Raw genomic sequence first — 288358 nt, forward strand, 5'->3', positions numbered from 1 at the left:
GTCAAAATTTCTGCTGTGGGGATTTACTAAAAGAAGTTTCAACAGCAATTCCTGACCTTCTAGCTTCATAGCAAAGCATCCTAGACAAAGTCCTTCCATAACAACGTTATTCTTTTCTATATCCTTGAGGGCGATCTGTCACAACACACCCAGTCAGCGATCTTATCAGAACCATGAAGGACTAAGGGAGCATCGAGCCAAAACTGCCTTCTTATTACTCCAACTAGTCCTCAAGTGCTCAGACATTACTGGGGCTATTTCTGTAGGTAAGTAAATAGTTGGATTCTCCAATACTGGTTTGAGGTACATTAATTTTCTATGGCATCAGGAAGGGAGTTTACACTGCCATTACTTGAGCTGTAAGTGTCCTGGTAGTAAACTGGAGGCTTCAGTCTCAAGGGGTGTTCAGCCAACTATATTCACCACCATTAAAGTAACATGAAGTCCATCATAAAAGCTGACAAATACAGAGGAAAAAATGCTTGAGACCAGAGGTGTTAATCACATTGAATCATGAGGCATGCAATGGTACACAAGTCATGGTGAAGACACAGAATAGGGCTAGTGTATATTTTCTATCAAAACAGGTTTTTGATGGAAAATAAGGTTTGTAACTAAACAAAGTTTTCACAAAAAGTGGCCATGGAAATTTTTAAATATTTTTTTCAAAGAAATGAACACCCAGAACCAGAAAATTTTTTTTTTCCTGAAATGCCACTGCAGTGCCTCACAGGAGTTGCAGTTCAGTAGCCTCATGCTCCCATTCTTCTCTATGGATCAGGTTCCCAAGCCAGACTTCATCTCCCATAATACACTGCAGCCATATGAATTTCCACGATATACCCCTCACCAAGAGGGAGACCATGATGCATCATGGGAGATGTAGTGTGACCAGGAATCCCAGCCTATAGAGCAGAAGGAGAGCATGAGCATGGGAACTATACCTCCCATGAGGCACTATTTCAGAATCAAAATACTTCTATTTTTAATTTTTCACCAAAAACTCCAAATTTTCCATTGAGAAAAAAGTCATTTTCTGGCCTACTCTACTCAATACTTACCTCGTTTTATATAATTTCTGAGGCTTTGGATCTTTTCCACCTGCGTGGGTGAGATTTCATAGGTTTAAATTTTAGAAAGGCACCCTGGAAATGTCTCTGGATGAAATTCTTAAAGCCTTCCATATTGCTTAGTTGCTGAAGTTGAGGGGCTCAGGACACGCTTGTTTTAATGGAGTGAGAGAGAGCCAAATTTTGGGAGCCTGCAGCCACTGGAATGTGGACAGAAACAATCAATGAAAAAAGGTGTTCTGATGTTTTTTAAACCAAAATTCAAAAGGGAGATTTTTATTTTCAATTTCAGATTCAACAACCTGTTGGCTGAAAAAGACCTTCCTGGGTTTTAACCTTCAGTGATGCTCCTGAATTATGATTCACCTTAATCTCCAGTCTGTGTGTGTGTGTGTGTGTCTCTCTCTCTCTTTGTGTTCCCCTGGAATTGTGAGCTTCCATGTGAAATCCACCAGCCTCTGCATCAATAGAGGGGATGATGTAGTATGGCCTTTCTTCTGCCTTGTTTTCTGCAACCTCCCTACTAATATCACCAGTTATTTCTAATTCTGAAATAAATTCCTTGAAAAATAAAGCATACAAAACCTCAAAACGGCTGTTAGTCCTTAGAGCAATGAAGTTGTATCTTTCTTCTGAATTCAGGGGGAGGGGAAACTTTGATTAACTGATTTCTCAGGTTTAAAACCTAGTTGCTAATGAGATGGTGGCAGGTAACTGTGGGGACAAACCATCTCTTCAAGAATTAAAAAAGGAGAAAAAAAATACTTACCCCTGGAAGGAAAAGAGGTTTTTGCCTTCAGCAGTCAAATGTATAATGGTCATTTTAGGACAACTGCTTGTTGCTCCCAAATTTTAAGGGCCAGCTATCTGGAAAGAATGCAGGGAGAGGTTCCTATTGCAGTTTAGCCCCACACTGGGGAGTTCAAAAGTGATTAAGGAATCCCATAGGAAGTAGCTCTTAGGAAAGATGATTCAATTCCTGTCTTGTAGAGGGCCAGGAATCCTGATCTAATGAGTTTTACAGAGCCTGCTGTATTCAAATTAGTTATGTCTATTTGTTTTCCTTTTTATTCTATAACAAGTCTAGATGCTTTTGCACATCCACTGCATCCTGTGTTTAAAGCGTACAATCAGTGTGTCACAGTAACTCCACCCTTCCATCAGCCCTTCTTTCCACAGGCCTCCTGCCAGCCAGTGCCAGGATTAAAGAATTTTGGGGCCCTATGCACAATAGAAATTGGGCACACCTTCCCTGCCCCCGGGAGGATGGGAGACATTAAGATCCTGCCCCCACAGGGTGGGAGCCCCTGAGGTGTTGGAGAATGAGCCTGCCTGGCTGCAATCACCCACAGGCTCCTGTCCCATGGGTCTGGCCTGGTTCCCTGCTCCAGCCTCTGGGCTTTGCCACAGCAGGCAGAGGGAGCCCTCCTCTGCCCCTCACCCCTATGATGCCCTGCCCCTTTCCTGGCCCACAAGGCCCTGCTGCCATAAGATGGGGGCCTTGTGCAAGTGCATTGAGTGCATATTGGGTACCTGGCCCTGCTGCCAACATTCCTGTCCTCAGAGATTCTCTTCCCAGTGGGGCTCTTCTCTTCTGCTGTCTGCTAGCCAGTATATCTGCTTGAGAGACAGTACAATCTAAAGGAATAACGATAGGAGTGAGGCGTAGGATCCTGTCAATACTGCCCAAATCTTTGCTGGTGGCTCACTGTGTAGCTACTTACAAGTCACTTCTTTACTTCAGTGTACCCATCTTTAAAATGAGGACAATATAACAAGCTGATAACACCCTGCATGGGATGCATTGTTTAGCATTCACCTTACTAGCAGCATCTGGGATCACCTGTTGAATATTTAATAAAACAGTGCAATATTTTCTCTGTCTTCTAAAATTATGTGATACACTCAGAGCCTTTTGCTCCTTAGAAATACTTGCCAGTCTTCAATCCATCATAATTCAATTTATTTGCCTACTTATATGGTGTAATGAAAACAGAAGAGATTAGAATTCTAGTAGCATACCCAATTCTCCCCTCAGGGAATGCTTAATTTCTAGGATTTAAAAATTACAGGAGAGTTACATTTGTATATTTAATTATATGGCAAGGCAAATTAATGCCCCAATATGGACATGTCATGGTATACTTAAAATGTCATGATAGATTTGCCAATAAATACAGAACAAACAGGCTTATTTTTCTTTTATTGACTGATAATCATAAGAGAAAAAAAGAGAGCAAGTCTGTCACTGGTTGTGCCAGGCACAAACAACATCTTAGAATAATAATAAATAACTCTCTTTTCCCCGGTTCCATGCTGATGGAATATGTGCTTTAGCACTGTCACTCTGTATTTACTAATCAATCTATGACAAATCTATGACTGTGTCCCATACGTAAGTAGTGCACTTGTACACATTTCTATCGGAAATTATGGAGTGGGTGGCTGTCTAATGGATTACTAAGATTCTAAAGTATGCTTTATGAATCAGACATAGGCTTTTTATAATCAGACACATGCTTATTCAAGACATCACGCACATTATGAATTGGCTCATAGTGTGAAAGACATTAAAATATTCATGTTTCAGTCTCTATTTTAAAGTTACTGATTCAACTACATTAGTTGACATCCTTTTGAAAACATACAGCAAAAATAAAAGATTACTCATTACAAAAGGGCTTACCAGAACTTGAGGTGGAAAGGAGAGCATAGTCCAACCACCTATTCAGGAGCTAGATAGGTATCTGGCATAAATCCATCCATTGTCTTCAAAAGAGCTGTATTTATTTACACTAGCTGAGGATCCGACCACAAGATTTTAAATGCTATGAGATGAAATCTAAATATTTGCCTTTCCACACCCCCACCTTCCGTTCCATTACATTATTTATTGGAACTTCCCCTTTACGAAAAGAGCACAAGAAATTCCAAAATCAGGACTATCTCCAATTTTCAAGACAAGTAGTATTCTTCATTCATTTCGGAGTAACACATTTGAAGAGCTTTTATGTGATCAGCTGTGAGAATTGCACTCTTGATCTGGTGATGGAGGGGGGCATGGTTAATGGACAGATATATTTTGGAGAAAGGAAAAGGGAAAGTTTGAAGGTGTGCTTTCTAGAGGAAGGGATTGTGAGCCAGTACTTATGGATCATATTCTTGGCTCTGCACTAACTTGCTAATCTTTCTGTGCTTCATTTTCTCAGTCTATAAAATAGGGATGTTAAAAGTAGGAAAGGATCTGTAAAAAGTAGGAAAGGGTCATTTGTGTGATATGGACAACTGCCTAGCTAGGAATTGGACTGAGATCACCAACTCATTTCACATAGACAACAAAGAGTCCGGTGGCACCTTAAAGACTAACAGATTTATTTGAGTAGAAGCTTTCGGGGTAAAAAACCCACTTCTTCAGATGCATGGAGTGAAAATTACAGATGTAGGCATTATTATTCTGACACATGAAGAGAAGGGAGTTACCTCACAAGTGGAGAACCAGTGTTGCCAGGGCCAGTTCAATCAGGGTGGATGTATACTCCCAATAATAGATGATGAGGTGTCAATTCCAGAAGAGGGAAAGTTGCTTTTGTAGTGAGCCAGCCACTCCCAGTTCCCATTCAATCCCAAATTAATAGTGTTAAATTTGCAAATGAATTTTAGTTCTGCAGTTTTTCTTTGAAGTGTGTTTCTGAAGTTTTTTTGTTCAAGTATGGCTACTTTTAAATCTGTTATTGAGTGACCAGGGAGATTGAAGCGTTCTCCCACTGGCTTCTGTATGTTACCATTCATGAGGTCTGATTTATATTTCCATTTATTCTTTTACATAGAGACCAGTTTGGCCAATGTACATGGCAGAGGGGCATTGCTGACACATGATGGCATATATCACATTGGTAGATGTGCAGGTGAACAAGCCTCTGATAGCGTAGCTGATGTGATTAGGCCCTATGATGGTGTCCCCTAAATAGATATGTGGACACAGCTGGCGACGGGCTTTGTTGCAAGGATAGGTTCCTGGGTTAGTGGTTTTGTTGTGTGGTGTGGGGTTGCTGGTGAGTATTTGCTTCAGGTTGGGGGGCTGTCTAAGTGAGGACTGGCCTGCCTCCCAAGGTCTGTGAGAGTGAGGGATCGTTTTCCAGGATAGGTTGTAGATCGTTGATGATGTGCTGGAGAGGTTTTAGCTGGGGGCTGTATGTGATTGCCAATGGTGTTCTGTTATTTTCCTCGTTGGGCCTGTCCTGTAGTAGGTGACTTCTAGGTACCCGTCTCACTCTGTCAATCTGTTTCCTCACTTCCCCAGGTGGGTATTGTAGTTTTAAGAATGTTTGATAGAGATCTTGTAGGTGTTTGTCTCTGTCTGTGGGATTGGAGCAAATTCTGTTGTATCTTAGGGCTTGGATGTAGACAATGGATCGTATGATGTATCCTGGATGGAAGCTGGAGGCATGTAGGTAAGTATAGCGGTCAGTAGGTTTCCGGTATTGGGTGGTGTTTATGTGACCACAGGCCACTAAAAATACATCATCTAGTAATGACTTCCAGTCACTAGCAACATGGGCTGGATTCTAACCAATTACCTAATGGCAAAAGGTACCTATACCATAGTACCAGTCCCCAGAGTCATTAAATCCCTCTGTGATGGACATTCTATTTCTGTATCCTCAATAATCTAGCTGTGTTCTAATCTTCATGTAATGTTCCGGTAAATGCATCAGTGAATAAAGAACACAAACTTTTAAGATTTTCCCCCTCATCAGATGTTTAGAGCCCATCAGGAGAATAAAACAAGGTATCTACAGAGATTCATACATGAGATAACCCTAAGAATGTACGTCCGATATGAATCTTTTGGAATAGCTGATTTAATTAACTTTTGCTATTGAAGCAGGGTGCTCTTTTTTGGTTACTTGTTGGCGCCAGACGTTTGATTTTCCTTTGTAAAATGTATCTTGATAGTTAGCATCAATGCAAACGGGATTATGATGTTCATAGCGGTTTGTGGAACTCTCTCCTTTATTAGCTTTGCATAATTATTTTTCAAAGCCAGAACTTGAAGATTTATCAATATTGCCATCTAAGGATCTCTTCTAGACTGCACAATCAAGAACTAGACCCAAAAAATTCTTAAATGTCAGCACTCAAACTTGGAGTGCTGTGGTTTCCCATATTAATACACAGACTGAGGGATCTGATCAGGGATCAAATGCCAGAGTCACTGACTAAAGGAAATTAAATTGGTTAAAAGGGATGGCAAAATAAAATCACAACAACTCACTTCTTCCCATATTAGAAATCTTTACACATCATCCAAATATACATGAAATGCAAATTTAAAATAACTTTAAGGTCAAACGAAGCTGAAGAAAGCCTCAAAGGGCCTAGGACTTAAACACCAGCGGAGAGGAAGGAGAGGAATGTGGCTTTTGCAGCCACAGCTACATTAGGGTGGGGATTGTGGGGGTGCATACCTTAGTGGCAGCTGCTGGAGGTATTGTACAGAATAGGTATCCTGTATAGTTCCAATACAGGTTGAGTGCCCCTCAGGAGCAAACTCAGAAGTGGCAGCTACAAAAAGGTTTCAGTATAAACTCCCGTCAGTGCTGGACTCTGAGTGTTACTGGGAGAGAATGAGCCATACCCCAACCCACCCTCCCATGCACCCTTGTAAGGGGGAAGGTGGAGTCATGTTAGCCTCTCCCCTGGCACTTAGATAGGCAGAGACTAGTATTCAGGCTGGCCATAAGTAGGTGCACAAGAGTTGCAGGGAGAAGAGGGCTGCAGCAGGCCACAATGTTGTGCTAGATTAAAGGGCAAATAAGGGGGCTCTTTCATTGTTTTGTAGGTTACGAAGGACCAGGGAAATCCACAATACTGTACAGTGGATGGCCTGCATAGCCTCTCCAATATAAATGTATTTTAAGAGGCAAGCAAGCAAGCAGATTTTTTCAAACATTTCATGCCTTGTCAAGTTTCATACCGCTAGCCATTTTTAAAAATTATTAATCTCATTATCCTGCCTGAAAATGTAGTACATGAGTTATTAGATTATGAGCGTCAAGCCCTCTTGGATTCTATCTATGGACTTCAACTCCATCATGGTGCTGCAGCCACCTCAATGCAAGTACAGGTGCCAAGTTCTAAAAATAACTTCCAGCTCCCTCGCTGATAAAAGGGTGAGGGGTTGAAGCCAGGGGCTGGGGTAGGTCATTTACTAGTCTTTACAGCATTTTGGGGCCTTAGACGAAGCAAGGGGTGGATTCTGTTTCTGTGGCAAAATTCACAGCCAGGAAACAGCAGAAAACACTGGCCCCGAATACGCGCGCGCACACACACACACACACACACACATTTATATTATAGATAGCACAAGTTATATAACTGTAACTTTGCATGCATACACACTTTTCAAAGCATATTAATGCAACAAGTGTCATACAAGGTGTGCACATGTGCAAAGTGGCAAACATATAGCTAGGGACTGAAAATTAAACCCAGCATACACTAGCAAGAAAATCTAGTTCTTGGTCTCACTCTTCATGTTTCTTTGGTCTTGTATTTGGAATACAAGCAGTACAAAACCTGCAATGTAGTCTTCATATCTCTGTTCACAATATCTGTGGATACACAAGAAAGAAACAAGCCTGCAAATGTCAAAGCATTGAAGGTAATCTTTCACTTTTCCCAAATTACAATCTAACTAAATCAAGAACCAAAACAGGAAATGTAAAGTTATCAGATTTTCTTGATTTCTTAAATGAGTTAGGAGAAGAAAAAGGGTCCTTTACCACTTTACCATATTGGAATAAGGATCAGTAACATACAATAAGAAACAATTTTTCATTGGCAGATAGCAGAGCAGATAACTGAATAAGACTTGATAATTGTATTTTTTGTGATTCTATTATAATGTGAATAGTAGCAGACATAGCCTTAACTCTTCATTTCCTGGCTTTGTGGTGTTTGCATTTTGTTCTGTGGTGTGTACTTCCTGCTTTTTGAAGGTTGCAGTTTTCAGCTGCTAACTTCCATATTCTGAAAGTGCACAAGGTACTGCTAAGCAACCTCAGCTCATGTTTGACAAGGGTTTTTGCTAGTTAGTACATCGATTTGTATGCAAACTACTACTTCTTCCAAACGATGAGAGACGTAGAGGGCTTGCTGCTCCTCTTCAAGTAATGTAAATGTATGTCTTTGTCCTGAACATAGCATAGGACCACTAGGCCAGATCTTCAGTGGGTATAAACAGTGTAGTTCCATTAAACATCAACACTCATCAGCTGAGGATCTGGCCTAGGTAGCTGTACATAAATGATGCATAGATGCTGGAGTTTATATTTCCCACATTAATCAACAGTAGACATTATTTGAGGCAAGCCTCCATATTTAGAGAAATGGATGTCCAATGCTTTTAACCCACTCAAAGAAAAGGTATACCCATAGGCTTTCACAAATTTGGCTTTCCCAGTTTAACTAGAATGGTTCACTGAACTTCAAGTTGCAAGTATAGGGCACAAAGGCTCCAGTTTTTCTCTGCATGCTCACAAATCACTCACATTGACATTAATGACAGCTATCCAGTAGTAGAGGTGGTTGGAAAAAAAACATCCAAAACAAAATGTTAACGAAAAAAATTAAACAAATTTTCATAATTCTCACACCTTCCATTTTTTTGATTGTCTCTACCCAACAATGTAGGTACAGATAGATGACCATTCCATGTGCTCATATGTACATATACCCCAATCTTGTTCATGAGTGGACTATCCAACTGGGAAAAGATGCCATTTTTAACACTTGAATAGCTTTCTGGGGAACATGGTAAAATGCCCATCACTTAACATCTTTAAATAAAGACTTGAGGTCTCTCTAAAATATATGATGTAGTTCAGCAACATGTTATTGGGCTTGATTGTGGAATGACTGGGTGAAATTGAATGGTCTATGTTATTTAGGAGCTTGGACTAGATGATCATAATGGTCACTTCTGTCTCTAAAAATCTACTAATCCATTCACATCCTGATTTTGGCAACGAGGTCCCACAGACAACACACTTACTCCTAATTGGTAATTTCAGCAACTACTGATGTATCTTACATCATTTCATTCTTGCTTTAAATGGTGTTAACTTACCAAACAGTGGGTATTGTAACAATAGAATTTTTTTTTTAGCGTAGACTAGATTGTTAAAATATGGGATACATACAGGAGATATGTAGAAAAGGAAATGTTATGAAATATGTGGTTGTCATGTTGGAGAAGATTCTCTAGCTGAGTATCTTTGCTTTTCATGAACCAGAGCAAGAATCATTCTCTTCCAGAACAATTACTATGTTATGACTCACCTTCAGCATTCACAGGAAAATCTAGAAGACCTCCATCTGTCAGCAAAGCCATTGCAAGGTTAACATTGTGAAGCTGTTGATCAGAAGAGATCAGTGAAACAAAGTAAACTCGGGCCAAATATAGATAGTGCATGCTTTATTTCTTTCGTAGTTGAAATGAGAGTTAGCATTGCTGCACCAACATTTTTTTCATACTCTCTTTAGTTCCGGTGAAAAGCTTATCACTTCTATCAATTACCAGATCAGAAAAATAGAAACCAAATTTCCTTTAAAAATTACATGAGAAGGGATGCAGAAAGATCAATTCATTTAAAAGTTTTCTGAAAATCTTGCATTAATGAGAGCCCCAAAAATTAAAAGTTTGATAAAAACACAGGGAAATGTTTAACAAATTAAATTTGCAGAAAGTATTCTATTTTTCATTTAAAATCCTAAAGGTTTGAAATTTTCTGAGCAGCTGTAAATGCAAACATTAGGATAATGTTTTAACATACAAAGGTCTACATGCATACTAAATATTATTGATGATATCATCATGGATATCACACTTGAGATATTAAGGAAACTTCTAGGAATCAAGTATTTTTCAATTCTTTTGTACTTCCTTTCTTGGCTGACTGCTTCTTCCCATCAGGAAAACAACATTGCAGATGCATGAATTTATTCATAAGTGACTTTACAAAAGGACAACAAAGCTCTTGATATTTATTTATTTACAGTTACATTCCAGATCCCATTTGCCTCTTGATTTTAACAATCTAAAAACAGGTTGTCTATTTAGATTCTGTCACAAGACTATTCCTTTAATGAAGTAAGAACAAAAACGAATTTAAATTGCTTCCTTACCCATTCTACTTGCTACTGATCAGCTTATCCTCCAGGAGGTACCGTGTACAGTGCTGGCATGCTGTGCTTTTTAGCCTCCCCATGTTACACACTTATGTCCAACCATGCATAAGCTGAGCAAGAGCTTATTGCTCTTTTATTTTGAACTAAATGATACCTTTATGTTCCACCTGGTTTGGTGATTTACAGATAACAATGACAGAGTTTGAAACTAGGTTTAGATTCTTCTTCAAACCCATGCCAGACAAGGAAAATGAAAGAATTATACAGAGCTACAAACTGTTTACCTGGGGATGAATAAATAAAATGATTGTTTAATGAAGTCACTGAGTGAGGAGGATCAGATGTTTCCCTCAGCAAGTTTGAGACTTCCATATAAAAGTAGAATGCTGATCTTTTATATAAATCTTAAGACGCAGTACTGATATTTACTACTGATAGGCAAAATGCTTTGGATAAAGGGAGCACATTCATCTTTCTGCACTTCCAGATGGAACCAGAAGCACCTGAATACTGTTCAGCATTTCCAGCCTGATAGGAAGTTGGAAATATGAGAAGTCTTGGATAAAAGTCTACTCTAATGGTTATAGACTCTTCTGCCCCATGCTACTAGCTTGTCTTCCTCTCCATTTCTGTCATGTCCTCTTTCCAGCCTGAACACAGAAGGGAGTTCATGTGCATGAAGTGCAAGCTGGTGGCTGTGCTGGAAGAAAAGATTCTTGGATTGGAGGAGAGATACTACTGAGAATCTGAGAAGGTGAAGAGGAAATACTGTTACCCCAGGTTCAAGGAAGAAGGGAACTGGCCACCAAGGAATCAAAGAGAGAGGAAATCAGAGAAGAAGCCTGGCAATTCATAACCACCAGAGGCATAAGGTCATGGTGAAGCTTGCTTGCAAAAAGTTCTCCAACTGTCCAAGGAAGACAGATAATTCTTGTTGGAGATTCATACTCAGAAGAATCAAAAGAAATTCTGCAAGGCACAGGCAGACAATAGGACAGTGTGCTGATTTCCTAAAGCCAAGAAATGAAACACCACTGTAAGACTGGATAGGCTTCTGAAGTCAACAGCCATCACCATTGGTGATGATGCCTATTGGAACCAATGACACTGTATTGCGGGATATTTTGCAGATAGTAGATGACTTCAGGGAACTTGGAAGTATTCTGAAGAAGAATGTCCAAGTGATCTCTGAGATCCTTCCCGTCCCATGAGTGAAAGAAGACAAAAGGCAGAAGATTCTGGAAATGAATTGTTAGCTAGGTAAGTGATATAGTGTTTTGGGTTTATGGAACATTGATCCACTTTCTGTGGGGAGAGGGGATTATATAGTCTGCATGGCCTCCATCTCAGTAGTAGGGGAACCAATCACTTCAGGGACAGGCTGGCTAGAGTATTCAGGAGAGAGCTAAACTAATAGGGTAAAAAGAGGGAAGATATGAGCACTCGGCACAAAATTGAGATGTTGAAAACAAAATTAATCAAGGAACCAAAGGACACGAAGAGAAGAAATTATTGAATTGCCTACACTATGTTCAGAGGCTGAGTAATAAACAAGAGGAACTGGAATTGCTCATTTATGAGCATAAATTTGGTCTAGTTAGCATTACTGAAACATGGTGAGATGATTCTCACATTTGGAATGTTAAAATCAATGGTTATAACCTATTTAGGAAGGATCAAGTAGGGAAAAGAGGAGGGAGAGCGGCATTCTTTGTCAACAGTGGAATTAGCTGTTTCCGAATCACCGATAACTTAGAAGAAAATGATCTTCAATGCTTATGGATCAATGTCCTAACAGATAAAACACACAGATGGGGTACCAGATGGTGTATGCTATAGACCACGAAATCAGTGTTAGGAACAGGATAACCACCTCCTTTGCACTTATCTATAATGTGTAGGAAATTAAGCTGCATGATCATGAGGGACTTCAATCTGCATGACATATGCTGAAGATCTCATGTTGCCAGTACCAAAACATCCCTGGAATTTCTAAACATTATAGATGACAATTTCCTAACAAAGTGTTGCAGCCTACATAGGAGAATTCTTTATTAGACCTTCTCCTAACAGATGAAGAGGAACTGATCACAGAACTAAAAATTAATGGTAGCTTAGGTACAAGTGATCATGATTTGCAAGCAGAATAAAGTCCAGACCATTAATATGTACACCTGGTTCTTTAATGGGGCCAATTTCACAAAGCTGGAAACAATTATGACCCAAATCAGCTAGAAGGAAGAATTTAATCAGAAAAATGTGAATGATAATTGGAAATCATTTAAGAAAATCTTACTAGATGCCCCAAAAGCCACAATCAAGGAACAAGCCTATGCTGGTTAAAAAAATGACCTATTTTAGAGGAGAAGTGTAGGCAGCTATAAAAAAGTACGAAAGAGTGAGTGTGAGTGTAAAAACAAATGGCATAATGGGGAAGGTGATAGTAATGAATATAAATCAGAAGTTGGGAATTGTAGAAAAATTATAAGAGAAGCAAAGGGACAGAGGAAAAATCTATGGCCAGCAGAGTTGAGGACAATAAGAAGGAATTTTAAAAATATATTAGAAACAAAAGAAGTCTAACAATAGTATTGGATGGAACTGGTAGAATTATCAATAACAATGCAGAAAAGGCAGATGTGGTCAATAAATAATTCTAGTCTGTATGGGGGGGGGGGGAGACAGACAATATAGTCTCTTCATATGGTGAAGATGACACTCTTTCCATTCCACTAGTTTCTCTGGAGGATGTTAAACAGAAGCTACTAAAGTTAGACATTTTATATTAGGAGGTCCAAATAACTTCCATCCAAGGATTTTAAAAGAGCTGGCTGAGTAGGTTGCTGGAGCATTAATGTTGATTTTCAATAAGTCTTGGAGCACTGGGAAAATTTTCAGAAAACTGTAAGAAAGCTAATGTTGTGCCAAATTTTAAAAAGGATAAAGAGAATGACCCTGGCAATTATAGGCCTGTCAGCCTGACATCGATCTCAGTCAATATAACGAAACAGCTGATATAGGACTCAATTAATATAGAATTAAAGGAGGGTAAAGTAAGTAATGCAAATCAAAATGGGTTTATGGAAAATAGATTAAATCAGACTAACTTGATATCTTTTTTTAGCTGAGTTTACATGTTGGGTTGTTAAAGGTAATAGTGTTGACGTAGTATACTTAGACTTCTTTAGGACGTTTGACTTGGTACTGCATGACATAGTGATTAAAAAACTAGAATGATATAAAATTAACATGGCACACATTAAATGGATTAAAAACTGGCTAACCAAATAGGTCTCAAAATGTAACTGTAAATGAGGAATCATCATTGATGGATGTGTTTCCAGTGGGCCCCGTATGGATTGGTTCTTGGCCCTACACTATTTAACATTTTTATCAATAACCTGGAAGAAACCAAAAAATCATCATTGATGAAGTTTGCAGATGACACAAAGATTGGGGGAGTGGTAAATATTGAAGAGCATGGGTCATTGATTCAGAGAAAACTGGATCGCTTGGTAAACTGATCACAAGGAAATAATATATGTTTAATACTGCTAAATGTAAATGTATACATCTAGGAGGAAAGAATATAGGCCATGCTTATATGATGTGGGACTCTATCCTGGGAAGCAGTGGCTCTGAAAGATTTGAGGGTCATGGCTGATAATCAGCTGAATATGAGCTTTCAGTGTGACACTGTGTCCAAAAGAGCTAATGTGATCCTTGGATGCATAAACAGAGGAATCTCAAGTAGAGCAGAGAGGTTGTTTTACCTCTGTATTTGGCACTAGTGTGACCATTGCTGGAATACTGAGTCCAATTCTGGTGCACACAATTTAAGAAGGATGTTAATAAATTGGAGAGGGTTGAGTGACTAAAGGATTAGAAAATCTGTCTCATAGTGATAGACTCAAAGAACTCAGTGTATTTAGCTCAACAAAGAGAAGGTTAAGGGAGACTTGATTACAGTCTATAGGTACCTACATGAGGAACAAATATTTAATAATGGACTCCTAAATCTAGCAGAGAAAGGTATAACCCAATTCAATGGCTAGAAGTTGAAGCTAGACAAATTCAGACTGAAAATAAGACAAATGTTTAACAGTGAGGGTAATTAACCATTAGAACAATTTACCAAGGGTCATGGTGGAGTCTCGATCATTGACAATTTTTAAATCAAGATTGGATATTTTTTCTAAAACAGTGGTTTTCAACCTTTTTTATTTCCAGAGCCCTAAAAAATTTTGAATGGAAGTGCAGACCTCTTTGGAAATCTTAGACGTAGTCTGCAGAATCCCAGGGGTTCCGTGGACCACAGATTGAAAACCATTGTTCTAAAAGATATACTCTAGGAATTATCTGGGGGAAATTCTATGGCCTGTGTTATACAGGAGGTTAGATTAGATGATCACAATGAATTCTTCTGGCCTTGAAAACTATGAACTGCCCCCCATCCCAATTCCTGCTCTCTTTTCCCCTCCTTCTCTGCTCCTGCTCATCCTTTGGTCCCTAAATTCCTCCCCTTCCTCATCCCTCTGCATTCCCACTAGAGTGACCAGACTTCCCAATATTAGGGGCTTTGGCTTATATACACAGCTATACCCCCCAACCCCTGAAAAAAAAAAGTGTTACAATTTTTCACATTTACTATCTGGTCACCCTAATTCCCATGGTGGCTTCTCCCTCCTTTTCCTCCACACTACCTAGGCCCAGCAACTGAGAACACAGAGAACAAGAGACAGTCTCCCTGCTCTCAGTTCCAGTGCCCAAGTCCACAATGGCCCGCAACTACTGAAGAAGCAACTGAAGGGAAAGTCTTGTGCAGCCTTGCAGCTCAGGGCTTGGAGCATGCTTGGTTGCTCTGAGGGGATGGTGCATGTGCAGTCCTGTCACACACAGGAGCAGTGAGAGGATGGAGCATGCTCAGTGAAGACAGAATCTTCAGGGAATTTAGCTGGCAAACTCAAACAACACTCTATACTGACCATGTGCCAACTGAGAGGCTTATAAATTGACCAAATTTGGGCAGTTTTTCACAGGGATGGCAAAAATCCTCACAAAAACCACCTCCTGCTTTGAAGAATGGAGGAGCTAGAACTTCTCAACAAGTGGTTGTGAAAATGTTTTTAGCATGGGCAAAACAACAAAGTTCCCCCTAACCTTGTTCTTAGAAATAGGTGAACTGTTTTAGCTGAAAAAAAAAATTCAGCCTGAGGCAGGTACCTTGCCTGGAAAAGTATAGCCCAAATAGTTGAAGTTTGGCAAAGTTATGATCAACTGAGAACAAGGTCTTATAATGGGATTTATGGGAAGTATCAAGGCAACCTTAACTATAGGTGAGCCTTCCAGTTCCACCTATAATAAAGGAAAGGGGGGAAGGGATAGTGCCATCCTCTGACATCAAAGGGAGGGCAGTGAAGCAAGAGATCAGAGAGTGTACCACCCACTGATGCCACAGGATGAGCAGGAGGTAAGTGATAACTCCATCCACTAATGCCTTGCTGAGGAGATCTCTAAGAGGTAAAGGATAGTTCTATCCTATGTTGAGCAGGGTTCTGCCGCCACCACATTTGGTTTCTTTTCAGTTTACATACGTTCTAGATATATCCTACTATCAATTTTCCTTTATTTTTCAGTGTTTCCCCCCCCTCACTAGAATTCACTTCAATTTCCTCTGCCCAAGATACGCAGACTGTATCTACTGGCTTTGAACTATCAGCTTTCAACTTGAGTGAAAGATGATACCCAATAATGATCCTGAAGGTATGTCTAGTTGTCACCACCTTTTATAACAGGAATGTCATGTTTTAAATCTCAGAGGAGTTCTGCAGTGAAGGTTACAGTGTCATGTTCTACTGTACCAATTAATGTCTAAAATGTGGGGGAATTAGAGTACACAAGGGATTTGGGGGAAGCGTTTTAAATTGAAATAAAGTCTCTGAACTACAGTAGTTAGATTTTTATATCACTCAGGGTATAAGACAGGTAAAAAAATTAGTAAACAATGCTTTGACCAAAAGTAGTACCTGGGATTAACTTTGCTAAAATGAAAATTCTTGACCTATACAGTATCACAGCAGAGTGCTTCACACTCTCAGTGGATTCCTCTCTGAGGGCAGCGTCCAATGGGTAGAGACTAGGACTGGGAGTCAGTAGTTCTGAATTCTAATACCAACGCTGCCACTGTCTTACTCTCCAATTTATCTCCAAAAAATGGAGATATCTACATTCCTCACAAGAAAGTTGTTTAGGCATCATTAACTATCTGGGCTGGTCAAAAGAATGGGTATTCTTTTCTACAAAACTTTTTGAACAAACCAAAAACATGTTTGTTTTCTTCAAACTTCTTCATGGGTTTTACTGATTTTTTTTTCCTTCTAGAGTGATTTGAAATTAAAATGTTTGGTTTCCAATTTAATGGAATCAGAGTAAAAGAAATAGTGGAGAAAGAAAAGGGGGAAGGTGATTGAAGATGGAAAACTTTTATTTTGATTCAATTCAAATTTATTTTTTCCCAAAATCTAATTATCAGAGTTTTAAAACAGGGTCAATATTTGACAGGCTGTATGCACTAGGGCTCTCAGCTTTGCTAACAGAGGGCCAGGTGAAATGATGTTAGCAACAGCAGGAAACTTTTAGAAAAGTTTGCCTACGTGGGGCCTTAGCGGTGGTTCCATCAAGTTATGGTTGAGGTACATTTGTGGGACAATGTGAGGGAATCTCTGTGGCCCCTAGACTTGCTGTGTCACCTGTGTGGCTAAATGGAAGAAGCTGTTGGTCTAATATTGCATTTGCATTCCAACCCATACAACACAGATGTTTATTTAAAGCACTATGAATTCAGTGCATTTGTCTGGTTAACAAATGCAAATAATGATCACTTTCATTTGTAGGATCATGGTAAATTTCAGTACAGCCTTTGGGACAGGGACTTGTTTTTTTAAAAAAATTAATTATAACATGCTTAGAGCACTCGTATGTTGTCTAAAGCTGCTATCCTGCAAACTCTTGTTCATATGATTAACTTTACACATTGTAAGTAGTCTCTGTGATTTCAGTTGGGCTAATCATGTGCATAAAGTACATGTAAGGTGTTTGCAGAATCCGGGCTTAAGTAAATAAATAATAACCTACCATTTCCATAGCACAGTTTGGGTTCAGGAAGAACTCCCTTAAATTCAGGAAATACCCCCCAAGTTGTCCAATTAACAAAAGCAAGATAACTCCATCTGCAAACTATAAGAAGAATCACCTGAGTATTATTTATTAAATTGGCTTTTACCAAAAAGCCAGGAAAAAAAGATTCAAAGAGTTTTACTCAGAGAGAGAAATGTTCTTCTATGGAAAGAAGAACTGAGAATATACAGTATAAATTATACAATCTAGTGACTTATTTCTTTGACCCAATTTATACACAGAATGTCATTTCTATCTATATAAGGCTCAAATTCCTATTACTGTAGTAGGAATGTAACACTGTGTGGAGGATAGCAATTCAAATGTCCCATGTTTGAAATGTCCCATGTTTGAACAGATTTCAAACAAAAATAAATACATATCACTACATAAAAGGAAATTTAATCTAGGATTCCTGATAGCAATCCCTTCAAAAGCTTCATTCTTGGTAATTAACACTCCAGTCTCCAGCCATACAATGCAAGCCAGTGGAATTATTATTGCGTCAAATGTTTTAACAGTTGCAGCGAAGTGTCAGTTGTAGGCTAGATTTCCCCCACCCTTTCATGTGCATGCCAAGAAGGAAAAAAGCACAAGGAACTTCCGCATCCCAATCTGCTTCCACTTGTTCACCCTACTCAGAGGCATGGGAGAATCACAATTCCTGCACTCTCGCGAGCACAAGAACTGTTTCCCTTCCACTTATGTGCCCCAAGAGGTGCCAGTTGCACCGATAGGAGGTGGGAGGAGACAGATGGTGCAGTGTGAACTCTCCCCTGTGCTCTGTGAGGGATGTGTCTGATGAGGTGCAAACCCTGTTGGAACTCCTCCAGAAGTGGTGGCTCCACGTTGTTCCCAGAGCAGGGCTGTGCTTCTGGAACAATCATGCCCTATAAATAAAGCTATGACTTTGTCACAGAGGTTGAGGAACTCACAGGATCTGTGACTTCCAAAGACCTCTGTGACTTCAGCCCTGGCGGCTGGGAGCTGCAGGGTCTTGCTGCCTTCCACAGCAGCAGGGAACTGCGAGGCCCCCAAACTGCCAGTCACCATGGGCAGGGGGGGTACCCCACTCCTCCCGGCCACCGTGGGCAGGGGGATCTCCGCAGCTCCCTGCCAACTGTGGCGGGGCAGGGGGGACCCCCACAGATCCCATAGCGGTGGTAGCAGGAGGATCCCCGCAGCTCCCTGCCGCTGGGGCTCTGAGCCCCCACAGGTGGTGAGGTCCCTGGAACTCCCAGCCACCTCACAGTTGCCCAGCTCCTTCCCATTTTATCGTGGATTTTTTTTAGTGAAAGTCACAGACTGGTCACAGCTTCTGTGAATTTTTCTTTATTGCCCATGACCTGTCCATGATTTTTACTAAAAATTCCCATGACAAAATCTTAGCCTTACCTATAAATTATGACCTAGATTTTCAAAAGTGTCCAGTGATTTTGGGTGCCCACCTTCAGGCACTTTAAAGGGGGCTGATTTTCAGAGGGCTAGAGGTCAGCACTTTGTGTAAACCAGGCCTCTCGACCATGTCTTAAGTTAGGCACTCAAAAAATCACTAGTCACTATTGACAATTTAGGCCTAATTTTCAAAGATGCTGAGCACCCACATTTCCAACTTAAGTCAATGGAAGATGCAGGGGTTCAAGAGCCTCTGAGAATCAGGACCTATATGACTGCAACCTTGGGATGGTGTTCCATACAAACCCCTTATTTTCAATTACTTATCATATTGGCATTAAAAATCCTCCCAAATTGACACTTAATATGCCTGAACTCAGGCTATGAATGAATGTGTATAGTTTTGCCAAGTTGTGTATAGTTGTGTGAATGTTGCCAAGTTTAAAAGAGAAATATAGGAATTTTGGAGGCGACAGGGAAGATTAACATAACCGACAGACATTTTAACATACATCTCAAAGAGTGCTACCTGAGAATCAGCATCATCCACATTTAATCCTAATTTTCCAACATGCTTGTTGACAAATTGCAAAAGCACCTAAAGAATGGGAGGGGGGAAAAATGGAATTTTTAGAGAATTCGTTAATTATATCTTATAATGCAAATGTCAATGTCTGTTTAACGTTTAAAAGTTACCTGTTTCACAGCATCCAGTTTGTCCGGTGCATGTGCGAATAATTCATCAAAGGCATCAGCTTCTATGGAAAAATATTCAATAAATGTTATTTAGGATTCTCTGGAGTAACTACTAGACCAGTGGTTAAAATAAACTGAACTGGGAGTGGGGGGACCCTCCCTGTAGAAGCCCAGGAGAAGTCGAGTTGTGGAAGAGCACTGTTCCCTGATATTCTCTTCCCCACTTCATATAAAAGAGGAGAGCGCTATGCTTCCCCTGACTTTAACTCCTATGTCAGACAAAATAGTTTGTTTTTAATCAGCTTCCCTAATTTTCACAGGCATGGGTTCTCATAGTTTGTGCTGCCATTAGCATGAGCCCTAGGCAAGCTGCAGTTCCATGGGCCCTATAAGTTCATTTCTTTTCATTTCTGCGCCTTAACCCTGAACATCTGCAATAAAAATCAGTAGAAAATAAGTGGCATATATTATCATTCTTCAGTAGCTGAAATCTCCATTAACATCAATGGGACTTGTATACAAAAACTAAGGGTGGAGAATGGCCCTACATTCAGTGATAGAAATATTTGCCCATAATTCTAAATCCATAGATTTGAAGGTCAGAAGGGACCAGTTGAGTCTGACCTCCTGCATAACACAGAGCATAGAACCTCACCCAGTAATTTTGGGTAACATTACATGTAAATTGGAATGAAATTTGGACATTTTCAGTAAAAAATGGAAATGAAATTTTTGTGAATTCCCACCCCAGTGACCCATGAACAAAATTGCTTTTGCCTGAGATGAACAAAGTTCTCCAACTCGATTAAAATCAAGGGCATTATGCCAGCGTAATTAAGAAGAGACTTTGGCTTCTATGGTGTGGGAAGTGAATTCAGCTTTGTTTAGGAGAGAGACTCATCAAAACTGGCAGCTATACTATATAAAAAGGCTCCAGTGTTGAGAGAGTGCCACTGGATCTCATTCTCCCTATTCAATTGTTGGTTCAGTATTGTTAGGAAACAAAGAATAATAAATCAATAGCAGGAATGTGTGTAAATCCTACAGCATTGTCATAATCTAGAGAGCCTTCTTCTGGAGCTAAGCTTTGTGTTTTTCTTCCTTTCTTTAAGCAAAATATATTTTTTAAAAAATAGATTAAAGACTGAAAAATGAATTAAAGTTTCTTCCTTTGACAGATTCATCTGCAGGTTTTCTGGATTGTCTCAGTTTATAAATGAAGACCACTTAATGAAATAACTGATAAAAATAAATACATGTTCAATTAAATACTTTGTCTCTGCACTAGCTGTTACTGGTCATATGAATAGCACAGAAGAGAATTAAAGCAGCCATGTTTATTCATTGAGGGTGAAATTTACCCCTTTGCAGATAGCGAGGCTCAAACAGGCCTTGTAAGTCCTAAAAATGGAGCATAAGTGGTATATAAGCCTTTTGCTGGCCCTCTTCACCAGGGTGAATTTCACAATGAAATGTTTTATTTCCTTCTGTGGTTCTGATGGTACATTCTGCTTTGGATTAACCTGGTTGTTAAGGTCTGTTATCAAGCGATAATAAAGTTTCAAAACATTATTTTGCAAACTAAAGAAAACAGACCTGAATGAAACTGGCAGTAAGTCAGAAATCCAATTCTGCAGCTATTACACACATGAATAGTTCAACTGAAGTAAATGGGATTCATCTCACTTCACCCCGCCATCATTTTGCCTCCCTTGATTTTATTTCTCATTGCCAGTATGGCTTTAGGTTCTCCTGTGGGGTGATCAAGTGGAATCATGATGGGCCCAGTTCTGATCTCCTCCCAATATTATACCATTGTAACTCCACTGGATCTCATGGGGATAGCCCTGATTTATCATGACATCAGTGAAATCAGAATTGGATACATACAACTTTTGAAAACAGTGTGCAGTAAAGAAATACTGAATTTGGCCTTCAGAGTACTTACTTGACTGGCCTTCTAAATTCTCTCTAAAGATTCAACAACAAAAAGAGAATTAGCAAAAACATATAGCAGAACTAATCCAATTTTTAAGCAAAGCATATCTGTGCCATAAGGATCCCTATGAAGTAGGAGATAGAATACAGAACCTCACCAGTTATTTGCCAGAGGTAGCTTTCCAACAGACAGTTTTATAGTGCACTGTATTTATGGGTTCTTGGAAGAATATAATATTTTAATTGGCACACAGACTAATGCTCATTTATTTTATAAGCAGTCTTCCAACGAGCTGCTCACAATACTAGAATTTTAAGTTGTGTTAACATATAAAATATAATAGTTGATGATGGAACTGTAGCAGGGAAAAACTGTTTCCAGTTCATGGTGCAATCTCCATAATTTCATTGTGTCCCATTTCTGAGCTCATATAATAATTAGAAGAATCTCACAAACTGAGCGAGATCAGATTGTTCTTTCTTTACTACCAAAAAAAGGAAAAATTGCTGAAATCTGGTAATGTATTAATACAATAGCTATAAATTAGTAATATGTAAACTGGTTCTGTTTTTATATAATTGCAGTTTTAACCTCAGATGTATAAACCTAACATGCTTGGTTTACTAATTATGTCATTTGTCAGGTCTTGCTAAGACCAATCAAAATCAGTAAGGGCTCTGCAAGATGAATAAATGCCTCTACTTCATCCAATGGCAGTAGTGTTTATTTAGTGTGGCAGTATGTTTACTAAGCCCTAAAAATGCTTAAATTACTGAACAGGTTGTAACTAAATGGCAACCAGACATGATGTATAATTGTACTTTTTGGTAATAGCAATTTAAGAATTTTTTTCTGATCGGATCAATGTGTTGGTGTGACATATTGGGAATATGTTTATATGAACTTATGACTTTCAGTTTGATTTTTATGAACTCCGTGTATGATTCCATGCTTATTTGATTCTGTATGCTGTCATGTTAAAATTACATCTTCCCTCTTTTGCAAAGGGTCTGGCACCTAAGAGGTTGACCCTCAATAAGGATGATCGATAGTTTAATAACCTTGCCCTAGGAGGACAGTGGAGACTACTGGCCAGAGATTACTGACTTACTAATGGCTGTTATCCATGGTAACAAATATAGAGGATGCTGAAGGCCACAGCTAGAGTTAGTTGAACACTGATTCATTGAAATCAAAATGTTTTGATGAAAATTTTGTGAGGAAGGTTTCTATAGTCCAGGATGGAGTCTTATTAGTGAGTGAGACACACCAACCCACCACAGAATAGCCAATGCCCTAGGGCCACCTAGGATGTGGGTGACCCAGGTTAAAATCCCTCCTCCAAACCAGTGTCTTAACCGGCATGAATGCCCTAACCTTTGGACTATTGCCTATTATTGGGGTGGTGTATCTTTTTTATGCCTCTCTTGTATTCATTCATAAAATATTTGAAACATTGCACTTTTTATCTGATGCAGAACAAAAACAAATTTTGAAATCTGGAATTTTTTCCATAAAATGAAATTGTTGCTTTGCAACCACCCCTAGCCACATCCCATAGAGGGCTAGAGGCTGGAATAACCCCAGGGGAAGGCCAGGAAGAGACAAGGTGTAATAAATGGCTGTTAAAAGAAGACTTACTTTAGCAAGGGGGGCCAGAACCAGAAGACAAGACTGAACAAAGAATGGTATCAGAGGATCCTGGACTCCCTGAAGGATACTGATTAATACCAAAAGAGTTCTCAGGAAGGATGAGGAAATTGAGGGAAGGTCTTGTGTTCAGGCATTTGTTGTTTTAGATCTGAATATCTCTTGTGCTTTGTCTATGAGTAAAGTGTGACTGGTTTAGAAGTTCCTTTGCAGAATGTGTGTGTTCCCTTGTTTTAATTCACAATGTCCCAGAAAAGTGAAACTGTAAATCAGGGTATCAACGTGGGTGGAATTCTGGAAAGCACATGCTTAAGTTATTGGAAAAACCAAGGCAGAGCCTAGGGCAGCTAGACATAGGATCCCACATCCCAGAAGAAGTACTAGATAAGGGGTCTGTACCCCTGAAATGTGCGAGAGAATGAACCAAGGAGACTTAAAAACATGTGGGAACCAAAGGTTGAATCCAGCACAGCAACCTGGTGTCTGACCACTAAGAAAAACTTAACCAGGGCTGTAACATTTGGTTGATTGGGATATTGTTTTACATAGCTACAGCCACACTATTATTTTAATAAATGAAATGATCATTTCAATCCTCCTTTGTTATACAATGTATAAAACAAAATGTTTCTTCTCTTACCTATTCTCCGTGATATATTCCACAGCATTTTCTGTCCTTAATCCTGTTAAGGTACGCTGTTAAACAGAAAGCCAATATAGAATAATGTTTAACTGCAAGGACTATACAAGGAAATGTGTAGGAGTAAAGGCAACTTTTATTAACAGTTTGCAGCTATAAACTTTAAGTTTAAAATATTCACAAGTGCTGAAGTGACTTAGGAACGTAAGTCCAGCTGTCAAAAATGACTTTACTGGTGTCTTGTATGGTCAAGATCTAGATCTTCCTGTCAGAGGCTATCCATACAATAAAGCATTTAAATCCAGACTCTCCTAGATTTAAATATGTAGAGAGCAATCCCAAGGCATATGCATCACTTAAGTCCCATGTGTAGCCCTGCAAATAGGGATTAAGCAGATTTTAAGGGGGATATAGGCCTCATGCTATGTTCTCAGAGTAGCAGCCGTGTTAGTCTGTATTCGCAAAAAGAAAAGGAGTACTTGTGGCACCTTAGAGACTAACAAATTTATTAGAGCATAAGCTTTTGTGAGCTACAGCTCACTTCATCGGATGCATTTGGTGGAAAAAACAGAGGAGAGATTTATATACACACACACAGAGAACATGAAACAATGGGTTTATCATACACACTGTAAGGAGAGTGATCACTTAAGATAAGCCATCACCAACAGCGGGGGGGGGGGGAAAGGAGGAAAACCTTTCATGGTGACAAGCAGGTAGGCTAATTCCAGCAGTTAACAAGAATATCAGAGGAACAGTGGGGGGTGGGGTGGGAGGGAGAAATACCATGGGGAAATAGTTTTACTTTGTGTAATGACTCATCCATTCCCAGTCTCTATTCAAGCCTAAGTTAATTGTATCCAGTTTGCAAATTAATTCCAATTCAGCAGTCTCTCGTTGGAGTCTGTTTTTGAAGCTTTTTTGTTGAAGGATAGCCACTCTTAGGTCTGTGATCGAGTGACCAGAGAGATTGAAGTGTTCTCCAACTGGTTTTTGAATGTTATAATTCTTGATGTCTGATTTGTGTCCATTCATTCTTTTACGTAGAGACTGTCCAGTTTGGCCAATGTACATGGCAGAGGGGCATTGCTGGCACATGATGGCATATATCACATTGGTAGATGCGCAGGTGAACGAGCCTCTGATAGTGTGGCTGATGTGATTAGGCCCTATGATGGTATCCCCTGAATAGATATGTGGACAGAGTTGGCAACGGGCTTTGTTGCAAGGATAGGTTCCTGGGTTAGTGGTTGTTGTGTGGTGGCTGGTGAGTATATGCTTCAGATTGGGGGGCTGTCTGTAAGCAAGGACTGGTCTGTCTCCCACGATCTGTGAGAGTGATGGCTCGTCCTTCAGGATAGGTTGTAGATCCTTGATGATGCGTTGGAGAGGTTTTAGTTGGGGGCTGAAGGTGATGGCTAGTGGCGTTGGAGAACACTTCAATCTCTCTGGTCACTCGATCACAGACCTAAGAGTGGCTATACTTCAACAAAAAAGCTTCAAAAACAGACTCCAACGAGAGACTGCTGAATTGGAATTAATTTGCAAACTGGATACAATTAACTTAGGCTTGAATAGAGACTGGGAATGGATGAGTCATTACACAAAGTAAAACTATTTCCCCATGGTATTTCTCCCTCCCACCCCACCCCCCACTGTTCCTCTGATATTCTTGTTAACTGCTGGAATTAGCCTACCTTGCTTGTCACCATGAAAGGTTTTCCTCCTTTCCCCCCCCGCTGCTGGTGATGGCTTATCTTAAGTGATCACTCTCCTTACAGTGTGTATGATAAACCCATTGTTTCATGTTCTCTGTGTGTGTGTATATAAATCTCTCCTCTGTTTTTTCCACCAAATGCATCCGATGAAGTGAGCTGTAGCTCACGAAAGCTTATGCTCTAATAAATTTGTTAGTCTCTAAGGTGCCACAAGTACTCCTTTTCTTTTTAGTTAAAAATCTGATTCAGTATTGCCAACTTTTACAATTATATCACAAGTTGTGGGATATGTGATGTTTTTCTTAAAGCCCCAGATCCTAGAGTCATGTAACTATGTGAGAATCTCAGTTTTCATTTCATTACCTAAATAAATAAAATTCTAAAAGGTAAGTTCCTAGCCCTCACAGGTATGGAGAAAAGCTTGAAAATGTGACCCAAGTGCACCCTAAAGTCACAACAATCAGAAAGTAAATAAAAAACCCAAATTTTTAAAAGAAAATTTCATGATTTTTAGGCCAATCTCAGGATTTTTGAGGGGGCAGACAAATGAATTTTCAATAGTTGGGGTTATAAGCAGTTATAATTTTCCATCTACCAAGAGCAACTCTGCTTTCAGTCTGAATGCCTTTTATTTTACATTAAGTGGAAATAGCAAAAGCATATCAGGAAAGTCTCCATATGACAAAGCATTGTGTTTGTAGCTTCTGTAGAACGCTACCTCTGAACCGAACACAAAATGGATGGTTACTCCTGCAAACAACAGATTTCTAGAAATTAAAAGGTGAATTACACAGAAAACAAAAGTATAAAAGTTTTACAGTGATATACACGACACTTTTCTTCCACTGTATTTTTTAATTTCTTGTGAGATTTCTGTGACCCCATGGCAGCAAAGGAAAGAGCCATAATTACCTCAGTGATTATTACTTCCACACTAATATTTGAAGGGATAGGCAGATCAGGTTGGAAGTGCTTTGCTATTGCAATTAGAAGATATAATGTGCTCAGTAAGTCCTTCTGGAAGATAGCTGTTTCATGTAAAGAAAGCAAATTATAAGTAATGTGCAAACTCATTACAGCCTAATAATAATACTTTGCATTTCCATTGTGCCTTCCTGAGAACATTCTAATGGTTTACAACCAAAATATGAAATATGCCTCCAAATATGCTTGTGAGGAAGGGCAGATTAGTCCCATTTTATAGCTGTAGGAATGAGGCACAGAAAGATGAGAGAGACCCGTTCAGGATCAAATAGGAAGTCTGCAGTTAGACACAGGAGAACTGGGTTCAGTTCCTAGCTATATTTCAATGCCTTAACCCCAAGATCATCCTTCCTTTAGCATCATCATCTTAGCCCAGTAAAACCCCAGAACAATGTATTTTTTATGAGGTAATTTCCTTGCATTTTACTTCTCCACATACAATCAACACTCCATTTCAGCTGGCTCTCTTCTAGTTGTAAACACTGGCCCACAGCTTCCAGAACAACAGCAAGTTTACATTTCTGTTTTTTTCCCGTCAGTGCTATCTTCTCAACATCCAGCCTGAGAGATCCTAGTTTTTCTGAGATGGAGCATAGTTAAAACAAAACAAAGTAAGATTGATGTGTTTTAACATCACTGTAAAGACAATACAAAATCAGAGCAGAAATACCAAAAAAGTCTTGATGTAAGTGATCAGTATAATTTAATAAATTATATAATGCAGACCCGAAGCCTGCAATTGGATGTGCACAAGTACTCCCTTGGGTTCATGCACAATCTCACTGACATCAATAAGGCTCCGCACATGGTTCTGATTGCAGGATTGGAACCACAGGCTGCAGATTGACTTTTAGCCACAAGTGGTCCACACCCTGAGTTTTACCAGTGGAAACTGCAGGAATCCACTGAGTGAATCTGCCCTGTAGATTGGTATATGTGCTGAGCACATAGCAGTTCATATAAAAAGAAAAATTTTAGTTCATAGTTGTGACATCACAGCCCCAAATTATAAAAGAAAACCAATCCTATTCATGAGTCTGGTGGCACCACTATGATTTACGAGATTTGATCAGAAGATTAGGAGGTGAAGGCCAATCCAGTTGCAGTCAAACTAGAGTGGAGAAAAGAGTTAAGACAGCAGTAGTTAGAGGGATGGTCATGGAGGGAATGGTAGACCTTAACTTTAGGCTGGGCATTGATTCAAGAGGCCAAACCTTCAACTAGTGTAAAATTGATGTTGCTCCACTGAAGTGTACATAGCCACATTGATTTACAGGAGGTGAAGTTCTGGCCTGAGGTCTCAGACTATGGCTTTTAAATATATATTGTGACAAAGTTCCTCCTCTACCTTAGTGGGTCCTGCGCTTATTGGCAGATTTTGCTCGCCTCAGAGATCCACAGTAGCCATCAGTTTGGTCACTTTTGTGGCTCAAATCTGCTATTCACTCAGATAACCTCATCACTGGCCAGCATGGGGAAAAGGAAGGAGAACAATCTCCACAGTCTCTGCTGGTCCAACTAGTGGATCGGGGGACAGGCCAGCGACCTTCCCCTCTGGTGGGTCCCACAGTCCAAGTCAACTTCTCCTGTATCCAATAGGGAGTTGGGGGGAAGGGAGGAACCCGGGCCTGCCCTCTACTCCAGGTTCCAGTCCAGGGCCTGTGGATCACAGCTGTCTATAGTGTTTTGTGTAATACCTGTGTGACAGCTACAACTCCCTGGGCTACTTCCCCATGGCCTCCTCCCAACACCTTCTATATCCTCATCACAGGACCTTCCTCCTGATGCCAGATAGCGTTTGTACTCCTCAGTCCTCCAGCAACACGCCCTCTCACTCTCAGCTCCTTGCACACACTTCACTAACTGGAGTGACAGTCTTTTTAAACCAGGTGTCCTGATTAGCCTTCATTAATTCTAGCAGCTTCCCAATTGGCTACAGGTGTCCTAATTAGCCTGCCTGCCTTAATTAGTTCTAGAAAGTTCCTGAATGTTCTGGAATAGTCCCTGTTATTTTACCCAGGGAAAAGGGACCTACTTAACCTGCAACTAATGTATCTATCTACAACCCTCTTTTGTAGCCATCTGGCCTGACCCTGTCAGAATATATAAATTGTAGAGGTGATTCAAGCTGGTATTTATGGTAATATCATAAATCATATTCACTGTCACGGTTTATAATGTCATCAGCACCTCTTGGAGGTGTTATAACCTCAGACTTCAAAGTTAACCTTTTTACTCTCTATATAAACAATGGAATAAAAAGACTTTCCAAAGGTTGGCAGGGAAGGGTAGATCAAGCACCTGTTCAGGATTACAATTACCACATATGGTTCACAGTGCAGTGCTCGTCTCTATTTGAGTGCAAGAGCCATTAATAATTAGTAAGATACCAGCAAGCAAAGCTGTTCTTACAGTTTAATGTGTGTGGTTTTTATTTTATATGTGAGCTTCTGCACTGAAGAGCATGCGAGATTTATTAGGGAGCAGAGCTCAAAGAAGCGACTTACCCAAGAGATGATGAAGTATCAGCCCATCAAACAGGTCTTCTTCCAGGCTTTTTATTATGATGTGTTCCTCTTTCAGGGTTGTGTTAATCCAATCTATCAAGAGCTGCAAGGAAAAATTAAACAGTCAACAATGATATATCTGTTGTTGGAACAGAAAGTGGGAAAATAAATGGTAATACTTTACCACCACAAGAGTGCACCTTTCTCCTTTGTCTTTTATTTTGTTTTCATCCTCCATCGAGTCTCTCCTTGTCTTTATTTTATTTTAGTCTCTCTCTCTCTCAACACATGCCCCTATTTTCTCTTTCCAACTCTCTTCTCTCTCCATTTTCATTTTCTCTCCTCCTCACCGACATCCGCTTTATTTTCAATTCATCTCACTAAGTGGCATACACACAGTATGTAATGGAACACATCTTTGTGTGGTAAAGAGAGGTGCTCACATTATTTGTGTCCCCTCTGCTGTGGTTGATCGAATGTGTTTCAGCACTTCAAAATATGAAATGCTAAAAAGGGTAGAATTCATTCTGTGCAGAAAGCCAGTGAAACCTTCTGGTGAATGTGGTTATGGGTCCTCTTCTGTGCCTGATCCACAGAGGATATTAGTCTGTTACAGCCCAGCTACAGAGATTTCCTCATAGAAAAAATGGTTGTAGGGGATAATCTTGGTTCAAGTGATCATGAGCTAATTCAGTTCAAACTGAACGGAAGGATTAACAAAAATAAATCTGCAACTAGAGTTTTTGATTTCAAAAGGGTTGACTTTCAAAAATTAAGGAAATTAGTTAGGGAAGTGGATTGGACTGAAGAACTTATGGATCTAAAGGTAGAGGAGGCCTGGGATTACTTTAAATCAAAGCTGCAGAAGCTATCGGAAGCCTGTATCCCAAGAAAGGGGAAAAAATTCATAGGAAGGAGTTGTAGACCAAGCTGGATGAGCAAGCATCTTAGAGAGGTGATTAAGAAGAAGCAGAAAGCATACAGGGAGTGGAAGATGGGAGGGATCAGCAAGGAAAGCTACCTAATTGAGGTCAGAACATGTAGGGATAAAGTGAGACAGGCTAAAAGTCGAGTAGAGTTGGACCTTGCAAAGGGAATTAAAACCAATAGTAAAAGGTTCTATAGCCATATAAATAAGAACAAAACTAAGAAAGAAGAAGTGGGGCCGCTAAATACTGAGGATGGAGTGGAGGTTAAAGATAATCTAGGCATGGCCCAATATCTAAACAAATACTTTGCCTCAGTCTTTAATAAGGCTAAAGAGGATCTTGGGGATAATGGTAGCATGACAAATGGGAATGAGGATATGGAGGTAGATATTACCATATCTGAGGTAGAGGTGAAACTCAATCAGCTTAATGGGACTAAATCGGGGGGCCCAGATAATCTTCATCCAAGAATATTAAAGGAATTGGCACCTGAAATTGCAAGCCCATTAGCAAGAATTTTTAATGAATCTGTAAACTCAGGAGTAGTACCGAATGATTGGAGAATTGCTAATATGGTTCCTATTTTTAAGAAAGGAAAAAAAAGTGATCCAGGTAACTACAGGCCAGTTAGTTTGACATCTGTAGTATGCAAAGTCCTGGAAAAAATTTTGAAGGAGAAATTAGTTAAGGACATTGAAGTCAATGGTAAATGGGACAAAATACAGCATGGTTTTACAAAAGGTAGATCGTGCCAAACCAACCTAATCTCCTTTTTTGAAAAAGTAACAGATTTTTTAGATAAAGGAAATGCAGTGGATCTAATTTACCTAGATTTCAGTAAGGCATTTGATACCATGCCACATGGGGAATTATTAGTTAAATTGGAGAAGATGGGGATCAATATGAATATCAAAAGGTGGATAAGGAATTGGTTAAAGGGGAGACTGCAACGAGTCCTACTGAAAGGCGAACTGTCAGGTTGGAGGGAGGTTACCAGTGGAGTTACTTAGGGATTGGTTTTGGGACCAATCTTATTTAATCTTTTTATTACTGACCTTGGCACAAAAAGTGGGTGTGCACTAATAAAGTTTGCAGATGATACAAAGCTGGGAGGTATTGCCAATTCAGAGAAGGATCGGGATATTATACAGGAGGATCTGGTTGACCTTGTAAACTGGAGTAATAGTAATAGGATGAAATTTAATAGTGAGACGTGTAAGGTTATGCATTTAGGGATTAATAACAAGAATTTTAGTTATAAATTGGGGACGCATCAATTAGAAGTAACAGAAGAGGAGAAGGACCTTGGAGTATTGGTTGATCATAGGATGACTATGAGCTGCCAATGTGATATGGCTGTAAAAAAAGCTAATGCAGTTTTGGGATACATCAGAAGAGGCATTTCCAGTAGGGATAAGGAGGTTTTAGTACCATTATACAAGGCACTGTTGAGACCTCACCTAGAGTACTGTGTGCAGTTCTGGTCTCCCATGTTTAAAAAGGATGAATTCAAACTGGAGCAGGTACAGAGAAGGGCTACTAGGATGATCCGAGGAATGGAAAACTTATCTTATGAAAGGAGACTTAAGGAGCTTGGCTTGTTTAGCCTAACTAAAAGAAGGTTGAGGGGAGATATGATTGCTCTCTCTAAATATATCAGAGGGATAAATACAGGAGAGGGAGAGGAATTATTTCAGCTCAGCACCAATGTGGACACAAGAACAAATGGGTATAAACTGGCCTCCAGGAAGTTTAGACTTGAAATTAGACGAAGGTTTCTAACCATCAGAGGAGTGAAGTTTTGGAATAGCCTTCCAAGGGAAGCAGTGGGGGCAAAAGATCTATCTGGCTTTAAGGTTAAACTTGATAAGTTTATGGAGGAGATGGTATGATGGGAAAATGTGATTTTTGGTAAGTAATTGATCTTTAAATATTCAGGGTAAATAAGACTAATCCCCTTAGATGGGATATTAGATGGATGTAATCTGAGTTACCCAGGAAAGAATTTTCTGTAGTATCTGGCCGGTAAATCTTGCCCATATGCTCAGGGTTTAGCTGATCGCCATATTTGGGGTCGGGAAGGAATTTTCCTCCAAGGCAAATTGAAGAGGCCCTGGAGGTTTTTCGCCTTCCTCTGTAGCATGGGGCACGGGTCACTTACTGGAGGCTTCTCTGCTCCTTGAAGTCTTTAAACCACGATTTGAGGACTTCAATAGCTCAGACATAGGTGAGGTTTTTCATAGGAGTGGGTGGGTGAGATTCTGTGGCCTGCGCTGTGCAGGAGGTCGGACTAGATGATCAGAATGGTCCCTTCACATCTTAGTATCTATGAATCTATTTGGCTCTAGCTCAAGCTATGACAGCTCATGCTTTAGTTCTGGAAGCCCCCAGTTCTGTGGTCCATGCTCATGTCTGTCCCAATTAAACCCTACTTGGAGGGCTTAATTGGTGCATCAGTTTTGTGCTGCTTCTCTGCCCAGGGGTGAATGGAATCCTGAATAAGCCCATTTTCCCCTCATTAGACTGTTCTTCAGGCTGAAACATTCCAGTCCATATTGTTACTCTGAAGACATGCTTCTCAAAGAAAAATGTATAAAAGAAAACTTAAAAACCCTATGAGATGTTTGAAAATTCACAAGAAACTAAAAAACCTCTCTGCTCTATATTGATGAGTTCTCAAAGTGTGTGTAATGTATATTCAAAGCCAAGAGACAGCAGGATTCCACTCAGTGAACTGTGGTTATCTCTTCACCTAATGCCTAGAGTTCAAGTTCTGACAATGCATTGGATTAGTGTAGTTTGAACTGGCAAGCTGAGGGCAGTGGCATAAGCTGATGAACTGCACTGCTGAAAATAGAATCACAAGCTTCCTGGTTCATCTGTTTTATCTTTTAACAGCCATCTCCCTAGCCTACAGCTGAGGCAACATTGCCTTACCTCTAAGCTACCAGAGTCTCCCCAGGCAGCAATACAGAGAAGTGTATCTGAAAATACAGAAGAAAAGAACAGGTAGGGAAAGGAAAAAAGAATAATTGAAGCAGAACTTTGCTACTAACTTCTTCTTGCTTTAAGCACTTCACATTTTACCTGTAGTTTAAGATTCTTGGCAACTGAGGTGGCCCATCTTGCAGCTTATATTTCTTTGCCCTCAAAGCCACCCTGATAAGAACACCCAATTAAATCAGGAAACTAATTTAATATTTTCCACACGTGAGTTTCTTTGCTTCTCTAAGGCAGCCCTTGAAGAGATTCCAATGTCTCCCATTATAATCGCCTCCCTAAAGGCTCTGTGTCAGAGCTGTGAACTCTCCAGACAAGGAAGACAATGCCTGCCACTCCCGGATATGCCAGAAGGCATTGCTGATGTTGAGCAACATAAAGCATTCTCTCTCTTCCCCTGGCCAGTGAGGAAACAGGTTAGTCCAGTGGTTCTCAAACTTTTGTACTGGTGACCCCTTTCACATAGCAAGTCTCAGAGTGCAACCCCCCTTATAAATTAAAAACACTATTTAATATACTTAACACCATTATAAATGCTGGAGGCAAAAAGGGGTTTGGGGTGGAGGCTGACCGCTCGCGACCCCCCATGTAATAACCTCCCAACCCCCTGAGGGGTCCCAACCCCCAGTTTGAGAACCTCTGGGTTAGTCAGTCAAACCCAGGTTGCATGCTCTGTAACCATGAATGGGGTCAACAGCAAAGCTCACAGGAATCTTCACAATCACAGGCTAAAGAAATCTTTTATTTTGGCAATTTGTGAAGAATGAATTCAGTGTCTTTAGTGATTCCTTCTTGCTATACCACCTCTCGAATTCTCTCGTTTATTAAAATATGGTAATGGTAAACCCTGTTGCAAAAATTAAATCCTTCATGAACCAATTGTGAGCTCATTAGGTTTTAGGAAATATATAATATAGAAACACACAAACATATGTTTATGGATTTGTGAATATGAGCTATACATACACACCAACAGTCAAAGGGCATTTTTAAAATACCTGTCATAGGTTTAATACCTCTGTAACTGTGAAAGGTACTGGTGTGCTACCCAACGAGAGCTGCCATTTTACTGATCCTTCCAAACAGCAAGTTCAGTATGATAATATCCAGGAGGCTATCACATGAGAAAAGCATCTTGAATTATGTTTGAATATATAACAAAGGAGGGGATTTTCAAAGTCTCTGTGAAATAAGTGCTGCTGTTTAAAAACTGGGTTCATTTTACTCAATTACATTAACTAGAACCTAATGGAATTTACTGTACAACAATTTTGAAGGCTTTTGTTATGAATGTGAATGGTGATTTGCATGACCAGTGTCCTCTACAGTCATCTTCATTGCTCCTTTCAAGATGGCTTGCCCAATTTTCTTTAAAGCAGCTGATATTGGCCACTGGTTGAGAAAGGATACCAGACTACACAGTCCACGGCTCTGAAGTAGTGTGACAATTCCTATATTCCTATCACACAGTCAGGGCAGCAAACCCAAGTTGGTTTAAGGATTAGCCTTTACTAATAGCAAATGTTAACATTTGATTTGGTTTTTGTTTGTTAGAATCCTCTTTAATATTACACTGTCTTTTTCTTTACAATGAAACTCTTGGATATTTTGGGCTCAGAAGTTATCCAGCTGGACACTTTGGACATGGACCAGAAGAAAAAACCCCCTCAAATGCAAGAATCACATTCCCCTTCACACAACTCAGCAAAAGTCTTGTTTTGTCTGAGTTAAGCATCTGAGACTTGATTCTGCCAAGTGCTAAGCTCTTGGGCACAGATCCAACAAAGCACCTGGAAGCAAAGCACCTTTATGCCGGTGCGTAGTCCAGTTGATGTCAGTGGGATTATTAATCTGCTTAAAAAACAAGGAGTCCTTGTGGCACATTAGAGACTAACAAATTTATTTGGGCATAAGCTTTTGTGAGCTAAAACCCATTTCATTGGATGCATGCAGTGGAAAATACAGTAGGAAGATATATATACACACAGAGAACATGAAAAAATGGGTATTTTGGCCATACCAACAGTAATAAGACTAATCAATTAAAGTGGGTTATTATCAGCAGGAGAAAAAAAAAACTTTTATTGTGATAATCAGGATGGCCCATTTCAAACAGTTGACAAGAGTCATCTTCCTTTCCAAATACAAACAGATGGACATCATACCAAAAGGACTGAACGTAGAAAATGCATTACAATCTACATACCACACAGACTATGCTGACAGATTGTGCCATACACACTTAAAGAAACTGCAGAAGCACCTGATCAACATCCTATACAGCAAACAGGGAAAGATTAAGAATGAGCTTTCAAAACTGGATACTCTCAAAAAGCCAACCTTCCACACAAACTTCCTCATTGCTGGACTTTATAAAAACTAGACAAGCCATTTACAACACAAGCTTTGCTTCTCTACAAAGGAAAAAGGACACTAAATTATCTAAACTACTACATGCCACAAGGGGCCACAACAATGGTTCCCTTAACTCACCCAACAATACAGTGGAGTAGCATCATATGCACATTTAACTTACTCGAATTCAACTATATGCGCATGGCAAAAAAAAAAAAACCAACAATAACTCTCAGTGGTGGAGTACTGTACAGGAGTCAATGGGAGAGCGCTCGGGGGTCAATTTATCGCATCTAGACTGGATGCGATAAATCGATCCCTGCTGGATCGATTGCTGCCCGCTGATCCAATGAGCATCTTGCCAAGCTGAGTGCGATTCTAGTGTTTAAAGAAATGTATTTTTCTTACAACAGGGCCCCTAAACGCAAGCCAACTACTTCATCTGGTGCTCAACCGAAGAAACAGTGATCTGTTCCAACACTGGAGGAAAAACTGGCTGTGTTGGACTTATTGAGAGATGGTATGTCTGTCTCCAGCATGGCGCGTAAATATGGCCACAACGAATCTAGCATCCGTGCCATCAAGATTCGAGAGAGAGAAATTCGTCAAGCCGTGGCATCAAGTGCTCCAATAACTGCTAAGGTGACGAGCCAGGTACATGATAAGACTTTAGTGAAGACTGAAAAGGCATTAAACTTATGGCTGGAAGACATGAACCATAAACGTGTGCCTATCGATGGCAACACGTCGCTGTTCAAACCTCCCGCCGAAGAGGGACAGCCTTCTGATGAGAAGGAATTCAAAGCCAGCCAAGGTTGGCTTAACAGTTTTAGGAACCGCTTCAAACTCAAAAACATGCAGACTACTGGAGAAGCTGCATCTGCCAGAGAAGAGGCAGCAAAAGCCTTCCATGAACAATTAAAGAAAATCATAGAAAAAAAGGGCTATCTTCCGGAACAAGTTTTTAATGCTGATGAGACGGGGCTCTTCTGGAAAAAAAATGCCCAACTGCACTTACACTTCAAAATCAGAAAGACAAGCCCCTGGCTTCAAAGCAGTTAAAGACCATGTGACTGTGTTGTTTTGTGGCTATGCGGCTGGGCATTTAATAAAGCCGGGCTTGCTCTATAGGGCTGCAAATCCCCTAAAAGGCAAAGAACAAAAATCTCCTGCCTGTGTTCTGGCAATCAAATAAAAAGGCTTGGGTGATGGCAGCATTATTTCTGGATTGGTTCCACAAGTGTTTCATTCCGGAGGTCAAGCGGTACCTCGAAGAGAAATGACTTGACTTTAAAGTGTTGCTGATTGTAGACAATGCTCCTGGCCACCCTGCGGCACTCCAGTTTGTGTATAACAACGTTGAAGTCGTCTTTCTCCCTTTTTTATTCTCTCTCTCTCTCTTTATGACTATAAGTGATTTTTGCCTTACGCACTGACTTTAGAACCTAACCCCCGTGTAAGATGAGACTCCACTGTATTGTTAATCTATCCAGCTATACTCTTAACCTGGCAGAAGAGTCTGTCCTATCTCGGGGCCTCTCCTTCTGCCCCTCCACCCCCACGAACATGTTACAGTTCTGTGGTGACCTGGAATCCTACTTTCGACGTCTCTGACTCAAGGAATATTTCCAACACACCTCTGAACAGCACACTAATCCACAGAAACCTTCCTACCAACACTACAAAAAGAAGGATTCTGCATGGACTCCTCCTGAAGGTCGAAACAACAGACTGGACTTCTACATAGATTGCTTCCGCCGATGTGCACGGGCTGAAATTGTGGAAAAGCAGCATCACATGCCCCATAACCTCAGCCATGCAGAACACAATGCCATCCACAGCCTCAGAAACAACTCTAACATCGTAATCAAAAAGGCTGACAAAGGAGGTGCTGTTGTCCTCATGAATAGGTCGGAATATGAATGAGAGTCTGCTAAGCAGCTCTCTAACACCACATTCTACAGGCCATTACCCTCTGATCCCACTGAGGGTTACCAAAAGAAACTACAGCATTTGCTCAAGAAACTCCCTGAAAAAGCACAGGAAAAAATCTGCATTTACACACCCCTAGAACTCTGACCTGGGGTATTCTATCTGCTACCCAAGATCCATAAACCTGGAAATCCTGGACACCCCATCATCTCAGGCATTGGTACCCTGACAGCAGAATTGTCAGGCTATGTAGACTCCCTCCTCAGGCCCTTCGTTACCAGCACTCCCAGCTATCTTTGAGACACCACTGACTTCCTGAGGAAACTACAATCCATTGGTGATCTTCCAGAAAACACCATCCTGGCCACTATGGATGTAGAAGCCCTCGACACCAACATTCCACACAAAGATGGACTACAAGCCGTCAGGAACACTATCCCCGATAATGTCACGGCAAACCTGGTGGCTGAACTTTGTGACTTTGTCCTCACCCATAACTGTTTCACATTTGGGGACAATATATACCTTCAAGTCAGCGGCACTGCTATGGGTATCCGCACGGTCTCACAGTATGCCAACATTTTTATGGTTGACTTAGAACAACGCTTCCTCAGCTCTCGTCCCCTAACAACACTACTCTACTTACGCTACATTGATGACATCTTCATCATCTGGACCCATGGAAAAGAAGCCCTTGAGGAATTCCACCATGATTTCAACGATTTCAACAATTTCCTTCCCACCATCAATCTCAGCCTGGAGCAGTCCACACAAGAGATCCACTTCCTGGACACTACGGTGCTAATAAGTGATGGCCACATAAACACCACCCTGTTCCAAAAACCTACTGACCACTATACTTACCTACATGCCTCCAACTTTCATCCAGACCACATCACATGATCCATTGTCTACAGCCAAGCTCTACGGTACAACCGCATTTGCTCCAATCCCTCAGATAGAGACAAACACCTACAAGATCTCTATCAAGCATTCTTACAACTACAGTACCCACCTGCTGAAGTGAAGAAACAGATTGACAGAGCCAGAAGAGTACCCAGAAGTCACCTACTACAGGACAGGCCCAACAAAGAAAATAACAGAAGACCACTAGCCATCACCTTCAGCCCCCAACTAAAACCTCTCCAGTGCATAATCAAGGATATACAACCTATCCTGAAGGATGATCCCTCACTCTCACAGATCTTGGGAGACAGGCCAGTCCTCGCTTACAGACAGCCCCCCAACCTGAAGCAAATACTCACCAGCAACCACATACCACACAACAAAAACACTAACCCAGGAACCTATCCTTGCAACAAAGCCCGTTGCCAACTCTGTCCACATATCTATTCAGGGGACACCATCATAGGGCCTAATCACATCAGCCACGCTATCAGAGGCTCGTTTGCCTGCGCATCTACCAATGTGATATATGCCATCATGTGCCAGCAATGCCCCTCTGCCATGTACATTGGCCAAACCGAACAATCTCTGTGCAAAAGAATAAATAGACACAAATCAGACGTCAAGAATTATAACATTCAAAAACCAGTTGGAGAACACTTCAAGCTCCCTGGTCACTCAATTTCAGACCTAAAAGTTGCAATTCTCCAACAAAAAAGCTTCAAAAACAGACTCCAACAAGAAACTGCAGAATTGGAATTAATTTGCAAACTGGATACCATTAAATTAGGCTTGAATAAAGACTCAGAGTGGATGGGTCATTACACAAGTAAAAACTATTTCCCCATGCTAATTTTCCCCCTCCTGTTACTCACACCTTCTTGTCAATGGCTTGAAATGGGCCATCCTGATTATCACTACAGAAGTTTTTTCCCCCTCCTGATAATAGCTTAATTGATTAGTCTCATTACAGTTCGTATGGCAATACCCATTTTTTCATGTTCTCTGTGTATATACATCTTCCTACTGTATTTTCCACTGCATGCATCCGATGAAGTGGGTTTTAGCCCACGAAAGCTTATGCCCAATGTGACAAAGTTCCTCCTCTGCCTTGGTGGGTCCTGCGCTTATTGGCGGATTTGCTCGCCTCAGAGGTTCACGGCAGCCCTCAGTTTGACCACTTTCGTGGCTCAAATCTGCCATTCACTCAGTTAGCCTCATCACTGGCCAGCATGGGGAAAAGGAATAAGAACAATCCCCGCAGTCTCTGCTGATCCACCTTGTGGATCGGGGAACAGGCCAGAGACCTTCCCCTCTGATGGAACCCACAGTCCAGGTCAAGTCCTCCGGTAACAAGTAGGGAGTTGGGGGGATGGAGGGATGGGGGAACCCGGGCCCACCCTCTACTCCAGGTTCCATCCCAGGGCCCTGTGGATTGCAGCTGTCTACAGTGGCTCCTGTAACAGCTGCGTGACAGCTACAACTCCCTGGGCTACTTCCCCATGGCCTCCTTGCAACACCTTCTTTATTCTCACCACAGGACCTTCCTCCTGATGTCTAATAATGTTTGTACTTCTCAGTTTTCCAGTAGTACACCTTCTCACTCTTAGCTTCTTGCACCTCTTACTCCCAGCTCCTCACAGAAGCTGAAGTGAGCTCCTTTTTAAACCCAGGTGCCCTGATTAGCCTGCCTATCTTAATTGATTCTGGCAGCTTCTTGATTGGCTGCAGGTGTTCTAATCAGCCTGTCTGCCTTAATTGTTTCCAGAAAGTTCCTGATTGTTCTGGAACCTTCCCTATTACCTTACCTAGGGAAAAAGGACCTACTTAACCTGGGGCTAAAATATCTGCCTTCTATCACTCTCCTGTAGCCATCTGGCCTGACCCTGTCACACCAAATAAATTTGTTAGTCTCTAAGGTGCCACAAGTACTCATCGTCTTTTTTGCTGATACAGACTAATACGGCTACCACTCTGAAACCTGTAACCTGCTTAAGTACTTTGCTGGACTGGGGCTAGAGTGCTCAGTACCTTACATGATGGATCCTGATTACAAAACATTTAAAAACAACAGTTCATGTGTAAATAATAATTTAGTAAAAGAAATTATACCATTTGTAGTTCTTTCAATTTAGCATTATTGCAGGATGTAGGATTTATGAATTTCTTCTTTTCTCCTATAAACAGAAGTGAACAATATCCATTACAATTCTCTGATGTGACTAATGCAAGTTTTCTATAACAACTGCCATCAGTTCAATATTGCCCCATTTTGCTAATTATACCATGAAAAAGTGTACTTGTGTAATTCTATAGATTTCCTATGAGAGAGAAAAGGGCATATCAGATCATTACAATTGCCTCTTAGAAATCATCTTTCCAGGGGATTCAAATTGATGAGACCAAAGGGACACTTTCTAAAAATAAACAAACAAAAACACAGTTTGGTTTGGTTTGGTTCTTTTGTGAATAGTAAACCTCATTTAGAGGATTAACCGGAACTTGCATTGACTCTTCATAACCCGCTTATGGAGAGTTGGAGGCTAAATTCCATGCAAAAGGGTTACTTACTTACACTTGACTGAACCTGGGAATAATGTTGTAAAACAAGTGAGATTCATCTGTGCTGAGAACTTTTTTTTTTTTGGTTCTTTGGGTCCCTCCTCTCTCTTTCTTCATTGCTGGTTTATAAAACACATACCTTGAACAACGTCATTCTTAGGTGGCAAATGATGAAGTGCGCTGGGCTGTGCAAAAGCAGTGAGAAAGTCTGGTTCCATTGTACTATTTTTTGCTCCTAGAAAATTGAAAAAAAAATTCAAAATGAGCTAGAGCCAAAATGAGTACGAATGAGGGAATATGCACCAAATGAAATTATTTCTTTCAGCAGTTTTTCAAGTGTTTGTGGGTGACCTACTTTTAAACATGCAGCAACGTATATTTAAGCAACATTAAAATTAAAATGAAGTTAATCAGTTTTTTCCTGGAGACGAAAAGCACTACAGTATTAAAAAAAAAAGTCTTAACTCCACTCAGTTCTGCTTAATCTGAATTAGATCAGCAAAATCCTATTTCAGTTCAGTTGATAAATGCTTCAGCAGGAGATATCAGGGTGCAAGTTATAAAAATGGTCAGCACTTAACTGTTTGGGATGAATAAACCAAGAATATAGCGGATCTAGAAGACTGTATGTATTTTAGAAGGAAGTTCAAAAAAGCTCAGGTTTTGACGTTATTTCCCTTTCCAACTACTACTGTCCTGAAATAAAATGGGAATGACAACACACAAAGAAGAACAGACCAAAAGTATCTTAACATATAGAAGACTATGGAAGGGATTTTCAAAACTGGATAGGAACAGTGGGAGAGGGTAGCAGATGCCAAAGTGGGGGCGAATTGGATAGGAACAAAGAGGGACAAAAACAGGTTGGGGCACAGAGGCAGAAGGGTCTATAACCACTAGAAAACATTCCCCTATATCACCTGGAATTGTATCTTTCAAAAATTTAAACATATCAGGGAGAGCAGGATAAGTTTGTATACACAAAAGTAATCCTAGAATTTCCTAACATTAGAATGCTTGACTTTGCAACCTTAACATTCTTTTAACATAGGATTTTTTATATGTAATATAAAGGCTGAGAAAGCTAGGCTTGCTTAGTCAGGAATGGTAAAGAGCTAAAGGAGACTAAGATTTTGAAGAGTATAGTTAAAAACCAAGCAGTCTCTCTTTACTTTGTCCTATAATATAAGAACAACAGATTAATTTATTACACTATATTTGTGCAAGTAAATTTAAATTCACTGCACCAAGAAATCATGTCACATACTGTAACTGGATTTTAAGGAGTTGGATAATAACATTTGTAATTACAGAATGCAAGCTCAAAATAGGGATATTAAAATCTTATACATCAGTGTACAAAATTATCATCTGCAGGGGTCAGAAAGGACTACAACTTGCATCACCACCAGCCATTTATAATTATTATTGCTCATTATTTGTATTACAATAGTCTGAGATTGGTCTACATCATGCTAAACTCTGTACAAACACAGATTAAGAGCCAGTTTCTGCCCCTTACAATGTAAACAGACAAAGGGCAGGAAGGGGAACAGCATTGTATAGTTAATCAGGTGCATTCTGGAAGTAAGGGCCACAGTTCACCTTCCATTGAAGCATCAAATCTTAGCTATTGTTAGAGGCAGAATATCAGATATCATGGATAAATAATCTGTCCGGTATTATTAATGCTATGTTCCTATGGCCTAATGGATAGAGTACTGTATGTGGACTCAGCACTGCCATAGACCTGCCGGGTGACCTTGGGCAAGTCACTACCCTCCCTGTGCCTCAGTTTCCCCATCTGTAAAATGGGGATAATGACACTGACCTCCTTTGTAAAGCATTTTGAGTCCTACGGATGAAAAGTGCTGTATAAGAGCTAGGTTTTATTATGAAGAGGAAACATTTCCCTCTTATTAAAAAAAGTTCCAAGTCTCAAAAACATAGGGGAAGAAGTAAATTTAAAGGAAAGTGAGGCACCCCTTGTTAAACATTCACATTGTGAGAACAGGAAAGCAGAATAATCAATAGGTGAGAGAACCACTGCAAATAGTATTGCACATCTGACATGGAAGATCTCTAAGGTATAGTTTCTTGCTCTGACAGCTTAAAACTCCAGACAGCATTGGGAGGGTCCCCTTAGAATCTCTCTCACATTTTTATCAGGGCTCCAGTGTAAGGAAAGTGCATGTGTTGTGTTTTAGTACAGACTTCGATATTTCCATTTAAAAAATATGCTTGGCGAGACAATACTAGCAGAAAACTATGAATAGATATTTTCACACATCGATCTTACACAACACAAACACAATAGACACTAAATGCACAAAACCGCTGGAAAGATTGTATTTCATCATTATGGTTGCAAAATCAAATGCCAGCTCTAGAAATGCAGTTGGCAAGAATGAAATAATTATAAGAAATGGAGCCTTTTACTGCCTACGTCAGAGTAACAACTGAACTATTTGAGGAACTCTGGAACGAGAAAAATGAAAAATGTAATTAATATAGTGGAAGATTTTCATATGCACTAGTGGCAATTAGATACCTAACTTGAAAGTCAATGGGGGTTAGGTGTCCAACTGCCACTTTTGCCTTTAAAAATCTTTCTTGGAACTCTTAGATGTGTGTACACTTATTGTAATTCATACCCTATATTGCCTCAGTGTTGCTGTTCCCCTTACCTTTGATATCAGTCACCCTTCCTTTAATACTTATGGCTGAAAATAACTTGGACTGTCAACAATTCTGCTTCTCTCTAATAAAAAGTTGGTAACTAAAAACACACATGGGATATTGGGGAGGCCCCCAAAATCAGACACCACCTTTGGGAGTTTGTACCTTGGCATCTCAGTTTCCCCATCTGTGACCTGAGCAGAGTAACGCCTGCCGCTGAGTGGTTTCCTCACAGCCCCTAGTAAGGTGCATCAGGTTGCTGTGCCAGCCCAGGCTCAGACTAGAACCTGACTTGTGACTCAGTAACAGTCACCATTCGATTTCTACTCCCCCAGCCTTGCTCCTGTGAGGGAAGTAATCTGCTCTCATCTGATAGCAGGTGTCAGTTACTTCCCTCTCTGCACTAGCTCAGCGATGCTACAACTACATTCAAGGCTCCGCCCATTCCTTGCCCTTGCTTGTCCATCTGCACAGGAAGGTGGAAGGGCCCAATGCAGGCTGCTCTCCCCACTGAGTTGGGGCCCACCATATTGACTAAACCACCCAGAAGAGTGAGGATGTGCCCGACAGCCCTTTACTCCGCTGCATGAGCATGTAGGGTGAGCCACCGTTGTGCCCTAATTATTCATGAAGCACTTTAAGGCTATAAAGGGACTAGATTCAGTAGGTATGACATTGTAATATTAAATCAATGGCTTGACGGTGGCCATCTTGGCTGATACAGTATGCATACTGAGAAATCTCCTGTTAATTCTAGAGAGAATATTGATGTGGGGTTGTTTCAAGCCCTTATATTACAATAAAATGGTGTGTAGTGTCAGGCAAGTGACCCAGCAGTGCATGTCTAGCCCAGTGGAAACCTAGACTGTAGATCAGAATTTGCTGCAGCCTTCTCCCTCACAGGCTCTTCACCTCAGCGTCACCCCATCTGCCCTTCTTACCCTCATCTTCACCCCTGTCCTGTCTCCCTCACCTCCTTCACTTCCGTGTCCCCTCCCTCTTCACTTTTCTTTCCATTTAGCATACTTCCTTCCACCCACAAAAAGGAGTGGGGAGGGGGGGAATCACAGCACTAACATGACATTTGCCACTATCGTACTGTGCACTCTGCTTGTGTGTTCTACCCTTTTCCACTCCCTGTCTCTGCCTTGTCTATTGGGTTGTAAGCTTTTAACTTCAGGGACTATCTGCTACTCTGTACAGTGCCCATTTTTGCCACTTTCTCACCTCCTAAGCCAACCTGGGTTCAGAATGTTGGGGGGCCTGCCTGCCTGCCTCCTGGGAACGTTGACTCCTCTGATTTATTAAGGAACTGTTTTGGCAAGCTGAAAAGACTTGGGGATCTCATACAAACGTATGGCTTAAGCTGGCAAGATGCTGAGCACCTACTGCTACAGGAGTTGGAGATCTCAGCATATCACAGGAAGTACTTAGAACCACGCAAAAACAGGCCTTAAATTAAAAATTGGTGGCAGCGTACATAAATATACCCTTAGGGCTCAACCCAATAACCTGCTCAGCAGCTGAGAATGGAGGGCCTCAGCATGTCATAGGATTGTTAGTTATCATCATTAAGGTGGATTCTGGATCAGGCTCCAAGTTACACTCTAGGACAGGGGTGGCCAAACTGCAACTTGCGAGCCACATGTGGCTCTTTTACAGTTAAAGTGCAGCTCGTGAAGCCCACCACTCTTCCCCCCCCCCCCATTCAGCTTCTGCCCTGCAGAGAGGGGCTGGGTTTAGGGGCTTCTGCCCAACAGCGAGGGGGGGGTCTCAGGGCTTCTGCCCCATTGGAGGCACCTGCCATGGGGCAGAATTCCCTTGCCCCACCACCTCACTGCAGGGCAGGAACTCCAGAAGGCATGCCCCGCAGGGCTGAAGCCTCAAGCCCCATCAGGCACTCCCAGCTCTCGAACTTCTGAAGATCATCATATGTGGCCCAGTGGGTCAGTAAGTTTGGCCATCCCTGCTCCAGTTAAATGCTCAAAAACTTGGTACAATAATTTTCAGTTCCAAACCACCCCCCAGGATGTCTGTACATAGCCCAGAAAACTGCCTGCTAAAGGTTTATATATTGCACTAACATCATGGGGGAACGTGAATGTGTTTGGAATCCTTTTTCTATTGCAGTTCCTTAATTGCGCTGGGAGAAGTATTAAGATTGGAGTTTATCATGCAGGCCCGCTGCAATGGGGCTCTGCAGACTCTCTTTTCTATTTTTCTTTTCACTTCTTTTTCTATCAGGCTATTTTCTCCGGCCTTGCATCCATGCATGCATTATTTACTGATACATGGAGCACACCACTTGGAATAAAACAATTGCTAGAATATTGATTGCAACAATATTGTGTATTGGAATTTTTAAATCATATTGGCCTTACACTTGACTCTGAGTAAAATGGTATCATTTGGTTCTGTGTTCTCAATTACTGAGACAATATCCTAAATTTTCTGAGATCTTGAGAAAGGCAGAAGCTATTTATTTTCTGCATTCTGCTAGGGGTAGTCAGTGAATAAGTTTTCAGGTATGTCAAGAGTTGCTAGTATATTATAAGCTGCAATGCAACAGTTCCTTACTTGCTGAAAACAGCAGATAAGACGGTTCTGGATGGCAAAATAATCATTTTGTATTAATAGTTCAAATCACCTAACTTTTCATCTATTATCCCTTCACAATCTGGTTCCCCAAATTTCATTGAGCTATTACGTATGTTTTTCTGCTCATAATGCTACCATAATTATAATCTACCATAGAATATACACGAAACACTTACTTTTGCAGATGAGGACACCAAGAAGTTTGAATTGATTTATTTCCTGTTGGAAAAAGCCAAAAGTGGTATTCCAAATAAGCTCAAAATTAGTACCAAAGAAAAGGCTTTCTAGTCTGAAAAAATAAAAACTACATGTGTCAGGATTCAACCTAATTTTATACTGCTGCCATTAGAATACCACGATGAGAAAAGTAGGCAACAAACAAAAAGAAAGACTAGTTCTTTGCACTCAGTTTAGAACAGTCCCTTACTTCCTCATTTTGCACTGCGGTTTTCAAGAGGTTTGCTTGGTAGCAACAGGAAAGAGATGACGTTATGCCACGTTTAGCCAATATAATCAATTTGCATATGAACATTTTACATAAAAGAACTGACACCATGTTGCCTTTAATAATTCTCCAAGTGTTCCTCAAGGGGTGTATTCAAGGCAAGGTCATGGGAAAGGAGTATGAAACCTGGAATAGGATAAAGTTTTGGGCAGCTTTGTGTTGAAATTGCTGCCTTCCATCAAAGCAGCTTGAAGATTATCAAGAGGCAAAGTTCTTATGTTACATTTTAAAAATGAAACCACAATTCTGTTCAGAGCCCTAATGTCAGCAAGTATGGTCTCTGCTAGCATCTATAATAACTGCCGTAAACGTGCATCTAAACCAGGGGTTCTCGCAACAACTTTTTTGATGGCCTCAGAGTGAGGCCAGCAACTCTTGCTGGTGGCCACACAGATACCTTTTTCCTAAAATTATTTCTTTTTCCTAAAGTTAATAAAGTAAGATGCACATATATACATCTAAATCATTGTAATTTATTTATGGAAGGTTTTGGATTGTTTTTTTTTTTTTGGGAAACTCAATAATAAAATTAATGCACAATTATCTCTATTCTTTACTGGACCTAACAGAATAGAAATGCAAATAAGGTGCTTTGCACGTTCTTGTCTTTTTTATTGTTTGTTTTGCTTTTTTTGGTAAAAGTGGTTGTCTGTACAACAATTCTGAAGTAAATTTAAAAATGCTTTGACATAATAGTCCAAATAATAATGAAAAACATATCTGGGTGACTTGGGTCTGGGGAGGGGTGGGCAGGGCTGCGGCTGGCCCGGGGCTGCTCCGGGCATGTGTGTGTGTTGGGAGCGTCTCAGGGCTTCGGCCAGCCCGGGGCTCCTCTGGCTGATGGGGGGAGGCACTCGGGGCTTCGGGCTTGTGGCTCCAGCCACAGGGGGGGTGTGCGGGCAGAAGAGATGGAGTCAGGGGCTACCATCCCCAAAAGGGGGAATCCACCCACTGGCCATGGGCCCGCCACTCGCCTCCTCACCCCCCCGCCCACCGCTTGCTTCCTGCTTCCCTCCTCAGTCCCTCACCTGCGTTCACCTCCTCTTACCCCACCCCCACTCACCGCTCGCCTCCTCACCCCCCTGCCAGCCGCAACAACCCCCTGGTATTTTACTGACAGGAAAATTGTGGTCATACTGCACAAGACACTGCATCTCTCTCAAGAAATATACAGTAGCACCTACCATTCAGGTGATTAAATACTTTTCTTTCTGAAGACAAAGCAGCAAAACTGCTCTTCAGGATATAATATTTAGATTTCCCCCTAGTCTAATTAACATTTTAAAATATTGTAATGGGCATACTAATGGGGAAAGCCTACTAGGTCATATCCATCCAGTTACTAATGCATGATGATTCCCTGAAGTAAATTCAAGTGGTTAGTCCAATTTAGTTTTAAGCATCATAAGCAGTAAGGTTTCCTTCCCCCACTTCCCTTGGGAGATTATTTCACAGTCTAATGGGGTTCACTCTGATATCATAAACCACCATATTTAGGCTAAATTTTTCTTTTTTTAAAAATTTCACATTCTTACTTCAAGTTATAGCCCCTAAGCACTACTCAATTCCTCTCCTTCCTCACCAGACATCCCCATCAGATAACAATAGCTGATTGCCATCCCCTCCCACATATACTCATTCATCACTCAACCACACTGACTGAGATTTGTTGTCTAAAGCCTTCCCGTCACTAACTGATGCATTCACAGTCATTTTTGTTGCTGTTCTCCATTCCCCCCCAATCGCTTTCTACTGATAAGATGCCCTGATCTAAGTACAATAGTCTAAGTGGCGTGTGATGGCATGTCCACCCCACACAAGCCCTGAACTGGTTAATATGGATCAGAAGGGGTCAATTAACCTTAGATACTGCACCTGGAGGGGACCCAGGGCTGGATAGGGCCTAATGGCAGATGAAGCAGAACTGGGAGGCGGGGATTGGGACAACACTATAAAGCCAGGAAGTAAGCACAGGAAAGGGTTGCAGGCAGTGTATCTGCAGTTGCTGCCTAGAGTAAAAAGGTGTTGGCCAGGGGGAGGAGCTCCAGGGGGCAAGTAAGCCCTGGTGTCCTGCCCTGGACTAGGGAGTCTTACAAGAGGCGTAGGAGGTGAAGTGGCCCTGGGGAATGGAGGAAGCTGGGGGTAAACCCAGAGAAAGGCAAGGAGATGGAGAGGTGGGTAGGAAGGAGTCCAAGGACTGCAACAGCAGTCAAAGGGTCCCTGGGCTGGAACCCAGAGTAACAGGCAGGCCTGGGTTCCCCTCCCAGCCACTGGCAAAGTGGCACAGAGCTGGAGTTGGAATAGAAGACTGCCTGGGAGGACATATGGACAGCTTGTCTGGGGGGACGTCATTGCCCCAGAAAGGTTGGGGAAGGCTATATAGTGACTGGCCGAAGGACTGAATCATTAAGAGGAAGCACTCCAAGTAATGGCGGTGGGAGGGAGGATGGAGAGAAAGCAACTGATTGCAGGGGCCACCATATGGGGCAAAAGCTAATTCCCAACCCAGGCAGAGAGAGGCACACCCACAGTAAGTGGACCCCTTCATATGCTGCTCTACCAGTGTCAGAGAGACAGACTGTCACGTCCCGGCTCTGTTTTCTAAGGCCTATGCAGACCAATATCTCATTGGCTTCTTGGTCTTCATTAAATGCATTCTTCATTCAAGTCCTTCCTTTTATTAGAACTTCATCCATTAAGCAGGCCAAATAAGAGCAAGAAAGCTATGTAATCATTATTTGTTTATTAGAATAAATACAGTTGTCACAAACCATGCATTAAGTTCCATAACACTCCTGCTGTGATTTTAGAAAATAGGATTGCATTGTAATTTGCTTACAGTACACTACTGTTACACTCTCACTAAGACAGACTTGTCCACAGTATGACAAGTGCAGTATCTCATCTGCAAGGTTGGTTTTTTGTGTGGGTTGGTTTGTTTTTTTTTAGGAACAGAAATCCAGAGTGAACATGGTTAAAAATTAGTAGAAAAGATTCTTAAAATACATTAATACACAAAGCATTGGGTTTCTATTAGGGGAAAAAAGAAAGCTCTACGTTTTTACATTGATGTAAACTCTTTTTTGTTGCTTTGCAGTCTTGTGAAACATTAAGACATAGCTGACCATTGCTCAGGCCTCTTCTGAGCCATAGAACAAGTTGTATGACAACTGGCTGGAACTGAATCCACAGTTCTGATGGTGAATCTACAAGGCACATTACATTGGCTGCCTATACAGCCTATCTCATTAACCATATATAAATGTGGAAGCTTGAATGTTGGGCATGCAGTGTTCAAGAACTATGCAACAAGCCTCAGAATTCCCTGGCCTTTCCTACCCAACTAACTCTACACTAGAAGGCAGAATTCAAAATTTCCAGCAATACGAACAAAATATTAGCCATCCTGTTCTTTAGCACTGACGGGGGGACACCTATTTTTTAAGTTTTAAACCCAAAACATATTAGCCCATTAGAACTAGAGTGACTAGATAGCAAGTGTGAAAAATCGGGACGGGGGGGGGGGGGGGTAATAGGAGCTTATATAAGAAAAAACCCCAAATATCCAGACTTTCCCTATAAAATCAGGACATCTGGTCACCCTAATTACAACCCACATATTAGGTATGTGATAAACTAGGAATGAAATAAACAATATTAGTTGGTGGGGAGCTATATCAAGATGATTGTGTTTTAAAACTATTTGCTTTTGGGGAAACCCTTCTTAAGTTAAAAGCATCCTGTTGGCCATTTGTCCATGGCATATAAACTGAAGGTCCCAAACCTGCAGTCCCCTGTTCACTGGAGTACTCATATAAGGACTATTAATAGTCCAGTGGTTAGAGCACTCATATGAGATGTGCAAAACCAACTTCAGTTCAAATCACCTGACTTGGAGTGGGGACTCGAACTCAGGTCTCCCAACTAGCCCTAATTGATGGGTTATGGTGTTTTCTGGGGTGGCGCTCTCACTCTCTCCTGTTGAAGCTCTTCCGCTTCATATCCAATATTTGAGGTTAAGCAGGAGTTTAGGGACCTAGAGGACTAGGCAGCAGCTGAGCAGGGGAGTTGAGGATCTACATTTTGGATTTAGGTGCCCAGTTACTCACCTAAATTCCTTTGTGAATCTAGCCCTTACAATCTAACTCACTAGTTCTTCAGTCACCATAGCATCTCCCATGGTAGATATGAGCTGTTTCGAATGGAAACAAGCAGAAACCTCCTCCCGCTTTTTTTTTATTATTATTTTTTTTGGACACTAGCCCCCTTAGGCCACTTTTATACCTCATAAAGAAACAAAAAATAAGTGTTTTCTCCTTTTGCAAGTCACTGTTAAAGTATCAAGCTGAGACAAAAATGTTAATGAACAGAAGACTCTTCTGTACAATTACACCACAGTTCACATAGCACAGTAAGGGGACATGCATTTCCTCTTGGTCTTTAATGCTGAAGGGTAGATTCAGTCCTGGTGTAAGCAGATGCATTTCATTTGTAGTCAATCAGATGGGCCTCTGCTTACAACAAGACTGAACTTGGCCCAGATAATGCAGTAACACTGTCTTCCTTGATAGGCCGCTCTGTTAAATGCTTTACATAAAACCTGGCAGACCATAAAATGTGACTAATGTGATAAATAGAACGCAATAAGATAGTGGTTTTGAATCTCTCCTCCACATTCTAAGGGAAGGAATGCTATAAAATACAGAGCCCACAAATAACTTACTTTAGCATTATAATACTATTTCTTTCAATAGCCCTGCCCATAACCTGCTCACACAAACCACATCCTAGCCTTGCCTTTTTAACTATACCTATTGCATCATTAGACACGCAGATATGTCTGCACAATCAGGTGAAGACCATCAAGTGCTGTAACAGTGTCTCGTGACAAGGTAGATACATTCAAAGGGTATAGTCTTTTCTCCCACTGACCTCAATGGGAGTTTTGCCTAAGGATTACAGCACTGGGTCCTGAGTTCATAGCAGTAGCAAAGTATCATTGGGGATGATGGGATGAAGTCAACTCATCACAGCATCACTGAAAGGAAACTTATGTTATTTTCAGCCCTGGGTTTGCACCTCTAAACTGTTCCAAATTCAGTGCAGTCCAGTGTGTTTGATACTGGTGTACATTACATGGCCTTGTCCAGAATAACCCAGGAAACAGAGGCAAAATCTTACTGAAAAATGACCTTGCTTCATTTAATTTTCAAGACAAAAAACTGTAGTTCTGTTTACAGACTTTGGGCTCTGTAATGCTGTAACTGCCATTAACTTCAATGAGAGCAGGAGCAGGTACTTGAGCTTTTCAACATGAAAGTAAAGGTCAACCTTGCACCTCTAAGCAATCAAACTGTGATTCCCCCTGTTCATTCCACAAAGGGTTAAAAAGAATGCATAAATCCAGCCCATCCATCCTTGACCAGCTCTTGACTGAGCTGATCCAGACTGCACATTTCAAGTGTGGCTACAGCTCCCTCCTCAGCACAAAAGGAGGGAGAGAAAAGCAGCTATGACCGGATTGGGCAATAATTCCATTTCTAGTCTAACTGTGTGTAAACATCAAGTGGAAATAATACTGGGTAGTATGAGGTTAACATGATAAGTAGCAAAAGCCCTCAGGGGTTCTTATGTACAGTTTCAGGTGGTGTCCTTGGAAACAAATACAGTAACACACACAAACCTTATTTAATGGAAACTGTGCAGTTTCTAAATACATTACAATGCAACGTTGTATTTCTAACACTCAAGCCTAGCATATCTTCACCACCAATGGTAACCAAATAGTTTACAAAAGAAAGTATATAAAGGCATTGCCCCATCAAGAAGGGTTCAAGTTTTTCCTGTTTATCGAAGTAGCTAGTAGTAGATTTCTTTATCAACAGAACAAGAAAGCTGGTTGACCCTAGCAAACAGACCCGCCAGGAACTCGGAGCAAAGATGTAAAAATGATATTTCAAAAGGGAGCTAACATAAAATACACAAAGTATTTTCAGTGGGCATGTCATGCAAAGAGTTACATGGCGATAATGTGAACAGAAGAAAGAATGCCATTATGCAGCATGGAATATAGTGTAAGGCACAATGGGAACATAGAAGGTGTTTTGTCCCCCCCCCCCCTTTTTTTTTTTCCTATGAAGGTTGTGAGGATTAACATCTCAGCAGCTTCCAGGATCACTCAACATTCTTGTATTTTGTGAACAGGTTGTACAAAACCCTGAGGGTAGACTTCAGATCCAAGTTAACAACATCTGTGGAAGAAAAGGAGAGATTCTTAAGGTTGGTTTAGTGCTACCTCCCAGTTTCCTATGAATGGAAGAAAGTGTGTTCTGATCTGTGAACTCAAAAGAATAAAAAATAAAATCAAATTTAAAAAATACAGATCCAGTTCCCTTGAATAGCATCATACAATAGACTTCAAGAAACCTTAGCCATTACAGTATTTTAATCACTGATATTTTTAAACTTCTCTCTGGAGGGGGAAAAAAAAAAAGAACCCCCTTCCCTCCCTGATCTATAATTTATCATAGACTGCAGAGTTCTTGTGTCTCAGACCTGATATCTCACAAATAACTTTGAAAAATACTCCACGTTAGATGCCATGTCACAGCTTTAACAATTTCTAGTGAGTTTCTACCAGGAACATTACTAACCAGGGTCCAGAGTGGGGATTTAAGTCTAAATTGTATATTTCATGTGAGGTTCTGGACCCACCATATCTAGAATCTCTGCAATGACTTGCTATGCAGTGAGCAGGACTTAAACTCCTGCTTTGTGTGCCAAACCTTCCTGCATCCCCTCTCACTGTGCTGGAATGTGGTACATTTTCATCTGAGCAAGGAAGGGAAGAGTGTATCAACAGTTACAGTCCACCATAAAGATAGGCTGTCTTCCACCCTCCCCATTCTTCCCCTTTGCAAACTTCAAGCTTATTGCTCATGGGCTTGGTATTCCCCCTTCTCAGATGCACAACAGAGAGAGCTTCTCTCTTTGCTCTTCCTGTCCTTTTGCTATGATAACATAGAGGAAGTGCAGGAGAGAAGTACATTCCGAAGGCTGCCAGGGAAAAGTACAGCACAGAGTGCGCTTGCAAGACTGGAGAGAGGATCTGCCAACGTCAGCAGCGCAGGAGAGGGGAAAAGCAGCAGGTAAAGATGTGGGAAAGGGAGAGGACAGGAGAGAAAAGTAGGGGAAACAGGAAGAGAAAAAAAATTGAGGAGAAACAGTTTGGGTGGAAGAAGAGGAAGGAAGAGAGGTAAAAAACAAAAACAAAAAACCCACAAACCCCATTCCCAAAAAAACGATGATATGTGAGAGAAGAACAATAAGGAGCAAAGAAGAGAGAAAAAACACAGTTCTTTGAGCTGGGGAAACCAATCTGAGGTACAACAAAACATCCACAGCCTGTTTGGAAAAATCATTTCCATGACACTCTCTCACACCTGCTTCACTCTTTAGATGACAATTCACAAGCCCCCCCTACGCTTCACACCAGGTCTTACGTCTCCTTTCACCCTCTCTTCCTTCGTCTATTATTTTGCACAGTTGAGTGAAAAGAGGCTCTTTGTCTTTCTCGTTTAACGTGTGGATTGAAACGTGCTGGCTGTAGAGCTCCACAGAGAGGACCCAGCACAGGCTTCCTCACCATACCCTGCAAATGTGCCTGGCCTGAAATGATCCCTTGTTGGGTAGGAGAGAAATTCATTCTCCATGAACATATGCTTCTCAGCCTCCATGACGGGATGGCCAACTGGCTCTCAATTAGCACCATTTGAGGGGACAGATTTGTGCTGCACACACTTGTTTGGGAAGAAATTAACTATTTTACACAAGCCTCCCAGACAGCCACCAGCATTACTAAGTGATGTGCAGCCTCTACCAGCTTGGCTGGATTTTAAGTGGTGACTTAGAAGTGAACAGCGACATATCCAATGACCAGTTCCCAGCGTCATGCAATTCCCCCATGCTATCCTCTCTTCCTAACCCTTGTATGTGTGCATAAGCAGCAGGAGCAAGGGAACTCCTAACAAAGATCTTGATTGTATGAAAAGGACCACTATAACACAGGAAGAAAAGGCCTAGTTTTAGCAGAATCGTTTCTGTATATCAAAGTTTTCCAGAAGGCATAGGAAGCTGTTTAACACTACAGCATCCCCAGCAGCACAACACTCCCAAATGGCCAGGGCACGTGTACGTACCTTCTGTGCAACAGATCGAGTTGCCTCAGAGACAGATTTAAGTGTGAACTTAGCCCTAAGGAGCAAAGCTTCTTACCAGCCATATCCTCCACAATCAGCAAGCCAAGGGGAATCTTTGGTGTGGGCCAGGGAAACCTACAGGAAGATTCAACCTAATGGTGCAGGCAGCCAACTTGAAGTTCCAATACCAAATGTATAGCTCTGGTAGTGCAGAGCACCCATACAGCTGGCCTATGAGGCTAGCTGAGGATACTGTAGCATGGGCAATCCCTACCTGGCATAGAGCCTGCATAGCCAACTCTACACCATCCAGCCAACACAGAGAGTACTCCAAAGGAGGGAAAGGTGGCCAGAAAGCACTGCACTCCACCAATCCCCCTCGAGTCCACTGCAGGCAGCTAGAAATTAGAGCAGCTGAGACCAAATCAGCCCTGTGCATTGGGGGAGCATGAAGGTGACATAAAGCCCCCTTCTACTGCTGCACTAAGCACAGCTCCGCGAGAGCTAAGGATCAAGGACTACATCTCTAGGTGCCCAGTACTGAGATTCATTGTCTCTGCTCTTTGTTATACCTGGTCTGCAAGATAAGTGGACGGTGCAGTTTATTTGCAATCATCACTTAAAAGGGATGATTGTTTTTTTAAGGTGACAGGTGGTCCTCTGCCTTCAGGGATTCTTAGGGTATCTGTGCCCATTGCTCCTTTGGTTTACTTCTTCCCTTCCCTCCTATTCTCAAGGTCCTACATCCTAGAGACCTCCCTTGAAGATCGTGTGGGTCTCCTTTCTGAGTCATTGCCACAACTTCTGCCTCAGTTGATGGGAGGCAATGGGGAGAGAATTATGACATGTTGCTCACTCCTCCTGCTGCAAAGGGATAAACCCGAGTCTTTTACTTGCTAATGTAATGTAATGATTCATAGAATTTAAGGTCAGAAGGGTATACAATCTTCTAGTCTGACCTCCTTCATAAAACAGACCAGAGAACTTTACCATGTAATTCCTGCACCGAGTTTAATAACTTGTGCCTGAACTAGAATACATCTTTTAGAAATACATCAACTTTTAATTTAATGAGTGCAAGTGATGGAGAATCTACCTCATCTCTTGGTAATTTGTTCTATTAGTTAATTACGCTCACTTATAAATTCTATGCCTTATTTCCAGTTTAATTTTTTCTTTCAAAGAACTTCTAGCCATTGGATCTTGTTAAACCTTTGTCTGCTAGATTAAAAAATAATGGAATATCAGATATAGCCTCACTGCATGGGTAATTATAGGCCATGAGATGAGAAGCACTGACAAGAGGGACACCAGACATGCCCAAAAAAACCCATGATCTCAATCTTCCGCTCCTTGTAAGAGGAAGTTTGTGTGGCCAAAGCCCAGCCAGTGTTAACTGACAGAATGCCAACCAAACGTGGCAATAAGTCAAAAAAATAGCCTAAAATAGAGTTTAAATGAATAATACCTCTACAACCTGTCAAAATCTCTTGGGAAGATAATAAAGCAGCCCACTAAAATTCTCTCTACTTTAATGACTTAGGGCAAAATTTTGCCTTCAGATGTGTCTATTATATTTAATGGATGTAACGGAGGCCAGAATTTGGCCTGTAATTTGTGCAATGTTGTATACACCATGCAAGATGACTTTTGATATTTTATTGGGGTGGGAGTGAGTGGAGCAGGATATACTAAAATATTAAATTGAACACTAGACCTGTCTCTTGCGAGTACCGCAGAAAACACTTACACTGCAAAGTGGTGTTACAGTGCCCTGTCCTCAGAAAATCCTACAATAATTCAAGAGGCCTTTAATACCCGAGTCAAACCAACTGTCCATCAATGTAAATAAATGGCTTCAACTGGGGCTCTTTCCAGTCCATTCAGGCACAAAGTGACACCAGTACAGTAGGGCATACACAGCGAATCCCACACATAAAACATTCTGTGGAGCGTGAGAAACTGTGCCACTGCAAATTGTTATTCAAAGGGATACTAATGTTTGCAAATGCCTGTCATTCTGGATTCCACAGCAAGATGAAATAAAACTACTGCAACAAGAACAGCCTCCGATGCTACTGTCCCTTCCACAGGAGCAGCTGTACAAAAACAGCATCTCCTCTGTTGGAAATCACAGCTCTGTGTGGTATATCAGCATCCTCACTCAACCCAGAGTAGCAGATGTGAACCGGTGCCAAAGAGGAACTGTACACACGAGACTGTACCTCCTGCAATAGCGGGGGAGACAATTAGACCAAGACGACTGCCATATTAACTAACCTTGCCCTTCTACTTTTATTAATAAATGTAATTTCTAAAGGGTACAATAATCAGCTTATTTTAAGACTATGTAGACACTGAAACCTGTCCCAGTTCTCAGGGCATGACTACATTTACCTCCAGAGCGATCGATCCAGCAGGGGTCGATTTATCGCATCTAGTGAAGACACGATAAATTGACCGCTGAGCACCTTCCTGTCCACTCTGGTACTCCACCAGACCGAGAGGCGCAGGCAGAGTCGACGGGGGAGTGTCAGCAGTCGACTTACCGCAGAGAAGACACCGGGGTAAGTAGATCTAAGTACGTCGACTTCAGTTACGTTATTCACATAGCTGAAGTTGCAAAACTTAGATCGATCACCCCCACTCCAGTGTAGACCAGGCCTCACTACGACATCCTCTGCTGTACACTGAATCAGAGGGCAAACCACATGGAATCCGGAGCAAAGAGTAAAGTAACACTGTTTTGAATGCTTTCCTGCAGTAACAAACAGTAATAGTTAGGCTAAGCTACCTGCCTTCACCTCTTCTCCCCCTCCACTCCAATCCTGATTTTGATCCCGCTGCACCCACAACCTTCCCCAGCCCCAATATATGGAATGTCTTCCTGCTTCTGGTCCTCCAGGCTAGGATGTTCACTTCATTCAAATCTCTCCTTTAGGTGCACTTTGGGAAACAAGAAAAGCAAACAGTCTGAGATATGAAGACGGGCACATGCCTAAACCAAGTAACTAGGCGATCCTGATGCTGTAACCTTTGCCCTTCCTCACCTCATCCCCTCCCTGCTATTTATTATCCTCATTTGTCTCATTTAAAGTTAGACTGTAAAACTCCTCAAGCCTCCTTGTCTTTCTGTGTGTGCTGCAAAAGCATCTAGCACACTTCTGGGATAGTCATAATGAAACTGAAGATTGCTTGATTGACAGTCAAAACGACATAATTCCTCCTGTTAGCCAAAGAGCAAACAGTGCAGAGGTAGTGCAAGCTTCTTGACACTGCTCCATTAATTAGCTTCGGTACTCGGAGGTACAACCTTTAAAAAGTCAAAAGCATAATTCAAGTCTTCATGCTCGTTCAGTACTTAGCCCTGCACCATAGGAGCCAATGGGAGTTTTTGTCACCGATTTCCATAGGAGAAAAATTATCCCTTCAGTTATTGATCTCTGTGATCAGGCTGCTAGCAAATTAGTGCTAATTTTTTATGTAAACTTTCCACTAGGAAAAGGATTAAGAACACCAACTGATCTAACATAGGCTACTGAACAGCTATCACAGAGCACTATCAATTACTAAAATCATGGGCCTGACTTGAACCTGTTAATAGTTGAGTCTACTCCAGTTATGATGCACATTAAGGGAGATAACGCAGATATGCATAAGGCGTCTTTTGGATAAGAGGGAGTCTGATAAACAAAGTTTTTCTCTGTGTGTGTGTGCGCATGCACACACACGCACACACACACACACAATACATGCACCCACAACATTATATTCTGATGTATGTATATATATTACACACACACACACACACACACACACACACACACACACACACACACAGAAAAACTTTATCAGACTCCCTCTTATCCAAAAGACTATATATACACACACACACAATGCATGCACACACAACATTATTTCCTGATGTAACCCTGTTAACTTTAATGGAGTAACACTAGAGATGTAATTGCCACTATGCCTGTATAAATAGTTTGTGCCTCTATAGAGTATACATTACCTTCAGGACGAGCCTTTGGTTTCTTGAGCCCTCCATCTTGCATCAACTCAAAAGCAAAGGAAACATTATGGACCTGCAAAGAAGCAATTTAAATAAATTCCCAAATTCTAACAAATCGATAAAAAAAATGTTCTCTTGACATCAAAAATAATGATGCTGAGATTTATTTTGTTGTTTTTAAAATCAACAACATTCGTTGATCCGAATCCCAGGTGTTTTCCTCCCAGGAGTAAAGGCAACAGAAATCAAATCGACCGAGGGGCTCATTTAAGAAGAAAGTTTCCAAATGTAAAGAGTCAAAAATTTAAGATGGAGTCCAGTCTGAATTAGAAACCCCATGAAAGCTTGGCAGAACAATCAAGTCTCTGTGTTGGAGACTGGTGTGCTACTGAGATCAATAAATCATATAAATGTAGGGCAGGGAGGGAACTGGAGAAGTCAAGACATCACAGCCTTTATATGAGGGCAGAAACATCTGCATTTCTGGTGAGCTTTTCCTGTCTGTATACTCAAGATAAATTATAGTGTTTCAGACTCTAAGGAACAGATCATCTGCCACCCAAGCAGTAAGGAACTTAATAGCAGTTACTCAACAGAAAGCAGGTGACAATTAGGGAGAGAGATTAGAAGTAAGGTCAGGCTTAACATTTTCAAATGATTTTCACTAGATTACAAACTAAGTACGAATCAGCAACAGTAAAGGGCTGTCCCTGCACTGATAATTAAGAGCAGTATTTTGACAGAGGAAAAGAGGGCTTCTGGGTTCTATAAAAAGAAGACAGTCACATTAACAGAGAACCCACAAAAACTACTCTTAGAATTAAGACGAAGTCAAAGAACAGAACAGGGAGGCACACAGGAAAGAAAAATATGAAGAGGATCAATTAGGGTTAGTCTACACTGGCAAAGCTTAAGCGCTGCTTGGCTTGTGTGGGCACAGCGCTGGGAGAGAGCTCTCCCTGCACTTTAAAAGAAACCAACACCTCCACAAGAAGCACGGCTCCCAGCGCTGGTGCACTGTCTACACTGACGCATTACAGAGCTGAAACTTCCTGCGCTCAGGGGCGTGTTTTTCCACACCCCTGAGCCAGAAAGCCGCTGTGCTGTAAATTGCCAGTGTAGACAAGCCCTTAGAAGAGAAACCTGTTGGGGAGAGAATGATAGTCTGAAAGGATTTAATGTGAGCAATCAGCTTTTCTTCTGGATGCCTACGGACGTTTAAGAAATTCTTCCTCTCTGCATGTGGAAAGGTAATTTGTATAAAGAGATCTTTGTATTTTTGTCCCTTTGAGTGATGGACTCTGGAGATATGTGCCATGAGGGGGGAGATGTAATTAAAACTACTCATCTCAGTGAGTGAGGGAGTTACGCATACAAAACCCCTTTGCATTAGGATGAGAAAAAGCTCCCTTTGTTGAGTTAATTGATCAGAATTGTAATCTTTTCTCCTACTCCTGTTCTTCCTTGATTTATTTAGGCAAAACCAATTTCAGAGGTAGAAAGAGATGCACAGTTCACAAATAAAAGCAAACTAATCCCTCCCCCATGCTCACAGACACACTTTCTTCTTCCGTGTCTGGTTCAAAACAATATCTAATAACTTTGGTTCAGCATGAGTCTCATGCAGCTAGACATAAACAAGCAACAACACAATCACAGCTGAGTAGCTATAGCATATAGATAGGCATTGTACGATTTTATACTTAAGAAAATTCAACCCATGAGAGAGAGAGAAAGAAACTGGAAAAAAAAAAAAAAAAAGCTAAGCAGTACCCATGGAGGGTTTTTTTTAAATGAAGTAATAAAATATTCATCTTTCCCAACCTGCTCTATAAACATAGTCCACACAGAATATGAAGTCCATCACCACCCACTCCCTTGGCATTTCTTTATGAGGAAAAGAAAACTTTAAGAAAACAAAAGATACTCTCAGATCTTATCCTCAGGCTCGGTTACTCCTAGGTGTTTCTCTCATAGGATTTCTCAGACCACATCCTGGATTCACTTCTCTCCTCTCCAGGAAGCCACTCCTATCTCCCCTACATCCACATCGGGCAACTAATCACCTGCCTCAGGGAGTCAGCAAAACCCAGGTTGCTGTTTCTCAGCAGGAACAACACCGGTTAACAGGGCAGGGAGTTTCAGGCAAACTCTTCAGCCAGTTACAATACTTTCCTAATTTAGTACAATATATTTTTTGCCCTACAGTATAGTACGATCCCTTCTGATGAGGATGAGCTATATCCATCAAAGGTGAATCGGGCAGTGAAGACCAAATCCTTTAAGATGTTGGGCTCCTCCTGGTAGACACTGGGCCTCAACCACCTCCACTAAAGTCAGCAGAAATTGAAGGTGCTCAGCATTTTTCAGGATCATGCCCTTAAAGACTACTAAGTTCCTGCAACATTACTAATATGTCAACCCCGGATGCAGCCAGCTTCACTCCTATTCATAACCCTGGAATGCACTATGCACTCACACCAGAGCTACCACAGAACCCCACCAGAACAAGGAGCCAACCTTGCAGGGGGCAGATACATTGTTTGTATTCCAGAAGCATCTAAGGGCTGCAACCAGGGTCAGAGCCCCACTGTGCTTGGCACTGAACTCACTGAGAGATCACGTAGCATCAGTGGTGCAAGTAGAAATCATTTCTTGCCGGTACGCTGCACTCATGGGAAGGACACAAAGGGGAGGCACGTGACTGCCCACGTGACTCCTCCCCACTCTGCCCCCAGCCTGGGGCCCCCGTGCTCTCCCCATCCTGTCCCCATGATCCACATCCATCCCACATTACACTGGGGGGGAGGGAGGAGGCATGCTGCTGTACAGACCCCAGGCAGGAGGACTCAGGAGACACAGCTGCTTGGAAGGGCTGGGGGCGGTACACCTGGCGGCCCCACGTTCTGTTCCTTTCACCACTGAGGTTTCTGGGAGATCAAGGCGCTCTGGAACTGCAGCGGCGAAAGGAACAGAAGAATGTGTGGCAGAAGCAGCTGCTGTATCCCCCGTCTTCTGGCAGGGCTGCTCAGATCTCTCCTGGGAACCGCAGCGGGGAAAGAAGCAGAATGTCGGGCCGTTAGGCCCCAACCCAACCCCATCCCACCCCTGCCCAGCCCTGTCCTCCGGCGGGGCTGCTGTACAGACCCCAGGCAGGAGGACTCGGGAGATGCAGCTGCGTGGAAGGGCTGGGGGTGGGGCAGGCTCCTCCTGTGTCTTTCCAGTACACCATACCAGCTATAAATATCTTACTAGTATGGCGTACCGGACTGTACCACCGTACTTGCACCACTGCATAGCATGGAGGAGGACTATATAGCATGGAGGCTAACAGTGAACCAGGATATCTAAACCAAGGGCCATCCCTGAAATTTTTCACATGGTACGCTCCAGGGCTCCCTGCTGCCCCTCTCCTAGCCAGAGCTCCCTGCTGCCCCTCTCCCACGCCCTGCAATTCCTCCTACTTGTAGCCGGTCTTGAGGCTGTCACTCAGAAAGTCCTGTGGGCAGAGCAGAGGGGAAACGAGCTGCTGTAAGTGGGATGAGGTCGGCAAGCCCTGGTGTAGGAGCCAGCCTCCAGCAGCAGTAAGGAGGAGCAGAGCTGGCTGCCCCTCTGCCCACTCAGATTTGGTCCTGCCACTTCTCCACCATGACGGGGGATGGCAGGGCCAAACCTCAAGCGGCACTGTGACCCTGGTGCTCCAGGTTGCAATGCCACTGACTCAATTTCAGCCCTGCGGCACCCCCATTGTGAAGGAGGGCCCATGGGGCCCAACCCGAGTGGGCAGTCGGCAGCCAGCACTGCCCCTCCTCTCTGTGGCTGTTGGGAAGGCCCAACACTGACAACCTATTGCCCCTCCCAATGGCATGCAACATTCACAACCTGCTTATCGCTCTAGGCACCACTGATCTAAGCCGCCCAATGGAACAACCTCCCTGCAACAGTGTGGCAAATCCTTATCCTCTCCTCATAGCTCACTTCGTCTGCGATGCCCATCCACAATAACCCACTTTAGCTCAGACGCCATCATTCACATTTTACCATATGAAAAGAAATGCATGAAAATGCTTAACTAGAGTGTTTTCCTCTGGGTCTCCCAGTGTGCTGTCTGTGTACCTAGACTACAAACCCCTTGGGGCAAGAACAATGGCTCCCCAATTCTGCAGTGACTTGTGCACAAGCAGATCCCTGAGCTGGTGTAGATTCCTATTTACTTCAGTGTGGTTTCGTGTTGCATGCTGCCAATGGAGTGCTCATTGCAGGATCAGAGCCTACGTCTGACTGTGTGTCTGGTACAGAGTCAATCCCACTATCAGTGCTCAGCAAATGAGTTCTAACCCCAGTACAGTGAGAGACTGGCTGTGTGGCCTTGGCCAAGTCACTATTGCTCTGCCTCAGTTCCTCATATACATTAGAGGTAATATTACTTATTTCCATATTTTACAGGGAAGTGACAAAAATTAGGAAAGATAAAGGATGGCTTTGTGGTGAAGACACTGGACTGAGACTCAGGACATCTGGGTTCAATTCCTGACACTGTGGTGCTGACTGCCTATGCTAGCCTGGGCAAGTCACTTAGTCTCTTTGTGCCTCAGTTTCCCACCTGTAAAATGGGGACAAGACTTTCTGTCTCCCACCTTTTGCCTTTCTTATGCCTTTCTTGGATTGTAAGCAGCTCAGAGCTCTAATTCTCTTATTGTGACTACATACAATGCCTAGCAAAATGGGGCCCTGGTCTCAGAGTGGCCTCTAAGCATTGCTGTAATAATAATTAAATAAGTTATTCAATTTGAACATGTAAAAGTTCTATGTAAGTGCAAACTATTTATTATTTTATATCCTTTGGGTTTATAAACATCATCTGACCACAACTGTGCTGGACATCGCAGGACCTAGCTTTTCTTCTCTTAAATATGTTTATAGGTATAGTCATTCAGGAAGTATTGGTAAAGTCACTGGGATTTACACCTTTGTTCACAGGCAACCTTTAAAATACAGATTCTAGGAACTGCCAAATGTTATAGCAAATGCACCTTCGCTACAGCCTTTGAAAGAAAGGATATGCTATACTCTGGCTTAATTGGGCATGAAGAGAATTCAGCCAATGGCTGGAAAATAGCATGTGGGATATGGTAATGAGAGGTGTCCAGACTAGAATTTCTACTCACCTTCTGATCAAAACTTTCAGGTGTTAAATAAAAGTTGTGGAGTGGAACAAAATAGTCTTCAAGCAGACCCATGAGCAATACCAAATAGACACCATCTGCAAACTGAGGAGAGATACTGGTGAAATTCCCAGATGACAGACAGGAGGCATTTGGTTTCATGCAAGGCTTTGCAACCAATGAGAAAAAAATCAAAGATAAACAGCCCAAACCATTTACCTCTATTTGCAGCACTTCATTAGCTGGTTTACAGACATTTAATAATCTACTTTCTGCCCCATTCAGGACTGGGAAGGAGTTTACTGCACTTGTGTCAGAAACAGTAGGACCCTTGGCCAGTTCCTCTTCTCCTCAGATTCAACCATCAAGGTCCTGTATTATGGTCAAAATCCTTTCAGCTGAGGAATGCCAAATGGGTTTTTCTTTGGAGTCCATTGACCTAGCCCTAAGTGGCTAGATAGGTTGCTGCAGAGGGGCACAGGGATGTCTCCCCACATCTGAGTGCACTGTTTTTACCACCCTCACTACGAGTAATTATGTGCTACATTGATAATGGAAAACTATATCTTTAAAAGACAACCCAGAAGACCACACAAAACTCTTTTGCATGCCTTTTCCTTGTTTTACACCATATGTATGTTCATGTGACTTGGGATGAGGTGCTCCAACCCAAGAGGAAGGCACACCAAGCCTATGAAGAGACCCACCAGTAGAGAATCACTGCTGTAAACCCATACAATTCCTTTTAAAATGTTGGTAGGTACTGTATCTTTCAAACAGAATTCCCTGTATTGGTTCAAATATGACCTGTATGACATCCCCTGAACTTTTTATCAGAGATAAGGTGGAACATGCAAAGAGTTCTCTGGGGCAGGAGCGGTCTTTGTTCTGTGTTGTACAACATCCAGAACCATGGGGTCCTGGTCCATGACTAGGGCTCTTATGCGCTACAGTAATAATAAAGCAGTGCAACAATCCACAGAGACCTAAATGTGGCATGGGATAAGGCACTACCACTTTAGCAGAAGCAGAAACTCCTGTTAGCTGGCAGTAGACTTAAGGGGCAGATTTTCAAAGGCACAAATGGCAGAGAGATGTCTAACTCCAATTGGAAATGAATAGGAGTTAGGTCTTTGTTGCCATTTGTTCCTTTGAAAAATCATCTACATCCACTTTGTAGGCCAGCCCCTAGAGGAAGAAATTCTCAGAACACTTCACCAGGTCTCATTCCATCTAGTTAAGGACAGTAGTTCAGAAAACCCAGCTAGCACGTTAATGCACTACTGCACTATCTGACCAAGATAAGCAATAGTTCAGTGATCAAAATTCTGTGTTATCTAGTAACTTGTCAGACATGATAGCCTCTCAACCTACTTTCCAAAGCATAAAAATCCTTGTTAATTCTGACCACTTTGCACCGCAGTCTAGCAATTGCTTCCACAGTAAGTGCAATGGGGGAGTTCCAAGATTCTGATTAATTCCTAAAATAGAAGGATGTCTCATATAACCAATATTTCTATTTATTCTAACCTTCCCTGGCCCATTTTCTTGTATTTTTTACATTCTTTGTACATTTCAGCCCTGGCTGGATTGACAGCCCTTGGAGATCAAAGATCTGTACCCATAAATCAGATATCGCACTGACAGCAATCATACAAGACTCTTGGGGCAAGAGGGTGGATCAAGTCTCCATTGCCCAATTAATCACAGGTGTCTCAGCAGAGAGCTCAAGTACATTTTTTTTTTTAATACAGATAGCCAGGCCCCAGAACTGAAGCCTCCCATTCACTAAGGCCCCAAAATATCAATCAGTGGATGATCAATTTAATCCACATCAGCCTAGGCCAGATTCAGAGCAATTACCCAGATGAAATGCTCAGTAGTCCATAACCAGTTCCCTAGGCTATCCAGTGCCCACACTTACTCTCCTGGGCAAACAGCAAAGAATAAGTTAACCACTTAGTCCCATTTTAAAGCAGTCTTCATCTTTTGTGAACTCTCTTCCATTACACAGTGTAATTATTTCTATTACAGCAGTTAGAGCTATACAAGCTTCTGATATGCTCGCAGCTGAGTGAAAGCAACATGCCCCAGTGTCTCCAGAACTCATGTTTGATTGGGTTATAGTGTTTTGAAGAATATCCAATATCTAATCTGAGTTAAACACATACAGACCTATGCCACAACAATTACTGAATCAACTGAGGCTGTCCTGGTTCAGATCAACAGCCTGAATTCACACAGTTGGGAAAGACATGCTCATAACCTGCTCTCCTCCATAATTTAAGTAATACAGCGAGTGTTTTGCACGTTTTCTTTGATGTGTTCGAAACATTGGTATGAAACCCAGCCATATATTACAGTCAATAACACAAACAAATATTAAATATTCTAAAACTTCCCTTGTTATCTGAAGCCAGGAGAGGTTACAGATTACCAGCTGCATCTGCTATAAGTCATGTGTGCAATAAGTGGGCAAGAGAAGCAGCCAGAGGCAAACATTACTGCAAATAACGATCACCTACAAAATAAGGCAAACACACGAGTATCCCTCTAATGGAACTACTTGCATGTATAAAGAGAAGCGCATGCAAAATAGTTTGCACAACTGGGGCCTAAATTTGTAATTTACGCCTTGAGATTTATTTTCTTGTATAAAGCGCCTACCTGTGTTTCTAATTCTGTCACTTCCAAGTTTAGCTTATTTAGGTGTTTGTTCACAAAGGTGATCAGAGACTGTAAAGGAAGATGACAAGGATTAATGAGATTAGAAACAAGAACCAATGTCCATATGGTAGGGTTAATACAGCATTAGACTAAAAAGATTGGTAAACAATTGTCACAATACCCTCTTTGTCAGTATATGTAAGTATTAAAGTGATACAGCAGTGTAAAATTACTATCTCCATTGCAATAGTATTATGGCAGGAGTCACCTCTTACAAGTTATTTTTCTTAGCATACAAGCACATTTTTAGTCTTGGAGGAAATGCTATGGTGGTATTGGTTCAGTTGCAGGTTCTTGGCGGAGCCATGGTAAGCAGCAGGAGCGTGCGCTGCCTGCCTTAATTCTTTAAACAGAGCCAATTCTTGCACCAGAATTGTTCTATGGGAATTGGGCCTTGGTACTGGGTTGAGATTCTTGAATGAAGGGATGGTCTGTGTGCTGTTTGTGACCCCTCTGTTCCAGAACTGGGGGGTGTGTGTGTGTGTGTAAATAAACGAGTTACAATAAGAATATACCCAGACTCTGTATGTCTGATTTCCAACTGAACAGGAAGCTGACCCTCAAGGCCCTAGACATCTGCTACCATTCAGCAGAGGGACAACAGCAGCATGAATATATACAGGTTTCAGAGTAGCAGCCATGTCAGTCTGTATTCGCAAAAAGAAAAGGAGGACTTGTGGCACCTTAGAGACTAGCACATTTATTTGAGCATAAGCTTTCGTGAGCTACAGCTCACTGCATCCGATGAAGTGAGCTGTAGCTCACGAAAGCTTATGCTCAAATAAATTTGTTAGTCTCTAAGGTGCCACAAGTACTCCCTTTCTTTTTATGAATATATACAGTAACTCCTCACAAAGTCGTCCCGGTTAACGTTGTTACATTGCTGATCAATTAGGGAACATGCTCGTTTAAAATTGCGCAATGCTCCCTTATAACGTCATTTGGCAGCCGCCTGCTTTGTCCACTGCTTGCAGGAAGAGCAGCCCGTTGCAGCTAGCTGGTGGGGGCTTGGAACCAGGGTGGACCAGCAGCCCCCCATCAGCTCCCCACTCCCCTAAATTCCCTATGTGGCAGCTGCCCCGTAGGCTACCAATTGCTGGCAGTTCAGTTGTCCCTCCCCCCGCTGCCATGGGCTGCTCCTGCCCTCTGCCTTGGAGCTGCTCCCCAGAGCCTCCTGCTTGCTGTGCGGCAAGATAGGGGCTAATGTCAGGGTGTCCCCCTCCCCCCTGCTCCTGGCACCCTGCTTACTCCATCTTCCATAGAGCAGGAGGGACACATGACAGCAGAGGAAAATTCCTAGCAGCAGCTGCCGTCTCAGCTTGCTGATCTATTTAAAAAGGCAATGTACTTAGAATGGGGTCAGCATACTTAAAGGAGCAAGGCGCACCTCTCTCTCACACACAGGGTGTGTCTCTCTGTCTCTGTCTGCCATGCTGTCTCCCCTCCCTCCATTCGTGCTGCCTTGTAGAGCGTGAGGCTACATAAACAATGAGTTAACCCTTGAGGGCTCAGCCAATTGCTAGTTCATCATTTAGCAGTAAGGCATTCCCTGGGAAATATCCCAACCTCTGACTTCACCACCTCAACCAAGCTTCACAATCATCATCGCTGTGTACAGTATTAAAGGGTGAAAAAAACTTCCCTAGAACTTAACCCCGCCTATTTACATTAATTCTTATGGGGAAATTGGATTCACTTTACATCGTTTAGCTTAAAGTAGCATTTTTCAGGAACATTACTATAACGTTAAGAGAGGAGTTACTGTACTAAGGTATTTATCCCAGCAATCTAGCCATCAGCTTAAAATATTTTTAGAGGGGACAGGGAGTCAGATTTTAAAGTGTATATTAAATGGACAGCATTCACTTAAAATTCAATCAACTTTTTAAAAATGCTTTAACAGCAGTTTCAGAATGGAAAAATAAAAACTTGTCCATGCTACAAGCCTAAACGTGTTAGTTTAAATGTATCCTGGAAAAGACCTCTTCTGTCCTGGTCCATGACTTGGGCGCCTAGGTGCTTTACTAATTAGGGCTGTCAAGCGATTAAAAAAAATTAATCGTGATTAATCGTGCTGTTTAACAACAATAGAATATCATTTATTTTAAATATTTTTGAATGTTTACTACATTTTCAAATATATTAATTTCAATTAAAACACAGAATACAAAGTGTACAGTGCTCACTTTATATTTATTTTTATTACATATATTTGCACTGTAAAAAATAAAAATATTTTTCAATTCACCTCATACAAGTACTGTAGTACAATCTCTTTATCATGAAAACTGAACTTACAAATGTAGAATTATGTACAAAAAACCTGCATTCAAAAATAAAACAATTTAAAATTTTAGCGCCTACAAGTCCACTTAGTCCTACTTCTTGATCAGCCAATCACACAGACAAACAAGGTTGATTACAATTTGCAGGAGATAATGCTGCCCGTTTCTTGTGTACAATGTCACTTGAAAGTGAGATCAGGCATTCGCATGGCACTGTTGTAGCTGACATTGCATATTTACATTCCAGCTGCGCTAAAGATTCGTATGTCCCTTCAACCACCATTCCAGAGGACATGCATCCATGCTGCTCATGGGTTCTCCTTGATAACGATCCAAAGCAGTGCAGACTGACATGTTCATTTTCATCATCTTAGTCAGATGCCACCAGCAGAAGGCCGATTTTCTTTTTTTGGTGGTTTGGGTTCTGTAGTTTCTGCATCAGAGTGTTGCTCTTTTAAGACTTCTAAAAGCATGCTCCACACCTCATCCCTCTCAGATTTTGGACGGCTCTTCAGATTGTTAAACCTGGGTCGAGTGCTGTAGCTATTTTTAGAAATCTCCCATCGGTACCTTCTTTGAATTTTGTCAAATCTGCTGTGAAAGCATTGTTATAACGAACATGTGCTGGGTCATCATCTGAGACTGCTATAACATGAAATGTATGCAGAATGCAGGTAAAACAGAGCAGGAGACATACTGTTTTCCCCCACCTCCGCCCAAGGAGTATAGTCACAAATTTAATTGACGCATTATTTTTTTAATGAGCATCATCAGCATGGAAACATGTCAATGTAAACAAACTTGTTTGTCTTAGCAATTGGCAGAATAAGAAGTAGGACTGAGTGGACTTGTAGGCACTAACGTTTTACACTGTTTTGTTTTTGAGTGCAGTTATGTAACCAAAAAAAAATCTGCATTTGTAAGTTCCACTTTCATGCTAAAGAGACTGCACTACAGTACTTGTATGAGATGCATTGAAAAATACTATTTCTTTATCATTTTTACAGTGCATACATTTGCAATCAAAAATAATATAAAGTGAGCACTGTGCACTTTGTATTCTGTGTTGTAATTGAAATCAATATTGAAAATGTACAAAAACACCCAAAAATATTTAATAAATTTCAATTGGTATTCTATTGTTATAAATGCGATTAATTGCGATTAATTTCTTTAATCACGATTCATTTTTTTTAGTTAATCGCGGGAGTTAACTGTGATTAATTGACAACCCTACTAGTAATACAAATAACAACAATCATATAATGCAAAGAAACAAATTTCAGTTCCAAGTGATGCCGCTTTTCCACAATTTCAGCCCGTGCACGTCGGCGGAAGCACTCTATGTAGAAGTCCAGTCTGTTGTTTCGACCTTCAGGGGGAGTCCACCCAGAATCCTTCTTTTTGTAGTGTTGGTAGGAAGATCCCTGTGGGTTAATTTGTTGATTAGAGGTGTGTTGGAAATATTCCTTGAGTCGGAGACGTCGAAAATAGGATTCTAGGTCACCACAGAACTGTATCATGTTCGTGGGGGTAGAGGGGCAAAAGGAGAGGCCCCAAGATAGGACAGATTCTTCTGCTGGGCTAAGAATATAGTTGGACAGATTAACAATATTGCTGGGTGGATTAAGGGAACCACTATTGTGGCCCCTGGTAGCATGTAGTAGTTTCAAGAGTTTAGTGTCCTTTTTCTTTTGTAGAGAAGCAAAGTGTGTGTTGTAGATGGCTTGTCTAGTTTTTGTAAAGTCCAGCCACGAGGAAGTTTGTGTGGAAGGTTGGTTCTTTATGAGAGTATCCAGTTTTGAGAGCTCATTCTTAATCTTTCCCTGTTTGCTGTAGAGGATGTTGATCAGGTGGTTCCGCAGTTTCTTTGAGAGTGTGTGGCACAAGCTGTCAGCATAGTCTGTGTGGTATGTAGATTGTAATGGATTTTTTTACCTCCAGTCCTTTTGGTATGATGTCCATCTGTTTGCATTTGGAGAGGAAGATGATGTCTGTCTGTATCGGTATGAATTTTTTTCATGAAGTTGATAGATTTCCACTCCATACGGCTAAATTCAGTGCCTTGCATAACAACAGGTTTCAGAGTAGCAGCCGTGTTAGTCTGTATTCGCAAAAAAGAAAAGGAGTACTTGTGGCACCCTAGAGACTAACAAATTTATTTGAGCATAAACTTTCGTGAGCTACAGCTCACTTCATCGGATGCATTCGGTGGAAAATACAGTGGGGAGATTTATATACACACATAGAGAACATGAAATAATGGGTTTTATCATACACACTATAAGGAGAGTGATCACTTAAGATGTGCTATTACCAGCAGGAAGGAGGGGGGGAAAGGAGGGAAACTATTTGTGGTGATAATCAAGATGGGCCACTTCCAGCAGTTAACAAGAACGTCTGAGGAACAGTAGGGGGTGGGGTGGGGGGAAAAATAACATGGGGAAATAGTTTTACTTTATGTAATGACTCATCCACTCCCAGTCTCTATTCAAGCCTAAGTTAATTGTATCCAGTTTGCAAATTAATTCCAATTCAGCAGTCTCTCGCTGGAGTCTATTTTTGAAAGTTTTTTTTGTTGAAGGATAGCTACTCTCAGGTCTGTAATCTTCTGGTACTGTCAGTCTGTTTCTTCACTTCAGCAGGTGGGTATTGTAGTTGTAAGAATGCATGATAGAGATCTTGTAGGTGTTTGTCTGTGTCTGAGGGGTTGGAGCAAATGCGGTTATATCATAGAGCTTGGCTGTAGACAATGGATCGTGTGGTGTAATCTGGATGAAAGCTAGAGGAATGTAGGTAGGAATAGCCGTCAGTAGGTTTCCGGTATAGGGTGGTGTTTATGTGACCATCGCTTATTAGCTTTTTGTGAAAGCTTATGCTCAAATAAATTTGTTAGTCTCTAAGGTGCCACAAGTACTCCTTTTCTTTTTTCAGATCAGACACTGGATGCTTCTTTTGGATATTAATACCTGTAGTTTCTCTCCAAGTGCTGTATGGAAGAGGGCTGACAAACACCAAGAATGATCCAAAACCCACTTGAAATTATGGGAGTCTTAACTGACTCCAATGAATACTGGGCCAAGCCACAAAGCTTCAAGATAAGCACTTCATTTGTAACTTTGGAGTGAAATTTGTAAGATACTGATGGGCATATTTTTTCCACTGATACCACAAATATTTTCTACAGGTTTTCAGACTTCTGGGACCCCTTTCTGCTTAAAAATCCACTACTGACTACAGTAGGAAATACATTTTTAAAATATTTTACCTTTTTCACGACGCTGAGTTTATCTGGTGCATGGTCAAAGAGGGTGTCAAAGGCATCTCGTTCTGATTCACAGAGAGACGAAAGCAATGTTAGAAAAATCAATAAATCAATTCTGCTGTAACAGTCAGAAGTGGAAGCAAGTTATGTATGTTAATTTTCTTTGTTCCTTGTCTTAGGAAGCACACAATGGAGATTCAAACAAAAATCAGTCAGCCAATATAGGTGTCTAAAGGCCAGAGCAAACTGAATTGGGAATCTTGGGAGTAGTTGAAAATGGTGTCTTAAATCTGGGGATTTCCCTACTGCATTTCACATTCAGTACAGAAAACAGACACATGAAAACAAAAAACATCCATCACAAACAAAGAAAAGTTGCCCTATGGCCTATTTTTCTCTATATCAAATGGTCATTGAATATTACTTGAGGTCTGTGTTCTTCAGGATTTGTGTATGCCCACTGCTGAGTGATACAGCAATCAGGCCCCGATTCAGCTAGGTATGTACTCGCAAGCTTAACTTTAAGCACGCTAGGAGCGCCATGGACTTAAATGAAGCTACTCACAGGCTTGAAGTTGGGGCACGTCTTCACTTGCAACATTAAAGCGCTGCTGCGGCAGCGTATTAACGTGCCTTGTGTAGTCGTGGCCTTGTGTAGTCCACGAGGGGCGCAGCGCCCAGCGCTGGGGCACTGTCTACACTGGCGCTTTACAGCGCTGAAACTTGCAGCTCTCAGGGGAGTGTTTTTTCACACCCCTGCGTGAGACAGTTGCTGCGCTGTAAAGTGCCAGTGTAGACAAGCCCCGAGTCATGCAAGTAAGTGCCTTGCTGAATTAAGGCCTGAACGCAGACCTGATTTCCCCCCATCCTCCACCCCAGTATTCAATGTAAAGAATAAGCATTTAGCACTTCCATAGCAACTGACACTTCAACCGGTCTGCACAAACACTAATTAATCTCATCTAAATTGATTTAAACTAATTAAATATGAGTGCATTACTTCTGCTGGTATTGTAATGGTAAATCCACTGCATCTGATGAAGGTTGTATTCACGCTGAAGTCAATGAAAGTCATTTTCCTTCTGTATGAGGAGAGACTCTGCCTTCTCCAGTGGCTCCAGATCCACAGGCCCCGAAGAAGTTACCCAACTCGAATCCAACACTCCTTTTTTCTTGGTCTCACACAGTGCTTAACTGGTAATAAAAGAGGTGCCGGGGCTCAAGCAATTTTTTTACATTCATAACTGATGGGGGAGCATTCCCAGAGGCGCCGAGGCTCTGAACCGCCAAGCCCAGAGGCCCCGAGGCTCAGCCCTGGCACACTCTGGCACAAATTAAGCACTGGTCCCACATCACTTTAGACACAATCTATGCTCTGGATTTACATCACGCTATGGTGGTTTCAGCATTTAGCTTATTATTAGAGCAGACAAAAATTTCCCAAATGTTGAGGTTTTGAATGAAATTTTCCTTTGCAAACTGGATTTTCAGTAAAAACAAAAACAAAAAAACCAAAAACAAAAAACCCTGAAAATTTTCTAACAAAAATATTTAAATTGAAAAACATTCAGTGTAGTGTCCAGCTATGGAGCTGGCTGAAATTTTTTGATTGTTGAAAATTTTCAACAAAATTTTGACGTATTTTGATGTGTCTTCACCATAGTATCTCAGCATCTCAGAATCTTTAACTTATTTAACTTCACAACACTCCTATGAGAAAGGGAAGTGCTATTATCCTCATTTCACAGAAGGGAAATGGAAGCACAGTGAAGCTACGTGATTTGCTCAAGGTCGCAGAGTTTGTGGTGGAGGAGGTATTTAAACCAAGGCCTCCTAAATCCTTCACGGACTGCATGCCTTGAAGGTTATTTCTCTTACATTATTTTAAATAACAATGAGTTGATGCACCTAGTCCCAAACAAACAGTGTGAGAGACGCTATAAAGAAAGGAAAACAAGGCTCTCAGGGGCAATACCAAAATGCTTGCTTTTCATTCTAAAGGCACGGAACTACTTCACAATATGGCACGTGCTGTAACAGAATCTGCACCAGAGGAGAATAGGGCAAGGAAGGAGACAAAAGGGAAGCTATTCCATGCTACTATATAGGAATGAGAAATGAGGTTGGTTGGCTATTGGAAGCAGCTACCTAATACACAGATTAAAGCTTTCTCAGAGCTCATCTCTACAGCTGTCCCACATTCTATAGCCTGCTGGTTAGGACACTAGCCTAGGATTTGGGAGACCCAGGTTTAAGTACCTGCTCTGCCTGATTGAGAGTAATCTAGGATGGAAAAAACTGTTCTCAACCAGGGACTTGAATCTGGGTCTCCCAGATTAGTGCTCAATTACCAGCTCCTCCCCACCATGCCTTTCTGAAGCAAAAATCAATCTGAAAATGGACATTTTGGATGTGGAACAAAACCAAATTTCAAAATCTTGAAAGCTGCTGTAAAATGGAATTGTCGTCCTCCTATCAGCTTTACTTATACCTCCTATTCCTGAGGGCATTCTGCACCAAAAAATTTAAAATTCTGTGCACGATACTTTAAAATTCTGCAAATAAATGTGGAGGCTCCAGCAAGGCATTGAGAAGTAAAGGCCACTGACTGCACAGAGGTGGGAGATCACTGTGCAGTTCCTCCCCGGGACATGGACTCAGGGGTGAGGCTGCACCCAACCCGGACACAGCGCAAGGACTGGGCCTACACCAGAAACACCCCAGGGCCCTGCCCCTCTGGGCCAGGTGCATCAGGTGTGGGCAGGCAGGCTCAGCAAGGCAGGATCCAAATGTGGAGGGGCTTAGTGTGGCGGGATCCAGGTGTGGGGAGATCTGGGTGTGGGTGGCTCAGTGGGGGAATCCGGCTGCGGGGGGATCTGGATCCACAGGGGCTAGTTGCGGGGTTCTGGGTGCAATGGTAATGAGACTCTGCAAGAAGGTCCAGGTGAAGGTGGTTGGGTCTCAGCAGGGGGGAGTCTGGGTGTGGGGGGGAAATAGAGATTGGCAGGGGGGTCTGAGTGTGGGGGCTCAGTGGGGGAGTCCAGATGCTGGGAGAGTGGAGCTCAATGGCGTGGGGATCCAGGTGTGCATGGCTCATTCGGGTGGTCCAGATGCAGGAGGAGTGGGGCTTGTCAGCGGGGGTTCTGGGTGTGGGGGAGGGGGAGACTCGGCGAGAGGGTCTGGGTATGAGGGGATATGGATACATAGGGGTTGGGCAGATGGGGCAGCAGCTCCTTGTACAGTGATCCCTCCCTCTGCAGCTAAGGAGCAATGGGTGCAGGAATCAGGGGGGAGGGGAGTTTGCAGAGCTTCCCTCACCCGGGGGAGGGTCTGACCTGGCTCCGGATGCCATGCAGGGGAATAGGAAGTCCCGTCCTCCTCAGCCCAGCCAGGACTAGCAGCTAAGCCCAGTGCAGCACAGGAGCCACCAGCTGGGTCTTCCCCAGTCCCTTCCCCTACCCCACAGTGATTTACCTTTCTGCCAGTTGCCCTGGGCACCCAAAACATACTGCTGGGAAGGGCTGCATGGCCATTCTTGTGGCTTCCCTTTGCTTCCCCATCAGAAAGTAATTTTTCTGCAGGGAAGCAAAGAAATCTGCAAGGACATAAATTCTGCACATGCGTAGTGCCGCACGATTCCCTCAGGAGTATCCTACCTGCCTTTCCTTCAGCTTTTCTAGAGAGCTTATTACCAGTGGGCCTAAATGCTAAAGCTCAGGGGGTATAACTTCTTCTTGTCAGGAAACTGGAGAGACCTTTGGTGGGGTTCACTGAGCAAAGTTTCTTTAAAATAGAAAATCTTCTTTTGCAATGAAAATAATATGCTGAGGTCTAATGTCTAGTGGGCAGACCAGGAGATTGAAAGAGAGAGGGTTACTCATCTTGTCCAGTAACTGAGGTTCTTCAAGATGTGTCCCCCACCCATGGATTCTCCACTGTAGGTGCAGCAGCGCTTTTGCGTCTGGAGTCAAAGATCTTCAAGAGCAGTGCCTGTCGGACCTTACATGTGCACCTTCCCCCACCCCACCGCCCACTGTGCACGGGTAGTATAAATAGCAGTCCGAATGCCCTCAGTTCCTTCTCTGCCCCAAAGCCTAAACGTTACACTCCGAAGCAGAGGGGAGGAGGGAGGGTAGTGGAGCACCCATGGGGGGACACATCTCAAAGAACCTTAGTTACTGCACAAGGAACCTATCCTTGCAACAAAGCCCGTTGCCAACTCTGTCCACATATCTATTCAGGGGACACCATCATAGGGCCTAATCACATCAGCCACACTATCAGAGGCTCGTTCACCTGCGCATCTACCAATGTGATATATGCCATCATGTGCCAGCAATGCCCCTCTGCCATGTACATTGGTCAAACTGGACAGTCTCTACATAAAAGAATGAATGGACACAAATCAGACGTCAAGAATTATAACATTCAAAAACCAGTTGGAGAACACTTCAATCTCTCTGGTCACTCCATTACAGACCTAAGAGTGGCTATCCTTCAACAAAAAACCTTCAAAAACAGACTCCAGCGAGAGACTGCTGAATTGGAATTAATTTGCAAACTGGATACAATTAACTTAGGCTTGAATAGAGACTGGGAATGGATGAGTCATTACACAAAGTAAAACTATTTCCCCATGGTATTTCTCCCCCCCCACCCCACTCCCCACCGTTCCTCAGATATTCTTGTTAACTGCTGGAAATAGCCTACCTTGCTTGTCACCATGAAAGGTTTTCCTCCTTTCCCCCCCTGCTGCTGGTGAGGCTTATTTTAAGTGATCACTCTCCTTACAGTGTGTATGATAAACCCATTGTTTCATGTTCTCTGTGTGTGTATATCAATCTCCCCTCTGTATTTTCCACCAAATGCATCCGATGAAGTGAGCTGTAGCTCACGAAAGCTTATGCTCTAATAAATTTGTTAGTCTCTAAGGTGCCACAACTACTCCTTTTCTTTTTGCACAAGGTGAGTAACCCTCTCTTCTTCTTTGAGTGATGTCCCCCTGGGTGGTCCACTGTAGGTGACTATAAAGCAGTACCCCTAGCTGGAAGGCTAGGGCTTCAGAGCAGCTGGTATCACTGAGGATAGGACCGTACGTCCGAGAATGGTGTCCGTTGAGGAATCTTGCAAGATGGCATAATGTTGGGCGAATGTATCAGAGGACCCCCACGTGGCAGCCCTGCATATATCTATTATGAGAACATTATTGAGGAATGCAATGGAGATTGAGAAAGCTTGTGTGGGAGTGTGTCCTGAGAGAGGCAGGCAGTTGCTTATTGTGAAGTTCGTAAGACTAGCATATGCACTGTGAAATCCATTTAAAGAGGCGTTGGTTAGATACAGCGGAGCCTTTATAGCATTTGGCAATGGATATGAACAAGCATGGCAAGTAGAATGACAATGCACGTCTCACATCTAAGGTGTGAAGAGAGCTACTTCTTGGTAATTGTTGTGTGGTTTGGGAAAGAAGGTGGGAAGGTGTATAGACTCATTTAGATGGAAGGACGTTATAACCTTCTGCAGGAATTTTGGGTGGGGACGGAAGGTCACTTTGTCCCTATAAAACATTGTATATGGTGGGTATGCCATAAGGGCTGATATTTCTCCCACTTGTCATGCCAATGTAATGGTGATGAGGAAGGCCTTATTCATTGCTAGATGAAGGAGCGAGCAGGTTGCCATTAGGCTGGGGTCCCAGAGCGGGGGGATGCATGTTAGAGTATAGGTTTTGAACACCCTTAAGAAAATGTTTGACAAGGGGATGTGCAAATCCTGAATATCCCTTGACAGAGCAGTGGAATGTGGTAATTGCAGCCAGGTGCGCTCTAAGAGAGCAAACAGCAATCCGTGCTGTTTGAGCTGAAGGAGATAGTCCAATCTGAGAGGTAATGGAGCTCAGGCAGCATTGACTGTCTGTCAGCACACGGAAGTTGGGACCGGTTCCACCGTGTGGGAATAGGTACGTCTAGTAGAATCGCACCTGCTATTTATCAAGATATGTTTTACTGAATCTGAACAGGTTATTTCTGAATCCCGGAGCCACAAAGAACCAAGCTTTCAGGAGGAGCACCCGCGGATTAGGATGGTGCATGCATCCCCTGTCCTGAGAGTGGAGCCACAATGCTGGGGGAAGGTTTATAGGCCGAGAGAGTGTCATGTGAAGCAGGTACGCGTACCAAACTTGTCATGGCCATGTTGGTGCTAATAGTATAACCAGAGCTTGATCTTCCTGTATCTTGCATAAGACTCGGAACACGAGGGGAAAGGGGGGAAGGCATAGAGAAGTGGCACATTCCAGTTCATAAGGTATGCATCCCTCAGCGAATCACATCCCAGGCCTGCTCTGGAACAAAACCAAGGACAGTGGGTGTTCTTGTGAATGGTGAAAAGGTCTATGGTGAGATGACCCCATCGGCAGAAGATGGATCGGAGTGCTCTCATGACGAGCTGCCATTCGTGCTCATGCGAGAAGGTTCTGATCAGCATATCCACTGTCATCTTCTGATGTCCAGGGAGATACACAGAAGAGATGGAGATGTTGTGGATACACCAATTCCATAGCTTAATTGTTTCTGAGCATAGGGAATGGAACCTGGCAACTGCTTGCCTGTTGATGTAATACATGCAAGCAAGGTTATCCGTCATTACTCGAACAGTCTGGCTTCTGAGGAGGGGTAGGAAATGTTGGCAGGCATTGTGGACCATCCTCAGTTCCAGGGTGTTGATTGGTAAGGTGAACTCGGTAGGCATCCATCATCCCTGTATAGCGTGCTTGCATAGATTTACTCCCCAGCCGAGGAGGGAGGCATCAGTGGTAAGTATCACAGTATGATACAGAAATAACCTGTTCAGATTCAGTAAAACATATCATGATAAATAGCAGGTGCGATTCTACTAGACGTACCTATTCCCACACGTGGAACCAGTTCCAACTTCCGTGTGCCGACAGACAGGTCGATGCTGCCTGAGCTCCATTACCTCTCATATTGGACTACCTCATTCAGCTCAAACAGCATGGATTGCCTGTTAGTTCTCTTAGAGTGCACCTAGCTGCAATTACAGTAAGTATCATGGAGATTGAAGAAAAGGGACCCCGGCACAGACGTTGTCTGGCACATCTACCACAGCAGTGAGTCCTTGACCTGGGTTGGCATGGACAGGAGTTTTTGCATGCTGTGCTTGTGAGGAAGATATACTGTATGAAGCCAGCCCTGAAGACACCCTGCACATGCAGCCTTGCATGTTTGACCACAAAGGTAGCTGCAGCCACATGTCCCAGAAGTTGGAGGCATGTACGTGCTGGGATTTGGGGGCATGCTCGGGTGGCTGAAACTAGTTGCGTTATCACTGTGAACCTGTGAGGTGGTAAAAACGCTCTTGCCCACTTGACATCGAATAGAGCACCACTGAACTCCAGCGTTTGCACTGGGGTTAGTGTGGACTTTTCAAAATTGATAAGGAGACCCAGTTTTGTAAAGAGGGTCATTGTAGTGTGGACTGCTCGGAGTGCTTTGGTCTCAGATGGCGCTTTGAGAAGGCTGTAATCTAGATACTGGGAAATGGTAATGCCTTGTTTGCAGAGGAAGGCCATGACTATTGCGAGTACTTTGGAAAAAAGTCACAAGCTGTGGATAGCCTGAAGGGTAGTACCCTGTACTGGTAGTGACAGTGGCCGATGATGAATTGTAAGAAATGTCTGTGAGCAGGGTGTATTGCAATATGAAAGTACGTGTCCTGTAGGTTGAAGGCCATGAACCAATCCCCCTGTTCCAGTGCTAGGATGATCATCTTGAAATGCTGTAGTTTGACAAACTTGTTGAGATTGAGAAGATCTAGGATGAGGTGCCAAACACCAGACTTCTTTTGTACCAGGAAGTTGTGAGAGTAGAAACCGCATCCTCTGTGTTGTGGAGGGACCAGTTCTGTGGCTCCCAGTTGAAGATGTCATCTCACCTCCCACTCCAGAATGGGCTTGTGAGAGGGGTCCCTGAAGGGAGAGAGGAGTTGGTGGGATGGTATAGCTAGGAAGGGGATGGAGTAACTCTCCTTTACTATTTCCAGGATCCATCTGTCCCAGGTAATGTGCATCCAAGATGGTAAAAATGGAACTAGGAGGTTGCCAAACTGTTGGTGTGTAGATGGCGGTACAGATGGTAGGGGCAACTGGAGCAGGCAGGAGCTTCTCTAGACCTCGACCACACCTTCACATTTCCTGCTTATTAGAGGGAGTTTGGGACAATGTCCCTCGTGCAGGCAATTGTCTGTGCCTGTTGGGAGGTCGGTGACGATAGCGTTGGTTGTCAAATTGCCGTTGTGGGTAGTATGGCTGAGGGCAAGATTGTGGAGGGAGCTGATATTTTCCTGAACTTTGTTGTCGCTATGGTGTGTATATGCATTGAGGTATTTTAGAGTGGCTCAGGATCTTTCAATGGAGTGTAAGGAGTTGTCCATGTGCTCAGAAAAGAGTTTTTGTCCCTCAAACGGGAGATCCTCAACCGTATTTTGTACCTCCTAAGGGAATCCTGAAAGGTGCAACCATGATGCATGTCACATTACTACTACAGTAGCAATGGATGGGCAGTTGTATCAGCTGAGTCCAGAGAGGCCTGCGGGGTCATGACCTTCCAAAATGAGGGGCAGGAATTGTTCCCTTTTTTCCCCTGGCAGATCCTGGCAAAGTTCCTCCAGCTTAGAATAAACTTTATAATGATATTTGGCCATAAGGGCCTCGTAGTTGGAAATTTGAAACTGGAGGGTAGCAGATGAATAGGATTTTCTGCCCAAGAGATCTAAATGTTTCCAGTCTCAGTCAGGATGACCAGATCGGGATTGGCATTGATGGCCATTCTCTTGCACTGCATTCACCACAAGGGAATTCAGGGCAATAACTCCACATTTTTTGCAGGTACAAAATATTTCCTATCTGCCCATTTGCATGTAGGGGGGATAGAGACTGGAGTCTGCCAAAGAAGGTTTGTAGGTTCAAATAGTGCACCTTTAATAGGTAGGGTAATTTTTGTTGTTGAGTATGGAGAACGTCAATCGGTTCACGTTGTTGTTCCTTGACTCCTCAAGTGGGATGTTTAGGGAGTCAGCCACTACAAAACAACTCCTGAAAGTGACAAAAATCATCAGTCGCAGTGGGAGGTGGTGGCATGATGGCTTCATCAGGTGAAGATGAAGAAAACGGCAGGACCAGAGGTACCTCCTCATCCTGCTCTCCTTCCAGTTCCTCCTCCAGTGGCGGTATTGTGGAGGCTGTGTTTCTGGAGGTTGAGAGATTGTTGAAGAGGGGATGGATGGAGGTCGGCGTGTTTGCAGCGGTGCAGGATTACCAAATTGTGCCATGGGGTCCCAATATGGCCAATTAGAGGGAAAGGGAATATATGGTTGCATCCATGGGGGCCCCTGAAAAGGCTGGGTGCCCTAATTGCGGCAGGGTAAGGCTGGTAAGCTGATGTTAACTGCCCTGATGTTGATGTGGCAAGAGAGTCTTGATAATCACCCACATCCTCTTCGATATCACTAAGGAAAGGAGATGCTGTCCTTGTGGGAGAGCACGAAGAGTGTGTCGACTGAGAAGTGGGTGAGACTTGAGATACCGCCTGTCTGAGGAGTGGAGTATCTGCAATGTCAGCTATAGTGAGGCCTGACAGCTGTGTGAATTCCCGAGGGTGATCTCTGGTCAGTGCCTGGGTTGAGCACAGGGCTGAGGTGTGATATGGGAAAGAGTCAGCCGATGACGCCAGAGAGCTTTTTAGAGCCACGGCTTTAGTATGGAGGTTCTCAAACTGGGGGTTGGGACCCCTCAGGGGGCTGGGAGGTTATTACATGGGGGGCCACAAGCTGTCAGCCTCCACCCCAAACCCTGCTTTGCCGCCAGCATTTGTAATGGTGTTACTCGGACGAGGCGAGTGAGGGTCCACAGACAACCTTGCTGAGCATGAGGGTCTCTCCAGTGAGCAGTAAGTACCGGGGTCCGACACTGGTTGCAGGGACTTTTCCACGAGGAGTGGGAACACTTCTGGGAAACATCCCTCTCCCAGGCAACAGATATACTGTGCATGGCCATCCATTATAGAGAAAGCAGCCCCGCTTAAACCCAGAGGAGCCAGGCATAAGGGCGAGGGAATAGCATCCCTGACAGGAATTAGGGAAAACAAAAAAAAAATTACTTTTATTTTTTTATTTATTTATTTTAAAGGATGAAGGAGAAGAAAAGAAAATAAAGAAGCTAACTAACTATGAGGGGGGAAAAACAGGTAAGAGACTATCTAAATAACAAAGTGGGCTCTGCTAACTGTTCCATATCAGACCACAGGCAGTAGAGAAGGAACCGAGGGTGGTCAGACCGCACAGCGCAGGGGAGGAAAGGTGCGCATGTGCAGTCTGACAGGCACTGCTATTGAAGATCTCTGATGCAAAGGTTCTGCCGCACCTACAGTGGAGCACTGATGGGGACATCACTCGAAGTAGTAGTTCTGGCTCTTTTGGTAGTTGTTCCTTGTTCTCCAGTCCCCACTCCTCCCTGGTGCTTCAGGCAGTATTCCCCACAGCAAGTAACAGAGCTGTCCCAGCCATGTGCTCCTGCCCTGTGCAATTGCCTGCTCCACTGCCCTGGACTACCCAAGACACACTTATAAGAAACACAGACAAATACTTTGTCAATGTGTTTGAAGGGGCAACTGTCAAAGGTTCATGTGTTACTTACCAAATCTTCCCATCATCATCCTGCAAGTGAGAACATGAGAAAATATTCATTTAGTTCATGAATCATTACCATCAATGAAAAGATACTGGTCTTAATGGGCCTGATCCTGTGCAGTGCTAAGGACCCTCAACCCCCACTGAGGTACAAGTCTCAGCACCCAACAGAATCAGAGCCAACATGCTGGAGCAAGAGAATGGTCCAAATGTATCCAGGGTGTAACTCCACTGATGAAGCATAATTATTACTTTTCCAAGTCTAAGAGTAAATGAATAAATATATCAATTTATATTATTAGATACCAAATCCCTGTATACATGTAGATAATAGATTACATTACACAGTTCAGAATAAGCATTGCTATGGTTAGGTATATCAGAGTTTTATTTAGAGAAAAAAAAAATATATATATATAGCTTATATATGGTATGCATATTTGTATGTTATGGAAATAACATGGCACACACTACACATGAACCAAGTCCTCAGCTGGTGAAGTCAATGGAGCTATGCAGATTTACATAAACTGAGAATCTGCCCTATCTATATGTACAGAAGAGTTTTGTGAGAGTTCTGTCCAGGGTTTAGTTTTGTTGACTGTTATGGGGTTAGGTTGGGGGGGGGGTTGTATTTCTAACTTGTATCAGAGCTCTTGGGAGTCTCATTTATTTAGATCTACACCATATAAAAATACACACTTAATTACACACCACACACACAGCAGCACCTTTCCCCCTAAAACAAAACACTTTACAAAACTACATCCAGCACCACTGAACTGCAGCCATCCCCGAGAAAGAGGTCCGCCAAGCACACTGCACAAGCTGGAGGAAGGAAAGTAATTTTGGCCAAAGACACCATGGCAAACCTCCATTCCCCTTAAAAGGGGCATGAGAGCTTTTATGTCTACACAGAAAAGCTGTGCCCTCATTTCTGAAGGTTTCATCCAAAAGGACCCCCATGGAGCCAATCACCTGGTACTCCACTTAGCTACAAAATGATAAAAGGTTGAGACATCCCTACAGGGAGCCTAGACACTGATGAGCTGGAGAGGACTCATGTAAGCCCCTTGTTAACACTGCCTTTAAGCCCCTTGATGGAGAGTCTGAGCTTTCATTTTTTAGCTAAAGTGCATTTCTATCCCTTTCCCTTTGGGAGAACTATAAAAACAGCAAGTGACGTAGACCAGCTGCAAAGATTAAAAGGAGTATGCTGCTGGGCTCCCAATATGCAACACAAGGATGGGGAAGCCTTACAGATCCTTCCCACACTCAATTTTTGTAAGAAAACAGTTAGTTCATTTTGAGGAGGAGGTGTCCTAAGAAAGCATCTTGCTGATCCTCCCCAAATTCCCTACACTGCTCCTTTAACAGCATGGTGCAATAAGGATGGACAGAAATGGATTATACACAGAGGGGGTAAGGAAAACAGCCAAAAAATGGTTACGCAAAGATCATCAGTGACATATTAGGATAAAGCTAAAATCTTTTGGCACACAGGCTTGTTAAGGAGAAATATTTTTCCTTTGCAATGTATTTCCAGTGATAAAGTGGCTTCTGCATGAAAAAAGTTGTGCATTAAGGGTTTCACAGAGTCGGTTAATCTGATAAACAGAATTTTTTATGCTCTTTCATTTTGAGTAATGATACACCATACATACCCCCTACACTCTCTCACTCACTCACACTCCCCTCTGTCAGATGGATAAGGATTTCCTGCTTACTCAGTTGTGGTCGTGAGCTCCTCTGTAACATGAGCCGTCTGGAGAAGGCCTTCCCGTTTCTAGAAACCAAGATATAGAAGTCAGAAAGTGGAACTGTAATGGAGGAGGAGTTCATAAGAGTTCTGCAGCATTCCTCTCCCATTAGCGTCCCAGAGGAGTGCACACATTTTATCTAGCTTTTAAAATTAAGTTTCTGTAGAGATGGGGCAAGGCAATTGACACAGGGGGTTATGATTGTGCACAGTGGCATTTATCAGACTGACAGCCTGATATAGGCTATATCTGCATCCTATAAATTCACTAGCAAGTCTCCTCAGGAGACAGGAGTATAAATTCTGCCTGGATCACAAATTAGAGAGTCTGACAATTCCATCTGAAGTCCCCTGTGGATATTTATTCATGACATAAACATCAAAGAATGGTTTAAATGAATTGGCAAACCCCAGAGCGGTCTGGAACTGGGATAACAAGGGTTGTTACCAGAGATCAGGGTTGAGGAGCACTGGCAGAGCTATCAGTGTGTGAGGGAAGCTTGCCCAGCACAGGAATCCAAATGTGGTTGAGTCAGTCGCTCTCTTTCAGGAATAACAAATTCACCAAGGAATTGTAGCAGGGGAAGACTGACTATTTTATAATGGAAGTTATTTCGCTTTTACTGGACTTTTCAGGATGATTTTCTGCAGGACTAAGATCTGCTCTGCCCTACAGAGAGCTAGTGCGTGGTGAGACCCAGTTACAAAACAGGTTTCCCCAGACTCTGATAAAACATGGCTTTTATATTATAGACAAGACCAAGCTGAGCTTTAAGCATGTCCCTGCACCATGCTGGAGCCTTGGGGACACACTTCATTGCTGTAATTGGGTCCTCCTGTATGGTAGTTTTCTAACTCAATGCAGAGCCAGTGTTTTTACTTGCTTACTTACATTCATAACTTGCACTTCCCACTAACTACATAGGTACCCTACAAAATTAAGGGATATATCATTTCCCCTCTGAAGGAAAAGCATTTTTTTCCTCTTCTTTCTCTCACTGCTTTAGATGCTGTCTTAAAGAGCTCAGATCCCAGCAGCTGACTCCCAAGCGAGTCTTGTCAAATAGACTTATGACTCGGTTAACTCGGACTGCTGCTTCAGGACTAGCTCTAGTTCTAGTATCCAAACTACCCCCAGGCATGAAACCCTCCTATTCCTCCCATGCCCTCTCATTCATTCGTGACAGTTGAACCACAAACATCAACAAGAAATGGTTGTTATCGAGGAAAGCATCAAAAAGAAGCACCCCTCTCTGAAGCATTTTGTTTAACCCAAGAACCATTGCAGGAATTCCTTCCCGCCACCCCTTCTTCACAAAACAAGAACAGTTTTGTTGTTTCTAGTGAACCAGCAAGCCTGACCTGGAGCAATGTTGGAAGCAGCCGTTATCTCTTGCCATTTTGCTGTTGTGTCTCCGCTCTAGGGCCTGGCCCTGTGCTGTAGTGAGGGCATCTCTCCCACTGTGTCTTAAGAACACATCAAATCCACTTCATGAAAACATCTGATTCTGCACCCATCAGGCAGCTAAAGTATTACTGCCTGGATAGTCTGATAATGTTAGATTGGATGACCACAGGGATGGACAAATAAGGAATTCTGAGTGAGTGCCAACACTGAGTGCTAAGCAAATGCTGACTTGTTTCCAGCCCACTGTTCCTCTGCTCTGCTTCCAAGATGGGCTTCTGCAGCCACCAACCACTTTACAGCCCAGAAGCAGGAAGCAATAGCTGTGAGTGAATGAATTCAGAAAGTAAAACTGGTGAATAATGGGCCTTAAATGTGAAAAAGGCAGAACAACAGAAGTGAATCCTGCTCCTGGGTTGGCTGGAAACAGTTACTGGAGGGAAAAGTGCTGATTTTTAGGAGCTGAGCATGCTGGTCCTACAGGAGTCTTAGAACCTAGCCCCATGGACCCGGCCAGCCCAGGCACAAGTGATCAAGGTTTGGTCTTGACCCTTTACACTGCAGTCACTGAATAGACTTATTTTGCATGAACACCACATACCTTCCTCATCTCCAGACTTTGACTTGGGACTCCAGTTGTTGAATGATTATCTCAGTGATACCACAAAAATCTTTTAGTAGCACTGAGGTCAGATGTGCTGCACATTTGTGACATTAAGTGGACTAGGAGAGAGATGGACTGTCTAGGTAAGCCTTGAATATAATCCCACAGAAACTATGCACAGTGGATTTAAGCACTGTCGTTATGCTGATTTATGAATAAGTCTTTCTATATTCTCCTGATTTAAAATAGTTTATTATAAAAAATTAACCAATGTGAATTTATCATCTTTCAAATGAAAGTTAAAACTCAGGATGGGGAAGTCAGCTGGGAGCAAAGCCTCAGGATTTTCAGTTCTTTGCTTTAGGCAAGTACATCCAGGGTTTCCTCTTTTGGGGGTGGGAGGGGTTGAGTGCTGAACAACTCAATACTAAAGCTGTTCAGCAGGTGCAACCTTAGCCCTGCTAACTCAGTATCCAAGGCAGCCACTTATAGGGTCATACAAAACAACAAGTTAACTTGAGCTCAAGACTTCATGAGTAACTGCAAAAGTCAGATTGTCATGCTAAAAACAGTTTATATTTCATAGGCAAAGCATTTAAAAAAAGAAATAAAATAAAATACCACTGGTCAATTTCAAGAGGCAATACATACTGATTTTGCAACAACCCAACCTGAAGTTAGACACACTGCCATCTTGTGGAGTCTGTCACAATACAGTTATTAACTAGCAAGTGTACGTTTATGCTGTACTAATCTCTCTAGTATGTGAAATATATTTCTTGCTGTGTGTGGTACAGAGAGTATAGTTCTTCCTGCAAAGAGAGAGAAAGCAGAAAGACCTGTTTTAAACATAAAGTTGCATTCTGCATATACTGTGCAGCATGCACTCAAAAGTCTACGAGGTATAAACCCAGATCAAATTGCACAGGTTTTCCAGATCCTACATGTCCTCACCTTTAACTGAATAACTGAATCCAGAGAGCATGGGAAAACATTAGCCTTTCTCCTAAAATCCAAATCAATGTTTTAAAGAAAAGGTAGAAAGGGCATTACGTCTTTCAGGACCTGCATAGACTACTTGCTCTCACCTGCAGCATGGTGCTATGGTAAATTTGTTTTATTTTATTGAGCAGGCTCATAGAAACCAGAGAAGAAAAAGACCTATTAGATCACTGAGTGGCTACGAGGTTATTTGTTGTTAATAATTCACACTATTGTAGAGTTTTCACCCATAGATCAAAGTGCTTCATCAACATGGATATATTATCCCCATCTAAAAGCTGGTGACATTGAGAAATAAGGAAGGCAAGGCAGGATTTTCAAAGGCACTGACCTCAGTTGTAGCTGTGAGTGCTCAGCATCTCAGGAAACAAATAATCAGGCCCTAGGTGACCTGCCCAAAGTCACATAGCAAAACCCAGGAACAGAACCCAGTTTCCTGACTCCTAGTCCCATGCTTTATACAGTTGACCATGTTCTCTCCCTAGGGAAGCTACTGCAGATTAACCTTGCAGACCTCTGAACCAGCCATGTAAATGCCAGGAATTCTACTCTAATCCAATCCACTCACACTTTTAGCCTTAAACAAGGCAAAACACCTCTATAAGGGATCCCACATCCCTAAGACACCAGGCACCAATGACTACATTTACCCAGAGAAGTCCAAACACTACGGCTGGAATTATTTAGATATTTTTTAAAAATATTAAATAAAAAAACTGAAAAAAGAACACGCCATTGATGAAAACAGCAAATGTAGTAATAAAGAAAAGAAAAAAGAAAAGAAGCTAACTTACAGCAGAATTTAAAAACAAAACAAAAACCAAAACACTGGAAATACATATAGGATGTTTTTAAAAGTAGAAACTGGTAGGTTATTACATTAACAACACTATGGAAACAGGCAGATGTTAAAAAAGTAATAATTAAATGAAACCAAATCATCAAGTTGTGAATTAACCCTGTCTATGTAACCTCATCATCTTATCACATCTACCCTCACCCTTCCTGCCATTTCTCCCTCCTATTGTTTATTAGGACTTTTCTATATTGGAAATGGCGAGCCAGTTTAAGTGAGGCCTTGTCTACACCACAAATGCTTTCCCAGTATATCTATATTGTCTAAGGAAGACACAGCTTATGCTGACAGAAGGCATTCTTTGGCCAGCATAGTAACATCACCTCCCCAAAGGACATTAGCTATGTTGACAGAAGCCATCTTCTGTCAACATCAGGGGTTATGCTAGCATAGCTATGTTGGCTAGGAGGTGTGTTTTTTTTCACATCTCTGACCAACATTGTTATTCTGACACAAAAAAAAAAAAATCTGTCAAGGAGACCCTGCCTAAATCAATTTAAAGCTGATTTAGTTAACCCATGCAAAATTCCAAAGTGGACATACTTAGGGCAGGTCTAAACTACAAAGTTCTGTTAGCATACCTAAATTGGTTGGGATGTGGGGGGGGAAAAAAAAAAACCCCAAAACATCCTCTAGCCTCTTATAGCTATGCTAACTAATCCCCTAGTGTAGATACAGCTATATCAACAGAAGAGGGCTTCTGTTGACATAGCTAATATGATCTGGGGAGGTGGTGTTACTATGCCAACAGAAAAATTCCTTCTGTTGCTGTAAGATGTGTCTACACTAGGGGGCTCTGCTGGTACTGCTTTACTGGCAAAAGCATGTCATGTAGAAAAGGCCTCAAACAAATAAGGCTTATGTTGGTAAATTACCAAACTAAGCTAAGCAAATTTTAAGCAAGGGTTAAACCAGTTTAATTGAGTCTACATTAGGGGTTTGCATCAGCTGAACTAATTCAAGGTAAGACTTTTCTAAGGGGTAAAAATGTCAAAAGTGCCTAAGTGATTTAGGAGTTTAAGTCCCACTGACTGTCACTTCTCGCATCTTTTCTTAAATGAGGGTCAAATTCTGCAGATGGTTACATACTCCAATCACTTTCCATGATGTTGAGTGATCCCCTTGAATGCACATAAAAGTGTTTGCCGGATCAGGGGAGGGGCCATCTATTACCCTATTTCTACAGCACCTCATCTAATGGGGCCCTGATTGTGACTGGGGCCTCTAAGCGATACAATGCAGACAATACATTATTATTATTAATATGTATTTAAAATTTTATCAATACTGCCACATGCTTTAAAAACCGACATATGTTATTGAACTGGTATATATTTCCTTAAGACTGAATCATGTACAAGTTCAACTACAAATATTTTACACCTTACTCAAACTCTTAAAATACAGGATAGTATACTGTATTTTAAAATACTACAGGATAGTAAATATAAAGAAGTTTCTCAGCGAAGTGACATACATAGATAGTGCACACATATACATACACACATCCCTCTTGTCCCTCCGAGGTAGGTCTACACTGCAATTGGGAGTATGCAGACTCATGCTAGCTCCGCTCAATCTAAGATTGTACTCCTGCAATGAATCCCGCTACAGCAGGGGTGACCTCTCACTGCTACTGCCAAATCCACAGTCAATGCTGTCAGCCGTGCATATGTTACAACCACATGGGCCATCACACTGAACATTTAAAGCAGGACATGAGAAAGCAGCCAGCCAGAAGAAGTCTTGGATTGGTAGGACAGAGATTGTTCAGGAAACCTGGGTTCAGGTCCCATTTTTGGGGCTTTTGCAGCTTCATCGGCCACAGAGAACCACATGCCCCAGGTGAAGAGCGAATGAGTTATGATGGAAACTGAGACAAAAATCAAGAATGAGAATGCCCTGCAGTAGCAAAATGCTCTTTGTGGACCACGAGAAATGGGCAAAAAAGCCAGGACTAGGCAGCAAAGACAGAAAGGACTGTTGCAATGTCTAGAGCAGGAGATTAGAAGTCAGGGTCTAACCCTATCTCTCTAATTGAACAGAGCAAACAGAGGAATGGAGCTGTGAAGGACCATGATCAAGGTCAAAATGCAGAACCAAAGGAAGCAGAGTGTCACAACTGACATGACAAATTGGCCCCTGGGAAACACAACGGGCTTCCAAAAAAGAGATTCTAAACCTCTCCCCAGATCCTGGTGTAGTTTCTCTTTGAATGGTTCCCCCTTCAATGAGCAGAAGATAACAATGATTTACCTTTAGTAAAAAGCCAACAAATGGAGCTCTCTGACATGCAAATTCCATTATACACTACTAATTTTTTTGTATGACAGTAGCAACTGGAGGCCCCGATCATTAATAGGGATGTATTATTCTAGGTACCTTGTGAACACATCATAAAAGATTGCAAGATTCATAGATTCCGAGGCCAGAAGGGAACACATCCACTCTGGCCTCCTGAATATCACAGGGGAGGGCTTAGCTAAATAACTAAGACAAAGATGGGGCGGGGGGAGAAGGTTGCAGTATATAAGCAGAGTGATCAGGGTGATGGATGGCAGTCACTATGACACAACTATACTTGGGAGTTCATACTTACCCTTACAACTACCACTTGCACAGAAACGTGCTCAGGAAGTCGGATGGGAGCCCGGAAATGCATGGCCAAAGCTACCAGAAGGTGGAGAATGGAAATTAGATTCTTGCCATGGATTGCTGAAGTAAAAAACACAAGTCGAAAACAGATTTTAAACAACCAGCCTTTAGAGGGGTGGAAAAAAAGGTAGAAAAACTTTATTGGTTAGCAAGGCAACACTTTAGGCCTTTCACATAATGATCTCAAAACAATTTTACAAACAATAAGAATTCAATTAACCTGTGTCCACTGGATAAATATTATCCCACTTTACAGATATGGTAACAGAGGGGAACCAATTGACCAAAGTCACAAAACAAGTCAAAAGTAGAGCCAGGTATTGAAACCAGACCAGTGCCCAGATCATCCCTCTCCTCAGGGAAGAGTAAAGGACCTGAGGGAGCACATTACATGTACTAACCGTGTACAGTAGTAGTTTAGGTGTATGCACAGCCTCAGAACTACAGCTGAGTCTATCAACAAAGTAGTGCATATTCATAAAAGTCACCACAGAAGTACAGAATTGCATTGGCTATTAAAGTGAATTAGCACATCTCCTCGAGCAAGTTCAGATATGCTCAACTGTATTAAATCAGACCTACATTTGAGAATGCCCACCCTGAATACATCTGTAGCAAAATTACACAGACTATGATGCTCCTGTTTATAAGCCACATTAAGATGGTTCACTCCCTCGGTGGAAACACATCACAAATTCTTTTGTAGATAAAGGGCTACACTTTAAAGGGATGTTCTTTCTGCTTACTCCATCAGAAATAGTATCTCTAAACAGGTTTCAGAGTGGTAGCTGTGTTAGTCTGTATCAGCAAAAACAACAAGGAGTCCTTGTGGCACCTTAGAGACTAACCAATTTATTTGGGCATAAGCTTTCATGGGCTAAAACCCACTTTATCAGATGCATGGAGTGGAAAATACAGTAGAGAGGTATAAATACACAGCATATGAAAAGATGGGAGCTGCCTTACGAAGTGGAGGGGTCAGTGCTAAGGAGCCAATTCAATTAAGGTAGAAGTGGGCTATTCTCAACAGTTGACAAGAAGGGAGGAAAAAAAATCACTTTTGTAGTGCTAATGAGTTCAATGTAATCAAGGTGGCCCATTTCAAAACAGTTGACAAGAAGGTGTGAGTATCAGCAGGGGGAAAAATTAGTTTTTGTAGTTTTTGCATCTTTTCATATGCTGTGTATTTATACCTCTCTACTGTATTTTCCACTCCATGCATCTGATGAAGTGTGTTTTAGCTCACAAAAGCTTATGCCCAAATAAATTTGTTAGTCTGTAAGGTTCTACAAGGACTCCTCATTGTTTTTGTCTCTAAACAGGACATCCTAGAATGAATGAATGGGTCCAAGCTCTTAAGTCTCTATCTTGAGAAGCTAACAAGTTTCTCAGATCTATAGAGATTCAGCAAAACAATGTTTTAATGATAATATATGCTTAAAGAAATGACACACTTCAAGAAGCCCAATTATGACATATCCCTCCTCATCTGAAGGAGTTCAAACCAGAACTATAGAGGTAGGAGGGTATATGGTATAACCGCAACCTTCTCATGCTATGTATATGGCCTACACATATACATTACTATTAGTAGTCTGTAAACACACTGCAGCACAGAATATGTGATCAAGTTATTGGTTACCAGGATGGATGCTGCATTTCTGAAATGGGCAGCAGAAAATCATTTCCTCTGCATTCATGAACATGACACAGTCTCACTTCAAAGCAGACTTTTTTTGCACATGGCACTTACAGTCGACATTCCACTTGATTGTCCAGCCATGGGGTCGGAGTAAATCATGGACAGCTTCCAGAACTGTCTGCAGCTTTTGTTTCTGACCAATTTCAGACTGCGTCACTTCTGCCACATTCAATTTACGGTCAGCCAGCTTTTCTGCATTTAAACAAAAACAAACAAAGCAGGACTTGTTAGACAAGCATAGGGGAGAGCACAGGACTCCTGGGTTCTAATCCCCAAATCTGTCATCTTGGACAAGTAACCACCTGTGAAATAGGAATATTTACCTTCTAAACTTCACAGTGATATTTTCCAGTAACTTCAGTGTTTGGTAAGACACAGAGATCCCTGGTTAGTAGTATTTTAGAAGTGTTATATTAATATAATTTTCACAAGGGTACAACAAAAATTTTGCTGTTGTACCTTCCTTTTTCCTCTCCTATAGGTAAATGAGTTCAACACAGTAAGGCCTTGTCTGCACAAGACAGTTACACCACTTTGACTAAAGGTCTGATTTTGTTAAACTGGTGCAAAAGGCTGTGTAGACACAGTTATTTTGGTTGAAACCTGAGTTATTTCAGTTTAGCTGAAGTCAGTTAAGAGTCGGTTTAAGCTAAACCTACGGCTATGGCTACACTAGAGAGCTTACAGCGGTTCAGCTGTACCGATGCAGCTGCACCGTTGTGAGCTCTCTAGTGTAGCCGCACTAAGCCAATGGGAGAGAGCTCTCCATCGACTTAATTAATCCATCCCCAACAAGCAGCAGTAGCTAGGTCAGTGAGAGAAGCTCCACTGACATAGCGCTGTCTTCACCGGTGCTTAGGTCTGTATAACTTGTGTCACTCAGAGGGGTGGCTTATTCACACTTCTGAGTGACATAAATTACACCAACATAATTGATAGTGTAGACACAATCTGAGTAGGCCAACTCTTAAACCAAAATAAGCATTTACACAGTGGTTTATACTGGTTTTAACTGAATTGGTTTAAAAATAGATTTAAGTTAAACAAGTATAACTTTCTCATATACACAAGACCTAAGTCAATTGGTTGGTTTTTTTGTTTGGTTGGTTTTGTTTTGTTTTAACCAGTGGACAAGGCACAGCAAATTTTGGTAAAAAAAAAAAAAAAAAAAAAATCACAGATATTCCTAAAATTTGGGATTCCTCAATTGTTCATCTGAATTCCCCCAGAACCACACACTCATGTGTTACCCCTTTCCTTACCCCTTTCCCCCTCAAGCCAATGGACTTGCAGTTGAGCTACCTCTATCTACTCTTCCTCAAACTGGTGGGTGGTGAGGCAAGGAGACCATGCTGTCCTCCAATAAGCTGTACAGCAAAGAGAGGAGCTGGTACCTTCTCTTCTCTTCCTCAGGCCAGGGGAAGAATGGCCAGCTCACTTGATACCCAGCTAGAACATATTTTTAGGGGGGAAAGCCTCACATCCAATAGAAGTGAATTTTTTGTCATACACCTCATTGTTATTGATCACCTTTTAGTGCACAAGTTAGGGATCGGATGTATTGACAGCCCAGCAAATAGGGACTTCGCTAATCTTTCATGCTGACACTATGTATATCATGGCATCTCAGTGGCAATACTTATCATCTTGATCAAATTCTGCAAACGAGGCTCAGCTTCTAAATAAGTCTGTCACCCATTTGCTAATCTGCCACTCTGGGTGGCTTCAGAATTCTCCAGATGACAAGTTCCTGGTTTTCACCTGTAATATGTTCTCTAAGGAATCTGAATTCTGTTCTTAAATCTCGGAGCATCTTTCACATGAACGAAACAAGAACAATCAAGCAGTGCACGAAGTTGAAGGAACCTACTTTATGAGCCTCTTGTGCATGCAAAAGGGTGAAATGAAGGGTCAACTTTGCTCACATATTGTGAGACCCCAACCAAAAGAAGCCTCTCCAGAGCCACATATTTCATTGCCTTTTGCTGTGTCACTAGTACAAGACATTTATCCTCAACAATGCAATGGCTATGGCTAAAGCAGTCAAGAAGCCTTGACTAGAGCATGAGATGGAGCCCAGTTATGACGACTGTGGTTTTCCTGTGAAGAAGAGGCAAGCCTGCATGCTAGAAGATGGGAGAAAAGGCAACCCGGCAAGGATTTTGCAAACTCGTACATGCATAATTTTACTCACAAGACATCCCACTGAGTTCAACAAAGTTATGCACATGCATAAAGTTAAGCACATGGGTTTGTCTACACATACAGCGCTGCAGCTGCGCTGCTGTCACACTTTACTGAAAAGCTTCTCCCGTCGGCATAGTTAATCCACCTCTCTGAGAGGCGGTAGCTTCTCCCGTCAACACAGCGCCGTCTCCGCCAGGGGTTAGCTCGGTATCACTATATCGCCCAAGTGTGGGGATTTTTCACACCCCTGAGCAACAGTTATACTGATGTAAGTTCAGAGTGTAGACCCGGCCTAAGTGTTTGCAGAGTTGGAGTTTAAGTGTGCCACTGTGCCTTCAATAGAAGGTCACTGATATGTATAAACTCTCCGTATGATGAACACGCACCTCGGATTATTTAGTACACCACCACTTGCTACAGCAGCAACATGTGTAAGGGAGAGCAGAGACCATACTTCTGCCCTTTTATTATCCCTTGCAGCTAGTTGGGAGCCAAACACTAGGAATTCCCATAAGCAGAGAATTCCCAGTTTCTCACCATTGACCCATGCCAGCTCCCCAGCATGCTGAAACTGACTCCTAGAGAATGGACAGCACACCATAATTATTCTGAAGTGCTGCCCAAGCAACACACTTTGTAGGAAGGAGCACCTCAGGATAAAAATGATTGGCTGCGGCACCCTACGTGGAGGGATCCCTGCCAAAACTTTTGATTTATACTAACAACATAGTCTATTGAATGCAACCGCCAATCCATAGCCATTTGCGTTTGTGCAAACACCTTCAGCTAAGAGGTACCCCCACCATAGCCTGACCAGCCAGTGTTTAAAGCTCCCCCATTTTAAGTCATGCATTCTGCTTCTCAGTGCTCTAGAAAAGTTGATTACAGAAAGCTACCTTTAATAGAAGTAATGGAGTCTGGTCAATTAGGAAAGAAAAAAAATTATAACTATTTTATATCAATCTTTGCAGACAATGTTCCTCACAAAAAAGTGTTGATATATGACACGCTGGGACGAGGATGTGGATAGACAAATTACTTCAAAGGAATAGGGTTTGATGTGGGAAAGAGGACCAGGCACTTCAGTCCGTAGCACTAAAAAAGAAAAATTATTTAAAATACTGTTTCAATGGCCCCAACCATACAAACACTTAGGCCAAAGTAAAAAAATAGAGAAAGACTGAATGGGGGGAAATGTTGGAGAAACTGGCAAAAAAGGAGATTTCATGTATATATGGTGGACATGTCCAGTCATTAGAGAATATTGGGATGCAATTTGTAACCAAATATCACAAATGGTTGAATATTTATTACCAAATGATCCTTTGGTAATCCTCCTGGGGCTTCTTAGGGGAAATGGTCACACAAAGGAAACATCAGTGCTGGAACTAGGGGTGCTGGGGGTGCTGCCACAACCCCTGGCTTGAAGTGGTTTCCGTTATGTACAGGGTTTGCAGTTTGGTTCTATGGATCTCAGCACCCTCACTATACAAATTGTTCCAGCACCCCTGAAAGGAAATGAAGAATTAATTTCTCATCTGCTAGTAGCTGCTTGGCCATTGCTAGCTTCTCATTGGAAAAAGAAAAAAAGACCAACCATTGAGGAATGGTTCCAAAATTAATTATATACGCATATAGGAGGTTGTGGTTCTGGAAAAATTGACACACTGATTATGTGCCCAGCAAAATAAACAGAGGACAGACAGACACTTAAATATTGGGTTCCTTTTTATTCAGTATTCAAAGTTCACCTGCAAAAAGAAAAGAAGCTCCTAGCACAACTATCCAATTGGTTGGTTGTTTGTTTTTTATTAACATTTGAGAGAGATACCTGGTCTGTTAACAACATGTGCATAGAGATTTCAGTCCATTTCATAAAGTCTCTAGAAGCAACATAGGTATTACAATGATGGTCACTCTGTAATATGGTAACACTCCATTAACTAGAAAGAGCTAGTGACTATATTCCTGGATAAAGACTCTTTACACAAATGCTAATTGTTGTAATGTTTGTTTTGTTTCTGACATTTACAGGGCAAGGATCTGTAAACTTGTTAAAACTTCCTAAATAAATAGTTTAAAAAAAATTTAGAAAGCTCTCCTCCCATTTTATTGAGCTCCCTCAAGCTGTATTTTGAGGAGTTTTCATTGCACAATAAAGCCATTATTGTGAATCGATGTTTAAAAGATTTTGTGAATGTTTACTGGAACATTGTGGGGCTCTTTCTAAGTGGCACATGGGCGAAACTCAGAAAGTAGCATCCATAAACCCTAGCGAAAATAGCATAATTGAAACCCCTCACTCCAGCCCCTACAGATCACTGAAAACGTTCCATGGGCAGTCACTCTCAATCTATGGCTCACAAGAATTAAGGAAACTATAAGCCTGTTTCTCTAGCATGTCTCCAATCTTCTGCTACTTGAAGCTAAGGCTTGGTCTACAATATCACTTTTTTCGGTAAATCTTTTGTCAGTAAGGGATGTGAAAAACATACACCCAGGACCAACACAAATTTCACCAACAAAAGTGCTGGTGTGGACAGTGCTATGTTGACAGGAGAGGTCTCTCCTGCTGGCAAAGAGCGGCTGCACGGGAGACCTTACAGAGGCACAGCTGTAGCGGTACAGCAGTGCCGCTAGAAAGTCTGTAGCGCAGATATAGCCTACGTCTCTCTATGGAGTGCTTCTAGCTTATGAACCACTGCACTGATTCCTGCAGCACCTCCACCAACATCTTTGTGTCTCAAAGGATTCTGGGTAGAAGCTATTAGGGGAGAATGGTTGCAAATGGAGAAGAGAAGGTGTAAGGGGGATGCCGAGTGATACATAGAATAACTATTTACTTAACCTACTGATTGACTGAAGAGCCTCTCTCCCCCAAACCCAAGACACGTGTAAGGGCACAGTGTGTGTACCGCACTCATGCCACATCATACAAAGTTAATTTTTGAAAGAGCATCCACTCTGACCCGAAAGATGAACCATTATAATTTATTAAATGGATTGCTCTCAGCCCAAAGACTTTCAAAAGTGGACACACTAGATCTAAAGTTAGGCCAGTTTCATTTGATTGACCAAGGTTAGCACATGTCTCCTCCTGCCCATTTCATCTATCTGGGATGTTTTCCTGAGTGGGCGGAGTTTAGACATCAGCATGAATCACCCATTCCGGGGAGCAGGATTCTCGTCTATTCCAATCCCCTACCTGGTCACATGAACAGAACAGATGGGCAGAAAGATAGGACAGGCTGATGCTGTGCTGATTGCCAAGGTGGATGGGCTGAATATATGAACCATAATAATTTATTAAATGGATTGCTCTCAGCCCAAAGACTTTCAAAAGTGGACACACTAGATCTAAAGTTGGTGGATGGGCTGAAAGATGAACCATTATAATTTATTAAATGGATTGCCAAGGTGGATGGACTGAATATTTAACTTTATCAAAGCTGCAGACAGCTAGTCTGTTGGGAGGCAATTAGCCATCAAACCAAAGGGGCTGACTTATTTGCAAAGCCCCCCTTCTGTAGCTTCAACTCACCCAAAAGCTTCTGCAGCACTTGCCCATCATAAAGGTCCTCTTCAAGCTGCTTAACGATGATTCTCTCTTCCACCAGGACATCATTAATCCAGTCAATTAGAACCTGGGAGAATGGAGATGGGAGGCAAGTGTCTAATCACTGAAGTGTGTTACTTGTATCACAAGCAGTGATCAAAGTAAGAACCAGAAACAGGTAACCCTGCATGAATAATCATCTTGTATATTTACTTCCAAACAATAGAGAGATCAGGTGGTGAAGAGATGTTTCAACTTTTTTGGGAGCCCAAATCTCACAAGAGTCCTCTCCCTCTCTAGAGCCAGTCAGTAATAGATGGTGTAAATATACAGCTCACTGTCATCTATAATCCCATTCAGATCCTTTTGCTCCCAAAACACAGGCTACCACCACTTGAGATAAATCTCTGTTATATGTAATTAATACAGTATTGAGCTTTAAAAAGATCTCTAAGCCAGTCACTAGAGGGCAACAGTCAGAAAGACCTGAGCACAGCAGAGCAGCGGTATATATACACACTAAACAGTATTTTACAGCTGTTTGGTCATTGGCCAGACAGGGATGGGTGTTTTACAAAGGCAATATGCTCTAGCTCCTACAATAGGCTAAATAGGCTCCCTGAAGAATAATCCTAGTCCTTTATCAACCCAAGCAATAAATGGATGAGAAGTAGGTTGACCAGATAGCAAGTGTGAAAAATCAGGACACTTTTGGAGGAGAGGACGGGAGGCAATAGTTGCATATATAAGACAAAGCCCCTAATATTGGGACGTCTGGTGACCTGCATGAGACTTTACATAGTGCATCCACAGCACAATATAGACAGACAGAGTAGCGTCTGGAACCAAAATTCTAGTCAGCTGGGCCAGTCTGGCAGTCACTGTGTACTGTGCGTGATAGGTCCCATATGCTAAATTAGCTTAACTATAAAACCTTGCATGTGCTAACTGAAGCAGGAAGGAGCATAAAGAATCTTTTAAAAAAGGAACAATATTAAGTTAATCAGGCCTCAGAAACAACCCCCTTAAAAGTAACAGGCAAAACAGTGTCATGTCTTTGTTTAGCTGGCATTCGCCTGGGAAAAATGTAGTTCATCACTTGTTTTACTCCAGTTGACTATGTTAAGCTCTGTATATTAAAGTATATTTTGCTGAAGTAATGTAATTTTTGTAATAAGAGACCTTGCTTTCTGCTATTAAATCTTTGCTTATAAGTGGAGAGGCAGTATTGCCAACCGCAAGTCTTCAAAAACCATGAGTCAGGGCCCCCAAAAATCATGAGAATGGCTTAAAAATCATAAGTTTTAAATGTTATATATACAAAATTGTGGATTCCATTGATTTGCTTTCTGGTTAGAATCCACATTTCCACCTTTTCTCCACAACCATGAGCGTTTGGATCTTACCTTGTTTTTCTACATGAAAGCTGAGATTTTTATGTAATCCCGTGATGACAGGAGCTGGGCTTAAAAAACAAATATTGCAAGACTTGTGACAAAAATCACAAGAGTCAGCAACACAGAGAAACAGGCATTTCGGGTATGCTGATTACAAGGTGTATTTGGCTAATTTATACAAGTTAGTGAGGTTCAGCTGTATTAAGCTACTGCACAGCAGCAGAGAGAGACACTGAGGGCTTGTCTACATAGGGCCAGCAAAGTGCACCAGAGGGACGTAATTGGTAAAGCACACTATTTTGCTGCACTCTAATTGCCCCATGTAGACACTGCTGGCATGGTCTAAAAGGTACCTAGCTCGTGTTAACACAAAATAGTACCATTTAGGGCAGGGGTCTAAAATTTAGGGTGTGGCAGCAGGGTCTACATGGGCCAGTTAAAGTGCAGCACATTAGAACGCTTAAAAAAAAAATCACACCCTCCTAGGCGCTTTGCCAGTGCCATGTAGACAAGTCCTTAATATTCATAAATCGCTTTGAGATCCTTATACACGTGCACCTCTAACATGATTCCTAAATGTCTCCATGATACTGTAGAAATTAACAGAGCTACTAAAATCAGGGCTAAAAAAGAGCACAATTTTTCACAAGTTTCAGCTGGACAACATAGCAAGCCCTTGACTCAGTGAATTGGAATAGATTTGTGGGTATGAACATCACATCTGCCCTTTGCTTTAAGCTGCCTGGAAGAAAAGAAACTTGGTACTAAAAAGAATGCTCTACAAGTCGTCTTTTTTTTTTTTTTTAATTAAAAATGTTTTGAACAGATTTCCATGAGGCAATAGCAGCAGCTCTTTAATGCTGTGCAGGATATAAGCACATGACTAAAGAGACTCATGTGTAATGTATTTTTCAATGGGGGGGCAGGAGGGAGATAGAGTTTAAAGGCGTCCGATGACTGAGTGCTCTGCAATAGTTTAGACATTGCTCCTCTGTGAGTTCATAAAGAAGCTACGTGTATCTGCTTCGTCATTCACTCCAGCCAAGCAAACATCACTTCCTCAATGTATACAATAAAGTATCCATCCTCTCCTTTGTGCACCACATGTCATAGCCCTTCAGTGATCTCTTCTCAGGTCGTGTCTTGGATAGGGGCACCAACCCCTCCGTTCTTCTCCTCGACATTTAGACTGAGATTTTTCAAAAGAGCCTACGGGAGTTATGCACTCACATTCTCTCAGTTTTCAACATGAACTAGGTGCCCTACTGCCTTAGGCTCTTTTGACAATCCCAGCCATTGTCAGCTGGCCAAAGATTACACCTAGCCAAGGCAGAGTAAATGGGGGTGCAACCTGTGTAGAAGAGTTTGGAAGGCATTGCACAATAGGGCAGTGCACATGACCAGAGCAGCCCTTGCAGACTAGGTCAAGGAACTCCATCCAGCCTACTAACTTATAGCTCCTTTCTGGGGGCAGCAGGGCAGTACAGACTCGTTGGTAAGGGGGAGAACGAGGTTACAGTCGTTTTTTTAAGGTAGGAAGGGGCCATTACAGTGAAAAGAAGAGAAGAAGGAAATGGGGGTTGGGGTGGAAGAGGAAGACAGGCCTCCTTTAGCATTACAGACCATTCACTAATTCCAGTAAAAAGCAACTCCCGATTAACTAGATACATTCTTGTCTCAGATGGTAAAACAGAAATATTGTAGTCTCTTCCTGAACTACATCACCTTGATAACTGTTGGACAGCAACAGAAAATGTTTAGTGAGAAAGAAGCCATAAAGAAATACACGGTTAGCATCATTCCTTAAAAGAAGGCGGCCAGATTTCTTTTTTAATTTTTTTTTTTTAAAGTGCATATAGTGCCTGAATGAAGTGGTTAGAGTTTCAAACATGCAAAAGTTCTCAGCCCACAGCAGCTTCCATTGAGAACAATGGCAATTTTTGGGTGCTAAGCTCCTGAAAATCTGGCACAAAAGATTGTGACTGAAGTTACTTCATCATCTTTCTCGTATCACAATAGTGACAGAGAAGAGAGAGAGAGAGAGAGAGCGCGACCATGGGTAAACAGATTTCAAACAGATCTATGTGAATTAGGAGCATCAAGCACCATTTTCAAAATAGGAACCTAAATCCCATTGACTTCCCAAGTCACTTAAGTACTTTGAAAAATGTTGCCCTATGTAAGGAGTTAAAGTTGCAGCACTCATAGTTTAAATTTAGAATAAAAAAGACTTCTTGGCAAAAGCACATAAAGGAGAGAGAGAAATAAAAGAAGGAATAGTTGGCAGGTTTCTAAAAAAATTAATACAATGGCTACATTTGAAAAGGGGGGAAAAAGGCAAAAAATGTGAACTCATTTAATATGCAGCCCACAATACCATCCCTCCTAGAGAAAATGAATTAGTAATTAAAAAATAATCCATCTGAACCTTTTTGAAAAAGCCCTCAGAGCCTGGAAAGAGCTGCAGTTTTCAAAAACAAAAGTTAGCCACATCGCCCATTGATTTCCTGATTGCAAAAGCTTGCGTCTTGCTGAGGAAACCTGAAAAAATGCTCTTTGCATTGGATCTTTTTAACTCTTTCAAGAGGAGAAACAGAGTAATTTGGTTTTATTTAAAATGTACAACAGAGACAGAATTTTTTTTCTGATACATTGCCCACAGAGGCGTAACTCTTCATGTCTTCCAAGTCTCCCATTTACACAAAGACAGACACAATCTAGCAAATTTTCTGCAATAGCTGACTGTTTAAGCAGCTCAATATAGGTTCAGACACAACAAAGCACTTAAGCATGTACTTAACTGAGCATGTGAGTAGTCCCACTGGAGTCAGTGGGAGAATTTGTGTGCTCAAAGTTATGTGCTTGCTTAAGTGTTTTGTTGGATCAGAGCCTTAAATTCCTAAAAAATGGAATTTCTCTTAAGTGTTCTATAGTATTTGGCTAGTAGCAGTTTTAAAACTGCACTAAAATCAACTCCTCTCCCCACCATCACCTCACCTGCTGCCTCATACAGACATAGACATATAAAAACAATCCGCAACTGTATCAGATCCCCAGGCACATGTATGCATAATAAATTGCATAAACATGCCAGTTGTGCTTTAAATTTTGATACACATATTTATTAAATCACTTTTAAGACAAACTCTTATGTCTGATTTAATGAGCCATGTTTTATTATCAAGTGCTGGGTTGAAAATTGAAATTACTACCAGGCAGAACCCAGAAATAAAATGGTGTGAATATCCTACAAGGAAAAAAAAAACCTGGTCTGCCTGGCTGACTCGTATTATACGCAGGTACGCTCATTTTTTGCATCAAACCTCACCAGTGCCATACAGTGCTTTATTAGAAAGGCTGCCTGCCCCAGAACACATTGAAACTTGTTCAGAACAAACTTGCAGAGATCAAGGACAAAGAGCCCTAGGTCACCGCTGTTGCAAATAAAGAACACAAAATAAAAACAAAACGAGTACGTAAGAGCACTTGGCACAATGGGAAAGCAGGAAGCCGAGCAAAGAAAGCCAACTCCAAGCAAAAGGTCATTAAAACAAGAGTTGGAACAGCCTTCTGCAAGAGAATATGAAAGCATGCAAAAAAACAAGCGAGCTTAGCTCACTTTGTGGTTGAGTGTGGAAACTGCTGGTGTAAGTCATTCAGGTCTACAAGCCTTTTGGCTAAACCTTCAGTGCGGGCTGTTTCTGGACAAGCAGATTTTTAAGACTAAACGTCTAGCTTTTTTGAACAAATCTTGCACTGCTTAATGGTTGAAGTTTAATTTTTGTCTTCATCAGATCTGATTGACCCAAACTATGCATTTAACCTTAAAGGAGTGAAAACTAAATGAAAATGTTTGTTGAAATCAGGGTTTGACCAAGTAGCATTGCTTGGAGCAGGATTCAGTTTAGGAGAGAGTGTTCGAGGGCCAAAACATCTTGCAACATCAGTTGATTTCACAAGGTTTCTGTGTCAAAAATAACATGCAAGGTTTGGTTGCTGTTGAGTCTGAACCTGAAAGGGATAGGTTTCAGGTTTAAATTTGACAACAACAAAATACTGCAAGCTATCTTTGCAAGATTTTGACCCTAAATGGCAGAAACCTTGTAAGATCAGCTGATTGTAACTAGGGTGACCAGATGTCTCGATTTTATAGGGACAGTCCTGATATTTGGGGCTTTGTCTTATATAGGCACCCCCCAACCTTTGTCCTGATTTTTCACACTTGCTGTCTGGTCACCCTAATTATGACAGATGTGAGACCTGGGAAGTGCAAGGAGTTCAAACTCCTTCAATTATGCCAGACAGGCAAGGACTTTTGAGACAGTAAGTGGGGAATCCCTGAGGAGTGATTAATCCAAATGACGCAACCCTGGTTGCGCAAAAAAACAGCCTTTTGAAGCTACATCCTGAGGAGAGGGCTATTGACCTGTTCCTGGAGACTGGAGATCAAAGGCACAAGAGCTGCATCAAGAAAGAGCTGAACTGATCAGTCAGTATCAGTCAGTGTCTGGTTCCCGATTTAAAAACTGACATAAACTTGTAACCAAGGGGGCAAAGCCACTTGTGGGATTTGAAAGACTGCCTTATGTTGGGGTTGGGAGTAACCTCTGGTAAGCATTTAGCATGCATGTAGATTCTTTTATTGTTTTTAATAGGTTTTCTCTATAACGCTGTTGCCCTAAGAATAAATGTAGCTTTGTGAAGGCTTGTTGGTAAATCGGTGTACAGTGTTACAGCTTCTGGAGAAAAAGTTAATGACAGGTTCTGTACCCTGCTCAGATCTGTTGGAAAAACTACAGGAAGGTGCAGAGGGACTGCAAGCCTAAACCCCCCTGACTAACAGGAGAGAGGCTAGTTCTCCGCCCCAAGAGAAGTGAATGCTGGGAAATCTAAAGCTTAAATGGATGCCATCAAGGAGGGAGATCAAAGGTGCAGTTAATCCTGAAACTGTAACACAGATGTGGCAAGATTTCCCTCATCTTGAATGGGAGAAATCTAAGAGAATAGGTGTTTACATGAGATTTTGGATAAAGTTTTCAAATGTGCCAATTGATTTAGGAGCCTAAATCCCATTGACTTTCAATAAGATGTAGGCACCTAAGTCAGTTAAGAATTGTAATACTGAGTAGAGAAATAGCTAAATCCTTTAAAAATCTTGGTCTTAGACACTTTTGGAAATTACACTCTTTGACTGTATCTGGACCAGAACCAAAAATTAGGCCCCTTCCAGTTTTGGATCCAACAAATAACAGAACACATAGATGTGAGAGTTAAAGGGGATTCAAATCTGCATTACTCTCAAGATCACAATATTTGAAGTTGTTCAGTAGAACTGGAATAGCTTACAAATATCCCTGAGTACGCATTAGAATTATTTAAATGGATTGGTTTCAACTATGTTCACATCACTTCGGTGTTTAGTCTAGTAAACAATTTAATGGTAGGAATGTTCACCAAAACAGAGAATCTTAAAGCAGCGATTCAGAATATTAACGGGAAACAAATGTTAAATATGTAAACAAGAACATTCATATTGGAAACCTGATAATAAGGGCTTGTCTACTTGGCCCCGGACTTCAGTTTACAGGGGAGTACACTGACGTGCACACCAAAGTGATGGGTTGTAACTGCCCCATGTGGACGCTGCTGGTGCAAACGAAAAGGTACCTAGTTTGCATTAACTTATGTCCACCTGGGGCATTTACAATGCAGCACTTTGGTGTGCGCTGCAGTTCACACCCTGATAATCCAAACTGCAGGGTCATGTAGACAAGTCCTAAGAATGATGACATGCTTATCTAAACAGAGAAGAGCCACATACCAAGCAACCATCAAAGATGAATTCCAAATACTCACATAAAATTGTTTGCAAATAAGCCACAGACCAAGAACAAATGAGTTTGAGAAAAGTTTAAGAAGGTCACCCACAGCAAGAAAGTCCAAAAATTCCTGGATAAGCTATTTACTATGAATTATTGTCTCAGTTCTTATGTTTTGATCTGAGCTTCCAGCTTTGGGACATCTAGAAAATTTCATACAACTCTAATCAGAACCTACTGTTCTACCAAGACCAGAACTGTAATTTGCTACACACTGCTGCAAATGAAGTGGAAAACAAGGACTGATGGCCACTGATGGGATTTATTTGATTATCTAGTTGTTTTTTGCAGCTGGATTTCCTCCTGACCCATTGTGCCAGACTATTTTTAAACTATATAATTATATTACACATCACTTTTTTCTTTTGTAAACCCACCTCTAGCTGGTGCTCATTTTCAGTTCTGTAAGAGCAGTCAAAGCATCTATTATAGAGTTCTCCGCACAGCAGCCATTCAGTACAAGAGATTTACTATGCTTGCTTTAGCGGAGATGAAAAGTTATTTTCCCTTTTGTTCTTTCTGCATTACAGTGGGATTCTACAGTCTGTCTCCCCCAGAGCTAGGACAGTTATGTTTTAATCACTTCCAAATGCAAACAAAAGCCTGAGGTGCTTAATCCACTACGGATACAATTCTTATTGCAGCAGGGAAGGAGATTAAACATCCTTTTCTGTGGAGCCAAAAGGTATTAAACAATATGTCACCATTAGATTACCTGGTTCATTTTCCCAGGGGCTTCCCTGTCCCGACTCTCTTTTCACAACATTGATTTGTGAGCACGTATGTGAGTGGTGTGGGAAAAATTAAGAAAAGGGATTAAAAATACTGTAGATGTATCCGCTTTTTAGACAGAGGGGAAAGAAATCCTGAAAAGATTTGGGATCAAAATTAAAGCTATAAAAGTCACTATTCAGTTTTCCCCTCTTTATTTAATGGTGATCTTGGATTGTAAGCCCTGTGGAGCAGACTGTCTTGTTCTGGGTTTGTACAGAACCAAGCAAAATGGGGTCCTGGTCCCAATTAGGGTTCTTAGGTGCTACCGCTACTCAAATAATAAACAACAATAGTAAGAGACAGTTTAATGACCCATTAAAAGAATACAGAGCAAAGAGAAGATCAACCCATCACCCTTTCATTAAGTCATTCAGGTACAATCACAGCATAATTCAGTCCCCTCTCTGCCTCACATTCTCACACCAAGTTCAGATTCCTTTCCAACTATGCCATTGTACAAACTCCTGCTTTAAATTATGCTTGTGAATGGTTAACGAATATTTATATTTATATATGGCTCTCCTCTCTGGAGTAGCCCCACAAGTAGAAACACAAGGCTCTTTTGGGATGGTCCAGAGGAAACAGCCCCTAGTGGCTTCCAGGACACAGGGATCAGTTCTCCATTGCCCAAAGTGGGAGTAAAATCTTACCAATCTGATTTGTAAGCAACTGTGCTGAGTAATGGTGAACCAGGCCCCAATCCTGCAATGAAACCCATGCATAAAGACCCTTGTGCCTATGAGGAGCACATTACAGTATCAGGGCTCAAGTCTTCATCCTTGCTCTAATCAGATTTTGAGGGGAGGAGAACCTTGCTAATTTGTATTAATGATTCAAAAGATTCATACCTGACCACAGCATAAGGGCTCCAAGTCTCACTAAATTCAATAGCAAAGCTCCCATTGATTTCAACAGGATCAGGAACAGACCTTGTAGCGAACTAACAAAATTTTAAATCCAGTCTACTGCATTCCAGAGTGTGCTTGGTTCACTTATTCTGACCACACTGGTTCAGTTTTGATTATTCATAGGACAGCCATGAACACCCTTTAGTACAGTTTGGAAGAGCGGCACAAGACCACTAGGGTTTTTGCAAGCACTGTTCTGTTTGAGGATTAACACAGTGAGAATGGGTGAGATTCTACTGGGTTTTAGCCCACAACATATTCAATGGGAATAATATCATGTGTACTTGCACACAGCTCCTCTCTAAAGATGGATTTGCAACTGGACAGGAAGCTGCATTTATGTTTCTAAAGCAATGTCCTGCCACTGCAGTGCTGATAATACAACAATGGGTGTGTTGTAAGTACATACATAGGCTGCTGTGGTATTTCTTTGAAGCAGGGATTCACTCCAGGGATGTAAAGATACCCTGACAAGAATGCATCAAAAGCACATGTCCTTGCCTCCTTCATGGGATTATATAATCTAGATTTTTCTGACACATCTAAGCATTATTGCACTGTGGTTTCTATCCAAAGCAATACAAATCGAAAGCCTCGCACACAGAGAGGCAAGTACAGGAAATGTAATAAGAAAGTAGTATGAGCATGAAAGCTTCTGGGAAGAAAGGATGCATTAGGGCAGGGGTTCTCAACCTTTTTCTTTCTGAGACTCCCACCAATATGCTATAAAAACTTCACAGTCCACCAGTGCCACAATAACTGGTTTTCTGCATATAAAAGCCAGGGCCGGCATTAGGGGGTAGCAAGCCGGGCAATTGCCTGGGGCCGCATGTCACTGGGGCCCCGGCAAAGTTCCATTGCTCAGGCTTCGGCTTCAGCCCCAGGTGGTGGGACTCAGAGCCCCAGGCTTCAGTACCATGCAATGGGGCTTCAGCTTTCTGCCCTGGGCCCCAGCAAGTCTAACACTGGTCCTGCTTAGTGGCCCCCCTGAAACCTCCTCACGGCCCCCCCAGACCCCTGGTTGAGAACCACTGCATTAGGGTACAAACCTGCCAACACTTCTCTCTCTGCTCCAACCTTCACTCTGTTAACCTCAACACTCTAACCCTTAAACTGGCCCTTCTAAATGCTACACACAAATGCTACACAAATTCTAAATGCTGGGTTAGACTCCTCCACCTCACACAGAGCATGAGTAAATGAGCATTGTGTGGGGAACTTGGTCTGGAGTGGGATGGAGTCTACAACCGTTATAGGACAGGCTGTGGGGCAACACTACAGATCCTGAGCTAGAACAGCAGCAGCTGCCCCTCCACACACCTAGCACAGATGCTCCCAGCTACTGGATATATGACAATCACAGATCCAGTCCCTCCTCTAGCACACAGGTAGATCAGAAGCTTCTGTTCTCCCTGTCTCATAACACAAAAGCAAAGAGACATCCAATGAAATTGAAAGGAGGAAAATTCAAGACCAGCAAAAGAAAATAATGTTAACACAACACGTAATTATTCTGTGGAACTCATTGCCACAGGGGGTCATTGAGGCCAAGAATTTAGCAAGAAATCAAAGAGAGACTGGATATTTATATGGATACCAAGACTATCCAGAGTGAGCATAACAAACAACAAAATATAGTGGAAGAGATGTTAAACCTCAATCTTTAGGGCTTAACCGTAAGCCAATCTCTAGTTTTAAGAGACCAGAATGAGACACCTAAGGTGGGGGGCAGATTATGCCACCTCTGCCCACTGTGGGGTTCTTACATCTTCCTCTAAAGCATCTGGCTCTAGTCATCATAGAGGACAGCATGCTGGACAAGATGGACCTCAGGTCTGCTCATTATGGCAATGCCGATATTCCTATACTCTCAACGCTCCGCTCCACTTGGACCTAGTCTAGAGCCCATTCCCCCAGTGTGCAAATATGAAGATCACCCAGCACAACCATTTCACCTGCCCCCTTCCTGGAACAGGGGCACTGCTGGGGCTCCACAACATAGAGCATGGGCCCTCCTCCACCATGGCAGAATTTCACACCCAGTGAAAAATCCTATTCCTCCCCTACATTTCATCCATCTGCACTCCTTTCCTGTAACCCAAACTCACACCTTCCAAAACTGTTTTCCCTGCTATCACAGTGACAGGGAGCCCAGTCTCTCATGTCATGAGGAATGGCATTGTGATCATTGTTAGATTCAAGCTGAACTCTCATCTCTTTAAATACTGAAGTGAGGCAAACTGTAGCCTTCATCTCCCCTCCCTTAGCATCCTCAGGTGTCATCTCAGATGTCTGCCAACCTCTTCTCATATCTTCTTTGCTGTTGGCCTTACTTCCTAGCACTTGTACGTGACCTCAATATCCAGGACAGTTCATGAATTATTATCCCTTTACATAGATGTATTCTCAGTAACAAATCTTTGTTTTGCAAAGGATTACATATAGTGATCTAAAGATTTTTTCATAAAAGAAAAACAAGACAAGTATTTACTTCCTACCTTGATCAGTTCTTTGAACTTGGAGTCTTCTTTGGAGTTGGGATCAATCATTGTACGTTCCTCATTTTCCTCTGGCCATTGAGAAGGGAAATGTCTAGTTAGAGCCATCACATGAACACACTGTCGAGGATATTGCAGGAGCTATTAGTTATAAAGTTGTCTGGAAGTTGATTAAGAAATGGCAAAGCCTAGTCATCATACTAGTGAGGGAACATCAAGTGATCAAAGCATGGGGAATTCTTTAGAGATACACTGAAGGATTACACAGTATTAACTTCCCTAAAATAAGATTCAACTGGCCTTCATCAGATCACGCAGCATAGTGTGTGTCAGGCTGTATCATCTAGTCTCCTATATAATGTAGGCTCCTTGGGGCAGGGCTATGTCTTTCTCCAGATGGACCAGAGCGCATTAGTGGCACCCAGCTAACAACGATGATCATTTTATCCTTTTTTCAGTTATTTATTTTTCATTTTAACCTACATCACTAGACTGCAGCATCCTAAAGAACCCAGTAAGCTCACTGCATTATGCTCCCTGTAACAGGGGTGACGTGGGATTATGGGTCATCTTCCTTTCTCCTGCCTTTTCAAATTCCACTGTAGAATTTGCTAGCTAGCGAGGACTGCGCTTAGTCTGCTGCAACTGCACATAATGCTGAGTCAATGTCGGGAGCAGTACCAAGAGTGAAACTGAAAGATTTAGGTCAAATTCAGTTGTGCCTGGAGGAAAGTGCCCAGAGCAAGTTTAGCAGAGGAGTTTTGCTGTGGAGCTGAATAGTGGAAAGGAGAGAAATATTTTTTCCTTCTACCTCCAGGGAGCTGCCAGACCAACACAATTTGGGAAGAAGGAGAAGGGAAAAGACACAAAAAGGAAATAGAAACGGAACAGGGACACAGAACAGGAAAGTGGAGTGGGATGAGTGGAAAAGAACAAGGAAGACACACAAATGGGAAGTGGAGTGGGGTGGGACAGTTAGACGGCATTGAGGAGGTGGCTCGCTGCATCAGAATTGGGGACCCACCTTAGTTCCTCAGTGTTAGCAACAGCTAAGAGTACTGTAGCTAAAGCCCTTGGCAAGGAAGTGTAGGGAGTGTCTTTCTACACAGTTTCTTGGGCCAACTGAAAGAACCATGTCAACAGGCTCTGGGGGAAGACCTATCTAGCTCTTCTCAGCTTGAGGAGGGTCTCCATAACACATGGGTGAAGGGAGGGGAGGAGAAGAGGGGAGACAGATAAAACAAGGAAGAGGAAAGAGAAGGGAGGGTAAAAGACAAAAAATCCAAAGGAAGGGAGGAGACAAAGGAACAGAAGAGGGAGAGGGAGGAGTAAAGATTAATTTTAGAAAGATTATTGCATTTGAGGTTTTGTCCACTGAGCCAACACTTTGTTGGACTGGTAACAAATACACTCAAACAAAGGCTCCCCCTATGTCTTTCCCCACCACAACTGAATGCATCTGTAGGTGCACACAGCATTATACCCTAGACATGAATATTAAGGAGCAATGTTGTTACAGCCTGTTAAATTCCGGTGCTCCATTTCAACTAGCAAATTCAGCCTGCCCCACCACTGAAATGACAGTTGTGATTTAGTTTAGAACAGCTCCTGTAAGTGGAAATGAAAGCACAGCTGCTACACTGCAAAAGGAATGCAGCATCACAGCCTTGTTACATGATCCACTGCTCTGCAGCTCAAACAGAACTGGAGGGTTTAACTTGAGCTGTGCACATAGACATACAGGATGAAATCCAGGCCCATTGGAAGTCAATGGCAAAATTTTCATCGACTTCCATGGGCCAGACGCCAATAGCATACACTTGCCCAAGATTTGAGGCAGAAGCCTTTGATACATGAAACACATGCCTCACATCTCACAGTACCGTTTAAGAAGCCAGGACTGCCTGAGTAGGTCTACTCTGCGGCTGCAAGTGAGTTTGCCTGCCCTGGCAGACTGACTGATGCTAGCTCCGCTCAAGCTAACATGCTAAAAACAGCAGCATGGACACTGGCCCAGGCAGCAGCTCTACCCGACCCCCCAGGCTGCCACCTGACCTGGTCTACTCAGCCATTTTTAGCACTCTAGCTTGAGCAGAGCTAGCATGAGTCCCTCTGCGCAGGCTGGGAGGCTCTTTGCAGTGTGGACTTACCCTTCGTGTTGCCTTGATGTACACGTGAATGGAAGATGGACAGAGATGCTAACACTTTGTGGTACTATGTGGTCAACCACACAAACAATATTATGGTCACAAAAAGGAGTTTTGATGGCCACAGTGCCATGAACAGAGAGCCTTCTGACCTGCACCACTATTCAGACACCAGAACACGACCCACTATCCCAGTACTACAGTTACATTGCTGTTAGTGATGAAGCTCTGCACTCACACTGGGTGGATATGAGACACTGTACAATTGAGTGGGGTTTCCCTAGACCTGCCCAGACATTTGAGCTCAGTTCTTTGCAGGGTCCACAATCTATTAAAAAACACCCAAACTGACCGTTGAAAACGTTTGCCAAATTTTCCACAAACCTAGAAAGAGCTTATGATTCTATAAGGTTTCCAGTTTCTTTTGGTTCTTTACTTCCTCCTGGCTACTGGAATGAGTCAAGCAGGCTAACGCTGAGGAAGTCATACCCAGCACACGCCCAGTCCACGAGGTTGCGAGCTGGAACTTTCAAAAGAGGTTTCACCCATGTTTGTGCAACACCCACATTTCCTGTGTGGGGACCTAATCTCTCTTAGTATCTCCCTCCCACCTTTAATAGTTAACAGCAGAGGGGATTAGAGAAGCTTTTTTTGTTTCTTTTTATATAAAGGCCTCGTGATGTATTGTTATTTGCTTGAGGGGCTTACTATATCAAAACAGGACAGAATTAGACCAAGGCTCCAGCTAATTCAGTATCCCATCTCTGAAATGAGTCAATACCAGATGCAGCAGAAGGCGACATTAGGTTCCCCGCCTTTATTCCATTATGGAATAACCTCTACAGAAGTTTGTTTTTTTCCCCATTCTGGTCAGTCAGTGCCTGGCTTCTGCCCAGAAGAATGCAGGTTTGTCTCTCTGGTTTCCTTTGCTTTTTTAATGTAACTGTGGGTTTTCTCATTATCCATATAAACAGTTTCTCCTTTTTTCAACTGCTCAGAATTATTTGCCTCAGTGACATCCTGTGCCAATGAGTTCCACAGGTTAAAATATATATTGTAGGGGGAAAAACATTTCCTTTTATCATTTTAAACTTGTTGCTTTTTAATTTCAATGTACGCCTTCTTGTTCTCATACTATCAGAAAGGATAGTATGAAGCTCCTCCTCTATTTTACCTCCTCTATTGCATTAATTATTTTATATACCTCTAGCATAGCCCCTCTTATTTGTCTCTTCTACAAACTAAACATTTATCATCTTTTCAATCTCTCCCACCCTCTGTGTTCATTCTCCAGACCCATACTTAGTCCCCTTCTATTTCTTCTATATCATCATTTGTGAGATGGGATGACCAGAACCCAATATAGCATTCAAGGCTGGAATGTATTATCCATTTATTTAATACATACTTTGAGAGAAAGGATGGTCTAGTGGCTAGGCCCAGAGACTGGGAGCTGCGACACCCATGTTCAATTCCCAGTTCTCACACTCCGTGTGAGTTTGAGCAAGTAACTTAGGCTATGTGTACACTATGGACCGCACAGCTGTACTGCTGCAATTGCACCACTGTAAGATCTTCCATGTAGCTGCTCTCTGCCAACAAGAAAGAATTCTCCCACTGGCATAAAAAAAAAATCACCCCCAACAAGCAGTGGAAGCTACATGGCATTGTCCACACCAGCGCGTCTGTCAGTGAAACTTATGTTGATCAGGGGTGTGTTTTTTTTCACTCCCCAACTGGCAGAAGTTTTGCCGACAAAAGTGCTAGTAGAGACATACCCTTGTGTGCCTCAGTTCCCCATTAGTACAATGGGAATAATAGGAATTCCCTACCTCACAGGGGTGAGGTGAGGATAAATACATTAAAGATTGTGAGGTGCTCAGATATTATGGTGATGGGGCCAGGTAAGTATAACACATATATATATTCGGTCTAATTATTTACACTTCCTAGCATTCATTTGCTTTTTTGACCACTGCTACATTATAAGCCATGGATCGGCAACCTTTGGCACACGGCCCGTCAGGGAAATCCGCTGGCAGGCCGAGATGGTTTGTTTACCTGCGGCGTCCGCAGGTTTGGCCAATCGCAGCTCTGACCGACTGCGGTTCACCGTTCCAGGCCAACGGGGCTGCAGGAAGCGGTGGCCAGCACATCCCTCAGCCCGCGCCGCTTCCTGCGGCCCCCATTGGCCTGGAACAGTGGGAGCTGCGTTTGGCTGAACTTGCGGATGCTACAGGTAACAAACCGTCTAGGCCCACCAGCGGATTTCCCTGACGGGCCACGTGCCAAAGGTTGCCAATCCCTGCTATAAGCCAATGTTCCCATTGAGATGCCTACAATGACACCAGGTTTTTTTCTTGTTGATAGTTAATTTAGAAGCCAGCACGATGTGTGAGTATTTCAAATTATTCTTTCTGGTGTGCAGTACTTTGCACTGGTCAACAATGAATTTCATCTGCCATCATGCTGCCCAGTCATCTAGCTTAATTGGGTCCCTCAGAGTCTACTCTAATCGTAACTACCTTAAATATGCTATCTGCTCATTTTTCCATCTCACTGCTCACCTCCTTTTTCAGATCATTAATGGAATATACTAAAAACATCAGACCTTGTAGAGAACCTTGGCACACCCCACCATGAAAACTTTCGGTATGTTGAAAATTGACCATTTGTTCCTACTCTGTTTTCTGTCTCTTGAACAAAAACCACTATCTTCTGAACCACAACAGTACTTTCCATCTCATCCCAAGACTACTTAGGTCAAGTCTACACTACCCCGTAAATCCACCTCTTACCTTGCTCAGGGACGTGAAAAAGACACCCCCCTGAGCAACACAAGACCTAAGCGCTGTCCACACCGGCTCCACATCAGTGGGAGACGCTCTCCTGCAGACATAACATCCGCCTCGCACAGAGGTGGAAAAATTATGCCGACAGGAGAGCTCTGCCATCGGCATAGAGCATCTTCACCAGATGTGCTGGTGCACAGCAGCATTGGTGCAGCTGCGCTGATGTAGTGCTTCTAGTGTAGACCTGCCCTTGGTTTCCTTAATATGTGGCATTTTGCCAAAAACTCCTTGAAAGTTCAAATAAAATTATATTTATGGGCTCCTCTTTTATCCATTGTTTCACTGACATTCTCAAGTTCTAGTAGATTGGCATCCTTTATAGATGCTATGCTTGTCTGTCTTATCATATGTTCATCTAAGTGTTTTATAATTCTGTTTTTAATTACTATTGCTTACAGTTTCTCTGGTACTGGAGTAAGGCTCAATGGTCTGTAATTCCTAGGATTACCACTAGCACCTTTGTTAAAGTTCGGTACTGTATGTGTTACTACATCAGGACCCTGGAGGGTGTGTAAGTGATATTAATGAGAGTTTCAATATTTATATGAGCTCTTCAGCCAATACATTCTTTCAGAAGTCTTGGAACACCACTCCTGGTGGTTTGTTGCTCTTTAATTTAGCTGTTTGTTCCAAGACATCCTCTTTTGATATGTCAATCTCTGACAGTGTCTCATATCATTACCTGAAAAGACTAATTCCAGGTTAGGCATTTCCTCAATATCCTCTGTGATATGGAATGATGCAAAGAAATCAGTTAGTTTCTCCATAATGCCCTTGTCTTCCTGATAGTCCAATTCTCTTCTTGGCTCTAACATACTTGAGTAGTGGACTCGCTGCTGTTCAAATTTCCTCTCAGCCCTTCTAATTTTTATCTTACATTTTACATACCATAGCTCATGCTCATTTCTATTGGCTTCAATTAACTTCAATGTTCAATACCTACGCACATACTGACCTCCATTAACACACACATTCACTTATTCCTGTAGCATTAATACTGTACCTAATAGGGTATCTTCAGGGTGGATATCAATGGTGGTGGGAGACATTGGAGCGTTGATAGCATTTTTGCCCTCTTCCTGCAGGTCGCTCACTGAAGAGAAGAAAGGAAAAAGAAAAAAAGAAAAAAAAAAACTTTTGTAAAATGCAGAATTTTGTACATTTTACACAATTTTTAGCTACAGTGGGAGAATACATCCGGCAGGTCCATTTCAAAGCGAGTTTACAGCTTATGGAAATAAGAACTACAGCTGCTGTGGAATAGAATCAGAGAGTCAAAACATTTTGCCATTTCATAAACAGCTGGTTAGCCTGGTGATTTAGCGGAAGTTATTTTGCAGGATCTCGAGCTTGCAGTAAAGACGAACTCAGAATTTCCATTTCCCACACTGGGAAGCGTTTAGAGCTCTGTGGACTCTCTCTCAGTCTGGAGTAAAGATTGTTCCTTTTGTGCGCCTCATGGGGCCGCACATGAGACAGAAAGGGGAACTAAACACTAGTTGACTGGACTTCCAGGATGATAAGAATAATCTTTTCCACCTAGGGTGACCAGATGTCCCTAATTTATAGGGACAGTCCTGATTTTGGGGTCTTTTTCTTATATAGGCTCCTATTATGCCCCACCCTGTCCCGATTTTTCACACTATCTGCAAGGATTATTATATGCAACTATAATTAACAGAAAGCCTGAAAAAGCCCAAGGAAGACTTGAGAAACAACAAAAGAGGTTTTAGTCCAACACTGGTACTGACATTATAAAGAGGCATAGTATGGGCTAGGGGATCAAGCATAAGACTGGAATCTTTGAACTCAAGCTGTAAACCCAAAGCTGCCACTGACCTCTCCGTAGGATCTTGAGGAAGTCGCCCAACTAGTCTGAGTCTCCATTCAGCCATCTCTAAAGTGGATCTTTAGAGCAAGATTCCAGGATTGTCACTCTGTATGCCCCTCTGAAGCCTAGAATGTCTGTTGAATCAGGGGGAAGCGATGGAAACAGCAGCAAGCATGGCTGAAAGTTATTTTTGCCCAGAATACTACTGGGTTCACTTATGCCGGCATTCACGGTCTGTTACCATCCAGTTTTTAAGTTCTCAGCCATTTTGACTTTATGAATTACACCCATGTGACAGTAAGGCATGTATCTATGATACTCCAAGAGTCCTACTCCACTGCAATATCCACAATAACTCAACTAATCATCACTCTTTCTTTACAGATAATTTTCGTTCAACAATAATTTCATTGGTTGTATGAGGGAGACTGAAGAGATGGTGGATTACTTGGCGCAGCTGTCAGAGTTCCTCAAAACCACCCACACAACATCACAATCAGCACATACAATAACCCAAACATACATAACCCCTCATGGCAGCACCACCACCACCCCCATCCCATTCAGAACTCACACAAATCAACACGTCTCCCCACACAATCCTCCTACAAACAAATCAACACAACTGACACACGTAATAACCCCAAACATCTCTCTGAAGCCTAGAATGTCTGCTGAGTCAGTATGAACGGACAGAAACGGCTACAGGCATGGCTGAGAGCCCTTTTTGTTTAGCATATCACCAGGTTCAATCAGCGCTGGAATGTTCAGTCATTTACAGCTTTTTTAGTTTTTTAAAAATGCACAACTTTACAAATTATGCTGCTGCAGCAGCATGGCCTTTCAGCTACTAATATTAACACACCTAACTCTCACCAATGTTGGATGGAATAACAGTGCTTGTGCACAGCTAGAAAAAAAGCAAAAAAGATTGTATATGCTATTAGTACCATCACACGTTATTAACAGATATGCACTTCAAAGCTCCTATGGATAACAAAATCAACCATGTATTTTAAGTTAAAGGAACAGATAGGTTTGAAATAAGACAGAAGCACTGTACAAAGAAACTATGTAGGCTACTGTAATCCACAGCAGCTCAGTGTGGTGCTCTGCTGATCTCTATATGTGGCTGGGCCACATATAGAGATTGATGAGCCTGCTACAGCCTGGGCTAACAGCTGGATTATTTTAGCTCAAGAAGAGGAGGTTCATGCTACTAGATCCAGAAGCACCATGTTCAATCTCTGCTGACAACAACCCATTTCAGGGCCTGCTGCTACACGGTAGTTAGGGATGGATAAAGTCCAGGAAAAAATAAAAACCCAAGATCAATCTTCACCCCCCCAGGTTGAAGCTTGGATAACTTTTGCTGCTGCTGCCATTTTCAGTTTCACATCCTTCTGCACTGCATGGTCACAGTGAGGAGTGAAAGTGGAAATGCCAAAATATCATGAGAAAGCAGCTCTTGCAGTATTTCAGACCCATCTGAAGGGAGCAGTAGAATTAAGGTAGAATCCTTAGGATCTGGTCTCCCTAGGCTATCACGCTTTGAAGGAAGATCAAGAACTCAGGAGTGGAAAAAAGAATATCATCAAGAGCAGTGGGAGTCAGCAAGGGACTATGGGATAGGGGAGAGACAGGACTACGTAAGGGGGAAAATCTCAAAATTATGGTGGATCCTGGTCCTATTTATCCTTAATCTGCTTTTACCATGAAATGCTAGAAATCTCCTTTTCTCATGAGAATAACAGACCAAGAAAAAGTTAGGATACATTAGGGTGGTAGATAAGCTGCCACATTTATGGATGCTTCTCCCAACCTTTTTAGGTTTGCCTATTGTAACCCACACACCTCCTGGGGGTAGTGTTCTGTCCATCTAGTGGCACTGAGACCACTTAGAGAGAGATTAATGAGTTGACTCTACAGCCTTAACTAACAGCCATATGGCTTTTGGCTCATGCATATAGCTCCAGAGGTCCCAGGTTCAATCCCACCTGCCAATGACCGGTGGTCTGTCGATGTTACAAGTGGAGGCTCGTCCGGAATTTCAGCTGGGAAGTCTCTGAAGCTCGGGGTGCACTTCCTCAGCTCGGGTAAGTATGTAACCCATACATCTTCTGGGTGTGGTGTTCTGTCCCACTGAGTGGCAACGAGACCACTGAGAGAGAGATTAATGAGTCTGCTCTACAGCCTTAGTTAAGGGCCATATGACTTTTAGCTCATGCAGTAGAGGCTCGTGCATTAAGCTCCAGAAATCCCACGTTTGATTCCACCTGGTGACGACCGAGGTCTGTCAGCGTTACACTATCACCAGCTTCACATAGCATTGGCCACTGAGGAAGGGTGTGGTGGACAGGGATACAAAGACCTAGGTTTCAAGGCACAGTAAAAGCAGAACTTTAAGTTTGCAGATAACCAGTCCTTCTCCGACCTATCAAAAAAGAGCAACGTTACTCCAGGAGTGACAAGAACGTTTTCATTGTCTGTGCAGAAGACTACACAGGAAGCCAAAGTCCTTGAGGCTCTTTTGGGGCAAAGCAAGGATTTCCATATAAACTGGGAAATAACCACAAGCTCAACAGAGCAGTCCTTTTCTGGGGAAAAAGGCAATCTAAACCCCACCGATCTCCCATCAGGAGATCCCTACTCCCCTTTCTTGCAGTGAAATCAACCCATATACTCTAGCCATTTATACATACACACATATATATACATACATACACACACACACACACACACACACACACACACATATATATATATATATATATATATATATATATATATATATATATATATATATACACACACACACACACACACACACACACACACATATTACACACGTCATAAAGTCCCATGTCACCAGTCTCCACCTCCCCACCATACAGAAAGAGGATAACAGAGAATTAGAATGCTTGGGACACACACATGATAATCTCCATGCAACATTTCACTGGCAGCCAAAGAGAAGGCACTTAAAACCATTTATCACTTTTCCTAATGAGGATTTCAAGAGGTGAACTAGTTTCTGCTTTCTGGCAGACTATCAAGTAAGTATAAATTTCCTGAATGCCACATGTTGTCCTTATGTCCCCAGAAGCAACAAATGCCAGATTCATACATCTTGAGAGCCTATGGATTAAGATCCATGTTAAAGTGACCTGCTAGAGTTAATATGCAACAAGAGTGTGTCCTGCCAGTAATAAGGTACAGCTCACTTTTGGTATTGTATACTTCTTGCAAAAGGATAGGACAAAACTGCATCCTCTACTATTTATGGAATGTGTTGTATATACTGTAGCTTTTTACCTAAACATAGTTAATTCAAAAAAAGACACTAAGGACATCTGGATTTTATTATTTTTTTTCAAAATTCCTCTAAAAACAAAAAATCAGAGAACTAAAAAGTCACATGCTAAATTGAGTGTCTTTTCATAGCATGGCATCCTCTCTATGTGCCCACTAAGGGCTCAATCCTGCAAACCCTTACTCCCTCAAATAGTCCTTACACTGAGAAGTCAATGGAAATAAGTTGGAATACTCACAAATAAGGTTTTGCAGATCTGGAACATGGAGATTTTCAAAGCTTCCCAAGAGATTTGGATACCCAAATCCCATTCAACCAAGTTGCCTTTGAAAATCCCAGTCTAAATTATTAACTCTTCATGGCAGAAGTTTTATCTTCATTATTAGTAGTGTTTACATCATTACTGTAGCACCAAAAATATTCCATCAGGACCAGTGCCTCCCTGCCCTGAGTGTTAAGGAAAGATAGATGATGAGACAGCCATTGCCCTGGAGAGCACATTTATTTTGAAGTACCTCACACCCTCTGTGCGCTAAATAAATACACAAGATGCTTTCAGAAAACTACATTTAAACAAGGTATTCTTTTGAATAGGCTTGGAAGGATTACATTTTTAATCAGTAAATGTCAGCAAATGTCGTCTTCACCACACACACACACACACACACACACACACTCTGAGAAAAAGTTATTTCCATCACTAATCATCAACATTTACAAAACAGCGAAGTCAGAAAAATGCTATTTGAGAACTTATTAGGGTTTGATTTAAGGATATTTACTTTGCATGTTTTTGACATCTGATGTTGTATCAGGTTATAAAGCTTAACATTTTGAATCATATCTGCTGCCATTAAATCATTATTGTCATAATTTCCCACAACTATGACAATTTAAATTGAAAAAAATGCTTTAAAATAATCAATCACTATTATCCATCAAAACTGTCCAGAAAAATAAAATTTTGCCAAGCCTACTTTTAAAATGCACCTAAATTGCTTTTATTCCCCAGGAGTTTGATTCAAAAAGGAAGCTCTCTGATCAAAGTAGATAAGGAAGGAGATATTTTTAAAATGCAAAAAATACATTTTGAAATCAGAAGTAAAGTAATTTTAGCAAATAAAATCTCCTTTCTACAACACCACTTCTATGCTAAAGGCTCAAAAACAGATAAAGAAAAAGTTAAAGGTGGAAATAAATACAGTCATGCATTATGCACCCAGCGCCCACCACACATATAGTTGAAGAAACATGTTTGGTCTTGAAATCCAATTTGCTGGGCTGAATTCCACAAGAGCAAAAGGTTCTGTCCTATTTCTGAAGCAAGTAACTAGTCAGAGCAAAGTGCTGCCATTTCAATAAAGCAAATTCTAAAAGACAGTCCCGCAGACAGAGCCTCACTTACAGAAAGCCAGAAGCTCACAGCAAGAACTCTGCTCCACACAGGTAGCTTACAAACCTTAGAGTTTTGTGCATGACAAATCCTTTCGCGTACCTCCTTTTTTGCGTTTTTTACAAAGCAGCCCTGCCATTTTGGCTCCCTACAGTATGAGATGGTCCGGAGCTTACCTCTGCAGTGCAGTATGGGCAGTGCAAACATTAAAGGCAGAGTGGCAGCTGGACAGGGACTGACATGCCTGGCCAGTCAAACTTGGGTTAATTTGGTCATGGTGACTTGGGAGGAGAGAGCAAGGCAGCAGCAGTTATGTGGAAGGGAGAGTGGGGGGGGGGGGGGAATACTTTGCTTCGTAGCATGAAATTCAAGAAGGATGAACTCCCAGTATGAAATTTGCAACATAGGTCACATTCTGTAAAGAGAGACAAAGAAGCCATAAGTTCACTGTGGTCAGCTCGAGGCTACAGCTGACACACAATTTTTAAAGGTAGCACTTGCCCACAAGAAGTCCCCGGTTACAGTCATCTTTGCTCATTAGTCAGGGCACAATCACATTCCCCTACCATTAAGCAATCACAATAGCTTATCAAAGAGAATACTGAAGTGCAGAGAGGAATAAGAGGTTCAAAAGGCACTGACTGATCAATTATGCAGATAGTCAGAGACACCTAATAGCAGGTCTTATTTCATCATCTTCCATTCCCCCGTGTGGCTACGTTTGCTTTGAGGTTTAAGCTTCAGGTTTATCATAATACTCCACATGCCAGAGTTTCTGAAAATAAGAAACTGTCCCATGAAAGCAAATAAAAATGAAGCTGCAAAGTTCAGATCAGGATTATTCACAATTCTAGTGCACATGCCTGTGTGAACATTCATTTGCTGGGGTACTCTCAACATGGTGAACTCTGAAGTGCATTCACGGGGCTTTCTGGTAATAATTCTGCGTCACCGCTTTCCCCGTCACACCAATAGTCTGTTAACGAGATACAGAAATGAAGCAGGAAGGGAAAAATAACTTACAACACACACACAAAAGAGACCAAGACAACTCACAAATACATAATGGAGACAGCAACAAAAACAAATTATTCAAGATTGAAAAATGTACTCATGTCTGAGAAGAACCCAACAGATGTTTTAATAAAGGCTCACAAAAGTTATGCAAAAAAATTCAGTCTGAGACAAGTTCCACACATCTCCAGATAACAGAGGCTATCTCCACACTGAAAAGGGCTTGCCAGAGTAGCTACTATATACCAATAGAGCTATACCAGCAAACCCCCCTAGAGGAAAAGCACCTAATACAGGCAAAAAAGGGGTTGCCTTTTAACAAGTATAGCTTACACCACCTCCTCAAATGGAATAAGCTCTATTGGCAAAGGCATTTTTTTTGGCAGTAAAACTGCATCTACACTACACTAGGATTTTTGTTGGCCTAGCTAAGTGATTTTTCCCCCCCACACTCCTACCAGACTCAGCTATGCCGGTAAAACATTATAGTGTAGACCAGCCCTCAGTCAGAAGGGGGGAAAGCTAATTTGCTTCTTCTAAGGGCATGGCGACACTTGCACATGTAGAGCGCTGAGAGTTAAACCAGCCCTCAGAGAGCGCAGTAGGGAAAGTGCTGCCGTGTGTGCACACTGATAGCTGCAAGTGCACTGGCATGGCCACCTTTGCGGCATTTGCAGAGGCATTGGGAGCAGTACATTATGGGCAGCTATCCCACAGAGCACCTCTTCCCATTCTGGCGCTGTGGCTTGTGGGAAGGGGGTGCGGGGCATTCTGGGTCCTGTCCCAAAGCCCCATGATGCATCACTTCGCATCCCAGCAATCCCTGTGGTTCCATCCACATTTGGCACCATCTTTCAATGGTTTTTGTACTGCGCTATCTGTCTTCCCTTTCGGTCTGCCGGAATGGAGCCCGAAGTGCTGAGGAATATGCAGACTCGCCAGCACGTCACGTTTAGCAATCGAGTTACTCCTTAAGCTACAAACTTACATCGAGGAGTCTGACGACAATGTAGACTCGCATAACGCATACGACACGAGATTGCTTCTGGCATTCACAGACGTGCTCACCACCGTGGAATGCCGCTTTTGGGCTCGGGAAACAAGCACTGAGTGGTGGGATCACATACTCATGCATGGCTGGGATGACGAGCAGTGGCTGCAGAACTTTTGGATGAGAAAAGCCATATTCAGGGGACTGTGTGAAGAGCTTGCCACAGCCCTGCAGCTCAGGGACGAGACTGAACTACCCTGACGGTGGAGAAGCAAGTGGCTATTGCAGTCTGGAAGCTGGCAACTCTAGACAGCTACCAATCAGTCGCTAACCAGTTTGGAGTGGGAAAGTCAACTGTTGGAATCGTGTTGATAAAAGTTTGCAGGGCCATTAATCGCATCCTGCTCAGAAAAACAGTGACTCTGGGTAATGTGCATGACATTGTGACTGGCTTTGCACAAATGGGTTTCCCTAACTGCGGAGGGGCGATAGATGGGACGTATACTCCAATTCTGGCACCAGCCCACCTAGCCTCCAAGTATGTTAATCAGAAGGGGTATTTCTCTATGGTTCTCCAGGCGCTTGTGGATCACGGTGGATGTTTCATTGACATTAACGCAGGCTGGCCTGGAAAGGTGCATGATGGTTTGAGCATTGGCCTGCTAAACCCAGGCTTGTGAGTTCAATCCTTGAGAGGACCATCTAGGGATCTGGGGCAAAAATTGGGGATTGGTCCTGCTTTGAGCAGGGGTTTGGATTAGATGATCTCCTGAGGTCCCTTCCAATCCTGATATTCTATGATTCTATGATGCATGCATCTTTTGGAACACAAGCCTGTTTAGGAAGCTGCAAGCCGGGACTTTCTTCTCAGACCAGAAGATCACTGTAGGGGAAGTTGAAATGCCCATTGTGATCCTTGGAGACCCTGCTTACTCTTTAATGCCATGGCTCATGAAAACCTACACAGGGAACCTTGACAGCAGCAAGGAGCGGTTCAATAACTGGCTGAGATGGTGCAGAATGATTGTGGAGTGTGCTTTTGGATGTTTAAAGGGCCATAGCGCAGTCTATATGGGAAGCTGGACCTGGCCAACAACAACATCCCCACGGTTATATCTTGTGCTGTACCAATATTTGTGACGGGAAGGGTGAAAGATTCACTCAGGCATGGACCTTGGAGGTTCAACACCTGGAGGCTGAATTTGAACAGCCAGAGAGCAGGGCTATTAGAGAGGCCCAGCACAGAGCTGCAAGGATTAGGGATGCCTTGAGGGAGCAATTTGAGACTGAAAGCCACCAGTAATGTTCGGTGCCCTGCACGGGAGCGAAGTGCAGCGATTCCAATGTTAGTAGGAATCTGTCTTTGCTATGTATGATACACTGACTTGCAGTGCTTGTTTCTTTCCTGGGCTAAGGCATCTTCTACTTTATGCAATAATAAAGAATGTTTTCAAAGCCAAAAAATCCATTTATTGAAAAGAAACACAACTGTTTGGGAAACAGAAAGGGCAAGGGGGTGGGGTGGAGAACAGTACAATCACAGATTTGCGTATGTCCTGTTGTTATACTCAGCCTTCCCATCTGGAGTGCTGTGCAATGAGCGCTGCACTTCTGGCTGGCTAACATGCATGGTGATGGGGGTTGAGTGCAGCAGGTAAAGGCTGTAGTTTGAAGGGCTGGGTGGTGAAGATACAGATGTTGGAGGCAGCTCCTGGCAGTAAGAACCCGAATGTTGGGGGAGGTGGGTTGGAGGTAACATGGGGGCACAAGATAAAGAGTTTTGGGACAAGGGCTGCAGGGGGGCGGGGCGCGGAAGTGCTCTGCCTGCATTTCTACGAGCGCCTGTATCGAGTCCACTTGACGCTACATAATGCTTAGCAGACGCTCAGTGCTTTGGTGCCGGCGATCCGCATTCTGCTGGAGGACCCTCCTTTCACTCTCCTGCCACTCCTGCAATTTTTGATTTTCATTAAGGGACTGCTGCATGACTTCATGCAGCATGTCCTCTTTGCTTCTACATGGCCCCTTCTGAATTCTTAGGAGTCTTTTGGCCTGTGATAACATGGACGGCTGAGATCTTAATGTTGCATCTGTAAAGGCAAAATGCAACACTTAACAGAGGCAGCATTGTTCACACCAGACAGATCAATGATTTGACTGTACTTAAAGTAGACAAGCACAGTCTACACAATAGCAGAAATTGCCCGTCCCAAAGTAAGTGCACATAACCCACAGGAGCCCCAAAATGGTGAGTAAGCACAGGGGCAAGGGGTACTGATTGTTTCACGGCTGTACTGTCCTCTGGGTTTCTGTGCCTTGGGGAGCACTAACAGCTGCAGGGGGCCCCTATACTGAACACTGTCCCCACATTTTCCACAGGAGTTCGTCCTGCAAGATCTCTCGCTGCTGAGGGTGACCTAGGAAGCAAGGGAGGGTCTTCTACTACAATGCAGCTTCCGCCCCAGCCCATATGCAACTTGCCTATGTGCAGCAATGGTCCCCCCACCCCTCATGGCACAGTGGCATGGACATGTTAGCCTTACGGGACTAGCAGTACCGTAGCTCTCCCAAGGAACCTGCGCAAGCACATTGCCCAGCTTCTGCATGAGACCTTTGAAGAGATCACTGAGGCCAACGACCCACCCTATTCCGCATTTAGACATGCATGCAGCCCTAACCCTCCTCGCCCCAAGAGCCTACACTGTACAACTTCCTTCCCAAAATAAAAGCGGCTTACCAGGAACCTCCTCTAGTGTTTGTCCTTCCCCAAGCACCGGCCACCACAACTGGCTACCTTCCTCCTGGCTTGAAAACAGCTCTGGCTCCATGCATCTCGGAATGCCGGCCTGTCTCCTCTCCTCCGCAGCAACTTCGCTCCCGCTTTCCTCCTCCTCCTTCTGCCTTGTTGAACTGGGCTCTGGAGTGTCCATGGTGGTACTCGGAGTGGAGGTGGGGTTGCCCACAAGTATCGGGTCCAGCTCTTTGTAGAAGTGGCAGGTCAGAGGGGCAGCACTGGAGCAGCTGTTTGCCGCATGGGCTTTGCAGTAGGCATTCCGCAGCTCCTTCACTTTAACCCTGCACTGCAGTGCGTCCCGGTCATGGCCCCTTTCCAGCATGTCCCTTGATATTTGCCCGAAGGTATCGTAATTCCTATGGCTGGAGCGCAGCTGGGACTGGACCGCTTCCTCCCCCCCCCCAAACACTGATGGGACACTTTTGGAGGCTGATCAGAGCGCACTAACAGACCAGGCCATCCACACTGATGCCACAGCACTCCAGCTGGGGTGCATCAAGCGTTATGCTTCTCATCGAGGTGGAGTACCAGGAGCGCTCCAGATGCGGAGTCCAGGCACTCTACGTGCCTTGCCAGTGTGGACATGTCATGAGTTAGGGCACCAGGGGCTGCTTTAATGCGCTGTAACTCACAACTGTAGTCATGGCCTGAGTCACAAGGATTGGTCTCACTCCTGATTCACATCTGGTCTGTAGTAATGTGAGGGACTCTGCTAAACAGTTATAGCCCCAGAGTCTAATTTTCAAAAGCCTGTGACTTAGAAGCCTAGGGCCTGGTCTAGAAAAGTTATACAAGTATAACTTTGCGGATTAGGTGCGAGAATTTTTATTGATATAATTATACTGACATAAGCCCTGGTTCAGACTGGTATAATTGTGCCTTATACTGGGGGGGGGGGCACCACGGGGAGGTTGGTGCTCTAACTCTATTAGTTATGTGATTTAGGAGCCTACATTCCACTGACAGTCAATGGGACCTAGGTGCCTAAGAATTCTACCTTAAGTCTCATTGAAAGTCAGTGGGGGTGCAGACTCCTAAATGCCTACCTCATTTTGAAAACAGGACGTAGGCACTTTTGAAAAACGTAATTCCATTTTTGCAATCAGATCCTTGTGGGCAGACCTACTGGGGTTCCCCATGGGCATGGGGTCTAGGGTTGCCAACCCTACAGGATTGGCCTGAAGTCTCCTGGAATTGACATCGATCTCCCAGTGACTACTGAAAGCAATCCGGGAGATTTTAATAGGCTATTTTAAGAAAATGGCATACGTCATGTGGGGGGGTGGAGAAAATAGGAGGAATCTCCCGGAATAGCTTCAGTCAGAGTTGGCAACCCTAATGGGGTCCGATCTGTGTGGATCCAGTTGCAGGATCGGGGCTTATGCTTGTTCCAGTGTCTGGCCATTAGTTAGCCAAAACACACACACACACACACACACACACACACACACTTCCACTTCTTTGGGAAAAAACATTTTGCAGTATTGCCAACCCCCAAACATACAAAAATCATGATCTAGGCCTCACCCCAAAATAATGAGATTTTAATAAATCCAGAGTTCATTGCCTTCTCACTTCTGTATCTTTTTGCTACACTCCAATCATGTTTTCAGGCTCTTCTCTGCAACCGGAGAACAAAAAAGGTTTTTTGTAAAATAATGAAATAAATAATTAGCAAAAGAAATGAAAGCTAAGATTTTCCTGTAATCCCCTGAAGAACAATGTGAGTGGGGGAAAGGTCATGAGGCTTGCGATAAATCACCTGAGTTGACAACAATGAGATACCTCAAATTGTTTAGCTCTAGGATCCCTATTTTAGCCCAATACCCAGTAATATAGCAAGTTAGGTGCTCAATACAACACAGCAAAAAAAAAAAAAAAAAAAAAAAAAAGGAAATCAAAGATAGCAGAAAAGCAACAGTGAGAAGTCTTCAACGCCAGTTATGTGTTTTAGGACTCACCGAGACGTACACCTGTTCCATTCTGAAATTATGAACTGAGCTTTAAAGATCAGTGCCCTGAAGTGGACTACACTCTCATGCTGTTGTCATGGGCATTCAGTCAGCAGCAACACCCTCCCCTCCTTTCTTTGGCATGTACTGTGCCTCTTCTCAGACACCACAAGTCATGAGACAAGGAAAATTAAACAGCACAGCCTGGGATTTGAAAAGGGAAATAGGAGACACGTATATCAGCCTCCCATGATACACGTCCTGTGAGATTTCCATGGAAAGCGCAGAGGCGGTCGTTCAAAACCCAGGACATCATCCTTGTAAATCAAATAGTGGTTTACAGAATCCCCTTTACTTGTGCATTGCCTAACCAGAGCCCAATCCTCCCTCCCACAACTGACACGGACTTGTGCCTTACCTCCCCAGTAGTTCCACTGAAATCAGAGTGAGGCACAACTATCTCAATGCAAGTAAGAGTGGCAGAATTTAGCCCTTACATTTTAATCTCTTCACAGCAGGAACCTCACTTCTATCATTGCCTCAGGCATGCACTTCAGTGGCACTAGTGAAATAGTAAAAAACAAAGAATCATCAAGTGGCCAGTGGGTTTGTCAGACACCATAGAAGCTGCCCTAAATCATCCAGGCAACAGAGCATTCTCTGGCCTATGGGATTCCCACAACGGCACAAGACCATAAACCATCCCTCTTTCAATACCAATGAAGGAGCCATGGCTAGGGTATCCATAGGCTCTAACAAGCCTCAGATGCCATAACAGGCCCTGGTGATCATTGGCAGCCAACACTATTTAGTTGTGCTGACTGACCTGGCCTTATCAACTTAAACTAATATACTGCCTGGACCGTATATCCACGTCATGCTGTACAGTTTATACCCACAATCGTAAGTTGTGCTGTTAAAGGCACTTTGGTTCCAAATAACTGGCTGCTTTGGTGCATGGGAATGCAGACAACTGCACACAATGAAAGGGACCAGTAGCAACAAAGTGAAAGCTCAAATGAGATTTTCAAGCATTTCTCAAGAGGCATGAAAGTGAATTTTAAACTCAGCTTGAACCCAGACAAAACAAACAAAAAGGAATTCCAATTAGGCAAATTCCACTACCCATAAAGGTAAGAACAATTTGATTTCAACACGAGGTACTTGGTTATCCGCAGCCTCTATAACATCAGCATAATTAACACTGTGTTAGTGTTTTAGGATACAATGCAGGCCATCTTTAACTCACCACCATTAACGTTCTTGTTATAAAGGGCAATCACTAACTCTCAACTCTTAAAAAACAAAATAGAGTGATAACCAATTAATTTTAACTACAGTTATTTCTGACCCAAGGATTGATCCTCACCCAATAGAAAAGCAACAGCTGTCACAATGCTAATCATGGCACTTTGGACACAGCACTTTCCACTTAGTTCATATGTTTGGTTAATTTCATCCTCTATTTCACTTGTTCAAAATTTCCAAATTGTGCTTGTAAAAAAGTAGCAACTGACAGCTTTTAGGGAAAAAATTGGTCTTGTAGTTAAACCACAGGTCTGGAAACCAGGAGATCCCGTGGGGTCCTATGCCTGGCTACATCACATACAAATTAACTGAGCACATCACTTCACCTCTCTGCCTCAAAGAGGTTGCAAATGTGATACCTATGTACACATGCTAACACCGTGTGGCTCATTGACAAGCCTACTACTGCATTACTGATGTGTTAATGTTTGCAAAATCTGATGAGATCTTTGGATAAAAAGCGAGAGAGCAGTGCAAAATATTCATTAGTTAGGGATGCAAAAGTAGCAACAATGCTGGGCAGTTACTTCAATCAAAGTGATAGGAACTGACCTGATCACATTCATAGGAAGGCAAAGTGTTAGAAATTACATTCAAAACAGAAGTACTGTAATAAAAGGAAATGACTAGTAAGCCTGAATAGGCAGACAATACACACGCTCACAATAGCCAGATAAGCCGACAGACTCACAGTGCCATTTAGACACAGGGAGGTCAGAAAGAAGGCAAGTGCAAAACAACTGCTTTTGAGAAAGAGAGCTTTGATCACACTTCTTTTTTTAGCTCAGAGAAGTGGGTCACATAGGCTTCTACAGGCTTGTGTTAAATTGACAGTGAAAGTCGCATCAGAGACTGGCAGGCAGTGAACAAAAGGTCTCCCTTATTTCCCCCTAAAAGGTTTAAAAAAAAACAAAAAAAACCAACCCACTCACATCAGATAGAAGCCGTACATTCTGGATTAGGATTGGCTGAAAATTTTCCATCAAAACAGTCTTTCAGTGGAAAATTATGTTTGACAAAACAAAATTTTCCACAAAAAGTGTCTGCTTTCCACAGAAGATTTCAATTTTTCACCAAAATATTTTGACCCCGTCAAAATCTTCTGGTTTTTGAGTTTTCAGCAAAAAAAAACAGAACATTTCCATGGAAAAATTTAAGAAAAAATCTTTTTTTTCTCCTATTGTTGTTGAAAACTGCCATAGAAAAAAAAATAATTCAGACTAGCTGTATTCAGGGTGTAATGCTATAACATTCAGTATGATTGTGATGTGACAGAGCCCCAAAGGATACATCTACACAACAATAAATCACCTGTGGCTTACCCATGTCAGCTGACTCAGACTGCGGAGCTATACAGCTGCATCGTACCCATTTGGGCTTGGACTGGAGCACGAGCTCTGGGACCACCCCAGAGCCCACTTATGATGGGAGATGGAAGAACCATGCACTGTTTGGGGTCTGCATATGCTTTTCCTTTGCAATGTAGTTATGCAGCTGTTTCTTTTCTATAGTTAAAATGCTCACTGACCCACTGTGTCAAAGAAACAGGACCTTAAGACAGATGAATGAAGTCTCAAAATTGATTTCTATGTTTAGCCCATAAACAAATATCTCCATACCCTTAAATAAAAGCATGTGTCCAGCTCTTTTCTCTGACAGAATCCGCTTTTAAGGATTCAGCAGTTATGAATCTTTTTAAATATAACAAAAAGATATTAAACTTGTTACCTGAACTACGCAGAATGGGACGAGGACAACTGGGAAAATATTGCTGAAATGAACACTGTTCTGGTCCTTATGTAGCTATGGGGCTTAATGAGGATCAGCATGTGGATAACAATTAGAGAAAGAAAATGTGTGCCTATTTAAATACAAAAAGAAAAGGAGTACTTGTGGCACCTTAGAGACTAACAAATTTATTAGAGCATAAGCTTTCGTGAGCTGCAACTCACTTCATCGGAAGCTTATGCTCTAATAAATTTGTTAGTCTCTAAGGTGCCACAAGTACTCCTTTTCTTTTTGCGAATACAGACTAACACGGCTGCTACTCTGAAACCTATTTAAATACAGGGGCTCAAATTCCATGTTACAGGCTCTACTGGGCCATTGATCACTATTTTTTTGTTTTGTTTTGTTTTGTGTGTGTCAGCGATCATTTTGACTATAGAAAAGAAACAGCCGCTGACCTACATTGCAAAAGAAAAGCATACATAGGTCCCTAACAGTGAATGGTTCTTCCCTAACTCAAGAAGAGAGAGAAACAAGAGTTCCCCTCATTTAGATAAAGTCATTACAGATCAACAATCCCAGCTCCTTCATTTATAATATATTTAACTCTCCCCGTACATCATGGCAGTTTGCCTGGGATGCTTTGTTACTGTCACAATTAAGTCACCTGCATGGCATTGATCTTTTTTGTTCTTCTGCACTTTGGAACAGAAAGTTATTCAACTCAAGCTTGACAAAGGAACAAGAGAACATGGGTCAGGAATGTCCTACTAACATCCTATATTAATTGTTCTGTGACGTAGAACCTCCTTTGTTTCCTGCTTCTTATCTCTACCTCTTCCCCAGTTTTGAATGTATGCCACCTAGAGAAGAGGTAATTACTTAAGGACAACTGATAACTAGCCATCTTCTCCACTAGCTTATTCACTGCTACCTTGTAAGTGGGAAACTCTCCCAAGCAAATTAATTTACTACAGAAGTAAATGTCATCCTTTAGTATCCCTGCACTGGCCTTGGGCAACATCAATACTCCCTTTGGAGATACTTGTTCTTCACCCCTCCTCCCCCACCCTCCAACCCCCAGCACCGCCTTGCTATATAGTTAATAAAGAAGTTATTTTAAATTTCGTATAGCAAATTCTATATAAAGCATTGCATATTACTATGTAGTCCACACTACTACTACTTTGGACTTCTACACCAAAGAAAAGTTCAAAGAGATTTAGCAGAAATGAATTAATCTTCACAGACATTTTTATTATTGTATTATCATCTCCATTTTTAAAAAGATAATAGACACACAGAGTCTGAGGGCAAAGTTTGGGAACCCAAATTAGGCAACTAACTAAGGGGCTAGTTTTCAGATGTGCTGACACCCCCCAATTCCCATTGAGCAATGAGTGCTGAGCATCTCTAAAAATTAGGCCACTAACATGAACACCCAAGTTTCTAAGTTTTGGACAAAGTGACTAGTGAAGGACAAATCAGCCAGTTAACCAGCAGAGCCAGGAACGTACCTGAAAAGTCCCAACACAGTCCATTCATTTTAATCTCTGATCACACAGCATTGTCCCCTCTCCCCAAAAAACAACAAAAATTACTTGCTAACTTCTGTACGCTTTAAATCTGGCCCCAAATAAGGGCTCAATGTTGCAAACACTACCATTTGTCACCACTAGCGATTCCCACTGAAATTAATGTGATTCCACAAGGTAGTAAACATTACAATGAATGATATTTGCAGAAACAGACTTGAGGATAGGGTGAACAGATGCCCCAATTTTATAGGGACAATCCCAATTTTGGGGTCTTTTTCTTATATAGGCTCCTATTACCCCTCACCCCATGTCCCAATTTTTCAAATTTGCTGTCTAGTCACTCTACTCGAAGATAAACATTTCCGCAGCCTTCTCAGTTGGATACGGATCATCAGGAGTAGTTTTACATGCTTCAGCTTATTGCTTTTCTTCTCTTATTTGTTCTAATTGATATAAAGTGTTATGCAGAATTTTACATCAAGCATACATATATGTACACATTTGCACACGTCAAATATTTTTTTCTGAATATGTCAAGAGAAATAAAAGGCAACAGGACTCACTGATGAAAGCAATGACAGCAGATAAACACCGTAGTAGCAAGAAAATGGCACTCTCCAATCCAGCCTGCGATATGGAAGTCAAGAAAGAAGCCGTTGGCTATACATGAATTCGCATCTACAGCTATGACTCACAATTTAAGGAAAGGAACTCTCTTTGGTGCAGAAAAGTGACTGCAGGAAAAGTACACGAAGATAACAGATGCTGCAAACCACAAATATAAGTTCTCTCTGAACTGTTACTAACAGCTCTAGATGCACAAACATCAACAAAAAAGAAAAGGGAGTCCTGCTTTGGGGTTTTGCTAAAAAACAAAACAAACCAACCTTGCAATTCAGATATTTAACTCAACAAATTTTATTTATAGTAAATGTATAGTAAATACTGGGTCTGAATCCAGTACAATGTAAATAGGGTCCAGCCTAGGGATGGGCAGACTATTTCACAAGGTTGGAAACCACACCTACACCTAGAAACTCAACCAAAGCTTTCAAAGTGTTTAGCACCTCTTCCTATCCCGAAGCAGCAAAACAGCAGCAGCCAGAGTCTACCACTCACAGCCATGCCAGCTAGTGCCTTCACTCTGAACACATTCAGTGATTTCAGCAGAGCTACTTGCATGGTAGGATATTACTCCACGTATAGTAGAATCTGACCTTTTAAGGAGTTTTTCTAATGGTTTCCAGATCTGCCATATTCAGGAAATTATTATTATTTGTATGGCAAGAGCCTCTGGGGTCCCACCAAGATCAGGGCCCCATTATGCTGGCTGCTAGACAAACACAGAGTAAGAAATAGTTCATGCCCCCAAAGAGTTTACAATCCAAGTAGTCAAATCAGACAGAAGCTGGGAGTTAGAAAGGATTTGTATTCCCATTTTACAGATGGGAACTGAAGCACAGAGAGACTCAGTGACCTGCCTGAGATCGCATGGAAATTTTGTCGCAGAGCCCAAACTGGACTCAGGTCTTTGAGTCCTAATTCAGTCCAGCATTCCAACCAGATGACTATTCTTGGAATTTCAGGAGAAATCTCAACCATGAGAAATATCAGCCCAAGTACCAACCAAAAGAGGCTCCGAGTTTTGTGAAGGGATCCAAATGTTTGGATTATAGATTTGGGTGAGCATCCAAGAGTTCAAATATTTCACTGAACAGGAGATGCAGAGTGTTGGAGATGAGGCTAGAAATTCCTCATGGTCTGTCAGTCTAGCCTGTTGCATTCCCTTTTTATTCTAAGGAAACACATCAGTGGCATCAGGCACCAGCCTACCTCATAGGTTGCATAAGGCAAGACATTATTTTGTGCCATGAGGAGCAGCAGCAGCATAGTCTTGGCAGGCAGATGTTCAGTGGGTTTGGGCATTTTGAAGAGGAAGTGAGCCCTTCAAATCCAACCGTTGGCCAATCTAAATTTCTTTTTAAAGCTACAAAGCCTGACCCTGACTCAGGCTCGCGGGGAAAAGAGGGCAGAAGAGCTACCCAATGAGATACACACCTTCCTTCACTAAGCCGGTGGCCTCAAAGCCAGGAAAGAGAAGCGGCTTTGCTATTATTTCCTGTTTGTAATGTAGTAGTGTGCAAGCACTCCAAACAGGAATCGCGGCCCCATTGCTCTAGGCACCGCACAAAGATCCCTCGCAAAGGCAACCCTGCCCCAGAAAGCTCACACAGTATAAGAATAGCTTCCTTGAAGCACACTTGCATAGATCCAGCAGCCAAGAATCATCACAGAGGGGTTGCTGTAGGTTAGCATGGGAATCTTTCCTTCTCCACATCCTGCTCTGGCCATTCAGAGGGCAGAAGCCTGATTACTTGGGCTCTGTTCTCCAGTGAGAACTCCTCCTTCACTCCCAATGTCAATTTACAGTCATGTTACTACCCACGGTGTGACATGCCAAAATACCCAGCATCCTTGGAACAACAGTCTGTGTCGCTTATGCAGTCCTGACCATTACAAAAGTGAAATTTCCCAATCAGGACAGATTCTTGTTTTCTGTATTTTCACTTTCTTGAGAAAACTCTCCACTGTACCACGCTGCTCCCCACAGCTGGATTTGCTCTCAAGCAAAATCCCCTAGTGCAATGAAACTCCTTTCACTGTGACCTAGGAAGTCCCATATTGTTTTCAGGCACTTCAGTGGGTATGTAAATTGCAATTCTGATTGGCTTCAATATGACAGGGCTCCATGATGGGGTGTGAATAGGGTGACCAGACAGCAAATGTGAAAAATCGGGACAGAGGGTGGGAAGTAATAGGAGTCTATATAAGAAAAAGACCCAAAAATTGGGACTATCCCTATAAAATTGGGACATGTGGTCACCCGAGGTATGAATAGCCTTACCAGGGAATCAACAGTGACATAGATCCCTAAGGGGTTGGACTCGGCATAGCTTAAAGATATAGTGCAAGCCACTCCTTCCGTACCCAACATCCTGGTGAGGTAGTGTCACTGTAGCAGATCTCTGGAGCATGAGCAGGAAGGGAGGCAAACGGTGATCCCAACAAGATGGCATGTGAATGAAGACCAGTGGAGAGCGAATTAGGAGAGGCACATTAAGGGAAAGTCCACAATCAGATGCCTGGAAACCCTTCCAAAACTCCATCGCCCCTGAAGAAAAGAAGATTCATTCCTCTGTGTGTGCCAGAGCTGTGTATTATACCCATACCACTATGCCAGACAAAAACTACAGTATACAAATGCCATTCTATTTTAAACTGAAAGAGACAGCAATCTATGCATCTATTTAATAATATGTCTTCAAACACTTGCCAAGCAGGCTAAGTGGGAAGATGTGTTTTGAGGATCACACATTGTTTTTATTTAAAGATGATGAGAAACAGACAATATGCTCTATAAAGAGACTGTAATTGTTCTCCATCTCATCCAACTCCCACGTTTCACGACATCAGGAGTTTATTTCCCCACCCCAAAGAACTGGTGTACATCTCTCTCGCTCAGCTAATTAAAAGTTTTCACTGCCAAAATATGGCAGCTACACTGAAAAATACATCCTCTCTTTTCAGTGTATATTTGTATTACAGTTCAATAATTTTAAATAAGAAATACTAAATGAGGAATTGGAAGTCATTAAAGCCAGAAGGGCTGGCCTGTTTTATGATCACCAGTGGAGTTCCTTAGGGATCGGTTTTGGGACCAATCTTATTTAATCTTTTTATTACTGACCTTGGCACAAAAAGTGGGTGTGCACTAATAAAGTTTGCAGATGATACAAAGCTGGGAGGTATTGCCAATTCGGAGAAGGATCGGGACATTATACAGGAGGATCTGGATGACCTTGTAAACTGGAGTAATAATAATAGGATGAAATTTAATAGTGAGACGTGTAAGGTTATGCATTTAGGGATTAACAACAAGAATTTTAGTTATAAGTTGGGGACGCATCAATTAGAAGTAACGGAAGAGGAGAAGGACCTTGGAGTATTGGTTGATCATAGGATGACTATGAGCTGCCAATGTGATATGGCTTTGAAAAAAACTAATGCGGTTTTGGGATGCATCAGGAGAGGCATTTCCAGTAGGGATAAAGAGGTTTTAGTACCATTATACAAGGCACTGGTGAGACCTCATCTAGAATAGTGTGTGCAGTTCTGGTCTCCCATGCTTAAAAAGGATGAATTCAAACTGGAGCAGGTACAGAGAAGGGCTACTAGGATGATCCGAGGAATGGAAAACTTGTCTTATGAAAGGAGACTCAAGGAGCTTGGCTTGTTTAGCCTAACTAAAAGAAGGTTGAGGGGAGATATGATTGCTCTCTCTAAATATATCAGAGGAATAAATACAGGAGAGGGAGAGGAATTATTTCAGCTCAGCACCAATGTGGACACAAGAACAAATGGGTATAAACTGGCCACCAGGAAGTTTAGACTTGAAATCAGATGAAGGTTTTTAACCATCAGAGGAGTGAAGTTTTGGAATAGCCTTCCAAGGGAAGCATTGGGGGCAAAAGATCTATCTGGTTTTAAGATTCTACTTGATAAGTTTTTGGAGGAGATGGTATAATGGGATAATGGGATTTTGGTACGTAATTGATCTTTAAATATTCTGGGTAAATAGGACTAATCCCCTGAGATGGGATATTAGATGGATGGGATCTGAGTTACCCAGGAAAGAATTTTCTGTAGTATCTGGCTGGTGAATCTTGCCCATATGCTCAGGGTTTAGCCGACTGCCATATTTGGGGTCGGGAAGGAATTTTCCTCCAGGGCAGATTGGAGAGGCCCTGGAGGTTTTTCGCCTTCCTCTGTAGCATGGGGCATGGTTGACTTGAGGGAGGCTTCTCTGCTCCTTGAAGTCTTTGAACCATGATTTGAGGACTTCAATAGCTCAGACATAGGTGAGGTTTTTCGTAGGAGTGGGTGGGTGAGATTCTGTGGCCTGCGCTGTGCAGGAGGTTGGACTAGATGATCAGAATGGTCCCTTCTGACCTTAGTATCTATGAATCACTTGAAAATACATTTTATTGGGTGTTGAAAAGTGTTATTATTTATTATTATAAAAACAACAACAACAACCACCTCTTATAGAGATCTCCAAATGTTTTACAGAAGAGGCAAGTATCATTATCCTCTTTTTAAAGTCTAAGAAACAGTCATTGAGAGATAATAGACTTGCTGAAGGTCACCCTGCCAGACAACAGCAGGGCCGGAAATAAAACCATATCCACGGCCATATCACCTAGGCTACACTGCCATCTCCTTTCTCCCTCCACCAATACATAAATAAATAAAAAATAAATATTCTGCCAACCGACTCCTTAAGGCAAGACTAAACTGGAAACATGTTGCACACCATGTTTTTCAATTAATCTACATGCAGCACAGAATCCATGACTTCTGGCTGCAGAAACACAGGTTTCTTCGTAGTGAAGATGGAGTCCCAGTGTTGTCTACATGGTGACTTATTGCATGGTAAGCCACTGTGTAGTGCACCAATTTTCAGTGCAAACATTGTTACAGCACAGTGAAAGCCCTAGCATACGGCTTAGCATACTACTTCAAAGTGCAGTATGTTAAGCCACACTCTCACAATTTTGCTGAAGCAGTGGCCACACCGTGAGTTACTACACAGCAAGCTGGGGTAATGTAGATTCACAGTAAATCCTCCTGTAGACAAGCCCCAAGACAAGAAATACATACATGGGCAGGCTGGACACATTCCATCCAGTAGAGGTTAGTAGAGTGTACACACATGTGCCTCCACACACACAAGCATTATCCATCTCAGAGGTGATGACTAAAGAGGGTAACAAAAACAACACAAAGGAAGAGGTATTCCGTATCTACCACACATGTGGCCAGGAAAACCCAACACAAATGCCATATTTTGCATATATCAACTGACCTAATACCCAGTGGGAATCAGTAACCTCCAGCAGTAACAACTAATGTATTTAACATATTTCAAAGACAAAACCCACTCAAAGTAACAATGCATCCCTCCCAACAGTCACCATCGTCTGCTGGAAAACCATGTGATGGGATGGAGTATTACTTCCACAAGTTGTCACCAATCACCACATTACTCAGAGTCATGGAGGCCTCATGCAACAATAAAAACTTGATAGAGAATATACTGGGGAAGGAGGGAAATGTCAGCTGATAATGAAAACACAAGAGCTCCATTAGAGAACCATTCAGACTAAGGCAGCAATAGAATCGACACAATGATCACTGACTAGACACAGCCTGTTGCGTCAATCAGGTCCCAAGAGGCACAGATTCAGGCTGTCAGGTTTTTCTGTTTTAGATTCAGCAAGCTGACTTTTAAGTCAATGGCTTCTGCAGTAAATTATAAATAACTGCATCCAGTTAGCCCGAGATGTCAGAGAACAAAATCTGCTGAAGTCATGACTGCTTTGATGACTTGAGGTCAGTGCAAGGAAAAGCCTGCGGGTAACCAGCTTTTGTCTTCCCTACTTCCTGCTGTCACTAAGTCTTCTAAAAAAAAACATATCGGGTTTGAGGGATGCCTCTTAGTTTGCTGATGTGCCGAGGGAGATGAACCACTGAAACAGGAAGACGGTAAGGCTGAAAATATGAAACGGCGGTGCACAACTCTGAGGTTAACAGGGGAAGCATAAAACAGCTCGAGTTACAGGCTCTACTAGCTGTAATGATGGTCAAAAGTCCCAAAGAGACACTGCTATATGAAAGCAGTGGGTCCTTCTTATGGTATATGCCAGTGTCGGTTTACTGTGTTCTTAGCTTTTCTGATGTCCCTAACAAGTAGTCATCAAGGGTTCTCTATGTCCCATGTATCCTCACATAATACCCCACACCTCCAAATTCATAAACCCAGGCTGAGATTTTCATCCACGTGCAAGGGATTTGGAAACCTAATCACCTTTACAATAAATGGGAATTGGATATCCAAATCCCTCTAGGCAACATTGAAAATCTCAGTCATATATTTTTACTCATTCCCCATGCCCTCAAGTTTGAAACTCTGGACTTCTGTGTCCACAGTACTGACCATATGTATACCTGGTACTTCCTGTATCAGGAAACCTCTCTGCACTGTGGATAAAGTTATCGCATAGGCTGAGCAGCAAGCCTGAAGCTGCTAAAACACTGAACCCTACAGCAAGCAGAGTATGCCTCACCTAGCTCTTGTCCCAGATCACCTGGCTCTTGAACCCTTACCTAGAAACTGTTCTAATAGATTTTGGCAATGGAAGGAGTTCACTAGCTGAGTCCCCGTTCTTGTGAAATAAAGGCATGATCCAAAGCCCAATGAAGTAAGTGGAAAGACTCCCATTGACTTTGAATCAAGTCTTAAAAACAGAACATTTTGGACCAGACAGAACATTCTCTTGGGTGAAGAATGATGGAGGCAATTTCGGTTTGCTGCAGAGAGTGAAAAGATGACAGGATAAACATCAATCATATGCGAATGTTTGGCCTTGGCAGCTGCTTTTAAAATATGCCAAAGAGATTTAATTTTACAATACTCCTTGTGTATATAAAACTCAGAACTGTATTGAATAAGCCCTCTGTACTCCCACAGTACTGAGCTGTGAATCACTTGAATAAAATTTACATTAATAAAGAGCCCTGATATGTTACAATCCATAAAAAGCACTGAAGTAGTTATGATTTCATCCATTGCAGATATAGTCCAGCCTAAATCACCACAAGTCAACTACCACAAAGGAACTGAGCAGTCTATAAAATGCCTTGTCCCCTCCAACAATATTTTTAAAAACAGTTGTGAAACCTGATTCTGTAAATTAAGTATTTTGATAACTATTTTGCTACCATTTCTGAAAAAAGTTTTTAAAAAAATCCAAAAATTTTAGTGAAAACAAAAAAAAAAACCTATTTCAAAACATTTTGAAATAAAAACAACTTCAGTATTTCAATTTTTTTTTTAAAAAGGGTGTTTCTTTTGCAACCTGCTCTAATAAAGATGCAGAGCTATTCTGCTGACTCTTGCTCCTGCCAGACCAAGTGAAGGTTTTTAGCTACAATCCAAGATATATAAAAAGATCCACCATTTCTCTCAGAGGTATTGTCCACACTTAAAAGCTTTTGCTAGCATAACTTAGACAAGTTCCCTAAATGAAATGAACTATACTGGCAAAAAAATTCTTTTGCTGGTATAACTGCATCTACAGCATTGCTAGGATTGCCAGGTGTCCAGTTTTTAACCGGAACACACAGTCAAAAAGGGATCCTAGCAGCTCCAGTCAGCACCACTGACCAGGCCATTAAAAGTTCAGTTGGTGCAGGGCTGGAAAGCATCCTGCCTGGCTCTGCGAGGCTCCCCAGAAGCAGCAACGTGTCCCTCAGCTCCTAGACGGAGTCCCATTGGCCGGGAACTGCAGTGGCGCCTCCGAGCGAGGGCAGTGTGCAGAGCCGCCTGGCCTCACCTCCACCTAGGAGCTGCTGCTTCTGTGAACTCAGGAGCCACCCAACCCCCGCCCCAGCCCTGAGCCGCCTCCCACACCCAAACTCCCTCCTGGAGCCCGCACCCCAAAGCCCCTCACGCACCCCACCCGAACCCCCTCCCATGCCCCAACCCCCTCCAGCATTCCCAACCCTTCAGCCCCAGCCCAGAGCCCCCTGTTGTACCCCAAACCCCTCATCCCTAGCCCCACCCCAGAGCCACAGGATCCCCAGCTGGAGCCCTCACCCCCCTGCACCCCAATCCCCTGTCCCAGCCAGGAGCCCCCTCCCATACCCTGAACCCCTCATTTCTGGCCCACCCCAGAGCCCGCATCCCCAGCCAGAGCTCTAACCCCCTCCTGCACCCAACCCCCTTGCCCCAACCCAGTGAAAATGAGCAAGTGAGTGAGGATGGGGAAATGGAGTGAGCAAGGGACAGGGCTGCTGGGCAAGGGCAGGACCTTGGGGAAGGGGCGGAGCAAGGGTGTTCAGGTTTGTGCGATTAGAAAGTTAGCAACCCTAAGCATTGCCAGCATAGCTACATCATTTTAAAAAAGCAACAACAAAAATACACTCCTAACTAACTGACACTGCTATGCCAGCAAAACTTTAAAGTGTAGACCTGGCCCGATGCAGAGGGAACTAGTGGCAGGGGCAGAGGGACCCTGAATGGTACAATCCTATGAACAGCCAAGCTCAGAAGCAAATTCATGTTTGTTGTTATTTAAGGAAACACTAGGAAGGTGAATAAGTTGGACTCAGTCCAGTGTGTGTCTATCAAGGCAGGAATGTCACCTGCCTCCGTATACGTACATGTATCATTTTAAAAGTATAATTCTAACAACATAAAACATGTAAATTCCCCTTCTAAAAACAATCAGTTCTGCTTAACCAGCTTTCATTCCACCATTGATTTATTTATTTAACTTTACATAGATATGAGCAACAGTGATGCTGCGTAAATGGATCATAAAAGCTAACCAAGTGCAGGCCAAAGATTCTGCGCTCTCTCTCGCTCTCTCTTTTTGTTAATATATCACCCTTTCATATGCAGATCAACTAGAAATCAGTGTTTCCAACTCTGACACTGAAAGCTGTGTGCCACTCTTCCATTACCTCAGAATACCTTGCTGGGCATATATGCATAATAAATTACACTTGGCTCTTACAGTTCTTTTCATCCACGGATCTCATGAGATGATTTCTCATAAGAAGCGAACTAAGCATCATTCTCCCTACTTTACACTCGAGGAAACCAAAGCAGAGAGAGGTGAAGTGCTGTCAAAAGGCAGGTCAATGCCAGAGCCGGGGAAAGAACTCAGGTTTCAAGGTTCCCATTCTAGGTGCTCTATCCATTAAGACACATTGTCACCACCAATGCTCTTCTTAAATAGCTACTGGAACTGGAAGCATCTTGCACAAATGATGGGTTGTCTAATACACAACATTGGTGAAATATGGCATTTAATACCTGGAATGTTTTCCATTTTATTATTAATTTGCTCTTTATTTAAGAATACTAGTGCTGCAGACCCAATCGTTGAAATGATGTACGAATTGTCTGGTCTGTTCTTCCACTTAAAGTTGCATTTCATGGCTATGGCATTTCAATTGTATTGCAGCTGTGAAATATGATCCTCCAAACTGGCCCTGAGGTTTGCAATCATTTGTCAGAAATGTCACTGCAGAGCCCTGCGGCAAGAATTTTTACTCATTATTTCCACATGGCACACAATGGTGGCCAAGAGGGGAAGAACTTTGAAACAGGAGGAGGAGCAAACATCCGGCCAGGCAGGAAACAAAAGGGACACAGAGTGCCTTGTTAACAAGATAAGGAGGATACAAAAAGAGCTACAGTATTAGTTGTTTCCTGCTATGGAACGTGAGTCTATGGAACACGGATGGGAGGGACTCCCACAGTCATCAACAAGACACAAGAGCCAGTTCACAGACACAGAAAGGCAGACCATCATTGAGGTAGAGGCTCAGAATCACTATTGTATCTAGGGAAGGGCTCAATCCTTCAGCCTTTACTTGTGAAAGTAGCACCTCCTTATCCAAGCAGTCCCCTTAACTTCAATGGAGCTACTTGCATGTACAAGGATTGAGGGATTAGGGCCCTACTTATTTTTGGCCCCCTACACTGATGAATCCATTGCCACCTACATTTAAACACAAACTTCCAAATTACACACAATATGATCCCTTCACATAGTGAGTGACATTAAACAGCAAGATCTAACAACACTGGTCTCTGGTAACAGTCTAAATACACAGAACACCACGCCAAGACACCATATGCAATGCTTAGTGGAACCCTGTCTCAAGCTCCACCTCCAGGATTTGCAAGAAACAGGTTAGCTTAAGAGGTTTCCTGTTTGGCAAGAAATACCACAACAGTGCCCAGCTGCTTGCCGTTATTTGACACTCTGTACCCCTGGTCATAAAATGAAGACGACACACATCAGACTAAAAGCTACCGCAAAGGCAGCAGCAGTGCAGGATTCCATGCACCATCCCAGTACATGCCTCAGCCCTGATGCCTAACGTCTCCAGGGCTGAGCTATCAGCTTGGCTTTGGCCCTACTTTGGGCCTGTCTACAGCATAGCTGCACCAGTGCGAACCTCTGGTATAGACAGTTAACACCACTATAAGTTACACTTGCTTGAAATCTGCAGACCAGCAATGGCTGTAGCCAGAGCAAATCCCCAGAGCAGACAAGACTGCCACCAAGAATGACAATTGTGATGCAATGTGAAACACTGACCTGCTAGGTTTTGGCAATGGAAGAAGTTCACCAGCTAAACGACTCCTTTAAATGATCAGCTGAGGTCCAGGCCCAGGCTTTGGGGAAGCAAACACCAGCCAGAGCACAAAATGTAAGCATCTGAACTATCTGAAGCATATGAACTCTTGCTGAAAGGGATTTTCCTGCTGGCTACTCAGGCCAGGTCAACACTACAGACCTATATTGGTATAACTAAGTCACCCGGGATGTGAAAAATCCAGACCCTTGAGCGACACAGTCATACTGACTTGACTCCCCGGGCAGACAGCACTATGTTGACAGAAGATCTTCTCCCACTGGCGTAGGAGCATCTTCACTTAAACAATACAGTCAATGCAGCTGTGCCAATGCAGCACTTTAAGCATAGATCTGTCCTCAGAAGTCATTCTCTCAATCAGCATTACGCTCTGCAAGAGTCAGGTGAAGAACGTTAGGGTTTTTGTTTTGTTTTAAATACTGGATCATTTCATGCCATGGGAAGCAAAATGGTGCTCACTCTGTAACATAACATGTTGTTAAATAGAGAGATCTGGTTGTTATATTACTGCGTAAAGTTTCTCTAACAAAAGATCACTGTTAGAATGATGATTGTATTGTCTCCAATATTTACATAGCTAAGATCTGTTAATTCCTAAACAGATAAAGCGTTAAAAATATAGTGCATCATTTAGTGTAGGTTTGTAAACTCAGTCACCAGCCAGGGAAAGATAACCAGCCACACACAGATCAGTTCATAGCCCTTACCTAAGGACTCTATTGATTGTCCAACACAAGAAATGCTGAGTGACAAACGAAACAACAGTCCTATTCTCAAACCAGATTGTGGGGGCCCTGGAAGTTTGGGCTATGTCTACACTACAATTACAAACCTGCAGCTGGCCTGTGTCAGCTGACTTCTGACTGGCTCATGGGGCTTGGGCTAAGGGGCTGTTCAATTGCTGTGTAGACATTCGGGTTTGGTCTAGAGCCTGGCCTCTGGGACCTTACGAGGGGGGAGGATCCCAGAGCTCAGTCTCCAGGCCAAACCCAAAAGTCTACATCACAACTGAACAGCCCCTTAGCCCAAGTCAGCTGAAATGGGCCAGCCACGGGTGTTTAATTGCAGCATAGACATACCGTTAGCGGTCAGCACCTCCACCGAGCCAAGACTCATCACCTCCCAGGCTTCAGCTGCATCCTCTAGCTGGTAATCATTAGACCCAATCATGGTCAGATGATTCCCAGCACTTGCTTGCCAGCTCCTCCAGGGCTGGCTGATCTCTGGCCTCATTGGCCCTTTAAGGGGCAGACCACTCTATTACATTTGTATTGAGGGATTTAGATGGGGGATCAGTAACATGTTATGTCTGAGGCAGTTGCTCCTGTTGCGGTGAGAAGCCAGCAAAGTAAGATGAGATGAGAATCTCTCGGTGGGGAACTTCTGGCCAGCCAGGCTGTGTGGCACAGGTGATGGTAGGCTTCGAAATGTGGAGTTAGCCGGTGGAGTCAGAGGCCAGGAAGTGTCAAAGCGGTCTTGTTTGTCAAAAGTGTCAAACAAGAAACCTTGTTCCTCCAAAAAGCAATCCCTTTATGGTTTGCTCTTTTGTCCTTCAACACTGGTGAGGCGGCCCCCTAAGTGCCCTCTTCACCAGCTCTATTCTCACATCACCCTTGTTTACAGGACAAGTGGTGCGAGATGTCAGTTTTTTGCCACCTGCGTCTGGTCATTTCATTCAGATGTGGACTTTGAACAGCGATCCATGCTTTTGTCACCTTTTAGGATTAGATGACTGCAACGTGCCCCCTATGTGGCTACACATTAACCAGTGCTCTGGGATCTAAACTGGCTGCCCATTGGTCTTCAGATGGAGTGTTGGTTAATGACCTATAAAGCGCTAAATGCTTAGGACTGGCCTACCTGAGGAGCCACCTCTCTCCCTGTGCCATACTATCACAGCTGCTGACAGCAGGAGTGCCAGAGCTGGATCCCCCTTGTTAGAAAAGAGAAAGGACAGCTGGCAGGGTGTTCTCTCCGAAGACTGTGGGTCTGTGGAATGCCCCATGCACACACTTTTGGTCCAGAATAGCCTGAATTTGGTACCCTTCAAGATAGGCTGCAAAAGCCATCTGTTTGAGAGGGTTTGCAGAGAGGGCTGAGGGTATGCTCCCACAATGACAAAAGGAGAGAAAGGAGTTTTTGTAGGGGGCTGGCTGAATTCCTGTTGAAATTATTACTTTAATGCTCCTGGGATTTCAATGTATTATTAATGAGGTGTTAAAGTGCCTAAAGCCTTGGATAGGCATCTTTTCAAATAATTTAAGCTAAATTAAATAAACGAACTCTAGCTAACCGCAGAGCAGCTGGAGGAATTAAGCTCAGCACAGAACATCAGTGGATTGGGAGTTAAAGGAGTGTAATTTTTTGGTACACCCTGTCTCCCATTCAGGCATTGTAGGATCAAATTATTATAGATTTGATGGCTCTAGAGCTCCCACAATAACAGCTGTGAGGCAAGCTTGGTCAAACTTGGCTAGGAGGTTCTGCTTCCATCCATTCTTCCATGTAGAGGCAGTCCAATGGAGCAATCCTAGCCTGAAAATCGTTGGCAAAACTTTGGAGGTGGAGGGATTGGATGGACAGAGGAATGATGAGTATGTCACAGCTAATTGCCAATGATAACTTTAAACCATTTGTAGATCTTTGGCAACAATTTGGCTTGCCCTGCTCCAGAGCATGGCCATATCTCCAGTTAAAGCATTTACTTATGAATGTATTTTGGACCAGATACATTGGGAACTCCAGAACCTCCATGGTTTTGGAGGAAACTTCCCGGATTTACTCTGCCAACAGCATCCTTTTATGATTTTCTGGTCCAAAAAATTCTGCCAAAGATTGTATGCCAAGCTTGTCTCTCTCACCAACAGAATTTGGACCAATAAAAAAAAAATATATATATTACCTCACCCCTCTTGTCTCTGCTAAAAACTGATAGTTTCAGAGATGCTTGGAATAGAGATTTGGATACACAACTATCTCTGACCCAATGGAATACAATTGTATCTAATGTTAAAAAACCAACTACAGACTGCATCCAATGAAGTGAGCTGTAGCTCACGAAAGCTTATGCTCAAATAAATTTGTTAGTCTCTAAGGTGCCGCAAATACTCCTTTTCTTTTGGCATTACACTAACTCATATGTTTTGGGAGAGCCCCCGTATCAATAATTTCTGGTACAAGGTAGATCAAAGGACCAATTTGATATTGGATGCTAAGTTGAGCCCTCCCCCCTTAAGTTTCATTCCTGGATATGTTCCTGATGCCTGGAGATTCCCTGGGTAGGGATGGGTCCAATGTGCAGTTTTGATTAAAAAAAATTAATCCAGCAAAAATAGAAAAGTCAATCCCGATCAAATATTGATGCCTAGCTCAGATATGTCACTTTCCCTCCCCTCCCTTTATCCTAACCCTCTTTATTTACTTTGTATATGACGACAAATTAGTATTTTGGTATATTTGTTGTATTTAGAAAAACAAACAATTAATTAAAAAGAGTAAATTTTTGCAGCATACCTACTCAGATACACTTTCCGAAGTCTACATGACAGATACTGTAAAAAAAAAACAAAACAAAAAAACACAAAAAACAAAAAAAAACACAAAAAAAAACAAAACCAAAGACACACTTTTACAAACCATATTCCACATAATCTATTCAAATCAAAAAAGATGAAGTTAGTTTTCTAGTAGATCCAATCTGGCCATCCTCTTGATTGCAATAGCATTATTTCACAGGGTAAGGTAGCACCTCGCATGTTGAAAGATGGCAACATGAGGCCTGGTGGACCTTATTCGGTACACTTTATTCCATACTCACACAACTAGTCCCACTGATTTCAAAGAGATTGAGGAACTCTCATCATTAACTTTGCTGTTGAGCTCATTTATTTCCCAGGATTTCCCCCCTCCCCAGCAATGAGAATGGAGAGGATAGTGGGAAAGTCTCTGCCCGGATGAGCCATAGGGGGCTTTAGACTTGGAGATGGATTTCAATTTGTGTGGAGACCTATGCATCAAAATGAGCTACCCAGACCAGTGAAGTGGCTATAGGGTGCATTAGTCAGTGGATACACAGCTGTTTATCATGCTGATCTGCTTGTAAGCGAACATAATGGCAAAGCAATATCCATTTCTATTTCTACCTAATTGACAAAGCACTATTGATCAGGCTATACTTCTCTTTCTTTGGTCCTGCACTGTCAGCAGCGGGCCAGCCAGCAGCTGTCAACTGTGCAGCAAGCCACTGGCTGCTCAGTCTCACTGCTACATTGGAATCCAGATCCCAAGGACCTTACCATCTTAACCTCCACTGTGTAGGTCATCGTTGGTATCCATCAAAACCGTAACATTATCTGGATGCAGTTATATTAATTGTGTTTTCTGCAGCACTGGCAACCCTCTCCCCACCTTTCCCCATTAATATTGATTAAATGATAAATCATAAATTGCTCTTTTTCTGTAACAAGTTCCTTCACCCTATACATTCTCATTTAGAAATAGCACTTAGCAATTAAGGCTGGTGTATTTCCTGTCACCCACTCCCCCACACAGGCATTATATATAGTTACAAAAATAGTCAGACGCCTTCTGCTCAAATCTTTCCCACAATCTCTGGCTAGGGAAAAAAAGCTTTGCAAGAACAAAAGAAGTGAAAATTGCAATGAAACATTCTCCTTTATTTCCGCATAGGAAAGTCAACTAATTTGATTGACAGGTGTTGGGGGAAGTTAAAAGCTCTCTTACAGACAAAGATGACCAGCTTTATCTTGCACATCATCTTTTATATGACCTGAGTGAAGCTAATGGCCCGTTTAGCCTGCAAATTCAACTGCATTGGGGAACTTGGTTACACCACATTCCTGATGTCATTAAACCATGTTTTGGTTTTACATACAGATGGGTCCAAAACAAGTTCTCTAAGATGCCAAAAGTCTTCCTTTTCTTTATGCGGATACAGAATAACATGGCTACTACTCTGATTCCTGAATCATGTTGCTAGTTTCTGTTTCAGCCTGGGACTGAACCATGTAAAATATAATTCCTGTATAATATACACCAACACCAAACTGTGTCATGGCACTACCATGTTACATGGAGATTTGTCATACAGTACTTCCTACAGTGTAGATTTGATACAGATAAAGGAAAAGGAGAAAATAGTTTCTGACTGAGGTAGGGAGCTACACAAAGGGAGCAAGGGTATGCGAAATTTTTAAAGTCAGAGACAACTAATGAACCAGTTCAGCCATAAAAGTCATATCAACCTACAACTAAGGGCATGGCTACACTTGCAGATGTAGAGCGCTTTGAGTTAAACCCACCTTCGGAGAGCGCAGTAGGGAAAGCGCTGCAGTCTGTCCTCACTGACAGGGAGCGATTGGATGGGGCGGAGGTTCGGGGAGGCGGATGATGGGTTGGTGGTCCATGGCGGGGCTATCATGGGACAGGGAATGGGTTGGATAGGTGTGGGAGTCCCGGAGAGCCTGTCAGGGGGCAAGGGTGTGGATAGGGGTCAGGGCAGTCAGGAGGGCGTTGGATAGCGGATGGGCGGTTAGGGACGGGGGTCCCGGGAGGGGGTGGTCAAGGGACAAAGAGCGGGGGGGGGGGTTGGATGGGTCGGGAGTTCTGAGGGGGATGGGAAGTGGGAGGGGGCCAGGCTGTCTGGCGAGTCACAGCCTTCCCTACCCGGCCCTCCATACAATTTTACAAACCCAATGTAGCTCTTGGGCCAAAAAGTTTGCCCACCCGTCTTACAGAGAGATCATTGGGCCATCTGCTGGCCTGCTCTGGGAAAACATTCACCAACTATTGCCCCCACAGCCTTTTCCTTCAATTGACAACTACGAGATTGGGGAGCAATTTCCCACATTCCCTTCCACAGAGGAATGGGATCGACCACATACTTTTCAAACATCTCATTTCAAGGGACAGCACTCATTTTAGTCTTAAAGTTTCCTCTATTCCATGCCCTCTCACATTATTAATGAAAATTTAGACCAGAACTATCCAGAAACAAAGTATTGCCAATGTAGATGACTTCTCAAGGTCCCTCCCAGTCTTACGTTTTCACAGGTCTGAATTCTGAAAACATTATCTTGAGTCTCACAATTTTTGGTGTGTGTAAATCTGTAGTTCCTGGAGGTGTATCACTAGGGGAGAATCCCAGCTTTTATTTTTAAAAAGGCAGTTTCTAGCCCTGATGTTTGCAGAGCAAAGCTTGAAAATGTGCACCCAAAAGCCTCAAAAACCAGGAGGCAAAGAAAAAGAACCCAACACTTTAAAAAAAAAAATCCCATTATTTTTAAGCCAATCTCATGAATTGTTTAGATGCAACTCATGATTTTTAAATGCTTGGAGTCTGCAACACTGGAATCATTAAACTAAGGTTAGAGAGAAGGCTATTTATATTAAAGAAATGAAACCCACCATTTGCTTTCTAAGTTTCCTATATGTGCATTTTTGGGGGCTTTCATTTTGGATCTTTGTCACATACTGCATTTGTGCCTTGGCAGGTTGAAAGAAATAGCTGGCTGGTATAGGGAAGAAGGCAGAAGAAGCTAAAGGAATGGAAGCCACTTCCCCTTACAGTGAATAACCTCCATGCCCTCAAAGTCATAATGCTGGCCCCGCCAGAACGTAAGCATGAAATAAACAAATGGTTGGTAACTACACAGGTCTGCGGAAATTTTTTTTTTCTTCATTTCCATTCATCCCATTTAAAGGAAAGAGTCACAAATTTAGATTTCCTTCCCATCAAGAAAAGCAATACAACTCAAGCAGTTTCCATCTCAACACAAAAGACAATAATTAAAATAAGTATTCTATAGCCAGCGGGAGCTGTGGCCACTAAAGGAGTTGGCAAAATAATAGGCAAGCTCAGCAAAACATGTGTTTGGCCTCATCTAAAAGTGACTGCAGCAGCAGATGTCCTGAAAAATGCAATCTTATAGTGTGGAAATTGTTTAAAAGTGATGCTGTCAACCTATTTCGGCTCAAAAAGTCACCTTCAAAAGCCAAAAACGTAGTTGTATATTTGAAAGTTTGGGGTCCCTGTCCAGAGATCAATTCCTTCATCCCCTTCTTTTGAAATTGTCTTATATCAGAGGACGTTGTGACTATATTTCTTCAGTATCTCAGAAATGGAATAGTGGAACAAAGTCTGAGAAACTCTGGATTAAAAAAAAGTAATCAAAGGAAATGGCTTTTCTTCTCCCAGGTTGTGGTTTGGTGTGGCCTAGCAACATCTCCTTTGATCCAAGTTTGGATGCCAAACATTTATATTTAAAAAAAAATGTACAGTTAATTGCTGTTCATAGAATAATTAAGTGTAATTAAAACATACGCAATTTCAATAGGTTTCAGAGTAGCAGCCGTGTTAGTCTGTATTCGCAAAAAGAAAAGGAGTACTTGTGGCACCTCAGAGACTAACAAATTTATTTGAGCATAAGCTTTCGTGAGCTACAGCTCACTTCATCGGATGCATCCTTTTCTTTTTACAATTTCAATAGTTAACTGAAAGGAGTTTCAAATGAAGTGACTCATCCCCTTCCCCCTCACCTCCAATCTTAATCTAGACCAGAGCCAAGAATGTCTCTGATTAGTAAGAACATCAGAATTGGATTCAAACATAAGGAAATGACACTCAGATTTCCTGCTACCAGATATCAATTGTTTGAGAGTAAGGATGATGATGCTGAAGGATACCTCTTATATAGGACTAGACATGCATTCAGAATCAAAGAATCAAAGGGCAAGAAAGTGAGTTATCCTTAAAAGGGACGTTGTCAATTAGTTTAGGGGAAAATTTAAGCTTAGTTTATAAAGAATTAAAACTAGTTCTACAAAATCTAATTACAGTATCTTCTTGTTTACACAAAAGTTGCATCATTTTAACTATTCTGATACAGTTAAAGCAGTATCACCACCATGAGGGTTTGTCCATAGTTAAAATGGACACTACCTATGCTGATGGGAGGGGTTCTCCTCTTAGCATAGGTAACTCACCTCCCCAAGAGGCAGTAGCTAGGTCAAGGAAAGAATTCTTCTGTCAACCTAGCACTGTCTACAAGGGGACTTAAAATGACCTAGCTATATTGTTCAGAGGTGTGGATTTTTCACACCTTTGACTGATGTAGTTAAGCCAATTTAATTTTCTATCTTAGATCAGGCCTTAGTGTGGATGCAATTTATATGAGCAAAACTGTGCGTTAGCTGGCATAGCTTATTCCAGGTCTCCCTCGCTCCAAGAGAAATAAACTATACTAGTAAAAGTAGTGACCAATATAGCTATGCCAGCAAAACTTTATAGTGCAGACCGGGCCCTCACACCAGTACAACTGTGTCCACACTAGGGCTACGTTTACACTTAAATCACAACGGCAGCATAGCTGCAACACAGCCGCTGCGCCATGGTAGCACTTCACTGTAAACACTCGCTACAGCGAGGAATGGGATTCCATCACACCCCTAGCCAAAACAGTTACACCTCTAGCAAAACAGCATGTAGACCAGCCCTGAAAAAACAACTGGTTGGATTTAAAGGGTCTCTTGCACTGTTTGCAACCCAAACACCACAGCATTGTGCTGGAGCAGCGGCTCTTGGCCTTCTCCCAACGATGAGCTCATTTTCCAACAGAAAGGAAGTTTCAGGCTCAGCACTCCTAGCTGAGAGCCCACGTGCAAGAGCAGGGGAGCTGGGAAGTAAAACTAGACAGGAAAAGAAGTGGAAGCGGCTGGTCCTGCCTCAGTGAACAAGGAGTAAATAAAGGAAGAGCTTGTAAGGGGGGAGGGATAGCTCAGTGGTTTGAGCATTGGCCTGCTAAACCCAGGCTTGTGAGTTCAATCCTTGAGGGGGCCATTTAGGGATCTGGGGCAAAAATTGGGGACTGGTCCTGCTTTGAGCAGAGGGTTGGACTAGATGATCTCCCTAGGTCCCTTCCAACCCTGATATTCTAGGAAATATATGGAAATAAGCTTTCTATGAAAGAAGCGGTGAAGGGGCTGTTCCCACTATTCAGCTAGCTGGAGCTTCAGCGCCGTGTGTTAGATCCGTGCAGGACCCCGCAGCCTTTGACCTTAGTACTGGCTCCGCCAGGACCGAGCGGTGCCCCCGCAGCCCAGCTGAGCTGGGACCGCTCCCCCAAAGCTCTCCGTGCTGCCCGGACGCCTGGCCCCCCAACTGCGAGCGCTCCCCGGCCCCGCTTCCCCTGCGGGCCAGGCCCTGGCACACCCGCCCCAGCGGGGCGCCAAAGCCGCCGAGGCTCAGCTGCCTGCGGGCTCTCGCCCCCCTTTCTCTGCCCCCAAGCCCATGGAAATAGCAAAGGGGGAGGGGGGGGTTGTTCCAAAGCCTCCCTGCCCCCGTTTCCCCGGCCGGGGGGGGAGCCCGCAGCAGCGGCCGCGAGTCACGTTGCTCTGATTCACTTTCTACCGCCCCCCCCCCGGGAGACTCACCCTCCTTCGCTTTCTTCTTCCTCGCCAGGGTCCCGCCGAGCTTGCCCAGGAAAGACTCGTCCTTCTTCATCCTGTGGGGCCGCAGGGTGGGCGAGCGGAGGGGCGCCGAGGACATCTGGCTTGTCCCGGGGCAGGAGGCGGTAGCGGGCTGGGAAGCTTGTTCGGGCCGGGCGGCGTGTGTGTGTGTGAGCCCCACACACCGGGAAAGGGGCGGGCTGGGAGCTGCAGGGATCGGCCGCTTTCCCGCCTGCCACAGCGCCCTGCCCTGGCGTGGAAGTCCCGGGAAGCCCCCTCGCGCGGGCGGGCGGGCGGCGGGCTCCCTCCCCGGCTGCGGCGCGAGCCGTGAAATCCTGCCGGGCTGAAACCCACGCGGCTGGGGAGTGTGGTTAAACCGAGCCTGTGTCAGCCCCACATAGGCCTGGGGTTGTGGTATGGGGCTGACACACACAAAAACCCCACACGGGCGCTGAACGCACCCCCCCCCCCCGCAAAAAAAAATCCTGTCAAATACGATCCATAATCCAGGCGTCCTTCCACTGCTCAGTCTGCCTGGCTTTCCTTTACTAGCCAGATGAGAAGATGGGGCTGGCGCCTATTGCAAACGTGTAGATGTTGTTATTGCGTGTGGAAGAAAGACATGAGCTCTTAGAGGACCCCTCTGAGATCTAGGCACCACACACACACTGAGGAGCCAGCCCCCCTGCCCTGAAGAGCTGACAGTGGAAACGGGGGGGGGGGGGGTTCAGGCACAGAGGTGTGAAGCCATTTGCCCAAAATCGGTGGCAGAACTGGGAATACAGCCCAGGGGCAGCAACTCAGCGGGTGGCAGTTATCACAGCTCTATTACAATCAAAGGAGCTATGACAGCTTCCACAAGCTGAGCATCTGCCCCCAAATCTCCTATTCCCCAGTCCAGTGCCCCATCTATTAGACCACCCTGCCTTGCAAACAGTATATAGGTTACAAAGTAGCAGCCGTGTTAGTCTGTATTCGCAAAAAGAAAAGGAGGACTTGTGGCACCTTAGAGACTAACAAATTTATTAGAGCATAAGCTTTCGTGAGCTACAGCTCACTTCATCGGATGCATTTGGTGGAACAGGGGGAGTGGGGTGGGGGGGAGAAATACCATGGGGAAATAGTTTTACTTTGTGTAATGACTCATCCATTCCCAGTCTCTATTCAAGCCTAAGTTAATTGTATCCAGTTTGCAAATTAATTCCAATTCAGCAGTCTCTCGCTGGAGTCTGTTTTTGAAGCTTTTTTGTTGAAGTATAGCCACTCTTAGGTCTGTGATCGAGTGACCAGAGAGATTGAAGTGTTCTCCAACTGGTTTTTGAATGTTATAATTCTTGACGTCTGATTTGTGTCCATTCATTCTTTTACGTAGAGACTGTCCAGTTTGGCCAATGTACATGGCAGAGGGGCATTGCTGGCACATGATGGCATATATCACATTGGTAGATGCGCAGGTGAACGAGCCTCTGATAGTGTGGCTGATGTGATTAGGCCCTATGATGGTATCCCCTGAATAGATATGTGGACAGAGTTGGCAACGGGCTTTGTTGCAAGGATAGGTTCCTGGGTTAGTGGTTCTGTTGTGTGATGTGTGGTTGCTGGTGAGTATTTGCTTCAGGTTGGGGGGCTGTCTGTAAGCAAGGACTAGCCTGTCTCCCAAGATCTGTGAGAGTGATGGGTCGTCCTTCAGGATAGGTTGTAGATCCTTGATGATGCGTTGGAGAGGTTTTAGTTGGGGGCTGAAGGTGATGGCTAGTGGCGTTCTGTTATTTTCTTTGTTGGGCCTGTCCTGTAGTAGGTGACTTCTGGGTACTCTTCTGGCTCTGTCAATCTGTTTCTTCACTTGAGCAGGTGGGTATTGTAGTTGTAGGAATGCATGATAGAGATCTTGTAGGTGTTTGTCTTTGTCTGAGGGGTTATATATGTTACTGTCTCCTCTCCCACTCTGCCTGTGTCTCTTGTCACTTTAGGCAGCAATCCTGCAATGAGCTCCATGAGGGCAGATGCTTGTGCCTACTGGGAACCCATTGATTTCAGAGGGACTCTCCATGGCCACAGATGTGCAGAGTTCATTATAGGGTGGAGGTCATTGACTCTGGAACAGGAACCATGCCTTGTGTATTAGTGCAGCACCTAGCACAAGGGATGCAGAGCCCGTCTGCAGGTCTCTGCCCACTACTTCTTTATTAGGATTGATTATTTATATAGAAAGGCTACAAGGCAAAGTAACTCATGATCCTGCTGCTTCTGGGAATCTCTTGAAGTAAGCACCGCTGGAAGCCTGCACTCCCCCAGCTGGAGCCCTCACACCACCATCCCCCTGCACCCCCCCCCCCGCACCCCAGCCCGGAGCCTTCTCACACACCCTGAACTCATTCCTGGCCCCACCCCGGAGCCTGCACCCCCAGCCAAGCCCTCACCCCCTCCCACACCTCAACCCCAATTTTGTGACTATTCATGGCCCACCAAACAATTTCTATTCCCAGATGTGGCCCTCAGGACAAAAAGTTTGCCCACCCCTGCTCTATGCTATTATACTTTTACAAGACTATGATAAATTTTGTACAAAATTTGTGAGGGATCATTTGAAAAGTCATAATCTACAGAATATTATTACCTTGTTATATGTGTAGCGACACTCTATGAGAAGTTATAAGATTCTACTGTATGACTATTAGTGAAATATGTTGTCATTTTGGTAGCACCCCGTAAACCAGTTTTTCAGAGACAAGGACATACTAGCACCCTAGATAGGTGTTAAAGGGCCATCACCTACTTAAGCGGCCATCCTCCAGCAGGGGACAAGGTGTAAACAAGAAATTTACATTTAATCACAAGGAGACTCAAACCTCATGTCCAGATGCTCAGCAAGGATGAATCTAGCACAAGAAATTGAATTATAAAGAGGGAGGAAAACACTTGACTTCACCTCTCTTCCTCTCTCTGCTCATGACATCAACGACTCTCAAAGAACTGAACTAAGGGGGGAGTGGTCCAAGACTGAACCCTGGTCTACACTAGGCGTTGAGGTCGAATTTAGCAGCGTTAAATCGATGTAACCCTGCCCCCGTCCACATGATGAAGCCCTTTTTTTTTTGACTTAAAGGGCTCTTAAAATCGATTTCCTTACTCCACCCCCAACAAGGGGATTAGCGCTTAAATCGGTTTTGCTGAGTTGAATTTGGGGTAGTGTGGACGCAATTAGATGGTATTGGCCTCCGGGAGCTATCCCAGAGTGCTCCATTGTGACCGCTATGGACAGCACTCTCAACTCAGATGCACTGACCAGGTAGACAGGAAAAGGCCCCCGAACTTTTGAATTTCAATTTCCTGTTTGGCCAGTGTGGCAAGCTGCAGGTGACCATGCAGAGCTCATCAGCAGAGGTGACCATGCAGAGCTCATCAGCAGAGGTGACCATGATGGGGTCCCAGAATCGCAAAAGAGCTCCAGCATGGACCGAATGGGAGGTACGGGATCTAATCGCTGTATGGGGAGAGGAATCTGTGCTATCAGAACTACATTCCAGTTTTCGAAATGCCAAAACATTTGTGAAAATCTCCCAGGGCATGAAGGACAGAGGCCATAACAGGGACCCGAAGCAGTGCCACGTGAAACTTAAGGAGCTGAGGCAAGCCTACCAGAAAACCAGAGAGGCCAACGGCCGCTCCGGGTCAGAGCCCCAAACATGCTGCTTCTATGATGAGCTGCCTGCCATTTTAGGGGGTTCAGCCACCACTACCCCAGCTGTGTTGTTTGACTCCTTCAGTGGAGATGGAGGCAACAAGGAAGCAGGTTTTGGGGACGACGAAGACGATGATGATGAGGTTGTAGATAGCTCACAGCAAACAAGCAGAGAAACCGGTTTTCCCGACAGCCAGGAACTGTTTCTCACCCTGGACCTGGAGCCAGTACCCCCTGAACCCACCCAAGGCTGCCTCCCGGACGCACCAGGCGGAGAAGGGACCTCTGGTGTGTGTACCTTTTAAAATACTATACAAGGTTTAAAAGCCAGCATGTTTAATGATTAATTTGCCCTGGCATTTGTGGCTCTCCTGGATATACTCCCAAAGCCTTTGCAAAAGGTTTCTGGGGGGGGCAGCCTTATTCCATCCACCATGGTAGGACACGTTACCACTCCATACCAGTAGCACGTACTTGGGAATAATTGTAGAACAAAGCATTGCAGTGTATGTTTGCTGGCGTTCAAACAACATCTGTTCTTTATCTCTCTGTATTATCCTCAGGAGAGTGATATCATTCATGGTCACCTGGTTGAAATAGGGTGCTTTTCTTAAGGGGACATTCAGAGGTGCCCGTTCCTGCTGGGCTGTTTGCCTATGGCTGAACAGAAATGTTCCCTGCTGTTAGCCACGCAATGTGGGGAGGCAAAATGCGACCTTGGAACGAAAGCACATGTGCTATGTATGTAATGTTAACAGCAAAGTTTACCATGAAAGAGTGTACCCATTGTTTTATAAAATGTGTCTTTTCAAATATCACTGTCCCCTTTTTTTTCTCCCCCAGCTGCATGTGTTTCAAGGATCACAGGATCTTCTCCTTCCCAGAGGCTAGCTAAGATTAGAAGGCGAAAAAAAAAACACACTAGCAATGAAATGTTCTCTGAGCTCATGCTGTCCTCCCACACTGACAGAGCACAGATGAATGCATGGAGGCAGACAATGTCAGAGTGCAGGAAAGCACAAAATGACCGGGAGGAGAGGTGGCGGGCTGAAGAGAGGGCTGAAGCTGAAAGGTGGCGGCAGCACGATGAGAGGAGTCAGGATTCAATGCTAAGGCTGCTGGAGGATCAAACGAATATGCTCCAGTGTATGGTTGAGCTGCAGGAAAGGCAGCAGGAGCACAGACCGCCGCTACAGCCCCTGTGTAACCAACTGCCCTCCTCCCCAAGTTCCATAGCCCCCTCACCCAGACGCCCAAGAATGCGGTGGGGGGCCTCCGGCCACCCAGCCACTCCACCCCAGAGGATCGCCCAAATAACAGAAGGCTGGCATTCAATAAGTTTTAAACTTTTAAAGTGCTGTGTGGACTTGTCCTTCCCTCCTCCACCACCCCTCCTGGGCTACCTTGGTAATTATCCCCCTGTTTGTGTGATGAATTAATAAAGAATGTGTGACTGTGAAGCAACAATGACTTTGTTGCCTCTGCAAGCGGTGATCGAAGGGAGGTGGGGAGGGTGGTTAGCTTACAGGGAAGTAGAGTGAACCAAGGGGCGGGGGGTTTCATCAAGGAGAAACAAATAGAACTTTTACACCATAGCCTGGCCAGTCATGAAACTGTTTTCAAAGCTTCTCTGATGCGCACTGCGCCCTCCTGTGCTCTTCTAACCACCCTGGTGTCTGGCTGTGCGTAACCCGCAGCCAGGCGATTTGCCTCAACCTCCCACCCCACCACAGACGTCTCCCCCTTACTCTCACAGATATTATGGAGCACACAGCAAGCAGTAATAACAGTGGGAATATTGGTTTCGCTGACGTCTAACCGAGTCAGTACACTGCGCCAGCGCGCTTTTAAAGGTCCAAATGCACGTTCTACCACCATTCTGCACTCGCTCAGCCTGTAGTTGAACAGTTCCTGACTGTTCTCCAGGCTGCCTATGTATGGCTTCATAAGCCATGGCATTAAGGGGTAGGCTGGGTCCCCAAGGATAACTATAGACATTTCAACATCCCCACCAGTTATTTTCTGGTCTGGAAAGAAAGTCCCTTCCTGCAGCTTTTGAAACAGACCAGAGTTCCTGAAGATGCGAGCGTCATGTACCTTTCTCGGCCATCCCACGTTGATGTTGGTGAAACGTCCCTTGTGATCCACCAGTGCTTGCAGCACTATTGAAAAGTACCCCTTGCGGTTTATGTACTCGCTGGCTTGGTGCTCCGGTGCCAAGATAGGAATATGGGTTCTGTCTTTGGCCCCACCACAGTTAGGGAATCTCATTGCAGCAAAGCCATCCACTATGACCTGCACATTTCCCAGGGTCACTACCCTTGATATCAGCAGATCTTTGATTCCAGTGGCTACTTGCATCACAGCAGCCCCCACAGTAGACTTGCCCACTCCAAATTGATTCCCGACTGACCGGTAGCTGTCTGGCGTTGCAAGCTTCCACAGGGCTATTGCCACTCGCTTCTCAACTGTGAGGGCTGCTCTCATCTTGGTATTCTTACGCCTCAGGGCAGGGGAAAGCAAGTCACAAAGTTCCATGAAAGTGCCCTTACGCATGCGAAAGTTTCGCAGCCATTGGGAATCATCCCAGACCTGCAACACTATGCGGTCCCACCAGTCTGTGCTTGTTTCCTGGGCCCAGAATCGGCGTTTCACCGCATGAGCCTGCCCCGTTAGCACCATGATGCCCACATTGCCAGGGCCCATGATTTGAGAGAAGTCTGTGTCTATGTCCTCATCACTCTCGTAACCATGCTGACGTCGCCTACTCGCCCGGTTTTGCTTTGCCAGGTTCTGGTACTGCATATACTGCTGAATAATGCGCGTGGTGTTTAATGTGCTCCTAATTGCCAAAGTGATCTGAGCGGGCTCTGTGCTTGCCATGGTATGGTGTCTGCACAGAAAAAGGCGCGGAATGATTGTCTGCTGTTGCCCTGACGGAGGGAGTGGCGACTGACGACATGGCTTACAGGGTTGGCTCAAAGGGAATTAAAATCAACAAAGGGGGTGGCTTTGTGAGAAACTGAATGACCGCCTCAAGGATAGAACTCAAAACTGGGTTTAGCAGGCCGTTGATTTCACAGAGGGAGGGAGGGAGGGAGGAGAAAATGAATACAAAACAAATCTGGTCTATTTCTTGTTTTGAGCCACTTCATCTATCTTTATACATCTTGCTGGCAGCAGACTGTGCAGTACGACCGCTAGCCATTGTCACCTCCTGGGTGCTCGGCAGAAGACGGTGCATTATGACTGCTGGCCATCATCTTCTGCTGGCTGCAGTTTAAAAGACAGTGCACTGCCGGTAGGACTCAATTGCCATGAAACGAAACAAGGGAAATGACTTGGCTGAGTCACTCCCATGTTCGCCCAGGCACCCGGTTAAAAGAGCACCCAGGACTACGTTGACGACGACTACCAGTCATACTGCACTGTCTGCTGCCAAAAGGCAATAAACTGCTGCTCTGTAGCAATGCAGTACTATGTCCGCCAGCACCCAGGAGACATACAGTGACGGTTAGCTGAGCGGGTTCCATGCTTGCCGTAGTATGGCATCTGCACAGGTAACTCAAGAAAAAGGGTGCAAAACGATTGTCTGCCCTTGCTTTTACGGAGGGAGGGAGGGAGGGAACGGGGGCCTGACGATATGTACCCAGAACCACCCGCGACAATTTTAGCCCCATCAGGCACGGGGATTTCTACTCAGAATTCAAATGGGCGGTGGAGACTGCGGGAACTGTGGGATAGCTACCCACAGTGCAAAGCTCCGGAAGTAGACTGTTGCCTCGGTAGTGTGGACACAGTCTGCCGCCTACATGCACTTAGAGCATTTGTGTGGGGACACACACATTCAACTGTATAAAAACGCTTTCTAGAAAACCGACTTCTATAAATTTGACCTAATTTCATAATGTAGACATACCCTGAAAGGAAACGCGGTCTGTGAAATTTACTGCAGCATATGGTGAGGAAGGCTTCTGTTTTTAAGTTCAGTTACTTTTATTTTCTTTTGTAACCAATCCTGACGTTTATGCATAGTCACTTGCACTCACTTAAAATCTATCTTTCCTATAGTTAATAAACTTATCTTATTCTTTTGTCTTAACAAGTGTGTTTGGATTAAAATGTGTGGGAAACTCCATTTGGGAAAACAAAGCTGGTGCATATATCATTTTTCTTAGATGAAATGATAGACTTTCTATGAGCTTGCATTGTTCAGTGTGCTGGACTGTGCATTTCTGGAGGAACAAAGTTGGGACTAAGAATTCACAGTTGTTGCCTTGTATGTAATTCACGAGTGATGTGTGGTCAGAGTGCTCATATATTTGGCTGGGAGTGAATTTGCATGCTGAAGGCTGTTTGAGCAAGCCAGGAGTGGATGTTCGGACAGCACAGCAGTGTAAAAGGCACCCCAGGCTAGAGAATTAAGAGAACACAGCTGTTCAGCTGTCCAGATTGTGCCCTGGGTAATGTCACAGAAAAGACACTTCCCCCACAGGGAGCCTCACAGAAGTCAATGGGGCTCTGCACAAGGATCCACCCATGCAGAACAGTTGCAAGATTCGCAAAAAGAAAAGGAGTACTTGTGGCACCTTAGAGACTAACAAATTTATTAGAGCATAAGCTTTTGTGAGCTACAGCTCACTTCATCGGATGCATTTTCTTTTTGCGAATACAGACTAACACGGCTGCTACTCTGAAAGTTGCAAGATTGGGACCTTAATGATGAAATAGACAGTGAAATGAGAAACAGAGGATGGGGAGGGAAGAGGAGGAGACCTGTTGCTGAGATATGACTGGGTGGTGACTCATTAGGCAGACATAACGCTTTGTGGTTTACATACAGTGTTTTCAAATGTGAACACTTGTATTTCTTTAGGAGATGCAGCAGAGTTTTTGAGGAGCAATCTGAACACTCAGAGGGTGGAGGGGCCTCACCGATTTTGGAAGGGCCTTCCAACAGGACAGGGCAGCATGGAAGAACACCCGAAGGCATATGTCAAAGCAAGAGACAAAAGGGGTGTCAAGGTTGTCACAGACCAAGTGGAAGTGGAGAGGAAATACAAAATAGAGATCAGCTCAGATGTATGCAGGGAATGTGTGAAAGTAAGGACAAGCAGTATGAACTCTATAAAGAGTTCATAGAAATAGAGAACAAGGTGCAGTTTGTTTCTGTTTTAAACTTTGTACAAGAAATGGAAGTTATAGGAGGGGATTATGCTAATTGGAGGTAATCTGGCTCAGTAGTTTGTGCTTCTATAGCAACTTTCACTGAAGTAACTCAGAGCACTTTATAAATATAAAGGACAGTGTAGTTAATTTAACAATCCCACTTCTCTCTGAAAATTAGGGCTTTTTTAACAAGCATCAACAGCATGGAAGCATGTCCTCTGGAATGGTGGCCAAAGTATGAAGGGGCATATGAATATTTAGTATATCTGGCATGTAAATACTTTGCAATGCCGGCTATAGAAGTGCCATGTGAATGCCTGTTGTCACTTTCAGGTGACATTGTAAATAAGAAACGGGCAGCATTATCTCCCATAAATGTAAACAAACTTGTTCTTTTAGCGTGGCTGAACAAGAAGTAGGACTTAGTGGACTTGTAGGCTTTAAAGTTTTACATTGTTTTGTTTCTGAGTTCAGTTTCTGAGTTCAGTTATGTAACAAAAAAAATCTACATTTGTAAATTGCACTTTCACGATAAAAAACGAGGAATACTTGTGCCACACGTACTCCTCGTTCTTTTTGCTGATACAGACTAACACAGCTACCACTCTGAAACCTTTCATGATAAAGAGATTGCAGTACAGTACTTGTATGAGGTGAATTGAAAAGTACTGTTTCTTTTGTTTATCATTTTTCAGTGCAAATATTTGTAAATAAAAATAGAGAGAGAACTGTACACTTTGTATTTTGTGTTGTAATTGAAATCAACATATTTGAAAATATAGAAAAACATCCATAAATATTTACTAAATTTCAATTGGTATTCTTCTGTTTAACAGTGCAATTAAAACTGGGATTAATTGCGATTAATTTTTTGAGTTAAATCGTGTGAGTTAACTGCAATTAATAGACAGGCCTACTGAAAATCTTTCCCCTGCTATTGTTAAATGTAACATCTAATGTGGCTCTAACTGAAAGATGAGAGATTTTTTTAAATTCCTCTATTGCTTTGGTTTGTTTTCTTCGTGCATTTGACTGCACTTTGTGTAGTCAATTTCATGGTGTACCTTGCATAACTTTAGTCACCTGCTCCTGTTTGGGTGACTTTTTCACAAATCAACAGAGGAGAGAAATATTTTAAATGAAAATAGGGTCTTTAAAAAGCACTAAAACTGACAGCAGATCTCAATTACAAGTGGAGACCTATGAGCTACTTTTAACTTTTTTTAAATTGACTGGATTTCAAGTTTATAGTGTCCCTTTATTTAAGCCTTCTATTGTCCTTGTGAATCAAGTAGTGTTTTCAACCTGGCTTTCAATTATCTCAGTTAGTGAGAGTGATCAAGAGTAAATATTTTACTGTTATACATTCTGAATATAGACAACAACTCATCATGTCAATACTGCTATATAATAAAACATTTCTTTTAAACTTTGCAATTGTAATGAATTTCTTAGGTTTGCCATTTAGTAAATACATTTGTTTGGAAACAACAACCTCTAATAAATTTAATTACTTTTGCCTGTGACTTTCATATCAAAAGCATGGCTACTAAATCACACATCTTGCAAAGACGTAAGTGTGTGCATCATTTTACCACCATGAGCAGTCACATTGACTAGTCACATTGCAAGCACATTAGTCTTTGCAGGATCAGGGCCTAAATGCAGGCAGTAACTACTAAAAACATCCAGGTTACAGTACAGGTAGTTAATGTGGTTACTGGATGAGAATATCGTGAAAGCAGACATGAAATATTTGGCCTACAGAACCAAATTGTCAAGATATTTGAAAAACATGGTGTAAAACATGCTTACTTAGTGATATGGTGTCATGGCATGATGGAGCCCAAGATATACTTGGGAGTCTGTGAAAACTGGCATTTGTCAGTGGCAAGGGGATAAGTGGCAAAGTCACTTCCACCACCTCAGTTCCAGATGCAGCATTTGGTTCACATTGAGCTTCCTGCTCTTTAGCTAGTTATCTCTCTGGGATTAACAGAGTCACAGAAGACAATTGACTTGTCAAAAATCTCAGTATTCAGCAAAAATAGAACTCAGGAGCTCCATACCTGCCATCTTATCATGTATCCTGTCCAGCAAAGACTAGAACTCAGGCCCTCTTGGCCTGCCACTTGGTCATATGCCCCTGTGCTTAACAGATGTGAGTTGAGGTGGTCGGTGAACAAAATATTTAATTGAATTTGGCCCTTAATGATAAAAGTACCCTCTTGTGTTACATTAGGTATATGTCTTGGTTGTTAAGCAGATACATGTAACAATTATACAGTTTTTCAGTCAATTTCTCTTCCTCCTAGGGAAAGGATGGTTCATGTGGTTAAGGAATATGACTTGGAACAGGAGACCTGGTTTTTGTTCCCAGCTCCATCAGACTTCCTTTCTTTATGTAGGACACGTCACTTCTCTAGACCTCCATCTCATTTGTTTAAATGTGAATTATGTCTACCTCATAAGGGAACTCTTCAGCTTAATCCATTAATACTGCTAAAACACTTGGAAAGCTTGGGCTGGAAAGCACAGTGCAGTGGCTACCGTTAACACTTATTAGTATTTACTGGCAGTATTTTCCTTTTAGTGCAGTAATACACAGTATTTACCTTTTACTGCAGTATTTTCTCCGTCCTGCCTCTTTGGTGAGCCAGGGAACTATTATTCTCATTTTACAGATGAGGAAACTGAGGCACAGAGGGAATAAGGCCCAGATTCCCAAAGGTACTTAGATGCCTAACACCCATTTAAATCACTGGGGGTTAAGCACCTAAATACCTTTGTGGAGCTGGACCTAAATGCCCATGGTGCCACAGTGAGAATGTAACCAGTACTCAGAACTCCCATTTCCATGTTCTAACCACTAGACTATCCTCCCTCAGGTACCCCATAACCTAGAACTCTGTTTCTTCAAGGGTCACTCCTGTACTATGATACACAAGGTTTTAAACTAATAAGTCTTTAGCACATGGACTTTTTTTTAAATCTGCAGGATTTTTTGGAGCTCCTCATGCTTGCTATGCTACTGTTCAGTATTCACTGTAATCCTAAACACAAAACAAAGAAGTAGTTTGTGCTCTCTTAGATGCCCCATTGTCCCTATTTTAATCAGACATCCCTTCTTCAAGCCCTGGAGGTATTTGATCTTTGGCCCTTGTGACAGATTTTTGTTACCAACCTGCCTGAAGGCGTCAGTTGATCAGACTGAGGCCAAGGAACTTTTAGGGAGGAGGTGACGAGGCACACCAAGGGTCTAAGTTTAAAGCTTTATTGATAAAATAATAAAACAACAGCAAAGAGTGCTGGGAATGCTCCCACGTCACTCAGGGGATGAAATAAAGCATTAATGCCCCAATCCCTAATCCACTTTCATACTCACATTCACTACCCAAGGCCGGCCAGGCCTGGGTGTAACATCAGAAAAAGAGGGTGGGAAGGGTGGATGGGAGTTCTTGTCCTGGGCCCAGGCTGTCCAGGTCTGCTGCTGATCTCTGAATTGCTCCTGCTCTCAGGAGGGTTTTAAGCCCTGGGCTCCTTTGGGGGTTTTCCATTCCACGACCTCTCTTCCTGGCGCTGTTTGTTTCAGTCCAAACTGGCTTGCTGTGGCCTTCTCAGTTTCCCAAAACATCCTGGCTCCGGAGACTTTGTTTTCCTTTTTATTGGCCTTCGCTGTCATGTCTCATTTGCTCTCACTGTTCCTGCTGTTAACTTTGCAGCTTTGCTCCACTTAGTTTCTCTCTTCTTATGGCTGGTGGGGGGGCAGAGGAGGGGAATGGGGTTTGCATATTGCATTAATAAAAACACAACTTGGTGAAACATTCCTGTGTTTCATAGATAGCAGTACATGCACTGCTGTCTATTACACTGGGTTAGATTCTTAATAAGCTTTACTACTCAAGCATATTTTAGCAGAAGTATTTCCATAATATGGGGGTGACATTACATAATTCTGTGGTTTAGCTATTGTACTAGGAAGATGTAAATAGTTTGTAGATGTACTTTGGTAGTCAAGCTGCACTTCTGTAAATGGAATATTTATCCTATGAGGCTTTTTTTTAAATGTACAATGCAAATGCTTACAAGCAATCACAAGGCCTATACACACCCCTTAAGTTGGGACACAAGTGATATATGGGCTCTCTACAAAGAGATGAATTTCACCCTTAGAGAGTATTCTGGTCACTCTTCAGTATTTTTCTATCCTAAATAAAGTTAAGTCTCATACTACTGTAATATTTTTTGAGGAGGGAAGCAGACTTGCAAGAAGAGGCAAATATGGTGGTAGTTTTTAATATAATTTAGAGAGGACTAGAGAAAGCATTTTACTGCCTACCTTGTTCACCCCATTTTAGGTCTGCATATAGCTTTGAGAAAACCACGCAATTAGTAAAGGAACTAATTTCCTCTTATTTGCATGAAGCAAATGAGGCAGCTCTCCAAACTGATGTTTTCAATCTTTGAATACATTGAAATAAGGTAACTGAATCCAGAAAATATATACTAGAAACTGCTGAACAAACAAATGTTGATCAGCGGCATGACTGGCAGCGTGCATATTTCATTTGCTAAAGTTTCCACCGAAGAGTTAAAATACGCATCATTTTTAGCAATATGGAAAACTAAGGACAGGGCCAGGTCACACTCCTGTCTTCTCCTTTGTATCCAAAGAGTATTCAGACACTGTTCATTGTTAAACCCCCCATACAATGTCATTCCTCTTCCCACCACCTCATTGAGCCATACACAGGGTTGACAACATCAGTTTTACCTCCATCTTCTACCAAGGGAAGGGCAGTGATCTTTCCACCCAGAGAGCCTTCTTGGTTCTGGCTCTATCTTGCCTTTCCCCAGCACTTTCTTCCTGTGCTGCCTTCTACCCTCTGAATTAATGAGCTAATTAGCACTTTGGTCTTCCCCAGCCAATTCTAGGTAGGCAACTCAGGTCCACCCCAGGGGGGTTAATTGGTGCTGAAGTGATCAAAGTGCTGGCTCAGGTGTTGATGCCAACAACTCCATTACACCTTCCCTGTCCTGCAACCTAATAATCCGACCTCTCCTTCTTTTGTATATTCAGCAGCTATTTAGTTCATTTTTGCTCAGTCTCTAAATTTTACCAGTTCTATTTTTCAATATTATTCCCATTCAGCCATTGAAATAAATGGGTGTGTAGCTGGTAAAGTACATTATATGGTTGAATCAGTAAAGTATGACTCAGTAAAACTCATGAGCTAAACATGCAGTCCAGAGAGCATATAAACCTTCACTGACTTAAATATGCCAGCAAATCAGAAAAATACAACACCCGAGATGTAAAATACTGTATGCAAACATCTTGAAATCTAGCTGTGTTTTCTTTTTTTGGGTGGAGGAGAATAATATTGAATACTGCACACAGTATTCTAGGTGAGGTCTCACCAGTGCCTTGTATAATGGTACTAAAACCTCCTTATCCCTACTGGAAATGCCTCTCCTGATGCATCCCAAAACCGCATTAGCTTTTTTCACAGCCATATCACATTGGCAGCTCATAGTCATCCTATGATCAACCAATACTCCAAGGTCCTTCTCCTCTTCCGTTACTTCTAATTGATGCGTCCCCAACTTATAACTAAAATTCTTGTCATTAATCCCTAAATGCATAACCTTACACTTCTCACTATTAAATTTCATCCTATTCATACTATTACTCCAGTTTACAAGGTCATCCAGATCCTCCTGTATAATATCCCGATCCTTCTCTGAATTGGCAATACCTCCCAGCTTTGTATCATCTGCAAACTTTATTAGCACACTCCCACTTTTTGTGCCAAGGTCAGTAATAAAAAGATTAAATAAGACTGGTCCCAAAACCGATCCCTGAGGAACGCCACTGGTAACCTCCCTCCAACCTGACAGTTCGCCTTTCAGTAGGACCCGTTGCATTCTCCCCTTTAACCAATTCCTTATCCACCTTTTGATGTTCATATTGATCCCCATCTTATCCAATTTAACTAATAATTCCCCATGTGGCATGGTATCAAATGCCTTACTGAAATCTAGGTAAATTAGATCCACTGCGTTTCCTTTATCTAAAAAAATCTGTTACTTTTTCAAAAAAGGAGATTAGGTTGGTTTGGCACGATCTACCTTTTGTAAAACCATGTTGTATTTTGTCCAATTTACCATTGACTTCAATGTCCTTAACTAAGTTCTCCTTCAAAATTTTTTCCAGGACCTTGCATTCTACAGATGTCAAACTAACTGGCCTGTAGTTACCCGGATCACTTTTTTTTCCCTTTCTTAAAAATAGGAACTATATTAGCAATTCTCCAATCATTCGGTACTACTCCTGAGTTTACAGATTCATTAAAAATTCTTGCTAATGGGCTTGCAATTTCAGGTGCCAATTCCTTTAATATTCTTGGATGGAGATTATCTGGGCCCCCCGATTTAGTCCCATTAAGCTGATTGAGTTTCGCTTCTACCTCAGATATGGTAATATCTACCTCCATATCCTCATTCCCATTTGTCATGCTACCATTATCCCCAAGATCCTCTTTAGCCTTATTAAAGACTGAGGCAAAGTATTTGTTTAGATATTGGGCCATGCCTAGATTATCTTTAACCTCCACTCCATCCTCAGTGTTTAGCGGCCCTCCTTCTTCTTTCTTAGTTTTCTTCTTATTTATATGGCTGTAGAACCTTTTACTATTGGTTTTAATTCCCTTTGCAAGATCCAACTCTACTCGACTTTTAGCCTGTCTCACTTTATCCCTACATGTTCTGACCTCAATAAAGTAGCTTTCCTTGCTGATCCCTGCCATCTTCCACTCCCTGTATGCTTTCTGCTTCTTCTTAATCACCTCTCTAAGATGCTTGCTCATCCAGCTTGGTCTACAACTCCTTCCTATGAATTTTTTCCCCTTTCTTGGGATACAGGCTTCCGATAGCTTCTGCAGCTTTGATTTAAAGTAATCCCAGGCCTCCTCTACCTTTAGATCCATAAGTTCTTCAGTGCAATCCACTTCCCTAACTAATTTCCTTAATTTTTGAAAGTCAGCCCTTTTGAAATCAAAAACCCTAGTTGCAGATTTATTTTTGTTAATCCTTCCATTTAGTTTGAACTGAATTAGCTCATGATCACTTGAGCCAAGATTGTCCCCTACAACCATTTCTTCTATGAGGTCCTCGCTACTCACCAAAATTAAATCTAAAATGGCATCCCCTCTAGTCGGTTCAGCAACTACTTGATGAAGGAATCCATCAGCTATCGCATCTAGGAAAATCTGAGCCCTATTATTATTACTAGCACTGGTCCTCCAGTCTATATCTGGGAAGTTAAAGTCTCCCATGATCACGCAGTTTCCATTAGTATTTACTTTATTAAAAACATTAAAAAGGGCTCTATCCATATCCAAATTAGATCCTGGAGGTCTATAGCACACCCCAAGCACTATCGTAGGAGAGGCTTTACTAGTTATCTTCCCCAATGTAATTTTTGCCCAGACGGACTCTGTCTTATCCATTGCATCGCTTCTTATTTCTTTTCATTCTACCTCATCATTGATACAGTGCTACTCCACCACCTTTACCTTTATTTCTGTCTTTCCTAAACAGCACATACCCTTCAATACCTGTAGTCCAGTCATGACTACTATTCCACCATGTTTCTGTTATCTCTATAATATCTGGTTTAACTTCCTGCACCAGTAGCTCTAGTTCCTCCATTTTGTTACTTAGGCTCCTCGCATTGGTGTACAAACATCTTAATTTTTGCTGTTTGGCCTCGCTCACATTTTGTACCCTATTAGGCACAGTCATTCTTCAGCCAGTATAACCTATTAGACTAGTATCCACACCACCCTCGCTCCTTATATACATTCTCCTACCCATGGCTGTATCCTTTCTTACTTCGTCTTCTTCCCTCTCAATGCTAAAATCTGGCGTGGAGATTACCTGGACATCTCCCAACCATCTCCCCCAAATTCCTAGTTTAAAGCTCTCTATCAGTTGTGCCAGCTTCCATCCTAGAAGTCTATTTCCTTCCCTACTCAGATGAAGTCCATCCCGAGAGAACTATCCTCTGTCCGTGAATGCCTCCCAGTGGCCATACATCCCAAAGCCCTCCTTATAGCACCCCTGCCTAAGCCATCTGTTGACAATCATAATCTTGTCACACCTTTGTTGCCCTTCTCTAGGAACAGGAACGATCCCACTATAGATCACCTGAGCCTCAATTTCCTTAAGCGTCTTCCCCAGCCTAGCATAGTCTCCCTTAATACTTTCCAGCGAGAATCTAGCCGTATCATTTGTTCCCACATGAAGGATAATTAGGGGATTCTTTCCCGCTCCCTTTAGGATCCTTTTCAACCTCAGGTCTACATCCCGTATCTTAGCACCCGGAAGACAGCACACCCTTCTATTCTCAGGATCAGCTCTAGTTACAGGCCTGTCTATTCTTCTCAATAAAGAGTCCCCGATCACATAGACCTGCCTTTTCCTGGTGACAGTGCTATTCTCCAGTCTCTCCCCTGTTCCCTCTGGCTGCAAGTTCTTTCCATTCCTATTTTCCCTTATAATCCTCTTCAACCCATCCTGTATCCTCCTGGGGCTCATATTTGGTGTAGTCTCCCTTAACTCTTCCGCTTTTCCTGTAGGACTAGCCTCTCTTCTCTTCTTCCTTACCCTTCCACCTTCAACAAGTACCAGCTGAGCCCCTTCTTCATTTTCCAACTCTGCAAACCTGTTCCTGAGCTCTATTTCTCCTTCACTAGCCCATCTTTTCCTTTGCCTGGTTCTTTTAGTCACATGCTTCCACTGACCACTTCCCTCACCCAGTCTCCCCTCAAAATTCCCCAGCCCTGCTTCCACCTGCAAGTCTGAGCTTTTCCCTTCAGATACCTCATATCTTTGCTCCATCATCTGCGCAAACCCATTCCTAAACTCAACCAGACTTTCCACCTGCATCTCCAGACCTTGGATCTTTTCCTCCATCAGCTCTATCGGACGGCATTTCATGCAGAAAAAACTCTTACCAGGTCCCCCCTCCAGGATCATGTACATACCACAGCTTCCACATCCAGTCATCCTCAATGCGTCTTCCACTACAGGAGTCACTCCCACAGCTGCTTCCGTATCTGTCATCGCCTTCCCACCTAAATCCTGTTAATCTGGAAAACACAAGCCACACCAAAAAGACCACCCCCCCCAGCAAAAGCAAACCCCAAACAAGCACCACAATACAAAACCTCCCACTCAAACTCCCCTGTTTACAGCTCTGTTTGCTAGCTCCTGTGCCGCTGCAGCTGTCTGTGCTGCTGCCTGACTACCTTTATAGGACCTCTAGTCAGAAAAGCCCCGCCCCCTAGAGGATTCAGGCCATATTCCAAGACGAGATTCTCTGGGCAGACACTGAGCAACCCTTCATCCTGTCTGCCCCAGCAACAAACAACTGTGTTCACTTACAGAACGGCTTGGTTCTATCTATGTAGAAGGCCAGCGCCTGCCTGACATCAAGGGTATGACACCTGCATTCCTCATCCATCGCATAAGGCTTTGGACCAAAGACTGGCAAGTATATGTCTTGACCAGGATGAAACTGGAAGAGGACGTTGGGCAGAAAAGCCAGGTGCAGACACAGCTGGACCTTGTCCTTTTCGAAGGCCACATAAGGTAGCTCCGATGTGAGCACCCTGATCTGATACCTTACAGGCCGAAGTTATAGCGACCAAGAAAAAGATCTTCCAACTACTTACCACTACTATAGGTAAACTATGTACAAAGGCCCTATGGTATGAAGTTCAAAGAGGAGAAACCGCTAGTTCTTGCTCAGCAAGAAAGGTGCTCTGACTGACCACTACAGGCAGTAAGGAGGAACTGAGAGGGTGTAGGGCCAGTGGCACCTGATATACCGCAGCATGAGCGTGGCACCCGAGAGGCGCCACAGCTGGTCTGATGGGTCACGCTAAGACAATAATCTCCGACGACCAGGCACCTAGAATAGAATCTACATGAGCAAACACTCAAAAGAAGAATGGCAGTTACTGAAACCAGTCCCAGAGGCGGCATTGCTGCAGAAGCAGCAGTGGCACATCTTGGGTCTATACTCAAAGCAGCTTTTTGATGCCCCCAACCAAAGAACAGCTCACTATGGAGCCTGCAGAAGACAGGGGTCAGACATAAGCCGCTCCAAGGCCTGTAAAGTTTGTCTTTATTTTAATGTTTATTAATAGGGGAATAGGAGATTTATGAGGAGAGATTAATAAAACCAGGACTTTTCAGCTTGGAAAGGAGATGACTAAGGCAGGGATATGATAGGTGTCTATAAAATCATGACTGGTGTGGAGAAAGTAAATAAGGGAGTGTTATTTACTCCTTCTCATAGTACAAGAACTGGGGGTCACCAAATGAAATAGGCAGCAGGTTTAAAGCAAAAGGAAGTATTGCTTCACACAATGCACAATCAAACTGTAGAACTCTTTGCCAGAAGATGTTGTGAAGGCCAAGATTATAACAGCGTTCAAAAAAAAACAAAAAAAAAGCATGGAGGATAGGTTATCAATGGTAAGGATGGTGTCCCTAGCCTCTGTTTGCCAGAAACTGGGAATGAGTGACAGGGGATGGATCACTTGATGATTACCTGTTCTCTTCATTCCCTCTGAAGCACCAAGCGTTGACCATTGTTGGAAGACAGGATACTGGGCTGATGGATCTTTGATCTAACCCCGTATGGTCGCTCTTATGTTCTTCGAACCAAATGCAAAATGTATCAACTAATGGCAAATTGTATGCCAGTGCCTTTATTCACTCCCACCTCCTATCTCCACCAAATGGAGTTCAAAGTGGAAACCAGAAAACTTTAACAGTAAAAATTGAAACCAAATTTTTACCTGAAAGGTGTAGATTTTTGCTAGGGCATTCATGTTTGTTAAAAATAACCTTACCTTGCCACTGTCATAAGTACACTGCTCTGTGACTGCTCAATGGTCTAACAAACTATCTGAAAGCAATGAACTTCGGGGAGGGGAGAAGAGAGGTGGAACTGTGTTCCATTTATAAATCTAGTATGTTTTAGTTAAATACAGTTCAGATGACAAAGTCATTTGCCCCAAAATAAGACTGGTTTGAATTTTGTCCAGAAACATGCTGGGAAGGGAGATGGTGTGAGGAGGATGGCCATGGAGTTCTGCTTGTTTGCAAGCAGTCATAACCCATCTCCAACAGGATTTCAATCTGCCAAATGCACATTCAACAACCATTCTACATCTGCTGAAAGTGTAATTAAACTGTCTTTTGTCAGGACCTCTGATATCAGGGTACAGTTTCATAAGCAAAGACAAGAGGTACACAGGGTCCCCCAGAGTAACAGGAACTCTGTTTGTGACAACGCCATTTGGTGGGAACAGTGTCCCAGCCTGTCCATGAATGTAGACTCCTGATCAATGAAAGACATCATGAACTTTTCCAGTGCAACCCACATTGACATTCATAGAATGACCTCTGCAATCCACAAGTACCTGTATAATTTTGCAATTTATGTACTCGTGCTCCTTGAGAAGGGCAAACTATGGGCATGAGTCCCATCAATGGCTCCATCAAAATTTGGAAATTCCATTGCCTCAAAGCCACCAATTACCTCAGGCATGCCTTTTATGAACACCACTTTGGGGTAAACCACATGCCTGATTGCCTCAGAAACCTTCGCCGCCACTTTACCCGCAATTGACTTTCCAATACCAAACTGGCTGGCAACCATTGGCACCGACTTCCCCTCTGCCCGGTGGGTGCTCTATCCTACCCCCCCCACCCCTGGACCCATCCCCTGCCTTTTCTCACCCTTTTCCCCCCAAGTCTCTGCCCCTGCCCTGCTTCTTCTCCACCTCCCCCCCCTTGAGCATGCTGCGACCCTGCTCCTCCCCTTCCCTCCCTGAAAGTCCTAAGTGCCGCCAAACAGCTGTTAGGCAATGGGGGGGGGGAGGAAGTGCTGGGAGGGAGGGGGCGGAGCAGGGACGTGGCACACTCAGGGGCAGGGGGAAGAAGAGAAGTGAGGACGGAGGAGCTTGGCTGCTGGGGGGTGCGGAGCACCCATTAATTTTTCCCTTTGGGTGCTCCAATCCTGCATCATCCATCAAGTCAGTGCTGTTGCTGGCAACAGACCTGTAGCAATCTGGGGTGGCCAGCTTCCAGATGTTTATAGCAACCCACTTCTGGACCAGCATGGCCACCCTCATGTGTCTTTGTGCTGAAGGGTTGGGGCAAGCTGCTCACAAAGTTCCAGAAACGTAGTTTTCTTTCGCAAGAGTTCTGGACCCACTGAGGATCACCTCAGGTCTGCATGACGATGTGGTCTGACCACTCAGCTCCAGAAATGCCAGTCTAAGTCAAGGGGCATCAGCAGCTGTCATGAGCAGAATCAGCCAGTTTGACTCTGCCATGTTTGTGTCCTCCCCTCCTCCATCATAACTCTGTCAGGTGCCCTTCAGTGGATCAGAAAATGCAGCCAAAACATCCACCAGTGTCTCATGGAAGCTCTGCCCATTTCCGACACAAGAATGAAAGCGCAAGCAAGCGTAGTTCTTCAAAAGGCACCTCCTCCATGTTGCTCACCTCCACTGCTGTGGTGCGCACAGACCAAAATGACTGCTCAGCAGGATGTGTTGGGGGTTGTTCAAACGTCCAATAGCGTGCAGGGTGGACAATCAAGTTTCCTCACATTGCACCACAGTCAAAAAACCTAGAGTGGCCACATTTTGGGAGGGTGATAGAGGCTGCGATATGGTTAGTTTGACTCTGGTCTGTGTGCTGTAGTGTGGACACTGGAGTTCCGGGTTCAAGCCCAGGTTAGAAAATTATTAACCTATGGTTGATAATCAGTATAGACACTTAAGCCCTGGGTTCTCTAACACAGGGTCAGATGACTCAAATCCCATTAATTCTCAATTTATATTGCAGCGTAGACATATCCACTGAGACGGCAGCAGTAAGTTTCAATTGGAGGTATGTCAACTACAACCATGTTAACCCGGAGTGATCCCCGGAAGTAAGTGTTTGATTTATATGATTGCTTCAGGGAAATACTTCTACACATACCACATCAACTCTTCTAAAGGCATATATGCCAAAAACCAACTCAGTCATTCATTATCCTTCAACAGTTCAATATCAGATCAGTTTTCTGGAAATTAAGGTTGGGATTAACTGTAATTTCTTAGTGTGAAAACTGGAGCAATTTTTACAGATGTTTAGGATTAAATTCAGGCATGTCACCTTGCCTTTTAAAATGACTGATGGTTGTGGCCTTGGTATTCTCTAGCCCTGGAAAGTACAAGATTGTAATTGACCTGTTTTTTCATCTGGCAACAAGCCTCATGTGTACATAAGGAGCTTTTCATATCTCTGGAGAGAGTGATAAAGCTAGTAGAAATTAATCTAATTTAGAAGCTTGAACAACTTGGACAAATTCTACTTTTAACTGCCATGAAAGAATGCTTATGTTACCCTTTATTATGTAAATATTCCTACTCCTACTAAAAAGGTCTTATGTCAAAATGCATAAACACTACAGGGAAACACTCATTTGTTGAGCCCCTTAATGTAATAAGACTTAACAGTAAAAAAGTCATCCCTCCTAACTGCTTTGTTAAATATTAATTTATCATGTGGTCAATTTTAATTCCAAGAACTAAACTGCATTTGCTTTTCAATACACTGCTAATGATTCAATCAGAATAAAAGTTCTTTAAAACTATACTGTTACTCAAATTCTATGCACGCCATTGCAAGTTCGCTATCCTGTTGATGCAGTATTTTAAAACAGACAGATGTTTGGGAAAATAGAGCTTCACACAACCATGCAAATCAACACCATTTTTAAGTGGGTTAAACCTATGAGTGGAGCAGCAACTTTCACCAACACCAAAACATCTGGGGTGAAATCTTGGCCTCATTAAAGATAATGGGAGTTTTGCCATTAAGTTCAGTGGGACCCAGATTTCACTCCTGGGCTTTATAGTTTTATGCCTGCGCTGGTACATTTCAATGACAATTTAACAAATCGTGTTAAATTTATATGGAATAAATCTACTGAAGTGTCTTGAAAGAAGTCATTAGAACAGGGCAAGTGATTTACACTTGCATCTTATAAGAATGCTTTTAAAACTCAAAAATATGCTTAGCCATTATAGCAGAGTTCAATTTAAAGGTGAAATGGATATTAAAGTCAAAACTGGCCTTTTATATACAACCAAGTAATATGATAGTGGTATCAGATCTCAAATATAGAAGTCGACAATTTTTTTTTTTTTTTTTGCAACTGCTGCAGAAAGTATTAAAGTACAAAATGCAGCTTTTAAACCTGGCACTGCAAGACTTGTCTACAATACAATATGTGACAATATCCAGATGGCTACAGGAGAGTAATAGAAGGCAGATATATTAGCTCCAGGCTAAGTAGGTCCCTTTTCCCTGAGTAAGGTAACAGGGAAGGTTCCAGAACAATCAGGAACCTTTTGGACACAATTAAGACAGGCTGATTAGAACACCTGGAGCCAATCAAGAAGCTGCTAGAATCAATTAAGGCAGGTTAATCAGGGCACCTAGGTTTTAAAAAGGAGCTCACTTCAGTTTGTGGTACACACGTGAGGAGCTGAGAGCAAGAGGCACTAGGAGCTGAGAGTGAGAACACGGACTGTTGGAGGACTGAGGTGTACAAGCATCATCAGACACCAGGAGGAAGATCCTCTGGTGAGGATAAAGAAGGTGTTGGGAGGAGGCCATGTGGAAGTAGCCAGGGAGTTGTAGCTGTCGCACAGCTGTTCCAGGAGGCACTCTAAACAGCTGCATTCCACAGGGCCCTGGGCTGGAACCCAGAGTAGAGGGCGGGCCCAGGTTCCCCCTAAATCCTCCCAACTCCTGGTCAGACACAGGAGTCGTCGACATGGACCGTGGGTTCAGAAAAACGGCCAAGCTGAGGGCTGCTGTGAAGCTCCAAAGCGAGCAAATCCACCAATAAGCGCAAGACCCACCAAGGTAGAGCAGGAACTTTGACACAAATATGACAAAGTATTTTAACTGTCTGCTTCACTGAGTGTGACAAATCAGCTGTTTCTGAATCATGAATGTCTACTAATTTATTCTTTGAATTTTGCTATTCACTCATTCAGGATAGCTGGGTTCAAAGTTTTGAAAAGGGCAATCAAAGTTTTTAGGGTCCAATTTTCAATACAGCTCATTCTACAACATTCAAAATAGTATTTTTATCAGAGTACTTTCCTGCAGGTATAACTATTATACTTGTTACACACTGAAAAGTGCTTGATACTGGAATTTTTCATGGCATTCTCTCTATTCATCTAACTTGGCATAATGTAAGTACAGAAAAAGAATATCCCACTGTATTAACCTTTACATGGTATATGTATATAGTAGGACCATCCTAAACATCTGTTAGGGTTTTATAAGATAAGTAGTCCACTGACAGTTATAATGCTGTGGAGTTATCCCAGCACTAGTTTCCAATATACCTATTTTTTTTTCATTTTAAGTATCAACAGCCTCAGTAAAAGTTAAAATAGTTTTAAAATCCCATGAAAGAGTCCGCCTGCCTTTGATAAAAATCAGAGGTACAGTGCACCTTTCCAGAATAATTCTTTAATGTAGTTTCCTGTAAAGTCTGAGAGGTTAATCAATTTAGAGGGACATTTATACTTCAAGGAAAAAAACAACAACTGGAATCACTGTGAGCCATATTTTATTCAAGTGCTCTCTTTTTTGACAGAAGCATGAAGTGTTTCTGTAATATTACAGGAATCTTATTCCAGCTCCAAACTGGACACCATCACATATCCTGAAAGAAAAAGGCAATATAGTGCATAGTATTAGCATGATACATAAGGTATCTTTGGACAGTGCCCTCCCCTCAGATTTTCACTATTTTTAATCCTTGGAAAATTACAAATAACATATTTTGAGGGAAAAAAGCTACGCTAAAATTTTACCATGCTTTTCAGCCCATCAGTAACGGAAGATTACAGGCCAAATTCTGCACTCTCTCACACCACCTTTAGCCCCAATGAAATAACAGAATTTGGCATGATAAAACTTTAAGGATCCATCTTAACTATGTCAACAACTCAGAAAAAACTTGGTCAGCAAAAGTCGATTTGCAAAATCTGAAACTGTATTCCCACTGAAGCTTTCCGATTATGTATTGTACCATTCAGCCAGTAGACAAAATCATAGCTGGCTGCAAAATGCAATTATAACCCTGCCCTCCCATTATCAATGCCTAACTTTCTAAAAAGCTCACTTTTTCCAAGTGGGAAATTCCACTTTTGGTAACCTTTAAATTTTTTTTGTATGGATGAGGCAAGCATCATCAGCTGTTTGAGTCTGTATTTCCTTATTGTAAAGAAATAGAACCTGCCACACTTTTATTTATACAATTTCAACAGCTGAACTCAAAGTTCAGTGAACTTTGAAACATGAGATATAAATGGTTCTAAACTGAGGAGTACTTTTGAAATCAATGTGGAAAAAGTTGGCTGAAAGAAAAATTCTTCAGTGCTGAGAAATCTCCAAGGAATAAAGAGATAAAGAACAAACACAAGACAAATTCTCACAGAAGCGGATGAATTAAGATTCTAGATACTCTTAAAAATTAGTCAATATTCTTAAAAAAAAAAAAAAAAAAAACTATAAAAACACAAACCTGTCACTACCCTGTACTCCCATAGGGATACAGTAGTTAAGTTCTAATCTAGCAATGTTTCCAAGTCTGAGCACTATTCCAGCACCGTAAGACCATCGGATGAACTCAGCCAGCTTCCGGAGATGAGCTTTGGGACCTTCACCTGTGAAGTGAAAGAAACATTTGGAGACTGGTAATCAAACCACACCGTCAAGAAGTTCAAGGGCCAACTACATTTTCAGGGCCAGTATACCTAGCACTTTGGAACATCCACTACAAACAAAGAATCTAACCCCACTCCATACATACAAAGTGTCTACAACTCCCATGGATCCTCAGCATCTCAGATCCATCTCAGATTCAGGAATCACTACTCTGCACTTCCTTTCTGGTGTTTAAGAGCCACTTTCTAATTTCCACAGTTATGGTACCCAGTATTAAAGAGAGCATTTAGCATCTTCAATAAGTTTCTACTGATTTTAAATCCGATTCCTATGCTGCTCAATTGTATATAAAATGCACCTTCACTGCATGAGTTAATTCACCTCTTCCTTCAAGCTACAAAGGTAACAAATGTCACTATAATATTAGCTGCTCACACACTATCTCCAGCAAAATAGTTGGAGACTTTGGAAGAAAACGAAGCTGAAGGAGTAAAGTGTGCGTGGGGGTGGGGGGAGGAAATCAAACTAGTTATTGCACCCTTGGACATGTTATGGTACTACTAAATGTAATTAATCTGAGCACAGAATTCTAGTTTGATTCTTCTGTTTGCCTGCAAACCCTTTTCAGAGTAGTCTGTCTGGGATAGTGGGCAGTAAGGGTATATCTACACTAGAAAAATAAGTTGACCTATATTACGTCAACTTACAGCCATTGAAATATTACTGCGTTGGCGAGTGCCCACATTACCCTTCCTGAATTTGTGGTGCACATCCTCATCAGGAGTGCTTCCACCAACTTAAGAGGCAGAATATGGGGAGTGGAGAGTCAGTCTCACAGCTCGGGTGGCAGCTCCCTGCTCGGACTCGCTGCTCCACAGGCTCCCAGTGGGATGCCAACCCTCCTCTGCTCCTGGTTCCTCTCCGGAAGTGGGGAGAAGCCACCTGGGGCTTCTCGTGCCAGGGAGCGGGACCTACCTGCCCCTGTTTCTCAGGCCCCTCCGCTCCCTGCTGGGAGCCAGGCAGCCTCATCAATTTAACGGCTCCTGCCCTGAAAACTGACATGACAGCCAACAGCGATCTAAATAAAGCAGTGTCTACACAGACACTGTGTTGCCCTAATTACACCGACATGAGCTCCACACCTCTCGTGGACATGCAGTTACTATATCCGTGTAGTAGGGTACTTGCATCGGCAGGATGAACTTTGTAGCATAGACGCTGACATAATTAGGTTGACATAAGCTGCCTTACATCGATCTAACTGCACAGTGTAGACCAGCCCTAAGCAAGCACACCAGAAGGTGAACAAATATATGGAAATACCACAATTAGACTTCCACCCACCGCTTCTGCAACTTGAAAAGTTCCTGACCCAACAGGCTTTAAAACCAAGTGCTGCAGATAGAGGTTTATTAAAGTTACCATTCAAATATGCAGGCTACCAAAAGTTGCCTTTTATATACGCTGTAAACTAATAGCTTTGAGTGAACAAATATCTAACAACTTTATCACGCTCTTTGGACTTGGTGGATCAGATTGCAACGATTTATAAGTATCTTGCTTCTTACCGTAGTTAAGATTGCAGAGGTTTCCAGCATTGAGGAAGAAGTGCGTTCTAAAGAGGTCTCCAAATCCCCCACGACCTGGCCGAAAAGGGAGAGGTGTGTACAAGTGCAGGCCCCCAGCCCAATAGGCTTCTCCTCCAAGGTAATCACCTACATGAGGAAAACATTGTAAAAAACAGCATTTACCATGAAATACACCAAAAGGAAAAAAACTTTTCTACATACGATACAGGAGGAACTTCATAAATTGCTTTATATTGTTACAACCCACTTACCAGAGGTTTCCACCTCACTACCTCCAACAAGGATAAATTAACACTTAGCTAACATCCTTTAATTCTCCTCAGTACTCTTCCTTTTTTATCTCGGCCTTTAGACTAGCTATTTAGAGCAGGGACCTGTTAGGTGTTCAGCATAGTCCACCTACTGTACGCCTCTGAAACAGGTATCCCCATTTTAAAGAAAGGGAAATGATATGATTGAGTGACTATTTTACAGTCACATGAAGTCAGTAGTAGAACAAGGATTAGAATTGAGGAAGCTCCTGGCTCCCAAATCCCTATCTCATCCTACACTACCTGTCTCCTAAAAAACCCCCCATTGTTTTATATATAAACTACATGAGCATATGCTGTTCCAAATATAGATTCAGTACAATCATCACTCTAACTACATTTTGTTTTTTAAATCTTAGAAGGCTGTTTGCAAAAAATCAAGGTGACTCACTGGAGACTGAAATCTAGGTCACTCCTGTAAACAAACGTCAGTAAATTCAGACGAGGCTCTTGAAGGTCAAAGACATTTTGTTAGCCCTGTCTCTTGCAAAGATATCTTAAGAAAACAGCAGGGCTACTGAAGCAGTATTAACTCTGCCTCACCCTCAACTTGTTTTAGTACTAGCCACACATACACAATATCTTAATACCCTTTGAAGGATATCGGGAAGTTTTAAATATTCCTTTAGCAATGAGAAAGCTTAGAGAAGACTGTGTAAGGAGTAAAGGTACAATAGCCTAAACAAGCCTACATGCAGAGTCAGTTAAGAAGAAGAAGTACAAGTAGTCTAGAAATATACTTGACGGCTACTGGCTTTGTTCCATGGTGAACTAAGGTAATAGGAGATCAAAGACACCTAAAACTTCCCAGACCCTTGGGATTATACCCACCCTTTCTGAGAAAAAATGCCAGAGGCAGAGCAGTTTCCAGTTATTTGAAATTTGTAATAAGTAACAAAGATACAAACCCTAGCCTTAAAAATGATTAATATTATTATGTTGATATTAGATTGGAATTTAAGAGTCTCACACCTTCGCTTTGGGGTCCAATGCTGTACATACTGAATCCACGCACACTCGTTGGTCCACCAAGGTAAAACCTAATGAGCAAAGTCATTTTTAATCAAATAAATAATCCTTAATAAAAAAGTGTTCTAGTTAAATTGTAAAATATACATTTATCAATTCTTTAAAATTTATATTCAGAATTACAGGAAACCTTTTTACAAGTGAAATGCTTTTAAGAAAATACAAGAGCTATAAACAACTCAAATCAAGAGGAGGACATAGGCTTACTTAAATTAAAAATAGAAGCATTTTAAAATTTGAAAAAAAAAATCAATCTTTATTTACCAAGACCAAAATACAGGGGTCTGCATTTCCTTTGCTATGCCTGATCTCACAATCAGCATAAGAAATGCAGTTCCTTTACAGGGTTAGGTGCTGATGGTACCCACCATTGGAACAGAAATGCAGAATCCTGAACTTAGTTCTCAGTAAGTTCCAACTGTCTTAATATTTTCTACCTGTACCCATAACACAATATCTAAACACTGCTTAAAGTTAAAGCAGTTCACAGGATTATCATCTACAAATATCGAAGTCTAAATATTTATTTGTCAAAGTTCCTTCCCCACTCTGAACTCTAGGGTACAGATGTGGGAATCTGACTGAAAGACCCCCTAGGCTTATTCTTACCAACTTAGGTTAAAAACTTCCCCAAGGTACAAACTTTGCCTTGTCCTTGAACAGTATGCTGTTACCACCAAGCGTTTTAAACAAAGAACAGAAAAAGAGACCGCTTGGGGGGATATTTTGGGGGAAAGACGTCTCCAAGCCCTACCCCCCCTTTCCTGGGGAAGGCTTGATAATAATCCTCACCAATTGGTACAGGTGAACACAGACCCAAACCCTTGGATCTTAAGAACAATGAAAAATCAGGTTCTTAAAAGAAGAATTTTAATTAATTAAAGAAAAGGTAAAAGAATCACCTCTGTAAAATCAGGATGGTAAATACCTTACAGATTCAAAACAGAGAATCTGTCTAGGCAAAACTTAAAGTTACAAAAAGACACAAAAACAGGAATATACATTTCCTCCAGCACAGCTTATTTTACCAGCCATTAAACAAAAGAAAATCTAACATTTTCTTGCTAGATTACTTACTAATTTAACAGGAGTTGGAAGACTTGCATTTCTGATCTGTTCCCGGCAAAAGCATCACACGGACAGACAGACCCTTTGTTCCCCCCGCCCAGATTTGAAAGCGTCTTGTCCCCTCGTTGGTCATTTTGGGTCAGGTGCCAGGAAGGTTACCTTAGCTTCTTAACCCTTTACAGGTGAAAGGGTTTTACCTCTGGCCAGGAGGGATTTAATAGCACTGTATACAGAAAGATGGTTACCCTTCCCTTTATATTTATGACATTACTGTTACAAATATTTGTTAAAGTTCTGTATTTTAAAGCCCGAGCTAGAATACACCACCATTATAAAATGGGGTTACCATTCAATGTATTTACCTTCTCTGCAATATTTCCTAAACTTACAATGGGTAATTATGCAAATAATATGGTAAATTTAACTATTGAAGGGGACACATATTTGCTATTTAATGGCAACCACTGCAAGTTTATATAACAACCTTTATTATGGAAATGGTGAATATGAGGTATGCTTGAAATGTTAATGTGGTACTCAAATTAAATGGGATCTTGCCTGGTTTAGTACCCATAAACTATAAGTAAGAGACAAAGAGAGCTCCCCTTCTTAATGCAAAAGAAACAACAACTACGGAGTTTTCACAGTATATTGTCCGAGTTTACAGAAAACAATGGAGAGTGTCAAACAGGACAATAAGAATTAAATGCATTACTTGCCTATCAGCAATACTGGAGGGCTTATCTCCAATAGGAACCAACATTCCACCCCAGAGAGTTGCTGAAAAAACCTTAGGAAAAAAGCAAAATTTGTTTTTTAAAACTGTGTATTATTCAGATACTGTACAACAGTGTTGGTCAAATTCTGCCATTCAAGACACATGTAGAGCTCCCACTGGCTTTACTAGGAGCTACGCGAGATAAGAATATGCTTGTGTGTAGTATCTAATCTCTAAAAAATGTATTTTCAGAAAAACTGTTGGCCACTGCTGCCCTCTTTCTGAAGTATGTAGTGTTACATTATCAGAAGAATTGCTGAAGTATCGTGCTATTTTTCAATTTGAAAGTCAAAAGTCTGGCTCCCACGCTCTCAGACGTTTTCATATCCTGCCTCTCTCGTGCTTTTCCCCAAAATAAAATAAACCGTCATTTTGACATCAGTTGCTCCCTGTGATTTCAACATTAGAACACACTTTATCCCTAGAGAACATCTATTAAGAAGGGAAGCTATACGGCCCCTGTAATTTTAAAAAAAACCCTATCTACTAGCCTACACAGCATAACATATTGGGTAAATTTACTGGTAAGGAAATCACAATAAAACTGTACTGGTAGCCTACACTGAGTGTACAAAATAGAAGGAAAATACTGTTGCACAGCTAGGTCTCCCAAAAGCCTATAAAAAGCTATAGTTTTACTGCAGATACACAGACTCTCTTACACACAACCTAAACACAGAAGGCCAAAAATTCTTACACGTTCCCTTACAATGAATAATACTTTAACCATTTCTTCAGTGGCACTACTTGCGAATTACTATTCTGAATGAGTATGGATGACAGAATCTGGCCCAGAATTATTAATGAAAGTAGTAAGAAGACAGCAGTTCAGAGCCATATTTGCACTGCAGTAATGCATTTTATGTTAAACCGACTCAAAAGTTTAATTTCCTGTAAGTAAATGGAATAGTAGAATGTAGCAAGCAACAGCAACAAAGAAGCAATGTTAAATCTCTACAACTTCTGTATGATTAAAGCATATCTTCCAGAAAGGCATTCAGTTTTGATTTGAAGACATCAAGAAATAAAGAATCCACCATTTCCCTTGGTAGTTTATCCAGTGGTTTTTCACACCGAACTTTAAAAATCTATGCCTTATTTCTAAATTGAATTTGTCCGGTTTCCACTTCCAGCCATTGGTTCTTGTTATGTCTTTCTCTGCTAGATTAAAGAGCCCTTCAGTACCTGGTATTTTATTCCCATAAAATACTTATACTCTGTAATCAAGTTACCGCTCAATCTTCTTTTTGATAAGCTAAACAAATTAAGCTCTTTAGGTCTCTCTCTCTCTCCCCAAGTTATTTTCTCCAGCCCTCTAATCATTTTGTGGTTCTTTTCTGCACCCTCTCCAATTTTTCAACATGTTTTTTAAAATATGGACGCCAGCATTGTATGCAGTATTCTAGTATTGATTTCACCAATACCATTTACAGAGGTAAAACCACCTCCCTATTCCTATTCACTACTCTCCCGTTTACATATCCAAAGATCACATTTGCCCTTTTTGCTACAACATTGCACTGGGAGCATGTCCACTATGACACACAAATCCTTTTCAGAGTTACTCCTTTTCAGGACATAGTCCCCCATTCTGTAAGTATGGACTGCATTCCTAGTTTCTAGATTTATAACTTTGCACTTAGCCATACTGAAATGCATTTTATTTGAATTGGCCCAGTTTACCAAGCAATCCAGATTGCTCTGTATGATTGTACTGCTCCCATCAATATTTACCAGTGTGTCAATCTGTGTGTCATCCATAAATTATATCAGTGATTTCAAATTTACACTTCCAGCTCATTGATGAAAGGGTTGAATACTGTCAGGCTTAGTATTGATCTCCGAGGAACACCGCCAGTAGAAACACCCCTATTCAATTATGATTCCCCCTTGACAATGACTGTTTGAAATCTGTCAGCCAGCCTGTTTTGAATCCATTTAACAAGGGGTCTATTGATACTGTGTAATTTTTTAAAATCAAACTACATAATGCTAATTTATTAAACCAGAATGTCACGTGGTACTAAGTCAAACATATTACAACAGTCTAAGTATATTACATCTATGCAGTTTACTTTTATCAGCTAAACATGTCATCTCAACAAAGAATGAAATCAGGTTTGTCTGACAATACCTTTTTTCCATAAAGCCATGCTGACTGGCATTAATTATATTCTATCCTTTAATTCTTTATAATTGATTCCACGATCAATTATTCCATTATTTTGCCTAGGACTGATTTAAGGTTAATTGGCCTATAGTTACCTGGGTTATCCTGCTTGCCTTTTTAAAATAGTGGCACAACATTAGCGTTGTTCTCGTCATCTAAAATGCCTCTGGTATTCAAGATTTATTAAAAATTAACATCAGTGGTTCAGAGATCTGCTCAGCCAATTCTTTTAGGACTTCTGGGTGCAAGTTATCCAGGCCAGCTAATTTAAAAATATTTATCCCTAGTAGATTATATTAAACATCCTCTTTAGTTACTAATGAACTGGAAAGTACTTCAGTAAATATTTCTTCTATACTTGGAGAGAATGAGGATGATGTACTTGTATCATATGAGAATGAGCACTTCTGCGTTATCTGCACTATTAACAACAATTCTACCATCTCCATCTAGTAGTGAGCCTTCACCATTCCTAGGTTTCTTCTGTTCCTAATATACTTAAAATCTCTTCCTTCATTGTCCTGAGCCCTGCCACCTATTGTTTTTTTCCTGATGTGTTAAGCTTCCCTTATCAGTTTTCCGCAGTTCTTAACTTCTAATGTATATTGATTGCTCTCTATTTTCCCTTTTTTCCATTTGTTATACATTGCCTTTTAATTTCTTATTTAATGGGAGATACAGGGTTAAAAATTGAACATACTGCCTTGAAAGCCCCCAAACAGTACCATTTGCCTTCCTCTACCCATCCATTTTCAGTCACACCTTGATAGAGAAGCAAGCTGATTATACAGCAGCACTACTAAAGTCACTCCAATAGTATACTATCACAATCAAAACAGCACATGATTTAATTGAACCTCCTAAAAATCATCATCTGATAGCACATTAATGGTTTCCTGAAAGCTTTTTTGGTTGAAACTTGTGTTACCTCAAAAAGTAGCTCAGTGGTTTGAGCATTGGCCTGCTAAACCCAGGGTTGCGAGTTCAATCCTTGAGGGGGCCATTTAGGGATCTGGGGCAAAAAAAAAATTGGGGATTGGTCCTGCTTTGAGCAGGGGGTTGGACTAGATGATCTCCTGAGGTCCCTTCCAACTCTGATTCTATGATTCTAAGTGAGGGCCCCCTCTTGTACTGACTCACGTTTGAAGCATAGAAGATGCCTTCATTTGTTTTTCATGGTATATTATCTCCTTCCCACCCTAACACACCTGACCTCAGAGATTTCTTTTAACCAAAGAGGGACCTCTTCCAAAACCAGTAACATTGCTCCACTTAAGACAACCAGTTGGTCAGTGGACAATAATGCGATGAGCTATCCTCTACTCATAGGCTGAGAGAGTACTGTCTTTCTGCTACCATTCCCCTCAGATATGAAAGTGTTTGGTTAGTGTTTCACCTTAAAATTCTTCATTTCTATCATACAAGTGAAAGTTTGAAAAAAGCTTTAGCACAAAATATTGTGCTAAAGTTATTAAAAATAAGGGGCTGTGGACAACTACATTCAAATTTATCTGCTAAAAAGATATCACACAATGATAAATTTCAAGGTGTTAGATGTAAGAAGAATCAGTGTATGCATGAAACTTCTGGTATCTATCCATCATTCTGCGACATCTACAATAGACCCAAGAGAACAAAATTAGAGATACTACAGAGAGGTTTTTAAACAGATAAATTCAAATGTATGTGTGTGCTTAATGCTCTCCAGAGCTTGGTATGTTGGGGCTTCAACGTATAATGTTGTCAGCACAATTTTGAGGTTAGGTTTCCAGTTCACCATCAATAGTTTTACATAAAAGATAACAAAAACATGAAGATAATAATGGTGATAACAGGTACATAATCATGAACTCATAGTACTATTATAATCAAACATAACTATATGTTTATGTTTAACTTAACTGTATAACTAAAATCTAGGCAGACAAGACTGACCAGAAGATTTATAATCAAGGGAAGAAGAAGAAGAAATATGAGCTAAAGGGTCCAACCGTCAATGAGAAAGCTGGTAACAGCAACCAGCCAGTATCTATGGACAGAAGATCCACATAATATAGCTACATCAAATTGAATTCTTTTTTAAAGGGAAAACATTTCTCACACCTAATTGTTTGAGTTATCCATTCTCTTCAAAAAGTCCAGCTTCCAAATTTCTATGACAGATGCAGAAGTGTAACATAAAAAGAGGAGATTAATACAATGAGAAAAAATAATACATATTAATTCTAAGGCAAATCAAAGTATTTACACATCTAGCTTTAGTCAGTAAAATCTTTTTGAAGGCACGATGAAAAAGGGTCATGAGAAACATTCAAATCACCCCACTTGTTACATTAGGAAGTGAACTGAAAATGTTTAAATACTTACTGAATCCCATAAAAGTTGCTTATTCAGCTGAAGCTCAAAGTCCTCTTTTAGAAAGGTCACATCTCCACCTGAGTAGCCAGCTAGCTCCTAGAAAAAACAGAAACTTAAGACACCACAAACACGCATATTTTGGAGACCCGCCCCCCTTCCTAACATAATTCATCTAAGGCTGTGTCACCATCAGTAGTGTTCTCTATGTAGACAACAGCTGTTTCCACATTGGCCTGGTTGGGCAACCAAATTCAACACCTGTGAAAAAGCACAACTGAATCCTAGAGAAATGAAAGGTCAACCACACTTTCTTACCACGGATGTTAAATATGGCTACCCCTTTCTACACCACTTGTTGTCAACAAGAGCTTGGTGGAATGGGGCAACAGCGTTTGACACCTAATATCAAACAGTTGAAGCTTTTTCCATGAGATAGTAACATTTCAGTTAATAAAATATAACTGAAGACTATAAAAGTAGAGTTGCATTATACGAAAATCTGGGTAAAATGTATAGAATACAAGCAGCAAAACAGGATATTTTGTTTTGAACATCTAACAAACAACTGGCAATAATCAATAGTTTATTAATCTTGTTCACAGTGTGCACTTTATCACATATGTATCCTTGAAAGAATCCCCATTTCCCCCACTTTACATCCTCCACTCCTTTCCCTATTAAGGCCCCAAATCACAGCCATCATCTTTGCTTAGGAGGAACAAACAGGAAGTTTTCCAGTCTTGCTCTTATTTGATCCAAGTTGCTGCTCTAGCACTTCCAGACTTTGCTGGAAGGAAGGATGACATTTCAATTCACCATACACCATAATTGTTAACGCATACTTCTGAGAAGCTAATTGTTAAGATACCTGAAAGGCAAGTGGATAGAGGAAACCATTTTCTAAAAACTCATGCATATATCCTGAAAAGTTATTTTTATAAAAATAACTTAAGTGCAATGAACTTTAAAACTCATGAATAGCTACATAGTCTAGCAACATTAGGACACCATGGTACAAAATGTTGTCTCAATGTCTATTTTGCCAGATCTAGTTTTGGCATGTGACAGTATTTTTTAACCAAAGAATTTAGTGCCAATAGTTGAAGACTGTTTTGCAATGATATTTTTTATTTTCATATTTATATCTGCCTTTATAAAGAGAATTAGTGATTTAAAAATATACACTGGTGCTGAAAAGTGAACGCAAAACTATTTTGAATGGATTTTCTTATATTCAATTTATTCTCTTAAAAATATATAAACTCAGAAATGAGCAGTATCAACTAGAAAAAAAAAAACAAACATACATGCTGCACACACTTATTATTGGAGTCCACACTACCTGATTAATTTTCAGCAAAGCACCTCGTCTTGGCAAGATCGAAGAGTTCCGAGAATCGATTACCATGGTGTGCTAAAAAGACACAGAGTTACTTAACTGGTACAAGCTAGATATATTTTAAGCAAAGGATGAGTTATTTGCCATCAGAAACTGGGCACATGCTGGGAGACAAGTAGCACTCTCAGGCGAAGGCTAAATCATCTACATGGATTGGAGAGCCAAGAGAGGACCATGTGCCTATAGGATAACCCAATTCTGTCTTAACAGACTGCATCAAAGACGCATCTGCTCTGTTGGCTGTGGTAGGCCCCAGAAATGTTGTGTCTACAGTACCCAGCAGAAATTACTTAGTCATATGACAACCCTTTTCAAATCCACTCATGGTCCTGCATTTTGTGAGTGAAAATCAAAGACTGCAAAGTGCTGTGGTGATACAATGCTTACAAGCAACGCAGGAGCTCTGTAGGACAGAGGAAGGAATGCTCTCTTCTACTGTGTTCAGCAGCTTTTCAGAAAAAGATGTGGGAAGAAGGGAAAGGAATCCTCTCCCATGGAGCTCTGCAGAATGAGGAGAGAGCTAACCTTCCCTCCAGCCATGCAAAAAACCAGTGGTCACTGAGGATAAGTACTTTGTCTAGTGACCTGCTGGGTGATTTGTTGAGAGGAGTCACACTACGCAGTAGGTATCTGAGCACCAAACACACAGCGTGCAGCGATTATTAATGTTTCGAGCACCAGCAGCAGAGTGTGCTCTTTTGGCAACATTCACAATTCCTATAGCATTCAAAAACACGCGTATACCATTTACAATATGAAAAGCCTTACAGAGAGAGAAGATTTAAGAGAGTGTCCACTTTCTTCTCGAACAGAAAAGGAGGCTGTTCTTGCAAGAGAGCCAAGCTCTCTCCAAACACCTTCCCACTTCAGTGCGTGATTGGTCTTCCATATGGGAAACTACAAATAAAAGACATTTGAACAATACAGAAACACAGGAAGTGTTACAAAATAACATTTTCCTCACAAATTTTCATTTCTAATGCCTCATTTCTATGTGGAGGAGATGGGTACGTTTACCCTTTCTAAGTTGCTGTACTGGATGTGGGAAAGTAAGTCACTCTTCCCCATCAGAGTAATATAATTCTATAAGCCAAGATAATTCATCTCTTTATGAATTGACAAACATTACTGAATCTTCTCCCAAATGAAACATTTTGAATTATGCGGATCCAGTGCCCTAGGAAAGCAGGTAGACATCTCTCTGAGATGAGGACATTTTTAGCGCTAACAGTTTTGTAAGATGAAAGACTTAATTTGTTTTTGCTACAGGTGAAGTGAGATTCAATTCCAAGTAATACAATCTATCAAAAGGATGGATAAGTATTACTTGGAATTGTTGTCATCATTCACGTTAAGGCAAAATGATCACGGTCATATGTATTTCAGAAATCTACAGAAAAAAATAAAAGCTATACAAGTATGCCTTGAACTGAGTACATCTAAACAATGTTTCAATTCCACAAGTTCTTGCAGCAAAACAGGCAAAGGGAGGTGCTATTGTGCTTACATTAAATTCTGTCGATAGTCCCCTGTCAGTCTCACGAAGGGAGCTCCAAGGGAACTGTCCAGTTACTTTATACAGGTTAACTGAAAAACTAAACAAAAAGAGTACATGGTGATTTGAAGTCAAAATTGTTAGAACATGTAAAAGTTTAAAAACTAAAGATGTGTTTCAGGAACTATCTATGTGATATTAACGTAACAGAGCAGTAGACGGCCCTTGATATTGGCACAAATCTTAAAAGCACAGATTTAAATAGTCAATCTGTACTAGAAGAGATATTAACAGTTTTATTTACTTATCAAAAGTGAAAGAAACCGAGTTAGTTACTCTAGCTCTCAAGCCAACTCTTATTAGTAATTTCACATCCCCATCTTCCCTTAAGGCTTTAGCAGGCAGCTGTCTATATCAAAGAAATCTGAGTTGAGTATAGAATTGTGGCTCATTTTATAATCTTATTTGTTAGAAACAAAAAAAGCTATAGTAAATAGTGACTAACATACAGGAACTCCTCACTTAAGGTCATCCCGGTTAACGGTGTTTCGTTGCTGATCAATTAGGGGACATGCTGTTTTAAAGTTGTGCAATGCTCCCTTCTAATGTCATTTGGCAGCTGCCTACTTTGTCCACTGCTTGCAGGAAGAGCAGCCTGGTGGAGCTAGCTGGTGGGGGCTTGGAACTAGGGTGGACCAGCAGCCCCACTAGCAGCTCCCCGCTCCCCTAAGTTCCCTGTGCAGCAGCTGCCCAGCAGGCTATCAATTGTTGGCTATCAACTGTCCCTTCCCCACTGCCATGTGTTGCTCCTGCCCTCTGCCTTGGGGTGGGAGAAGAGGGGGGCTAATGTCAGGGTGTCTGCCTCCCCCCTGCTCCTGCACCCCACTTACCCCATTTTCCATAGAGCAGGGGGGACACACCTGTCCCGGAGGCAGCAGGTGAGGTAGGTCTCAGCTTGCTGTTCTAATTAACAAGGCAGTGTACTTAAGACAGGGATCAGCATATTTAAAGGGGAAATGCACATCTCTCTCACACACACACACACACACAGGTGTGTGTTTCTGTCTCCTATGCTGTCTCCCCTCTCTTCATTCCTTCTGCCTTGTAGAGTGTGAGGCTACATTAACAATGAGTTAACCCTTGAGGGCTAGTTCATCATTTAGCAGTACGGTACTCCTTGGGAAATATCCCACCCTCTGACTTCCCCACCTCAACCAAGCTTCACAATCATCATTGCTGTGTACCAGTATTAAATGGGTTGTTTAAAACTTATAGTGTGTGTGTGTGTGTGTGTGTATATAAAGTTTCCCTGGAACCTAGCCCCCACCCTTTTACATTAATTGTTATGGGGAAATTGGATTCGCTTAATGTCATTTCAGTTAAAGTCGCATTTTTCAGGAACATAACTACAACGTTAAGTGAAGAGTCCTGCATTCATCAAAGAGCAAGTTGTCCTTTCAAGTGAGAGGTCCTTCCTGTTTGCAGGAGACTGATGGAAGCTGTTGCATTGTTACAGACACATGAAATAGTCCAGTGGCTTGTAAACTTTCCAGACTACTGTACCCCTTTCACGAGTCTGATTTATCTTGCATACCCCAAGTTTCATCTCACTTAAAAACTACTTGCTTACAAAATCAGACATAAAATACAAAAAAAATGTCATAGCACTTAACCCTATTTCAGAAAAATTGCTTATGTTCTCATTTTTACCATATAATTATAAAATAAAGCAATTGGAATATAAATATTGTACTTACATTTCAGCACATAATATATAGAGCAGTACAAATGAGTCATTGTTTACATGAAATTTTAGTTTGTATGGACTTTGCTAGTATTTTTTTTTTTTTTTAATGTAGCCTACTGTAAAACTAGACAAATAGCAAGATGAGTTGATACCACCCTGGAAGACCTCTGTGTAATCCCAGGGTATGTGTACCCCTGGTTGAGAGCCACTGAAATAGAAGGTCAATTTTCACAGCTCAATGTATCAGAATAAGTAAGATTGTGAATTGCATTCTATTAGTTCTCCATGCATGACAGTGAAAAATTTACCTCAGAGATCTTACTAATGAAAATCATATTTTGGATATATGTGTTGGCGAACATTTCAAAACAAAAACAAAACTATTACTACTTGTATTTCTTATAAGTTAATTTCCCATGTCTCTCACAGCTAATCACATCACAAGCATGGGAAGCAAAAGATTAAGATGTGAAGCTGGTAATTAAGCATTAGCCATAAAGAACCCAGTTTCAGATCCTAAATGGACTTCACAGAGCTGGTATTAAGGAAGAATATCTTTACACATGGAAATTAAGATAATGGGCCCAATTCACCTTGGCATAAGCAAACACTACTTCATTAACTTCAAACAACTCATCACTTTCACGAAGTAAACTTGGTCCATTGAAAAATAAAATGTGGGAGGCCAATGCACCATTTTTGTTAGTTTTCAGAGAATAACCTCACTTAGAAATATTTCTGTTATTATGAAGAAATATTAGCGTATTCAGAAATTGTGTCTGTTTCCTACTTTCTTTCAAAGTTTCCAGGCTGTGGTTTGAAGAATGATAGGCCATATGAAGTTTCCTTTGTTCCATAGGAAAACTGGAAGGTCACCTTCTCTGCACGTCCAAGGAGATTAGGGAGTTTGAGCCCAAGAACCTAGGAGAAATGGGAAAAAAAATTTTGCTACTATTGATTTTGCAAGAATAAGATACTGGCAAACAATTATATGTTCTAGAAAAATGTATTTATGGTACTAATAATGTCCGAGATTAGACATGGAAGCATTTTAAAAAGCCAATTTACTCATCACTATTTATGCTCTTCATATTTTTTTTGCATTTCTGACAGCACTGACAAAGAAAATTAATTACCTCAAATTTACTTTTGTTATAGCCTGTATCACTTTCTGGTTCTTAGTACTGTAATATACGCTTTTCATTTTTGACGGTTTAAAAATATTTTTTTTATTGGAATTTTGAACCATCACTATATTTGCTTTTAGACATGCAATTTACACGTTATAATTTGAGTTGATAATGTCCGTTGTTCTGTTTAAAAAGTCCATAAAGTGTACAGCCTTAACAAATTGGCAATGTAGCAACAAGAAAGATTTAAGGTATTTTTCATAATATAATTTTGTAAGTTAAATTTTCATCACTAAAGCATTACAATAATGCCCTCCTCTGTCACAAAGTTAGAGTAAAATATTTTGCTACATTTCAAGTATTTCAGCTAACTTCACCTGCCTCCTTGTATGCTAGCTGCACCCTTTTCGTGATAGTGCCACTCCTTTGGCTGGGAAAATGAAGTAGGTCTTTCTCAGCCCGAGCTATCATCACTTATGTTTCACTGAGCAGTGCTTAGGAGGGTCCCTCTTTTTTTTAAGGAGTACAAAAGTGCTGAAAGGCATGATCTAGAGATCCACAGATCCAGTGTACCAAATCCAGCTTGTCTTGGTCTCACAGCTGTTGGGAAAGTGTAAAGACGAGAGCCACAACACTTTAGGGTTGCCAGGTGTCCGGTTTTTGACCGGAACGCTTAGTCAAAAAGGGACCCTGGTGGCTCTGGTCAGCACTGCTGTCCGGGCCATTAAAAGTCCAGTCGGCAGTGCAGCAGGGCTAAGGCAGGCTCCCTGCCTGCCTAGCTCCTCGCAGCTCCAGGAAGCAGCTGGCATGTCCGGCTCCTAGGCACAAGAGCAGCCATGGAGGCTCCACATGCTGCCCCTGCCCCTAGCGCCGACTCCGTAGCTCCCATTGGCCGGGAACTACGGTCAATGGGAGCTGCGGGGATGGTGCCTGCTGGCACACACAGCGCACAGAACCCCCTGATCCCTCTGCCTAAGAGCCAGATATGCCGGCTGCTTCTGGGAGCTGCGCAGAGCCAGGGCAGGCAGGGAGCTTGCCTTAGCCCTGCTGTGCCAACAACCGTGAGTCACCTGATGTAAGCATCGCCCAGGCGGAACCTGCACCCCAAGCCCCCTCCCGCACCCTAACCCCAGGTAGAAAACCCCCTCCTGCAACCAAACTCCCTCCCACAGCCCACACCCCAACCTCCTGCCCCAGTCCTAAGCCCCCTCCTGAACCCTCACCCCCAGCCCCACCTCAGGGCCCACACCTCCAGCCAGAGCCCTCACCCCCACCCCCTACCCAAGCCCAGTGAAAGTGAGTGAGGGTGGGGGAGAGCAAGCGATGGAGGGAGGGGGGATGGAGTGAGCGGGGGGGGCAGGGCAAGAGTGTGTTTGATTTTGTGCGAATAGAAAGTTGGCAACCCAACCAGACTTAAAGTTTATTTTTGTGATTAAGATTACTACCTAGAGGATTTTCCAAGTAACTATAAAATACTAATATAAAAGAATATCGGGAGAAATTTCTAGTTCTATATATTTCAAACAAATTTAAAAGGAAAGAATCAACTTGAAATCTAGTTAATTCTTAAGAAGACTTGAGTGATTTTAGTCCCACAGCCAATGTGTGTGTTTACAAGTAGAGCCCAGCGCGGATATAAATTGGTATCCATGGAACCGCAGGGCTCTCCTGGGAACTGAAGCGGTGAAAGGAGCAGGATGTGGGGCCGCCAATCCCAAGAGCAAGTGCCTCATGCCAACAGCTCCTCTGGGGCAGTTGTACCACTCCCAGCCCCGCCCACTGTGAAGGGCACCAGGCTCACTGGCAGCTGTCCCTGGTTGTGCTCTTGTGTTCAAGCAGCACACCCGCCCCCAGAGAGGAGACGCAGACAGCTACATGGAAGGAATGCGGCACAGCTGGGGGTGGTACAGCCATGTCGGCATTGCTGCCGGCGAAGGGCACTGGCTCCTGGGAGCAGCAGCCCCATGTTCTGTTCCTTTCAGTGCTGCGGTTCTGCAGATACAGATTTATATCCGCGAATATAAATTTGTATCTGCACAGGATTCTATTTACATGTCACATTTTCCTACTATTTAGTATGTTCCTCTCCTCCACTGCTTTGTGTGAAATGCAAACAAACAGAAGGGAAGCTGACTATAAGAGGGAAAATGGAGTTTTGTCAAATGCACTAGAACTGAAACAGATTTTTTCCCGTAATTTAATTTAGTTATAACTGTGTGATTTATAACACCAGTAGGTAAATAGTTTTCAGACAAGACTATAATTTAAGTTGATACGTATCTTTAATCATACTTAACTATAAAAGGTGAATGTAATGCAAATATGTTCTATAATATTGGAGGCCCTGAAAAGTCCTATAGATTTCAGCCCAGAACAGTTGGGATTGGTCTTCAAAACTATAAGAATGAAATAAATGTGATTTGGTGGTCAAACACCTCATACTCCTTCAAGAAAAGCCTAGTATGAACTGATCTGCCAGAGAACAAGTTACTCATATGCTTTTCAACATTAAGCACATAACACATCTCAAACAACATTCAACACATTTGTGAATTTTATATTTACATTACGGATTTGAATAATTTGTAAATTATAAAAAACAAATTATTGGGCTAGGGACACTGTGTATTAGGCCTAAATTCAAAACACAACACCTTAAGCATATGTTTAAGTGTTTTCCTGAATCAGGGCCTTAGCATCCTAGATGAACTTTTGAAAAATCTAGCTACAGGCATAAATTACAAGTGAAATTGAGTTATGATCTCAGCCTAGTACCCATTTGGGCACAAGAAAAATACGCTTATTTGAGGAAAGCCTGTCAGATGTACCAAATACAACCACAGAATGAAAACAATGGGGACATCTGTAGGCCAAGATGAAGGTCTTTTGGCAAAGCTATATTGTGGAAGTAAGTTTGTGAGGCTCAGGTCTTCACATGAGCATGAAACTCATTCTCAGATTAAAAAAATTAAATAAATCACGCCACAACAAACGAAACTTGCAACACTTAAAAATCAGCCATACCATGCTGCCTTCATTATTGCCAACCATAGTGTTATAGCTTCCAGTTAGTCTTCTCAGTTCTGTTACTTCAAATGTAACATCTAAACCATTTGGAAGGGCATCATCTCCTAAATAAACATACATTTATTAGTGAGCACAGTACATTTAATACATTTCTTACAAGTAATCAGTTCAGTATTGCTTTATATCTGTATAAAAGGCAACTTAACTTTTGTAAAACATTCTTTTAGAAATCAAAAATTGGTTGGCTCAAATCTTCATCAATGGCTAAATTATACAGAAAAATAATCTCACAAAATTAGAAGTCCTAATTAGAATCTGAGTATTTGTATATAGGAGTTTGATTCTGTCATACATTTGGCTTTTTCAGCATCGGTCCTTTAGTTATGAACTAGTTTAACATACATTTGGTAACCTACCCTATGAAAACAGATTTACACCGATTTTATTTTAAAAGAAGGAAGCTATATCAAATAGTTACTGGAAATATAGTGTTCCCAATCTTCATGGGAAAGTAACATGCAATGGAAGCATTTTTTCCCCCTTCTTAAAAAATAAAAATAATTTCTGGCTCGCTTGTCTTAACTCAACTGCTCTAAACTGTGATGGTAAAGGGCATCTGCCTTTGCTCTATGCAATTAGGCAATACGCCTTTAAGGAACAATGTGTTATGTCACACAGATCTTTCATTTTCAGTAACAGAATATTTCCCAAATTAAACAGTCTCTTGATAACAGTAGGCCATTTCAACAGAAGCACTGTTCTGATAAGAGGAGGAAATTCAGAGGCTTCCTACCAACACATATTGCAGCAAAAGCATGAAATGTACAACTACATTACAATTCTCTGATAATTCATTATTTTTACGTCTACCATATCACTAAAATGATATGTACACTTAAAAAGACAAATAACTGAGATTTTTCATACCTCTGAGAGATTCTAATCCTGACTGACAGCACCAGAAAATGAATTCCTTTATTTAGTCACAGAACAGGTATAACACACAAGTTTCTCCACTCTGCCTTGACTATATGTCTCAGTCCTGACCTGTGGAGGATGCCACTAGGAGTGAAAGGGTAGGTCATTCTGTATGCCTTTTCAATCTTTGGCCCCTCTGTTGAAACTACAAGATTTGTTTTGATTTAAAGTAGTGTGAACTAGTAGTTAGAGACGAGGATGGGAGTCAGGAGGCCAGACTGTCACAAAGACTTGCTGTGGAAACTTAGGCAAACTACTTGATTTCTGTGTGTCTCAGTTTCCTTCTCAGTTAAGTAAAATACCAACCTTTGTAAAGCATTTTGAGATCCTGGGATGAGAAGCGGTAAGCAAGTATATGACGGGGCACATGCCCCACACTGGCAAATAATGGATTAACAGGGAATCTGAGAGTCCAATTAGCCCATTGTGGGGTACCTGGGGGGCCACAACTAATTAAGGATTAGCCCCAATTACAGAGAACCAAGCTGAGCAGCACCTATAAAGGAAGGACTGCAGAGTCAATAGAAGAGGACTGAGACAGCAGAGCAGCAGTAGGGGACTGATACCCCAGGACTGACCCTGAAGGGAGAGGTCAGCAGGAGTGATGGGGTTCCAGGCACCTGCCAAACAAGCTAAGTGACACCCTGAGAAAACGCCTTAGCTACAGACTTATAAAAGCTACACAGTCAGATGAAACTCCAAGGAGAGAGAGGACTGGAGGGTGCAGCTCCATAGCAGACACCTGCATGCAGGCAAAGGTAGGAAACAGCTCAGGAAATCAGAGAAAGATCATAAGAAACAAACCCTTGGTTCTTATTACAAGGGCCCTGTGCTGGAACGAGAGAAGAAGATAAGCCTGGCATCTCCTATTACACCATCCCTCTTGCGAAGGTGTAAGTCTCTGGAAAGGGACAAGGACTACAGGCCCGCTATGTGGCCATTAGGATTTTGGGTTTTCATTTGGACTTATTTTCTTTTGGTTACCCTGGAAGGGGAATGTACTGAAAGGGGACCTGGCTGGAGACCTTGGACATGATGCTGACCACAACAGAACTAAAATGATGATCAACTGTGGTTGCTAGAAGCAAGGGACCCTTTCAACATCCCAAACTAATTTCAGGGGTTGCTACAGATTAAGGGCAACGGCTGAAAACGTGAAAAAAAAAAGTATTATATGGACATTTGTCTATTGACGCCATCACAACCATACCATTTCATTTATGCCACCAGCTATCTAACTGTATGAGTCTATTTATTAGAGCAATAACTAATAGCCCATTAGTGGGTTATAATCCTAACCTTTCACCTCCAGGCCTACACCTTTCATCCTACAATCTATCTAGTTTGAGTCAGAAGTTAGTTTAGTGACAATACTACTTATATTGCATTTTCAAAATATATATAGAAATACTGAGAGTTCTTAAACAACTTTATTTTACCTTTAGTTCTTTCATATGGGATGAGAACACCCTGTAGTAAAAAACAAACCCTTCAACTAAAGGTAGAAAACTGCAGTCTGGCTTTAAAGGATTACACAAAGACAACTGTGTCATTGGATTTCTCCTATTTGCTGTTAGTGTTGGGTGGGCAAAAATTGTAAATTTCATGATTTCAGATATTTAAATCTCAAATTTCACAAAGTTGTAACTGTAGGGGTCCTGATCCAAAAAGGAGTTGGGGGGGCGGTGTCTCAAGGTTATTGTAGGAGGGGTTGAGATACTGCTACCCTTACTTCTGCGCTGCTGCTGGTGGCAGCGCTGCCATCGCAGCTGGCCAGCCAGAGAGCGGCAGCTGCTGGCCGGGAGACCAGATTTCACGGTCCGTGACACTTTTTTCACGGCCATGAATTTGGTAGGACCCTATCTATAATCATGTACTTGTAAAATTCTTATTGCAGAACCAGTGTGTATCCCACGCAGATAGGCTACGTACACCCCATCTGCGCACCAAGGCTCTCAGCTCCATGTGAGCTCCCAGCACGCTGCTATGTAACAGATTTGGAAATGTGGATCCAGATAGAAATTGATTCATTTAGCACATTACACATGTGTGGCAGTGCAAGCTACTGCTTAAGTGCAACTTGGGGACAAATGTAGAAGAGAAAGATTCCTTCCTACCATAGAGGCGAGGATTTTGGCCTTTGGCAGTTCACATCTCTCTCATGTCAAGCTGTCTGCAATCTAAGGCAGGCACCTCTGCATCTGTCATACTTGGTAAGTTGTCTTAGGGTAAACTAAGGCTTGGAAACTTTAAAAAATAAGCCTAACAACAACAACAACATCAGATGATAAGTGGAAGGCTCACCCAGGGAAAGCTCTCCTCCCCCCCACTGGCAAGTGTTTTTGTCAAACTGGATAAAACAATAGTGTCCTTCAAATTAGAAATGTCATTAGCATACAGACTTTCAAGGAGCTAGATGGTGTATACAGATACAAAAAAGGCTAAATTATCGATTTAAGATACCTTATCAGAATTATGAATGAAAGTTAGCTTTGAAAGATGAAAGTAAAACACTGATTTCCAAGAGATGAACTTGTATGTACAGTTCTGTAGATCAGACACAAGCTATAAAACAGAAGATGTTGACACATGGTAATTTAAAGATCTTTTTTCCATGGTCACTTTAATACCTCTGATCAATACAAAATAAAAGTTGATATTAAAATGACAATACAATTCTTTATTGGACATTTTGAAATGATGTTAAGTAGAATAACTGAAAACAATGCAAAACTGATACTGTATCAGATGAGTAAGTAGACAGCATACATGTTTACAAAAAAAAAAAAAACCACCCTATGGTAAAAGAATGTTAAGCACTCTACAGTTACCTTCCAAAACCTGCACTAAATACAAAATTATTAATTTTCTCATAGGCATTTCTATGGTGGTCTCACTATAATATCAGAATACTTCAAGCATGAATGTATTCATCTTCACAATCTGTCCATGACATTAGGTGGTATTAATATCTTCATTTTACACCTGGAGAACTGAGGTACAGAGATAAAGGACAAAACTGTTAAGTGTTCACTAATTTTGGATGCCCTACTTGAGAAATTAAGGGCCTGATTTTTCAGAGTACAGCCCTTTATATGTTCAAATCACTATTCCACCCATTTCAGTTGCAGTTGTGAATGCTGAACACTTTGGCAAATTTGGCCCCAGGTGTTTCACAATAGGCAGCCAGAAAATGAGGAACACATAATTAATGACCATCTGTAAGGATTCTGGTTTAAGTGACTTGCCTATCATCATACAGGAACTCTGTGGCAGAAGAAGGAATAGAATCCAATTCTTACCTTGACATGTATCAATCAGAACTTCCACCTGCCTAAAAATTCCTAGACGGAGCAACTTTTCACGAGCTTCATGTGATTTTCTCATTACCTATACAATGAGAGAAGGAATTTGGATTGCACCTTACCAAGAAATCACTGGTACAATGGCCAAATAGCACAAAGAGATTCATACGTCATTCATAGATTTTGAACAGCTTCTATACACATTAGAACATAAATCGATTCAGGATCTACTTCAATACCCAGATGCAAGAAGTTAAACACAGAGCATCCATCTCAATTTCCTGGTTTTGTTAACTTGCATCACTAACTTTTTATAATCCTTGCATATCCATTTTCTTTAAAACATTTTTAAAAAAAGGAAAAAACCCTTCTCAACCATATCAGAGTTAACAAGGTAAGATCTTAACATCTCATTTGGATTCCTTATGTTTATCGACTATACATTAAACTCAAAAGTGTAGATAAAAACCTCATGTGTTAATTACTGAATTGAGTACTTAAAGAAGGAGCTAGATATAAAGAACTTCTACCTGCAGAGTAAACAAATAACAGCTTTTCTACAGAATGAAACTGATCAGCAGAACTACTGTATACAACATAGCAGTGTCAGTCCCAGGATATTAGAAACACCACTTGGTGTCTCTATTGGACTAATTCTCTTAGTGACTGAGACAAGCTTTCGAGCTTACAGGACCTGAAGAAGAGCTCTGTGTAAACTTGAAAGCTTGCCTCTTACACCTACAGAAGCTGGTCCAAAAAAAGACACCACCTCAGAAGAACTCTAGCAGTATAAAGGTGGGCAGCAGCAACGAAAACTTCCCCACATTGTCCGGTCAACCTTATTCTAGATAGACATCTACTCAAGAGTGAGAGAATATCCATACTGATTCAGACTTCAATCCCAACTGACAATGCCACCAAAATGCTAACTCTGATAGCTGATGTCTTTTCTTTTTAAAGAACTGAATACAACTACATAACATAAATACATAATAAAGTGCAATTCCACTACGAAAAGTAACTGAAAAACCATCATGGTGTTGTGTGTATGTTGTTATCTCAGTTTATAAGAAAACAAAATAATTTTTCAATCAGTTCTGCACACTAAACCTGATCTGAAAGTCAAACTGGGTTTTTCTTTCTTGGGAATCAGTGGTAATAAAGACATTGCAGACTAGTAGCACAAGTGACAAGAGGTTGGGCTGATGGGACACTCCTAACTATCACCTAATTTTTTTTTTTTAAAACTACGTTTGGCCTATAGGTTTACTCATCTAACTAGTATCTGTAAGTGGCTTGGTAAATTTTTCAAGTCTGGAATGTTTTGCAGAGCATATGCCACTCACTACAATACTTACATCAATGAGGTTTTTAGCCTTGAAAAGGTCACCAATTTCATACATGATAATGTCATCTTTAGTCCTTCCAAGTCCATCAAAGTGTACATGTTGAACCACCACCTAAATATAAAATGACTATTAACAAAAAAAATTAAACCACCTAGACATCAATATACTGTAGTCTGACTGAAGGTACAAGATTATAGGATTCATTTGTGAATTACTATTAATTTATAATATCAGGGACCAATACGAGCTTCAATCCTGGATTGTAATTAATTATTTCCATTAACAAGAATTATGTTGAAAAACAGATTTCCTAACTCCAAATCAAGAACTGATTACAGGAAAAGACTACACTAAGAGTCCATAGCTACTAGGATTTTAGTCATATTTTCATGAACAAGTCAGTCATTGGCTGAAACCATATGCTCTTGAACACATAAGACCTAAACATATAGTTCTCTGTGTACTTCCTTTACCACTTACATATAAGCAAGGAGTTTAAACATACAGTCAAAAATAACTCTCAAATACCTGAATAAATATTAAACATTCCATCACCATCTGAATATTATAAACTAAAACACATAGCAAGGTCTACAATACAACAAGATACTGAATGATTTTTTTTTAAAACTCAAATTCTTTTTTGTCTATATAGCAGAGTACTATAGCTAGTTTATCTGGTTTTAATGCACTATATTGATTAAATCTGCCTTGTTTTCTCCAAGCTTTTCAGTACACATAGCTTTCGGACTTATTACTCACTGCAAAAAAACAAAAACACAACCCACCAAATGATTAGATGCTCCTTTTTCTAATAAAATAGAAGATAGTTGCAACCTACCATCACTGGCAACCCTACAGTAATAAATTGGTGCACACATGTAATGGAATTAAAACATTTTTTATTAAGGACAGAAACTTCATTACCAAGCTTCCAGGAGGAGTGACTATGAACAAAGTCCAGGAAAGGAAACATCTTTAAAAATGAGAACATCATGGCAAATAAGAGAGATCTCATATTCTTAAACATATTAAATGTATTTAACAACATATTTTGTAGGAAAAACAGGGTTGCTAAAAAATGATTATCTTTGTATTTTAATTGGATTTTATTTAAATTGAACAGTTTTTTTTTTTAAAAATAAACCTATTTAAAATTAAGTATGAAATTGACAAGCTACGTTAAGGCTAGGCTTGGCAGAATTCGATTTTTAATAATTTCAGTGGATAATGTGTTTATTTTTAAGTTTTTTAAATATTTTTTTCAATTTAAATATTTACAGTTGCAGGAAATTATGGAGGGAAAGACAATTATGTAATGACAGTAAATGTTCAGATTCGAAAAAGTTTTATAACTGTTCAAACACAAACTGTCAACATCATATCAATATATACGAAGTAAATATCCTTAAATCAAACTCTATTAAGTTCCCAAGCAGCATTTTTCTTACTATGCCTATCTGCACATTTATCATCATTGATGGAAATATTTCTTGCTGGTTTCTGGGTGTTTGCGTGTATGGTGAAATCGATGTTCACCAACATTTACCAATAAAAATCTAACACCTCCAAACCTTATTAAAGCCTTAAATTAATATAATGTTTTGAAATCATTTACATTAAATACCAAAAATAATATTAAACAGTAGATCAGCTTGCCAAGTTTTAAAGATAGTCAGACACTGAACTGGTGGATGTCACCGGCTAAGCACCTGGAACCAGAGTTTATTGATGGGCTGAATCAACTTTTGACTACAGTAGCCTCTACTGCATGTGCAGAGAAAACATTTTTTTCGTTTCAGTTTATTCAACTAGTTCAGTTGAACAACTAGTTCATTCAAAGATAAGAAACCAACTGAGAGCTGAAAAAGAAGGAAAGCTTGTTTTCCTTTTCCAATCTATGAATAAAGCTACTTGTGAGAGGATGAAATCTACTAGTTCCAAAATCTTGAAGAACATGGTTGCCAGAAACAATTAGTTCAATTCACTAACTACAGATAATTAAGGCTATGATTTAGTCACCGAGATTGCGGAAGTCACAGATTCCATGACTTCCAGTGACCTCTGTGACTTCAGCCTGCAGGGGTCGGGAACTGCAGGATCCCCCACAGCTTGTGGCGGGATAGAACTGCAGGGTACCCCGGCCATCTCTGGTGGCCCCCGGAGTTCCAAGCCACCGCAGGTGGCAGAGGAACCCCCATAGCTCCTGGCTGTGGCTGGGGAACCCATGACAAAATCTTAGCCTTACAAATAATATTTTGTTTAATATATCAGTTTTAAATGTAAAACATGATTTGCTAAATTGTGATAAATTTCTTATGTATTCAGCACTTTTATTTAAAAAAAATGTTTGTGCATTTAATTGAATTTCCATCTAAATAGAGCTTGACACAAATCACAAGTAAAAAATAAACCATCTAGTAAATAAGAAATGCATTCAACATTTTTAACATAATAAAATGTAAAAAAGTTAAAAATCTGAATAAATGTAAGCTATATAATTGCTTAAATAAATGTGTACAGAAATACTGCAGCCTCCTGGTTAGCAAAAAGCAGCACCAAGTTCAGTATGAAAACTATATTTAGTTGCAATTCAACAATCAACCAATAAGAATCAACTTTTCATCAGGAAAAGAACTAAAAAGTACAAATGCAAAACATGATTAAAATCAATTATTTAAATCACTTTAATTAATAACTGTTTGCCGATTTTAATCACCGAATAACAAAGGAAACCAGACATTACTGGATTCATTCTCTTCTTTTGTATCTCAAATACTGGTTTGGGATAGTCCCTACAAATAAAAGATTTAAATTTAAAAAAAAAAAAAAAAACATTCACACCCATTGATTAGGAACTCACATCTTTGTTTTCAAGGACTTCCTGCTTGGCTTCAGGTTCAACTTCAACTAGTTCAGGTTCATCTCCTAAAGCACCGAAGTCAGATCCCCTCACTGGAAGAGGCTCCAGACTCTGAATGAAATATATACACAAAATTAATTTATTAAATAGCAAATACCAATTATTTTGTACCACATCAGAGTTTTTTTTCTTGTGAGGAAAATTCTCACCATTCCGCCCATCGTATTATAATGAATGACAATACCATAAATAGAAGAGAGAAAATACTGGATATTACATGTATGTATTTGTACAGTATATATTTGCTGAAAGTTTATTATATATTGAATAATTTCCACATTGAGAGCGTTTTCTTTAGTAAGATATGATATACAGTAAGCTATGTCTACCTAGAAAGTACAGTATGTTTCTTTAAATCTCTACACAGTTTTGCAGGAGAACAAGTTCCTTTCCTTTGTAAAATTTCAAACATTTAACTTTTCTGATATTATTCACCAGCCCTTCAAAAATACTTGTATAATTCAATTTTTAATAGGCATCTATGCTTGTCAGTCATCTAATTTTTAAGGCATACTTTCACTACGGGAAGTGATACACAAAATTAAAGATATCATAACATTTGGTTTAGGTGCCAAATGTCCAGAGAAACACAGGTTTTTCAGCATGTTACTTTGTTGTGTGGCTTACATCTTTAGATTTGCAAACACAAGGTTTTCTTCCTATCACCAGTCCTCCGAACATCATTCTAAAGAACATGACTCATCAATGCTGGAGTCTGCTTTTGAGGTTAGAGGGTAAGTCAGTTCAGTTTTCCAACTAAAAATGGGTTTGTTTGCTATAGTTTACAGCATTATGAAATAAAAACAATAAAAACTTCACAAAGTTATGGAATACCCTTTTACACTACTGCTGATATCAAACTTCAGCAACAATCTCTATGGGGGCAGAGTATACGCTGAATCGCTTCAGGGAGAAGCTATTCTTTTGCAACACAGGACATGCCATACTGCAGCAGACCCAAGGTCCAACTAGTTCAGTATCCTGTCTCCAACAACAACCAGTACCAGCTAAATCAGAGGAAGGTTTCAGAACATTGCAGTAGGGAGATGTAGGATAATCTGCCCCCATATTAGGTCTTATTCTGATCTTTACTAGAAATTTGCTTAAACCCTTAAATATGAGGCTTAATACCCCCTTCAAAATTTGTATAATTAATTATAACAACTCTAGATATCTTTGATATGCATATAAATGTCCAATCATTTTTTAGAATCTTACTAAGTTCTTGGTCTCAGTAACTTCCTGTAACAATAAACTCCACTGTCTAATTACATATTGTATGAAAAAACATATGCCTTTATCAATTTAAAATTTACCATCTTTTCATTTCACTGAATATTACCTTGGAGTTCTGGAACCAGAACGAAAAATACAAGATAAGGCAGCATATGCTGAAATTACAGTATTCTATGACTCACCCAATACATAAGCCAACGGCTCTGTTTTTGTGCATATAAGGCAACTTGAATCTAGGTGTGGTACTTTAACTCAGAGTTTCTTAGAATCATAGAATTGAAGGGGGCCTGGAGAGGTCATCACACTCATGGCAGGACTAAGTATTATCTAGACCATCCCTGAGAGGTGTTTGTCTAACTTGCTCTTAAAAATCTCCACAACCCCCTTAGGCAATTTATTCCAGTGCTTAACCACCCCGACAGGAAGTTTTTCCTAATATCAAACCTAAACCTCTCTTGCTGCAATTTAAGCAGATTGCTTCTTGTCCTATCCTCAGGAGTTAAGAACTATTTTTCTCCCTCCTCCTTGTAACAACCTTTTATGTACTTGAAAACTTACATCCCCTCTCAATCTTCTCTTTTCCAAACTAAAGAAACCCAGTTTTTTAAATCTTCCCTCATAGGTCATGTTTTTTAGACCTTTAATTATTTTTGTTGCTCTTCTCTGGACTTTCTCCAGTTTATCCACATCTTTCCTGAAATGTGGCACCCAGAACAGGACACAATACTCCAGTTGAGGCCTAATCAGTGCAGAGTAGATTGGAAGAATTATTTCTCATTTCTTGCTTACAATACTCCTGCTAATACATCCCAGAATAATGTTCATTTTTTTTGCAACAATGTCACAGACGTGACTCATATTTAGCTTATGGTCCACTATGATCCCCAGATCCCTTGCCGCAGTACTCCTTCCTAGGCAGTCATTTCCCATTTTGCAGGTGTGCAACTGAGTGCTCCTTCCTAAGTGGAGTACTTTGCATTAGTCCTCATTGAATTTCATTCTATTTACTTCAGACCATTTCTCCAGTTTGTCCAGTTCATTTTGAATTTTAATCCTATCCTCCAAAGCACTTGCAACCCCTCCCAGCTTGGTATCCTCCGCAAACTTTATCAGTGTACTGTCTATGCCATTACCTAAAACTTCCAAATATTATTCAGAAAAGCCAAATATTTTAATGACGTTTATTTTGGGGGTGGAACACCAGTGCAAATATACGAAAGACCGCCAGGTGAAAAAAATGCACTTTGCATAAAAGCCGCAGCCCTCATCCCCTTTCTTCTATGAGCTCGGTCCTTTAGCTAGTTTATTATACGTCACCACTTCCCAGTTTCAGATTACAGAAAGCCCGGTGGCCCTTTGAAATCAGTACCCGCCGTAGCCAAAAGCTGTGCGAGAGAGGCCCTTGAGAGAAGGAAGGAAGGAGCTGGGCAGAGAGTTAAACCCTTCCTGGGGCAATCAGCGTGCAGAAAAGCCAGACCCTGGGCGGAGGCGCCTATTCACCGTCTCAGCCCCCCGCCCCGCCCCGCCCCGCCTCCTGGCGCAGTCCCATGCCGCCACTTCGGCAAGAGGGCCTCCCTGCCACCCAGAGCTGGGGCCTCCGTCACCCGCCGCCCCAGGGGCGAGCGTCCCCTCTGCAGAGCCGCGCGGGGCGCCCGTCACGCACTGCACGTTAACTCCCCTGCCGGGCGGTTCGCCCCCGGGCAGTGACTCCCCGGGGCCACTGCTGCTGCAGCCGGCCCCCGAGACGCGCTGGAGGGCGGAATCCTGCCGCCCCAGGCTCACAGGCAGTGGCCCCGGGCCGGTTGCGAGAGGCGGGGCGGGGCAGCCTCAACCCCGCTCGGCTTAGAGCCGCAGCCCGCGGGGAAGGGGTTGGGAGGTCCCCGGGGAACAAGCCACCCCCGCCGCTCCCTCGGTCAGAGGCCCGCGGCCTGGCCCGGCCCCGCTCCCGAAGGTCGCGGCAGCGGGCGCGGCTCCTCCTCGGCCTCGCGCGCCAACGGGGCCGGCAGGGACCTCACCCGCGCGTGCACCGTCCCCATGGCCGCGCCGCTGCCGCCGAGCCGAGAGAGCAGCGATCCCGCAGCGCGCGGCGGTCAGCGCCGGGCCCACAGCAAAGACCGCCGCACGGAGGCGGCCATGACACCCTGGCCCCGCCCAGCACCAGCCCTTATTGGCCAGCAGAGCTGAAAGAGGCGGGGGAGGCAGCGAAGTCGCGGATAGGGCGGGAGCTAGGAAGCCCCGCCCCCACGAAGGGAGGGGGAGGAGGCAGGCGGGAGTGGGGATCAGGATGGTCCAAGTGGAAAGTCCGGCGGGGGCAGGAGCGGCGGGGGCTCCTGCGGCAGGAGGCTAAATTACCCTTGAAGGTGGTGGCCTGGGCTCTGCAGAATTTAAAACGGGGCAGTTAAAACATGGTGCACCAGCAAGGCAGGGGAAGGGTTGCAGTGTGCAGAAAAGTTGAAAGAAAAGGAGGACTTGGGGCACCTTAGAGACTAACAAATTTATTGGAGCATAAGCTTTCGTGAGCTACAGCTCACTTCATCGGACGCATTCAGTGGAAAATACAGTGGGGAGATTTTATATACACAGAGAACATGAAACAATGGGGGTTCCCATACAGACTATAACAAGAGTGACCAGGAAAGGTGAGCCCTCAGGCCCTACGCTGCTATCTTCCAGACACCACTGACTTCCTGAGGAAACTACAATCCATCGGTGATCTTCCTAAAAACACCATCTTGGCCACTATGGATGAAGAAGCCCTCTACACCAACATTCCACACAAAGATGGACTACAAGCCGTCAGGAACAGTATCCCCGATAATGTCACGGCTAACCTGGTGGCTGAACTTTGTGACTTTGTCCTCACCCCTAACTGTTTCACATTTGGGGACAATGTATACCTTCAAATCAGCGGCACTGTGATGGGTACCCGCATGGCCCCACAGTATGCCAACATTTTTATGGCTGACTTAGAACAACGCTTCCTCAGCTCTCGTCCCCTAATGCCCCTACTCTACTTGCGCTAAATTGATGACATCTTCATCATCTGGATCCACGGAAAAGAAGCTCTTGAGGAATTCCACCATGATTTCAACAATTTCCATCCCACCATCAACCACAGCCTGGACCAGTCCACACAAGAGATCCACTTCCTGGACAGTACTGTACTAATAAGCGATGGTCACGTAAACGCCACCCTATATCGGAAACCTACTGACCACTGTGCCTACCTACATGCCTCCAGCTTTCATCCAGACCACACCACACGATCCATTGTCTACAGTCAAGCTCTACGATACAACCGCATTTGCTCCAACCCCTCAGATAGAAACAAACACCTACAAGGTCTCTATCAAGTGTTCTTACAACTACAATAGCCACCTGCTGAAGTGAAGAAACAGATTGACAGAGCCAGAAGAGTACCCAGAAGTTACTTACTACAGGACAGGCCCAACAAAGAAAATAACAGAACACCGCTACCCATCACCTTCAGCCCCCAACTAAAACCTCTCCAACGCATCATCAAGGATCTACAACCTATCCTGAAGGACGACCCATCACTCTCACAGATCTTGGGAGACAGGCCAGTCCTTGCTTACAGACAGCCCCCCAACCTGAAGCAAATACTCACCAGCAACCACACACCACACAACAGAACCACTAACCCAGGAACCTATCCTTGCAACAAAGCCCGTTGCCAACTCTGTCCACATATCTATTCAGGGGACACCATCATAGGGCCTAATCACATCAGCCACACTATATATACCCTACTCTACTTGCGCTACACTGATGACATCTTCATCATCTGGACCCATGGAAAAGAAGCCCTTGAGGAATTCCACCATGATTTCAACAATTTCCATCCCACCATCAACCTCAGCCTGGACCAGTCCACACAAGAGATCCACTTCCTGGACACTATGGTCCTAATAAGCGATAGTCACATAAACACCACCCTATATCGGAAACCTACTGACCGCTATTCCTACCTATATGCCTCTAGCTTTCATCCAGATCATACCACACGATCCATTGTCTACAGCCAAGCTCTACGATATAACCGCATTTGCTCCAACTCCTCAGACAGAGACAAACACCTACAAGATCTCTATCATGCATTCCTACAACTACAATACCTACCTGCTGAAGTGAAGAAACAGATTGACAGAGCCAGAAGAGAACCCAGAAGTCACCTACTACAGGACAGGCCCAACAAAGAAAATAACAGAACGCCACTAGCCATCACCTTCAGCCCCCAACTAAAACCTCTCCAACGCATCATCAAGGATCTACAACCTATCCTGAAGGACGGCCCATCACTCTCACAGACCCCCCACTGTTCCTCAGATATTCTTGTTAACTGCTGGAAATAGCCTACCTTGCTTGTCACCATGAAAGGTTTTCCTCCTTCCCCTCCCCCCCGTGCTGCTGGTGATGGCTTATCTTAAGTGATCACTCTCCTTACAGTGTGTATGATAAACCCATTGTTTCATGTTCTCTGTGTGTGTATACCAATCTCCCCTCTGTATTTTCCACCAAATGCATCCGATGAAGTGAGGTGTAGCTCACGAAAGCTTATGCTCTAATAAATTTGTTAGTCTCTAAGGTGCCACAAGTACTCCTTTTCTTTTTGCGAATACAGACTAACACGGCTGCTACTCTGAAACCTATCAGAGGCTCGTTCACCTGCATATCTATCAATGTGATATATGCCATCGTGTGCCAGCAGTGCCCCTCTGCCATGTACATAGGCCAAACTGGACAATCTCTATGTAAAAGAATAAATGGACACAAATCAGACGTCAAGAATTATAACATTCAAAAACCAGTCGAAGAACACTTCAATCTCTTTGGTCACTCGATTACAGACCTAAAAGTGGCAATTCTTCAACAAAAAAACTTCAAAAACAGACTCCAACGAGAGACTGCTGAGTTGGAATTAATTTGCAAACTGGAGACAACTAACTTAGGCTTGAATAAAGACTGGGAGTGGCTGGGTTATTACACAAAGTAAAACTATTTCCCCTTGTTTAGTTCTCCTCATACTGTTCTTGTAAAGTACTGGAAATGATTATCTTGATTATCCACCTTGATTATCACTACAAAAGGTTTCCCTCTCCACCCCCTGCTCTCCTGGTGGTAATAGCTCACCTTTCCTGGTCACTCTTGTTACAGTCTGTATGGTAACACCCATTGTTTCATGTTCTCTGTATATAAAAAATCTCCCCACTATATTTTCCACCGTATGCATCCAATGAAGTCGGAGGAGGGATAGCTCAGTGGTTTGAGCATTAGGCTGCTAAACCCAGGGTTGTGAGTTCAGTCCTTGAGGGGGCCATTTAGAGATTGGGGCAAAAATTGGGGATTGGTCCTGCTTTGAGCAGGGGGTTGGACTAGATGACCTCCTGAGGTCCCTTTCAATCCTGATATTCTAAGCGAGCTGTAGCTCATGAAAGCTACATGGCTCTAAGGTGCCACAAATATTCCTTTTCTTTTTATGGATACAGACTAACACGGCTGCTACTCTGAAACCTGTCATCAGAAAAGTTGAGGCAGAGACTAGTGCATTTCACACGAGAGGGGACGATAATGACTTGTTCACTGCCAGTAACACCCGGACGCAGGGTGGCATCTGTTTGCACGTGACAGCTGGGGGAAAGAGTCATCTGGTATTAGTTAACCTTACCCCCTTGCAAGACACAAGCAGCATAGTGGAGAGTCATGCCTTGCACTAGTTGACATGAAAATCAGACTTCAACAGCGGAGGAACATACTGCCAAAACCGGCAGCCGCATTCGCACACATTCAGTCTAGCTGCATCATAAAGATGCAGCCTCAGGCCAGTAAAATGTAAAAAGGCTTTTAGGGATGGTGATATGGTAAAAAAAAAAAAAAAAGTGTGTAATCACACTGGCTCATGCAGTTGGGGATGAAGAAATGGCAAAGAATGTTGAAATTGTGTCACTGCACTGTAGCAAGGAGGGTAATAGAGATGAACGATCACTTGTCCTCAAAACTCAAAGACCATGATTTAGGATGACCAGACAGCAAATGTGAAAAATCGGGACAGCGAGTAATAGGAGCTTATATGAGAAAAAGACCCAAAAATCAGGACTGTCCCTATAAAATCCGGACATCTGGTCACCCTACAATGATTGAAAAAAAATGTAAGTACTTTTCAGTAATCTAGGTATTGAAGCAGGGATTTTCCTATACCCCCCCTGAATTTCCCCAACATCCCCCACAGTTTTGTGAACTAGTTACATGAAGTGTTGCCAATTTAGTGATTGTTTGGAAATGTGAATTGAAATTGAAACGTTAATACACACTTTAAAAGCATATACAGTGTATGATAAAATATCTATATCTGAAAAAGTATAATAGATTTGAAAAGTATGAACATAGACTAGCTTCCTTATACAGCTGTTGTTTTTAATGACAGTGTCGGTGCATTCATTTTGGTGATGTTGGCCAACCTAATAATTTCAAATTATGATTTGTAAGCAAAGTCTAAATGAGCTCTCCATGACGGCTGTGGCTAAGGCTTCAGGACCAGATTGTATTTACATTCACACCTAATCTCCCTAGGTATCCAGCAAACAGAGCTGTGTTGCCCAAGTGATAGATTTTGGCTGGGGTTGAGTTACAAATCACTTGAATGAGGGTGGGGGGATGAAATGTTGTTATTCTTACTGTATGAGTAAAGGACAGCAGAACTGTACTTAGCCTGAGCTGATTGAGGGCATCTAGAGAGAGGGTGGGGACAGGTGTTTTACTTGGTAGTATGCCTGAGTCACCAGTACTATTTGATCTACCCCACTCCACTGTTTCAAGACAGAGCTGATTAGGTTCCATAGATAGTCTTTTGTTTTAACTGACCACTACAGCTGAAGTCACTGATAATCAGGTTTAAGTGCCTAGACCTGCTGTGGGACAGTGTTTCTGTGGAAGAGACGGTCCAGTCTGCACTAGCAGCCAAGGTTCCCCCACTGAGAGCTCAGCTGAAATTACTGAGAGCTGGTGGACCCTCAAGAGACCAACTCGCAGAGGTCACAGAAACAGGTGGCAGCAGAAGGTGATGGTGCAAGGCCATTGGCAACAGAGGAAAGGCGGCACAAAGAACAACAGTGGCCAGAGTGAACAGTGAGCAGCTGGAGGAACGAGCAAGATGCCTTCTTGCCCCCCACCTGGGAGGTGAACTCACGTAAAAGCACCTCTGCACTCTGAGTCTCCACTGACCAATGACCACCCTGGGGAGTGTTAATGAGGCTGTTAAGAATGCTGGAGACACAACACAGTTCATGCGAACAAACATGGCTACGGCATCATACTTTCTATTTAAGCAAGAGATACCACACACTACAAACTGGAGGCCAATGTTAAGTGCATTGTCACTTGTTCATCCTGAAGTTGAACACTGGTTCTAAACAAGACCAGCAAATGCTCACTATCTTTCTGCAAGAAACTCAACTGACTGGCTAGAATCATGTGGTGCAACAGTGAAAGACTCAACAGTTGAAAAAGTAAACTCTCTTACCACATTCAAAAAATTTGCATACATAGCTGATGAATGCACCAATGCAAATGCACATCAAGTCATTGTGTACATTATTTTGATGTCAGTGGTAGGCTAGTAGATGCATTTCTAGATATTAAAGTTATAGAAGACACTGTATCTGTGACAACCCACATCTTAGAAGAGTTAAATGCTTGTCAATTGGACCCCAAACAGATGGCTGCTTTTGCATTTGATGGAGCTGCAAACTTCTCTGGAAGACATGGTGAGTACAAGCTTTGCTCGTTTGTAACTCTAATCTCTCCTATACACTGCAGAGGCCATCTACTCTAACTAGCGCTAGTACGAGCTGCAGACTGTTCAAAAGATATTTAAAAAAAGCTATAAATGTAATGTCTTCATTATATTCTTTTTTTCAGCAAGAGTCCAAAAATACTGAATATCTTGAAAAATATAGAAGATACACTGGGACTGCAGTTCATATTAGTTCAACCTGGGAAAACCCTCTGGCTTTCTCATGAGTGATTCTTGGCTGTTGTCTTAAAATGACTCCAGCCATTATTACTGGCTTTGGAAAGTATCTACCAAGATGGAATGGATCTAATTAGTGAGGCTGGTGGATTACTTTTGCTACTACATTCAAAGAAGACTATTGCCATTCTCTCTCTTGTAAGTCTACTGTTGAAACCACTTGAAACAGTGCCATCCAGGCATCTGCTACAACAGTAGTAGTTCTTTGTCCAGCAATAGAAGCTAAAGTTGAATTAATCAGAGAGCTATCCATTGAAAAAGTACTGGAAGAAACAAAGACTTCAGTCCAGAAGTTGACTTTTGAAGGGGTTTATATTGAATCTTTTAGTGAAGAGGACAAGGAGTGTTTGTTAAGATAACTGAAAAAGTACACAGACTTGATTCTTAAAAATCTACAACAGCGACTTCTAGATTCTATTCAACCTCTACATAGCTTTTACAGATCCCTATCCTATAAAACAGTGACTGTTGAGCAGAGTGAGGCACTACGAGCAATGGGGCTGCCATGCGCTCAAGACAGAATAGAGAATTTGAATACAGAGTGGAGTATCATATGACGAATGAATGCAGATTTTACTTCAACTTCTTTTTTATCATCACTAGTGGCTTGTACTGAACTTTGTGCTAGAATTCCTACTTCTTTCAGCTCAGGAAATAATCTCTTGCTACTCCCAGTCACAACAGCTATAGTTGAGCGTTCTTTTTCATCATTGAATAGAATTTTGTGTTCTGAAAGAAGTCACCTTCTGCCTGAGCATGTGAATGAACTAATTAGCATATCAATTGAAGGAACGGAAGTATCAGACACATGAAAAGCCACCGAAGATGAGCACATTTCATTCAAGAAGTGCATTAACAGAGTTGTGCAAAATTATAAGAAGAAACCCAGAAGGATGTAGATGTAGTGCTTCATAAAAGGCTTGAATAGCCAACTTTAATTGTGTGATGATTTTAAAACAGGAGTTAAATCTAATAAAATAGTCATGAAACATTTCAGTTTTTACTATGGTGCCATACAGCCCACCTTCACCCTCACAGTCTCACCCCTCATTGGCCCTGATTTTCCTCCCCCCCCGTAAATTTGAACCCCCCCCCACACACACACAATTTCAATTCCTGGGGAAAACAGTGTATTGAAGCCAGTGCCATCAGCCCACTTACTGCCATACTAATTTTCATCCAAACTACTGATGAGGATTTCTCCATGAATGGAGTTACTGAGCTAATTCCACCATGGCCCTTACTTCTGTGAGCAAATATGGCGGTTGCTAAGTGTGCTTTTGTGCCATCTATGCTGAGGCATGAACAATGACCAGCTGTATAGGGGGATTAGTAGGTTTGCTAAAAGAAAATAGAGTTGAACACCCAACCTTCTGCATTACATCCTATACCAGGAGGCATATTGCAGGAAATCTGTTGAAACAAGTGATGTGATAACTAATGTAATAAAAGTGGTCAAAGTAATCCATAGAGAAAATAGAGCACAGAAGCTCAGAAAATTTATCAGCTTCCTTGAGAACTTGAATGCAGAATATGAAGATTTGCATTGCCATTTACAAGTTTGGTAGCTGAATGCAGGAATGTGCCTTCTACAATTTATTTTTCAAATTAGAAAGGTGAGCTATGCGTTTCTGAAAAAAAATAAGCAACCATGTCTAGTTTCAAGAGCAGCAGGAAAACCCAGCATTTCTCTGTGCCTTTCCACCCATACACATCTCAGTACCCTCAGGCATGGGCTGCTGCAAGGTAAAATCAGAATGTTTCTACTTTAGTGGACCATGCTGATGCAGATCATACAAAGCTTAGACTATTCAGTGTGTCCCTTCCCAAGAACATCACCCATTTTCCATCATGTAAGGAACTCTCACATGAGAGTGGGGGTGCTGATTTCACAGCTTCTCAGAAATATATCTCAGCCCTAGATTAGCAGTTTGTTAAATGCTAGATCTCTCACTCTCAATCTGATGGAGGCACCAGTTGAGCAGCAATCGCACAATCTTCAGTTTGACCTGTGTGAACTACAGACTATCATTTTCTTTTCAAGAATAAATTGCATGAAAACTTCTGGAAACTTGTTCCTAAGGATCAGTTTCCAAATTTAAAAGGCTTTGTCCTGAAGCTTTGTTCAATGTTCAGAAGCACATTCTCAGTAATTAAATGTGAAGTCAAAACAAACTGGAGAGCAACACCACTTGGCTACTGTCTCTGCCACTGCAAATATGATAGATACTGGGATTCTAGTGCAAGAAAGATCTTTTCCTTAGGGTCTTCACTAAGAGGTGAGCAAGTGTCTTTTTAATACTTCTTAATCCCATTAATGCTTTATGGCTAAATCCTAAAAATATAATTTCAGATCCAAGAATCAGATTATTTCTCTGTTTATGGTCCATAGAGGTGTCCCAAAACGAGCACCCAGACCACAGCTTTGTAAAGGTTGGATCATCCTGATTCAAACTGGGCTCAAGCTGTGCAGTGAGAGGACAGATTTCACACCCCTCCCCCCCCGCCCACAGTTCCTAGCTTCTCAGACAAGTTGTAACAACTGGGGCTATTTGCAAAACAGAAATATGTTCAACATTATGTATTGCCACGGCATTTAGTGACCCTACCCCCCTGCACTGCAGGCCATGGCCCCATTGTGAATTTTTAATGTATAAGAGGAGTCACACTAAGAGGCTTGCCATGTGAAAGGGGTCACCCATACAAGAAGTTCAAAAACCACTGTGCTAGATGCTGTACAAACATGTAACAAAAAACTGGGACCTCCCCCAAAGAGTTTACAGGCCACATATAAGGCAACTAACTGGATATACTGGAGAGGGAAGCACAAGGCTTGGTTCTACACTTAAGAATTATGGCAGCAGTGTGATGTCAAAAGCCCCAGTGTAGAACACAGCTATGCCATCAGAAGCATGTTTCTGGTGATGTTGTTCGTGGAAGAGAGAGAGCTCTGTGTAAACTCGAAAACTTGTCTCTCACCCACAGAAGTTGGTCTAATAAAAAATTACTACTTTACCCACTTTCTCTCTCTTGTTCCTATTGTGGAAAAAAAAATGTTGATGTATGGCTGCATCTCTACTGGAAGGCTATGCAGGCATAGGCTCTGTAGTATAGAAATAGCCCAAAGCATGGGTCAACAACACTGGACCTTATGAAAGGCAGTGTGTTTGGCTCTGGAGGCTGTGGACCAGAGCTTTCTTTTCAGTTCACAACAAAAAACACATTAGCTTAAAATACTCTTTATCTAGTTTTCCTCTCCCGAGAGAAATAAATACCCTAGAGAATCAATGTTTATATACGATTTTCTTGCGTGTCTTATTGTGAGTGCTCTTGTGTGTATCAAAGTAATCATCTTACCCTTATGCAATTCTCCTACCAAGACTATAAGAAAACATTTCACTCCCTCCGCCACTTTCCTCCCAAAACCCCAATCCATTAATTGATCACTGTGTTAGCTTGGCATATTTAAGTGCTTTTTGAAAGTGAATTCAAAACATGGAGTGTCTCAGCCTTGTAAAATGATGGATAAGATGTCCCTCAAATAATACTATATTCAAATGGAAAGGAAAAAAGCTACCCAGTTGTGTTTATGAACCTTTATCATAGTGGTGTCAAAAGTACAGCCCCAATGCTGTACTTGTGGGGCCTGCCTTACATGTTCTGATTCAGAAGCTAAGATATCATTAGAAAAAAGTTTCTAGCCTACATTGATGCAGAGATAATGTGAATAGACTATGAGTGATGCAATGTCATCTGTCCAAGTCTTAAGGCAGCCTGAACCAAGACTCAGATGTGAACACCTTGCCCCCTCTAACAAGGTGCCAGTTCTAAAGTCAAATGAGGATTCTTCAGAGTCAACCGTATCTATTTAAGCATTGATCATTTTAATGGAGGGAATGAGAGAGGAAGCAACAGACACTGGGTTGAGAACTGCAAATTTCTGCAGGAAAGGAAATGCAGAGGAAAGAATAGAGACTGGGAAGAAGGGGAAAAAATAGGATGGAGAAGGAAGAGCAACAAAGGGTTAGAAGAGCAACAAAGGGTTTGAACAGCACGAAGACAATTGAAAAATATTAAAATGCAAAGTTAAAAACATCGTATGTGGCACTTTAGTAGATAGGCTTCTCTGCTGAGACTAAGAGAATGTTTGAACCAAGGCTAATTAATGCACTAATTTCCTTGAAGACAAATAGATCCTTTAGCTCAGACAGGAAGCATATTGAGAGGCCAGTGGTAGGAAGCTTGCACAGTTGATCCTTTGCTGTATCTGTTACAAAGCTAAAAAATGGAGTCAAGGTTTGTTATTCCAACATTCTTCACTACCAAATTTCACATAAAAATTAAAAAACAATTAGTGATTTATTTTTAAAAGGCTGATGGAACTTACACAGGTGTAAAAGTGCATGTAGTGATAGGAAAATCAGTCCAATACATGATTAGCAAAACAGCATTTCAGTGATCTCAACATCAGAGCTACAAGAAATGAAAAAGACAGCAAAGGGACAGCAAGGATTTTAAAAATTATCTGCTCTATCATTTTCTGGACCAAGATCCAGATTATATTAGAAAACCTACAGTATTAACCCTAGTAAAGTGCATTTTCCTGTAGTATGTGTGAAACAAGACTGCTTATTAGCCACTTTGCCTTATCCAGTGATTGCAAAAAAATGAAAAGTCTACAATATTTGATACAACTGTGTAATTAACCATACTTTCCAAAAATATCATTAGATTTCCATGTATTTCCTTGCTATTTTCAAGATTCTACTATGATTTTGAACAGAAAAATTGTAAAACAAAATTAAATGGAGGCAGGGGATGGGGGGGGAATGGGAAGAGAACTGAGTTATAGGAAATATAGGTCACAATCCTGCAAAGGACTTATGAACGTGTATTAGTCCCATTGAAGGCAATGGGGCTTCTCATATATGTAAAATTAAGCATTTTTGTTAGTCTGTAGTGTTGTGGACTAAATATCTCATAAAGAGGAAATTAAAATAATTTACTAAAACAGTATTTTCTAACACGTAAGTAAAAATAAAAACACACACGCTCTATAACATCAATTTACCATTACAAGTGAGACTATATAACCACAGCTTTTGTTTTATTTTTTGAAATAAAAAATAGTGGTTATACCAATATTTTTCTTTTAACAGGTCACCGTGCAGAATCAAAGATGTACAAGAGTCCAATAACAAAAATCAGGTACAAGTTTTTCAAGTGAGATAGCATCAAAGATATAAAAATCTATACAATATAAAAATGCTTCAATACTTTATGGGGGAAATACATTATAATTTAACAACATTTTAACAATTTTTAAAGCATTTTAATGAGAGTTTATTCTTAAGATATAGCACTTTGAGTTGTGAATTTTCTTTGAAAACCTAAAGAACTGCTTAACATTTAGTCCCAGTTGGGAACGTTAAGGTTTTGACAACTCAACGACCTGGAAATATTCAAAATTTACACTATACTATTATAAAAAATATTTTTTCTTCTGTTGCCTTCCCATCTCAAATCAGTTTTATTTACAGGCCGCTCCCAATAAATGCTTGAGAGAGTTCTGTCTTCTCTCTGGAGTACAGCTCATTCACTCCAAATTTACACTACTGTACTAGAAATAACATTTGGCCCTTAAATGCCAAGTCTTTTTCAAGCAAGCCAAAAGAGGTTACTTCCATTTATGATTTTTTTAAAACCACCACTAGCCCAAAACATGTTGCTTTAAAAAAAAATCCCCAATCATCATTAAAACAGTGGTTTAATAATTATCTTCATAACTATCAGAGTTTTGTCAGATGAGCTCAAAAAATACTGAATTTAAGGCTGTCTATACTGAGATTTGAAAGCACAATGACATCTGTATAGAGAATAGGTTTTATAGACTGTTACAAATTTCAGCATGGATAGGACTTGATGTTTTGGGGAAAAGGGGCAGGAATTTTTTCTTTTTTTTTTTTTTTGGAACAGTGGATTTAGACCTGCATGCAGCTCTTTACAGTATAATACGAGAGTAACAATATCAACACATTTGTTTTGAACTTGGCTTATTCATTCTGATCTCAAGAAGAGCACAAATGTTAGGAAATTTTCCTACACTGCTTGAGATAAGATAGCACAAGAAGTGCTAAACAAACAGAATGGAATCACTGGGATCTCCTTTCTGCTCCTCCAAGGAATAAAAAAGAAAGAAGGCCTCCTTTTCCATCTTACAGAAGATGTATATAATCCACAAATCAGAACACAAGCCTGACACTGTTCAGTGTCATAATGTAATCTCACAAAGACGTTTTGCAATGGTTGCATTATGACAACTTCATTGTTGCTCTATACAGCTCCACTCAATGATACTATCGTCTTTTCAAAAGACCACTGCTCCAGCTATTTTTCTTTTTTAAATCTATTTAAAAACATTAGTTCAAATTAAGCCCTTGCTAAGCATGCACAACTTGCTAAGCATGCACAACAAGTCAACAGAGTTGTGCCCCTTAACACTTATGGCTAACTGCGGCCCAGTTCTTGAGACTTTTTTCCTTCTCAATACTTAAGAAAAGGAGGCACTTTGTAAAGATTGTTGGGAATGGTGAACTTGAATTACAGTATGAGTTGTATGTTACAATATGTAATCAAAGTTGGTGCCTTTTTTCCAGAAAACAGTACAGTTAAACAAAAGGCAAACACACTGATATTGGAGGCCCTCAAAAAGTTCCTTATGTACATTTCCCTTTATAAAGTACAAGTTGCTTGATTTCATGCAAGTGCTAAAAAGTAATCTAACACCACCAAACACAAGTATTGTTTAAAAGTATGTCCTTTAAAATGCAACTTTTCTATAAACGCTTGTTTCAGTCTAGAACAAGCCATTTATAGGGTTTGATTTCATCATGCTTTTTAATTACAGGTAGCTTAGAGTGAAATCGTTTTCCAGATATTGTGCTACTGTAATTTTGAAATGAAGCTTAACAAGAATTTAATAGATTAACAAGAATGTGACTGTTACATAGTACAGTGACAACTGTTTTGTATAATCCTTAGCATTGTAAAGGCCCGAAAGGCAATTTGTCATTGAGCTTAGACAAAACAGTCTTCCAATACTTATTGGCAAGATGGAAGAATGAGTTCGCTTCAAAAGGTTTAAGCTTCTCTATCAGACGGATTTCAGAACTTTCAAAATTAATCTTCTGAGGCAGTTTGGAAACTCTTTTCTGAGGAGGAGTCAAAATCCGTTTCCAAGCCAGATTCTTCAGAATTCATGAAGAAAATATGATGAGAATCAGAGTCTGAGAGCCCCTTTATACCAACAGAAATTTGCTTCCCTGCTGAGTCTCTGCAGTATAGAAAATCCCAGAGCCAACCTTCAAGGTCTGCAGCAGAGTGTGGCACTTTAGAATGGCAGTAGGGAGAATGGAATTCTACATTAGGTGGAACAGTCTGACATTTTCTTAGTGATGCATAGCTCTCTTTACTGTGCGGGGGGGGGGGAACAAAAACAAATATCTATTAGCAATATTTTAATGAGGTTTCTATTTCAATTCAAGGAGTGATAGAATAGGGGTTTTTCCTACATGCAAGGGAAACTTAGATGACACTACAGCATCTCCCAGGGAAAATAAATGTGGAGTCTAAATATATTATTTTTAATGGGGTAATAGAAAATAAGGCATCAAAAGTCTGAACTTCAATGCAGCACATCTTACTGGGGGTGCCCACATAGTTTTGAAGTGTGATACAACAAGTATTGAAGGATTGTGTGAAGAAAGTCAGTAGGTTGATCAGATAAGCCTAAAATAGCAAGGCTAAATTTATACAACTCCTCTCCAATGCTACTGAACAAAATCAGGGGTGATCAGTAGGTGACCAAGATCAGTAGGTGACCCATTAGCCAACTGAGGAGAATCTGCAGTGATAAAATGCTGTGAAGTCTTACCTACATCTATTTTAAAAAAAAAGTTAAGTACCAGTAGGAATAAGCGTACAGAATAGTTATTTTAAATGGATTTCCTATAAATAATGTACAGTCTCAATTTACACACATTCAAAATGTTGTGTGTGTTACAGATACAGTTCCAATTCCTTACTCAGGCAGCACTTAAAATGTTACAAATTTTAACAAGACAGAAGAGTCTTATCTGTTGGTTCATTTCCTATATTTTAGAACAGTAGTTCATAATTAGCAAGTTATTCCTCTTTCCTCAGACACAGGAAAGGAGAGCCAACCACCAAAAGATATTTAGCACCATCTTCCTCTAAAATCCATCTCTCTCCTGGAGATTCTTTACTTTGACGATTATTTCCTTAGCTGAAATTTGGATGTGCTAGAAAACACTAACCACCAAGTTAAGATTTGGGGACCTTGTTAAGTTTCCTAACAGCACAAATTCCCATGAAAGTCTGAATTCTGATTCCTACTGAGAATTGAGAGATAGGGACTGTTGTCTTAAAGAGGAAGATAAGAAAGAAAAGAGCAGAACTTTATGGAAAAAATACCTCCAGTCATTGCGAGGGGCAGAAAATCCACCAATTCAAACAGAAATTGAGAATCCCATAAGAGAAAGTTACCCCAGAATGCAAGGCGAGGCTCTAAACAGGAACTAGAGCTTTAAGAAATCATCACCAGAACAGGAAATCAGCCAAAGCAAAGGAGGAGCAGGACCAGGTTTTTCCTTTTTACTTATTTTAAAGATGGGATGGAAATTAATAGTTTCAAGCAACAGAATGGTATCTGATGAATTCACTGGCTGTCTCCTCTAAATCCTCTTCTACAATATGCTTAAAAAAAGAACTTGCATGCATCAGACTAAGGATTACTACGAGGCGAAGGTGTGGTGCGTCAGAGCGTGAAATCCGGCAGTCTATTCAGAAAAACTGAAGAGGTACAACCAACAGCCAAGCTATCCATGAACAAGTATCCTGAGAAAGCCCTGGTTGAGTATGGACCCCCCAAGCCCCAAGCTCTAGAAGCTGTCTGTAGTGGGTTGCTTTACAAGAAGTTGTTACTCACCTTGTGCAGTAATAATGGTTTTTTGAGATGTGTCCCCCTGTGGGTGCTCCATTCTAGGTGTCAGTGCGTCCCTGCGCTGGAGATCAGATATTTCTCGCAGCAGTACTCGGTCAGAGGAAGGGTGCGCACAGGAACTGTCTCATGCAGCCACTGGCACTTCCTGTAGCATGCGCACCCCCGACCGTCCCGTCCATTCCTTCTCTATTGCAGAGCTGGGCTGAACTCCGAAGTAGAGGGAAGGACGGTGGGTAGTGCAGCACGCACAGGGACACACATCTCGAACAACCATCGGTACTGCACAAGGTGAGTAACTTCTTCTTTGAGTGGTGTCCCTGTGGGTGCTCCAATCTAGGTGCTTGTAGAGCAGTACCTCACCAGGGGTGGTAGGGGTTCGGAGTTATGTATAAGTGTGTGATGAGAGCACTCTGAGGCCAACAAATAGGAGTCTGAGACAAGGCCTTGGGTGATAGCATAATGCTTTGCAAAAGTGTGCTCAGATGTCCAGATTGCAGCTCTACAAATATCTATTATGGGGACGTTGTTCAAGAACGCAATCGATGCCGCCATGGCTTGCGTCGAGTGGGATCTGATGCCCATGTGGGGTTCTTTGTGATGCAGGTGGTAGCAAGTTTGAATACAGGAAGAGACCCATTTGGAAAATCTCTGGGTTGATATTGTAGAAACCTTGGAGTGCTCTGCTGTAGAGACAAATAGTCTTGGTGACTTGAGAAATGGTTTAGTTCTGTCCAAGTAGAAGGCTACAGCCCATCTGACATCTAGCATGTGCAATGTTGCTTCTTAAGAGTCATTATGTGGCTTGGGATAGAAGGCAGGTACGTGTATGGTATGGTTACTATGAAAATTTGTAGCCACTCTGCAAGAATTTTGGGTGAGGAGGTAACATGATTTTGTCTTTGGTAAATACAGCGTATGGTGGTTCAGCCATCAATGCTCCTATTTTGCTGACACGTCTTGCAGACGCGATTGCCACTAGGAATTCAACCTTCATTGACATATATAGGAGTGAGCAGGTTGCTAGAGGTTCGAAGGGTGGTCTTATGAGACATTTAAACACAAGACTGGGATCCCATGGTGGTGCAGGTTGGTGTACTTCTGGGTAAATGTTCCTTATACCTGCTAGAAAGCACCGTGTAATCGGGTGAGTGAATATTGAAGCCCTTTCTATCTGTTCATGGAGGGCTGTGATGACAGCCAGGTGTACTTTAACAGAACTTATGGCGAACCCCGTTTCCTTCAGTTCTAGTAGGTAGTCTAAGATTATAGATAGAGGCGCCATGGTTGCGTCCAGCTGTTTTTGCTGACACCAAAGAGAGAATCTTCTCCACTTGTGGCGGTAAGTATTTCTAGTGGTGAGGCGACGGCTATTTAGTAATACCTGTTTTACTTTTTCCAAACAGTTCAATTCCCCATGTTGGAACCAGAGAGGAGCCATGCTATGGGATGGAGTTTCGCTGGGTCTGGATGGAGCATCAGGCCCTTGTTCTGGAACAGGAGGTCCATCTGGAAAGGCAGCGGTTGTGGGGCACAGACTGCTAGATGTGAGAAGTATGGAAACCAAGTCTGTCTGGGCCACATGGGGACAATGAGAATGATGTATCCTCTGTCGAGTCATATCTTGCAGATGACCCTGGGATCAGTGGTATCAGCGGGAAGGCGTACATGAGTGACGTTCCAAAGGATGAGGAAAGCATCCCCTAACGAGCCCGGTGCCAGGCCTACTCTGGAGCAAAATAGTAGACATTTGTGATTTGTCACTGAGGCGAAAAGGTTGATTACTGGGTGATCCCATTTTTGGAATATCGTGCCGAGAACACTGTCATAGATTTACCACTCATGTTCCTGTGAGTAGTGCCTGCTGAGGTTGTCAGCTGTAGTGTTTTGGCACCCTGGTAGATAGGATGCTGTGATGTTTATATTGTTGTGGATGCAGAAGTTTCATAGATTCATGGCTTCTACGCATAACGAGTGAGACCTGGCTCCTCCTTGGTGATTGATGTAAAACATGCACGCCACATTGTCGGTGAGAATAGAGATTGAGGTTTTTCAAATGAACGGGAGGAAGTGTTGGCATGCATTGTGTACCGTGTGGCGTTCCAGGAGATTGATATGTAGTTGAGTTTCCGTCGCAAACCACTTGCCTTGTACATTGTGGTGACCCAAGTGGGCGCCCTAATCTATCAGGGAGGCATCTGTTGTAATAGTCACTGATGGGGGGTCTTCTTGAAAGAGAATCCCAGAGCATACATTCCCTGGCTGTGTCCACCATTGTAGGGAGAGGATAACCCTTGGTGGTAGCGTCACACGTCTGTTGAGAGAGTGATTGCTGGGTGCATAGACCATGCTCAACTAGTGCTGTAGACTTTACTATGAAAGTTGTAGCTGCCGTATGTCCCAGAATCTGAAGGCATGTCCTCACTGAAGTTTGTGGGCTGATGATCACCATGGAAATAAGATTGGTCAATGTAGTGAATCTGTGGTTTGTCAATATTGCCTTGGCTTGTATGGAGTCTAGGTCGGCTCTGATAAACTCCAATCGCTGGGTTGTTTCCAGGGTGGATTTCTTTTTGTTTATCTGTAAATCTAGCTGGTGAAACAGGTCTATTGTGGTCTTCAGCATGCCTGCCATTTCTTGTCAATTGGTACCCTTGAAAAGGCAATCGTCCAAAGAGGGGCAGATGATGACTCCTTTGCATCATAAATGTGCTGCTACTACCACGAGCATTTCTGAGAATACACGGGGAGTGGTGGACAGTCCAAAGGGAAGGACCCTGTATTGGTAGTGGTTAGGTCCTACTGCGAATCGCAGGAACCGTCTGTGGGCAGGATGTATTGTAATATGGAAGTATGCATCTTGGAGGTCGAGGGCTGCAAAACAGTCCCCCTTGTCTAGCGCTGGGATTATTATGGCCAGAGTGACCATTTTGAACCTGTGGTTGCGTACAAACCTGTTGAGTTTTCGGAAATCTAAGATTGGTCTCCATCCCCCTCCTTTCTTCTCTGTCAGGAAATATTTGGAATATTTTCCCTCTGTATTGATGTGGTACTGGTTCTACAGCACCCAGCAGTAGGAGGTAGTCTATTTCCTGTTGCAGAAGGTGCTTGTGAGAGGGGTCCCTGAAGAGGGACAGGGATGGGGGGAGGGTAAGGGCGATGGCTGTGAAAGGAATGGTGTACCCAGACTGTATGATCTCCAAAACCCATTGATCTGTGGTTATCACAGCTCAGGCATGGTAAAATGGGTGTAGGCGGTGACCAAGATTGTGAGATGGGGCATCGGTTGGCGCTAGAGGTGTGGGGAGGTCGGGCATACCCTCAACCAAGACTTCAAAATTGTGGCTTAGATGTAGATGGACGGGTGGACAAGGCCTGGTTCTGTGGAACTCATCGTCTCTGATCCCGTTGTTTGGGTCTCTTCTGAGTGAAGTATCATGGTTGTTGACTGGCATGGTGTAAAGCGAGGGCGTTTGTCAGGCGGTGGGTGTATGCCTAATGTACGCAGCATTGCTCGGGAGGCCTTCATGGTATGGAGAACATCGTCCGTTTGAGACGAGAATAGTTTATCCCTATTGAAGGGGAGGCCCTCCACTTTTAGTTGTAGTTCTTTTGGAATTCCCGAAGCCTGCAACCATTATGTTCTTCTCATAACCACAGCTGTTGCGGTTGTTCGGGCAGCTGTGTCCACTACATCCATTGAGGCTTGCAGTGCTGTGCTGACCCTCATTAATAATGGCGTTGAGTTGAGGACGTTTATGCTCAGGGAGGTCCTCCACGAGCTCTTGTATTTTACTATAGTTAGAGTAGTCGTAATTTGCTAGTAGAGCAGAATAGTTGGCAACTCTAAGCAGAAGGGTGGCTGATAAGTAAACTTTCCGCCCAAAGAAGTCCAGTCTCTTGTGTTCTTTATCTTAGAGTGAGGAGCAGAAATGAGGCTGTTTACTGCGCTGATTAACAGCCTCTACTACCAGAGAGCAGGCTTGAGGGTGTGAAAACAAAAATTCCATGCCATTGGCTGGAACAAAGTATCTTCTGTCAGCCCTTTTGTTGGTGGGTGGTGCCGATGCTGGTGTTTGCCATATTACCTCTGCAGGCTCCATTATAGCCTCATCCATGGGGAGGGCAATCTTGGTCGATGATGCTAGTTGTAAGATTTTTAAACAACTTATGTTGTTTCTCCTGCACCTCATGTAAGGCAATTTCTTGGTTGTTTGCGACTCTTTTTTGAAGAGTTCTTGGAACTATTTCAGCTCACCTGGTGCCATAGGGGGAGATGCCGTCACCGCTTCATCTGGTGCGGAAGATGAGTGTGGGGCAGGTGGTGAATTATCCAGTTCTGCCTGCGATAGTATCTCTTCATCCTCTATCTCTGTCTCAGGGGGGTCAGAGGTTTCTCTGTGTGTTAATGATGGGTGTACTCTAGAATCTCTTGTTGCTGGGGAAGGGGGACCAGAATAGGGGTTCTGATATGTGGGCCAAGGACCCGTTTGTGGACATTGCATGGGGTAAGGTGGTAATGGGCAAGGACAGTGCTGTGCATACTAGGGCTGTGAATGCTCGGAGGGATGAGGCTTAGGCTTCACAGTGTTCTATGTAGGTCTCATCAGTGATGGGGATGAACGTTGAGAGGAGAAGCAGTTGTCCTGCACGTCTCCTTCCTCACCACTATGCATGGAGAGTGGTGCAGGAGATGAAGGATGATACCGTGCTATGTAGCTCGGGGAGTGTTTGGTGCCGAGCAGTAGTGACTGCGGTGCTGAAGAAACTGCTATGTCCTCAGTATGCAGGAGTTGCGCTGGTCCTGCCTTGGGGTTGCGGTTGACCTTTGGAGCACTGACGGGTGCCAGGTTTGGTATGTTAGGCAGCATCAAGTCCTGGGTCAGTGCCGGTGGTGGCAGCATTGATTGCGCTGCTGCTGCCTGTGCCATGCTCTGCACCAGGGTAGTCGGTGCCATGGAGGAGACTTGACGTCTCAACTCCAGTGCTGTGCGTTGGGGCTCAGCAGGGGTCCACTGAGGGACGGTGCCAGAGGAGCCCAAGGTTCACTTCCTGACAGTTTTGGAAGTCGGAGCCTTATCAGAGCTCAGGGATCTCAGTTTATGAGACTCCCCAGAGGGCATCTCTTGTGAAGGTTGGAGGGATTTCTCCAGCAGAAGCATTTTCAAGCGGAGATCCCTGTCACGTCTTGCCCTTGTTGTTAAGTTGGTGCAATGTAAACATTTCTGGGAGATACGAGTTTTTCCCAGACAGCGAATGCAGGATGTATGGCCGTCAGAGACCGGCATCGGTTCATGGCAGGAGTCACACTTTTTAAATCCTGTTAAGCCTGGCATGACTGCAGTTAAGCCTCTCCCGCCTCTCAAGAGGTAAGGGTGGGAGTTAATTGTAATGGTAAACTGTAGAAACTTTTCCAAAATGGGGAGTTAAGCAGAGAAAAAGTTTTCTTTCTTCCCTTTTTCTTAAAAAAAAAAAAAAAAAAAAAAAACAAAAAAAAAAAAACCATCCTCTAAGAGGAACTAAAGGAACTTCTTATCATAGTTTCTATGTAACTTATCGGGTTTTTTTTCCTTTCAGAAAGCATCAAAGAGAGCAGGGCCGCAGAGCTCCGCCTGCAGCCGAGGACAATTGAGAAGGAACTGACGGGACGGTCGGGGGTGCGCACACTACAGGAGGTGCCAATGGCTGCACGAGATGACTCGTGTGCATGCTCTTCCCCCAACCGAGTACTGCTGCGAGAAATCTCCAATCTCCTGCGCAGGGACACAACGACACCTAGAATGATGCACCCACAGGGACACCGCTCGAAGAAGAACACAGCTTACTTCCCCACTTGCTATCAGAATCTCTCAGTAGCTCCCAGTAGGGACAGGATTTTCCTCTTCCTCCCCACAAGCGTCCTGCTTCCCAGTCAGCAGTCCTTATCCCTGTGCATAGATGAAATTGCTTGGTCTGACATTTCCACTCCAGCAGTGGTGGACAGAGACAAAAGGGCCATACCAGCTGGGCTGTCCACCCCTCTCTAAAGACAGTATGAAGGAGTTCAAGATACTCCCAACACTCTGATGTTCATCACAGTGGAGGAGAAATCAACTTATTGAAGGAATTTTTTTTTGATGGAGTCCATCTTCAGAAGCAGAGAAAAGACAGAGAAGAAAGAAGCTGGGGTGCTGGAGGCAGGAAAGAGTGGTGAATCTAGAAGAATAGGCACTAGAAGTCCCTGCTGCAAATGCCTCAGCTATTATCAGTCCTGAGGAAAGAGCATGAAGCCATTTACTGAAGAAACCTCTTGATCACCAAACTTGGTGATCAATATCAGGTCTAAAGAAGAGAGAGCAGGAAAACAATCCCTTAGTATACTGTAATACAGAGAGAACAGGGCTTTGGTAGAAGTGAAACAAATTTCTACTTACCCTTGAAATAATCTACTAAATGCTTGCAACAGAATATTAATAATTGCACTAAGTTTTGTTTTGACTGGCAAAATAAATGTAAAAGATGCATCAGTTTGCACATAGCACCACAATGATTTACCTGGATGTACTGAGTAGCTTATTTCTTGCCTGAGAATAAACTGTACTGACAATCCGACGTAGTTGTCCCTGCATCCATTGAAAATCATCAGGGATATTGGGAAACCAGTCTACTAACCTGCAGTCATCAAAAAATAAAGTGTTTCAGCAAACCTGAATTTATGTTGAAAGTTCCATAAAAGGTTTGGAATGCAAACTTTCACACACACCCTGCTAATGTGGAGGTTGCTTACCGTAACTAGAGACTATTAGAGATGTGTGGTCCCTACCTGTATTCCACCTGTGTGCCATGTGCCCGACTCTGGAAATTCTTCAAATCAGTGTCCACTGACCCGCACATGCGCAGTAGCTCTCCTAGTGCTCCCAGCCAAAGGTATTAAGAGGCAGTGGGGGTCAACATCTTTCCACTTCCTTTTCTAACCTCGAATCCAACAGGATCTGAAGCAGAGGGGATGAAGGAATGCAGATAGGGACCACTCATCTTGGAGAAGCCTCGAGTTGTAGTAAGTAACTGTGATGGCCCCTATGTGTATTCCACACGTGGGTGATTGGAAAGTAGTGTTCAGCATGGAGAGGGGTGCGAGGAAACTGGTAGCAAAGATGCATGTAATACTCCCGATCCTACCCCTGCATCTGCAGCCAAAGCACGAACGAGGGCATAATGCATTGTGAACATGTGGCTCAAACCCCAGGTGCCTGCTCTGCAGGTGTCCTGCAGTGGAACATACGATAGGGATGCCATGGAGGCAGCCTGTGCTTGCGTGGAGTGAGGTGTGACACCTCTAGCGGGAGGAATGTTTGCTACCTTGTAGCATTCTAAGATATATCCCGAGACCTATTTCAAAATCTTCTGGGAGGACATGGCTTGCCTATGCGACTTCTCTGGTATGGTGATAAAGAGTGTCGGTGATTTCCTAAATGGTTTGGTTCTTTGCAGATAAAATACCAGGGCAGGCTGGACTTCAAGGAGTCTCTCGTCTTTAGAGGAAGCGTGGGATTTCAGGAACAATACAGGTAACTATCATTTTATAAATGTGGAACTCAGAAACAATCTCAGGGAGAAACTTGGGGTATAATCAAAGAGAAACCTTTTCTTTGTGAAACACTATATAAGGAGAGTCAGCCATGATGGCTCTGAACTCCCTGATCCTCCTAGCTGAGATAATAGCTACTAAGAGTACCACTTTCCTGGACAAGTGGGACATGGTACAAGTTGCCATGGATTCAAAAGGCAGACTACAAAGTCTGGACAGGACAAGGTTAAGTTCCTATTGAGGGCTAGGTTTAAGCACTGCTGGGAAGGTCCTGATCAGGCCTTTCATGAATTGTACTGTAGTTGGGTGAGTAAAGACAGAGGAAGAAAGGCACTAATCGCAGTTAGGTCTACTCATAGCAAACAAATAGAGAGATCTGAAGTCTGCAGGGACAGGAGAATGAAAACTACTGCTCTATACTATGTTTTTTCATTTGTGGACCCCTAAACATTTTTGAATGGAGATGCAGACCCCTTTGGAAATTCAACCTGTGGTTCGCGGACCCCAAATGTAGAAGTCTTAGATTGAATTCTGTTCAGTCAGTTTTCATTCATTGGAGCCGGCTCCTTAGGTACCATTCATGATATATCATATGATCTGGACCAGCTCAGGGCAAAAACATGTTTCTTATGGATGATCCTAAATGGTGATCTATCCTTGTCATAACAGTGCCCTTTACTCACGGGGAGCCCTAAAAGAGGAGTTCTTGGGCTTACATGTTAAGGCTCTGCTGCAAGGCATGTACTTGGAGGAGCATGGGTAGGCAGCGGAGGCTGATGTACAGAGGGATCTCCCTGCCCCAGGTCACAAAGCAGTCTCATAGCCTTCTCCATCCGGTACTTCCATAGGCAAAACTCCTGGGCTTCTTGAGTTCTGAGTGGGAAGGAGTGACAGATGCTACACTTTGCAGAGACACATGCCTCACCTAGACAGTACAGTCAGCATTGATGTTCATCACTGATAGAGAAGGATCGAGGGCAGGGGATGCATTTCTTGATATGGTCCCGGTGCTGAGGAGGGGAAACAAACTACTCTATACTATAAACTTTTTAACTACTAACTATTAATCTAAGACTATAACTATTTACAAATATTTTCTTTATAGGTAATGCAACGACATGAAGGAGGACACAATTCTGGCTCAGGCTATGTAGCAGTAAGAAGGACCTGGGGAAGCGTCTATTCGCACTGCCTCCTGTACCCTGAGCCAGGAGCACTAGGAAAGCTACTGTGCATGTGCGGGCCAATGGAGACTGCTTTGAAGAATTTCCAGACTCAGGCACATGGTGTGCATGCGTATCCATGTGTGGCATACATATAGGGACCATTACTCAAAGAAGAACTTTTAGCTGTATATTTCCTTCCTAATCCCTTCCAGTATTTTCTGTAGAGAGTTATTGTGATGAGAATCTGCAGTTTAGGCACTGGGACGTCCTCCATCCTAGTACAGAGTTTAGGTCCTCAGGAAAACTTCATTTCTTTGTCTTATGTCAGAGGTACACAAGCTACGGGTTGTAGAACGTGTTTTGACTCCCAGGGTAGAATTCTACCCCAATAAATAAGTTTGTATGAGATGTAAGGGCTTGCCCACATGGTATACACCGATCAGGGTGTAAATTCTAATGCGCACCAGTGTGTTGCATAATAACTGTCAGTGAGGATCTTGCTGGTACACACTGAAAGCTCCCTAGCGAGCACTGACATAATACTTTTTGAAACAGGACTATGCCCGCTTGCACTAGAGAACTTTTAGTGCATGACATGCTAGTGTGCCCCCTAGAATTTACACCCCAGCTGGCATGCACCATGTAAACAAACTCTTAGTGCAATTCCGACTGCATTACTACAAAGATTTTTGATGTGGTTTTTAAGTGATTACAACATAAGTGACACTGGATACAGGTTAATTATCACCAGAGAACGAAGCAGTGTAAATGAAATTGTTATATTTTGCTATGGGTAGCACATTAAAAGGGCATTGTACCTGCTATAGTTGATTACTATAACTGAAAAAAGTTAGCAAATGAACAAAACAAAACAAACAGAAACCTGAGCCTTTCTGACCTATTTTGTGTCTAATCAGTTTCTCCCTTGTTGAAGAGACACTTACGAGCAAAATAAATCCTTAATTTTTCAAACAGTCTTTAAATATAGAACTCTCTTTTTTTAGATGTTGCTTAGATATTAGAATTTTTTTTAAAATCAGTCAATTAAAAGATACGTCATACATTAAAAAGACTAAATACATATGGAATTCTAGAAATCTCCCCTTTTCTCCATTTTTCTATCCATCTTTCTGTTAGCAAGCTTTTATTAAAGAGACTTAGTTGTGCGCAGAAAACATCTCTAAGATGAAGCAATATGGGGAAGGGAACATAAGCTACAATTTACATACATGCTAGAGACAGTTCTAGAACTCAAAGTCGAGTCTTCAGTGCATTTCAGAACACTTAATAGACTGCTAGCTTGTTAGTCATGACTATACAAATAATTAATGAAAAAGAATAAAAGAAGTCTTAATGAGCTGGAAGTATGGGTTCTAGTTCTTAAATAGAACCTCACCTTAAAGCAACAGAATAGGCAGACTCCACTGGCAGTGTATATGGCAGTATCAGATAAGACATCACTCGCATTGGTAAGAGTTTAGAGAGCTGTGCATAAAACCCACTCTTCTCTTTACAAGCGTCTTGTAATGCTGGAAAATAAGGATTTTTTAAAACAGCCTTTAGAATACATTTTTGTTTTTAAATTTACTGTTCAAACAAGTTATTCTAGGTATGGTGATGTCTTTTAGTATTCTATAAGGGTAATTAATATTGAAGCACAATTGACAAGTAACGTTAACTGAATGAACACTTAGTTTGTGGCAAGCTAGGGTGTAAATCTACTCCGCACTTGCATGCTGCGCACTAAGTGTCTATGTAGACCTTGCTGACACACACTAAAAGTTTTCTAATGTGCTTTGATCAACTCCTGTTTTAGGGAACTTATAGTGCATGGCAACACATTTAGTGGGTGGCACACTAATGAGGGATACATTTACACCCTAGCTTACTGTGAACTAACATGTTAGACATTTAGACAAGCCCTATGTCACAAAATATTAGTGCTAAAACAAGCTTTTTCTATTTAAAATGCATCACACTACAGAGAAAAGTTATAATAGTACTTAGCCCTTCTATTTGCTTTTAACTATAGACCTCAGATTACATTACAAAGATGGCTAAAAGTCAGCATCCCTATTTTACCGACTGATTAAAATCAAGCACATTTGGAATGGGAACATGGACAAGTCACCTAACGTCCATAATAGAGCTGGCAATAGCACCCACTTTTTCCCAAATTCCAGTTTTGTGTTTTGTCTATCAAACAACTCAGCTTTCACAATTTTCGTGTTTCTTTATGTAATTTACTTGTTTTCCTAAGTCACAAGTCACATATTTTAGGCTTTAAATTGCTGGTCATGGTCTATAGGCACCTAGCTAACCTAAGGTAAATTTAGAGACATTAACCCAGAAATGTTTAGTGTACATACCTGTTAAGTTTTGTTCTCTGAAACGTAAGGGTTTTATTTAGTCATTAGAAAAGTCATTTAGTCATTAGTTTTGATGATGACTTCAAGTTCTTATTTTAGTTAAAGAATTATAATTAAAATATTAGTGATTAAAGATTTAATTTGTAAGGTATTTGAAATACTTCTCACATAGGATTGTTCAAACCATGTTACCGTGGTTATTATTAGAGCTGTCGATTAATTGCAGTTAACTTGTGATTAACTCAAAATAATTAATTGCAATTTTAAAAAATTAAATTGTGATTCATCACAGTTTTAATCGCACTGTTAAGCAATAGAATACCAAGTGAAATTTATTAAATATTTTTGGATGTTTTTCTACATTTTCAAATATATTGATTTCAAGTACAACACAAAATACAAACTGTACAGTGCTCACTTTATATTATTTTTGATTACTAATATTTTCACTCTAAAAATGATAAAAGAAATAGTATTTTTCAATTCACCTCATGCAAATGGTGTAGTGCAATCTTTTTATCGTGAAAGGGCAAATGTAGATTTTTTTTTTGTTACATAACTGCACTCTAAAACAAAACAATTTAAAATTTTAGAGCCTACAAGTCTACTCAGTACTAGTTCTTGTTCAGCCAATCGCTCAGACAAACAAGTTTGTTTGCATTTACAGGAGATAATGCAGCCTGCTTATTATTTACAATGTCACCTGGAAATAGGGTGACCAGATAGCAAATGTGAAAAATCGGGACGGGGATAGGCGGTAATAGGCACCTATATAAGAAAAAGCTGTGAATATTGGGACTGTCCCTATAAAATCTGGACATCTGGTCACCGTACCTGGAAAGTGAAAACAGATGTTTTTGCATTGCACTTTTGTAGCTGGCACTGCAAGATATTTACGTTCCAGATATGCTAAACATTCGTATACCCCTTCATGCTTCAGCCACCATTCCAGAGGACATACTTTCATGTTGATGACGATTGTTAAAATACAAAAAGTGTTAATTAAATTTGTGACTGAACTCTTTGGAGGAGAACTGTATGTCTTCTGCTCTGTTTTAACTGCATTCTGTCATATATTTCATGTTACAGCAGTCTTGGATGATGACCCAGCACATGTTGTTTGTTTTAAGAACACTTTCACTGCAGATTTGACAAAATGCAAAGGTACCAATGTGAAATTTCTAAAGATAGCTACAGCACTTGATCCAAGGTTTAAGAATCTGAAGTGCCTTCCAAAATTTGAAAGGGACGAGGTGTGGAGCATGCTTTCAGAAGCCTTAAAAGAGCAACACTCCAATGTGGAAACTACAGAACCCGAACCACCAAAAAAGAAAATCAACCTTCTGCTGGTGGCATCTGACTCAGATGATGAAAATGAACATGTCAGTCTGCACTCCTTTGGATCATTATGGAGCAGAACCTGTCATCGGCATGGATGCATGTCCTCTGGAATGGTCGTTGAAGTATGAAGGGAACATCTGAAGCTTTAGGGCATTTGGTATGTAAATATCTTGTGACTCTGGCTACAACAGTGCCATGGAAACACTTGTTCTCACTTTCAGGTGACATTGTAAACAAGAAGTGGGCAGCATTATCTCCTGCAAATGTAAACAAACTTATTTGTCTGAGCGACTGGCTGAACAAGAAGTAGGACTGATTGGACTTGTCGGCTCTACAGTTTTACATTTTTAATTTTTTGTACATAATTCTACATTTGTAAGTTCACTTTCATGATAAAGAGACTGCACTTCAGTACTTGCATTAAGCGAATTGAAAAACACTATTTCTTTTGTTTTTTACAGTGCAAATATTTGTTATCAAATAAATATAAAGTGAGCACTGTACTACACTTTATATTCTGTGTTGTAATTGAAATCAATATATTTGAAAATGTAGAAAACATCAAAAATATTTAAATAAATGGTATTCATTATTGTTTAATCATGCGATTAATTTTTTTAATCATTTGACAGCCCTAGTTATTATAAATATATTTACAAAACTAATCTGTTTATGGCACTACACCTCAGTTATGCTCTATTAAACTACAGTTAAGTGACTTATGAAACTAGCTTCTATCTTGCCAGTTTCTGAAGCCAAATACAGCTTTATTTTTCTTATGTGATCATACATTATAATTCTATTTAAAGAACTGCTCTGGGTTACTTTAATCAATTAAAAACTACAGTAGATTTTACATTGTTAGTCTCTAAGGTGCCACAAGTACTCCTTTTCTTTTTGCATAAGATAACAAATTTATGTGAGCATAAGCTTTCATGAGCTACAGCTCATTTCATCTTATGCAAGATAATTTTGTATTGTCTCTTATCAGAAGATATTGTCAAGATGAGAACTAGTTAAAGTCATTTATAAAAACATTACTGGCATTCAAACTTATTGGAAGATATTCCCAAGCCTATACCTTTACGAAGTCTAGGAGGTAGATGCTCAAAAATTCTTTCATCCAATGGCCACGTGTTTAGCTTTAGCTGGTTACTAAGCATTTTTGCCTTCAATATCTCCTCTGTGCCCTTCCTCTCTAGAATAGTTTTCTTGTTTGTAAAGTCAGTGTCCTCTATGAGTTCCTGAGAGTTTTTCTTTAAGGACAAGTCGACATAAACTGAATCATTAAGAATATCTGGGAAAATAAGAAAGTAAGAACTTACATTTACGACAGCTGTCATCCAAAAGGTCCCAGAATCCTTTACAACCGGTGTTCTCAACCTTTTTCTTTCTAAGCCCCACCCCCAACATGCTATAAAAACTCCATGGCCCACCTGTGCCACAAAAAAATGTTTTTTTGCAAATCCAGTAGATTAAAAGCCAGGGCTAGTGTTAGGGAATAGCATGCAGGGCAATTGCCTGAGGCTCCACGCCACGGGGAGCTCCACAAAGCTAAGTTGGTTTCATCCCCATGCGGCAGGGTGCAGGCTTCAACTTCAGCCCGGGCAGTGGGGCTCAGGCTTTGGCTTTCTTTCCTGGGGCCAAGTGACTAACTCTCTGGTTTATTTTGGTGGCCCCCCTGAAACCTGCTCATGGCCCCCCAGGGGGCCTCAGACCCCTGGTTAATAACCTCTGCTTTACAAACAGGCAACACTGCATCTACCAGAAGTGAAATGCAGGACTTTAAAAGAAAATAGTAAGCCTGGGCCTGATCTTGAAAATCCTTGCTCACATGAGACCCTTAGACCTTTTGCAGGATCAGATATCATTTTAGGATAGAAAATGAACAAAAAATGAAAGCTGTCAACTGAATCTACATAGGGAATACATATAGTCAATCACTGATATCATAACCTGGCAAAGGCATGGGACCACTTTAGGCGGGTAGCAATTCTGCAAAAAGGGGCCTTATTTTTGGAGTTTAATGTACCCATGCAACACACATCCACATCATAAATCATTTGCAAGTTTATTTTATGTCCATTTAAATGGCGGCATGATGTGGAGTTGTCAAATATAAGCCTACAGGCAAGGTGAAGCAATAGTACCCAAAATGAGAAAATGCCATATTTTGCATTCCAGAAACACTGCAACATGACTATGACTATAGTTTTTACTGTTTCAGTTAAGTTCAACTCCTTAATGCAGTGTTCACTGGTCAAAGCTACTAAACAATGTATTAAAAGGAATTTATTCGTTTTGCCTGGGCAAGTTCCCCACCCCCCCGGAATGATGGAGCTGTTTAGCACGTGCAAAAATGGCAAATACAACGTTGTGGGGTATCCGAACATGAAATGGTTTTACATCGCATATTCTTAACTGTCCAAGTATCACAAGTGATAACTCTTTTCCATATTTAAGTAAAATTTGCTAACCAGATCAGTCTCTCACTGAAAGTTGTGCAGCAGTAGAAAATCAGTTGTCTGACCACTGTTTGTACTGTACAGTGCAGCAGTGGGCAAACTTTTTGGCCTGAGAGCCGCATTGGGTTTCCGAAATGATATGGAAAATATAATTTTGTCCCAACCGCCCCCGAAACCTCCACCCCTGACTGACTCCTGCCACCCCATCCAACCCCTCCTCTCATTCCTGACTCCCCCCCATACACCCCTCCACGTTCCCTGTCCCCTGACTGCCCCCAGAACCCCTGCTCCTGACTGCCTCCCGCCACCCTATCCAACCCATCCTCTCCTTCCTGACTGTCCCCCGGGACTCCTGCCCCCATTCAACCCCCGTTCCCCGCCCCGACCCCTATCCACACCCCCAGCCCCTGACCACCCCCCCGAATTCCCTTGCCCTCCATTCAACCTCCACTGCTCCCTGCCCCTTACCACACTGCCTGGAGCACTGGTGGCTGGCAGTGTGGCTGCACCCAGGACAGGCAGCTATGCCGCCTGGCTGGAGCCAGCCACGCACCGCGCAGCACAGAGCACTGGGTCAGGCCGAGGCTCTGTAGCTATGTAGTGAGCTTATGCTGCGGGGGAAGGGGAACAGCAGGGCAGGGGCCAGGACCTAGCTTCTGGGCCAGGAGCTCAGGGGCCGGGCAGAACGGTCCCGCGGGCTGGATGTGGCCTGCAGGCCATAGTTTGCCCATCTCTGGCATAGTGGCTAAATTATAAATGTATGTGAATTCCTAATGTAATTTTTCTCGATGCAATGTAGCATTAGTCTGCCTGGTAGAAGGTTTTAATATATAATTGCCTATGCATGCAATATTACCCTTCAAAATATTCTAGAAATTAGCTTTTTAATTCTATGACACTTATGCACAGGTCAGTGTTTATGTTAGAGATGACAATACAGTTTCATATTATGACTATGCAAAAGCTAGGAGAGAAAAACGTGGGCTAACAAGAAGTAGTGAAAACAAAGTCTGCAAACAAGTCCTTGCCTCTGCAGTGAATAGGAATGAAGACCATGTTACAACTCTCATCAACCATGTCATTAACAATATGACAAACCCATCTGACCCTTAATCTCATCAACAGGTGACCATCAACATATTTACTGGATTGCATGTAATATCAGTTGTGCAAGAGTCTCTACTAAAAACAGCAGATCTTGGTGAAGAACAAATGGAGAGATTTGTAAGAGGTGCACTTGATTCTAATGGGACACATAGCTTCCTCAATCCAGTCAAGAAATCTGGCATCAAAACATTTGTTGACATGGCCAAGAAGACCAAATTTAAATCTGGCAAGGTAGGAACAATCACAGCAGCTATCAATATAGAAATTGTTTTCTACAGAGCCCTTTCTTTAGCAAGATGCAGAGATGATATTTCAATGGAAAAGGTTAGGTCACCCAATAGGACCTGTGCCTCTGTCCCTCTTCCATGCTGATGGAACAATGAGAAAGCCAGCCAAAGCTGAACTAGGGCATCAGCTTGAAGCTCAAGCTGAAAGAATCCATCAGTTAAGAGCATGCAAAAAAGAAACCACAGTATACATCAGGTCCACATCATACCTCATTTTAAGAGAGACATAATAAGCTTTCAAATGATGTACATGTGTGTATAGGGGGTATATTAAGTCAACCAAATCAGTGGTGTCTGCTGCACACCTGTTTCCGTCTACGCTTGCAAAACGTGCCATAAGTTTTTTAAAGATCCAGCACTTTGATTTTACATCTCATCTGAGAGTCAATGCCACTGCACTCTACTTTGGGACACGAGCTCCCAAAGGAACTACTGCGACTTTGGGACACAAGCTCCCAAAGGACCTAGTGCTACTTATTGTATCTACAACACTTTCAAGGTGTATCCAAGTATTGACTGAGCCCAACTGTTTATCCTGAGAAACTGATGAGTGCCCAATATAAGGTGGTACAGATGCATATTTTCCATATCTTACTGCCAAAACATCTAGCAAAGTTCTTTCTGAAAATAGTGGTAGCTATTGAGAGCAAAATTAAGTATCCAAAAATGTTCTTTGAGTTCTCAATTTCTAAAAGAGCAGCAAAAGTAAGCCATTGTTTATGCAGTATTTCTATTTGCATACAAGAGCTGCAAAACTTAATTAGGTGACAATATAATGCATATTGCACTTACAGGTACTGCTGGAAAACTAAAAGCAACAGTATATAATGTAGATTTGTGAAAATTCTCAGCTGAAGTGAAACTAAATATATAGAGAAGTTTTTATTAAAAGGTATCCAATTTTGATAACATTCAGTAATTTCAACTATAGGCAGATTTTCAGGAGGAAGATAATGATTGAGGAATGATTTTTTTTGGAGGGTGTGGGGGATTTTGTTACTGTAATAATTCACGGGAAGACTTCTGGTTTCCATATATACTTACTGTTATTTTGATCAATTGTTAATGGTATCAGATCATTGTTAACCAACCTTTTGTTTGTTTCTTAAAGATCTAATTAACTTACTTCAACTTCAACACCAAGTTCGCAAGCAGAAAATTCTTCATGGAATTGGAACTCTTACATACAGCAAAGCAGTTACAGTAAGGGAATGAATGTATTTGGCTACGCCTATACTACACAGCTATATTGATGCAAATTGCCATAGTGCAATGCATCCATACAAGGCATCCTATTTCACATTTTTTCTATTTTTGCATGTGTGCAGGAGCATTCTGGGAATACACTGGGAGGGCCAACTGCACAAATAGAGTTGATGTACTAGCACATGATATATATATCAACAGTGCACCAACGGAGACTGACAAGCTGGTAGATGATGTGGTAGTGATTTGCAACTGCTCAGAGCAAGTGTAAGCCAAGTGGTAGCATGACTGACTATGCACTGTTGGGACCTATTGTGTTTGTGGATGCATGGTATGTTACAGGGAAGCAACAGTGTCCAAACAGTGGCTGGCCCATCTGTTTTTCTAGTGCAGAGAAGGCCTACATAAGGAAGGGGACAATCACTTGCCACTACAGATGACAGTTATAAGAGCAACAATGTCAATTTAAAATATCAGATATAGTACAGAAATAATGCTGTCAAAACACATCACAGACCAGAAGCAATTCATTCACCACTTATCTTGGAACTCTCCTACCAGAATCTAGATTTTCCATCTTTTTTATGAATACAAAATGTCATATTTTGAACATGTTGCTTGTATCAACATATCTTAACACTCAACCTCTACATTTAGAAATACATTAAATTATACAACTTCAGAGGCTTATTGACCATGTTAGGATACCAGTGCCACTGAAAATCTTAAATTTTCTAATCTCATTTTCAAGTATCTTATTTCTGTTCAACCATAACCCCCCAGTATTTTATCTAGCACCCAAAAAAATTTTCCAGGTTACATTTCTAAGAGACAGACGCATATTTAAGTCCCAACAAATAGATTTAAGAATGCTACAGTCAATAAATTTTCTTATTCCATGAACAAGACTATAGGCTCTATTTCTCTGACTTTGCAGACAGATCTGAAGTTCAGTGGGAAGTTACAAGACAATCAGGCTCTTGATTATGAAAGCCTCCCAATTTCATGTTCTCATATTCCTCAAAAGTACACCCATTCCTTTACTCCACTTTTACAATATTTGTGTCTTTGAATAGTCATTTACATCTGTGCAAAGTGGGTAAAACAGTCTATCACTCTTAATTGGTGTCATTTTACACCCCCCCCCCCTTTGCACAGGTATGAAAGACAGTAGAGAATCAGACTGTAGGAAATCAGACTTAAGGTAGGACCTCACACAACAGCATGAGGACAGCAATTTCACTAACTTAATAAAATTGCTCAAGTAAATTACTATTAAATGATTATTGCCTACTGAATGGCTGAACTAAACTTCTTGTTATCTTTTCATGATGACCTTCACTTTGTCTCAAAGGAGCTTTGTTTTAACCTGCCAAAAAAAAAATAGTAAGTAGAGAGTCACATTAAGTATTAATAATGACAAACAAATTTAACATACCATTTTCTTTCAAAAATCTAAGTGCATCTGAATATCCTTGTTCACAGATTTCTCCTAGTACCTGCAAACACAGGGTACAGCAAGTCAGTCAGCCATCAGAAGGAAGATTCAAAGTGAAAACCACCAGTTTACAGAGCGAACGGCTGCTGTATTCACTTAAAACTAGTCATATGAGGAAGACAATTCCCATGACCTTAAGATTGTCAAACTATAATAAAAGTTTTGAAGTGATGAATTCACATCTGCTGTGACGATACCTAGATGAAGACATCTTTCAACTTGCAAACATATGCCATTGATCAAGATATTGCTAAACTTATAACAGTGCTTTTCCAGTTGTACCAGAGCATCAAATAAACATATTAAGCTTGTAAAAAACTTCTTTCCTTACTGTCTCCCTAAGTAGCTTTTTGATCAGACACACAGATCACCCCTCTCAACTCCCTCCCCTTGCCACTTCTGAAAACTAAAGAGAGCCAATTCTGCAATTCTCCCAGGGAGGCTGAATTTCATGATTAATCCCAAACTTGGGTGTCCCAGATGACCGGTATTACCGCTGGACCACAAGGTCACCTAGTATTGCACATTTTCAAAGTCGTAGACAAACAAACAAAAAAAGAAACAGAATGTTTAAAGCCTATGTAAGCAGAAAAGTTTAACAACAAAATATAGATAAACATCACCTACAAGAATATTCGTTCGCAACTAGCAAGAAAAAAATTGATTTGAAAGCATCCAAAGTTATCAGGTATTTGATTATTAAAACACCATCTTTTTTCTCTAGTACCTCCCATCCCCAGACACTTTCAGCAGTCCCCATTCAGAAAGAGAACAAGTTCTGTGGTGGTCAATAACCACTTTTGAGCTGTTCTGGCTGCATCATGCATGCATCAACAGATTTTTGAAGACCTTTAGCTTTAATAGTATCAGTTTCAAAGCCTGTGCTGGTTGGTGACTGGGTATGAACAGGCTATAACCTTGCACACTCTACTTTAGATTTGTACACTAATGATTATACAGAGTAACTTGCAGTGCTAGAACTGTAAACACAGGAACCCAAGAGCAAAATATTTTATGTTAGTCTTGAAAAGCAAAACTAACATAAAAAAATTAAGTATTCATGGAAGTGATGAAAGAAAAGAAGCAACACCAGAAGCCATCAGAAAAGCTTATTTGGCTAGATGTTAAATTAAGATCCTTGCCACTAACTGCTTCCGCAACAATTTTGGCCTTTAAATGCAAAACATTCTATTATGAACCATGTAAGAGGACATGTATTACCTTGGGTTCTGGTGGAAAGAGTGCTTGTGTTAGACGGTAAAGGTTCCCTAAGCTGAACTGAATGCTGGTATTAGTAACATTCATTTCATGGAAGTTTGCAGAGTTCCCCTTTGGGCAGATATCGCACTCCCCAGAGAAAGGAGAAATCGTGATGGTATTCTTAGATTCATACTGAGGTAAGTTGTCACTGATTCCACCATCAACATAACGCTGAAAAGAATAATAAAAAAAGGGAGCGTTTAATGCCAGACAAACTATTTCTACAAAACCAAACTCCCTGTATTAGTTAAATAGCACCTAAGATTTTAAAATAGAACTTAAAATCAGTAGTTTGTCTCTGCATATGCACAGAGGCTAATTTTTTTGATTTTGTATAAAAATATGCTTCCTTATTGCAGTTTTAAAGCCAACATACTTCCTAATTCTCTGACAAACTAGAATACTGTTAATAAATTTGCTTGAAGTATAGTAATAGAGAAGAAATTGCTCATGCTTTGGGTCATAATTCTGCTCTGCACAGAGCAGGCAAGGCTGGAGCTTCCTCCACTTCACCAGAACGGGACACAATCCCAGAATCACCTACAGCACTCTCCCACAAAAGAAAAACACAAGATGAAATCAACTCTTTAAACGAAATTCTAAGGATTGGAAGCTAAAGTTGTGTTCCTTGGCAATAAAGTAACCGCTTGACTAACTATAAAAGATGTTAGACTTTCAGAAAAAACTATTTCAGGCTATTATTATAAAAAAGCTCCACAAACAACTAGAAAGGAAAAAATTGCAAGTAAACCTTAACACTCTAAAAACCTTTAAAAAATGATACTATCTTAAGAGCTAGTCATTTTAAAAATGTGAGTTTAAGAAGTGGTTGAGGTTCTACACCTGATCCCACCAAGTCCAACTGCCAATTTTGGTATTTTGTCTTGCACCTCTAACTTAGCCATGTTCCACATATGTAATGTTTTCTAATCTTAGAGCTTAATATTAGTGACAAAGGATGAAACACATTCAAGCTAACATTGCTGTAAAAACCTTAAACTTCTTATTTCTTCAGGTACATTTTTAGAAAACATAACTAATCTTGTAGAATAGTTCTGCAATATTAAAAAATGTTCTCAGAATTTTTGTTTAAGAGATACTGTTTATTGGTTTGGAATGTCAGGTGTATGTGATGCTGCTAAATTCTTCTGAACCAGACTACAAAAACCACCCAGCTCCAAGGTTAAACTATTCAAGGCAAATGGCTACAAATTTCACCAGCAAGCCTTCTCAAAAGACTCCTATGCACGAACTCTTAAAATAAATCATTTTGGAATTTCTACAATATCCCATATTTGATAGGATGTTACCAGAAAAATCCATCTTTTCAAGATGTGAAAATTCTCTACACATCTATCCAGAATTCTCATATCCGAAAAAGGTCTTGCTTGATTACCAATCACCATCCCACAAGAGAGCACATTCATAAAGTTTCAAGCAGAGAGGAATTTCAGTATGGTGGTTGTGTGTTAAATGAGGCTTATAATAGCAACAGTCTTACAGCGTCAGGCGCCTCACTGGGAAACACTTAGGGATGTGCATAAGTATTTGCAGAATTGGGGCCTTAATTATAAAATCTCTGACTCCATAAATTAGCAAGCTAAATCTCCTCTTCCTGACCAGGGCCGGCTCTAGTTTTGCTGTCCCAAGCAAAAATTTGCAGTCAAACATTTGGAGTCCTCAAGAAAGTTTCCACCTTGACACAGACATATTTAATTTTTCACTTCCATCTCCCTGCAAACAAGAATGCAAGAGCTTGTTATAGAATCTTTACTGGGAAGAATAGGTCAAAAGGAGGCAGTCATCTTTTTATACAGGGAGGATATTCAGAGAATCAACACTTGTATATTTTTGTAGTTTGAGCTAAGCCCTTTTAGATAACATTATTGTCCAACCAACAAGAACTGAATAGCCAGATTAGCCCGGATCCACCTAAACCTTGGATCCAGTCCAATGTCCTATTTCATAACACTCTGCTCCAGCTTAAAGAGGTAAGGATATAGAAAAGCTTTAGAAACATGCATAAGGCAGCTTTTGAGTCAACTTGAACATTGCTGCTCTCTGATGTTTCTTAAATATGAAGGGGAGACTATGTTTTAATGGTTGTTATCTTTCAGCAAGTCCCAAGGAACAATGTTTGTAAGGCAACATATTTCAAAGCCATTCTTAAAAATGAGAGATATCCCAATAAAGGCTGTCTGAACAAAATGCTGCAATGAACCATTATTTGAAATGCCTTCAGATTTTTTCAACACTTTACCCTCTTCCTTCTTCCCCGTTTTTACTAAAAAAAGGCTGATGAAAGCAAAACAACTAAGTTGATGCAACATTATGGTTTACCACAAAAAAGATTAAGGTAGTAAGATTAACTTTTTCCCCACAATGGACATGCATGTCTGACTTGTTTGTGTTAAATTATAATGTTGCAATAACTTGTTTGGTTTTTAACTTCCCTCTTTTTTAGTAAAAAAAAGAGGGGAGTGGAGGGGCAGCAGAGAATAGGTGCGGCATGTGCGTTGCAAGAAAACCTAAGCCATTCCAAGCAATGGCTCCTTGCAGTGATTTGAGGTAGACCAGGGGTTGGCAATCTTTCAGAAGTGCCAAGTCTTCATTTATTCACTCTAATTTAAGGTTTCAGTGCCAGTAATACATTTTAATGTTTTAGAAGGTCTCTCTATAAAATATAATTAAACTATTGTTGTATGTAAAGTAAATAAGGTTTTTTAAATGTTTAAGAAGCTTCATTTAAAATTAAATTAAAATGCAGATCTTATCAGTTTAGTGTGATCCTTGCCCTTGCTTTTCCTTGCTGAGTTTTCCAATGTCTGGCACGTATTTGGATAGTTTAAGTTGCACAGAGGCTTCTGAGTGATCAGTTGTTAACTGGCTCCAAGAGGGACAGAGGACAGATTTCATGTGTGAAAATACCTGTTCACACAGGTATGTGAATCCAAATGCTAAAAGCATTGCAAACGCAGTTTTCTTCAAACAGTTAAATTTCACTGGCAGGGACATCCAGCAGGTCAGAATAGAGAACCCATGATCTCTCTCGGTAGCTTTAAGTGCACTCTACGGATCTCCAAACTTTGATGCCCACAATTCTGAGCTTTTAACTGAATGAGCTACATTTCAAAATCTTCAGCACACATCCATTGAAATACAGACAAATCCAGTTGCTTTCGTTGAACTTTTTAAGTTTAATTAGAAAAGAAAGCATTGGGCCAAATCGCTGGAAATCTTGAAATCTGTCAGAAAATTCTGATTCCCGTTCTTGCATGTACATTCCAATCTCATCGACACTGACAGTGCAATGTGTCGATAGCTCTTTTATGTGTTGGAAGTAGCAGAAAGTCAAAGTTCGAATAGCCCGAGAAAAAAACGCTAGTTTTACAACAAATGACTTCCAGATTTCATAAAGATCCAGAACCATTTGCCCTGCACCCTGGAGACGGAGGATGAGTTCATTTACGTGAGCGGTGATGTCAGTTAGAAACATGAGCTTACACAGCCATTTGTCATCATCCAGTTCGGGGTAGTTTTGTCCTTTTTCTGACAAAAAGGCCTTGATTGCCTCAAAACAGTTTATGAAGCGCACCAAAACCTTGCCACAACTTAGCCACCAAATGTTGCTGTGAAGTGAAATGAATGGACATCTAACTTTGCTTTCTTAGGAGTTGACATTTTGTCAAATGTATCCTTCAATTTACAGTGGGGGAAAAAAATCCCAACAGATGGCACACAACGTCAAACACAATGTGCTGTTCCACGTGACATGATAAGATATAAGCAGCAAATCAAGACTTAAAATATTCCAGTACAGCGGCGCTGGAACAATTTTTAAGGTGGGGGTGCTGAGCTGCGCCCTCTCTTGCCCCTGTCTGCACCCCTCACTGCCCCAGGCTGGGACCAATGGGCCACAGCTGAGGGCAGCTTTAGAGCCCTAGGCCGGTGGCCGGAACTCCAGGATGGCAGCAGAGTGCCCAGGACTGGTGGCTGGGACCCAGGGCCAGCAGCGGGCTGAGCAGGGACCCCGGGTGGCGGACGGGACCCCGGGTGGCAGGGGGCCGGCGGTAGGACCCTAGGTCGGCAGCAGAGCTGCCGGACCCGGTGTCTGGGACCCAGGCAGTGTGAGTGCCACTCAAAATCATCTCATGTGCTGCCTTTGGCACGCATGCCATAGGTTGCTGACCCCTGGTGTAGACAGTCATTAATGGGAGATTTCAAAATTCTAAGGATGGATTTGAAATATGTTGCTTTAAGAAAGAGGCCTTTTAACCATTACTCCCTGGGATGTGCTGAAAGAAGAGAACAATTAACGTTTCACTTTTATAACAATCTCCCCATACTGAAGTTAGTTTGAGTTTTCAATTTAAGTTATATCCTGTTTAAAAATGCAACTTTAAATGTGCATTAAATAGCTTATTTGCATTCATGTTACTGTGTATTAAGTGGTTCTGTTGTGAAACACATAGAAGTGCAATATGGTCTGTTACTAGGATACTTATTTCCTGACAAGTATTTAAGAGACCAGCCCTACACCCTTACTCACATGGATGGTCTCACTGGCTGTGTCTACACTAAACATTTTTCTTAAGCTTTCCTACAATTGCTAAGTGCTCATTTAAATAAACCAGCCTTTTTAGTAAGTGTGTCACCTAACTCTGCTTAGATGGAAATTTAAGGGGAAAAAACTGCTGTAAACGCGGCCATTATCTTCCCTTTCGTATCGTCTTACATACGTAATGTTACTTTACTATATGCAAAAGTTAAAGCCAGATATAGCTTCAGTACCATGAACCTGAGCAAAGTACTCATTTTTAGTAGAGTAACCAAAAATATGTTCATACATTATCTTTCAAAATTTCCTACATGGTTATCAAACTAAATTTAGCACTTAGGAGGAAACAATGCAGACTTACCACACCTCTGAATGATGGTGGAATTAGGCCACAATAAATAGGAACAAACGAGCTACAAATTAAAGCCTATGGAGAAATGAGATTATATACATAAATTAAACAGCAATTTCTCTAGTATTGAAAACTATTGTATAATGATGATACACACATGTCTTGATTTAATGTTAAAGTTTATGATAATATTAAAGGGACATCGAAATCTATTTGAAATAAAGTTGACAAACTCACTTTTTGAATTAGTTTAAATATATACAGCTGCCCCTTCCCATTCTCCAGAGTACCTATGCCAAGCTGTAGTTTTGCAATCACTTCCCTTTTTTTTAAAAAGGGTTTCTCTCCTATTGTTCTGTGAAAATTCCACAACACCAGAGGAAATGACTGATTATACAGAGGAAGTGCTGTCAAATGCATAAACTAAACTAAAAAAAGAAAACAACTGAAATTAGAGGGAGAAAAGCATTATTTTAACAATAGGAGGTGAAAAGTTTCCAGACAGAAGCGTTTTGTTTTTTTTTAAAGTGCCCCTCTAAATAGGTCTAGATAAAACCCTTGTACCCCAGTATTTATTAAAAGGTGTCTTTACAAACCAGAAACCAAAAAAAGTAACCATTCCATCTCCACAGAGATACTCCGAATATAATAGGTATAGTATTAGATACAACCATTGCATGCTTGCTCTTTCATTATGGATGAGATAAAGAGCTCAAAATAGTCAGCAGCAGCCGTATTCTTAGTTCTCAGTCATTTTTTCTCATCACATAATTGCCTTTCAGCTTTTACAGATAAAACAGTTTGCACCTTAATTGGATATGCAGAGTTTTCAAGTAAATCTTCATTCTACAATATTAATCTTTCATAATAGAACATGTATGGCATCATTTTTGATGTTTAGTTTCCCCAATAAACATAGCCTCAAGAACACACATCATGACAAATCTGAAGTGACCATTCCATCATTGAGGGAGTTATTCCATGATAATTCAAGGATTAAACAAAAAGAAATGCCAAGGATCAATCTACACTTGGACTTAAAACTTAGAAAGCTAAATTGTGGCAACTTTTAAAGTTGTCATAATGGTGATCAGGAACACATACCTGAACAATTTCTTCTTTAGAATTAAAATTGGATACCAACACATTTTTGCCATCTGACGCTCTGGTCAGTGAAATACACAGCTTGCCTGCTGACAACTGGTGAGTATTTTCTGGAAGGTTTTTGAATAGTCCATCTCTTATTATCTTAATCACATTAAAAGAAGGATGAAGTGGACCAAGACTTCGCTTTCTGGCTTCTTTGGCTAACCCCAGAACATCTGCACAAGCTTCAGCTGAAAAACAGAATATGTTTCCTTTGAGACTGGAGGCAATTTCTACAGAGGATAAAAGTATTAAGATTATTTCCCCAGTGACACGGTCTCAAGCCTCTAGATTTTCTCATGCTTATTCAGATCATTAAAACAAAAACTTTGTATAAGGTACAGTGATATTACTATTTATGACTCATCTAGTTTAAGTCTAAACATTCAAGTTCAAGTTGCTAAACTTGTAAATTTGAACACTGCCACTAGATTATTTAAGTATGTTGTTTATTGTAATACAAGATGAAAATTCTTTTTAAAATGTGTTTTATATCAAGAGCATACATGCTTCATTATCAAGTCTACTGTAGAGTTTATGCTCCAGAAGTCTGCCCTTTTATGTAGCAACTAGGAAAACAACAACTGAGTTTTCCATAAGTATATTACTATGGAAAAGACAATGAAAGTTTATAATGTACATGGCACACACATTTTAAAGTGATTATTCAACAACATAAATTAAGATACCAGAAAACCTAAGGATCACCTCAACCAGCTATACTTGTTGAAATACATCTTGCCTTGTCTAACACTATGGTTTTAGGGCATTAACAGACATTTATTTTAGGCAACATATCCTCAGCGACGGAAGCTAATTCCAGAGTCTGGACTCCACCACTGAAGGAATTCCTGCCACCAGAAGTTTATTAGCTCAGGCTCCCAAGATCCCAACTGTAACCAGAGCACATGGGATGGGAGGTCCTTTTGTAGCGACTTGCAAAGCTCTAAATCACATATGGTTTTATAAGTAAGTCAGTATCTTGAACAATACCCAGAAACAATTAACTAAGTCAAAACAGAAGTGCAACATGCTCCCTGCAATTACCACCACAAAGCAATTATATTGCTGCTTCACACACCAGTTCTGGAATATCACATTTAGTGAGTAAAGGGCTATGTTAACATCTGTGATTCAAGATAACATCCTTAGATTTATGCAGAAATTTCACTTCAAAAACCTCAAACAGGTCATCTTGTAGAAGAACTTTGGACTCTGATATTGCATATCATACTATGAACTTCTGAATGTAATCTGAAAATGTCTGCTCTACAATCTTATGTTCTTATTGCTTACAAACTAAGGCTAAGATTTTGTCATGGATTTTTTTAGTAAGTCATGGACAGGTCACGAGCAATAAACAAAAATACACAAAGCCTGTGACCTGTCCCTGACTTTCACTAAAAATATCCCTGACAAAATGGGGAGGCAAGTTTCCCCCTACCCCACCTGGGCAGCTGCAGGGGTCCCCCCCAGCCCCCGCCATGGCTGGGTAGCGGCGGGGGGGGACGGGGACGGATGGCTGAGAGCTCCAGCCCTGGGGCAGAAAATGTCATGGAGGTCATGGAATCTGTGACTTCCGGGACATAATCGTAGCCTTACTTATAACCAAGGCTCCGTGTTTGTCACAGAGGTCGCACGGAAGTCATGGATGCAGTGACTTCCTGCAACCTCAGTGACTTCTGCAGCAGCTGGTATGGCTGACCCCAAGGCCACCCAAGCAGCTGGCCCTGCTGGGGACAGCTGCTTGGGCAGCCTTGGGGACAGCCACACAGGCTGCTCCTGGAGCAGCTCTGCAGCCAGCTGCTTGGATGACCCTGCAGCCAGCTCTGGCGGCCACGGGCAGCGGCCGATGGGGCTGGCCACGGGGATTGCCTGAGTAGCAGTCCCAGGGGCAGCAGGAGCAGCCACAGCTCAAGGGCTCCTGGCAGCGATCCTGGGGCGGCCAGAGCAGTGGCTGCCCCCCTGGACCGCCTGCCAGCAGCGGCCAGAGCAACCGCTGGCCACCCAGGGCTTCCCCTGCCCTCACCAGTCGCAGCTGGAGTGGCAGTGGGACCATGGGGCTCCCCCCCCACAGCTGGTGCCATGTCTCCCTCCCACAGCACCCCCCCCCCCTTACAGTACTCCCACAGTACAAGATTCAATCAAGGGTATTTATGGTATAAGTCATGGACAGGTCACGGGCCGTGTGGCTGATTTTTTATTTTTTGCTCGTGACCTGTCCATGACTTTTACTAAAAATACCCACGATTAAATCGTAGTCTTAGTTTTATCCCATCTCCAGCAAAAGACAACCTGCTGACAATGATGTTGTTTCCATACCCAATCAGAGCACAAAGCAGCAGTAGTCATCTTATGCCATATCCAAGAGACTGGTACCTGAACTTTTTCTTACACCATCTTAGAACCATTCAGAGATGCATAAACTAAGGACTTGTCTATATTTAGGGAATTTTAGGGGAAATTCCCACCAGTTTTGTTCAGCATCTATATAAGAGAAAAGCCAGTACACAGACCAGTTTGGGAACTACCTCTCTCTAGAATCTTCATGCCAATGTAGATCTGATTGACAAATGTTTTACAGAAAGATTCAGTTACTTCCACTCCCTGAATTTTTGCTTTTGTTTATCTCCCCAACTGATAAATTTCACCTCCACAGAAGTTTCAGCCAGTGCACCCAATCATTTATACCACAGCTAAATAGGAATACATTTAGCTGCACCACGAAGATCAAATCATGGCAGCGAAGACTATATTCACAAACACTTAAACCATCCCAACAGTTCTGTCTGTACTTTACAATTGATTTAAGGAGCTTCCCAGTGCTTATCACGCAGATTTGCTTGCCTTAAAAAAAAAAAAAAAAAAAAAAGACAAGTTCACAAATAACAGGTTATTATCCCTAAACTGACATGCTGCAAGGTTATCTGAAAATGTTTTTCAGAACTTATCTATTTAGAAGTGAGTTATGGAACAAAAGTATATAAGGATTGACCTGCTGAAATAAGTGTGTGCAGATCACCCTCAATTCCCAACAAGATTTACTCTTTTACCCAGATGACTCAGCTGATTTATGAAAGTAGCCACTTTTTGCTGCACTTCTTGCACCTGATGTGCAGCAGTTTGAAATTTACTTACTCCTGGCTCAATGAAGTCAACCCTGATACTAACAAGTTATTTTGGAAACCATCACTCCTACAGATTAAGTGTTCTTGATTAATCCAATTTCTACTCATGTGTTAAGACTGTTTTATTCTTCTCTCTAGACATAAATCTTGGATATGCTTAGAACTACACGGTTCAGTGGTCTTTTAAACTCAAGATTTTTAGCACAACTGCACTTGCTTCTATATTTGTTTCCAGGAACTGCTTATAGAGGTAAATACTCTCTCAGGTACAAACTAAAAAAGAAATTCTAAAATACAGATTATTCAATTTTGAGCAGTACAGCATGTCAGTGATGCTAGACACAATACAGTAGCAGTCTATGATTCAGAGACACTCATTTTAAAACACTTTTTCAGAAGTCAGAGCTTCCATCTTTATGTATTTATTCTTAAAAAGGTAAAAATTATGAAGTTGTCTAAGCAAGAGGAAAAATCAAATGCTTTTCATGCTTTAAGGAAGGATATGATATTTTTGGTTGCATTTACATAACTCAGTGGTTTAGTTTTCAAATATTGCATGCATACAAGTGTGCCCAAACAATTATTCTATCCAGTGTGGAAAGTATATTATGTGTCAAATAGTGTGCTACTTCAGAATTGTAGACTGCAGGCTTCTAAACAAATAAGCAGCCAAGAAATTTTCTAATGTATTGAACAAATTTCACAACCCGGCAAATAAAATAATTCTCAGTTTCATCCATTAAAGACATCAGAATTTCACACTATAATGTAATGAAATATTTGACTGAAGTTTCATATCACAAAGACAGCAAAACCACAGTCAATTTAAAGCACATTAATGGCATGCTATTCATCTTGAATAGGTGGGCACACATCTTACTGCATGTGTTCGGAAGAGCTGTAGTTAACAGGGCTTCCTATGTGCACAGGGATCCAACCTAAGCAAACACTATTTTGCAAAAAGAAAAGGAGTACTTTTGGCACCTTAGAGACTAACTAATTTATTTGAGCATAAGCTTTCATGAGCTACAGCTCACTTCATCGGATGTTTTGCAAGTGTGGCAGCAGACAGAATAAGGTTGAGGTCTGATTTTTTTTTTTAAGAGGTCCTGAGCATTCAAGCTTTCATTGTAAAGTTTGTGATGTCCAGTACCACTGAAAATGAGGTCCTAAGTGACCTAGCCCACAACAGAAATGGCAGGGAACACAAATCTCCAGACTTTTCAGCCTTGTACTCAAGGGCAGATGTACATTACCCCACACAAACACTTATGTTGAGTATTAGGTAAATTGGTACTTAACATAATTGTTTAAAGTGACAAGCTATGAGATTCACACTATGGCCACGATGATCAGAAGCAATTAGTGATTTTAAGCAACTCAATTCATGTGTAATCAATATTAGATATCTTAGTTTTCCTGAAGTCCGATTTACTGAAGTTGAGTCTTTTGCCCTCTTTGAAAATCTGGCCCATTTAAGATATCAATCTGGGATCCAAAATCATTACTCACTTTTGAAAATCTAGTCCTAATTGTAGAGAGACTCAAATTAATTACCAGTTTGACAGTAATATTATTCTTAGTATTAACTAAATATTGTATGCTGTTGTACAAAAAACAAACCCACAACACAAAAAACAAATAGCTGTCAAAAAAGGTTCCACTTTCAGTGAGAGAAACAATGTTTGAAAATCAAATACTTCTTTGCAAACTAAAAGTTTCTAAACAGACATATAAGTTTGGATTTCTGCTCTTACTGGAGTATTCTAAATTCAAAGCATCCATCAATTTTTTGTTTAAATCCTCACACTTCTGAAATTATTTGCTAACATCTTTGGTCTGAGTTTCCTCTTCTACCTTGCGCTTGTAGTACAGAAATTTGAACAGGTCAATGACCTGCACTGACCTTGTCTCTACTGTCAAGTAATCAGTCATACCACAAGTCACCTGAGGCTCAACTCACCCTTCTTGTCCAATCACAGGGCTGAAAACCAACAGTTTACTAGGGCTGCTATTCATCAATATCAGATTGACATTTTCCCTTCTCCCTGGCTTAACTTCCATAAAGGAAGTTAAACTACCCATCAGAATGCAATTTAACCTAGAAATTTAAATCAATAAAAGTTTACTCAACTCATATATGAGAAGTACACAATACTTAAACATAATTAAGTAGTAAATATTGGGAAATCTATAAATAAATATTTTGCCATTTGCCATTAAGGGAGAAACTAGATAGGAAGGTTCCCAAATGGTGGGCATAAAAAGGACTAATGAGGTAAATCCCCACTTAGTGAAATGCATCTGTGTGGTACTATTGATATACAATTGTGCAAGACTTATCTGGAGCACGTCACTGTACTAAATGTGTGAAATCAAGTATTGCCCATTAACTGTACAATTTTTAAAGACTCTTATTATCTCTGATGATATCCCACTATTACACCATTTCTCTTACAAGGACAAGGACACACAATGCAAAATAAAAGAAGCAGAATCACAGAGAAATATAATTTTCCTCCTGCTTCAAAAAAGTAATGGACACCTGAATATATGGGCTTATAAGAGAAGTGTCTCCTCAACTTAATGACTAATAATTATTAATTGTTCTACAAGGGACTAAAAACCTGTCACCTACTCATGATGAGTAACATTTCTAGTCAAATGTAGAACATACTTTTCAAACAGCATAATCAAAAGCATTTGTATACAAGAACTAATATTTTAGTAAATGATCATAGCATATACCTTGTTAAAGCTAATGGATTCTGAAACTGGCATTCTATTTCACAGGATAAGCCAGAAATTTGACATGGGGTTAAAAAAAATGCACAAGTTTCATTTGTACATAAACTACTCCAACAGCCTTTTCTAAAGTCAACCCGTTTTCCTAGACTGCTTTAAGCAGGATGGATTGATTTAAATCAAACAATTTAAATCACCAAGCAGGAAACCTTGATTATTCAAGTCAATTTTAATCTTGTTTTGCATTTGTACTTTTCGTTATTGTTCTAAAGACAGGATGATTCTCATTGGTTGCTAACCATTAAAATGCTGCTTTGCAACTAAATATAGCCTTTACACTAAATTTAGTGCTTCTTTTTGCTATCCAGGAGAATATATATTATTTATTTAAACAATTATATATCAACTTACATTTATTCAATTCTTAATTTTTACATATTTTATTACGTTGGAAAATGGCAACTGATGCCTTTCGTATTCACTAGATTTTTTTTTTAAACTTGTGATTTGTGTGAGCTATATTTGGATGGAAATTTGAAGTCCATTAAAAATGAACCAAAACAGCATTTACCTTTTTTTTAATTAGTTAAAACTATCTTAAATGCGCTGGATACATAAACAGTATAAAAAGCTTATCAAAGCATGTTTTGAATATAAAACTAATTCACTTATTAATTGGAAGGATTGTTTCTAGTCCCCTTCAAGATTTTTAGGAGTAACAGATCTCATCATCTCAGATCTAGCTTTTATTCACCAACCAGAAGAGGAAAACAAGCTTTCCTGCTTTTCAACTCCCATTTGGTTTCTCAACTTTGAATGAGCTAATCGTTGAACTGAAGTCGTTAAATAAACTGAAATGAAGAAACTAATCTCTCTGCACCTGCAGAACAGGCTACTGATCTCCAAAAACTGATATAGCACTTCAACAGGCTCTGGTTCCATGCACTTGGAATGTGACTTCCTTCATCAGTTCAGTGCCCTGACTTGCTTAAAAATTTCAGCAAACATGTATTGCTTAATACTTTTTATTTAAAGTAAATGATTTAATAGATTCTATTAAGGTCTTAACATAGGCTGTAATTTCAAGTTTAACTTTAAATAGGTTTGTTCTTAAAAACAAATCTGTATTTAATTTTTAAAAAAAATCCATTTATTCTTTTTTTTTTTCCCAGAAAATTATTGGATTGTTTTTTTGTTGAAGGACTGCCACTTTTAGGTCTGTAATCGAGTTACCAGAGAGACTGAAGTGTTCTCCAACTGGTTTTACAGACCTAAAAGTGACAATAATTCAACAAAACAACTTCAAAAACAGACTCCAATGAGAGACTGCTGAATGGGAATTAATTTGCAAACTGGATTACCCCCCCTCCCCCAACTGTTCCTCACATGTTCTTGTCAACTGCTGGAAATGGCCCACCTTGATTATCACTATAAAAGGTGTCTGTCCCCCGTCCCCCCCCCTTGCTGGTAATAGCTCACCTTAAGTGATCACTCTGATTACAGTGTGTATGGTAACACCCATTGTTTCATGTTCTCTATGTATATAAATCTCCCCACTGTATTTTCCACTGAATGCATCCAATGAAGTGAGCTGTAGCTCATGAAAGCTTATGCTCAAATAAATTTGTTAGTCTCTAAGGCGCCATAAGTACTCCTTTTCTTTCTGCGAATACAAACTAACACGGCTGCTACTCTGAAACCTAGGATTATCTTGTAATTGAAACCAATGACAACTATAGGATTAATCCACAAGGAGGAACAAGAGTGTAACTCAGGGGTTCTCAAACTGAGGGTCAGGACCCCTGAGGGGATTACAAGGTTATTACATGGGGGGTCACGAGCTGTCAGCCTCCACCCCAAACCCAGCTTTTTCTCCAGCGCTTATAATGGTGTTAAATATATAAAAATGTGTTTTTAATTTATAAGGGGGGAGTCGCACTCAGAGGCTTGTTATGTGGAAGGGGTCACCAGTACATAAGTTTGAGAACCACTGGTGTAACTCTTAGGAGACATGCATGAAAGTCATATACACACAAAAAAAACCCTCTTTTTTTGGTACCAGCCAGTGCAGTATTTAGGTGCTACTCACAGCACATCTCATTGTGTCATAATATATTTAGCAATTGAAAATACCCAACTGCAGAATGGTGTACATAGAGTAGCTGATGAGCACATTCCCTGAGGCTCTGAGGTTCTGACAAGTATCTTATTTCAGCGAGGGACAGCAGGTTTGTATAATTTTTGGTGGTGACCAGAATGGGTCTAAGTCCCGCCCACCCCCCCACACCTGCCTAAGGCTTTGGGAGGGAGTTTGGGTAGTGTCTCTGGGCTGGGGTACAGGAGGAGTTGCAGGCTCTGTGAGGGAGTTTGGGTGCAGGGGGGGGGGTCGGGCTCTGGGAGGGAGTTTGGGTGCAGGCTCTGGGCTGGGGCAGGTGTGCGGGAGGTGCTTACGTCAGGCATCTCCCAAAAGCGACCTGCACACCCCTCTTGCAGCGGCTCCTAGATGGGGGGGACAGGGTCTCAGAGCGCTGCTGCCTGAAGGCACCGCCCCCGCAGCTCCCATTGGCTGCAGTTCCAATAGCAGAGGCGGTGCTCGGGGTAGGGGCAGCGCATGGAGACACACACCCCCCAGGGGCTGCAGGGACATGCCGGCCGATTCCAGGAGTGGCACGCCGCATAGAGCTAGGGCGGGAGAGAAGCTGCTTTAGCCCTGCAGGTGGTGGAGGTGGGGGTCCCTGGGCCCTTTTAAATCGCCCAGGGGTGATAGGCAGGGCTGGGAGATGCTCCAGGGGAGGCGCGCGGGAGCAGCAGGCAGGGCCAGGGGGAGAGACCTGGCCCCGAACATTTGTGGAGCCTGGCTCCCGTGCTCTGAATATTCCTGGAGCACAGGGACCACAGGGCCATACAACTCGCCGCCCCTGATTTCAGCTGACTTTTTCCTCTCTGCACCATACATGGACTCAAACCTTTTAAATTCCTCTAACTCCTAAAGAGAAGGGGAAAAAAAAAAAGTTTAGAAGACTTTAAAATCATTGCAGGTCTCATTCATTCAAGAAGGAGAGTCCTCTCCTTTAGGATTAATTTTAAAGCACATTTTTAGAAGTTTCTCCCACTGGAGATATATATGTGCATTATGTTCACACACACACACACACAATTAGGAGATAACTACATGGGAAAACTTATCAGCATAATTATACTGATATATATATATATATATATATATGTATATATATATATATACACACACATACACACACACATCTAGTTATACTAGTATGACTCAACATACAGATGCTTTTATTCTGGAATAAGAGTATCTTTTCCCAGTTTAGTTACCTTACACTGCTTCCAAAGTGACAAACTGTAAAAATGCCACTCTTACTCCAGAACAAGTACTGTCTCATAAGGGTGTAATTTGTAACGTCATAAGTTAAAAAAAAATTAAAAAGGGAAAAATGGCTGAAAACTTAAAAACTGAATGGTAACAGACCACAAACCCCAGTAATGATTGAACATGGTGATATTCTAAACAGAAACTCTCCACCATGCTTGTAGCAGTTTCCATCGCTTCATACAGACTCTACACACGTCAGCTTCCGTGACATTTGGGGTTATTGTGCATGGGTTGCATTAAACTGGGAGATCTGTGCAGATTCGTGAAGACAGTGAATAGGGATGTGGGGGTGCTTACCTGTTTGTGGTTATTGTGTCTTGTATAGTGTGGGTGGCTGTGCTTCGATTTGTGTCTGGAGCATTCCGCTGGGAGATGTGTGTTTATTTGTACCGGGTCAAGTAATCACCACCTGTGCAGTCTCCCTCCTACAACCAGGGAAATTTTTGGGTGCAAGTGCTGCGGAGTAAAGGTGGCGATGGGCCGACTGGTCTAGGACTACCAGCATAACACAGATATAAGCAAAAAGAAAAGGAGGACTTGTGGCACCTTAGAGACTAACACATTTATTAGAGCATAAGCTTTCGTGAGCTACAGCTCACTTCATCGGATGCATGTGAGCTGTAGCTCACGAAAGCTTATGCTCTAATAAATGTGTTAGTCTCTAAGGTGCCACAAGTCCTCCTTTTCTTTTTGCGAATACGGACTAACACGGCTGCTACTCCGAAACAGATACAAGCTTCGCTGAAGCTGCCTAAACACAGACTGGCGGAGGACTGTCTGGTTGGCGGCCGATACCAGACCCAGGCACCGGCAGCGGCGACTGAACCATCCCTTCCAGCTGAGGCGACAGACAACTTCAGAGCAACCCTCCTCCTCCTCCTGCTGCAGGCTTGAGCCACAGAGCCGGGTGCCGGGGAGTTGTCCCTGCGCAGACAGGGCCTTAGTACATCATCTCCTCCCGATGGGCCAAACTTTTTCTGAAACAATTTGCTGACCAGCAGAATCCGGCACCAGACTTTCCATCTCCCCCCCCCCCCCCGCCTTTGGACCCCATATGGCGGTTCTGTCAGTGACACAAACAGACTCAGCTCAGACCTTCCCTCCTGCCCCGAAACACCTGGGACGCCGGGATACAGACACCCCCGCCCCCCCCCCCGCCCCGTGCCACGGACCCGAGCCCCCCCCCTCCACACACGGACCCCGCTCCCCTCACGGTTCCCCCTCGCCGAGTCCCGGATGTAGAGCGCCGCCTCCATCCTCTGACCCAGCGCCCGCCGCCCCCGACCCCGCGCTCCATCCCGTCACCCTCCCCCCATGCCGGGGCCGCCCTCCCGGGGAGGGCGCGGGGACGCACCCAGAGAGCCGCCTCCGATCAGTACGGCGCCGGCGAGGGCCCCGGCTGAGGCGCCGAAGATCTTGCGGGCGTCGCGGATGAGGTGCGGGGCGCGCTCCTGCAGGCAGGTGGCCGCCCCGATGTGATAGACGCCCAGGAAGCCGCAGCCGGCGAAGGAGACGCTCCAGCCGCGCTCGCGGTCAAACATCCCGGCGCGCGAGGAAAGGGGGAGGAGAGAGAGAGGGGGGGGGGGCGACCCAGCCTCCCGGGGCACAACGAGGGGCCGCTTCCGTGGCCGCAGGGCGGCAGATGACGCGACAGAAGCGCTGGAGCCGGCCGCGCGCCCCGGCCGGTTACTTAAAGGGCTCTGGCGACAGCCGCGGGGAGCGGCCGGGATGACACCAGGAGCCCCAGCCAATCAGCGGGGATATGCAAATGGCAAACTCCCCCCCCCCCCCCCCATCCTTCGGAGGTAACAGCGAGGGCCTGAGCCCAGGCGCTCGCTGTCCGGCGCTGCCCCCGCTGGGCTCTGGGGCGGGGCGAGGGCGGCGCCGTGACCCTGTGCGCGCTCCGCCGGCTCCCCAGCGTCCCGTCACCTGTCCGCCTCGCGCGGGCGCCTGGCCTTTCCTTTCCGCCCGGCTCCCCCCTCCGCCGCAGCCTTCGGCCCCCCGCTGCACCGCCTGCCGCCCTCGCTGCGGCCGCCGGCCCTCGTCCCCGCCGCAAGAGACCAGCCGCCCCCAGCTACCCATGCACCTGTTCCCACCCCTGCTTCCAACCCCCCCCTCCCACGACCCATCCCCACACACCTCCCCCCACACTTATTCCCTCCACTGCAGAGCCCGCCTCTACTCATTCCTGCTTCCCCCCCCCCCACCACCACACACACCCCCACCCCCAATGACACGGGTGAGGTTTATCGCAGGAGTGGGTGGGTGAGATTCTGTGGCCTGCGCTGTGCAGGAGGTCGGACTAGATGATCAGAATGGTCCCTTCTGACCTTAGTATCTATCTATCTATGAATCTACTCACTCCTTATCTCTCTCTCTTCCTTGTGAGGCCACCCTCCCACCACTGCCCTCCTGCAGTGAAAACTCCCTGCCTTCCACCCAGACAGACCCCTCACCCTTCTTACCTTCGTACAGTGCAGCTTAGTGCTCAACCATTTTAAGGGTATAGATGGCTCGTTTTTAAAAGAGCAGTCTCTAGCAATTTTATGTGACCAGTATTTTGCGTAGTCTCCCTTCAGTGATTCAGTACATGGCTTTGTAGTGGGTACATAAATTCCCTTTCTTATCGTCACTAAACAGAAAAGAGTTACTTGATTGTGAATTTGAGATTAAAACAATAAAAATCTTTTACAAATATTACTGAAGAATGACAGACTTCCACCACAAATTAATTCAGACAGGCAGGGAGAAAAGGTAATATTTGCATGGAGAGTTTATCAATGGTATTTATATCAGAGAAAGGTTTTTAATACGTGGGGTCTTTTCTGTTATATTTCAGGTAAAGAAAGTGAATAGACAGGTCTTGGTTCAAACGCTGTAGATGTGAATAATTTTGGTTTTCCCATGTGCCTGCTCATTTTCCTCAGAGATTAGGGCTAGTTTGTACCTTTAAGGCTAGTCCTGAGTACAGTGCCACCCCACCCCAGGAGCAGCTCTGGATGGGATGATCTTCAGGTGAGTGGAAGTTACTACCAAGCACAGTTCCGATAACTATGAGTAGGGCCCTATCAAATTCACAGCCATGAAAAATGAGTCATAGTCTTAAAGCTGGTCTCCCCCATGAAATCTGGGCTTTTGTGTGGTTTTATCCTATACTATACAGATTTCATGGGGGAGACCAGTGTTTCTCAGATTGGGAATCCTGACCCAAAAGAGGGTTGAGGATCACAGTATTGCCACCCTTACTTCTGTGCTGCCTTCCAATATGGGCATCTCGAGATTAGTGGCTGTTAGCTGGGCACCTAGCTCTGAAGGCAGTGCCCCACTGGTAGCAGGACACAAGAGAGGGTAGCAATACCACATACCATGCCATCCTTGCTGCTGCTGGCAGCTCTGCCTTCAGAGCTGGGCTCCTGGCCAGCAGCCGCTGCTCTTCAGCTGCCCAATTCTGAAGGTAGGGCTGCCACCAGCAGCAGCGCAGAAGTAATGGTAACTACTGCAACACCCCCCTACAATAACGTCGTGACCCTCCCACAACTCCTTTTTTGGGATCAGGACCCTTAAAGTTACCACACCATGAAATTTCAGATTTAAATAGTAAATTTCATGATTTCAACCGTTTTAAAAATCCTATGATCATGAAGACAGGTTTCAGAGTAGCAGCCATGTTAGTCTGTATTCGCAAAAAGAAAAGGAGTACTTGTGGCACCTTAGAGACTAACAAATTTATTTGAGCATAAGCTTTCGTGAGCTACAGCTCACTGAATGCATCCAATGAAGTGAGCTGTAGCTCACGAAAGCTTATGCTCTAATAAATTTGTTAGTCTCTAAGGTGCCACAAATACTCCTTTTCTTTTTATGATCATGAAATTGACCAAAATGGACCGTGAATTTGGTAGGGTGTAAGTGGATGAAGCCTTTAGTATATAAACTCACAAAATACATATTTTAGACATGATCCAATGAGAGATGCATAGCTAAACTGAACAACCACTATATATGCTGGTCGTCTAATCTCACAAACACATGCCTTTCCTTTGTTCTCAGCATTCATGTGTACATTTAGGGACCAGGCCTGCAACCCATTTACAGGGGGAATCAATGGGATTGATCATGAGTATGGATTGTAGGAACTGGGCCTTAGACTGTAAATTGAGGCAAGAACTGTATACTTGCTCTTGCACACTTACATTGCTGTATAATTTAATACTTATTCCAACATAGAGGCAAAGGCAGAATACAAAAGTTATCCCAGAAAATATTTCCCCAAACCTTATTAATCCCAGGGGATCTCATGCTTTCCCCAAATACATCTTCCAAGGGTATGAAAGTGAGCATCTTTGCAAATTTGGGCTCATATGCCAAATGAGGACACAGGACACTGTGCAGTCTTCATCCTGGAAACAAAACTGCAGCAACAGCCAGCCTGAACATGTTTTTCATTCAGAGTAGAGAAAGAGTTCACTGGGAGTCATTGTTTCATATGCCAAACTGTTGTTTGGGTCCAGATTAAAATATTTTTAAAAAAGACTTAAGCAATATGAAAAGGAAGATTATTTTTTAACATTACTGAATCAGGTCCTTTATGTAACAAAGAGGACTTAAAATTAACAGTCTTAAGACTCTGGTAGAACCTGGCTGAATCCAGGCTTACTCCTTTTGACTAAAGTAATCACTAATCTTCATTATCTGTGAGGAGTTGGAAACTTTTAAGCCTGATGAAGCTGTGATCCAATTACTTCAAGATACTAATCAATGCACAGTCTCAGCTTAATAAGCATGTTCTATTTATATTGAGTCAAAACCAGAGACCCTTACCTATATTGCACTCATAAAATTCAATGGGAGTTTGCCTGCATAAGGGCTGAATAAAATCAGAGCTTTCGTCTGTCTTCTGTCATGTTAATATTCCAGTCTGGGGGTTTTTTTGAAGTATTTTAGTGGTCAGAGAGTATCCTGCCAAGTAGACAGAACAGAATGCAATTACTCAAACTGGATTTTATCCAGGAAACCAAAACTAACTCATTTTTACAGAAAGCATCGTATGGGTTTTAGTGACCCAAAGGGAGGTCAGGGCTTGGAGACCACAGTTCTACATTTCATCAAAGGCTCCCAGCAACATGTAGGAATAGTGCCACTATTGATTGAGGGAAAAGTGTTGCCTGTCCCCTCATCACTGCTTCCTGCAGCATTTGGGGTGTTACTGACTTGTTCTGAATCTATTTTGTTTATAGTGTCTCAGGAGATCATAACCCAAGGTCATGTAGCCACAGACCACATAAAATAAAAATTTAGAATGGCAGTCGGGTCCTGGTACATGACTAGATCTCCTAAGCACTAGTCATACAGATAATATAAACAATAAATGGGAAGTTGTTATAGATTAGTAATAAGGAGGCAAGTGTAAATCTAATAAGAATTTGATATGGTCCAACATTTGGGCAACATAGGATAGTAGGATAATTTTATACACTTAACGTTAAGCCAAAAGAAAGAGGCAAATGTTTAGATATTTTTAAAGATTGTTAGGGAAAGGTAGATATGAAAAACAGACCTTGCCATATTACAGCAGAGCCCATTAACAAATACATCCTGGGAAAACAGGAAAGTGCAGATTTTTCAATTATCCTGGTTATCAGATACTAAAAGGAACACATTGTGGTTCTTTATATATTCATTTGTATTGCATGAATTGCTTTAAGTACAGGCATTGTACAAAACATTAGAAGAACTTAAGTTACAGTAAGAAACTCATAATACTTTGCACTGCCATAGTGTTTTTCTTCCAAGGATCTTAAACAATCTTTACAATTTCCACTTAGGCATGTATTATCCATATTTGATAGATGGAGAAACAAGCATAACATTGACACAATACTAGTCCAGCCACATAAGTCAGCAAGTCATACCATTTGTCCATTACTTTGGCCAGAGACACGGACTTTATAATGTGCCGGAGGGTACTCGACCCCTCAGCTCTGCCTCTTCCTCCCCCTAGTCCACCTTTTCCCCCAAGTCCCTGCCCTGCTCTTCCCACCCTGCCTCTTCCCACCCTGCCTCTTCCTGCCACATTCTGCCTCCTCCCCTGAGGGTGTCCCCCCATTGTTCCTACCCCTCTCTCCCAGTGCTTTCTGCACACTACAGAACAGCTGATCTGTGGTGAGCAGGAGGCCCTGGGAGGGAGTGGAGAAGTGCTGATTGGTGGGACTACCAGTGGGTGGAAGGGGGAGCTGGCTGCCAGTGGGAGCTCAACACCAACTATTCTTTTTCCCCCTGGAGCACCCAGAGTCAGTGCCTATGATTTCAGCCTGGATCCATGAAAGGACATAGGGACTGCAACAAGTAACTTTAAGGTTACATGGGCACTCAGTGAAGAGATGGGATACCCAGGGTCTAGCTCCCCTGCTCCAATCAATCATTCTTTCGTTATTTACCCACAGTGGAACAGATTCAAGAGGAGAGACTGAGGGAGCCCCACATCAGAACATCCTATAGCCCAGTGGTTAGGGCACTCTCCTGAGAAAGGAGCTTAACAGCAGTCTCTCATGTCTCCCCATTAAGCAGTGTGGGGAATTGAACCTGGGTCTCAGGTCCGAGGTGAGGGGTCTAATCACTGGGCTAAAAGTTAGAAGGTGGGTGGTACCACCATCTCCTTCAGCAGCCAGATTATAATGGGATTTGATCCAGTAAGCCTACTGGATCAGGCACCACAGGGAAGATAGCTGCTTCTCCTTCTACTTTCTCTCAGTACATGGATTTCACTGGGCTTAGGAAGGAGATACGCATTCAGATGCTTATAGTGAGGCAGCACGACATATACCCAGAGAGGTAAAAACTTAGGTTCTAAAATTTAAATGCCAAGTGAGTTTTAGAGCCTACAGCGTTACGCAGCAGCTGAGTGAGAGTTTTGTGAATTGCAGTGGAGCCTAAAACTAGGCCACACGATATGTCTGTACTAAAGACACTATATTGGCATAACCCTATAGCAACCTACACTGACAGAAAGGGTTTTTATTCTCTGTAGGACAACCTCCCCAAACAAAGTTAGCCATGTCAACAGAAGCTCTCTTCCATCAGCATAGGGGATTTGTCAATGTAACTACATCAGTCAGGAGTCTGGGGTTTTCACATTCTTATATAGTGTGCTATATAGTAATAAGTGGAAAACTTGCAGTGCATGATTTGTGAAGTGCTTTGAGATTCTCTAAAGGAAAGTGCAATATAAGAGCTAAGAGGGTAAAGATAGTGTTTTAAATGGGAAGGAATGGATTGGTATAGTGAATTATATGATGCTGTCCTTTGCACTCAAAGATGGAGGGACAGGTAGGTATGAATGGCAGGCAAAAGGCAAAAAAGTTGGGGTGAGAGCTTGGCCAGGATCCTGCTCATATATATCTCATGTTGAGAGGAAAGGATACCATCCTCTCAAAGTAGTGATAGTCACTACTTGGAAACATTGTGAAAATCAGGACCTGATCTGTAAGACCTTTGATTTTTTAGAGAATAATGATAACCCATAGCTCTTATATAGAGTCTTGCATAAAGCACTTGACAAAGGAGTTAAGGATCATTTTACCCATTTTACCATTAGGGAAATGGGTACAAAGAGGTTAAGTAACTTACCAAAGGTCACCCCACAGGCTAGTGGCAGAGCTGGAAACGTCTTTTTGCCTCTAGCCATCCCTTTTACTTTATTGTTTAGCCATGAAGATATTTTATTTGGGGGCATACATTTAGTTTGAGCCTCTATTATGGTGTTTTTGTGTAGTTTCCATTCAGTTTGTAGGTAGGCCAAAAATAATTTGAAGACCAACTAGCAAAAAACAAACTAAACAGCAAAAAGAATGCAAGTGCATCAGAAGCCTACCAAACAGTCAGTGGGGCCATGGATGACAGATGCTAAAGGAGCACTCAGGGAAAATAAGACCATTGCAGAGAAGCTAAATGAATTCTTTGCATCGGTCTCCATTGCAGAGGATGTAAGGGAAAATCCCACATCCAAGTCATTCTTTTTAGATGTCATCTCAATCAGAGACAGTTGCTCAGATTTGTCAATAGGTTTTGGAACAAGTTGATAAATTAAAAACAATAAGAAGTCATCAGGACCAGATGGTATTCACCCAGCAGTTCTGAAGGAACTCAAATAGGAAGTTGCAGAACTGTGATATGTAATTGCTTAAATTAGCTTGTATGCCAGATGAATGGATGACAGATAATGTAGTGCTGGGTTTGTTTGTTAGTTAAAAGGCTCAAGAGGTGATCCTGGCAACTACAGTCCTGTAAGCCTAAACTTCAGTACCAGGAAAATTGGTTGCAACTATAGTAAAGAACAGAATTCTCAGACACATAGATGAACACAATGTTGGGGAAGAGTCAACACAGCTTTTGTAAGTGGAGAGGCATGCCTCACCAATCTATTAGAATTCTTTGAGGGGGTCAACAAACGCATGGACAAGGATCCGCATCCAGTGGATATAGTGTACTTGGACTTTCAGAAAGACTTACTAGGGTCCCTCACCAAAGGGTCCTAAGCAAAGAAAGCAGTTATGAGATATGTACGAGAGGATTTTTCTTCTTAAGAAACAAAGTAGGAATAAATGGTCAGTTTTCAGAATAGAGAGAGGTAAATAGCAGGGCTACCCCCCTCCACAAGAATCTCTACCGGGACCTATGCTGTTCAATATACTCATGAATGATCTGAGAAAAGGGATGTAAACAGTGATGTTTGCAGACAAAGAAAATTCCTCAAGCTAGTTAAGTCTAAACCAGACCTTGACAGAACTGATGCAAAACCTGGAGATACATTTCCACTGCTACAATGATCGACACCTCCCCCGACAACACACCTTTTAAGATCAATGGATCCTACACCTGCCTATCACATGTGATGCATCTCATCCAGTGCACTATATGCCCCAACAACTAGTTGGGTGAAACCAGATAGTCACAACAGTCTCAAACGAGCTCACACAAGAAAATGATAAAAAAAAATAAGTTACCTGTGGGTGAACACTTTTCACAAAGCAGTCACTCTATATCTGACCTCTCAGTCCCCATCCTCAAACCAAACCTGCACGAACACTTTCAAAAGAAGAGCTAGGAGCTTAAATTCATAACTTTACTAAACACTAAAAGTCATGAACTGACTACAGATACTGGATTTATGGCTTATGACTGGAGGGGTGTTAATGAGCCACTTATCTTGAACACATTTCAAGAGATCAACTACTTTATGCTAAACAATCTGTTCAAATCTTGTATTTAGCAGTGACACTTAGTTTCCCAGACCTGAAAAAGAGCTTAAACTCAATTTAAGCTCAGAAGTTTGTCTCTCTCACCAACAGAAGTTGGTCCAATAAAATATATTACCTCACCCACCTTGTCTCTCTAATATCCTGGGCCCAATACAACAACAACACTGCATACTTTTACAGACTGTTTGCTGAAGACCCAGATTGCATATTTCCTTACAGAGCCTACAAGCGTAACCGGGAAGCCCCTTAAAATGATCTCTTGTCACTTTGAGTTTAAGACCATTTTCCATATACTACAATTAACTAGCAGAAATGATCTTGGCTCCTTCTGTTCACCTGAGTAATACAAGGTGAGCATACTAATCTAGAAAGTCAGTTGCTTCTGGAGCTCACAGAGCAGCAATAGCTAGGAGTGTTTTAACGCAACTTCACAACCTCGCTAAGTAAAGATTTCTCCTGGATGCAGACCTTGACATAGTAATGCAAGGAACCTACAAGTTGAAATACTGCAATACACTCTATGTAGATCCACACGCAGAAAATACAATAATGCAGAATGTGTCTGCTTGCTTGTACAGAGGAATGTCTCACAGACAGCACATTTTCAACCTGTGCTCCATTATCTGCTCTGTCTCCCAATTTGTACTGAGGTGCAATTTGAAGTGTTGCTTTTAAGCCACTTAGTGCTTTGTTCATTATGCTTGTGGTGCTCACTGCTCAAACTTACAGCCCTCTGTTTTAATTGGCAAGGGGCTGGAAGCAGGGTATTTTCAGTTCTTCATTGTTTCCCTTGGGCTTAAAGGTGGGCTACACCTTTTAACTAACAAACACGCACATTTTTGTCGGGGAGTTCTTGGAGTTGGTGGGGAGCAATATAATCCAGGTGGATAGATTATTTCCTTCTTTGCACATTTATCTTAATTTGTTGGGCATTTTGTTTTGGCATATACTCTTTGGACTTTACATGAGTGCATACTTAAGTTAAATAAAATGAAATACAGATCCACATAGCAAAGGACTGGTCATCTGATGACCTAAGGTGCAAAGGTGGACATTACTGATCCAAGTGGAAAAAAAACAAAACAAAAACAGAGTCTCAGATAATGGCTTTTAAAGGCTGCCACTTTGTAGGAAGCTACTCAAGTGGATGCTGGGGGAGTATAGTATAAGCTTGATGGCTCAGTCCAGTAATATATGAGAAATCATTCAAGGTATAGTAGCCCTTTGTGTTTGTGGGGAAAAATAGGTCCATGTCTGTACAAATGAAATGAGCCACTTAAGTTTTTCAGAACAACAGTAACAACATTTAAGAAGTTTGGGAGTTTTTGGTAGACTTTTGTCATAGTCCATTCTTAAAGTGGTGGTATCTCATTAAAAAAACCAAAAGACATTTCAATTTCTTCTTGTTGTGATGTCAGTCACTCTCTCTCTCTCTCTCTCTCTCTCTCTCTCTCTCTCTCATATCCCCAACCTGCACCTTACAACCACACATACTGCTCCCTCTGCTGGACACTCCCCACACTGTAGTGCTGGGACCCAGTAAACTGGACTAATGTGCTTTAATTTTCCCTTGGCTTAAGTAGGCTCTAACATGGTTTCTGTCTAGCATATTTCCTAGGTATAGACTCTCTCTCTGTTACCCCTTTGTTATAAAGGCACCATACAAACCAGCTGCTCTTGGCCCCCAGGACGAATGCTGACCTCTCCTCAAACTCCCTAATAGCTTAAGCACAGCTTTTCCTGGAGCTCCAACCCCTGAGTTCACAGTTCTCCTATTCAATCGACACAGGATAGTAAAGTCAGACAGACTTTGCACAGGATTCTAAATACAGATACTCTTCACTTCGATACCATGAGAGATACACACAGTTCAATACAAAGCAAATGGGTGTGTGTATTTCCTTGCCTCAATTTCCTCACAGTTCTGGAGCATTCTTCAGGCATAGGCAGAGTCTTCTATGGAGGATGGTATCCTTTCTCTCCTTTCTTCTTATGATTCATAGATACTAAGGTCGGAAGGGACCATTCTGATCATCTAGTCTGACCTCCTGCACAACGTAGGCCACAGAATCTCACCCACCTACTCCTACGAAAAACCTTATACATGGCTTCTCAACCAAAACATCACATCAAATCTCACCCCCACCCTGGAGGTGGGGGGGGGGGCGAGGAGGGACAGAGAAGAGAATTGAATCCCTTTCTTTAACCTTCAACACCTGTTGTCAGGTGACTCCATTATCAGCCTCATCAGGTGGGGAAAATCCCTTGCCAGGTGATTCATTGCTTAAATAAGTTACTACCACCCTAGAGTTTAGCTTTGAAAAAACTGATTTGGCTTGGGCAGCTGTCATTTCTTGGTCCAAAGGTGCTCAGTGTAAATGAATGATCAAAGTTGAACACTTCTTTAGTATTAGCCCTGTACATGAATTTATTCTATTGTTTCTCATGGGTTTTAGCTCCATATGGGGGGGGGCAGGAACAAAGACAAGAAAAATGGAATTTGCATTCTCACCTAGATACAGGGATAGTCCCCAATATCAAACAGAATTCAGAAAGTGTACATAGACTCCCCAAATTGTCACAGTAGCCTTTAGAGCTCACAGCTGGATCCTGGTGGGCTCTCATGTGCCTATGATAGGATAGCAAACTGGGACTTTAGGGCCAGATTTGAAAATCCCTGAAACACTGGCAGACCAGGTGCCACCTCTTTCCAAGGCTTTAGGCCTCAGCAGAGCACTGACAAATTCATTTCTGGAAACCAGTCTGTTTCACCTGTGTGTTAGCATGGTTAAGATGGGTTTTGAACTTGTGGTGGGTTTACCTGCCCCACAGGGGCCATGTGATGTACTGGGGTACCACTGAGCCCACCTGTTCTACCAGTCTGGGCTTCTTTACATTGTCCTGCTGAGCCAGGCCTTCAAGCCTCCTCCAACACACAGGTAGGGACACATCCAGAAAGATAGACACTGAAATCAGCACTGCATGGGAAGGCTTCAACTACGGAATAGCCCAGTACTCAAGTGCACATCCCCTCTGGAGTGTAAGCCCAAAATTGTATCTTGTGCTGCACAGAGATCTGTACAATGTGAGCTCATCAAATTTGTTCCCTCCCTCAATGTGGAGGAAGATATGCACAGCTTTTTCTCCCCTCCACCCCCATTATGAATTTCACAAACTAGTTTTAGAGAAAACAAAAAAGTTTATTAACTACAAAAGATAATTAAGTGATTATAAGGGTTAGCAGACAGATCAAAGCAGATTACCTATGAAACAAATTACATACAAACTAAGTTTAAAGATATTAAAGAAACTGATTACAAATAGTAATTTCTCACCCTAAATGTTGTTTTAGGCAAATTGCAGTGGTTCTTGAAGGCAAGCTGCTCTTGCTTGAAGCTTAACTCTCCAGGATTTCTTTCACAGGCCAGACACTTTCCAGCCTGGGCTCAGCTCTTCTCCCCGCCCCCTTGTCTTTGTTTCTTAGATTTTCCACAGCAGCCATCTTGGGTTGGGATTCAGTGAGGAATGACCATGATTATGTCACTTTGCTGCCTTAAATAGGTTTTATATATGGCAGGAATCCTTTGTTTCCCAGTGTGATTCCCCCCTCTCAGTGGAAAAATACTTGTATTCTATCATGGAGTCCAGTACCAGAGGACTTGATCAAATGACCCTGCAGTGTCAAAGCAGCCATGAGTCAGAGATGGTTTGTAGCATCCCAGGAAAGCTCTCAGAAAGGTGGGAGATTAGCATCTTCAAAGACCTATTGTTCTCCCTAATGGTCCATTGACTTGTTCCCAGCTAGTCAGCCAGACTGATTGCATTCTGTCTGGTAGGCGTTCCCCAGGTGCAAACACTTGTGTAGTACAGATGTATATTCAATATTCCTGACTTTAAACACAAAAATGATCATGCATACAAATAGGATAATCATTCAGTAAATCATAACCTTTCCAATGATATTTCACAAGACCCATCTTGCATAACATACATTGCAATGATTATGACACAATCATAGAATATTAGTATAAAAAATATGTAAAGCAGTGTCACAGAACTTATAACAAGGTCTTTAGTGTTTAGACTTTGTGAAATGCTTAAGTGAGATTAATGCATGCATCATTTTACAATACTTATCACATGCTATAAGGTAATATTTAAATTTTTGCTTTGTAACTCTAAAAAAAATGTTTGCTCTGAAATTAAACTCAGGAGAAATCTCTAGACCATAAAGAAGGCCAATCAAAACTAAGAGGGCCATTGTGGGAAAGCACAATACAAAGACTTTATGAATTGCCCCTTTACAACCATGAAGAGGCTCATCTCATCATCTTGAATTCTGGAAAAGGACAATAAAAATGCAGACAAGAACATTTTTCATCTCTTTTGCTGTTTGAATTCTAACAAGGCTGGAGCTACAAAACAGATGCAGAGATGGCCACGGTCAACCTGGCTTAGCCCTAAAAGACAGTCAGAGCTGGCAGATTACTACAACTCTGTCATCTTTTGGGACCCATGGACTATAACTCGTTAGTGTATATATGCGTGCCGGCTTTAATCTTGTAATAACTCATTTAGTTTTTTAGTTAATAAATCCTTAGATAGTTTACTGTAGGATTAGCTATAAGCGTTGTCTTGGATATGAAGTCTAAGGTACAAAGGACTAGTCCTTTGTGACTGGGAGTACCCAGAATATTTTGTGATCTTTGGTGTATAGCAACTATCTGTCACTAAGTCAAGCTTGCCTGGGTAGCAAAATAGATTGGAATGCCCATGGGGACTGTCTGTGATCCCATGGTAAGACTGTTACAGTGCTTTAGGAGTTAACACTTGTTACTGGGTGGGTGAAATCTAATTATAGAACATACAACCAGTTTGGGGGTTTCTGCCCTGCTTCTTGAAAGTCTGCCCTAAGGTTAGCACTCACAGTCATGAGCTACTCCAGAAAGTGTGACAATCCCAATGTTTGTGTTGAAAGTGCTGGAAAATCTGGGCCCTTCATTTTGGAACCTGAATAGGAACGGAGATCTCTGGAAAAATCTGGCCACTATTATGTAAATTGAGGCATGACAATTGCTGAGTTTGAAATTATATATAAAGCTACTAGGCAGCTCTCCAACACCACTTTCTACAAGCCATTACCCTCTGATCCCACTGAGGGTTACCAAAAGAAACTACACCATCTGCTCAAGAAACTCCCTGAAAAAGCACAAGAACAAATCTGCACAGACACATCCCTAGAACCCCGACCTGGGGTATTCTATCTGCTACCCAAGATCCATAAACCTGGAAATCCTGGACGCCCCATCATCTCAGGCATTGGCACCGTGACAGCAGGATTGTCTGGCTATGTAGACTCCCTCCTCAGGCCCTATGTTACCAGCACTCCCAGCTATCTTCAAGACACCACTGACTTCCTGAGGAAACTACAGTCCATTGGTGATCTTCCTAAAAACACCATCCTAGCCACTATGGATGTAGAAGCCCTCTACACCAACATTCCACACAAAGATGGACTACAAGCCGTCAGGAACAGTATCCCCGATAATGTCACGGCTAACCTGGTGGCTGAACTTTGTGACTTTGTCCTCACCCATAACTATTTCACATTTGGGGACAATGTATACCTTCAAATCAGCGGCACTGCTATGGGTACCCGCATGGCCCCACAGTATGCCAACATTTTTATGGCTGACTTAGAACAACGCTTCCTCAGCTCTCGTCTCCTAATGCCCCTACTCTACTTGCGCTACATTGATGACATCTTCATCATCTGGACCCATGGAAAAGAAGCTCTTGAGGAATTCCACCATGATTTCAACAATTTCCATCCCACCATCAACCTCAGCCTGGACCAGTCCACACAAGAGATCCACTTCCTGGACACTACGGTGCTAATAAGCGATGGTCACATAAACACCACCCTATATCGGAAACCTACTGACCGCTATTCCTACCTACATGCCTCTAGCTTTCATCCAGATCATACCACACGATCCATTGTCTACAGCCAAGCTCTACGATATAACCGCATTTGCTCCAACCCCTCAGACAGAGAAAACACCTACAAGATCTCTATCATGCATTCCTACAACTACAATACCCACCTGCTGAAGTGAAGAAACACATTGACAGAGCCAGAAGAATACCCAGAAGTCACCTACTACAGGACAGTCCCAACAAAGAAAATAACAGAACGCCACTAGCCATCACCTTCAGCCCCCAACTAAAACCTCTCCAACACATCATCAAGGATCTACAACCTATCCTGAAGGACGACCCATCACTCTCACAGATCTTGGGAGAGAGGCCAGTCCTTGCTTACAGATAGCCCCCCAACCTGAAGCAAATACTCACCAGCAACCACACACCACACAACAGAACCACTAACCCAGGAACCTATCCTTGCAACAAAGCCCGTTGCCAACTCTGTCCACATATCTATTCAGGGGACACCATCATAGGGCCTAATCACATCAGCCACACTATCAGAGGCTCGTTCACCTGCGCATCTACCAATGTGATATATGCCATCATGTGCCAGCAATGCCCCTCTGCCATGTACATTGGTCAAACTGGACAGTCTCTACATAAAAGAATGAATGGACACAAATCAGACATCAAGAATTCTAACATTCAAAAACCAGTTGGAGAACACTTCAATCTCTCTGGTCACTCGATTACAGACCTAAGAGTGGCTATCCTTCAACAAAAAAGCTTCAAAAACAGACTCCAACGAGAGATTGCTGAATTGGAATTAATTTGTAAACTGGATACAATTAACTTAGGCTTGAATAGAGACTGGGAATGGATGAGTCATTACATAAAGTAAAACTATTTCCCCATCTTATTTCTCCCCCCTCACCCCACCCTCCACTGTTCCTCAGATATTCTTGTTAATTGCTGGAAATAGCCTACCTTGCTTGTCACCATGAAAGGATTTCTTCCTTCCCCCCCCTGCTGTTGGTGATGGCTTATCTTAAGTGATCACTCTCCTTACAGTGTGTATGATAAACCCATTGTTTCATGTTCTCTGTGTGTGTATATCAATCTCCCCTCTGTATTTTCCACCAAATGCATCCGATGAAGTGATCTGTAGCTCACGAAAGCTTATGCTCTAATAAATTTGTTAGTCTCTAAGGTGCCACAAGTACTCCTTTTCTATATACAGAGAGAAGATAAACCTGCATGTGAATACTAATCCAAAAATTGTAACTATTTCAATGCAGCAATTAATCAGCATATAGCCAAAAAACCACAACCAGCCACCTCATACCAATAAAAATGTACCCAGTCCGACTGCATTTTTGTCATGGGAGTCATGGATTATGTTTATTCCTAAAAATAAAGCTTTGACTTTTGACACTTTAGTTTTTTTCTCATGTGGATGAGAGGTGGATATGATGCAAGTCAATTTATTTGGCAACTAATTTAACTGAGAATTGAGTGCTGCTAAAACCTCAGGCTACACAGAAAGTGAATAAAGCAACCTCTCAGCACACAGTGTGGGGACATAAAGAACCAGAACACAGAACTTTCAAATCTTTAATTGTTCCAAGGGTGATCACTCTTCCTTTTCAAAGTTAAATAAATAAAAGTGGAAAGTTACAAAAGGTTTACAAAAGTCAGCTCTGATACAACTACTACATTAAAATCATCGTATCACAGAACAAGCAGTTATTTACATGAAAATGGTAAAATAAAGGCTATTTAGAGCAATGGTTCTCAACCAGGAGTCCAGGGCCCCCGTGGGGCCAAGAGCAGGTTTCAGGGGGTCCGCCAAGCAAGGCCAGCATTAGATTTGCTGGGGCCCAGAGCAGAAAGCAAAAACCCCACTGCACAGTGCTGAAGTCCAGGGCCCTGAGCAATGTAGCTTTGAAGGGGCCCCCGGCAAATGCCCAGCTTGCTACCCCCTACCGCCAGCCATGGCTTTTATATGCGGAAACAGTTGTGGCACTGATGGGTCATAGAGTTTTTATAGCACGTTGGGGGGGCCTCAGAAAGAAAAAGGCTGAGAACCGCTGATTTGGAGTGTAACACAATGTCCATGACACTTGATGTTGTTGACCATATTCCTACTGCTTTGCATTTTCACAGCCCTGTGACTTTTCCTTTAAAAAAGGGCCATGATAAAACAGCACTAATAACTACATAAATATAGATGGAGAAGAGTAAAATTTTAATTTCAGTCATCTCCTGACAATTACATTGCTTCATTGATCCTTTAGGATCCCAAAGGACTTTACATACTCTACAAATGATAGACAGGAATCACAACACCCACCACTGGGGTGGAATGCAGATGTTTAACAATTAACTTGATATGGAATAGTTTAGAACAGGCAATGGAGAGAAATATAGTTATAGCTACTTGAAACTGCAGGAGGAAATTTAGGTTGTCACAGAGACTTAGATTTTTCAAAATATCATTTTACACGAAAACCCGAACTCTCCCCCTGCAATTTCAATTGGCTGTAGCAATTTCTCTGCTTTCTATCCTAAATTAATATGTATCTAAACCACTTATAACCAATACATTTTGAAAATAAATTAAAATATTAAATAATTTTTCATTGACAGATGTCTGCCTTTAAGGATTAATATCTTGGAATCAACCAGGCCAAGTAACAAACATTTTACACCAGTGCTTAAGGTAGATTCCCAGCTTCCAAATGTGGTATAAAGTGCTCATTTCCATCCCAGATTAAAATTTGCCACTTTTCCAGGACTGAGTACATTTCCTTCTGGGCCTGAGCTGGTGTAATTTGGGGGAAAAAGAGAAATGTCTTCACATTTAGAATCAAGCAGGCTGTTTTCTTAAAAAAAAAAAAATTTTTTTTTTTGAATCCGCTCAGAGGTTTGGAATGTTAGAATAAGTGTCAGGGAGAAAGTGAGCTGAGTGCCGATGAGGATATGACATGTAGACACATGCTGTGTACATTAAGATGTATCTTTGCCATGACCTATAGATTTGCCTTAAAAAAATTTAAAAAAATCAATGACTTCAGATTTTATATGTTGTTTTCCCCCCAATGTGAACTGGTGGACATAGTGCTAAACAGCTGAACCATAAGTGTTACTAAACCAAACTCCAGTTTTCATGAGGATAACAGAAAGCAAAAACTCCACAAATACTGTGACGGCCCAGATCAGTTAATTTAGAAAGCTTTAATTCTTTCAGAATTTATTAGGTTTCTTCTTCCTGAAAGAATAAAAATAATTTGGCACCCTTCCCCCAGGGCTCTCAATAGTGTTTATAATAGAACTGGTCATGTCTGTATTATGATCATTAAACACCCATCCACAAGAGTACCTGGAGTTCTCAACTAATAAAAAGAACATCCCAACCTCAGCAAAATCACAGACAAGATGACTAAACAAAATAAAACAGCAGCAACAATGGTGGTAATTTAAAAACACTTCTGGAAAAAAGTTTAGGTGGTTTTTAAAGAGAGAGGGAGAAATTAAGTGAGACATTTCAGAAAGGAGAGAGTTCCACACCAGTGAAAGCTACAGTGAAAGCTCAATTGCCTATGATTTTAATTGCGATTATAGAACTACTTAGCACTGGCAGTATGCAAGTGCAAAATGAAAAGACCTATCAGGTGGAAACTCAGGAAGTAGGTCTTCAATTTAGTTAGGGCCAGTCCCATTCAGAGCTTTATAAGCCAGCAAAGCTCATTTAAGATCAATCTTCTTGTAATAAGGTTCACTCACCACTCTGGCACCTCCTTCTGGCTGTCCTGGGAGTTAGCTCTGCACCCTCTTCAGGTAGTGTCTCACCACCATCACTCCTGCTCTAGGATCCACATCTCTCCAAGGACTGCAGTGTCCTCTTCAGCAACACAGCCCTCCAGCCATGCCACACACTGTGGTCCTCCCTTCCAGGGGACCTGCAGTCTGCTGTTCAGCCATTTCCCTTAGTGGCTGCTGCTGCAAATTGTCTGGTCATTTCCTTGTGGCCCCAGCATCCTCTTTGCCCTTGCTTCAGGGCCTCATCCTGAAAACCCCAGCAGCCATCCAGGAGCTGTCTCTCACTCCCCCAGTCCCTGCTAGTAGCACTGCTCTCTCCAGGGTACTGGCAGCTCTCTCAGCCCTCCAGCAACACAGTCCTTCCCCCCTGGGCTCCCAGCAGAGAACTACCCTTTTCTTCTTTGCAGCTCCCTTTTTATATGGACCTGCTTGGCTGCTCCCTTCAGCCCTTCTCTGACTGACTGCCTCCTACACAGCCTCACTAAGGCTCTATTAACCCCTTTTCTGCCAGTGAAGGGCAGCCACCCCATCATACTGCCACATACTAGGCAGCCAGTATCAAGAGTGTAAAGCAGACTGAATAGGATCTTGATACCTCAAACCCATGAACAATCATGCTGCTGCATTCTGAAGAAGCTGCAATTGGTGGATCAGCCTCACTGATAATCCAGCGAAGAGAGTATTACAGTAATCAAGCCTTTGAATCACATTACTGTTGCCAGGTTGTCACAAGATAAATAAGGGCACCATCTATGCAAATTGTGTAGCTGAAAACTATATTTCCAAGCTGTGTCCAACACATGGCTTTCCATGAACAGGGAGCAGTACAAAGTGATGCCAAATTTATAACCTGACTCAGCCTCTGTATGCGTCCTCTCAGAGGAGGAATGAAAGAGGAGCAAGTCATCTTGTAAAAATATTCTCTCTCCACTTGTCTTCCCAGCACTGAGAACAAGCTAACTTTGATGCATCCATCTAGCAATATCATTCAAGCATTCCTCCAGAACAAAGAACAAACTCTCAGGTTCCACAGTGCAAGAAATATATAACTGAGTGTCATCAGCATACTGAAGGTACTCTACCCCATGCTTTGCAATGATCTCCCTGAATGGCTGCATATATATATTAAATAACAGGGGTAACAGATTGACCCCTGGGGATGTCAGATTTCAGGTCCATTGGTGATGAGGAGAAATCACCAGTCACCACCAATTTTCCCTATTCTTCCAGGTAAGACCAGAACCAAAGTGCAGTTTCAGAACACCAGCAACATCCTCCAGTCACTGAAGCAACAGCTTATGATCAACCGTATTAACAGCCACCAAAATCTCCAGCATAACTAAAAGAGTTTACTGGCCTTGATTTAATATCAGCAGGAAATTATTCATAATCCTCACAAGCATGGTCTTGACTCCAAAGAATGGCTAAAACCTAGACTGGAACCTGTCCAGAATACCATTTGAGTCCAGGTGCTCTTGAAGTTGAAGAACCACCACCTTCTCAGTTACCTTCCACCTATCCTAGCATAAGCTTAGATCTAGTTGTTTGTACTTACCAAACAAATGGGGTGTATAGTAATGAATGAGACACCTGATGTTTTAATTTTTTTAATTCACTCTCATTCACCATGAACATCACTTGAGGTTTCCTAAGGATTGCCATAATAAAATAATATTATAATTAATAATAATTAACATAATAAAACCTATTATTATTACAATTTGAAAAAAAAACAAAAAACATTTAGAACCAGATCTTCACCTTGTATAAGCTGGCATAGCTCTACTGAATTCAGTAGAGTTACACCAGTTTAAACCATCTGATGATCTGGTCCTTATTTTGAATTTTGCAAATGGTGGGCCATATTCTGCCACCCTTGCTCATGCTTGAGTAGCCCCACTGACTTCAATGAGACTAATTAAGATTCAGCTATTCAACTACTATTCAACAAGAGTGAGGGTGACAGAATCTGGCTATCTATCTGAAAAACAGACAAGAAGTGGCCTGTTTTGGGTTGCTGGAGGGAGACTTAACCTTGGAAACAGAGGAGACGAGGGAAGAATGGGGGGGGGAGGGGTGAGACACATTGTGAGGAGTACCAGGAAAGAGATGGCCGGTAGGTGTCACTACACCTACCATATGCTATTATTAATTTGTTCTCTGTCAACAGAAGTGCCTGACTTCAGCCAAATTCAAACACAAGGTCTAAAGTTTAAATCATTGCAGTCAAGTTCTGAAGAAGAAACCCTCCCTAGTTCTCGTCTCACTCCAGCCCTGTTTCTGGAAACCTTGACTTTCACAGCAAATCTTTCTTACAGCATGCTGGGGGCAGGGATGCTGTAACAATTTGTATAGTGGGGGTGCTAAAAGCCATTGAACCAAACTGTAAACCCTGTATATAATGGAAACCATTTCAAGTCGGGGGTGCTGCAGCAACCCCAGCAATCCTAGTTCCAGCACCTATGGCTGGGGGGAAATTAATTTCTCCACATTTGGCTCAATCATGCCAACCCATAAATCATTGCACTCAGAGTAGGTAGCTATCAGTCCCCCTAACCAGAGGGAGATTAATCCCTTTCCTTACAGCCTCCAGAAGGGGGCTTTACATCCCATTTGCAGTAGATAAGAACAGTTGTTTACTACCACTTTCAGAACTCCCCTGCATCCTAGGACACAGGAAGCTTTGAAAGACTAAATGTAAGGGGACTGTTGCCCCCTTACTAACATTCAGTGGGGGTGTTTTGGTTGGCTAGTTCCCAGTACGAAAAGGGCAAGGGTCTATGGGAAATCAGGACCCTGAGACTGACAGCCCCGAGGAACAATGGGGAGAAGCTAATGCTCCAGGTCAGCCTGAATGATGGGGTGGGCAGGCTAATCAGGGAGTCAGGGAGGTCCTGTCCTCCATGTGAGCTGAAATTGCCTGGGTCAGACAGAGTGGGGCTGAGCTAAGGAGAAAGCAGGGGTCAAAGCTAAGCTGGGGAGCAGAGCTGTGCCAGATTCAGAGAGAGCAGACCCTGTCCTGGGAGCAGAGCTGCAGCCCCAAAGCTAGAGGCACAGCCCAGAGAGAACAGACTTGCCCTGGGAGGAGAGCTGCAGCAACCAGAGCCAGAGGGGCCAGAAAAGCAGCCCATGAAGCAGGTCAGTGCTGGGAGCAGAGTCACAGAAGCAGCCTGCAGAGCAGACCTGTCCTGGGAGCAGAGCTGCAGCAACCAGAGGCAGAGGGGCCAAAGGAGCAGCCCAGGGAGCTGGAGGCAGAGCAGCAGCAGCAGCAGTGCAGAGACAGAGTGGTGGACCTGGAGCAGTCTGGAGTTGGGTGCGGTGAGCAGCTGGAGAGAGCAAGAGGGACCCTAGGCAGCAGGCCCAGCACAGGGAGATGCCTCAGCCAAGAGGCTCTGCAGGCCAGGCTTGGATCGTAACCCCGACAGGGTGGGGGCGACACTGGGAAGAAGGGTCCTACCACTTAGAGCCTGAGAGCCACCACCAGAGCAAGTGTCCAACCTGCAGCATCCCTACAGCACAGCCATGGCCTGAGAAGAAGGCCTGAGAAGAAGGCCTGGGACTTACAAGGAACAGACTGTGAACTGCCCTGGCATTCCAGAGACTGGAACTGTTTGTGAAGTTCCCTGCCATCGAGCAGTTTGATGTGTTTCCTTTAACCTTTCCCATTTTTCCTTTATTCTTTTTAAAATTAATTGTTGATTAAATAACTTGCATTTGCTTTAAATTGTATGTAATGGTCAATGGGTCAGAGAAGTGCCAAGGGCAGAGAGAGTACCCCGGAGTGGGGACACCCGAGCTCCCTGTCCTAGGTGACCACAGCAGGGTTAGGGGTTGAGCCCCCCAGGAATCCTGGGCCCAGCCTTGTTGGGGTTATGAGGACTCTGCCAGACAGGAGAGTGGAAGGGGAGCAGGGAGGCCTCTGGGGAAAGGAAGTGGGAGCAAGGACTCAGATCCTTTTGCTAGCCCACTTCACCAGGGTAGTGCAGAAGCCAGGAAAGTTCCCCACAATAGCGGGACTATTCCCCTGCTTACATAAAGCTGCGTGTCATGTATGAGATACATGCCCTCCCCAAATGCTGGCTCACATATTCTGCCCACACCCTGCCCACATGCATACACAGATTCTTCTGCATTCAGGGCCTTGTATTTTTCCTGTAGGAATAAGGGTCTTTCAATGTTTTTATTAAAAGCAGTATAGCACTGAAGACAATTTACTCCACCATTTTTAGGTGTTGTGCAAAGGGTAAACTAGCTCTGGCACAAAGGAATAATACTGCTTTTGTTTCTATCCACTGACTAATAGGAATGAAGATTAGCTCCTAAAGGTTAAAAAACCCTATTCTCTCTTTGCATGGCCTCTTCTAACCTTATTTGTTGCCAGTGTCAACACATAGAAGTTCTGTTTATTTAAAAAAAAAAGTCTTTAAGATTCACTCTGTATTCAGTTTGTGAAAACAGAACTACTCTAATAGCTCAGTTAATTTTCTGGCCTGGTTTCAAAATTCAGATTGCTAATCTTCACACACTATGTGCAAGAGTTTTCAATCAATAGTCAGGATAATCTGTCTTTTCAATAAAATCTTTACGCTGACAAGACTCCTGTTGAGTACAGGCTAGTGTATTTCCATTGTTCAAGCTGAGAGAAATGCAGAAAACGAGCAAATGACATAAATGGTGAAAGGCCATTTAGATTTGTATTTTTTACACATACATTTTAATAATCATTTAAAGTTTATTGAGCCAGATCCTGTTTTCTCTGAACACCCCAAAACTCCCAGAGACTTCCATGATTTGGCTCATTACCAACATTACAAATATTTTTATTTGTTTGTTTGTTTGACCTTGGTGTCCATTTAATTTTCTTGGGCTTTTTTCTAACTTCAAACAAAACTAACTTTAGTTTTGCAAATAGTAATATTCCTAATTTTCTAAGTGTGCAAATCTAGGACCATACCTCCAGTTGTGCTGGAACGGAGCTTGGTGCACTTGAAGAATTGGGGAAACTACAGGTGTTACACCTTGTTATGACCAGTCATGATTATTGATGTGATGCCAAATATGATTTGCACTGATCTACACAGACATGAGCAGCTAATGGATTTTTCATATTTGTATCTGAATATGAAAAACTGTTACATGAACAAGTGCACAGGGGACTGTATTGCAGCCTACAGCTTCCTTCTTGTGGGTAGGGGGAAGTAAGCTGTTTTCTTCTTCAAAGCCCTGCAGACAGCCACAGAGTGCATTTCACCCCATTGATGATTATCCACGTAGATGTATGTGTAAGCAGAGTCAGGATGAGCTCTACCTTGACATCTGATGGCAAGTCATGGTGGGTTGTGGAAAAGAATTTCAGGGGCTGATCTCATTTGCATAGGCACACCCACTCTGCCTAGATGGTCACTTTGGCTGCTGTAAGAGTCCCAGTTTCTCTGTCATTGGGGCAAGAATAAACTGTTATTATCCTGATTATATGAATCACGGACAGTGGAACTATACTCGGCCTTTTGTTATGATGGAGGGACTCACCATCAACTAAGCAGCACTTGCTAGGCAAGGGTCATGGGTTCCAAAACCCAGTGAGGGAAGAGAGGCTAGAGACAGATATTAATACTTGGTGGCATGGGCCCATTGGTGAGAGCCTTATATGCTAATTGCATTTTCTCCTCTCTCCACTGTGGAATATCAGAGCTAATTTTGATTCCATTAGGAGTCTAATTACAGATTGCTGAGCTGAATTCACTTTGGGTTAATGGTGCACCAGCACTGAGGCTCCCTTACTACAAGCTGAAATCACAGAAGAGCTAAACTTACTAAGAGCTGAAATCACTGAGTGTTGTGTAGTGGGGGAGCCTGAAGTTATATGGCGGAGCAGAGCAGAGTGGCTGGTGGAGCAGAGCCGTTTACGGGACGGCGAGCAGAGCAGAGTGGCTGGTGGAGCAGAGCAGTTTGTCGGATGCCTGGAGCAGCTCATGGTGGCAGCTGGCAGAGCGGAGCCCCATGGAGAGGTGGGGCAATCAGCTTTGGATCACTTAAGGTGCCCCTAACCCCTTCTTCCCTCCCACTCTATCTCCACCCAGGTTGGGAGATAAAACTCTACAGATAAACTTTCGAACTCTGGGGCTGCACTGACCAGGGACAGAGACTTTTGGGTCGTTGGACTTTTGGGACTTTGGGTGATTTTGGGTTGCTGGACTCAAGAACCAAAGGGAAACGACATGCCCCAATTTGCTTGGGGTGGGTTTTTTTTTTTTTGCTCCTGGGTTGTGTTATGAATCCTGTTAGTGGTATTTCCCCAACATAATGCCACATTGTTTCTCTCTGTTATTAAAAGGCTTTCTGCTACATTCAGACTATGTGCTTGCGAGAGGGGAAGTATTGCCTCTTGGAGGCGCCCAGCAGGGATGGTATATATTTGTCCCAGGTCACTGGGTGGGGGCTCGAGCCGGTTTTGCATTGTGTTATTGGAATGGAACCCCTAGATACTGAACCCGGCCCTTGTTGCTGCCAACTCTGATGGGCAGAAGGGTTATATTTGCTTATTACAACAGCACTGAGAGGCTGCAACTGAGATCAAGACCCCATTGTACTAGGCCCCGTGTAAACAGATAGTGAGAGACATTCCCTGACTCAAAGAATTTATAATCTAAACAGACAAAGGAAATATTATGATCCTCATTTTACAGATACTGTCTCTGTGCTTCAGTTTCCTAAGTGACTTGCCTATGGCCACATAGGTAGTCTATGGTGGAGCAGGGAGTTGAACCAAGTTGCTCAAGGCTATCCTTCCTCTCTTCTGCCTATACTTTCCTCCATCCTAGCTCAATCAATCCCAGAATCAGAATAAAGTCTTCTTTAGTCTTCCTTTCCTTTGAAAACTTATTTGAAGGCTGAATCTGAAAAGAAAAAATTCTCCTGATCCTACTGTTCTCTCTCCTTTGCAGAGAGTTAGCTGGACTACTAGTTCCTTAAAGTGCCAACAGAAGATATTCAACATAGCACTAATGTTCATGCTTTATATATGTTTGTTTTGAACCCCAAATTAAACCTTTTTAGGAGAACCACTCCCTTTTCTTTCTCCCTTTCTTTGTACTTGGTCCACTGAGGTTGTACCATGAGGAAGCCTGAATTACTAGAGTGAAAAGCATTTCATTTTAATCACTTACTGGCAGAGTCCCCTGCCTTTCACTTCCATCCCAGTGAAAACTCAGATTAATATAAAAGAAAAGGAGGACTTGTGGCACCTTAGAGACTAACAAATCTATTTGAGCATAAGCTTTCATGAGCTACAGCTCACTTCATCGGATGCATGCAGTGGAAAATACAGTGGGGAGGTTTATATATACAGAGAACATGAAACAATGGGTGTTACCATACACACTGTAACAAGAGTGATCAGGTAAGGTGAGCTAATACCAGCAGGAGAATGGGGGCATGGGGGGAACCTTTTGTAGTGATAATCAAGGTGGGCCATTTCCAGCAGTTGATAAGAACGTCTGAGGAACAGCGGGGGATGGGGGGGAGGAGGGAATAAACATGGGGAAATAGCTTTACTTTGTGTAATGACCCATCCACTCCCAGTCTCTATTCAAGCCTAAACTAATTGTATCCAGTTTGCAAATTAATTCCAATTCAGCAGTCTCTCGTTGGAGTCTGGTTTTGAAGGTTTTTTGTTGAAGAATTGCCACTTTTAGGTCTGTAATCGAGTGACCAAAGAGATTGAAGTGTTCTCCGACTGGTTTTTGAATGTTATAGTTCCTGACGTCTGATTTGTGTCCATTTATTCTTTTACGTAGAGGCTGTCCAGTTTGGCCAATGTACATGGCAGAGGGGCATTGCTGGCACATGATGGCATATATTACATTGGTAGATGTGCAGGTGAACGAGCCTCTGATAGTGTGGCTGATGTGATTAGGCCCTATGATGGTGTCCCCTGAATAGATATGTGGACAGAGTTGGCAACGGGCTTTGTTGCAAGGATAGGTTCTTGGGTTAGTGGTTCTGTTGTGTGGTGTGTGGTTGCTGGTGAGTATTTGCTTCAGGTTGGGGGGCTGTCTGTAAGCAAGGACTGGCCTCTCTCCCAAGATCTGTGAGAGTGATGGGTCGTCCTTCAGGATAGGTTGTAGATCTTTGATGATGCGTTGGAGAGGTTTTAGTTGGGGGCTGAAGGTGATGGCTAGTGGCGTTCTGTTATTTTCTTTGTTGGGCCTGTCCTGTAGTAGGTGACTTCTGGGTACTCTTCTGGCTCTGTCAATCTGTTTCTTCACTTCAGCAAGTGGGTATTGTAGTTGTAAGAACACTTGATAGAGGCCTTGTAGGTGTTTGTCTCTGTCTGAGGAGTTGGAGCAAATGCGGTTGTATCGTAGAGCTTGGCTGTAAACAATGGATCGTGTGGTGTGGTCTGGATGAAAGCTGGAGGCATATAGGTGGGCATTAATAGGTAATCTATAAATATATTCATATATAAAGGCAGCAGCAAGTGCCCTTCTCTTCCTTTTCAAAATGAAAATAAGATGATTGATTTAAAAAAAAAAATAAGATCAAGTGGCAAGCCCCTGTTTTAAAGAATTTTACTTTATCTCAAAATTTTCCTGTTTTCATTTTGTTTGCTTAATTACTACTTGTAGTGTGTAAAGTTAAATCAATGGGACTATGTAATGGCCCTAGATGGTTAGTGCTTCAAATCAGGACCTGGTTATATACAAAATTTCTTTTATAATGAATGATCTACTTAGATTTTTATCTCAGCTTCAGAGTCTTCCATGATTAGATTTTATTTTTGTGTCTACACAAGAGTCCTTCTGTCAAATAAACATGGTTCATTTTTGTGTTCCCAGAAATTGGGAGAGGATTACTGTTTATGGGAGACTTAAACCAAGGACTCACCATCCTCTGCATGTAATTACATATCTTACCAAGATAGCCAGGGCTGTCAAAGGTTTATTCAATAATTAGGAAAGAGTGTCCAGGAAGGTTTAAAGAAGCCCTTAAATGCTGACAACTCTTAGAAGAATTACAAAAAGAACAGATCAAAGGTGAGGAACTGGGCCAGTACATGACATTGCAGTATATGCTATTTCCATAAACTGCTTGATAAATAAATGCCTCTACAGGTACAACCTGCAAAATAATGCCCTGATAGTAAATGCAGAAAAGGCTCAGTCTTGCAGCATTTCTGTATGAAGTATTTAAAAATAAAAAAGGCTGAAGATATTTCCTTGCTACAACTCATAAGATACAGTCACAGAGTTGTTTTATTTTACTTTCACTCAGTTTTCTTTACAAGAAAATTTGCTTTATTTCAATTATCTTAAAGGAAATTTAAGGTTCCAATTCACTTTTTTCTTTAAACATTTGATTTCTGATGATTGCAAAGGCAGATAGAGACAGACAGCTACACAGAGATACAGCTGTATTAATGTGCAGTCAGAGAATAAGTCAAAGTGCACATAAAAAACCCCACCTTCCTATATACCCCATTCTAACCATATCATTTTCAGTCAGGTTTGAGAT

At 42.1% G+C, this 288358-nt stretch overlaps 4 protein-coding genes and 1 long non-coding RNA gene across 12 annotated transcripts; 1 reads left to right on the forward strand and 4 right to left on the reverse strand.

Annotated features, from left to right (window-relative positions):
- Positions 1-7410: 7410 nt before the first annotated feature.
- Positions 7411-46366, reverse strand: PARVG (parvin gamma). Its single transcript, XM_038397849.2, has 13 exons — positions 46105-46366; positions 40791-40886; positions 40202-40266; positions 28968-29070; positions 26900-27040; positions 26389-26504; positions 23759-23814; positions 21478-21500; positions 19530-19591; positions 19363-19431; positions 17397-17498; positions 9414-9486; positions 7411-7684 (listed from the first exon to the last, which is right to left on the reverse strand). The coding sequence occupies exons 2-13, from the start codon at positions 40867-40869 to the stop codon at positions 7605-7607; spliced, it is 969 nt and encodes a 322-aa protein (XP_038253777.1). The 5' UTR covers positions 40870-40886; positions 46105-46366; the 3' UTR covers positions 7411-7604.
- Positions 34793-53686, forward strand: LOC122460486. The gene is made up of 3 exons (XR_006281812.1): positions 34793-35021; positions 43278-43283; positions 53651-53686. It is a non-coding gene; the product is annotated as an uncharacterized LOC122460486 (long non-coding RNA).
- Positions 49158-154130, reverse strand: PARVB (parvin beta). 6 transcript variants are annotated; one of them, XM_043515593.1, is made up of 14 exons: positions 133402-133486; positions 121580-121928; positions 115980-116069; positions 109978-110048; positions 98507-98609; positions 92830-92970; positions 91021-91136; positions 84523-84581; positions 82803-82822; positions 72095-72156; positions 66482-66550; positions 63818-63919; positions 58650-58722; positions 49158-52684 (listed from the first exon to the last, which is right to left on the reverse strand). In XM_043515593.1, exons 3-14 carry the CDS (start codon positions 116023-116025, stop codon positions 52608-52610), a joined length of 939 nt encoding a protein of 312 aa, XP_043371528.1. In that variant the 5' UTR covers positions 116026-116069; positions 121580-121928; positions 133402-133486; the 3' UTR covers positions 49158-52607. The 6 variants fall into 6 exon arrangements, with proteins under 6 accessions (XP_043371528.1, XP_038253760.1, XP_043371541.1 ...); XM_038397832.2 differs by lacking the exons at positions 121580-121928; positions 133402-133486 and adding an exon at positions 153587-154130; XM_043515606.1 differs by lacking the exons at positions 121580-121928; positions 133402-133486 and adding an exon at positions 144079-144411.
- Positions 154131-178168: 24038 nt separating this feature from the next.
- SAMM50 (SAMM50 sorting and assembly machinery component) lies at positions 178169-209340 on the reverse strand. Of its 2 annotated transcripts, none has more exons than XM_038421779.2 (15): positions 209196-209340; positions 205885-205995; positions 203031-203132; positions 201670-201757; positions 197387-197493; positions 194023-194153; positions 191498-191585; positions 190759-190887; positions 189934-190005; positions 188601-188687; positions 184005-184075; positions 182161-182228; positions 180857-181003; positions 179146-179287; positions 178169-178281 (listed from the first exon to the last, which is right to left on the reverse strand). In XM_038421779.2, the coding sequence occupies exons 1-15, from the start codon at positions 209214-209216 to the stop codon at positions 178236-178238; spliced, it is 1410 nt and encodes a 469-aa protein (XP_038277707.1). In that variant the 5' UTR covers positions 209217-209340; the 3' UTR covers positions 178169-178235. The 2 variants fall into 2 exon arrangements, with proteins under 2 accessions (XP_038277707.1, XP_038277697.1); XM_038421769.2 differs by lacking the exon at positions 209196-209340 and adding an exon at positions 206572-207576.
- An 11857-nt stretch (positions 209341-221197) lies between these two features.
- On the reverse strand, positions 221198-261695 carry LOC119847316 (patatin-like phospholipase domain-containing protein 2). 2 transcript variants are annotated; one of them, XM_038381991.2, is made up of 9 exons: positions 261193-261695; positions 250527-250759; positions 249432-249497; positions 244474-244683; positions 243193-243253; positions 237771-237986; positions 234376-234508; positions 230781-230897; positions 221198-222698 (listed from the first exon to the last, which is right to left on the reverse strand). In XM_038381991.2, the coding sequence occupies exons 1-9, from the start codon at positions 261377-261379 to the stop codon at positions 222407-222409; spliced, it is 1515 nt and encodes a 504-aa protein (XP_038237919.1). In that variant the 5' UTR covers positions 261380-261695; the 3' UTR covers positions 221198-222406. The 2 variants fall into 2 exon arrangements, with proteins under 2 accessions (XP_038237919.1, XP_043371576.1); XM_043515641.1 differs by lacking the exon at positions 249432-249497 and having other exon boundaries at positions 261193-261568.
- Positions 261696-288358: the final 26663 nt, after the last annotated feature.

This window comes from Dermochelys coriacea, chromosome 1, assembly GCF_009764565.3.
Source record: "Dermochelys coriacea isolate rDerCor1 chromosome 1, rDerCor1.pri.v4, whole genome shotgun sequence".
NCBI lineage: Eukaryota > Metazoa > Chordata > Testudines > Dermochelyidae > Dermochelys > Dermochelys coriacea.

Coding starts and splice junctions, on each gene's coding strand:
- PARVG (XM_038397849.2), bottom strand. CDS start 40,869: ATGGAACCAGACTTTCTCACTGCTTTTGCACAGCCCAGCGCACTTCAT. Junction 40,267..40,790: donor TAAGAATGACGTTGTTCAAG/GTATGTGTTTTA, acceptor TTCTGTTTATAG/GAGAAAAGAAGAAATTCATA. Junction 7,685..9,413: donor TTTTCCTGTGAATGCTGAAG/GTGAGTCATAAC, acceptor GTGTATCCACAG/ATATTGTGAACAGAGATATG.
- PARVB (XM_038397832.2), bottom strand. CDS start 153,701: ATGTCCTCGGCGCCCCTCCGCTCGCCCACCCTGCGGCCCCACAGGATG. Junction 82,823..84,522: donor GAGCTCACGACCACAACTGA/GTAAGCAGGAAA, acceptor TCTCACTTGCAG/GATGATGATGGGAAGATTTG. Junction 66,551..72,094: donor AACTCAGCGTCGTGAAAAAG/GTAAAATATTTT, acceptor CTTCCTTTACAG/TCTCTGATCACCTTTGTGAA.
- SAMM50 (XM_038421769.2), bottom strand. CDS start 206,640: ATGTTCTTTAGAATGATGTTCGGAGGACTGGTGATAGGAAGAAAACCT. Junction 194,154..197,386: donor GCAATAATGAAGGCAGCATG/GTATGGCTGATT, acceptor CATTTCTCCTAG/GTTCTTGGGCTCAAACTCCC. Junction 181,004..182,160: donor CATTGGACCCCAAAGCGAAG/GTGTGAGACTCT, acceptor TTCCTCATGTAG/GTGATTACCTTGGAGGAGAA.
- LOC119847316 (XM_038381991.2), bottom strand. CDS start 261,379: ATGTTTGACCGCGAGCGCGGCTGGAGCGTCTCCTTCGCCGGCTGCGGC. Junction 250,760..261,192: donor GATCGGAGGCGGCTCTCTGG/GTGCGTCCCCGC, acceptor TCTGTTTTTCAG/CTGAAGCTTGTGCAGATGTT. Junction 230,898..234,375: donor GCCTATTCTGTTGCTTTAAG/GTGAGGTTCTAT, acceptor TGATGACTGCAG/GTTAGTAGACTGGTTTCCCA.